At 41.6% G+C, this 288,358-nt stretch overlaps 1 protein-coding gene, 1 non-coding gene and 5 pseudogenes across 12 annotated transcripts; 3 read left to right on the top strand and 4 right to left on the bottom strand.

Moving 5' to 3' along the window:
- Positions 1-10,634: 10,634 nt before the first annotated feature.
- Positions 10,635-11,763, bottom strand: LOC104006867 (regulator of chromosome condensation-like; annotated as a pseudogene).
- Positions 11,764-11,919: 156 nt separating this feature from the next.
- On the bottom strand, positions 11,920-152,678 carry ELOVL5 (ELOVL fatty acid elongase 5). 11 transcript variants are annotated; one of them, XR_002944139.3, is made up of 11 exons: positions 152,327-152,678; positions 100,806-100,871; positions 96,934-97,121; positions 81,342-81,419; positions 80,253-80,424; positions 78,380-78,504; positions 75,730-75,864; positions 74,216-74,399; positions 66,833-67,002; positions 50,741-50,812; positions 49,344-49,628 (listed from the first exon to the last, which is right to left on the bottom strand). XR_002944139.3 is itself a non-coding variant. In XM_024356979.3 (9 exons), the coding sequence occupies exons 2-8, from the start codon at positions 100,861-100,863 to the stop codon at positions 74,256-74,258; spliced, it is 900 nt and encodes a 299-aa protein (XP_024212747.1). In that variant the 5' UTR covers positions 100,864-100,871; positions 152,327-152,678; the 3' UTR covers positions 11,920-12,312; positions 74,216-74,255.
- LOC112209709 (U1 spliceosomal RNA) lies at positions 22,477-22,640 on the top strand. The gene has a single exon (XR_002944521.1). It is a non-coding gene; the product is annotated as a U1 spliceosomal RNA (small nuclear RNA).
- Positions 40,531-41,153, bottom strand: LOC129144263 (high mobility group protein B1-like; annotated as a pseudogene).
- Positions 152,679-158,018: 5,340 nt separating the features above from the next.
- On the top strand, positions 158,019-158,571 carry LOC100612285 (large ribosomal subunit protein eL31-like; annotated as a pseudogene).
- Positions 158,572-183,858: 25,287 nt separating this feature from the next.
- LOC742687 (replication protein A 14 kDa subunit-like) lies at positions 183,859-184,264 on the top strand (annotated as a pseudogene).
- On the bottom strand, positions 223,678-223,960 carry NANOGP3 (Nanog homeobox pseudogene 3; annotated as a pseudogene).

Below are 288,358 nucleotides of genomic sequence, written 5' to 3' on the forward strand. Positions count from 1 at the left end.
GCTAATTTTTGTATTTTTAGTAGAGATGAGGTTTCACCATTTCGGCCGGGCTAGTCTTGAACTCCTGACCTCGTTATCTGCCCACCTTGGCCTCCCAAAGTGCTGGGATTACAGGCGTGAGCCACCGTGCCCAGCCTCACGTTACATTTTCATAGCTAGCAGGATAATGGTGGAGTTATTGGCACTCAGGTCACATTCTAGGGAAGGTTTATTGGGCAATCTCAATGACACCACAAGCTAAATGACTTCCAGTGTTTCTCGTCTTTGTGCTTTCTTTATTGCCACCTTTGCCCAAGGCATCTGTTTCTTCTGGATCACCCTTGTACAGCCAATGATGGAATGATCTTCTGAAATTGAATCTTCAGTAGACACATTGGCCACACCATCTTTGCCAGCCATCACATTGCCCAGGTCTCCGACATGCCTCTCTTGATCCTTTGGGCCACCGTGTTTTTTGGTTAGAGGATTAAAGTGTGGATCAGCCTTGTTTATTAGCTCCAAACTGATGGACATGGAATCTATGCTGAACTTTAGTCAATCCTATAATGCGTCCCAATACCACAGCTTGCCCATTTTCCTTCTGTTTAAAGTGGATGGTGCCAGCATGAGGCCTTAGGCCTCCAACATGCACACGGCCCTTGTTGTCATGGCTTTTGTGGGGTATGCTCTGGTCCAGGCTCTGAAGGCTGTGATGGAATTTTGGCTTAACTTAAAAAAAATACTTTATTTATTTATTTATTTAGAGATGGACTTTCACTCTGTTGCCCAGGCTGGAGTGCAGTGGTGTGATCTCAGCTCACTGCAACCTCTGCCTCCCGGGTTCAAGCCATTCTCCTGCCTCAGCTTCCCAAGTAGCTGGGATTACAGGCATCCACCCCCTCACCACGTCTGGCTAATTTTTTTGTATTTTTAGTAGAGACAATGTTTCACCGTGTTGGCCAGGCTGGTTTCAAACTCCTGACCTCAAGTGATTTGCCCACCTTGGCCTCCCAAAGTGCTAGGATTACAGGTGTGAGCCACCGTACCCGGCTAAAAATCAACTTTAAATTATAAAATAATGTAAGCAATTTACAGAAAGTTTGGGAAAGAGAGAAAGAGAAGGAAGGAAGGAAGGAAAAGAAGGGAAGGAGGGAAGGAATGACGGAGGGAGAGAGGGAGAGAGGGAAGGATGGAAGAAAGGAAGGAAGGAAGGTTTGTTACATGGGTATATCACGTGATGCTGAAGTCTGGGATACTAAAGGAAGGAAGGAGGGAGGGAAGGAAGGAAGGGAAGGAAGGAAGAAAGGAAGGAAGGAAAGAAAGAAGGAGGGAAAGAAGCAGAGATGGAGGGAAGGAAGAAAGGAGGGAGGGAAGGAAGGAAGGCAGGCAGGCAGGCAGGGAGGAAGGAAGCCATACACCTTCCATACATTCATATCATCTATGATCCTATTCGCATTTGAGGAGAGTTCACTGGGAAGGGTCTTTAAAAGTAAGGCCCCTGGGATATAAGAGGCATGGCAGGTATATCTTATAGGGTAAGAGGGGATAAAACTAGGAGAGAGACATCCTGGAACAGGTCTGCATGGGAAGACGGGAGGAGGAGAGAGAAGTGTAGGAAGGTTGTGATAAGAGGAAAAGAGAGACTGGGGAGGCAGATGAGAGATTGTTAAGGGCACCATTCCCTAAATTAGCCAAACACAGTCATGTCTGGGTGATCCTGGAAGGAATTATTTGAAGAAACATCTGTCATCTAAGTGCCTAATGGCCAGATATGATCTTTCATTTTCAAGGACCAGGGACACTTTCTGGGGAAGATGAGGACTAACCACAATTCATAAGTGGGCAACAGAAATGCTGATTTATGAACTTCCAGTGGAAAACGTGACTCTCAGGTTAAGGCATCATTAGATATCATGCTGCGATCAATGCCTTCGAAGTCACATCTTAAGCAGAATAATTATTTGTTGGCCTCCTGCAAGAATCCACCCTATACAGGGACCAAAAGTTTTCATAAGTTGCAAATCTCTCCCAATAGATGAAATTAAAATAGAGTTTGAAAGCTCCTCAGTAAATGTAGTATCAGAACACAGAGTTAGAATGTATTGAACATCTATGATGTGGCTAGGCATGGTGGCTCACGTCTGTAATCTCAGCACTTTGGGAGGCTGAGGTGGGTGGATCACCTGAGGTACGGAGTTCAAGACCAGCCTGGCCAACTTAGTGAAACCCCATCTTTACTAAAAATACAAAAATTAGCTGGGTGTGGTGGAGCACCCCTATAATCCTAGCTACTCGGGAGTCTGAGGCACGAGAATTGCTTGAACCAGGGAGGCAGAGGTTGCAGTGAGTGGAGATCACACCATTGCACTCCAGCCTGGGCGACAGAGTGAGACTCTGACTCAAAAAAATAAAATAAAATAAAATAAAAAATAATAAAATAATAATATATTGAGCATCTACAATGTGTCAGGCATTGTAGAAACTAATTATAATGTGGTAAAAGATGGACAAAGTCAAGTACTTGCAACCTAACCGAAGACAATAAAATAGATGAATAAATAAGACTATTTCAAATTTTCAAATAGACATGACTTCTATAAAAACAGAATGTTGAATAGGACGAGGAGAGAGTCAGAGAAAGTGTGTGTATGCTTGTGTGTGTTTTGCGCGCACCTGTGTTATTTCTTTCAGTTGGGTGATCAATGAAGGCTTCTTTAAGGAGGTGAAATTGGAGTTAAGACCTGAAGAATCAAAAAGATCCAGAAAAAGGTCTGATGGGTGTGGCAGGAAGCATTCAAAGTACTGGGCAGTGCGGAAGCAGAGGCAGATGGAAGTGAGAGTTTGAGAGGAACCGAGAGAAGGCCTGTGGGTTGGAGGGTAAGAATGCAGGGGAGAGGGAGACTACAGTTAAATGTTTAACGGAAGGCATTCAGCACGACATTAGACTCTTTCAGTTCAAATCCCCACCCAACCACAAACTAGTTGTGTGACCTTGGACAAGCTAGTTAACTTCTTTATGGGTTGATTTCTTCATCTGTAAAGGGGTGAAATCAGAGGTAACTACTTCATGGAGCTCCTCTGAAGATGACGTGAGATAGTCTAAGTTAAAGTGCGGAGCTTAGGCATATGGTTGGTCCTGAATAAGCATTAGATGTTGGCATTAATGTGTCCATCTCCACAACAGACTTTTGTCCACTGAGTAGGATTCCCTCCCCCAAGAAATGTACTTGGATGGGTGCTGCCAGTTTTGCGTCTTCGACTACTTAGTCAAACTTGAGACGTGTCAGAGGTCTGCAAACTATAGCTCCCTGGGCAATTCTGTAAACCTTCAAGTTAAGAAAAATGATTACATATGTAAAGGGTTGGAAAAAATCAAAATAAGAATACATGTATTTTCTGCTTTTATTTAAGGTGCAGGGGGTACATGTGCAGGTTTGTTACGTGGGTATATCACGTGATGCTGAAGTTTGGGATACAAATGGTCCCATCACCCAGGTAGTGAGCATAGCACCCAATAGGTAGTTATTCGCCCCATGCCCCCCTCCCTCCCCCTTTCTTCTAATAGTCCCCATTGTCTATTTTTCCCATCTTTGAATATGTGTACCTATAAGTGAGAACATGTGGTATTTGGTTTTCTGTTCCTGCATTAATTTGCTTAGGATAATGGTCTCCAGCTACATTCATGTTGCTGCAAAGGACACAGTTTCATTCTTTTTATGGCTGTGTAATATTCCGTGGTGTATATGTATCACACAAAATCAGAATATTTTGTGTGTGTGACACAAGAAAAATGTATGAAACTCAAACTTCAGTGTTTATAAAGTTTTATCAGAACACAGCCACAGCCTTCACTTATGTCTGTGTATGGCTTCTTTCTTGCTCCAACAGCAGAGGTGGGAAGTTTCAGCAAAGATCTCACGACCCACAAAACCTAACGTATTTACCATCCGACGCTTTACAGAGAAAGTTTGCCATCGTAGTTAGGAGGACAGGTTTTTGGAGACAACGTAGTTACCTGGAGCCTGAATTTTCTTCTAAGAAAATGGGTGTAATAACAACGCCCTCAACAGGTTGCTATGCGAATTAAGAACATTTGTCCCGGCCGGGCGCGGTGGCTCACGCCTGTAATCCTAGCACTTTGGAAGGCTGAGGCGGGCGGATCACGAGGTCAGGAGATTGAGACCATCCTGGCTAACACGATGAAACCCTGTCTCTACTGAAAATACAAAAAATTAGCTGGGTGTGGTGGCGGGCACCTGTAGTCCCAGCTACTTGGGAGGCTGAGGCAGGAGAATGGCGTGAACCTGGGAGGCGGAGCTTGCAGTGAGCAGAGATCGTACCACTGCACTCCAGCCTGGGTGACAGAGAGACTCCATCTCAACAAAACAAAACAAAAAAAAGAACATTTGTCCCATAATCTGAGTTCAACAAATAGTACCCATTGTTTTGTTGTTGTTGTTGTTGCTGTTTGTTTGTTTTTTGAGACAGTCTCTGTCTGTTGCCCAGGCTGGCCTGCAGTGCTGTGATCTCAGCTCACTGCAACCTCCACCTCCCCGGTTCAAGCTCAAGTGATTCTCCTGCCTCAGCCTCCTAAGTAGCTGGGATTACAAGCGTGTGCCACCATACCCAGCTAACTTTTGTATTTTTAGTAGAGACAGGGTTTTGCCACGTTGGCCAGGCTGGTCTCAAACTCTTGGCCTCAAGTGATTTGCCTGCCTTGGCCTCTCAATGTGCTTGGATTACAGGTGTGAGCCCTCGCACCTGGCGTAGTACCTGTTGTTTTGAAAATGAAGAAGAGAGTGATGATGATAATCCTATTTCCCTACCTGACAGTCCACTGTCTGGTTGATAGCTTTCATTTTTATGTAGATTTTTCCTATGGAAATGTTGAGGCTTAGAAAGTGATACCTCAAAATGAGACCTCAAAAGCAGCCTGAAGCAAAAGTTTCTCTCTGACCTTCTCCTGCCCCGCTGTCTCTGGCCCTTCATTCTCCCCTGAGGCCAGCCATAGAAACTAGAATCCCTCTTCCCCAAGGCCATAGAAACCAGAACTTCTTTTCCCCCAAACCAGCCACAAAACCTAAAAATACTACTCTAACTTTCCTCCTGCCCCTTCTGTATAAGAACTGGCTATAAAGAAATTATCTGACCCACCTTACATGATTGTAGGTCATAAGACCCCCATTCCAGAGAGGGTCCTGACCCACACCCAGAAGGAAGGAATGCTGCTCAGAGAGGCCAAGAGGAATCTAAACAGAAGGGCCTTGCTGGGTTTCCCCGCTCAGCCTTTTAGCTTTAGAGCACACCCTTTTTCTCCAGTTATATTTCTACAAGGCTGTTGATACTTTGTAGAACCTAACCATAAGAATGAACAGTTTCCCTTGTATCTTTGTGCCTTCATTCTGAAGGGTCTTGTGTCATATAAAAGTATGAAAAAGTAAATTTGTATGCCTTCTCGCCTATTAATCTGCCTTTAAAAAAACAGAGATGGGGGTCTCCCTATGTTGCCCCGGTTGGAGTGTGCTGGCTATTCACAGGCATGATCACAGTGCATTACAGCCTCATACTCCTGGCCCCAAGGGATCCTCCCTCCTCAATCTCCTGAGTAGTTGGGACTACAGGTGCATACCACTGTACCTGGCTGTAATCTGCCTTTTGCCAGTTGATTTTAAGTGAACCTTCAGAGGGTGAAGGGGGAGCTTTCCCTTGCCCTACGGGAACATAATCTTTCCAATCTGGAAGCCAGTCTTTTTTTTTCAGCTCACTTTGCATATATGTATGCATACTACTAGCTTAACTCCACAAGGGCAATATTTTCCCTTCACTTATAAGTTCCTTTTTTCATTGTATTCATTTTTCAAGAGTCACTGCCACCCAAGAAGAATCCTCCTGGTGCTAATAAACCTTTCCAGTTCCATTGTTCATTGTAAATTTCTACAAGGATGGACATATTCTATATTTGCATGTTCTATATATTTCATTTTTCTTTTCTTTTCTTTTTTTTTTTTGAGATGGAGTTTCACTCTTGTTGCCCAGGCTGGAGTGCAATGGCAAGATCTCGGCTCACCACAACCTCCACTTCCCGGGTTCAAGTGATTCTTCTGTCTCAGCCTCCTGAGTAGCTGGGATTACAGGTGCGTGCCACCACACCCAGCTAACTTTTGTATTTTTAGTAGAGATGGGGTTTCACCACATTGGCCAGTCTGGTCTTGAACTCCTTACTACAGGTGATCCACCTGTGTTGGCCTCCCAAAGTGTTGGGATTACAGGCATGAACCACCGTGCCCAGCCTTGTTTTTTATATATATATAATTTTTTTGAGTCAGAGTCTTGCTCTGTTGCCCAGGCTGGAGTGCAATGGCGCAATCTCAGCTCACTGCAACCTCTGCCTCTCGGGTTCAAGTGATTCTCCTGCCTCAGCCTCCTAAGTAGCTGGGATTACAGGCGCCTGCCACCATGCCTGGCTAATTTTTGTATTTTGAGTAGAGATGGGGTTTCACCATCTTGGCCAGGCTGGTCTTGAACTCCTGACCTTGTGATCAACCCACCTCGGCCTCCCAAACTGCTGGGATTACAGGTGTGAGCCACTGCGCCCGGCCTTGTTCTATATATTTCTATATTTGCACGGTCCAATACCATGGGCCCTGGTCATATGTGACCACTGAGTACTTGAAATGTGGCTCGTTCAACCAAGGAAGTTTAATTATTAAATAAGTTTAGTTAATTTAAATGTAAATAGCCATGTGCAGCTAGTGACCACTATATTGGACAGGTCAGTCCTATATGATTAGGTTACTTGAGTGCTTATGAAAATTAATATACATAATATACATTAATATACACTAATATACATAAGCTGTCTTCAGAGTTATTGTGCAATTAATCATGTTTATACAAGGATGACAGCTGTTGAAAAGGCAGCTCAGTAAGCCTTTCTAGAGATGTGCTACTTAAAAATCTTGTTTTGGGATTAAGATAGTAAAAGATCCATTTCATTTCTCTTCAATGATGCAACATCACTTTATTTTAAATCCAATGATTCCTGAAACATAAATACCCAAACATAACTCAATCAACTCTTCTCTCCTTCTTGGATTTGTACGGATTTGAAGAGCCCTTTGGACTAGCCACACCGGCACTTTGGGCCTTGACATCACTTACATCATCACCGGACTCCAGGTTCTCAGGCATGGCTTTACTCTGCCCTTCCCCACAGTGCCTGGCAGACAGCAGGTGTTCCCTTAAGAAAGCAGGAAGTGTGAAGAAAACAAACGGCTTGTTTTACAGAGCTCTGAATTTATTCAAAGTATTAAAAGATTTTGCTCTACCCTCCAAAATGTTTTACAATTAATAATAATCAAAACTAGGCCAGGCACGGTGGCTCACACCTGTAATCCCAGCACTTTTGGAGGCTGAGGCGGGTGGCTCACCTGAGGTCAGGAGTTGGAGACCAGCCTGACCAACATGGTGAAACCCTGTCTCTACTAAAAAATACAAAAATTAGCCAGGCATGGTGGCGGGTGCCTGTAATCCCAGCTACTTGGGAGGCTGAGACAGGAGAATCGCTGGAACCCAGGAGGCAGAGGTTGCAGTGAGCCGAGATCACGCCATTGCACTCCAGCCTGGGTGACAGAGCAAGACTTTGTCTCAAAATAAAATACAATAGTAAAATAAAATAATCAAAACTGTTGTGTATTTTGTCAGCCACTGTATGAGTTGCCACTTCCTTTTCTCACTCAGCACCAGCCCCTGCCTCTCCAACTCTTTCCCCCCTCTCTCTGCTCTCAGTATTGCTGTAAGACTGTTAATAAAACCCTCCTCTTCTCTCTCCGCAAGCCCTGCCCAGAGTGGCTTCTCCTCTAGTTCTAGGCCCAGGGCTGCAGGTGAGGCTGACTGGTGAGATGGATGCCTTAGGAGCAGAGAATGCTTTGACTTCTGGGGGATCGGCTCACTAGCTTTTTTATTGGTTGAGTGGAGAATTATTGTCCTTTTTGTCCTATGGACACCTGCCCAGAGTCAAATATTTGGTTTGGGGTTGTTGGTACTCAGAAAATGATACCCCAAAATATGGAACTAAAGAGGAAGCCTCAGGCTGGGCTTCGTGTCTCGTGCATGTAATCCCAGCACTTTGGGAGGCTGAAACAGGAGGATCACTTTAGGCCAGGAGTTAGAGACCAGCCTGGGCAACATAGTGAGACCCTATATCTACTATTAAAAGAATAAAAAGGCCGGGCGTGGTGGCTCCACGCCTGTAATCCCAGCACTTTGGGAGGCCGAGGCGGGTGGATCACGAGGTCAGGAGACCGAGACCATCCTGTCTAACACGGTGAAACCCCGTCTCTACTAAAAATACAAAAAATTAGCCGGGTGCGGTGGCGGGCGCCTGTAGTCCCAGCTACTCGGGAGGCTGAGGCAGAAGAATGGTGCGAACACAGGAGGCGGAGCTTGCGGTAAGCCGAGATCGCGCCACTGCAACCCGGCCTGGGCGAAAGAGCGAGACTCCGTCTCAAAAAAAAAAAAAAAAAAAAAAAAAAAGAGTAAAAAAAGAAGCAGCCTCAACGTCTCTCTGACCTGCCCCCTTCCTATCTCTCTGATCTTCTGTCTCTCCTCCTAAAGTGCAGGATGAGACCATTCTCTGAAGTTCCCTTATCGTAGAAATTGGGCCCCTGAAGAGGAACATAATTATCTTCAATCCCTTCCCTGAAATTTCTTTTTCTTTTGTTCTTTTTTTTTTTTTTTTTTTTGAGACAGGGTCTTGCTCTGACACCCAGGCTAGAGTGCAGTGCTGTGATCACTGCCCACTGCAGCCCCAGCCTCCCAGGCTCAAGTAATCCTCTCACCTTAGCCTCCTGAGTAGCTGGTACTATGGGCACATGCCACCACACCTGGCTAATTTTTAAATTTTTTGTAGAGGCAGGGTTTCACCATGTTCCCCAGGCTGGTCTCAAACTCCTGAGCTCAAGCGATCTGCCCACCTCAGCCTACCAAAGTGCTGGGATTTCAGGTGTGAGCCACCGCACCTGGTTTGAAATTTCATTAATCAAAGAAGATTAAAACTCATATCACAGAGGAAGAGACTGTGCCACACCTAGAGCCCAGAAAAATTGTCCTAAACTATTGTTTGTTCTCCAGTCCCATTCAATCCCCAAAGAAAACTATTTACTCACCATTCTCTGAGCACTGGGTCCATTCTTTTCCCCTGAAAATCATTTTCTCCTGCACCTCCCATCTCCCCTTCCCCTATGAAGAAGGGCCTATAAGCACCTGCACCCTGTTGGGTCATTGGGCAATCATTCTCTTGTGATTCCCCCATGCTATGCATGTTAAAATAAATTTTGTATGCATTTTTCTCTTATTAATCTGCCTATTGCCAGTTCATTTTCAGCAAACCTTCAGAGGATGAAGTAGGGGCTTTTTCTCTTTTTCACTACAGGGTTGCTCTTCCTCTTCTCTGGTTTCCCTAGGCATGGGTTCATGACAGCTGAGTCTGATGACTGTACCAAGTATCTGCTTGTGGATGTTAGGGACAGCACAAATGGCACACGACTAGAGTGCAGCTTGATCGAGCCCCAGCTCCTCAGAGCATGGACAACAAACCCCCAGGGGTGAAGTAAACTTTTTTTTTTGAGTTGGAGTTGACTCACTCTGCCGCCCAGGCTGGAGTGCAGTGGAGTTATCTTGGCTCTGGTCTCGAACTACTGACCTCAAGTGATCTGGTCGCCTCAGTCTCCCAATGTGCTGGGATTACAGGCGTGAGACACTGTGCCCAGCCATATTTTGATTTTTTGATAGGCAAAGCCAGAATCAGTCAGGGCCATGAAAGATAGGGACATGGGAGGAAAGGTCTAACCACTTAGCTCTGGGGTGAGCAATACTCCTTCTGACATCCCCTCTTTCATCCCCTACTTCATCCTACAGGTCCCAGGATGATTCCAGAAAGGAGGAAGACAAAGAAGAAAAGGATTCTGTCATGCTGCTGGGAAAAAGACAAATGGCAGAGTGCTCAGGGCTAGGAGAGGCCTGCTAGAATTTGTAGCTGTCACTGCTTCCCTGTTCTGTGTGGAAGGGTCCTGGGGCCGTGAACCGGTCGCTCAGAGGCTTCATCAGCTCCACTCCTTGCCCTTGACTAATAGAGGACCACATGGTTCTCCAGCTCTTTGCCTGTCATCTCCACCAAGCTCCAGGCATCCTCATCCCGCTCTGAGCCCGGCTGGTAGTTGCTGTCCATGTCCCAGGCAAAAACACGTCCATCACTGATCACAGTTTACCCTACAGAGGCCCAAAGCCACTGAGGAGACTGAGAAGATGGTACCAGCCTGGAGATGAGGGTGGGCATGTTCTTCTCCTTAGCACCCATGAAGGCCCACCGTCTATATTCAGCCTGGCCCAGGCTGCATGCTTTTCCTTCTGAATCCCCGAAGACTGTATGGTGCTGGCCACCAGAGAAGCCTACCTGGACTTGGTAGAGTTCTTTTTTTTTTTTCTTTCTTTTTTTTTTTTAGACGCAATCTTGCTCTGTCACCCAAGCTGGAGTGCAGTGGCATGGTCTCGGCTCACTGCAAGCTCCGTCTCCCTGGTTAACGCCATTCTCCTGCCTCAGCCTCCCGAGTAGCTGGGACTACAGGTGCCCACCACCACGCCCAGGTAATTTTTTTTGTGTTTTTAGTAGAGACGGGGTTTCACCTTGTTAGCCAGGATGGTCTCAATCTCCTGACCTTGTGATCCGCCCACCTCAGCCTCCCAAAGTGCTGAGATTACAGGCGTGAGCCACTGCGCCTGGCCTGGACTTGGTAGAGTTCTTGAAGGGTCCCAGGTTCTGGGGTATGAAGCAAGATTCTGTGCCTGGGGTTCCAAGCTGATGGTTGTTGAAGAGGCCAAAGTCATATTCTGTGTATGTGCCCTTTATAGGGGATGGAACGGTGAGGCAGGTGCTACAGAAGGGCATCAGGTCCCAGCTTCCCCTGAATTTCAGCATCATATCTGCGGGACCAGGAATCATGCCCTGTCGGCCATCACGGTTGGCACATAATTCAAGCACAAGGCCCAGATGGCCTTGTTCCCACAGCACAAGGTATCTAGGTCACTGTCAGCTGTCAGCATCACCAAGTGGCCATTTCCTGAGGCCACCTTCACCGTGGGCATGTCCAGCTGCACTTGCACAATCATCATGCTCTTCTTCATGGGATCTAACAGCCTGATCACACTGTAATTGTTTTGGAAGCAGCCTCAGAGGAAGACACGGCCATCTTCTGTGAGGACCACTATATGACTGTCTCCTGCTGACACCTGTATCAACTTCTCTTGCAGTTCCACTTTCCCGGGGACCATCTCTGAGACCTCCACTGATGCGTCCCTTCCCACGGCACCCTCCTCATTGCAGCCGAAGCACTAGACCTGGCCATTTTGCTTAGACATAATATGGTGTGCCTGTCCCCAGCCTCAGCCTACACAGCATCCTCTTGAACCAGCACCAGTGCTGGCTACTTTTTCTTTTGAATGTTTGTTATGCAAATTGGGTCATTCTTGTGATACCCAACTAAATCAAAGTAGAAAGGACAGGTTGGAAAAGCATCAGGGCACATAGCACTGATCCAATAACTGAATTCTCCACAAGCCCAGCTGCTGCAATGGCCTGCTATAGGTAAGATCAGTTTTACCCAGTAGCTGCTGAAATGCCCTGCTGTGACTCTACGACTAGCTTTACCGACTACTGTCACTCACCAATCGGAGCTTGCCAGCTCCCAAAATCTTCTCCAGTGCCAACGAGCTTTCTTTCAAAACCATATGTAATATTTCCCATTCTAATAAAACTCCTAACCTTCTCTTTGTCCTTCGGACACACTGAAGACCACCCCATCTGTGTGTGTGCACCAAATTGCAATTCTGTGATTCCTAAGGAGAAACATTACATTTAGAGATTTGTCTTTATATTTTTATTTTGACTTTGACGCTCCCTGTCACACTCTCACCCAGCTCCAGTGAGCCTACATTGCCCTGGCCCACTGTCAGCACCAAGCCTGGTTCAGTTTTATGGGACCTCTGTGAGACTGAGGGATGAAGAAGGTGGCCCCGTCAGGTTTTCTGGTCAGGAGGGCTCAGCTGTTGGGGGAGCTAAAAGCATGGCAGGAGGCAGTGGATCTCACTGTCTGGGTACAAGTGTCCTTCACCTTCTTGCTTTTGGGGATGAAATCTTCTGGGAGTGATCTTCTCTTAGTTGTGTACTTGGGTGAAATATTCCTGTCCTCAGCACAGGTTGACCTCAAGGAACACCAGTGCTCACCAGCAGGGCCACCAAATACCCAGAACACATCCTCTGCAGGCCTCGTCCCAACCCTGAATGAGATGAGAAAGGGCATTTATAAGTTCTTAAGTGTTTTCTTTTCTTTCTTTTTCTTTCTTTTTTTTTTTTTTTTTTTTGAGAGGGATTCTCATTCTATTGCCCAGGCTGGACTGAAGTGCCGCGATCTTGGCTCACTGCAACCTCTGCCTCCCGGGTTCAAGCAATTCTCCTGTCTCAGCCTCCCTAGTAGCTGGGACTACAGGTACCTGCCACCACACCTGGCTAATTTTTGTATTTTTAGTAGAGATGGGATTTCACCTTGCTGGTCAGGCTGGTCTCAAACTCCTGACCTCAGGTGATCCACCTCCCTCAGCCTCCCAAAGTGCTGGGATAACAGGCGTGAGCCACCGTGCCTGGCCTCTTTTCTTTTCTTTTTTTTTTTTTTTTTGAGACAGAGTCTCGCTCTGTCACCCAGGCTGGAGTGCTGTGGTGTGATCTTGGCTCACTGCAAGCTCTGCTTCCTGGGTTCACGCCATTCTCCTGCCACAGCCTCCCAAGTAGCTGGGACTACAGGTGCCTGCCCCCACTCCTGGCTAATTTTTTTTTGTATTTTTAGTAGGGTCAGGGTTTCACCATGTTAGCCAGGATGGTCTCAATCTCCTGACCTTGTGATCCACGCACCTCGGCCTCCCAAAGTGCTGGGATTACAGGCGTGAGCCACCACGCCCAGCCCTTTTCTTTCTTTTTTTTTTTAAATTGAGACAGGGTCTTGCTCTGTCACCCAGGAGAGAGTGCAGTGGCACGAACATGGCTCACTGCAGCCTCAATCTCCCTGGCTCAAGCAATCCTCCCACCTCAGCCTCCTGAGTAGCTGGAACTACAGACATGCACCACCACACTTGGCTAATTTTTGTATTTTTTGTAAAGATGGGGTTTTACTATGTTGCCCAGGCTGGTCTTGGACTCCTGGGCTCAAAGGATCCTCCTGCCTCAGCCTCCTAAAGTGCTGGGATCACAAGTGGGAGCCACTGTGCCCAGTTCTTAAAGGTTTTCCTACTTAAGCTTTCTAAGTCTTAAAAATGCCTGCGACTACTGAGTACTCTCCCTCTCCTATCCATGCCCAGCTTGGCAAAGGTTAGTTCTACTTAAATAAACACATTTACACTGTTACAGTTTCTTTTTATTTGCTTTTTGAATAAGTTTGGATTGTTGTATGCTATCTGGAGACAAGCTGGCAATATATATCATCAGGGGTCAAATGTTCTCCTAAATTCACTGACTTCTTTTTCCTTTTATTCTTTTCTTAAAGTTAAATTTCTTTTTATTTTTTAAAATTAATTTTTCTAGAGACAGGGTCTCACTGTGTTGCCCTCTTCCCTGACAAGAGGTATCAATAAACAAAGTAGATACAAATCCCTGTCCTCAAGGAGCTTACATTCTAATGCCTCTAAGGGTAACATATATAAGGTCAAGCCTCTCATATGACACCTCATGCTAGTAAGGTTTTGAATTTACAAACGTTTGACTGCAGAATGCACTGAAACGTAGGGAGAGCTTGAAAGCTTCTCAGGGGTGTTTAGTGCAACCTAGATACCAATGTGAACCACAAGAAACATTGAAGTGGAAGCTGTTACTTTGTGTATAACACGCTATTTTCACCATAAGTGTTTTCTAGAGGTTAAGTTTTTGTTTTTTTTTAAAGCATCTTTACGATGATATTATAGGAAGTATATGAGAACAATACGAATGGCCACCTCTACCCACTGCCCACACACCTCAATCCAATGTGGTTTTTTTGTTTTTGTTTTTGTTTTTTGAGACAGAGTCTCGCTCTGTGCCCAGGCTGCAGTGCAGTGGTGCAATCTCAGCTCGCTGCAACCTCTGCCTCCTGGGCTTAAGCTATTCTCCAGCCTTAGCCTCCTGAGTAGCTGTAACTACAGGTACACGCCACCATGCCTGGCTACTTTTTGTATTTTTAGTGGAGATGGGGTTTCACCATGTTGGCCAGGCTGGTCTTGAATTCCTGACCTCAGGTGATCTGCCTACCTCTGCCTCCCAAAGTGCTGGGATTATAAGCATGAGCCACGGCGCTCGGCCTCAATCCAATCTGGAATCAGGGAAATAGGACTTACTGCCCTGAAGAGTCAAACTCTGTACTGAATAAGGGAGATATGAAAAGTCAGTAGATGCTGCTAAGTAGGCTTTTTAATTGCATGGACACAACTAAAGAATGAATGTGTGAATCAGAAGGAAAGGGACTTTGATCAGCAATGGCAGTGAGGGAAAGAAAAGTGAAAGAAGTAAATGTTTGCTGTTTGGTGGAAGGAGAGGTGTCAGGCACAGTTTCAATCCTCAAGGCAGGTGTTGCCAAGGAAGTTTTAGAACATCCTTTGTGGATTGGCTTTTGGAAATGGTTCAGTACCGAAAAATATTTGCTGCTATTGAAAGATAAACTTAGGTACATTAAAATTTTAGAGAGTTTAGAGTATAAAGTTATAGTTAGTAGGAGGAAGAACAAGTTCTGGGTTCTATTGCACAGTAGGGTGACTACAGTCAATGACAATATACTTCAAAATAGTTGGAAGATGGTCAGGTGCAGTGGCTCACACTTGAAATCCCAGCACTTTGGGAGGCCGAGGTGAGCAGATCACTTGAGGTCAGGAGTTCGAGACCAGCCTGGCCAACATGGTGAAACCTGTCTCTACTAAAAATACAAAAATTAGCTGGGTGTGGTGGCACATGTCTGTAGTCCCAGCTACTCAGGAGGCTGAGACAGGAGAATCACTTGAGTAGCTGGGACTACAGACAGGGTTTCACCATGTTGGCCAGGCTGGTCTCAAACTCCTGGCCTCAAATGATCCACCCTCCTTGGCCTCCCAAAGTGCTGGGATTACAGGTGTGAGTTATAGTGCCTACCCAGCTATTTTAAAATATACAAAAAATTATTATTGACTGTAGTTACCCTGCTGTGCTATCAAATACTAGATCTTATTAATTCTATCTATTATTTTGTACCCGTTAATCATCCCCACTTTATCCACCCTTCTCCCCACTACCCTTCCCAGCCTCCAGTAACCATTATTCTACTCTCTCACTCAATGAGTTTGTTTTAATTTTTAACTCCCACATATGTAAAATTTGTCTTTGTGTGCCTGGTTTACTTCACTTAACATGTTGTTGCAAATTACAGGATCTCTTTTTTATGGCTGAATAATATTTCATTGTGTATATGTACCACATTTTTTTTATCTATTCATCCACTCATGGACACTGAGGCTGATTCATGGGAGTGCAGGTATCTCTTTGATATACTGGTTTTTTTTCTTTGGGATATATACCCAGCAGTGGGATTGCTGGGTCATATGGTAGCTCCATCTTCAGTTTTTTGAGGAAGCTTCATACTGTCCTCCACAGTGGCTGTCCTAATTTCCATTCCCACCAACAGTGTACAAGGGTTCCCTTTTCTCCACATCCTCACCAGCATTTATTATTGCCTGCCTTTTGGATAAAAGCTGTTTTAACTGAAGTGAGATGATACCTCATTGTAGTTTTGACTTGCATTTCTCTGATGATAAATGATGAGCATTTTTTATATACCCACTGACTATTTGTAATGCCTTTTGAGAAAGGTCTATTCAGATCTTTTGCTCATTTTAAAATAAGATTATTAGATTTTTTCTATTGAGTTGTCTGAGCTCCTTATATATTTTGGTTATTAATCCTTTGTCAGACGTGTAGTTTGCAAATATTTTCTCTCATTTGGTGGGTTGTTTAGAAGAGAAGGTTTTGAATATTCTCACCGCAAATGAATGACAAGTGTTTGAAGTAATGAATATGTTATTTATCTTGATTTGATCATTACACAATGTATATATGTATCAAAACATTGCACTGTATCCTATAAATATGTACAATAAAGTGCCAATTAAAAACAAAATAAAACTTCTTTTTTTTTTTTTTTTGAGACAGAGTTTCGCTCTTGTCGCCCAGGCTGGAGTGCAATGGTGCAATCTTGGCTCACTGCAGCCTCCGCCTCCTGGGTTCAAGCAATTCTCCTGCCTCAGCCTCCCGAATAGCTGGGATTATAGGCGCCCATCACCATGTCTAGCTAATTTTTGTATTTTTAGTGGAGATGGGTTTCACCATGTTGGCCAGGTTGGTCTTGAACTCCTGACCTCAAGTGATCTGCCCACCTTAGCCTCCCAAAATGCTGGGATTACAGGTGTGAGCCACTGTGCCCAGCCAAAATAAAACTTGTTAAAATTGTTTTTTTTTTATTTTTGAGACAGAATCTCGCTCTGTTGCCCAGGCTGGAGTGCAATGGCATGATCTTGGCTCACTGCAACCTCCACTCCCAGGTTCATGCCATTCTCCTGCCTCAGCCTCCCAAGTAGCTGGGACTACAGGCACCCGCTACCACGCCCGGCTAATTTTTATTGTATTTTTAGTAGAGACGGGGTTTCACTGTGTTAGCCAGGATGGTCTCAATCTCCTGACCTCGTGATCCACCCGCCTCAGCCTCCCAAAGTGCTGGGATTACAGGCGTGAGCCACCGTGCCCAGCCCTAAAATTGTTTGAAGATTTTATTTGAGCAGATAGCAATGCATGAATTGGGTAGCACCAGATTGCATGTGGTTCAAAGGTGCCACCAAAGTGGGATCAGGGAGGAAGACTTTTATGAGGTGAAGGCAGAAGCAAGGCAGATAAAACATTTCATTGGCTGAAGTGAACAAGCCTTATTTGGATCATTCTGATGGAAAGTTCCTAAGCTAAAGGCTAGTTGGTAGTTTCTGATTGGTTAAGCTTAAGTTTCATTTTACTATTTATACTGATCAGGATTTCAGTTTGTTTCTGTAGGAACCCAGGGTGCTGGAGCCACCTCAGCCTAATGGCCTCCAATTAATAGTTTTAACACCTCCTGTGTGAATATTCACCAAAATGTCCACCCACAGGGGAGGCTCTTAGTAATGAGGTTGAAAAGATGCCAGACACTGGATTCTAATCCAGATTCTACATTTACCAGCTGTGTGGTCTTCGGCAAATGGATTTAGTAACTCTGTGCTTATGCATCTAAAATGCAGATAATATTAATACCTTCTCATAAGGTTTTAGTGAGGATGATATGAGGAAATAAATATAAAGCCCTTAGAACAGCATCCAATACATGGTTAGTGCTATAAGTATTTGCTATTATTAATAGTAATGTATGTCAGGTACTGTTTAGTGGAGCTTACACTCTCACTGTGAGGGGATGTTGGGAGACAGCCAACAAACAATCATAGTGATTAAATTGTATAGTATGTAAGACTATACATACTTGCATATGTAAAGTATGTAAGGGGACTGGTAAAGGTAAAGGAGACTGGAGTGAGAACTGCTCACAGTTTCCCATCTACATTAACATTCTCTTATCACTGGGCTGTCTTCACTAACATAGCTTTTCTATTCTGTCTTCATCAATATAATTTTCCTACTCCAGGAAACTCTTGCCCAAGAGATACAATTGCATGTAACCTTATCATTTCTTCCAGGAACTTCCCAAAATACCCACTAAAATGAATGGTTTGATCAAAGACTGTTGACTCATCTCAAATGCTGGTTCATCTCAAACCTTCACCTTGCTCTGTCTACCAACTCTAAATTATATCATAATTTTATGCAACCCTAAGCAAGCCCCCACAATGAAAGATCTGCCTTAAACCTGACTCACATACCTCATAAACATCCCAACTTCACCGCCTGTGGGCTCCAAGACTGTCAAGGTAGTGCACACTCTTTCTGTCTTATTGTAGTATGAATGTAGTCAGCTTTGTCTTATCAATAGGTTGTTTCTGTGATAGTTTTTGAAAGCCAGCATTTGACAGGGATACTTTGCAGTTTTAAGTATAATCATCAAAGAAGGCCTTGACAGAGTTCAGGACATGCTACCCCAAAGTTTGACACTTTGGCATTTGAGAAAATAACAGAAGCAGAAAGGTCCCTCTGCCCTCCTCCCACTGTTCTCCCCTGAAACAGGCCATAGAAGAACTGTTTGATCTTCCTCTAAAGCAGGTCATAAGGCCCTCATTCTAGAAGGGTCCTCCCTATACCCAGAGGAAATGAATGAAGACACAGAGAAAAATCTGAACAAATAGGCCTTGCTAAGTTCCTCCCAGTTAATTACCATATCCCTTTGCTCTCCAATCATATTTCTGCATGACCCTCTACAAAAATACAGTTTTCCCTGTTTCCCTAAGTCTTTATTTCTGAAGTCTCCCATGCCATGTTAAACTTACATTAAGTATATTTGTATGCTTCCCCTGTTGGTCTGCTTTTGTTATAGGGGTCTTTGTGATGGGAGAACTTTGTGATGGGTGAGAAAATGTTACTTTTTCTCCCTTACAGCCTCCTTAAGAATGTGGTATTTGGACAAAGACTCAAAGATAGTGAATTCACCCTAGGTATTTGTAGGGGAGGGTGTTCCAGGAAGAGAGAATAGCCAGAGCAAAGGCTCAAATGGGGCCAAGGCCTGTCTTGATTGTAGCAGAGTGAACAACGCAAGAGTCCTGAGACATGAGGTCTGAGCTTCTGTGTGAGCCTGGATGTGTGTATATGTGGAGAAGCTATTCATGTAGGGTCTTGCAGCCAAGAATATGTTTATATATGTTTCCCTAAAATTATGCCTGATAACAATTTTCTCTTTCAGGAGATTACTTAGATCCAAACCATCCTAGTTTTCATTTCTCTTGGCATTTTGTCCAGCTTCCTGCAAGCTGCAGCTCCTCAGAATTTCCCCACCACTACTACCTTATTTTCTTCACACATTTAGCTCAGTCCTGTCTCCAAGAGCATCACAGCTCTGTCATTTGAAAACACTTAGTGAGTTTGGTAGAAAACTAGGAATTAATACTATCACAGAAGCTGAAAAGTAGTTTCAGTACAAAGAAAATGGTTACAGTCAAGTCCCTTGTAGGGCTGTGTCAGGCAAGCATAGTGTCCTTTGGTTACAGAAGAACTAACAAGTTACATTTCTATTTGACAGGGAGCATTTCATTAACTTTAAAGAAATGAGGGCCTGTGGAGCAAAAGATGGAAACCAGCAAGCCATATTGTCTAGAATTAAATGGTTAAAACAGAGAAAATAACCACGAAATGAAAGAAGACTGGGCATCAATTGAAAAGACAGAAAGTCTAAAGGTTTTTTTTAAATAGGTAACTTAAATGTAGTTAAATATGGTTAAATATTACATATTAAATATGGAACAGAACAACACTGATGACTGACAGTTTGGCTGGTTCTAATAAAAAGATCTTAGTCTAGTTTAATAATTAAAATCTTATTTTGACTGATATGTTCATTACCGGTTCAGTGAAATTTTAAAAGGGTCACTTTCATCTCCAAATACGCTGACCTGGAACATATCTGATCTGGGTAATATAAGACTCATCCCAGAAAGTTCAATGGTAAGAAGGTTAAAAAAACATTCTAGCAATTAACTGTCAGAAAGTTTCACAAAGGCCTCTGGGCAGAAAATCTAATTATATCAGATAAAAATGCAATGCTATCAAGAAGAAAAAAACAATGTTGATCATATAGACTGAATATTTGTGTCCCACCAACGTTCATATGTTGAATTCTAATCCTCAATGTGATGGTACTAGGAGGTGGGGTCTTTGGGAGGTTATGAGGTCATGAGCAGAGTCCTTATGAATGAGATCCTTGTTCTTATTAAAGATACCCAAGAGAGATCCCTGCCCCTTCTGCCATGTGAGGACACAGCAAGAAGATGTTTATATAGAAACCAGGAAGTGGGCCTCACCAGACACCGAATCTGCCAATGCCTTGATCTTAGACTTTCCAGACTCCAGAAATAAATTTCTGTTGTTTAGAAGTCACTCAATCTATGGCACCCTGTTACAGCAGTCCACGTGGACTAAGACACTTGATATATCATATATATCATATCATATGTATCATATAATCTTTGGAAATATAACTAAAGAAATTCCTCTTGTTTCAAAAGAACAGAAAGCAGACAGGTGGTTTATAAATACTCTATAAAACACAAGAACACCGTGAGGAAATGTGATACATCTTAGTAGAGGCCAAACATGGAGGTGGTCTCCTTGAGAAAATATCCCCTGCATGTTCCAGACAGACCGAATGGCCAACCCTGTGTCTCATGGGTGGCCCTCTGGAAGCACAGTCCACATTACACTGACATTACCTATTTATGTGCTTGTGTCCCTAGTCAGAGTGTAAAGTCAAGGTCAGAGCCTGTGTCTTACTCATTTCCCAGCATCTAGCCCAGTGCCTGACCCATGATAGGTATCCTGCAATGGGAGGGGAGCTGAAGTGAGTGATACTGACAGAGGTTAGTTAGGGGAGGTCTTGTACTTCTCTTGAATCTTTAACCTACCTTCTTATTGACCACAAATTAGAAGCATTTATGTAAAAAAGAAACTTCCAACCATTATATTCATGTTTTTCTTTCAGCTCACTTGTGGGCAAGTATTTCTAACGTAGAAACCTAAAAAACTTGAGGCATTCTAATACCTGTTAAACGTACAACTACAGACCAACTGATTTGCTATATATTTTTTTGCAGTCTACTTGAGGTGTCTACATAATGAGCAGAATGGGCTCCCAAACACTGGACAGTAAAATAATTAAGAGCTGGTCTATGGTATGTATATATGTATGTATGTATTTATTCTGAGACAGAGTCTCGCTCTGTCACCCAGGGTGGACAGCAGTGGTGTGGTCTTGGCTCACTGCAACCTCCAACTCCCAGGCTCAAGTGATTTTCACACCTCAGCCTCCCGAGTAGCTGGGCCTACAGGTGTGCACCACCACATCCGGTTATTTTTGTAATTTTTGGTAGAGATGGGAGTTTCGCTATGTTGGGCAGGCTGGTCCCGAACTCCTGGCTGCAAGTGATCTGCCCACCTCAGCCTCCCAAGTGCTGGGATTAAGGCATGAGCCACTGCACCCGGCCTATGAGTCTTTACTGAGGGCCTGCTCTGTGCGGTTTTCAGTACTAGGTATAATATGACAAGATAAAGTCCCTGACCTTCATGAACTCACACTCCAGAAAATAAATGAAGAAAATTTCAGATAATACGAGCTGTGAAGAGAAAAAGGAGTGACTTGAAGGAAGAGGTATGACAGGGAAAAACTCTTGAGGAGTTGATGTTTGGCTGTGACCCAAGTGAAGAGGAGGCAGCCACATGATGACTCGCAGGAAGACCATTCTAAGAAGAAGGCCCAATAATTTGAAAGCTCCTGGAGAATTTGACAGATAGAAGGAGGCCAGTGTTGCTGGAGACTGGTGGATGAGCAGAAGAGTGTGGGTGAGGACTGAGCAAAGAAGGCAGGGTCAAACCATAAATCATGCTAGGGGCTGGGTTATTACCTAACACATAATTGGAAGCTTTTGGAGGAATAGCAATGTGATTAAGTAAAATTTTTGTTTGTTTCTTTTGAGACAGGGTCTTGCTCTGTCACCCAGGCTGGAGTGCAGTGGCGCGATCATGGCTCACTGCAGTCTCAACCTCCTGGGCTCAAGCAATCCTCCCACCTTGCCCTCCCAAAGTGCTGGGATTATAGGTGTGAGCCACTGTGCCTGGCCTAGCAAATGTTTTTAAAATATCACTCAGACCGCCATCTGAAAAGGGGCTGCTGGGATGGCAAGAATGAATGCAGGAAGAGAGGACTCCAGGAGGGTGGGTTCCCTGAAGCCTAGAGAAGAAAGGACTTCCAGAAGGATGGAGTGGTCAACTTGCCAAATCCCACAGATAGGTAAGGTAAGGACAGAGAATGGACCATTGGCTTTGGCAAGATATAGGTAGGTCACTGATGACCTCAGTAGGAGCTGTTTAGTAGAGGGATGCCATGGAAAGTCTCGTAAGAGTGGACTGAGGATGTGAATAAATCAACTACAGTCAACTCTTTTGAGATAGAGTCCAGTTTCATGCCTAGACTGAAATTGAAGATTCATAATGAAGAATTCACTTTTATCAAGCATTGACAGGAGTTAGACACATCTCAAACCATATTTTAAAATACAGCCAGATTACAATGTTACCTGATTCTGAGACTGCCTGTAACTTGATTCATAATAGTGACAGACAGCACTTGGACTAGGACACTAGAGCTGCTGAGAAGGAAAATTGCACCCAGCTTCTTTGCTTCCTGCAAAGATGCACCAGGATCAGAGAAGAAAAGACCAAGTTCTATACTTACCTGGCAGGGGAGATACCATGAACACAAAGATGGTTTTCCCAGGGTGAGTCTCATCCATTGCCCTCCGGATGTGCTGACCCCTGCGATTTCCCCAAATGTGGGAAAGTCGACTGCATAATTCGTGTTAATGGGGGACTATGTTCACGCTTTCCGCCGGAAAAAAAAAAAAGAAGAAAAGAAAAAAAAAAAAGAAAAGACAAGACAAGACCAAGTTCTGAGAGTGCTTGAAGAAGCGGTACTAGGAGAAGACTGCACTGCCCTAAAACCTTTGACCAGAGATTCTGGGAAGGCTTGGACAGTGACAGGCATGCTGGACCCTGCAGCTGTTGACAAGGGAGAAATCTTAATTATATTGGGTGAAATTCTCCTATAGAGAAAAGAAGATAAAACTATATGTTTTTGACCAGAAATGCCCAAGAGAGCTCTGCTACCCTCAAGAATCTATTCTTCCTGAAAATGTGAAGATAATGGCTTAGATCTGGAAACCAAAGATAGTCTCAGATGTGGCTGTGAATTTTAGTGGGTGGGCAATGTGGGGTGGAGTGGGGATAGAGGGCTGTTGTGGAAAAGGCAGCCCAGCCTGCTCAGAGGTGTGTATATAGACCCACATTGCTGGCAAGCAACTCATCTCACTACCACACAATGTTTTTTTGTTTTTTGTTTTTGTTTTTTTTAAGACAGAGTCCACTCTGTTGCCCAGGTTGGAGTGCAGTGGCATGATCTCAGCTCAATGCAACCTCTGCCTGCCGGCTTCAAGCAGTTCTCATGCCTGAACCACCTGAGTAGCTGGGATTATAGGTGTGGAGCACCACACCTGGCTAATTTATTTCTTTTGTATTTTTAGTAGAGATGGGGTTTCACCATGTTGGCCAGGCTGGTCTTGAACTCCTGACCTCAAGTAATCCGCCCACCTCAGCCTCCCAAAGTGCTGGGATTACAGGCGTGAGCCACTGTGGCCAGCCACAAACAATGTGTTTTTGTTTTTGTTTTTGTTTTTCTTTGAAACAGGGTCTCACTGTTGCTCAGACTGGAGTACAGTGGTGCAAACATGGCTCCCTATAGCCTGAACCTCCTGCACTCAAGTGCTTCACCTGCCTCAGCCTCCTGTGTAGCTGGGACCACAGATATACGCCACCATGCCTGGCTAGCTTTTGATTTTTTTGTAGAGATGAGATTTCACTTCATTGCCCAGTCTAGTCTTGAACTTTTGGGCTCAAGCGATCCTCCCACTTTAGTCTCCCAAAGTGCTGAGATTACAGGTGGGAGCTATTGTGCCCAGCCTTTCTGAAGCTGGAAAAAGAAGACCAATGAGCTGTAGAGGGAGAAATTCCACAAGGCATAAAAATATACCAGGCTTATATCATCCAGGGCTGCAGATGAGCCACAGTTGAGGAACCAGGCCATGGAACACAGTGAGGGAATTCGTTCTGCTAAATTAAAGCATCCTTCCTCCAGGATTGTCACCATGAGGGCATGGCCTGGCCAGAGTTGAGACTGTCAAATGGCTCTCAAGATAGTTCTGAGGTCTAATATAGAAGAGGCTAATGAAAAGGGAAGTTGCTCATGAATGCTCACCCACTTACTTTAAAGAGGTAAGTCAACAAGAACACTAGGTGGGATGGAGTGGGGGATGGGATAATTGTTGCTGAATAAAAAAAATTTGCAAAATTGTTAAAATAAAGGCTGGAAAATAATCACCTACAATGGATGTATGACTGCTTATTTAGGTATTCCTCTATTGTCAGACACATAGAATGCTTCCAAACCTTGTTGATGCAGCCATTAGCATGGTTATCATGTTGCTACGGCACAGAGAAGCGGATGCCAGGCAGGACCACCTGGACATGCACTCCGATTGCAGAATGTGAAAATCTCACGCAGATCGAGAAAGATCAGAAAGGGACATTGAAAAATGAAACTATTTTCGTTAGGATTGTGGGCTTATGTGTATTTTGAAAAGTTTAAATTAAAGTTATTATCTATTTAAATGTTCAGTAAATTTTTTAGGCAACTGTTTTGTTTGTTTGTTTGAGACGAAATGTTGCCCTGTTGCCCAGGCTGGAGTGCAGTGGTGTGATCTCAGCTCACCGCAACCTCTGCCTCCAGGGTTCAAGTGATTCTCCTGCCTCTGCCTCCCTGGTAGCTGGGATTACAGGTACCCAACCCCATGTCCAGCTAATTTTTGTGTTTTTAGTAGAGACAGTATTTGGCCATGTTGACCAGGCTCGTCTTGAACTCCTGACCTCAGGTGATCCGCCTGCCTTGGCCTCCCAAAGTGCTGGGATTACAGGTGTGAGCCACGGCACCCGGCCCCAGGCAACTGTTTTAATAATAGTTTTGGTAATGGCAATAGATGAAGTTGTGAGCCGCTGGGCACATGGCAGTGTTAACTCATACTGGTTGCCTTTGTCCACATCTCCAATCCAAACACTGCGCTTTTCCTGAGCCCAGAGAATTGTGGGGCCTGGGACCCTCCTCCACAGGAGAAAGCAGGCACAGTTACCTTTCTTACTTGAGTCTGCTGAGGACTGAAGATCAGCCACGGAGAAGCCCTGGGGTGAGAATCAGACCAAACTCTAGATGCTTGAGGTGGGAAGGCCTGTTGATCCCTGGGGGAGGAGCTGTGCTTGTCCACTCAATAATTCCTTAGAGGTTGCTCTCCCATGCCAAGGAGTGAGGGAGCTAAGCTCTTTCTACCCGCAAGGCCTACAGCCAGTCAGCTGAGGAGACTGGGGAGAAAGAGGCTTCCTCCTTGTGCTCAGGTGGGCTCTGTCAGCTGGGCAGTGGTTGCACAGCTGAACCATGTGGGGAGATAGTAGTGTTCCTTCCACCACTCATGGTACTGCTGCCTGCTATGGTCTGAATGTTTGTATCCCTCCCTGACAAATTCATATGTTGAAACCTAATCCCCAATGCAATTGTTTTAAGAAGTGGGACCTTGGGAGGTGATGGAGCCCTCATGAATGGAATTAGTGCCCTTATAAAAGATGCCAAAGGGAGCTCATTCACCCCTTCTGCCATGTGAAGACACAGATAGAAAATGCCGTCTATTAAGCAGAGAGTGAGCCCTCACCAAACACTGAATCTGTTGACATCTTGATCTTGGAATTCCCAGCCTCTAGAACTGTAAGAAATAAACTGTTATAAGCCATCTAGTTTAGGAGATTTTTTTTTTTTTTTTTTTTTTTTTTTTTGAGACAGAGTCTTGCTCTGTCACCTAGGCTGGAGTGCAGTGGTACAATCGCTACAATCACCTCTCACTGCAGCCCCGACCTCCTAGGCTCAAGTGATCCTCCCACCTCAGCTTCCTGACTAGCTGGGTCTATAGGCATGCTTCACCATGTTTGGCTAATTTTTGTATTTTTTGTAGAGATGGAGTTTTTGCCATGTTGTCCAGGCTGGTCTCCAACTCCTGGGCTCAAGTCATCATCTCGCCTTGGCCTCCCAAAGTGCTGGGATTACAGGTGTGAGTCACCATGTCCTGCCAGGATTTTTGTTACAGTAGCCCAAATGGACTAAGATGCTACCACTGTAAGTTCTCCCCAGGCCTCAGTGAGCCACTGAGGGAAAATAGCAAAGAATACCTAAGGGACCCAATAGCCAGAGAAACGGCAAACAAGCAGAAAGTCGGCAGTCCCCACGAAAGTGGAACTGTTGGAGAAAATAAATGACAACCTGAACCAAAAAATGATAAGAGCATTTACAAGAACTCTAGCAGCCCCTATGTGGGGACAAGACTGACTTTATTTTAACTGCTAATCTGCCTGACTAAGCCTGAGTCCAGGAATGCCTCCAAAATATGTAGTTGATGTATTACTCCTTATGTAGGAACACCTATTCATGGTACATTTCTTCCAAAACAACCTTCATTGCAGAAATCATATGCTGTGACCCCCAAAGTCACCTACATATTCTTTCCAGGGTACTTATGCTTTTTTCCCATGATGTAAGCCCTGGGTCTGAGGCCCTGTGGGGCAGAGCTCTACCTGTTTCTTGGCTGCCCAAGACCACACTTCTCTCTGTAAGTTCCCTTCATAAATCACCCAATGCTGAGAAACTGAATTTGTCTGCCTCATCCTTTGGTTTCTTGGCTCCTTCAACATTGGGGTTCACTTCACATATATGGACCCTTTCATGGAATACCCCCGATCCCCACACAAAAATTTCTGGGAACAAAAATCTTGATTTGTGAGCTAGAAGCATTAGTAAATAATCTAAAAGGGAGGATGATCATTGTTGAGATCTGAAATGGTGGCCTGGAAGTCTAAAAGTGGTAGAAATATATCACAACCCAGAGCAAAAATATAAAAAAAAAAATCATGAAGAAAATGATAAAGGACTCAGATCTAAGAAACTTCCCATGCAAATAATAGGAGTTGCAGAAAAATCAAAAAGAAATATCAAGTAGGGGAAAGAAGACACAATGAGTTCCAGGCAGATTGATCAAAAATAATTTCTGAACTGGAAAAATAAAGGGGAAATCTTATATATTTCTAGGCAGAAAGAAAAAGAAGCAAATGGTTGGATGCGGTGGCTCATGCCTATAATCTTAGCACTTTGGGAGGTCAAGGCGAGTGGATTGCGCGAGCTCAGGAGTTCAAGACCAGCCTGGGCAACACAGTGAAACCCCGTCTCTACTAAAATACAAAAAATTAGTCCAGGCATGGTGGCTCACGCCTGTAATCCCAGCACTTTGGGAGGCTGAGGCGGGCGGATCACAAAGTCAGGAGATCAAGACCATCCTGGCAAACACAGTGAAACCCTGTCTCTACTAAAAATACAAAAACAAAATTAGCCAGTGTGATGGCAGGTGCCTGTAGTCCCAGCTACTCAGGAGACTGAGGCAGGAGAATGGCGTGAACCCGTGAGGCAGAGCTTGCAGTGAGCCAAGATCGCGCCACTGCACTCCAGCCTGGGCAACAGAGCAAGATTCTGTCTCAAAAAATAAAATAAAATAAAATTAGCCAGGTGTGGTGGTGTGCACCTGTAATCCCAGCTACTTGGGAGGCTGACACAGGAGAATCCCTTGAACCCAGGAGGCAGAGGTTGCAGTGAGCAGAGATTGCACCATTGCACTCCAGCCTGGGCAACAGAGCGAGACTCCATCTCAAACAAACAAACCAACAAAAAACAAAAGAAACAAACTAGTATGTGACTGCAATACTGGAAGGAAAAATAATACATTCATGTAACATCCTCAGACTACTGAGAGAAAGTGACTGCAACTCAAGGATTTAACATTCAACCAAAATATTATTCACCTGCCAGGGTAAAAGAAAGATATTTGCCGACAAACAAGAATGCATAGACTCTCTCACTTGCATATGCCACTAAGAGCTCTTGCCAAACAACAAGGTTATTGGAACAGAGATTTAATATGTGGCAGAAGACTTATTTCACATTGACATGTGGTTAAAAGGATAATGATAGAGTACCTAGGAAAGTATAATTTAAACATTAAATAAAATGTCTTGAAAAACAAAAGATGCAATTCATTAGAGGGAAAACCTGCTAATGGCCAGGAACACAAAGGACTAAACTATCTCTTCAAAACGTACGAGCTGGCCTGGCATGGTGGCACACTCCTGTAATCCCAGCACTTTGGGAGGCTGAGGCAGGCGGATCACCTGAGGTCAGGAGTTCAAGACCAGCCTGGCCAACATGGCAAAACTCCATCTCTACTAAAAGTACAAACATTAGCCAGGGGTGGTGGTGCATGCCTGTAATCCCAGCTACTCGGGAGGCTGAGATAGGAGAATCGCTTGAACCCAGGAGGTGGAAGTTGCAGTGAGCCAAGATTTCGCCACTGCACTCCAGCCTGGGCGACAGAGCAAGACTCTGTCACACACACACACACAAAACAACAACAACCTAGGAATTGAGGTATGTTGGATAGATGGGGGAAAGTAAAAGTGATCTAATATTTGCACTAAGTGGGGAACTAAGAGGATTCTGAGGGTCTTTAGGGGAAGAGAATAAACAGTGGGAGAATTAAGCATTTTCCATAAGAGAAAAAGGGTGCTCTCTTGTTTCCATATAACATTATACTAAAGAAATATATAACTATAGGGAAAATAAAAGGTAATCAATGGTGGAATAAAAAATTACAATAAAATCTTCAAGTTAGTGAAGGGAGAAAAGAGAATGAAGAGCAACTTGTCAAAACCATAAAAGCAAAGATAAAGAAAAGAGAAAAATTAAATAAATAGTAAATATGATGACAAAAAGAATAAAACTAAAAGGTCAATTTTACTAAAAATGAGGTAAATTAATTTTTCTATTAACAAATTCTAAAATATTATAACAGAAAACAACCCCCATCTCTATATTATTTATGAGAAAGACATTTAAAATGGGGTAAAAAAGTTTTAAAAACAAAGTGATACACTGAAGTAATACAAATAAAACAACAGAAAGATAGACATTATGTTAGTGTATGACTTACAACATATAAAGGTATTACTACATCATAAACCTGTATGTACCAAACAACATGGAGCTAAATTTAAGGAAAGGAAAGGTGATAAAACATAATGATTTTTAAAATTGTTATTGGGAGATTTTATTTTATGGAAGATTTTCATATACATCTTTCAGAATCAGAAAAACTTAATAGTCTAAAAGTAATTAAAGGCTGGGCATGGTGGCACATGCCTATAATCCCAACACTTTGGTACGCAAAGGCAGTTGAATCACTTGAGGTCAGGAGTTCCAGACCAGTCTGGTCAACATGGTAAAACCTTGTCTCTACTAAAAATACAAAAATTAGCGGGCATAGTGGCACAGGCCTGTAATCCCAGCTACTCGGGAGGTTGAGGCAGGAGAATCGATTGAACCCAGGAGACAGAGGTTGCACACAGCCGAGATCAAGCCACTGCACTCCAGCCTGGACTACAAAGCAAGACTCCATCTTAAAAGAAAAAAAAAGTAAGTAAAGACACTGGGAAATTGAATGATATAGTCAAAAATTTCAAGTTAGTAGATATGGTCTTTGTATCTTTTAAGTAAGGATATGTGTGTGTGTGTGTGTATTATATATATTTTATTTATATATTATATATCATATATATTATATATCATATATCATATATATTATATATATTATATATCATATATCATATATATTATATATATCATATATCTTATATCTTATATGTATTATATATTATATGTATTATATATTATATATTTTATATATATATTTCTTCCCATATGTCCATGGATTATTTATAAAAATTGTTTGGTAATTGGTCTTAAAGAAAAACTTCTAACAAAATTTTAAAATTTTCACAAAGTTTGCAGGACTTAAAGAAAATCTCACGCATGAGGAGCCCCTCTGCCCGGCCAGCCGCCCTGTCCGGGAGGGAGGTGGGGGGGTCAGCCCCCCGCCCGGCCAGCCGCCCCGTCCGGGAGGGAGGTGGGGGGATCAGCCCCCTGCCCGGCCAGCCGCCCCGTCCGGGAGGGAGGTGGGGGGATCAGCCCCCTGCCCGGCCAGCCGCCCTGTCCAGGAGGTGGGGGGGGGCGCCTCTGCCCGGCCGCCCCTACTGGGAAGTGAGGAGCCCCTCTGCCCGGCCAGTCGCTCTGTCTGGGAGGGAGGTGGGGGGGTCAGCCCCCGGCCCGGCCAGCCGCCCCGTCTGGGAGGGAGGTGGGGGGGTTAGCCCCCCGCCTGGCCAGCCGCCCCATCCGGGAGGTGAGGGGCGCCTCTGCCCGGCCGCCCCTTCTGGGAAGTGAGGAGCCCCTCTGCCCGGCCAGCCGCCCCGTCCGGGAGGGAGGTGGGGGGGTCAGCCCCCCGCCCGGCCAGCCGCCCCGTCCGGGAGGGAGGTGGGGGGGTCAGCCCCCCGCCCGGCCAGCCGCCCCGTCCGGGAGGGAGGTGGGGGGTCAGCCCCCCGCCCGGCCAGCCGCCCCGTCCGGGAGGGAGGTGGGGGGGTCAGCCCCCCGCCCGGCCAGCCGCCCCGTCCGGGAGGGAGGTGGGGGGGTCAGCCCCCCGCCCGGCCAGCCGCCCCGTCCGGGAGGGAGGTGGGGGGTCAGCCCCCCGCCCGGCCAGCCGCCCCGTCCGGGAGGGAGGTGGGGGGATCAGCCCCCCGCCCGGCCAGCCGCCCTGTCCGGGAGGTGAGGGGCGCCTCTGCCCGGCCGCCCCTACAGGGAAGTGAGGAGCCCCTCTGTCCGGCCAGCCGCCCCCTCCGGGAGGGAGGTGGGGGGGTCAGCCCCCCGCCGGGCCAGCCGCCCCGTCGGGGAAGTGAGGGGCGCCTCTGCCCGGCCGCCCCTACTGGGAAGTGAGGAGCCCCTCTGCCCGGCCAGCCGCCCTGTCCGGGAGGGAGGTGGGGGGTCAGCCCCCCGCCCGGCCAGCCGCCCCGTCCGGGAGGGAGGTGGGGGGGGTCAGCCCCCCGCCCGGCCAGCCGCCCCGTCCGGGAGGTGAGGGGCGCTTCTGCCCGGCCGCCCCTACTGGGAAATGAGGAGCTCCTCTGCCCGGCCACCACCCCATCTGGGAGGTGTACTCAACAGCTCATTGAGAATGGGCCATGAAGGCAATGGCGGTTTTGTGGAATAGAAAGGGGGGAAAGGTGGGGAAAAGATTGAGAAATCGGATGGTTGCTGTGTCTGTGTAGAAAGAGGTAGACATGGGAGACTTTTCATTTTGTTCTGTACTAAGAAAAATTCTTCTGCCTTGGGATCCTGTTGATCTGTGACCTTACCCCCAACCCTGTGCTCTCTGAAACATGTGCTGTATCCACTCAGGGTTGAATGGATTAAGGGCGGTGCAAGATGTGCTTTGTTAAACAGATGCTTCAAGGCAGCATGTTCGTTAAGAGTCATCACCACTCCTTAATCTCAAGTACCCAGGGACACAAACACTGCGGAAGGCCGCAGGGTCCTCTGCCTAGGAAAACCAGAGAACTTTGTTCACTTGTTTATCTGCTGACCTTCCCTCCACTATTGTCCTGTGACCCTGCCAAATCCCCCTCTGCGAGAAACACCCAAGAATGATCAATAAAAAAGAAAAAAAAAAAAAAAAAAAGAAAATCTCACGCCAAATGTTTAAAAAGCTTAGAGTATAACACAATAAAATTAGAAATAAGTGTAAAAAAGATACACACAAAGACTCAATTACCTATAAATTAACACATTTCTAGGCCAGATGTGATGGCTCATGCCTGTAATTCCAGCATTTTGCCAGGCTGTAGCAGGTGAATTGCTTGAGGCTGGGAGTTTTTAATCAGCCTGAGCAACATAGTGAGACCCTGTCTCTATAAAATTTTTTTTTTTTAAATTAGCCAGGCATGGTGGTGCCTCCCTGTAGTCCTAGCCACTTGGGAGGCTGAGATGGGAGGATCACTTGAGAATAGGAGTTCAAGGTTACAGTGAGCTATAATCATGCCAGCTTGGGTGACAGAGCAAGACTTTTTCTCAAAAAAAAATAAAATAAAATAAAACAAAGAAGAAAAGAAAAAAGGAAACATTTCTAAAAATCTTGGATTAGTGAGAAAATCAAAACAGATTAGACATATGGAATGCAATAAAAAGGAAAATATGCAAAATGGAGGGAATGGAATACAGTAAAAGCTGCATTCTGAAGGAATTCTATTAGTCTTTTTTTTTTTTTTGAGACGGAGTTTTGCTCTTATTGCCCAGGCTAGAGTGGAGTGGCGCAATCTTGGCTCACTGCAACCTCTGCCTTCCATTTCAAGTGATTCTCCCGCCTCAGCCTCCCAAGTCACTGGGGTTACAGGTGCCTGCCAACCACGCCCAGCTAATTGTTTTGTATTTTTAGTAGAGACGAGGTTTCACCACGTTGGTCAGGCTGGTCTCGAACTGCTGACCTCGTGATCCACCTACCTCAGCCTCCCAAAGTGCTGGGATTACAGGCATGAGCCACCGCGCCTGGCTGGAATTCTATTAATATTATTAATATTATTAATTCTCATTAATTTCCAAAGAAGAAAGACTATAATAAAAAACAAACCTGATAGTAATCTTAATAAATTAGAAAAATTCATAAGATATTCTTTTAAAAAGTATGAAGGGGGAATAATAAAAATAAAAGCTGAAAATAATGACATGTAAGTAGAAAAAAGAATAAAAAGAAAAATTTTAAAGTTGATTCTTTGAAAAAATAGTAAGAGAGATAAACTTTTCCCAAGCCAGATTAATTTTTTTAAAAAGGAGAGGAGGAAACAAAAATACAGAATTAAGATGAAAAAGGAGATAATCACAGACTCTTCACTGATGAATGAAATTATAAGCAACTGTAACATTTAATATCATAGAAACTAATGAGAAAACCTAAAGGAAATCACCAGTTAGAAAAATATGTTTCAAATTTGTCCCAAGGAAACATAAAATAACTCGAATAAACTATCAGAGAAGAGACTCAAAAGGTATTCAGAGATCTATCATGTAATAAACTTTTAGGCCAAGCACAGTGGCTCATACCTGTAATCCCAGCACTTTGGGAAGCTGAGGCCAGAAGACTGCGTGAGCCCAGGAATTTGAGACCAGCCTCGGCAACATAGCCAGACCCCATCTCTACCAAAAAATTAGCTGGTTGTGGTAATGTGCGCCTGTAGCCCCAGCTACTCAGGAGGCTGAGGTGGGAGGACTGCTTGAGCCCAGGAGGTCAAGGCTACAGTAAGCCATGGTCATGCCACTGCACTCCAACTTTGGGTGAGAGAGAGATACCCTGTCTCAAAAAATAAAAGGCACTTGGTAAATGCAGCTGGCAGATATAATAAAAAAAAAAATCAAAGTAAACCAGAACATGCTTGGGGAATTCTCCTTGGCACTCCTGGAGCTAGGGTACAGGTACCAACCCTGTGATATTCATCCCACTTGGGTAAGATATAATTCACAAAAGCAGGGGCCCAAGGGGGATTTCCTAATAGGACAATATAAGGGCACTACTTTGATAAATTTCAAGGATAGCAGTAGGAAAAAAAAAGTCAAGGTTTTAGACATAGGCAGAAATTTCAAGGCAGTATTTTTCTGGAGAAGCACTTTTAAGACAGGCAGTGCCAGCTTCTAAAACATACAATCTGTGCACTCACACAGGGACCTGCATTTTCATTTTGTACTCAGCTCTGCATGAGATTGATCCTGAGTATAGGTTAGCACTCATCTTCAAGGCGGGTGTTTTGCTGCCACATACAGGTCAATTTTGACACACTTTAAATGTCCTCAGGTGAATTAAAGAAGCTAATACAAATATGTTGGTGGTCATATTCAAGAATGAGGCTACCTAGTGTGGATGGGTAGACAGGTTTAATGTTTCTAGGCATTGTCATTCTTAGGTATCCTTAGAATAGATGCCCTTAATTTCACAATTAAAAATTTAAAAATAGTTTAAAAATATAGTTACTTCTGAATATTATTTAACCTTAAAAAGAAAGGAAATCTTGTGACATGCTATAACATGCATGAACCTTGAAGACATTATGCTAAGTCAAATAAGCCAGTCACACACAAAGTACTGTATTATTCCACTTATATGGCATATTGAAAGTGAGCAAATTTATAAACAGAAAATAGAATGGTGGTTGCCAGGTACTGGGGAGAGGGGATAATAGGAAGTTATTGTTCAATGTTACAGACCTTCAGTTTTGTGAGATGAAATATTTCTGAAGATTGGTTGCACGGCAATGTAAACATACTTAACACTACCGAACTGCACATTTAAAAACGGTTAAGAGGCCAGGTGTGGTGGCTTATGCCTGTAATCCCAACACCCTGGGAGGCTGAGGCGGGTGGATTGCTTGAGGCTAGGAGTTTGAGACCAGCTTGGGCAACATGGCAAAACGTCTCTACAAAAAACAAAAAAATTAGCTGGCTGTGGTGGTGCGTGCCTGTAGTTCCAGCTACTCAGGAGGGTGAGGTAGGAGGATCACTTGAGCCCAGGAGGCCAAGGTGGCAGTGAGCTGAGATGGTGCCACTGACTGCACTTCAGCCTGGGAGACAGAATGAGACACTGTCTCAAAAACAAACAAACAAACAAACAAACAAAACACACATCCACAAAATGGTTAAGATGGCAAATTCATGTTATGTGTATTATACCACAATTAAAAATAAAAAATGGACAGATAGAAACTTCTGAACAGTATAGTGGGGTGCTTAGGCAGAACATATGAGGTGCTTTCCTCCATAGTAGACGAAAGTATGAGATTTCCTGATGCTTAATGAGAGATTTGGTATCAAGAAAGATTATTTATTTATTTATTTTGAGACGAGTCTCACTCTGTGGCCCAGGCTGGAGTGCAGTAGCGCAATCTTGGCTCACTGCAACCTCTGCCTCCTGGGTTCAAGCAATTCTCCTGCCTTAGCCTCCCAAGTAGCTGGGATTACAGGCGCCTGCTACCATGCCCGGCTAATTTTTAAATTTTCAGTAGAGACAGGTTTCACCATGTTGGCCAGGCTGGTCTGGAACTCCTGACCTCAAGTCGTCTGTCCGCCTCAGCCTCCCAAAGTGCTGGGATTATAGGTGTGAGCCACCAGGCCTGGCCTCAAGAACGATTTCAAAGGTTTGGTTTACTATCCCATCTTTTCTCCTCCAAAGAACTATACGATGTGAACTATGTTATTCTGACTCCCCCTAAGTGAGAATGGGACTGGACTTCCCCCAGTCCTCTGATTATCCTAGTCCCAAACATTTTTTTCCAGAGCCTACAATGCCCGAGGCACTGGCCTAAGCACTGGGGACACAGTGTCAAATCTCAATAGATTCACCTCATTCCCTGACTTCATTGGAGATAAGGTTCTTGTGAGGAAGACAGCTTATCACACAACTAACTCGTGATAAATGTTGTGAAGCAGACATTAAAGAGACAACGAGAGAAGTGATCTTCAGCTGAAGTAGAGGTGATATTGAGCTTTAGTGATCTTCAGCTGAAGTGGAGGTGATATTGAGCTTTAGCATGTGAACAAGGTTCCCAACATTGCGTCATGGCAGTGGTTTTCAAGTTGTACTTTCTAGAAGCATTTTTGGGCCTCTAAGGAAGAGTGGGGAAAGGGGAAGAGGCCTGACAGCTCAAAGTAGGGTAGGGTTGAGAGGCAATAGATTTATTTACCCAAGCAATGGAGACTTACTTTCTCTGAGTATCATAGCTGCAGCAGGAGGTGGGATGAATTTGCAACATCCGAAAGCAAAAAGATTTGAGAGTTGCTCATAAGGGAATAAATAAATACAACCCGATATTCCCTGGTTTCGTGTCACCAGCTTATCTATAAACTTACAAACGTCTTATGATTCCTGGAACCTCTCCTGGTCTCTGGCACCCACAGCTTCAACTCCAATTTCCCGGGGTTGCTGGGTGCTTACCCCCAAAAGCCCAGCTGCGTCAGGACACTCTGTCGTATTGAAATGGAAGAATGTCCTGGTAGAGCTGAAGCTCTGCTTCTACTGTCTCATGCCGCAACAGCTGCAAGTCCTGCTCCCTCCAGAAAGCCATGCTTGCTAGTTAGGTCTTCTTTCTCCATCTCTCTCAGGAAGGGGGTTTAAAACAAGAGGAGATGCTAGACAGTCTCTTTGTTAATAACAACCACTGCTATTTATTGCATGCTTACTGTGTCCCAGTATTTTATTTTTAATATCACAACAATCCCATGAGGAAAGAAATATTAGCTCTGGGTCCTAGATGTGAAACCCGAGGTTCAGAAAAGTTATGAATCTTGCCCAAATTTATACTGCTCATAAGTGACAGTGCCAGGTGTGAGCCCTTTGTGTGTGCTCCAAACCATTCAGTGAAAAAAGCAAGAAGTCAGCTGGGCGTGGTGGCTTACACCTCTAATCCCAGCACTTTGAGAGGCTGTGGCGGGCAGATCATGAGGTCAGGAGTTTGAGACCAGCCTGGTCAACATAGCGAAACCCTGGCTCTATTAAAAATACAAAAATTAGCCAGGCATGGTGGCACACGCCTGTAGTCCCAGCTACTCAGGAGGCTGAGGCAGGAGAATCGCTTGAACCTGGGAGGCAGAGGTTGCAGTGAGCCGAGATCATGCCACTGCACTCCAGCCTGGGTGACAGAGTAAGACTCCATCAAAAAAAAAAAAAAAAAAAAAGGCAAGAAGTCTTAGACCACTTCTCTAGTGGTAGGCACAGAGTCATTCAGATAAGGCCATTAAAAAAGAAGGTGGAAGGGGAAGATGAGTTAGTACTTGAAATTCTGCTGTCTTGACACAAATAGCCTATCCCGAAATGATAAATGTATTTGTTAATGGAATTTACCCATTTTATACATCGCACATGTTTTGTATGTGGTGTTGAGCATAGAGGTCTTCATTATGAGTCAGGAAATGTAAGTTCCACTTCCAATATGAGCTGCGTCTCTGTCACAAATGGCTTTATTATTCAAAATTTTCAGACCACAGTTTCTGTCTTCACTTGACTGAGAATAATTCAACGACAGAGAATGTTCTAGTCTCCTGTGTGTCTCTAGTATCTAGTACAGGCCCCAAAATGTTTCAGGGTGGAATGACTAGGGAAGGAGGAGAATAAAGGAGGAAGAGATTTATCTTGTAACATCTGTCCTGGTGTTAGCAATATTAATTAAAACAGTTTGCAGGTTTTGTTGAAAAGGTCTGTTGTCCATCTTGGTGGCAAACTAGGAGGAAATGGCATCTAGCAAGGGCCTCTTTGGCATAAAGGGCACAGAATGTGAAACTGACATGTACACACAATGAAATGCCTTCCTTTGGCCACCTTTCGTTTCCCCTTGTTCTTTCCGAAGCAACTGACACCAAAAAATGAGAAGAGGTGGAACGGGAGAACGGCTTGCAACAATGACTTACCTGGCTGCTTCCTTTTCAGTTACCTTTGTGGACAGACACAAGAATGCAGAGGCCAGAGCTGCCCTAACACAATGTGGAATTGTGAGCTAGTTTTGTGCCAGTAAATATTCTTTGTGCCACTATATATTCTTCAGTGTCCTCAATTCTTTTTACCTTTGCAGAGCTAACTCTTATTTTAGGGTTGTGCCAGGATTTAAACTGGGAGCATCAGCTGCAGAGGGCAAAGGAGTCAAGCTAATAAGCTCTCCAATTCTGCTTCTTGCAGACTGCTTCAGTTTTGAAGGAGAAGTCGTCATTTTTAGAATTCTTACTTGCGTTCACCCTGTACCCTGAATGATTAACTCCTAGTGTGTCCCTCAAGTTTAACCCATATTCCCCCTCTGCTCCTAGGAATGTGAGCACGCTTTCCACTCAGTGACCAGGATTTTAAAAAACTATTTTCAATCTGCCTCCTCTTCCTCTACCCATTTCCCCAATTGCAGCCCTTACCCTCCACCCCTCTCCTATTAAACTCATGTCCATTCAATCTCCAGACTTGTTGGGGGAAGTGGCAGCATTGTAAGATAAACCTTAAGCAATTATTATTATTTATTTATTTATTTTGAGACGGAGTCTCTCTCTCTCGCCCAGGCTGGAGTGCAGTGGCGTGATCTTGGCTCACTGCAAGCTCCGCCTCCAGGGTTCAAACGATTTTTCTGCCTCGGCCTCCCAAGTAGCTAGGACTACAGGCGCACGCCACCATGCCTAGCTAATTTTTGTATTTTTAGTAGAGATGGGATTTCATCATATTGGCCAGGCTGGTATCGAACTCCTGACCTCGTGATCTGCCCACCTCGGCCTCCCAAGGTGCTGGGATTACAAGTGTGAGCCACTGCACCCGGCCTATTTTTTTCTTTATCTTAAGTTCCAGGGTACATGTGCAGGATGTGCAGGTTTGTTACATAGATACACATATGCTATGGTGGTTTGCTGCACCTATCAACCCATCGCCTAGGTATTAAGCCCCACATGCACTAGCTATTTTTCCTGGTGCTCTCCCACCTCCGGCATCCCAGCCTGAAGTTATTATTAAAGTTCAGTTTAACTCTTGTGGTGTCTACAAAGCGTGACTTTGTTGAGTCTTCAACAGATTGTAGCATTACTCACTTTATGTCATTAAACTGGAGAGGCTGGGGTGATAGGATAAGGGAAGCACACAGCTCAGCATGTGGGGAGTTTATTTAAAACTCTTGTGTCTTTCATTGACTAGGCAGATGAAGTCATTGCTGACATATAAATCAACAAAATACTTTTAAAATGTAACTTTCTTTTGTGGTTTGTTATAATAAATTACCCTTGACTACTCTTTAAAAAAATCACAAAGAGAAAATTATAATTTTCCTTCATCGAGTTCAATACTTGTGAGCGTCTTTCAGGTAAATTAAGAGGAAAAATACATACAAATAGTTACATTTTGGAAATATTTGCACCTAAAACAACAGAATATGTTCTATGGGAGTAATAAGTAGTTCCTAATGTTGATTTATCTAAATGTATTATTTCTTTTTTTTAATAATGTGACTATGATGACCAGGAAAGGAGCCAAAAAAAAAAAAAAGTTTGAAAATAAATGAAAATAAATGCAAAACCTTAAGTGGTGCACACCTGTAATCCCAGCAATTGTGGGCGGGGGAGGTGGGGCAGTGGCTGAGGCTGGAGAATGGCTTGAGCCCAGGAGTTTGAGACCAACCTGAGCAATATAGTAAGATCCTGTCTCTTTAAAAAAGAAATAAATCGGCCAGACATGGTGGTTCATACCTGTAATTCCAGCACTTTGGGAGGCCAAGGTGGGCAGACCACCTGAGGTCAGGAGTTTAAGACCAGCCTGGCCAACATGGTGAAACCCTGTGTCTACTAAAAATACCAAAATTAGCTGGGCGTGGTGGCGGGCGCCTGTAATCCCAGCTACTGGGGAGGCTGAGGCAGGAGAATCGCTTGAACCCAGGAGACAGAGGTTGCAGTGAGCTGAAATCACACCACTGCACTCCAGCCTGGGTGACAGAGCAAGACTCCATCTCAAACAAACAAAGAAAAATAAAAGAGAAATAACTAAATAAGGAAAAAAGGAAAAAGAAGAACTTGTGAACTTGCAAAGAAAAATGGGCTCATTTGGTAACACTGCCCAAATTGGGTGATTTTTTTTAAATTTTATTTTTTAACTTTTTACTGACGAGAGATTCTCTGGCACGAACTGAAGGTGCCCTCTCTTCTGGGTGATGTGTATTAACATTGTACTGAGTCTGGTTAGGGTGGCTCTTGACAGGATAATACTTTCTTTTTTATTAAAAATAATTGTATTTAGGCCGAGTGCGGTGGCTCACGCCTGTAATCCCAGCACTTTGGGAGGCTGAGACAGATGGATCACCTGAGTTCAGGAGTTCAAGACCAGCCTGACCAATATGGAGAAACCCCGTCTCTACTAAAAATACAAAATTAGCTGGGCGTGGTGGTGCATGCCTGTAATCCCAGCTACTGAGGAGACTGAGGCAGGAGAATCGCTTGAAACTGGGAGGCAGAGGTTGTGGTGAGCCGAGATCGCACCATTGCACTCCAGCCTGGGCAACAAGAGCAAACCTCAGTCTCAAAAAAAAAAAAAAAGGAAAAAAATTTGTATTTACTTAGAAGCATTCAGAATGTCAATAAAATGTCAACAAAACAGCTGCAACTTTTTTTTTTCAATTATAGAGTGGTATTCAGTTAATGGAACAACAATTATTTGGTACAAGCTGCATCAGAGACAACTGAAGATGAAAAAAACTACCATCACCATGTATAACTAATTTGCGCTATGCACCAAAAAGAACCTGTTTGAAATTTCCATGCCAATTTACAACCCCCATACTTTACCAGGCAAGGTTAGTGGTTATTGAAAATACTAGCAGGGCATGGTGGTGTGTGCCTGTAATCCCAGCTACTCAGGAGGCCGAAGCAGGGAAATCGCTTGAACCCAGGAGGCAGAGGATGGAGTGAGCCAAGATGGTGCCATTGCACTCCAGCCTGGGTGACAGAGGAGACTCAGTCTCAAAATATAAAAAGAAAAAAATACCACCAAGTCATCGCTATCTAAAGAAACATTTCGGTAATGTGTTAATTATACAAAAAAATACAATGTATGGTTTAAAAACAAATTTTACACAGCCTTACATTTCATTTTTTTTCTTTAAAAGGAGTGAGTTGTGTACAGGCGGGCTAAATGCTTTACAGACAAGAAAAAAAAACTAGAACCAACTTATTCATTATCATTGTCTTCTTCATCTTCATCTCTTCATCTTCCCCCTCCTCACCCTCTTCATTTTCCTCAGCTTCCTCCTCTTTTTCTTGCTTTTTTTCAGCCTTGACAACTCCCTTTTTTGCTGCATCAGGCTTTCCTTTAGCTCGATATGCAGCAAGACCCTTTTCGCATTTTTCCTTCAGCTTTGCAGCCTTCTTCTCCTAAGGCTGCTTGTCACCTGCAGCAGTGTCATTCCACATCTCTCCCAGTCTCTTCGCAGCATCACCAATGGACAGGCCAGGATGTTTTGGGCAATACTCAGAACAGAATAGAAAAAAAGGCTGAAGGAGGCCTCTTGGGTGCCTTGGGATCCTTGAACTTCTTTCTTGTCTCCCCTTTAGAAGGGATATAGGTTTTCATTTCTCTTTCATTATGGGCCTTGTCCGCCTTTGCCGTATCTTCAAATTTTCCTTTCTCTTTAGCAGACATGGTCTTCCACCTCTCTAAGCACTTCTTAGAAAACTCCGAGAAGTTGACCTAAGCATCTGGATGCTTCTTCTTATGCTCCTCCTGACAAGTTTGCACAAAAATGCGTACGATGACATTTCGCCTCTTGGCTTCTTAGGATCTCCTTTGCTCATGTTGAGTAATTTTTCCTCAGTGAGGCACAGAGTCGCCCAGTGCCTGTCTGGCTTTCACTTGCCCTGGTGCTGTCTCTATCGAGAGGATAATAATTTAAAAGTTTTAAATAAGCATGTCTTATCCTTCAGTTCTCTAAAGCAGGTTTTACATGAAATCTGAATCTGACTGAGAATGTTACTGTTCATTCTTTTCAAAGTTCCAAGTAGACAAGCCACAAAAGCAATTTCTCAGTTTCTTTGGTATGGCTCATGCAAATAAAAACTGGTGGCTAAGACCTAAAGAACAGTTTTAATCTCTGAAATACCGATGACTTCAGGCAGAAGCACAGATGGGTAGGAAGAGGGAGGCAAGGGGAGAGATTTCTCTCCCATGATCATGTTGTCCCAAAAAGGGTCCTTGTGTACAGTTTATAAGGTCACATATTGACACAATGGTTGTTAAGACCTTGATGAAAAGAGTCAGAGGAAGCCAGTGTGAAATACTCAATGACATATCAGTGGTGAGGCCTTGAGGCATATAAAGAAGGTCATCAAAGTTTGCCATCTCTTTTATCTGCTCTTGCCCACCTCTGCCTAGATGTTACAAATGAAGGAAATATTTGTTGAGAATATACTTATCTGAATGCACTACGTGAATAACGAGAATGTTGGAAGAATGTATGATGGTATATATTGGCTCTTTCAATATTAAGGACCTCGTATAGTCCTTTACTAATCTTAAGGCTTGTCCAAAAAAGATTAAACAAATACACAAAAACAGCCTCCTCCCTCCTACAGTAAACCCAAATAAATCTGATCAGCTTGAAATTATTTCTACAATAACTCTCACGGCTATCAGGATTTAGTCTGATCTCCTGGCAAAGCCAACCCAGCCCTGCATGAGCCCCCGACCCTCTGCCTCCATCCTTCTCATTCCCTAACTCCCCGCTGACCCCACCCCCGCCCCCCGCAATGTTAACTGTGAGGTCCTTGACATGCATGCTCCCTCCTCACACCTCCAAGCCTTTCTTTCTCCTGTTCCCTTTACCTCCATGTCTGTCTACTCTCACCTGTCCTTCCACATTTAGTTCCGACATCACCTCCTCCTGAAGGCTTTCCTGCACTGTCTCCTTGCTCACACCAAAACTGGTGCCTCGCCAGTGTGTGCCCATGCATGCTGTCCAGGACTCCAGCACAGGGTTCTACTGAATGGAAACCTTTTTTCTTTTCCTGTTTACTGTTTCTTGTTGTTGTTGTTGTTGAGAGAGTCTCGCTCTGTCACCCGGGCTGGAGTGCAGTGGTGCGATCTCAGCTCACTGCAGCCTCCATCTCCCTGGTTCAAGCGATTCTCCTGCCTCAGCCTCCCAAGTAGCTGGGATTACAGGCATGTGCCACCACACCCAGCTAATTTTTGTATTTTTAGTAGAGATAGGGTTTCACCATGTTGGTCAGGCTGGTCTCGAACTCCTGACCTCAGGTGATCCACCCACCTTGGCCTCCCAAAGTACTGGGATTAGAGGTGCGAGTGACTGCACCCAGCCTCCTGTTTACTGTTTCTTTTGTCATAATACAAAATCTGTCGGAGAGTAAGTGTTTAATGTACATTTGATGAATGAATGGTTTAATCAGAGTTTGTTTCTAATCTTGTTTCCAGCCCACATTAGCTTATTCACCTGTGTGCAAAAGTGGATGAGGACAAATAATTGTTAAATCGTTTGCTTGACTAAAAACGTTTTACTGATAGCAAGTTGGCAATCTGAAAATTAGTGGGAGAAGTAGTGATGGGTACTGAACAGACTGCCAAATTAGATTCTGATTATCTGCTGTGAATCATTTCTTTAAACTTTGAAAGCTTTTTAAATTATTTTTCTGGGTATAATAATAATGTGGCTAACTAAAAATAATGAAGATCATGTTTATTGTAGATGTGTGCTAAACATCCATGTTTTCATCCAAGTGCTACAATTGCAACCCCCACATTACCTCCTTTCCCCACTCTGCCTACTCCTAGCATACATGCGGGCATGCGTGCATGCACACACACACACACACACACACACCCCTAGACTAAACCTTACCAGATTTAGTCTTTAATAGAGTCCTGTAAGACACATTTCACCACATTTCCAAAGTTATAATGGATCTTGGAAGGCAAAGCTATGGAAAACAGTGATAGAAACATACTTATCACACAGCGATAGAGCTCCCTTTTGATCTCTTCAAACAAGACAAGAAACAAAGAGCGAAAATCATCTGAGAATTCAAAACTGCTGGACTATTCCCATTGCACCGAGTCATGTGGATCTGTGTCAAGTACACAATCAGTTGCAAGTCAGCTGATAGACAGAAAAGAGTTACTTCAGAAAGATAATCTCAGGGAGCTTATTATACTCCCTTTGAAGTAATGAGTCCAGTGAACTTGAACTGGAGACTTGAAGTCTCTGACTTCTGCTGTCACTGGAAAGGAATTACTTTTTTTTTTTTTTGAGACAGAGTCTCACTTTGTTGTGCAGGCTGGAGTGCAGTGGCGCAATCTTGGCTCACTGCAACCTCTGCCTCCTGGGTTCAAGTGATTCTCCTGCCTCAGCCTCCTGAGTAGCTGGGATTACAGGTGCACACCACCACGCCCGGCTAATTTTTTGTTTTTTTGTTTGTATTTTTAGTAGAGACGGGGTATCACCATGTTGGTCAGGCTGGTCCCAAACTCCTGACCTCGTGATCCGCCTGCCTAGGCCTCCCAAAGTGCTGAGATTACAGGTGTGAGCCACCATGACCGGCCAGGAATTACTCTTGACAATTTTCTATGTAATTTATTGGAGAATGACAAAAGTGGTTGAAAATATTATTAGCTGGAATCTTGGCCTGTGTTGGTAAACAACAGATAAAAAGTTTTAAGGGTGGAACTTGCAAGTCTAATTACACAACATTAAAAATAAGTCTCCATATCAAACATAATTAGTAGATTTCAGATGAACTTGAGGAACTATTAGAACAACTTACCTAAAGCAGTTTTGTTTCTCAGAAAAATGACGTTATAGATCTGGCCTAGAATTTGGCATAGAAACTTTTCCTACAAGGTATAATGAGAAACAGAATCAAAGCAAGAGTCTTAAGACTCAGTCTTAGTTCTAGTTTGGTCTTTGTGATCCTGGCCAAGTCACTTCAACATGAACTTGGTTTTCTATGTCTACAAAGTAAAAGGGATGGGCTACTATCGCTGCTGTACTACTACTACTGATCTATTTGTGCTGGATTATTCTATATCCAGATAAATGAGGCCAAGTGTTTCTGGCATCACCAACCACCATTTAAACAAATAGCATCCCCTCCATAGGGGAGGAGGCTGCACACATCTGCTGCTCTCCACCCTGAGAATGTGGATGAATTCCAATCAGCAGCCACCACCTGACTGATTTGCCCACAGCCTGCTCTGGGTCCATTGGCTGGGAGGCTTCTGGAGGCAGCTGGGTCATGTCATCCCAACCCAAACTGGTGATGTGAAAGAACAGTCACATGTGTGAGCAGGTGCATAACCCATTCTCAGGAGGGAGAATGGAGTGAAGGAACAGTGGTTTAGGTAATGACTCATTCAGGTTATTCATTCTGTGTGTAAAGCCCAAGGCCCTCCAACTGGCCCTGACCTACCTGCCCCGACTCTTCTGCTTTCCTGACACCTTCTCTAGGCCTCTATTGCCCTTCTCGCTAGTGCAGCTGGCCCCTTGATGGCTTATATAGAAGATAATGTACCTAAGTCATTCGTCACCCCAACCCTTGTACATAGGTTTTCCTTGTTGCCAGAACCTGGATTTTGTTCAAGGGTGTCCCCAGCCCTATGTGATCAAGTGAAGAACTCCTAAGCTTCATCCCCAAAGGAAAACTGATCACTATGCTCCCATTGGTTATTGGCCTAAGCCAATCACTGCACTCCCATTGATAATCGGTCTAAACCAATAACTGCGCTCCCATTGGTCTAAACCAATAACAGCGCTCAACTGCGCTGTCTGTATGAGATGCTTGCAATGCTGCTGCCATCTTTTGAAAAAGAGAATGATCAGCTGACAGGCTGAGTGAGCAGAGAAATGAAGAGAATCATCTGGGGCCTGAGTGAGATCACTGGGCTGCTTTGTTAATCTACCCTAGATGCTCTCTACATCTTGAATTCTTGTTATGTGAAATTACAATTTTTTTCTTACTGTTTGAGTCAGAAGCCCAAGGTATCTTGCTATTTTTCACACTGGCACACTGGAGAGGCAACAAGAAACCCCAAGTGGGGTTAGTGGAGGAATCAGTTCCTCCACTTAGAAGCTGTTACTGAGGAACAAATTACTTCAAAATTTAGTGGCTTGAAATAACAATAAGCATGTATTGTCTCTGTTTCTGTAGGTTGCAAATTTTGGATCTTTTTGAATGGGAAGTCTGGCTTAGATTCTCTCCTCTCATGAGACTGCAGATGGGTGTGGGCTGGGGCTGCCCTAATCTGAAGGTTCAACTGGGGCTGGTGGGTCTGCTTCCAAGGAGGCTCACTCACTTGGCTGGCCAATGGGGGCTGGCTGTGGTGGGAGGCCTCAGTTCCTCTCCATATGGGCTTCACCACATGGTACTTGAGTGTCCTCTGTTTTAAAATGTAGGTTTTATTAATATTTAGGGTTCTGCTTCCAAGGAGACCCACTCACTTGGCTGGCCAATGGGGGCTGGCTGTGGTGGGAGGCCTCAGTTCCTCTCCATATGGGCTTCACCACATGGTACTTGAGTGTTCTCTGTTTTAAAATATAGGTTTTATTAATATTTAGGGGTCTGCTTCCAAGGAGGCTCACTCACTTGGCTGGCCAATGGGGGCTGGCTGTGGTGGGAGGCCTCAGTTCCTCTCCATATGTGCTTCACCACATGGTACTTGAGTGTTCTGTTTTCAAATATAGGTTTTATTAATATTTAGGTATGGCAAAGCCATTGGATCAGGAATGACTGCTAATAAAAAGATAGTTTGTTATGCTCACAGATCTCAAGAGGAAGGGGTGTGTCACACCAGCCACATGGGGAAGTACCAAGATCAGTCAGGAGGCAGAGGGAGCAGAGTGAAAACAGGGGCACAAACTTTTTCTTTTTTTGAGATGGAGTCTCGCTCTATTGCCATGCTGGAGTGCAGTGGTGAGATCTTGGCTCACTGCAACCTCTGCCTCCCGAGTTCAAGCGATTCTCCTGCCTCAACTTCCCAAGTAGCTGGGACTACAGGTGTGTGCCACCATACCCAGCTAATTTTTTGTATTTTTAGTAGAAACGGGGTTTCACTGTGTTAGCCAGGATAGTCTCATTCTCCTGACCTTGTGATCTGCCCGCCCTGGCCTCCCAAAGTGCTGGGATTACAGGCGTGAGCCACTGCGCCTGGCCAGGGGCACAAACTTTTATTGTGGTTTCTGTGGGAAGGAATGAGTGAGGGAGGGTGATTGGGCTTTGGATTGAATAGTTTGAATCATTTCAGCAGGCTCTGGGCCATACGGGCTATCCCTAGTTGTCTAGTTCCTACTCCTGGGGTGATTAGGGCAGGTGGATAGTGGCCTGGAGGGTGAGAGCCCATAATGGAGGTGGCAGTGTGTGGGCTCTGGATTGATTGGTTTACATTTGTGACACACCCTCATGGTTGTTTGCTATTTCTAAAAACTGGCTAGTCCTGGGACAGGCATAAAAATACAAAAATAAAAGACATGGTAAATACATTCTCACAGCATGGTGCTGGCTTTGCCCAGAGTAAGCAATCCAAAAGAGCAAGACGGATGCTGCAAAGTCCTTTATGCTCTCAATTCAGAAGTCACATATTATCCCTGCTGAACTCTACACAGACCAGTCCTAATTCAACATGGGAGTAGACTATGCAAATAAATACCTAAGAGGTGAAGATCACTGGGGGCCATCTTGGAGGCTGGGTATTACACATCTGGTAAGTTCCTTGACCTCCAAATGTCAGTGTCTTCACTTAAAAAAGATGGCAATAATATTATGTTACTTTGACTTCTAAGTTGAAAGCGAACAGAAAGTGACTCTGGCTTGCTTAGGCAAAAGAGGAATTTATTGAATCAGTTTTGGACAATTCACACAATAGAAGGGAAGGCTATAGAACCAGGCTTAGCAGAACCTAAGGGAGCTCAGGGAACAGGGAAAGTCATGCAGGGCAAAGCCTCAGGGTTGGTCTGGTTGGGAAACTGATGTTGACATCAACTGCACTGGCCACCGGATATTGTGGCCAGAGCTAAACGCTCAGCACCACTGCTGCTGAGCAACTCTCAATCGCCTCTGTGCCCTGAAGCTTCCACAGTGTGGGGAGAGTGGAGAAAGGAGGACCAGGTCCCTTCTGCTTCTGGGATTACAGCACATGTCCGCTACAAATATGGGCTTCATGGGATTCACCAAAAATATATGAGCACCTTCCTTGGAAAATCGAGAATGCTCAGTAATGGTTGGTTGCTTAATAGAAAGGAGAAAGCAGATACCGTGGGATGGAATAGAGTGAGTTTGGAGATCTCAAGTTGAGAGTGAGAATAAAGCATGCTCATTACATTTCCAGCCACACTGAGCATTTCTAATCGCACTCTTACCTTGTCTTCACTCATATGCACATTTGCAAATTCTTAAATTGCTGAGATTTGTACAAATCTTATCTATATACTCTAATTATCCGGTGAACCAAGTTGGAGGCAAGGGAACAGTATGTTATTAAGAAAAGGTAAAGTGAAAGCCTCCTGTGAAAATTGCAATACTGGCTGGGAGCAGTGGCTCATGCTTGTAATCCCAGCACTTTGGGAGAACGAGGTGGGCAGATTAATTGAGGTCAGGAGTTCAAGACTCCTGCTTGGGCAACATAGTGAAACCATGTCTCTACTAAAAATACAAAAATTAGCCAGGTGTGGTGGCGCACGCCTGTAATCCCAGCTACTCGGAAGACTGAGGCAGGAGAATCACTTGAGTCCAGGTGGCAAAGGTTGCAGTGAGCTGAGATCACACCACCGCACTCCAGCCTGGGCAGCCGAGTGAGACTCCATCTCAAAGAAAAGCAAAGTGTAGAGAAAAGAAAATTGCAACACTAGCCTCTTGGTACCTTGACATGAACCACAATTAACCACACTCTTTAAGTGGTGGTAGCTTCCATTTCTGTCACTGTTACCTTCATAGTACTTTTTTTTTTTTTTTTTTTGAGACAGAGTTGCTCCTTCTGCTCACTGCAACCTCCACCTCCTGGGTTCAAGCGATTCTCCTGCCTCAGCCTCCCGAGTGCTGGGACTACAGGCACATGCCACCATGCCTGGCTAATTTTTTTGTATTTTTAGTAGAGACAGGGTTTCACCGTGTTAACTAGGATGGTCTCGATCTCCTGACCTCGTGATCCCCCCACCTCGGCCTCCCAAAGTGCTGGGATTACAGGCGTGAGCCACCACACCTGGCCCCTTTATAGTACTTCTATCTCAGTTTGAATTTCCAAGGCAAAGCCAGACACCTTTTCTCACAAAGCCTGTGCCCTGTTGTTAGGTGTGGGCATGAGTCTTGCTGTTCAAACTCAACTATTTCATTCAAAGTGACCTTTCTTGGGTTTACAAATTCATTGAGGTTGAATGTGTAACTAAATTCTAAAATGTTAGTTCTAAACTAAGTTCTAAAATGGTTCTAAAATGTTCGTATGTAAGGAGCACCAGGAGGGCTTGCTGAAACACCAGTTGCTGGGCCCCACCCCTGGAGTCTCAGGTTCAGCAGGTCTAGGGCGAGGTTGGAGGATGTGCACTTCTAATACGTTCCCAGGTGGTGCTGAGGCTGCTGGTCTGGGGCCACATTGAGAAACACTGACTTGAATGACTTGATGCTGTTGCTGGCCTGCTTTGTAAACTTCTTAGACCCTACCCAGTAATTGCCTTTCTTTTCTTTTCTTTTTTTTTTTTGAGACAGAGTTTCACTCTTGTTGCCCAGGCTGGAGTGCAATGGTGATATCTTGGCACAGTGCAACTTCCGCCTCCTGGGTTCAAGTGATTCTCCTACCTCAGCCTCCAAAGTAGCTGCCATTACAGGCATGTGGCACCACACCTGGCTAATTTTTTTGTATTTTTAGTAGAGACAGGGTTTCACCATGTTGGCCAGGCTGATCTCGAACTCCTGACCTCAAGTGATCCACCCATCTCAGCCACCGCACCCAGCCAGTAATTGCCATTCATAAAGAAAGCCAAGATGACACCTACAGAGCAAAATTATGTGATATTCAGGAATAAACATTGAAACATTATTTTGATTAGAATAATAGCTGCACGGAACAGAAACTTAGCTATAAGAGCTTAAGCAAATAACAGTTTGTTTTTCTTACATTCCCAAGAAGACTAGAAGCTGTGCTAGGCTGGTGAAATGACTTCACCTCATCAGGGGTCAAGGCTCTTTCTGACTTTCTCTTCTGTCATCCTTGGTAAATGACCTTTGTCCTCATGGTCACAAGATAGCTGCTGCATCTCCATGTATTGCCTCTGCACTCTAGGCAGGAAAATGAATGATGAAGAAAAACGCATGTATGAGCTTTTCTGAAAGTCCCTCTAGAGACTTCTGTTCCCATCTCATGGGTTAGAACTATGTCACATGGCCACACCAAGCTTCAAGGGAGCCTCAGCACTCATTGACCCACATAAAATGGGGTTCCCGTCGATGAGAAAGGAAGGAAGAATGGGTGGTAACCAGCAGGCTCTGGGATGCACTCACCTGCTTGACTCCCAAAGGGTCACATTGCGTACTCAGGCCAGAGCCATCTACAGTGCTAAACCAGCCACACAACAAGTGAAAGGGACAGAGAAAAGACATGAAGCCACTTCTGTACTAGCATTTCTTGCCTCCTGCTAATGGGTGTTATATGAAAAGGGAAAACTGAACTAGAACTTCTTTACTATAGACTTCTGAGAAGTTTTATTAAGCTTATGTATGTGATGACATTCCAAGGCAGGAAAAAACATACTGCATTTTCCAAGCTTATTTGACCACAGAGGCTTTTTAAAAATTTTTCTGGAGCATCTCCCTGAACTACATTCCATGGAAATTTTTGCCAGAAAACCTTGATATATACAGTGTCAACTATCAGTGTGTTTTTTAAGACTCCTTATGAGAAAAAAAGCCAAGTATGTTCTTCTTACATCAGTGAGATAGTTCTACTTTTTTTAAGGGGAAGGAAATGAAAATAGGAACAGTTTGTGAGTCAGGGCGGGGGGTGTGATGCCAGCCTGCCACCTGAGAACCATGCAACCTTGACAGGCCTGGTGGCCTCCCTAGAGTCTCCTGTGGTTTTTTTTTTTTTTTTTTTTTTTGTGAGACAGAGTCACCCAGGCTGGAGTGCAGTGGTGCGATCTCGGCTTACTGCAACCTCTGCCTCCCGGGTTCAAGTGATCCTCCTGTCTCAGCCTCCAGACTAGCTGGGATTACAGGTGCGTGCTACCACACCTGGCTGATTTTTGTATTTTTAGTAGAGATGGGGTTTCGCCATGTTGGCCAGGCTTGTCTTGAATTCCTGACCTCAGGTGATCCGCCCCCCCCTTGGCCTCCCAAAGTGCTGGGATTACAGACGTAATCTACCACGCCTGGCCAGAGTCTTCTGTTCTTACTTGCAAAACAAGATCTGTAGGCAAGCACCAGGATGCATCCCAATAAACCAAAATTCTGCAACTTCACAGCTCCTAGAAAGATCAAGAAGGGATGCCTGAATCAATCTTTGGTAATGGGAGATAGAGGATATATGCCCTCCTGTTGGGCGACAGAGTGAAACCCTGTCTCAAACACTGGAGATGGACTCTCGGGGTTTCGACGTGTTGGCCAGGCTGGTCTTGAACTCCTGACCTCAGGTGATCCGCCTGCCTTGGCCTCCCAAAGTGCTGGGAGCACAGGTGTGAGCCACCACACCAGGCCTGGTTCTCCCCTTTTAAGGGCTCATGCATTCTATTAAGCTCACCCAGATAATTTAGGATAATCCCCCCATCTCATCACATCTGCAAAGTCCCCTTTGCCATATAAGGTAACATATCTACAAGTTCTAGGAATTAGGACATGGACATCTTGGGGCTCATGGGCATTCTGTCTACCATGCAGATGAAATCTATTGTTTAAAGAAGTATAAACAGTGTTGGGAAACTAAAGACTATAACAAAAAATTCAAATTAGGCTTAATAGTATGTGAGACAAGCAGTACAAAAGGTAGAGAAGGTTTATGTGAGAAAAGAAAAGAAAAGAAAAAAAAACCCAAGAAAGGAGATCAATTACAATACAAGCAAAAGTAGGACAACACTAGTTACGAGCTGGAAGCACGTGAATCCTTTAAGAGCCCGAGCAAAGGGCAAAGGTTTAGTATGGGATTGTTGGAGTTTCTTTCTATTATATATTGTACCTTCACCAATAGAACTAAAAGTCTAAAATCACACTATTTAAAAACCGAGAATGTATCAGCATTAACCAGATTGATCCTACAGCGCTGCTTGACTTTCAGTTGTGGAGGTGGTAGGAAGAGCCACAGAATGGCCTGAAATAATTGCAGAGCTCCAGTGTTTGAAGAATGTATAGGAACCTGGTGAGGTGAAGGCACCCGTGCCTTTGCTTAGTGGCTTCAGGATGTGGAATAAAAAGGAACATGACATCTACATCCAGGTGAGAATTAGGCTTGGGACAAAGGGTGGTGAAGTATTAGTCCAAAGGTCAATAAAAGAGTAAGAATCACATGCAAGTAAAAGGATCCAGGCAGAGGGCGTGCAATAAGAATTTCTCAGTCCTGGTCCTATTGTCACTGTGAACCATATAATTATTTGTTGTGTGGGTGTCCCGTGCTTTGTAGGCAGGTTAGCAGCATCCCTGGACTCCACCCATCTGATGCAGTGGCACCCTTCCCCAGGATGTGACAACAAAAAATGTCTCCAGGCCTTGTCAAATGTCCCCAGGGGGAGGAGACAAAAATCACCCCAGTTGGGAACCACTGGTATACACTGAAAGAATAGGTAAGGGGACACAACACACCAAAAAGGGGGAGCCTGCAAGCCCGGAGAGAGTCTTTGAGGCTGCAAGGACACAAAAACCGAGGGAACCTTGTAAGGGGCCTGTTGCTGGAGCTGGTGGGCTGGCTGGGAGCCACCAAGAGCATCCAGCTGGTTTGCATACTGGCCTGTAACTTGGCCAGGGCAGGATCCAGGTCAGAAGAGCTCAAGTCTAATTCGTTCAGGGGTTGCACTCTGGTTGTTTTCCATTTGTTATGCAAGCACAGGTTTCAAAAGGCAATTCACCTGGGCAGGGGATATGCTTGCTTGCAATATAAACAGCTTGGAACCTATTATCTTACATGGTTGTTTCACTTCATCTAGGTTCACTGTCTGTCCTCCTGACCCCTGATTTGTACAGGAGGGAGGAAACGAGGATGGTGGAGAGACTTGGATGCAAGTAGTGCCACCTCCAGCCTTTACAAGTGCCCTTAGGAGAATTAGAAAAGGTGCATCTCTGGCTGGATGAATTAGGAAAGAATGTCCCCTCAGGGAGGATCAGGAGTGGGGCTAGGCTAGGAGAGTGGATGGCACCTTATCTCCAACCCTAGCTGGGAGCGCAGAGCTGCGTGTCAGCGCCCCCATAGTGAGTACCTGCAGAGTTCCTATGGGAGCAAGCCTCCACCATGCACACTACATCTTATATAGCCTGTGAGGCAGAGGCTTACTCATGTAAACCTTGAGGGGCAGACATGACATATGGGGCCTCCGAGCTCTGAGGGGTACTAAACTTTCTTACCAGCAGGATTAGAATTTTAGTATGACACATGGTGAGAAACAAAGGCAATTGATTCTGTAGGAATGAGTGTAAGGTGGCTTAAGAATATTCTAAAGGAGAAAAAAGCAAAATGGACAGCTAGGAGAGACTGTGCAAGGTCGCTTCTGTGCATCTGGCCTGATGAGCCTATTCATTGATAAATTTAGGACCTAGGTGATCAACAAGAGCACTGCACTTTTGCAAGTGAGGGCAGACCTCTAAAATTCCTTCTAAGGTTCAAACACTAATGGCCCAAGGCTATTAACTGCATCTAGTTCAGGGGATGTGTTCTATAAAGTAAATCATGATCTGCTGCATAAATTCCTATGCACTGGATGTTGTAGAAAAGTCTTCCTTTGATGACCTTGGAAGACTAGACATGTTAGCCCTCTTTCTACAAGGGCAAGGAAGGTATCATGCAGCCAAAGGACAGAGAAAGATTCTAAGTCAAGAAAATGCCCATTAAGTGCGGATGTGTCCACGTTATAGATGGAGACTTTGAACCATAGGGTCAGACTAACCCTAACATTGCAGAGTTGCAGAGGGTGAGAGTGTGAATGGAGACCTACACAACAACTGTCTAATTTTGTTTCTTTTGAGACAGGGTCTTGCTCTGTCACCCAGGCTGGAGTGCAGCGGCGCAATCACAGCTCACTGCAGCCTCAACCTCTTGGGTTCCAACAATCCTCTCATCTTGGCCTCCCAAAATGCTGGGATTACAAGGATTAGCCACCACGCCCAGCAAATGTCTAATATTTAAATAAACTTTCTTCCATCTTTGTACTTTGTCAAATATACTTTCATAGCAAGAAAATGGGGGAAAAGTGAAATTTACGGTTTTTATATGACTGAAAGTTGGCAAAAACAAGAAGAAATAACTGGACTTCATTATTACATGCCTGTAGGTGTTCTGTTAATGGGCTGACATGTGTGAATGCATACTAAAGACATATACAATTCATGCATTATATATTTATCCATAAAATTAATGTTTCTTGCTTTCATTTCAGGAAAATTACAATTATGTTGTTATAATCAATATTTTCACATAATTTGTGTTCTATTGACAGTAATACCTAATTAGATTACCTTTCTTGAATCTTAGTTTTTCTTTTCATTTTTTCAAGTTTCCATTTAGAGAAACTGCTCGGCAGAGGCAGTAGCAATTGCAATTGTCATTAAAATTCTTAAAGCAACCCTTCCATTTGGAAATGAATCATGAATTTTATGTCAGTCATTATAATTGGGTTGCATATGGCATATTGCCATTATCACAGGGACTATCACAAAATAGTTTAATTTCATCCCATAAATTACTATCACTTACATAATGATTTTCAAGATTTCTTATAATAATGTCTTAAAAATCTATACCTATATAGTTTTGTAAAGGGTTGCTATCACGTTTCATGCTTACATGTGCAGACCTGCATATACACACCTTTAAGACTAACATGAAGGCTGGGCACGGTGGCTCACGCCTGTAATCCCAGCACTTTGGGAGGCGGATCATGAGGTCAGGAGTTTGAGACCAGCCTGGCCAACGTAGTGAAACCCCGTCTCTACTAAAAATACAAAAATTAGCCAGGCATGGTGGCATGCACCTGTGGTCCCAGCTACTCAGGAGGCTGAGGCTGGAGAATCACTTGAACCCAAGAGGTGGAGGTTGCAGTGAGCCAAGATCGTGCCATTGTACTCCAGCCTGGGTGACAGAGTGAGACTCCGTCTCAAAAAAAAAAAAAAAAAAAAAAAGACTAAAGACTAACATGAACTGTTGTGAATATTGTGCTAATTGATGAGTAACTCCAGAATCTTAAATTGGAACATGAAGGGAAACAAGACTCTTGCATTCAGGCTGAGAGGAAGATTTTGGAGAGCTGTCTTTCCTCTTACCAAGGAGCTCCTGTTACCCCAGCTCTCCTCACTCCCCAAGGCAGTGTCTGTGTCTGATGCCAGCAGAAGTACAACCTACAAACCATCACAGCTCTGGATGTCATTACCTTTTGTTTGGAGAACACGGGGCAGAAGATTTAGAGGTCCCCTGGCACCTAAATGATGTTAGTCATGACTGGTGTTCAGGGTTACAAGTTGCACTGAGCCAATGGTGAATGTGAAGTGACCGAGGACCTTCTAAAGTGAGGGTCCAGGACCCCCTACCCTAGTCCTTGAAGGCCAATGCTGCACCCCTTGCTAAATAACCATACAAATATTACTGTAGTGGATTGAATGGTGTCTCCCATTAGAATGTCCACATTCGAATCCCTGGAACTTATAAATACCACCTTTTTTTGGAAAAAGAGTCTTTACAGATGTGTTAAATTAGGAATCTTGAGATAAGCTCATGTGGGATTATCTGTGTGGGCCCTAATTCAATGACAAGTGATTTTATAAGAGACAGAGGGGAGTCGGAGAAGAGGAGAAGGCCATATGATTACAGGGGCAGAGACTGGAGTGATGCAGCCACAGGCCGAGAATGAGAGTCAAGTTATAGCCTTCAGAGGGAATAGGCCCTGCCCATAGCTTGATATTGGATTTCTGGCCTCTGGGACTGTGAAATAATAGATATCTGTTGTTTTAAGCACCAAGTTTGTGGCAATTTGTTACTGCAGCCACAGGCAACTAGGGCTGATGATAACAGTGACTAATAACCATGAGCATTTACCATGTCATTTAACAGTGACTAATAACCATGTGCCAGGCCCTCTGTGAAGCCCCTTTTACAAGCATTATCTCATTTGAATCTCACAACAGCCTCATAAGATTGGCGTGATTATTTACCCCAATTTACAGATGAGGAAATTGAGGTTCAAACGGAGCAAGCAGCTTGCCTGAGGCCACATGGCTAGCAAGTGGCTGAGCTGGGATCTGAACCTAGATCTGTGTGACGGTAAGACCTACTTGAAGCACAGGCTGAAGCCTCGCTGCTTGGTCACATGTGGAGCTGTTATAGACAAGCCCTATTCTTGGTGGTTCCGGGTTGATAGTTCTGTGTTCTTTGGCCCCCTACTTAAACGGTGGTTCAAATATTTTAGCACTCGCCCCCTCAACCTTCAGCTCTGTACCACCCCTCAGAAGTGATACATAAATTATAATCAACCATTTATCTAACTCAGAAGACTAAGGGAAAACTTTCCTTGCTATAAAGAAACATTTTAGCCATGCTTAGTCACATACAGTTCTTTGCAGCTATTTCGCCTCTGGGTCATTTGGGTTTATTTGCAGATGTTGCCAAATGAATCAGAAATCTTGGGAAATGGTCTTTGGAGAAGGACAGCAATCAGAATGATTTTTTGTTAGTTTCTTCTCCCAGGAGAAACCTTTAGTCAGAAATAAGTTTGTTTTCTTAAGACTTAAAATATGTTCTCTGAGCTCATTAAACTATCAGAACATGAAGTCTAGACTCTGGTAATAGTATGACTTAGACAGGATTTCTTTCCTTGTCTATCTTTGTCCAGTCTATTGGGGACTAGAAGAGATTGTTCTCTATCTGCTGGCCAGCCCAAAGACTGTGTGTGTGTTTTTGTGTAAGTGTGTGTGTATGGGGGTTCTGGATGAGGTGGTTACTTTTATTTTGTTATCCTTTATTTCTTTTCTTTCAAACTAAATCTACACCCCATTTTACAGGTGGAAACATTGAGTGTTTTGGTGACTGTAAACAATTTTCTCCATGGCGACTCAACTATGCAGGCTTATTACAAATGCTGTGCTTGTCTTCTCAAGAAATCATTCCATTTAGTGAAAACGAGAGCTGTTATACAATGAGTTTTGAGGCTAATTTTAAAGCAAGTCATGTGTCCCTCCCATTGCTCTGACCCAAATATGAGACAGGGATTCAAAGTTGCACACAAAGAAAACCAAAATCAATCAGGAGGCTCTATATGAACAATTTAGTGGGTTACAGGAATGCAAGCTTCATTTTTCAGCCACTGCAATGCTTTATCACTTGACATTTATTTAGTGTTCTAGTTAGTGCCTGGGAGACTGTTGGGAAGGAACCTTGAGTCCCAAGCTGGAACCTGAGACTGACCTTGGGTCACTTGTTCTCTCTGCACCTGGGTTTCCAGAGCAGTAAAGAGATGCTATTCTAACCTCTCTTGCAAAGATGCCTCTGTAGTGTGCTAACCAACCACTGCAAATAGAGGTTTGAAGCCATGATCAGGAGCATTCTCTTGAAGGCCGACGGTGAAGGGAAAGGATAGAGACAGGGTTGCAGATAATCCTTAATGCGGCCAGGGCTGAAGAGAGTTGGTGCAGACTGAAAGTGCCAGCGTAGACAAAATGGAAGTTCACCTCTAATTTCATGTGTCTGAACCCTTTCTTTCTGTCCAAAGTTAACTTTATGCAATCACTGGGCCCTGGGGAGCTTTCCTCCTCTCTTATTTCTCCAAACCAAAACCTGCTCCCAGGAAATAATCTGATAAATTCAGTTGCATCATGGAGAATGGACAAACTGTTATCTTCTGCAAGCCCTCACATTGAAAGTCTTAAAGCAAAAGTAGTGTGTCAGTGTGCAATTCCAGGCAACAGAGAAGATGGGGAAGAGAGGTGAAACCTGTGGTAGGGCAGGGAGTGTTGAGGAAAGTGTCAGGAAAGTTAGGGTCCCAGCAGGACAGGCATTGCCAGAAAGGCAGGCAGAAGTCATTAGCAAGGTATCCAGCGCCTGATGAAGCAGACCATGAAGCTAAGGAGATGAAGAGCAGAAAACCTTGAACAAAAGCTCATATGGAAAGCTATTTGCTTTTTCCCTCAAGCAAAAGATTCAAGAAAAGCAAATGTGTGTATAAAACTCATTCACTCATTCATTCGTTCATTCATTCATTCATATAACATTGTATTTACTATGTTCCAGGTATCAAAGAGCCAGGAAAAAGATAAAATCTCTGTCTGCATGGACCTTTCTCTCAGGCTAGTAGGTGAGGCTAACAACAAACAAATAATTTCAGGAGGTTGTAAGTGTTTTGAAAAAAAGTAAAACAGGGAAAGGAGATGAGAGGGTAATGGAGCTGGATGAGGGGGTTAGGAAAGGTTCTTATGTATGGCTGCCTGAGTTAGCAAATAAAAATACAGGACACCAGGTAACTTTGAGTTTTAGATAGATGACAAATGCTTTTTCTTTCTTTTTCTTTTCTTTATTTCAATAGGTTTTGGGGAACAGGTGGTGGTTGGTTACATGGGTAAGTTCTTTAGTGGTGATTTCTGAGATTTTGGTGCACCCATCACCCAAGCAGTGTACACTGTACCCAATGTGTAGTCTTTTATCCCTCACCCCCTCCCACCCTTCCCCCAGGGTCCCCAAAGTCCATTGTATCATCCTTATGCCTTTACCTCCTCATAGATTAGTTCCCACTTATAAGTGAGAATGTACGATGTTTGGTTTTCCATTCCTGAGATACTTCACTTAGACTAATGGTGTCCAATTCCATCCAGGTTGCTGTGAATGACATTATTCCATTCCTTTTTATTGCTGAATAGTATTCCATGGTGTATGTGTATATAAAATATATATATATATATATATATATATATATATATATAATCTCAACGTTTTCTTTTTTTTCTTTTTTTTTTTGAGATGGAGTCTTGCTCTGTTGCCTAGGCTGGAGTAAGTACAGTGGCGCCATCTCGGCTCACTGCAACCTCTGCCTGCTGGGTTCAAGCCACTCTTCTGCCTCAGCCTCCTGAGTAGCTGGGACTATAGGCGCCTGCCACCAGGCCGGCTAATTTTTGTATTTTTAGTACAGATGGGGTTTCACCATGTTGGCCAGGCTGGTCTTGAACTCCTGACCTCAAGTGATCCACCTGCCTTGGCCTCCCAAAGTGCTGGGATTACAGGGTTGAGCCACTGCACCCGGCCCCCTATATACCACATTTTCTTTATCCACTCATTGATTGATGGGCATTTGGGCTGGTTCTATATTTTTGCAATTGCGAATTTTGCTACTATAAACATGCGTGCACAAGTGTCTTTTTTGTATAATGATTTCTTTTCCTCTGGGATACCTAGTAGTGGGACTGCTGGATCAAATGGTAGTTCTACTTTTGGTTCTTTAAGGAATCTTCACGCTGTTTTCCATAGTGGTTGTACTAGCTTACATTCTCACCAACAGTGTAAAAGTGTTCCCTTTATACCACATCCATGCCAATGTCTATTATTTTTTGATTTTTTGTTTATGGCCATTCTTGTAGGAGTAAGGTAGTAGTATTCCCTTGTGGTTTTGACTTGTATTTCCCTGATAATTAGTGATGTTGAGCATTTTTTCATGTTTGTTGGCCATGACAATTTTTTTTTTAGTATCAATATGTCCCATGCAATATTTGGGACATACATGTGCAAAAATATTACTCATTTATCTGAAATTCAAATTTAACTAGACGTCTTGAATTTTATCACATAACTCTCTCTACTCCCATGAGGCCCCCATGAATGAGGTGAGGTTGTATCCCAGGAGATAACAGTAAGTGCAAAGTTTTCCAGGCAGAAATGATCCTAGTTTGCTCAGGAAGAAACCCTGTGTGGCTGAAATAGAGGGAATGGGGATGGGGAAAGGTGGGGGTTTGGGGGTGGTAAAGATGACCCAGTGGAGGTGGGCAGGGGCCAGATCTTGTGGGGCTCCAGGCAAGTGTGAAGAGTTTGCATTTTATTCTGATCTTTGGAGTTTTAAAGAAAGCTCTCTCAGTACTACAAAGTGTTCATTTCCATGAATATTCCAATATAGTACTGTATTTCCCAAAGCAGTCTCCACTGACATTAAGAACAGACTTTATGATAGGAGAGAGTAGGTGCCCCTGCCCTGGGAGAAAAAGAGTGACATCCCCTCTAACTCCACCTGACCTCCCTTCTCTCCCTCCACCCCATTCACATTTTCTTCAGTTTTCCTAACACCATTTCACAAAACGTTAATAAATGAGCTTAAAATGTTACTGGGAGAAAAGACTTAGGTACTCAAATTCTTACTAGAAGGTAAGTGACTACTAGACTGCATATAGTATAGATTAGGTGAAGATGAGAAAATAATGAAAAAGGGAAATTTGACAGTGCTGGCCAAGTGCTGGCAGCTTGGCTAGTTTGCCTACCTGTGACCCTGAGAGTGAGAGTGTTTGCTGAGTAGAAATGAAATCCAATTCTCCCATTCTCTGTGGTGAGATGGCTAAGAAGCTCTCATGGAAGGGAATTCATTGGGAACCAGGCTGGCTGGGAACTGATACTGCCAGATGGCAGAGTAGTCAAAACAGTTAGCTATAAAGCCCACACTGTTTTGGAAAAGGCTGAACTTGCATCCCTGCTGCAGACCTCAGTGGGCTCCCATCTAATGTTTCCTGCCTCCTCTGCCTTTTGCCTCAGTTGATCATGGGTGACTCAGTGCTCATCTCTGGCAATTCACTCTTTGCAGGGATTTATCTTTCTGAACCAGCCTCCTCTCTGGCCTTCTATTAAAATATATTCTATGTCAACAGAAGAGTCTTGACTGTATTTCTATGGGAGAGTTTCTCTACCTTACTTTTCATGCAATGTGGGATTTTTCATACCTAATAAAAATCTTTTTTTTTTTTTTTTTGAGACAGGGTCTCACTCTGTAGTCCAGGCTGGAAGTGCAGTGGTGGATCTTGGCTCACTGCAACCTCCGCCTCTCAGGCTCAGGTGATCCTCCCACCTCAGCCTCCCAAGTACCTGGGACCACAGGCAAGTGCTATCACACCTGGCTAATTTTTGTGTTTTTTTTGTAGAGACAGGGTTTCGCCACGTTGCCCAGGCTGGTCTTAAATTCCTGACCTCAAGTAATCCACCTACTTCAGCCTCCCAAAGTGCTGGGATTACAGGCATGAGCCACTGTGCCCAGACCTAATAATAATCTTTTAGCTAAACAGAAGAGTGACCATGCTCTCCATCTTACAGATAGGGGAAGTGACTGAGAGAACTGACTTGCCTCAGGTTTCCAGAGTAGTAAGTGGCAGAGCATAAATTTGGACCTCTTATTTGTCTTTTCTAACACACTAGGGGTTGTTTATTTGTTTGAAAAATATTTAATGATTTGAGCAAGATTGCACGGCTTCATGCCTCCCTCTAAAATCAAAATGTTCTTTTTCTATAGAAACCAAGAGCAGTATCTACAGTAGAAAGAGCTTTGCTCTCATTTGTTTATTTAAAAAAGTGTTTATTTCAAATAGATTGAATCACTAGGTGATGGGCTGATTCTTTCAAAAAAATTTAATGACCTTCCCATTATACAAACAATAAATGTTTATTGCAGTAACTTTAAAAAAGTTAGAAAGCCACGAAGGGAAAAATAAAAATCACCTATAATTCACCCACCCAGATATAATTGCTGTTGACATTTTGATACGTATTCCTCCAATCTTTTTCATACACATGTAAATGTAGTTTAACAAATTGGAAGAAATGTGCTATAAAATGGTTGATAACTTACTTTTTTATTTAATGATATTTCCATGACCATTTTCTAACGTTGTTAAATTTTTTCCAAAATATGTTTGATCAGAGCATACTGTCTAACCTATGAATGATACATCCTACTGCACATAACGTATTGGTACTTTGAGATTATTACCCATTTTTTTATTATTATAAATAACACTACAGGCTGGGTACGGTGGCTCACACCTGTAATCCCAGCACTTTGGGAGGCTTGAGATGGGCAGATCACTTGAGGTTGGGAGCTTGAGATCGGCCTGGCCAACATGGTGAAACCCCATCTCTACTAAAAATACAAAAATTAGCCAGGCATGGTGGCACATGCCTGTAATTCCAGCTACTCGGGAGGCTGAGGCAGGAGAATCACTTGAACCTGGGAGACGGAGGTTGCAGTGAGCTGAGATTGTACTACTACACTCCAGCCTGGGCCACGGAGCAAGACTCCATCTCAAAACAAAAAACCAACAAACAAAACAAAGAAAAAAAAAAAAACCAAAGAACCACCCTGCAATGACCATCCTTGGTCTTATAAAAACTTAGTGTTGTTTCCACTCAGTGATTTGTCTAGATCTTGCTAGGAGAAAAATAAAAACTGGGTAAAAAACAGAGATAGTTAATAGACATTAGTTTGATTTTTGTCTGTTGGAGAAGGGAAAAGAACAAGGCCACTGATTTCAAATGTCTCTTCTGTAAAGGTCATTTGCTCCCCCGTACTCTTAGTTCTATTTCCGCTAACTTGGCTCTTGCACTATCATCCCTGTAGCCCCAGCTTTCCATCCTGCCACTGCCTTCAGCTGCAATTCTTTGTTTTTGCCCTACTCATCACCTTGGAACCTACCTCCCAGGTCTCACCAGCTGCTGATGGATGTTTTCTGTCTCTGCTCAGTGCCTGAAAACTTATTTCTCAGGGCAGTCGATGAGGGATCCTTATCACAGTATCTGGAGTCATGCCCATAAAGCTCTTTGGCAAATCATTGCACTGTGTTACCTGTGGGTACATCCCCACAACCCTGCTAGCGTTGACCTCGTGGGGAGGGTAATACGCTTAGGGATTATTCCCAGTATTGTGACTTATGGATTTCTTTCATTTCTTCACTGGACTGAGCTACTATCTCTCCATTCCCTTATTAGGAGCTTTTTGTTAGTTCTAATAACAACTAGAAAAACTGTGGTGATTATTAGTCCCAAGCTATAATCTGAGGAACAGTTAAGAGAGGTCATAAAATCAAATAAGGTTAGACTGAGTGCCTTTAAAAAAAATCTCAGTTGTTGCAGGGTTCTAAAAATAGTTTCCAACGCCATCCTTCACCTTCACAATTATTTTTGTCTTCAGTTCTACATGTGAAAGGTACAGAGCAGCAAATTTATACATTAACTTCATAGGAGAACAGAAAGCTCATTAATTCTTAACATTGGTGGGATTTGATGGTTCACCATGATATGCTCTGTTCCGAAATATGTCTGGGTCCACTTTTCTGAGATGATTAAGATGTCCTATTGACAACCTCAGGGCTATTAAAAACACAGTGCCCTTCACATGTGAGATAAGGTTACAGCTCCCACAAGGGAGGGTTTGGGCAACATCAACGTTAATCATCTCACGTTCATTCATTCACAAATTCATTTATTCTAATATTTGAGACTCTCCTATGTGGCAGGCAAAAGAAAAAGCCCTTGATTTCAAGGGAGACAAATAAATATAGATACAACACAATGGAAATACTACAGAGAAAAATAAAGCCAAGTCAAAGAGAGGTGTGTGTGGGGAGGGATGTGAGGAATGATATTTTAGATCTGGTAGTTGGGGAGGCCTCTCTGGGAAGGTGGCATTTAAGTGCAGGGACAAGCCATGCAAATAAACATCTGGAGGTGAGAACAAAGGCCTTGAGATGGAAGTGGCTCCTCTAGAGAACCAGGCAAGAGGTGAGGGCAGCTGAATGTGGTGAGCAAGGAAGAGGATGAGGACATGTGAGAGGGGTCAGGGCCAGCTCCAGGAGCCTGTAGGCCATGGAAAGGCATAGGATTTTATTCTCCGTGAAGCAACTGCCTAGAGGTGGCTCCCAGACACAGGCAAGCTAGTGACCTCAAGGGGGCCTTGGTCCTGCTCCATCCGAAGAGCTGATTCATTAGACTTTTGCAGTCCCTGATCCCAGCAGCTACAACCTTAGATTGCCAGGGAACTGGAAGCATTTAATTAGGGATTCTGGGGAGAAGCTGTGGGTCCTGTGATAAGGTCCCTGTGGCTGCAAGACCCACCCTCCTGGAGGCTTTATGATTCAGATGAGCTGTTCTGGCACTCTGGGTCCACTAGAAGCTGATGGGATTTTTAACAGAATGTTATTCCCACTGTGCCACCAGCAGGTTTTTATGGCCTCATGTGACCATTAACTGTTGCGTGGGGATCATAATTCTAAGAGACCCCCCTGGAGACCATATGGTCTGTATCTATTTTCTTGAATCCTAGAACCATGCTGAGGTTTAGGAGGTTAGGTAGCTTAACAAGGGCACATGGTTATTGAGTGATGGCAGGATTTCATCTCTGATCTAATTGGCTGGTGATATGGTTTGGCTCTGTGTTCCCACCAGAATCTCATCTTGAATTGTAATCCCCATAATCCCCCATGTGTTGAGGGTGGGACCTGGTGGGAGGCGATTGGATCATGGGGTTGGTTTCCTCCATGCTGTTCTCATGATAGTAACTTCTCACGAGATCTGATGGTTTCATAAGAGGCCCTTCCCCCTTCACTTCCTTCACACGCTCTCGTCTGCTGCCATGTAAGACATGCCTACTTCCCCTTCTGCCATGATTGTAAGCTTCCTGAGGCCTCCACAGCCATGCAGAACTGAGTCAATTAAACCTCTTTTGTTTATAAATTACCCAGTCTTGCGTAGTATCTTTACAGCAGTGTGCAAATGGACTGATACAGCTGGAAAGCTTGTTTTCCCCGTTATGCACCACACTAATATTTCCCAAATACTCCCATTCATTCATCAAAACATTTATTGAACATCTGCTATGTATTCAGTGCTGGGCACACTCCAGGGATGCAGAGACAAATGAGACAATTCCTGCCCTCAAGTGTCTTGGAATCAAGTGGGTTGTTTAGAATATACACTCTATCTTCCAGGATGAAGTGAGATTATAACACACAGCCCCACTTTTAGACTTTCTGAATGGAGATTTGTCTTATCCTTATAAAGGAACTTCGCCAGCTGCCAGGCAGGACATGAGGTACTTGTCCATACCTGTCATTGTGCATCTGCCATTGTCATACATGAAAATCATCCATTGATCCATCTGTCCTCAGTTACCGTTGGCATGTACTACCATTCTGTGCATTTCACTCACATTTGGATCCTTGTAACTTTCAAAGAGATCACACTGCGATTCAGGACTAAACTGAAAAGTCATCAGTTGCCCATCACACAGGGACAATGCAGCTGAAGACAGTGGGAATTGCTAAGTCTCTGAGTGCTCACAGAATTGTTAGGGCCAAGCGTAGGCCTGACTCATGAATGGCGGACTATCATTTAGGTGGAGAACAGAAGCTTCAGATAATCAGAAGCTTCCAGATAATTTTTTAGAGATGTGAAACTTCCAGGAATATCTTATTTGGTTGAGACAATAGGAACTACCCATTTAACCACATAGGTAAAACTCCAGTATCTTTTGACGTGCCTCCAAATTATCTTTACAAGTACCTAAGAGATTATTCTCACATCAGAATTCTGATTGTTGCCGTCAGCATACTTCCTATAATTTGTAATTGTCTTTGTCCTTCACCCAAAATGAGGTTATCTTTTCATTTGTTGTTTCCCCAGCACTGGCAAGATGCCTGGAGCTGCGTAGGCCCTCGGTGAATGCTGCAGGATTGCAAGCAGGGGTTGGGGAGAGCAGCATGCTTCTGAGATTCTGTAGACCTAACCATGGCGAAAATGATTTTGAACTGTCTTTAATGTCTGGCAGGAGCTTAATCTCAGAAGCTTCACTGTATTATTTAAAAAGTGCTACATAGTTGTATAAACATGATACTACTCAGTTTTTAAATACAGAATTACAAACATGTAATGTGTTATCTCAAAAAAGTTTATTAATTATTATTTTTTTTAGATGACGTCTCACTTTGTCACCCAGGCCGGAGGGCGGTGGCGCCATCTCGGCTCATTGCAACCTCTGCCTCCCAGGTTCAAGCAATTCTCTTGCATCAGCCTCCCAAGTAGCTGGGATTACAGGCTCCCGTCACCACGCCCAGCTAATTTTTGTATTTTTAGTAGAGGCGGGGTTTCACCACGTTGGTCAGGCTGGTCTTGAACTCCTGACCTCAGGTGATTCACCTGCCCTGGCCTCCGAAAGTGCTGGGATTACAGGTGTGAGCCACTGTGCCTGGCCAAGTTTATTAGATTTATAGGTATTACTTGGTAATTACTTTTATGACTTGGCAGTTTCTTTTGCTCAATGGCATCACAGAATGAATGAAATAGTATTTGAAGGATTTTCCCTATGTCTCTTCGCTAATCCGTGAGCGGAACATCCTCACTAGATAATGTGGACTTTATAAATAATTTACAATCACATTGATGTCACCATAGACAGACTATTGTCCTGGTTAGAAATGTCACATTGTCCTGGTTAACCAGGACAATGTGAGTCCCTGTAGCTGTAATTGTGTCTAGAGGGGCGGGTCTGAGGGACCGCTTTCTGTACTGTCTCCCTGCCTAGTGAGCTCCAATGCCTGGCATCAGCTTTGGACCAGGAAAGCCCATTTGAACTCTGGTGTCAAACTTACCTTGGGCAGGTCATTTATCCTCTCTGGATTTCAACTTTCTCATCTGCAAAACGGGGAAGAGAGCTGCCAATACCTAGACACTGGGAGGAAGGCACCTTGGCGTCTCACGCTTGAGAGGTGCTCTGCATCTGACTTCTTTCTAAAACACCTTCTGGAAACTGCTTTCTAGAACACCTTCTGAGCTAGCAGTGAATCCTGGTGAGCCTGCTAGTGAGTCTCAGTAATTTGGAAGGCCACTGAGAACACCATGCTATTTAATTCAGATCATGAGAAAAACTGCTATCTCTAGAAAAGTACTCCTTCTCTGGTACAGTTATTTCATCAACTTTTCATTTTTTCCCTTCTATCCAAATTTTATACTTTCATCTACTCTATTCCTACCTCAACTTCTTCAGAAACTTCAAGTCCCACCACAGGTCCTGGGACACAGTCTATTCTCACTTGGATCCTGGGCCAGTGTGGACACTTGGGAGGCTGTTTAATCCCTTGATCTCATTCCATAAAGAAACACATTTAAATCACCTCCCATCAATTTTTTCCCCAATTGAGGTAAATGTAAAATGAGTTGTAAAAAAATATGTAACATTCTTTCTCAAATGTATTCTCCAAACATTAGGAAATAATGCAAAAGAGGCCAAATGAAAGGGTGATATAGTGAATACGGTTGCAGAGATTCTCGCTTAATTTCACATTCACTTATTCACCTGCAGGCAGCTTTCCCGAGCAGTGCTGCGGTCCACACAGGAAGGTCTTACCGGCCGCAGTCCTAGACAGAAGTTCACTGTGTGCAGGCCTCCTTGCATTGACTGTACGCTGTGTGTAACATTTAACCTTTAAGACGTATTGGAAGCAAGTTCTACTTTATGTCAATGTCCTGAAAAGGAAAGGAACTAGAAGTAAATCACGGCTATGCTGGAGTGCTACTTTGGAATCACAGAATGTTCAAGATGGAAGGAACCAGGGCACTCCCACAACCCCCTCGTTTGTAGAGGAGACCCAGAGTCATGATGTGCCTCACCAGAATCACATGCCAGTTAGTGCCAGAACAGATAATTTTTGTTCTTGAGTGACAACTTATGACTAGACAATTCTCATATTAAAACCATTTTGTAAGTCAACTGAATTGAAGAAATCCAATTTGTCCAATTTTTTTGGAGAAATTTGAGTTATCTTATTAAATGCTAGTATTAACTGAGTTTTAACCAAGGATACTTTAGTGAAAATAATGTGTTGGGTAATAAAATTTTAAATCTCATGCCAAATTGATTAACACACATCTTCCTTGCTTAGTTACCTACCTGGTAATAAACCACTCTTAACAGTAAGTGCCTGTTAGGGTAAAGCCCTGTGCTAAAAGCTTTGTTTCATTTCTGCATTCAATTCCAGCAATATTAGCTAAGCATCCGTATCTCTTTTTTATAGTTGAGGAAACTGAGGTTCAGAAAAGAGATAACTTGCTTGTGGTCCCACAGTAGTAAATAGCAAAGCCTTTCTAACAGGTATGCTATGCCACCTCCAAACACACATAGAATTCTTCTAGCATGGACAGAGGTGTCCCATCTGTGCCCTAGGATATGTATCCTTCTATACTCAGTTCTAAAGTAAAAGTGTAATTTAGGTTCTAGCTTGGGGCCATCACAATTTCCCTCTCCCATTGCCCTTAAGAAAGTAGCTTTGTGCGCTTAGGATTTGGATTCTGACTGTTCCCTTGTAAGATCATGGGGTGACATTTGGCCTTGTTGTTGTTTTTTTGAGACAGAGTCTTGCTCTGTCGCTCAGGCAGGCTGGAGTGCAGTGGCGTGATTTCAGTTCACTGCAACCTCCTCTTCCTGGGTTCAAGTGATTCTCCTGCTTCAGCCTCCCGAGTAGCTGGGATTACAGGTGTGCACCACCATACCCAGCTAATTTTTGTATTTTTAGTAGAGACGGGGTTTCACCATGTTGGCCAGTCTGGTTTCGAACTTGTGACCTCAAGTGATCCACCTGCCTCGGCCTCCCAAACTGCTGGGATTACAGGCATGAGCCACCACACCCAGCCCTGGCCTTGGTTTTAAAATACACTTAACCCAGTACACCTAGAGGGCTGGAGCTCTGCAGGAATGGCACAGGCAGCAGGCAGGTGGGACTTGGTCAACCCCTAACCATGTAGCCTTCCTGGAGGACTGAGAGCCACAGCAATTAATAAGGGAGCAGGGTGTTGGGCGCAGTGGCTCACACCTGTAATCCCAGCACTTTGGGAGGCCGAGGCAGGCGGATCACGAGGTCAGGAGATTGAGACCATCCTGGCAAACATGGTGAAACCCTGTCTCTACTAAAAATACAAAAAAAAAAAAAAAAAAAAAAAATTAGCTGGGCGTGGTGGCAGGTGCCTGTAGTCCCAGCTACTCGGGAGGCTGAGGCAGGAGAACAGCGTGAACCCGGGAGGTGGAGCTTGCAGTGAGCCGAGATTGGGCCACTGCACTCCAACCTGGGTGACAGAGTGAGACTCCATCTTAAAAAAAAAAAAAGGGAGCAGGGAAGGGCACAAGGTTGTTGGAACCTGGTGCTGATGCTTTCCTACAAACAGGCACCTGTTTCACTGGGAACATTGTCAAGGGGAAAGCACACAATTTGCTTAAAAGTGGTAGCTTGGTTAAAACATTGTCAAATTCATCCAAGGGAAACCTGCATCTATGCCCATTATTTGAACAAAGAACACCAGTAGGAATGTGTGGACATAATCACTTAAGAAATATTTGTTTATGAGCCAATGTGGGATTTCAATCCCGACTCATCCCATCAGGGGTCCCGTTTTCAGATTTCAAATGCCATCTCTTTGGTGAGGAGCAATTTTCTGGCAAAGGTCTGAGGTACCCTTTGAACCTGCCCTATCTGACAGAAGACTCCATCAGCTTATAACTGAGACTAATGTGAGTCCTGGTTCTTGTTATCATCATGTTCTGGCTCCTCCCTGGCACTGCTGGTGATGGGAGCAGGAGGGCTAGGGCACAGGCCAGTGACAGGAGGCTCTGCTCAGAATGGTTCCTTTACACATAATCACTACTTCCTCTGGGAGCTCTGAACAACATTCTACACATTTCATCAAGGAGAACACACAGACAAATTCCACTCTCTTCCCACTTGACCTCATTTTTAAAACAAGCAGTTTCACCCACAGATCCACTCGAGTGCAATGTGTCATCTCCCTCTGGGCCTTCTATGCATTTGCTCATACTGGTTCCTGTATGTGGAATGCTGTCTTCCCAGCACCTTCAGGCTCCAACTACTGAAACCCAGATGGTCTTTGAATGCTCAGATTAAAAGCCAACTCCTTTACAGTGCTTTTCTTACCCACCCTTGCTAGAAGGGTTCTCCCTCCCTGGACTCTCATGGTAGCTGGTTTATACCAATTTACGGCAGTCACCACAACCATGTTACACAGAAGGCACACGTGTGTATGTTTGATCCCAATTCAGTAGAGGCTCCTGCGAGGGCCGGTTGTTTTCTCACAGATCCCTGTTTGCTCAATACACCTAGCTCAGTCCTCTGTACCAAGCACTCTCCCAGTGAACAAGGTCACATTCTGCAAAGGCCTGGCCAACAGAGTAACATAAATGGGGCAACAGACAGGGTGGTAGGTACTGTTCAGGAGAGTCCTGATTATGTGAGAAAGGGAAGCATTACAACTGGGTCTCTGTCACCACTACATTAGCCATTCACTGGATCCTGCACTGCTTGTTCCTACAATTTCCACCCCAGAAGTCTTCCTTGATCTGATCAAGAGTCGAATCCAGACATCCTCTGCAAACTATAGCAAAAACTGGCCCAGGAACTTTCTTTTCATGAGCCATAAACATACCGAAGAAAGAGAGAAGATAAGGACTACAAAAATGTCAAGGATAACAAAAGCAGGTTTTAAATCTATGCCTGGAGTAAGAACTAATGGCCAATGAAGCAATGCTGAAGAGCAGAGCAAAAAACTGACAGCAACCACTATTTGGCTCCATCTGCTCCACTGAGGACAATCATTTCCAAATTAAAGAGTGTAAAGAAAAACCTGGTTAGGATTTGAAGTCCAAGAGTGATAAGGGGATAGCAGGAGACATCTGTTTTAAACGAGTTCTCATGAAAGACATGTCAGTCGCTGAAACAACCTGTGGATATGACTACAGAATTGTTGTCAGAACTCCAGAGAAATAATGAACGAAGTCCAGATACTGATAATCACTGCCCTATTTTCCAAAGTAGATTCTAAAAACTCCAGAATGGTGAACTTAATGTAAAACTCTGGCAAAATCAGGAATAATATAGACGGTGAACATTTGACTCCTAAGAATTGCTGATTTCTTTTCAACACTGATTTAACAAAGAAAATGTCATACGAAATAACTTCCTTCCCTTTTTTTGGATAGGATTACTAGAGTAGCCAACCAGGGAAATAACAATGAAACAATAGCTTACAGCTGACAGAGACCAGTGGGGTGAGTTGAGATTACAATCCTGAAGGTAAGTTATCACTTATACTTTACTCTGAGCTAGATGGGGTTCCAAAGGCTTTATATATACAGTACCATTAGTCATTTATTTAATCCTTACAAAGACCCTGTAACATAGAAACTAACATTACTCCTATTTGGCAGAAGAGAAAACTAAGGCAAAGTTTTCTTGCCAAAAGTTCATACAGGTAGGATTTCAACCCAGCCAATGTGGTCTCCAAGTTGTACTTCTCATATTAGTCTACAATGCCCTTCACGTGATTAGCAAGGCTGCCAAAAATAGAGGGAGAAATGGGAATCCTCCCTTTTCCATACAAGAAAAAGGACAGCAGAACACATCTGCCCTCTCTCTTGCCTCTTATCCACTCACTTCTCTGACGGGAGGAGGGAAGACTTTGATTGCTGCTTGGGAGGTGCAGCTAAGCACACTTTCTTGGCATGGTAAGGTCATCAGTGTAGAATCTGCCACAAGGGGAGTTTACAATTTAAGGTAGGTAAATTCCAGTACTGATATTTAATATATTTTAATAACCACTTTATCACCAGACCAACCCTCAGAGCAACCACTGGTGTGCTACTGAGCCCTGGTAAGTTAGGTTAATAGAGTTATTAGCAAGGGTTAATTAGAGAGCCACACTGTGGTCTTAGTTTCACCAATCCAGCCTTCTTAGTAAGACACATGCTATTTTGATTCCTACTGGTCTAATTTCCAGTATTTTTTCAATTTGTTCTGAACTTAGAGGGGAAAGACAGGGATATAATTTATTCCCATCAACTCCCCAACAATCCTCTTACACGTTCTGGATAATATCCCAAGTACTAAATGCAGTTTTAGGTGACATTTCTCTGGAGTTCTGACAATCCGCAGGTAATTTCAGCAACTAACATGACTTTCATGAGCACTCATTTAAAACGGTATAGGCTCAGTCTTGGCTCTTAGGTGCTTTCTAGTTTAGTACCTAAGAGCCTATACTGGGGACCATATGGTATGAAGTAGATGGAAGGAAGATGGACCAGCCATGTCATCTCTCCTGTTGTAGACATGAATGTACCTGTAAATTCAAAATAAGTAGGGTACGCTGGGAAGGGCCACAATCTGGGACATAAAATGATCTTTGGCAAATAAAATGATTGAGCTTTAGGTCCAAGGGGAGGGGACCTCATTACTCTAGAGTAGAGGTCAGCGAACTATAGGCACAGGCCTTCTGTTTTGTAAATTTTTTTTTTTTAAAGAGATGGGGTCTCACTCTGTTGCCCAGGCTGGAGTGCAGTCACATGACCCTAGCTCACCGTAACCTCGAACTCATGGTTCAAGCGATCTTTGGCCTCATCCTCCTGAGTAGCTGGGACTGCTGGTATGTACCACCATGCCCAGTTAATTTTTAAAAATTTTTTGTAGAGATGAGGTCTTGCTATGTTTTCCAAGCTTGTAAATAAAGTTTTATTAGAACACAGCCATGCCCATTCATTTACATATTGTCTATGGCTGTTTTTGTGCTCCACGATGGCACAGTCAAGTGGCTGCAACAGGGACTGTATGTCCTGCAAAGCCTGAAATATTTTCCAACTGGTTCTTTCCAGAAAAAAATTTTGCAGAAGACCTATGGTCTAGACCTAGGAAAGTAATTCTAACATTCTCAGGGGAAGGGGAGAGATTGGGGCCAATGGGAGGAAGGACAAAGGAGCATATTTAGAGCTGGAATCTTTAGTGGGATTACCTGGAGGAGGCAGAGAGGACAGCATTAGGGTGGAACCACCACTATGCCTTATTATGCAGGGTCCTTCCTCATTGAGAACTAAGCAATAATATGGCCTTCCTAACTGAATTATTTACATCTATTTGTGTAAGTTCCTAGACAGTGAATTAAGTGGATTTTTCTCCAGTTCTTCGGAATTGCCAGCACAAAAAATGTAAAATGCAGGCACAGGTAATCAAAAATGTTTTAATGATTACTGTTTAGACATTTAACAATGTGGGTATATCCAGGTGAGCTAAGCACACTTTGACAGCACACTATTGAATGTTATAGTTTCTGTATTGAAATATGTAAAGACATCTGCAAATTAGTACCTAGCAATGAAGACATACATTTATAAATATACACATTCTAGGTTTGATAAGGTAAATGTAAACAGATGCCATGACTCCTTTTCAAACAGAAAACCCACAAGACTAATAGAGAACCAATAGGCTCCCTATAGTATGAATGTGCAAAATTAAAGCATGGTAAACTGATATTTACATAAATATCAAACCAACAATTAGTTTATACATTGTCAATGACCTTCTAAGATATGTCATGAGTGGTTCCAAGAATATCTTTCCCCCAATGGAGAAGGTATTCAGAGGCTAAATTCCAACACTTTAAAATGACACACATCATAGGCTTTACCTGTTTGACCACTGCCTCAAATGTGTGAGATGTGATTTTATGATAAGCAGTCTATTATTTTTAAACAAGAGGTTCTAAACACATCTTTAGATTCTAAGCAGAAAGAAATTACAAGTACTATTAGATTTACATTAAACAAGTTACCTCTATCAAATTTCTTGATTCTTTTATGCTGTAGCTATATTTGATTTTACCTTAAAAAGTTTTAAGGTCCTTTCCCCCCCTTTGTTAATTTTGGTAAACTAGGCACATTTTACAAGGAAATCTGTGTCAAAACAGATAACAGTGCATAAATCAATCCAAATTTAGACCCTGGCAACCAGTTCCCCATTGCTCATCTATGGGACTCTGTCAAATGGTAAATAGGCAATCATCTCTCTTGAAAAGTACACATCCTCTCTCGCACTGGTGGAAAGCAAAATTGACTTTTTGTTTGCTGTATAAAAACACTCAGCACTTCAGAAATTAAAAATGGCCTACTCACCCTATACCCTTCCTAAAATCTCAAGGACAAAGAATATATATTTAAGTTTCATCAAGACTGCTGTAGAGCCCCCCCCCCTTTTACATTAATAGTGGCACTCAAAATAAAAAAATAAGATCTGTTAAAAAGTTAAACTGACTGTTCCACTAGATTTGAGCCTGCTTGATTCAAAGCCAATAGTACAAAACTGAAGGTGCCGTGTCTGATTTCACATCAACAAGTCACTGGAAATTATGTCACATTAGTTTCATAAATCATGGTCTTTGATTTTTTCTAAACAGAGCTATTACAAATTAATACAAACTTGAAACATACCCTAATTTAAACTAATAAGCTTTGGGCCCTGCTTTTTAAATTTTAAGGCATGTGTGTTTCTCTACCATAACAACATTGTACAAATTTACATTTACAATCACATGCATGATCTACAGTTAAAAAAAAAGTTTGGATTACAGTGTTTTTAAATTGTGAATCACAATTCAGCACCTATCATGTTATAACTAATAAGGCAACAGCAGTGTTGTATACTACAATAATACTCCCTTTCCACAGTCTAGCGCAGGGGTCAGAGAGCCCAGAAATGTTAGAAATCTTATCCCTACTTATATAATCTGTATATGTTTTCTAGGGGTTTTGAATTGATGAAAGAAGTCCTACATGAATCACACTATTGTAGGCCAGACTAGTTACAGCAGCTGTTAACGAGCATCGGGGCACAACTCATATTGTGCTTACAATCAGATGACGTGGTTTGGAGGGTTTCAATTCTTTGACTTCAATCCTTCCGTAGCTTCCTTGGCTTCACATTGTTTTCCAGGGGTGAAAAGCTGTTGGTGTGTCCATTCACAGCAGCCATGGACCCATTCTGGTGGTCTTTCAGGTGGTCTTTCCTTCGGGAGGCCCCTTTCTTGTTGTAGGTCTAAAATGTGTAAGGGCAGATGAGAACCAAATGACCACAGACAGTTTTCTTTATAGGGAACTTTACTGAGAATTGCATCCCTAACACTAGGCCTAGTTTCCTTTTAAGATCAAATCTTATCAAGGAGAAACTCCTGAGGTCAAGTCCTCATGACTAAATCTTCTGTCACTGGTTTCAATCATTCTTCCTTTTTTTTTCTGAGGCTTAGCCTGAGGTAAGTTAACTGAATCACAGGCTGCAACAGAAATACTATTTAAAATGTCACACAGAAAATTCAATTTACACTTTGCTTTGCTTTTTAGTATCTGGATGGCAGATGACAGGGGTTATGTGGCCAAATTGGTCTTTCCCACCTGGCAGCAGCTCTCTTGACACCCACATCCCTTGTTCGTCTTCAAAAGTTCCTCACTGCCTCGGCGACTATCTCAGCCTTCATGAACAAAGTGCTATGCTGCTATAAGTAGTGAGAATAAATGTGATTTCAGCTTCATCAGGTCCTATCCTTTCACCTTCCTTGTACCCGGTGTATGTCCCACAGTGCAGCCATAAACTATGAAGCCCAGAAGTATATGACTTCCACTCAAACTCAACATGCCACACACAGGTGCCTGTGGGCACAGAAGAGGAAAGGACAAATGTCTGAGCCTCGGGACTTGCAGCCTCTGCCCTTGCTCCTGACCTCCGTGTTTTGCCCAGATCAGCAGGCCTTATGGCTACCAGGCACTGGCAACAAAGGCAGGACACATGTCATCTGGGGGGTGACGCATGGCAGGAGAATCAGCAGTGGCTGCAACGTGGTCAGGCTCCACTGGAAATTATCTGCCCTAAATGGACCTTTCTGTGAGCAAAGACCTACGTCACCACATCATATGCTTAGGAAGGAACCGAATCCTCACACCTGAGGACTGAATGTATAAGAAAGCTGGGACAAAAAAGCGGATCTCCATATCTGAGGACTGTGATAAAAATCTCTTCTGAAATTTCATTTGGCCATGACGTTCAGGGTAGTGAACTGAGAGATTTCTGATTGAAATCACCTCTCATGTCTCTGCTGCAGGTCAGAGGGAAGCAACATAGGGTCCTGCTGCAGTTTTCCATTTCCCAGGGGAATCCCAAGACTTCCTCACCCAGGCTCTAGAACAGGGTTCTAGAGTGTCTTCCAGTGAGCTGTGAGCCCCCCAGAGGCAGGGGCTGCTCTTGTCATAGTGACTCCATTAGAGGCCAGAGCCTGTCACCCAGCAAGGGCTCCACATGCCCATTAAGTAAACAGATGAGGGCCTTTGTTGGTAAAGGCCCCAGATTCCAAGTCCCAGAGAAGGGTGAGATTTACCTGAATGTAGAAGTTTGTGAAGAGAGCAATCAGGGAAATCATGTATCCAATCTGGAAATACAACCAACCAAGAGGGAATGTGCACGGCCAGATGACCCCGCAGCTGGTCTGGATGATTGTCAGCACAAACTGAAGCTAGGGGAACAGAGGGGATGCAGCTGAACAGGGACAGTGCATGGACGAGGCCCCACACCAGGCAGACTTTTTAACCAGCATCACCTAAATTTCTGAATTAACACTTACTACCTTGCTGCAGGTACAGCAGTCACTTCATGAACACAACACACACACTATACTTATCCTAAACTCTAGGTGTGTTTGTCTTATATATATTCTTCCTCTGCCCTCCAAGCTATTTAAACTACCTTCTCCAAATTTCAAGGATACACTATAGAGACATCCAAGACTTTTTGTTTTTATTTTTTGAGAAGGAAGAGCAAGCGTGTATGTTGAAAGGGCACTGATAACATCACTGCAGGATGTGCCACCTGGCTGGACATCCTTCCAACTCCTTATCCATGGACGCTTCTGGTTTGGTGAAGGCTGATGAGCAGATTTAAACCTTTACTGGCAAACAACACTAAGTGCATTGATTAATTTTGATGAATAAACCTTGAAACGCATGTGAACTGGTTAGAGAAATGGTGGAAAGATGTTTTAAAAAGGGCTAGGCTCAGGCCGGGCGCGGTGGCTCACGCCTGTAATTCCAGCACTTTGGGAGGCCGAGGCTGGCGGATCACAAGGTCAAGAGATCAACACCAACCTGGCCAAAATGGTGAAACCCTGTCTCTACTAAAAATACAAAAATTAGCCGGGTGTGGTGGCACATGCCGGTAGTCCCAGCTACTTGGGAGGCTGAGATAGGAGAATTGCTTGAACCCAGGAGGCAGAGGTTGCAGCGAACCGAGATCGCGCCACTGCACTCCAGCCTGGTGACAGAGCGAGACTCCAGCTCAACCCCTGCCCCTCCCCCCAAAAAAAGGGCTAGGCTCTGCACACTGTATTTCTAGCAGCTCCAATGTTTCTATGTAGAGTTTTTTGTTTTTAATTTTTGAGACAGGGTCTATGTTGCCCAGGGTGGCCTCAAACTCTCAGGTTCAAGAGATCCTTCTACCTCAGCCTCCCGAGTGACCAGGACTCCAAGCCATGACCCACTGTGCCTGGCTGTTTGCCTTCTCTTTTTTAAGGTTAGTACTGCAGACTGAGGAATAACTAGGAGTGGTGCTTAAAATAAATCCTGACAACCTGGGTAGGTTTAATCTTCCACCTCAAAGTACAGAGCCTAATGGGAGACCAACTTTGCCAGTCTGTTCTTTTAAATTCTGCTTCCGCCAGACCCAAAACTGTGGTATAAATCAATTTCTGCATCATTTCTCCTCAAGTATAACAAGGAGGTTAATCAACAATTTTCCTTTTTCACAGGTGGGTGAGAAAAAATTAACAAGGACCATATAGCAGCTGGCAGAGAGGTGAAAATGAAACATCAAACACTTCAGTCTCTAAGATTTTCTTAGACTTTTTTTTCAGATTGTTATTTTTAAATATTGAAAAATCATAATTGACTTGAAGGGATCTGAATCAGCTTGGTGTGTTTAGAAAAATGTGTTAATAATGCAAGGACAGGGCAAAGGGTTTAATGTCCACACCCCTCAGTCAGCTAGCTTTGGCCTATTGACTCAGTGTCATCTATAAAATAGGGACAATAATATGTGTTTTTCTTTTTGGTAGAGACAGGGCCTCACTATGTTCCCCAGGCTGGTCTTAAACTCCTGGCCTCAAGTGATCCTCTTGCCTCAACCTCCCAAAATGCTGTGATTACAGGCGTGAGCCACTGTGCCTGGCTTGGGGACAATAATATGAAATCAGGCTACTGGAACAATCTATGTAGAATCATGTACTTAGTATGAGTACCCAACATGTGCTAAACACTTAGGAAATGTCAGTGTTTAATATGAGCAGTAGTAGTATTAATTAGTTCATAGACGAATTCATGAGAGGAGAGAAAGAGGTTACCTATAATATACTGATGAATGCAGAAGGCTTAATCAAGGATGGTGAGAAGTATCAGGTGAAGTGGCCTGGCCCTGGCAGTAAACCAGGGGAGGAGCTGTTAACTGAAGCAAACAGCTGCCATCCTCACCAACAGGTGCTCCACTGCATGGGGGCTGAGGGGTCATCCATACCTGCCAGACAAATATCCTTGCTGCCTAGTAATGGGCTACACATACCCTGGACTCCATACTACTCTCCAGCTCCTTCTAAAACCCCTGGAAACATACAATTTTCATTTTGGATTTTGGACTATAATTAGAAAACACACATACATACACACACACACACACACACACACACACACACATACATGCATATGTGCTTATGTGCAAAAACTCAGAAGAGCTGAACTTGAAGTTGGCAAATTAGATTCTAGACCTCTTTCTACAATTCAACTAGCTGTATGCCCATGGTCACAGTTCACTATCAGTTCAAAACAAGAAAATTCCCTAATCTACCCACTTCAAGGAATTTAATTACATCAAATGAAAAAGGGTGGAGAAGGGGCATCTTAGATGCTATTACATAACACTAAAGCCAGGAAGAGGTCTGTATCCACCAGGAAGTAAGTCCTGGGGAAAGAGGCCAAGTCACTCACCAGCTGCCCCTGAGTGATGTACTTCTTCCACCAGAGGTATGGACGCATGGAAGGGACCGACGACAAACCATAGTAAGAGTACATGAGGACGTGGATGAAGCTATTAAGTGTGGCACCAAAATAAGCTGCAGGAACAGAGGGATTTGGGAAGGAGAATGTATTAGTGTTTTAAACAGAACAGGTGGTAAAAAAAAAATACAAGATTCTTTTTGAATCAGAAAGAGAGATGACTTCCAACAGGGCTGACAAACACTGCAACAGCAAGCAATGCATGGATGTGTAATGAGAATTCAATTGCCACTTGGGCAGGCAGCCACCAGGAGGCTCCGAGCCCAGGGGTCAGCTGTAGCTGCTAGAGGGGCATCTGACACTGAAGCCACAACGCCATCCCGGCACCTACAGGCTTTGCTGCAGATGCCCACCAACTCTCAGAGACAGCTGTTTTTCTACATGCACAACTGCCTCAAATATGCTCTCTGAAGGCTGTGGAAGACAGCTGATGGGCAATATGCTCAAAAATGGTTGTTTCTATACATTTGCTGGGGTGTGGAGAGGTCTCTGAAGCCACCTTCTAATTATTTCCCAGGACTGCAGTGCTGAGGTCATACATTTTTATTAATAATAGAGTCAAGAGTCTAGCTCCTTAGAGATAAAAGAGCCATCTTATCACATCATTTTCAGTGTTCAGTAGGACCACTAGTTCTTTTTCCAGACTCTGTCCTCCTCCCCAACAGTCAGCAACCAAACCAAGCCATCTGGCTTTTCCCTGTGCAGTTGCAGGTGCACAGCCTGGTGTTAGGGAAGTTTCTACTCCTGGCTATGATAGGAACTGGCTTTTGACTTTGGACACATCACATCCATTCCCTGGTTCAGTTTCTCATGGCCCAAGTGGAGCTGATTAAATCTGTCCTCCTGAAAGTTCTCTGAAAATTTAAAGCACTCTTCAAATGTAGGGAGGGGCTGTTTCTATTAGAAAGTTAGGTCAGTTAATCCACCATCATGAGCTCTGACAGTGGGAGGAAGAAGGAGCAGAAAGCCCCAACTCTACCCACCTTTCTGTGGTCTTAGTTTCCTCCCAAACCCAAAGGATCTGTATTTGGAAAGCTTTTTTTTTTTTTTTCCTAGCTCTGGAATTCCATGACACTGTGAATCTTAGCAGGCTCAGGTAATCAAGGGCAGTGCTATCCCAGAGAAAAAAATATCCATAAATAGACCCATAGGTTCTCAGTTAAATTCTTCAGTGTTTGGATGACGGGACTTTTGACTGAGACATTTGCTAAAACTCCCAGGCTGAATCTGAAGGTGGCAATCTCTGAAAATTATAAGAAACTTTGGACTACAAGCTTTCCAAAAACCAAGTACAACCTTAGAAAATTTATATCAAGTTTTGGTGCTTGTTATAGAAGACACCTTGATCACCATGCTTCAGGGAATATGAGGGTTGTTAGAACACGTGGAGACTTCCTAATGCATGACAGCTAAAGCTGTATTTCAAAATGAGCCTTGCTCCCTGGTACTCATGCAACAGTGTGATCCTATTTTCCTCACCTGCCCGTCTCAAACCTTCCACACCATACAGAAGGACCAGAAAGAACCTGGAAAGTTGCCCTCTAAGTCAGAGAATATTGTACCTATTCCTTAATATGTCCCCAGTGGTATCTCCCTCATCTCACCCAATCAGCACAGAAAGTTCACTTAACTAAAAAAAGGTTTTGTGTGCATAGGTACATAAACTATCATTAAAAGCAACTTGAACACAAAGCTGAAAGCCTGACCTAGACATTTACAGAAACAGCATCTTTTCTGAAAGCCTTAGTTTCAACTCTCCTCCCTGCTCACATCTGTTCCCCATGTCCCCGTCTCTAATACTTACAGTGGCCGCAGGGGACCCAGTTCATCACAAACCACCAGATGTTCAGCATCGAGGCATGGTGGTAGACGTGCAGGACCGTGATCTGGTGGTTGTTCTTGCGCAGGATGAAGAAGAAAGTGTCCATAAATTCTATGAGTTTGGAGAAGTAGTACCACCAGAGGACACGGATAATCTAAGAGGAAAGGGTCAAAGATTTAAGGCTTATCCTCACGGCTTCTCTGGAATATCACCTCTGACATGTTTCACTAATACCCAAAAATCTGATGTCAACTCGGAGAAGCCCGAGTGCCCCAAGAGCTCTTAATGTCCATCAGTGGCTGGGAGCTATGGTCACTCTCCAAGTACCTTTAACCAAAGAACATGATTGGGTTGGGACAGCTGGAGGGGCTTGAAATGACTACAGGGAATATTTTTGAAAGGGTCCCTGACACTCTTTGAGACTAACAAAAACATGAGGCTCAAGGTTCAAAACCTTGAAGTCTGCCTATTCCCTTTGGAAGCAGCCTGCACAGCCATTAGCAAAGGAAAACCATCTGAAAAACGCTATTGATTTCAGGGACTAGCATGGAGCAGCCGACCTGATAAGTGACACAGAAGAAAAGGAATCAGAACCTGCAGTGTCAGGTCTCTGCCCAATTAAACATGTCAAACAAGTGCTCTAAGGAGATGACTGCCCATGCTGAGCTGCGACTGTTGGCCTGTGATTTAAAAGAAACCTCATGAGTGGAAGTCAGATTTTATTTTTAACACCACTACTCGGAAAAAAGTACTTGGATGAATGATTTTAAAAATTTAAGACACTGCTCTTATGATCCTGATTGTGTAAATATAACATACTGACTGCATGTGATTTTTCCTGCCAATTGTTAACCGGAGTTATTTTTACAGAGGGGGATGCTTTAGGTTTTATTTTATACTTTTCACGTTCAAATTTTAATTCGATGTGTATATATTGCCTTTTTTATTCTTTTAAAAATATCAACAGGGATTGCCTGGGCAGTGAGGTTATGGGCCATTTTGTATTTTATACAATTTATTTAAAAAAACTCAACACTTATAATAATAAGGTTTCTGAAAAAGAGACAGTACCTTCATATCTGATTCTCCTGCGGTGCGTGTGCCCTGACAGAAGAAGTTGTATTTGCCTTCCCATACTCCTGTTACTAACTAGAAAAGAAGAAAGAACCAGTCACCAACAGCATCTGAGCCATGTAAAGTCCTCATTGAACTTTATTAGTTGCAGAATCTGTGATAATTTACCTTGGGCTGTGCTGAGCCAAGTTTGCTCTGAGAAAAAACAATTGTAGGGAAGTGTAAACAAAAGGAAAGCTTTAATGACTTGAGCCTCAATTTCCTAAGGGGTGGGCTTAAAAGTCACTCCCAGGCTGCTGCCCTCAGAGACCTTCCTTTACCACGCTGCTTCTCTGCAGAACGCTCAGCCCGTCACCCCCTTGGTCCTAGCACTAGTGCCCAGACCAAGCCAATCACAGGCTCCCTGCTCTGCCCCACAGAAGCCTCTGGCTGCTTTCCCTAAGCCAGTGCTCCTCAAACTTGAGTGTGCAGCACCAGAATTACCTGAGGGGTGAGTTAGTAAAACATGGGTCCCTGGGGGTGTTTCTGTTCCAGTAGGTCTGGGGGCCTAGAATTTGTATGTCTAACAAGGTCCAGGTGATACTGATGCTGCTGATGTGGAAACCATACTTTGAGAACCACTGCTGTAGGCTCAGGGATAATTTAGTCTAACTTTATCTTCATTATTTCCTGTTGTTGTATGTACAATCCTCTGGATCCATGAATTAGGCTTCACAAACTGAAGAAATTGTGCCCATGCCTCAGAATCACTTGCAGCACAGTAGGCACTATGCTGTCACAGAGAGGACCCCAGAACTGGGGTACAGGCTCTACATCACAGCCCAGCAGTTATCACGGGCCCCTCCCCTCAATGGGCCCGTGATAACTGCAGGGCTGTGATATAGAGTCTGCACCCCAATTCTTGTGTTCCCTGTCCCTGAACACAAGAGTTTAGCCTGGCGAGCAACACAGATTCCCCCCAGGGAACAAGAGGTGATTACAAGGATCTGAAGACACCTTGTGATATTTCCACCTGGTCTGACATCAGAAATAAATGGCAAAAATGGGTGCAGCCACTGCACTCACGCTGGGTATCCTGCCTTCTATCTGATTTTTCTTTGGCTATCTTTCTTCTTGCCATTTTCCTTCTGCTTTGTCACCTTCTACACATAAAAAAGCACTGAGAGTTAACAGGCTTTTCATGGCCAAAGAAGAGCACAAGGATTTAGCATGGGAGAAGCATCAGTTCATGATGAAGAGCCATGGAATTAGGAGGAAGGCTTGAGTGCCAGGCCCAGCACCTGGGGCAAGCCAGCTAATTCCTGTGGGCTTTTGTTGTTTTTACTGTAAAACGATGAGGTTGGACTAAATTATCTCTAAAGGGTCTGTTCCAAATTTCTGTAGCTTCATGTTAACAGACTTTAAAAACAGACCACACAACAAACTATTCTATACTATCTTTGAAAGACCAGTACCCACATGGTAATTCATTAGAAGGTGTATTAACTTTTCCGTCTTCTACTACTCTCTAAAGTCATGGCCAGTCAAGCAGGATCCATGCAGGCTGATCAGAAGTCCTAAGAAGCAAGACACAAAGTCTGAATCCAAAGTGCATTGGAGGTCGGGGGAGGAAGCTGGCATGCACTCTTGAGACCTGGGGTGGAGAGGGAAGGGCCAGCTTAGCACAGTGCTCTTTTTGCTGCCCTTCTTTCTACCCCAGGAGGGAACCAAGGAACTACCTCCTGTGGCTTGAGGGTACAGAAAGGAAACTGGTGCTTCTTGATGAAACGTTTGTGGGACAACCGCGAATAAGAAAAATAAGGACAACGCAGTAAGGTTTTCATGAAGATAAATTCGTGCAATGTAAAAGATCATCTTTTTTAAAACAGCAGCCTCTCTTGGCAAAATTAAAAACGTACTAACATATGACTGTCTTCATCAGAGATATTTTTGGAAACGTTACCATTTTATGAATCTTAAATCTGGAACCTACCATCACTGTTTTTTCCAGCGACTATTTTGGTTTATGGTGTCCTGAGACATCCTGGGTTGGTTTTGCTTTTGTCTGTTTTAAAATAGGATGGCTGGTGTGTGTGCACTTGTGGAGGTGTGGATGACTGCATTCATGAATGTCTACGTTGGCAGGGGTGGGGAAAATCAAGGTAGCTCTCTGGAGAAGAGGAGGACAAATCCTCTCTTGTAATTCTGCAGGCGCCTCAATCCCAAAGATGAGAACGGGTTGAAGGGGTCTTGTTAACTCAGCAGAAGGGACTCTTGGACACAGGCTTCCTTTTTAAGAAGGGATCCAGGTGGGATTGCCTTGACTCTTTAAACTAGTTAACCTAAAATTCCATTTGCCCTCTCCCCACCCATAAATGGGGCAGGGGAATCCATGTATAAAACACCTGTTGTCTTTGGAGTTTAGTTAAAGAACTCAAACCTTAGTATTGGGTGGTGAACTTTTTTCACTCCTGAAGCATAAACCAGGTATACACACAAGAAGCTGCTCACTCGGTGCCACTCCACTTGACCTAGGCCCACCATTCCTCTTCCACCTGTTGAGGTTCCCTGTAGGAGCTCTGTCATGCTTCAATGCAACACTCCCTCCACTGCTACTCACACCTACCACACTTCTACTGGGGCCGCTGTGCCCCTCAAACCACTGAATTCCATATTTCCATATTTAAAACCCTCCAGTGAGTCATCGTTGCCTTCAGAATGAAACCCTGAATCCTAGGTGCAGTGTCCAGGTATTTAGTCTTCCACAACGTGGTCCCAAGCTTATCTTTCACTTCTCCCCTACGTGCACACAAATTGGACCTCTTCCCATTCTCCAAACATGCCCTTCCTTAACCGCTACACAGTAGCCAAGGGGAAAGAGCATGGGTTTGGGCATTAGCCCATTAAACCCTAGCTTTTTCACGTTTTGCTAGGTGACCTTAGCTAAGGTATTCCAACATTTTAAACTTCAGTTTTCTCAGTCCTCAAATGGGATAAACATAAGGCTCCCACCATGAAGTACATAATGCCTGTCTCACCCAATGTGGTTCATAGGATTAAACATAAGTGTTGGCAGTGACCACTGTTTTATTCATTTCAACTAGAATGCCCTCTGCACCCATGTACCCCATCTCCAGCTCTCAAAATCCTATCTATCCTTCAAAGTTCAGTTAAAATTCTATTTTCTTCATGATTACTCCCTTGAGCACTAGAGCCTGAGGTCTATTCTCCTTCCTCTACCCTCACCTTGCAGTGACCTGTAGCTGTTTGCTCACATGCTCCCTTTGTTAATGGGCCTGTTGTGTGCTCTTCTGTAAGATTTCAAAGGGTGGTGACTGTGGCTCCTGCATCTGCATCAACATATTCCAGCACGGGGATTAGCGTACCAGAGATGTCAAACAAATATTTGCTAAACAAATGACAAAGAGTTCAAGACTGCCAATTCTTTCCCCTAAATCTAGGCCTAATGTTTCATGTGCAGCAATAAAGAGAGCTTCATAGTATTTTAAACGAGGCTTGACTTTGTGATCATATTCATCTGAACTCTGTTCACAAGATGAAAACTCTTCATCATCAATTTCATAATGGGGTCATGGAAATTCTCAAATCTCCCTGGCTTCAGAAAGGATAGAATAATTTAACAAACCAAGACCAAGGACCTGAGTTGAAGCTTATTCACCTAAGACCCTCATCAAACCTCCATAAAATGGGCTAGCAGTAGAGGGCTCTGCTCCCTCCATCCCCCTCAGAGGACAGCAATGTGTCCATGGGTAGTGGACTACAGAGGTGCTCAAAGCAAAGGACTGACCCCTGTAGCCCCACTAGGAGCACATCACAGGAGACAATCCTCAAGTCAAAGTCACATCAGCCACCTTTCCCTTTGGGACTGAGGCCTAGCTTCTTTCCAAAGAGCTGTTTTGGTCAATTTCCCAGAAATTCTTCAAGTTGCGTGTTAAGTAGACACCACAGGGTGAGAGGACCCAGTAGGCTGGAGAAGGTGAAGTACTGAAAATAAGGGCAGGTGTCTGTCTACCTTGGGCTTCTGAGAATCAGATCAAAAGAGGACAGGACTATACTATAATGAAAAGGCAGGCCATCACAAACAGCTAACCACTACCTAATGAAATTTTCCATACCACTGCCAACTCCAAGAACCACCCAGGGGCATTATTTGCAGGCTTTTTTCTGAGGAACTGAGATACAAACAGTACCACTGCAAAGCTTTATACACTTCCTCCTTCCTTGGAGTAAAGAAAACTTTAATTAGGCCAAGAGGATGTGCAGAGCTATAATTAAAACCTAGCTACAAGCTCTTTTCTCCATATGAGATAAAGTCAATAACCCTGATGGTTTCACGCATCTTTTCAATGAAAGAAAAAAATGTAGGTGAGTTTCACACCTGGTTCTGGATGACATAATTCATGGAGTGAATCTTTTTCCTTTGAGACAGGGCCTGGCTGTGTTGCTCAGGCTGGTGTGCAGTGGCACAATCTCAGCTCACTGCAACCTCCACTTCCTGGGCTCAAGCCATCCTCCTACCTCAGCCTCCCAAGTAGGTGAGACTATAGGTGCACGCTGTCATGCCCGGCTAATTTTTATATTTTTGTTGTAAAGATGGGGTTTCACCATGTTGCACAGGCTGGTCTTAAACTCCTGAGCTCCAGTGATCTGCTTGCCTTGGCCACCCAAAGTGCTGGGATTCCAGGTGTGAGCCCCCGCACCCAGCCAGGAGTGAATCATTTTTAACGGTGAGTTCTTTTCCCATCTAATAACACATTTAACCACAAACAACTTGTAACCTTTAGCATAATAACCATTTCCATGGCACTTTCTGGAATGCTACTGAAACATCTCAGGAAACAAGGTCACTGGAAACACTTAAAGAAAAAGTAGGAAAACATCATCTTGGGTGGCCCTTATCAGCCATTAACATCAGCATCCCAAGATGTCAGAGCAACAAGATAACCCCTTTCCAAAGAAGACTGGCTGCTTCTGGTGATAAGAGCTTGATGAAGCTGCATGTTTACTACCTCCTATGCAGAAATGGGGTAAAAAGTAATGAAAAATAAGACTATCCATACTCAAGTTCAACTACATCACAGGACCTAAGGTGCTTTTCTAAGCAAAATCTCCAAGAATACGTAGGGTTGACCATTTTCATAGCTTTGTTTCTGTGTGAGTCCTCAAGTGTGTATTTTTTAGATCTGGTATAAGCTCATATTTTTAATGAGAAAACAGGGAATGAGAAGTGATAAGGATAGCCCAGGTCTTGGTACCACTGGGATTAGCACAAAGGAATCCTGACTCTCAGTTCAAATGCACCTCAAACAGCAGTTCCAAGCATCTTTGCCCTTCTTCATCTGTTTTTGAATTCTTAGTAAGAACATGGTAGGGATACTCTGTCCATGAAGAATTCTGTGGAAAAGCAGATCTTTAGCTGCATCTTTTTCTTCTGCAGATGTTTGGTTTAAAATTAACCACGAACTACTCAAAACTGAAAGTACCTATTTCCTCTAGGGTTTAGCTGGCCAATTTTAGCAGTGCTATTAGGGAGTGCCAGGTCAAAGCATGTGGTTTTTAAATTTCACATCTTTCATGTCCAGAGCATAAGGATGCCCATTAAGATAATTTCACACCCATGACCTCCACAGGTGTTTTTTTTTTTTTTCCTTCTCCTTGTGAACAGGAACACCCTTGGGTTATAGCTGAATGTAACACTCTTGGCTAAGTTAAAAAAGACAGGTTCTGTACACTTGAGAAGTCTTTAAAACAAAGCACAAAGAAACAGCCTGTCCTCAATCCAAACTGAAACAGGTATGTCTGGCATTTTCCCTGAATCCTCAAGCCCTGCCCTCTTATGCTAGCAGTTCTCCCTGTTCAGGCCTCCCAGAACTTTCCCTCTGTAGAAAGCAGATGGTAAGAGTGCAATAAGCATTAGATTAGTTAGCCCAATACCTGACATAAGGTAGGCACTATCTGTCTTTGCTATGATCTTAGGCAAATGTTAAGTACTTTTCCTTCCAACTAGGGCTAAGGTGGTGCTGGATGTCCCAGCCAAAGTATAATTTGTGTCATTTAAAGGAAGGTCTCCAGCCTACCCACTGACGCCTGCTTTGCAGAGTTAAGTCCACTTTAGTTGAGGATCTGTAGAGTGATGTGCTCCTAGCTACACCAGCTGCAGAGCCAAGTTCTCCAGGTGTTGCAGGGGCAAGTTTAGAGGAGTGAGGCCTGGCTCTGGACAAGCCAGAAGGCTTCCTCTCTGTAGAAAGTATTCCCTTCCCCTCCCCTGGGTGTGGGTGAGGAATGAAGGATGTTTGAGCTGTATCCTTCTCTCCATTCTCCCTACCGTGAGGCATTCTCTCAGGGCAGTGTCAGATACACTAGGGACAACTAACTGTTTCCTTTCAGGCCCTGAGAGAAGTTTCTTTCTCAGCAAGGAATTTTAGTTCTAAGGAAACTAAGAGTGAAAAGTATTTTAGGCAATGATCAGGCATTTCTTGTAAGTACTAATTTCACCAGATGTTTCAACTGCTCTATACCTCTGCTAAATGGGAAAAAGAACAGCAAATAGCCTTTTCAAAATATTTTGGTACACAAAGTAATTTTTCAAATAAAATTCAATAATCAATTTCCAGGTTGCTTAAGTGTTTTTCCAAATCCTATTTTCCCACAATAACGTATCTATTTTAGGAAAGCCTGAAGGGAAAGAAAAACAACGAGACAGTTTAGAATATTATGTTTCCAAAGCAACTGCTCTGTGGTTCCATCAGATGGCCTTCAAACCCAGAGCCTGGGGAGATGCTTTCACAGCCCACAATTACAGAGGTTAGAAAGCACAAACAAAGCATTCAGTCACCAAATGCTCAACTTCTTTCATCTTTCCAATAAAAAAGCATCACAAATTTTCAAAAGAAATTCAAAGGAAAAAAAACTGACTTCTGGTTCTAGCAACGTGGCAAACTGAACAAAAGCAGAACCAACTCTCTCACTATAAACACAGGTAGAAATGTGGTATAAAACACAGCAAAAACTCCAACACAATCAATTCTTACCTATAATGTGAGGTCCCCACAATAAATTATTCTTTAGAAAAAGAGAAGTCAGCTTAAATTCAACTCCTTCCAAAATCTTTATGTGGAAAAGGCCTGTTTACCTGAGATGACCCCCAACAATACTAGTTTGGGATGCTTACACAGAACACTAGGCAAACCTTTATTTCTGTTTTAGGAGGTAAAGAAACTTAACACAGACAATAATTATCCCAGAGGCATTACCTCACAGATATATCTGTAAGCAAACTTTTAATAGAATACTTAAAAAGGCAACACAGCAAATGGTTAAATTTGGAGATCACTGTCATCTAATCTATATCACTGGGGGGGACAATACTTCCATGTTATGGAATAAAAAAAGAGCAAGCAGTGAACTTTCAGAAGTAAAAGATACATAGCCATTTAAACTAAAAACACAATAGATGGATGAAACAGATTAAAAACAAATGAAGGAAGTAGGAGTGAATGGAAGAATGCAAAATTTTCAAAGTGCCTAGAAAGAAAAAAGATTACCCTACAAATGAGCAAAAGTGGGACCACAGCAGACTTCTCTGGAATAAATCTTCAAAGTGCTGAGGAAAAATAACTGTTAATCTAGAATTCTATGCCTTGATAAAATATTATTCAAGTGTAAAGGCAAATAACATGACACTCAGACTAAGATATTGCCCTTCATAGAAAGAACTACTTAGGAAAAAAATTGAATCAAAAAGGAAAGAAGAAATTTCACAGAGCAAAGAAAATCAGTAAACACTGATGGCGATAATGGTGATTATTTAGGACCTTAAAAAAAAAAAAAGTGAGGCCAGATGTGGTGGCTCACGCCTATAATCCTAGTGCTTTGGGAGGCCAGGGTGGGAGGACTGCCAGAGCCCAGGAATTTGAGACCAGCTTGGGCAACAAAGTGAGACTCTATCTCTACAAAAAAATAAAAATATTAGCTGGGCACAGTGGCATGCTCCTGCAGTCCCAGCTGCCTGGGAGGCTGAGGCAGGAAGATCACTTGTGCCCAGGAGTTTGAGGTTACAATGAGCTATGACCATATCACTGCACTTCAGCCTGGGCAACAGAGCAAGACCATCTTTTTTTTTAAAAAAAAAAAAAGGAAGAAATAACTCCTGACAACAGTAACATGAAAGATGAGGGGTCAGAGCTAGAATCCTCTAAGGTCCCTGGTATTGTTTAGGAGAACAGAAATACTGACTCAACTGAAACTGTCGTAAGTTAAAAATGCATGGTAAACACCTATGGGTAATCACTCAACAGAATGAATAACTTTTGAATAAGTACAATAAAAAATAATGGTTACATAAATTCTACAAAGCAGTAAAGGAGAAAAGAATGCCAAAGAAAACATATATACACAAAAAAGGTGACAGAAAGTACAGGCATACCTCATCTTTGCTTTATTCCACTTTGTATATATTACAGGTTTTCTTAACTGAGGTCTGTGGCAACTCTGCATTAAGCAACTCTATTGGTACCATTTTTACAACAGCACATGTTCACTATGTGTTACTGTGTCACATTTTTGTAATTCTCACAATTATAAAATATTTCTCAAAATATTTCAAATTTTTTCACTATTATTATATCTGTTGTGGCGATCTGTGTGTGGTTACTGAACTTTGATGTTACCATTGTAATTATTTTGAGGTGCCATGAACCACACCTATATAAGACAGCAAACTCAACAAATATTGTCTGTATTTTAGCTGCTCCACAGACTTGCTGTTCCCCCTAACCATCTCTTTCTTCTCTGACCTCCTTATTTCCTGAGATACAACAATATTGAAATTGGGTTAATAATCCTACAATGGCCTCTAAGTGCTGAAGTGAAAGGAAGAGTAGCATGTCTCTCACTTTACATCAAAAGCTAGAAATGATTAAGCTTAGTGAGGAAGGCAGGTGGAAAGCTGAGACAGGACGAAAGCTGGGCCTCTCGTACCAGGTTAGCCACGTTGTGAATGCAAAGGAAAAGTTACTGAAGGAAATTAAAAGTGCTACTCGTATGAACATAAAAATGATGAGAAAGCATTAGTAGCCTTATTGCTGAAAGTTTGAGTGGTCTAGGTAGAAGATCAAACCAGCCATAACATTCCCTTAAGCCAAAATCTAATCCAGAGCAAGCCACTAACTCACTTCAATTCTGTGAAGCCTGGGAGAGGTGATGAAGCTGCAGAAGAAAAGCTTGAAAATAGCAGAGGATAGCTCATAAGGTTTAAGGGAAGAAGTCATCTCCATAACACAAAAGGGCAAGGTGTAGCAGCAAGTGCTGCTATAGAAGCTGCAGCTAGTTATCTGGAAGATTTAACTAAGATCACTGACGAACATGGCTACACTAAAGTGTAGCACATACCACTGCGCCTGGGAGCATTTTTATTTTTAATTTATCTTTTTTTTCTTATAAATAGGGTTTTACTCTGTCACCCAGGCTGGAGTGCAGTGGTGTGGTCATAGCTCACTGGAACCTTGAGCTCCTGGGCACAAGCCATCCTCCCAACTCGGCCTCCCAAGTAGCTAGGACAACAAGCTCGAGCCATGCCAGGCTAGTTATAAAGTTTTTTGTAGAGAGAGGATCTTGCTATGTTGCCCAGGCTGGTCTCAAACTCCTGGCCTCAAGCAATTCTCCCACCTCGGCCTCTCAAAGTGCTAGGATTACAGGTGTACACCACTGTGCCTGGCCAGCATTTTTAAATTTAGGTATGTCTACTGTTTTTTTTAAGATTTAATGTGATTGCACACTTTAAATAGACTATAATGTAAACATAACTTTTATATGCACTGGGAAACCAAAAACGGTATGACTTACTTTATTGCAATACTCATTTTATTGCAGTGATCTGCAACTAATGCTGCAATATCTGAGGTATAAAATAACTATTAACATGCTAAATGAAAATGAATTAAATTTCCCCATTAAAGACAAGAGACTGTCGGATTCAGTCATTAAACCCCTATGCATTTATCTGGCCAAAAAACTTACCATATTTGCATAAGGAGATATGTCTAAGAAGATTCTTGGCACACTGTTAATTGAACAACTTGCATAAACCCACATAGCTGGGCACAGTGGCTCACACCTGTAATCCTAGCACTTTGGGAGGCTGATGTGGGAGGATCACTTTGAGTCCAGGAGTTTGAGATCAGTCCAGGCAACACCGTGAGACAATGTTTCTACCAAAAATAAAAAAATTAGCCAGGCATGGTGGCACATGCCTGTAGTCCCAGCTACTCAGGAGGCTGAGGTGGGAGGATCGCTTAAGGCCAGGCGTTCTAGGCTGCAGTGGGTGAGGTATGATTGTGCCACTGAACTCCAGCCCAGGTAACAGAGCCGGACTCTGTCTCAAAAAACAACAACAAAAAACAATCTAACAACACACATATCCATCCAAAGAAACACTTATAAAATGGTGTAATAAATTCCAACACTGAAATAATACAAAGCAGCTAAAATGAATTTCTAATTAACTATAATTAACATAATTATAATTAATGAATTACATCTATACGTCTCAAGATGAATTGGTCAAAAATATACTGACTGAAAAAAATCTATTTGAAAAAGAGTTTAATTAGTATACCATTCACGTATGGTTTTTAAAAACTATCTTAGAACGTACTATGTATTGTCATGTATACATATATATGTAGTAAAAATACATCCAGAGAAAAACTGTACAAACTTCCGAAGAAGTCTGGAAAGGGACTGTACTTTAGATGCATTTTTGTAATGTTTTCTTATTTAAACAAAGAAAAATCAAGCATTTGTTAGGTACACAGATATCATCTATATAATTTTATTTTAAATATTTTCAAATAGTTCCAAAATTACAATTTAAAATAAAAATTGAAAAGGGGAAGAAAGATAAGTTTGGATTTATGCCAAGCCAGATGCATCCATCCAGCTTTTTCAAAATTACAAATTTTTTTTTTCAAAATTACATTTTAAATGTTCTGAATATTTTAAAGCGCATTCTCTCACACTATTCACAACATATAGTTCTAACTGCAAGGGAGGAACCATCACAGATACTCAAAAAATAATCTTGTCTGTAACCCATGATTTATCTTTGACTACTAAATAACTTGAAAATGTGGTTCCGACATTTGCTTATTTTTGTATTCTAATACTCAGGATCCATTTGGTGGAGTAATCAGGTATAGTAACAGTGGGATGAAGAAGGTGGGGAAAACATCGTTTCATTCTAGCCTAGGCCAGTGAGTGTCAGTGGGGCAAGGATGGGATGCTAAGGGGCACATCATAAGAGTACTTTGAAAGGAATGCATCATAGTCCGTGGGAACAATGGGATAGCCAAAGAGGCTGGGAGAAAAAAAAATTCACTCTCTAGAGTTGAGTCCTCTTCCTTAGTACGCTCATGGCTTCACAGAGGAATTGGATCCTTCCACACAGTCCTCAAAAGTGAGAGGGAGACTGCCAGGCAGAAGTGGGAGTTTTAAGGGGTAGAGCCCAGAAGAATGAAAGAGCCTGGTGTTGCTGGGGTTTGAGTAGAGCTGCGCATAACAGATCGGCTAAGAAAGGCCAGAGTGCCTGCCTCCTTCTGAGGAAAGGAGCCAGCCATCCTTTCAACACAGTGTTCCTGGGGAATTCAAAGCCATGTGCACTGCACAACACTGACCCTGTTTTCTGGCAGCTGCTGCTGAGTCGAAGGATCAGTTCGGGAGGCACAGGCAGATCGACGGGGTTGCTCCCTTTTGGACTGTAACAAACACAATTAGATCCTCTCTGCTTAGGGTCTAAGAGGTCAGAGGCACAGCAGGAGAAGAGTAGACACATTAAATGGCTTCACATGAGGACAGAGCAGCTGCCTAAGAGGGAAACCACCTGTAACACTCTAACAAAGGAGTTAAAAGTGGCTTTGATAGCTCACTGCGTGGGTCAGGGGAAACCTGATCCAACCAGGTAGATAAGGCAGAGTGAGGGAAAGCCACCGTTTGGCACCATGTATGTAGAGGTTCTCAATTTTGGGACTGGAGACAAGAGAAAAGACACATGGATAGTGCAAAAAATCAGGCTTCTCTTCAGAGGACAAATGCCCTGAATCTCGGGTGGCTAAAAGGCGCACAAGATTTTTAAGTTTGCTGTAAGGGCATCGTTTTACAAAGCTAAGTAACTAATGCAAACTAAGCTGTTTCTCTTCTATAACCTGGAATTTCATTTCCGAGCCTTCACCATGGACTGTGATATTAGACAACCCCTAATAAGCAAAAGCAAAAAGGATTGCTATAAAGTCCAATACTTTCAAATTAAAACATACCACTAATTCAAATATGCTCCAAATCAGGGATCTATGACCTTTTTCCTGGGAATAAACACTAAAGTTAATGAGATATAGAAGTAATACCTCTTCTCTCCTTTTAATTTTGTTTCTACCAAGTACACAAACTATGAGCAAGTCTATATTCCTTCTACATTTTAAACTCGGTTTCACAGTTTTAAAACTGGGATTTAGTTATTTTCCTTCTAGTAAATTTAAAGTTTCAGTGACTTCCTTTCATTTCCTTCTGATCGTCTCCCTTCTTTCAAGACTTCTTCCTATTGGCCAGATGTAGTGGCTCATGTCTGTAATCCCAGCACTTTGGGAGGCAGAGGTGGGTGGATTGCTTGAGCCTAAGAGTTCAAGACTAGCCTGGACAACATGATGAAACCTTGTCTTTATGAAAATACAAAAATTAGCTAGACGTGGTGGCATGCTCCTGTAGTCCCAGCCACTTGGGAGGTTGAGGCGGGAGATCACTTGAGCCCAGGAGGCGAGAAGCAGTGAGCACCACTGCACTCCAGCCTGGGCAACAGAGTGAGACTCTGTCTCAAACAAACAAAAAAACCCCGCTTCTTCCTGTCTCCTTTAAGTGACAGTTAATTTTATTTTTATTAATCTAGAACTTGCTAAAGCAGCTGTGAATTTATGCCAAAGAATTAAATAAACAAAAATACCAAAGACTACTTATTTAAAAAATTCTTTACAGCCCCAAATATGCAGATAAGCAGGAAGGTAAATAAAAACTAAAATAATGACCATTACAGGTGTGTGATCACAGAAGAATGGCTCTAACTCCTGGGACATTTCTCTAAAATGAGAGGCCCCATGGGGCTTCATGATCTCCTCAGTTCGTTCCATTGTAAAACTCCATGACTGCTCTTCTGTGTCTTAGCATTCAATGGAGTAGAAATGCTAAGTATAAAAAGAAAAATGGCCGGGTGCGGTGGCTCACGCCTGTAATCCCTGCACTTTGGGAGGCCGAGGCGGGTGGATCACCTGAGGTCAGGAGTTCAAGACCAGCCTGGCCAACATGGTGAAACCCTGTCTCTACTAAAAATACAAAAAATTAGACAGGAGTGGTGGCACATGCCTGTAGTTCCAGCTACTAGGGAGGCTGAGGCAAGAGAATCGCTTGAACCTGGGAAGCGGAGGTTGCAGTGAGCCGAGATGGCGCCAGTGCACTCCAGCCTGGGCGACAAGAGTGAAACTCTGTCTCAAAACAAACAAACAGAAAAACGTGTAGCTAAAATGATATTTGAAGTTTGAAAAAGGACACATGACAATGGAATTATTGATGGGTTTTACATATGTACAGGAGAAAACTCGGACAAAAACCAAATGTGAATACCATCAACTTGGAGCGCTAGGGCTTATTTTCAACTTGGGTATATCTGACCTGGATAGCTTTTTGTAAACTTGATTTAATTTAAGGAAACATTGCCTCTTTGTCTATTACCTCTCTATGTACTCTAAACTGTGAGTTAAAAATGTAGTTTCCCTATTCTGTATATTTCTTAAATTTCTGTATTCAGTGCTTAGTCACTGCTCAAAGTCTTCTCTTCTCACCAAGCTATCAGAGGAAAATCTGTACCTTCTATTACAATGTGTTCAGAACCCCCCACATCCACTCAGATGCACACAGCTGTACTTTATACAGTGTTTTTCTTCTCCTCTTTACCAGGCAATCATCTGTTTAAGAGAGGATAAATAATGAAATTATAGCTATATTTCTAGGGCTTAAGAAACATTTAAGGCAAATGCTTAAGTTCTCTAAAAATCACATGAAATATTTTTCTCTATTAATATTGCCATGTATAATAATAAACTCTGTAAGAGTTCTCTTAAAGACATGGCTGTATTATCTATCAATTATGGAAAAGTAAGCAGTTCACTCAGAAACCTGACAGCTTGCTGTGGTTTTGTCCCTTGAACACAGAAATGTGCATAGTGCTGGGGCCAGGAGTCACTCCTGTGCACTTCCCCTGGCTCCAGTCCTGAACTCTCCATCTTGGAGGCTAATTAAACTGACTTCATTCTAAAATAGGACAGAAAAAAAGGCAAAAAAAGGAGTTGTAAGCATTTCTTGGCATGTCAAGCATAAAAGTAATGCTAGGAGCATCTACCATTCTAGTCAGAATATCTGTACCTTGGCTTATGAACCATACATGGGAGAACAAGACACAGATATCCCACAGCTGCAACACCTCTGATAATCAAATATGCCTGCACACGCCCACACTCCTGCACACCACCACACGTGGACAGGGAGACACCATCATGGCCTGAGGCTGATGGAGAATTCATTTTGACCCCTGAACACTAATTTTAAGATCCATGTTTCTATCTCTCCTCTTCCTCCCACCTCTACCTTCTTCTTTACTACTCCTTGAAGAACTAAAACCAAAATGAAACACTGAAAACCTATACAGGAGTGCCTGAATGTTTGTTTTATCCAGGGCTTAATTCTCCAGGAGAGTTAGAAATAGGTTTGTGCTGTAAGAATGAAAAGTGGGTAGGCTTTCCTGGAAAAATGTACACAAACTGCTTACCACCAGAGGGAAGCTTTCCTCCCCCTTTTAGCTTTAAAGGCTATAGTGTTACCCCTTCAAAATAGGGAGAAGAGAAGGGTTGATTCTGATTTTTCTTTCATTTTTAAGCTATAACATTTGCCTTTGAGATCATCAAATGTGATTTTCAACATTGCAGTGATATAAAATAACTGGGCCTGAACTCAGACAGACAATTCAAAACCTAAATGCAGATCTCACCAGTCACACTCCTCTTAGCTTTTAAAAAACAACTGAGATTTGACAAGTTATCCAATCAGAGAGGGTGACGTGCCACAAAACATACCAAACACAAGTACCACCCACTTCCTTCCTCCCCTACCTTCAAACAAGAAGCAGGCACTTATTAGATGCTTAATAATAAAATGCTTTCACATGTGTTTTTCACATTTTGTTCATTTTCCACTCTGTATTTTGCTTGCATGAGTATTTCTGAAAATACTTTAATTTTGAATATCATACGAAACACAATAGAAGAATCAATAACAAAAGCTTCTATTTTAGATATTCTAGAAGGCATACTTGTACAAACAACTCTGACATTTTGAAAAATCGATTTTAAAACACACTCAAAACACATTAAGATACTTGCTTGCCCAGTTGTCTCTACACCCCAAGCGGCCACCTTTCCTCATTTAGGAATACAATTTAGGACAGCAATATGAGTGCATTTATGTGAAAGGAAGACTGTGTTAACCTTTGACTTACCTCACAGAACATATACAGAGACAGCAGTGTGAGTCCAAGGTTATACACCACTAAAATCCCCCGGCAAGAGAATGGCTGTTTATTCCTCATGTATTTTGGTCCCAGCCATACAATTAGTAAATATATGACAGAGCAGATAAATGTGGGTATATAATTGTCCAGAAGAAACCATCCTTTTACTCTAGTATCTGAAAAATTAAAAAAAATTAATGATATATAAAAACATTCACAACTTTTCAAACGTTGAAAAAATTTCTCTAACCATGATGATATAAAAGTCACCTGGTATTCATGTTCTTAATTCCAATAAAGCAATCAGGAGAGGAGGCATGGATTTTCAATACTTATCAAACAAGGTGAAGCTCCTTGTTACATGCTCTGAATAACAATGTATTATTCATGATTTTTGCTAAGTAAAATAATAATAAAAATATTCTTTCCAAAGAACTTAAGAAGAAAACAAGGAGACGGCTACATTTCCCATTAATTGGATTTATTAACCAGGTATACCAGATTACACATAGGGTGATAAAACCCAAGAAATGGCAGTCATTGAACTCTGAAGTCCTCCATCTCAGCTGTGTGTCAGTCGGCAAGTGTGGCCAGCACATGCAGACTCAGAAAACGTGCTGCTTAGCCAGGTTAGTGAAACTGGCACTAATTAGAAAGGCAGCCTTTGCTATGAGTGTAATGGTCAACAGCAGAGAGGACAATGATTTTAAAACAAAACAAGGGCTGGGTGTGGTGGCTCATGCCTGTAATCCTAGCACTTTGGGATGCCAAGGCGGGTGGATCACCTGAAGTCAGGAGTTCAAGACCAGCCTGGCCAACATGGCAAAACACTATCTCTACTAAAAATATAAAAATTGGCCAGGCATGGTGCTGCACACCTGTAATCCCAGCTACTTGGGAGGCTGAGGTGGGAGAATCGCTTGAAATTGGGAGGCAGAGGCTGCAGTGAGCTGAGATCGTACCACTGCACCCCAGCCTGGGCAACAGAGTGAGACTCCGTCTCAAAAATGAAAATAAAAACAAAACAAAACATGAAGGTGAAGCACCAATGATCAGATAAATGCCTATTTAAAGGGCAGTATTTAACAAACTGAGGAGTGGTAGCATGAGAGCGAAGACCTAGGCGGATCCAGAGGAGATACTGGTATAGGAAGGGCCTCTCCTGCCCCTATTCCTTTTCTTAGGCAGGGAGGAGGGAGAGGGAAACAGGTCAGCCGCCAGCAGCAAACTGACAACCTCTTCTTGGATGGCGGGAAACTCCTTGGCAGCCAGAGCCCCTAAGTGTTATGTGTCCCCTGAAAGATTCAGCTTCATACTCTGGCTGACCCCAGGAAGCTACCTCTGAAAAGCATGCTCCCCTTTGAACCCTGCTATTATGTTCCCCAAAACCTGTGGCTCCTCAATCTTAACTACCCGCTAAGGCTCACAACTCCAGAACTTGAGGCACATGCAGCATTCACCTGCTGCGTCTTCAGAGAAGCAGCAGTTGGGAGGACAGCCTCTGCCATTTCTTTAATTTTTTTATTATTCATTTATTTATTTATTCTGAGACGGAGTCTCACTCCGTCACCCAGGCTGAAGTGCAGTGGCATGATCTCAGCTCACTGCAACCTCTGCCTCTAGGGTCCAAGCGATTCTCCTGCCTTAGCCTCCAGAGTAGCTGGGACTATAGGCACACACCACCACACCCCACTAATTTTTGTAATTTTAGTAGAGACCGGGTTTCACCATATTGGTCAGGCTGGTCTCGAACTCCTGACCTCAGGGGACCCACCTGCCTTGGCCTCCCAAAGTACTGGGATTACAGGAATGAGCCACCACACCTGGCTCTGCCCTTTCTTTGACCCCTCCCAGACTGGACCATCTTGCTACTCTCTCCAGTCATTTTCACCTTGATTTCACAGAACAAGAACAGGCTCAATAAAGCATATGTCCACGTGGGGAACTGTCAGTCAGTCTTCCTTTCTTGCACTGTACACACTAAACTTTCCCAGCATTTCTCTCATGGCTGGCTTGCTTTGGCTTCAGAGGGACATGCCCTCCACACCATCCCCACTAGTTATGCTATGGTCACGGAGGGTGTTACTGTCAGTCCAGCAGAACTGGTTGTGCTTAGAAGTCATTCAGGGAAATGGCTGGCCCCAGGGACTTTAAGGGGATGCTCAACACCTTTTGTTCTCAGCTTTGGGCCTTGGCTGTCAATTTTAAGAAAACCAGTTCCCACTTAGCAACTAACATCAGACTGTTATTTTGTATGAACATATATATCACAAACAATAAGTACACACAAATCTCCCTCTTTTTTTTTAACTTAAACCTCTGATTTACACTTTGCTTTATTCATTTTCCCACAAATATTCATCTTTCCAAATTGGCACATATTCATCCTCCCACACCGCACAGTGCTTCCCAGGCACCTGACCCGAACTCCAGCCCCAGGTAGAGAATCCTTAGGATCTAGTCAATCTGTGGTGGTCCTAACCCCCTCTCTGGTGGCTGGTTCAGGCACGGGCATGTGAAGCAATTGTGGCCAGTGAGTTTTGAGGGATGACAGCTGGCAAAGAGCTCTGGGAAACAACTTCCTTATGCTTAAAACCACACAAATGAAACATTTTTTCTTCTTCCTCTGAATGTGCTGCTTGGAGCTGCTGTAGCCATCCTACAACTGTGTGAAGTAGGGGACCCATTCTGAGGACAGAGCTGCTGATACCTGGGAGTGGCAAAGTAGAAAATGACAAGAACAAGGATCCTTGGTTACATCATACAGTCCCTGAAATAACTATGGAATTGCTCCACCTGGTAATGCAAGCTAATAATAATTATTATTATTTTAGCCATTTAGAGTTGGATTTTTTGTCCCTTACAGCTAAAGTAAGGCACTATCCCAACCCAAGCACATACACATGGATCTAACTTATTCTTTTTTGTTCTTTTCAATGGGCCATACACTAATTTACAGAACCTCTCCCCTGCTGACAGGCACCCAGATGATTCCTTGAAAAACAATGCTGTAATGAGCATCCTGATATGTATCATTGCATAACTAATCAAGGTTAGCCACAGGATAAAGTATTAGGAGTAGAATGGCTAGGTAAAAGGGCATGTGCATTTTAATTCCAACAGAAGGCAAAACAGCCTTTCAGAGAGGTTGTACTCTTTCTCCACCCCTTCACTATTATCACTATTATCATAGGTGACATGAAACCTATTATTTCATCTCTGCCATGTTAATAGACTAAGTCCTTTTGTTATTTCTTTTGTGTTTTAAAAATCATGAGAAACTGAGATTCTTTTTGTCTGTTTAAAAGCCATTTCTAGTTTTTCTGTGAGCCTAAGAAGTTCTTTATAGAAAAGACTTTAAAAGACTTTTACAGATGACATCAAAAGAAGGCAATATGGAGCTGATTTACTTTCTAAAAGATACAGCAAGTAAGGTTCAGGTGCATATTTACCAGTGAGTTAACATGATACAAAATGAGAAGACCTTAAAAAGCCCTTAAAATTGTAAAAGGGGAAAGGTTTTAAACTCCTATTGCAACACTGCATTTTGGAAACTAGTTTTTCTTAAAGACTGCCAAGAATTGAGAAAAAAATGCCACTGATAATGGTGAAATCTATAGTATTCTCAGGCTACAAGCTTTACAGCGTATTTTTAAACTCCAGTTAAAGTCAACGGAGGACCACCCACAGCAGGTGTCTCTGTCAGAGACTTCTCCAAATTCCTTGTTATCCAGGATAAAGTTTTAGACTTATCATAGAAAATGCTAACATCTTCTACTATCTCCTCATGCAATATTTACAAGTGACTATAGGGAGGGAGTGATGCTGCAGAAGGTAAGCAAAACCAAAAACCACCTTACCTCGGGGGCCTAGCAATGCCTTGAAATAGGTACTAAGTGATGCATCAAAATGTTCCATTTGAAAACCTATTAAGAAAAAAAAAGATACTGATTAATCTCTACTCAAAATGTTTTTTATACAGTATTTTTTCATAAAAGAATAAATTCTTTTCAAAGAATATGCTACAGACAAGGTTAAGTTCAGTTCCTTAGGTTAAAATAATTTTTTTAATTCACAGAAGTGACTTCTGTGCTAGATCTAACTTGAAGATCAAAAGGAAAGACACAATTCTGTGAGTTCACTTTATAAATGAAGTGCCAGTTTTCTGAACTTCTTTTCTCAGTTCCATAAAAACTCTTTCCGTGAAGCTGAAATCTCAGTGGGGAAAAAAGTGGAACTAACTGGAATGAGAGGTGGCAGACAGGAAGAGATCCTGTCTGGGCAACAACTGAGGACTTGAGGTAAGACAAGGAAGAGCCATATCAGGGAACAGAATGCCACAGTGACAAGACAGTTTTTTCCGCTTGTTACTTTTATCAATTATTATTTTACAGTACTTCATATCTACAGTAAAAAAAATTCAAGTATTAAAAATTTAAAAAAGGGGCAAAAATCTCATTACTTCCCTCAACCGCAATCCCCAAGCCACGCATCACAAGGAACCTAATGGTAACATTTCTTCAATATACTTCCAGAGATTTCTCCTCTTTTGAGCACAAAGAGGTCATGCTAAATGGATGTTTTCACAATTGTGGGTGAAATCTACCATTAGTAGATGATCATATCAACTTAGCATTAAAAATAATAATTGATCATAATAGAGAATCAGAATGCTTTGCTCTCAGTGAGAATGAATATAGTTTTATAAAACTTTAGTTTTATTATATCATATTTATAAGTATAATGTACTTAGCTGTGATGTAAAATATATTCTTACTGTGGGGATCACAGTTAAAAAAACTAAAAAAACACTATTATATATAGAAGTGTGTATATATTACTTGCTTATTTTCACTTAATAAAACATCTTGAGATACCAGTTAAAGATTTACCTCCATCTTCTAAGATTCTATAGCTCCCTACCTTCCCCAATTTAAGATTTACATGTAGAGGGTAGCTAATCAACTTTTCATATGCATACTGACTAGATTTTCCAACTTTCCTGGCCATTCTTCTTACAGGAATAATCATCAATATTATAACATCCAAGGGCAAAGGCAGAACTGATTTTATTAACTAAGCTGTTAATCATTTAGCAATACTTCTCTTCCTTGGCTTGCCACACTGAAGCGTTATGTATTCTCTGGCTAATTTTAAGATAAACTACTTTATCCACGAAATCATCTAATGGTTGTAGTAGTTACAATTAAGTCAATCCAGATGAGATGGGACGTAGAGATAGGAGGAGCCATCAATGACACTTTCAAAGTAGTTAACAGGGTTCTGTCCTGACAGCTTTCCTGCCCAAGGGGGATTGGGGAGGCTGCTGACACCAATTCATGGCTGGAAACGAAGGCACCAGCTCCCCATACCCATCCGCCAATAACCAGGTCAGCCACCTTTGCCCCTCAATAGTTATACAACCTTAGCACAAGGTCACTTCTGCAATCCAACAATTAAGATTTTAACATACAGTAGTCCCCTCTTAATCCACAGTTTTGCTTTCTGAGATTTCAATTACCTGAAATCAACCACAGTCTGAAAATACGAGGTGGGAAATTCCAGAAATAAACAATTCATAAGTTGTAGATTGCACACGGTTCTGAGTAGCGTGATACGCAGTCCCACTCCATCCTGCCTGGGATGGGAATCATCTCTTTGTCCAGCGTATCCTCACCGTAGACACTTCTTCACCCTTGAGTCACTTTGTAACCTTCTGGGTTATCAGATCAACTGCCTCAGGATCGAAGTGCTCATGTTCAGATAACTTTTATTTTACTTAATTGTTCGATTTAATTATTAGTTATTGTTGTTAATCTTACTTTGCCTAATTTATAAAGTACACTTTATTATAGGTATGTATGCATAGGAAAAAAAACCACTATATATAATATAGTGTTTGGTACTATCTGCAGATTTAGGCTTCCATTCTAGGGGCCTTAGAATGTACTCCCTGACGATGAGGGGGTACGAATGTACTATATTCCTAAGAAAGGCCATTTTGGTCCTAAGCCACTTTCCTGCCCTAGATTGAACCACTTCAGGAGAGACAAGAAATTCTAGAAAATCCTGGTGCTGAAGAGAATAGGTTTAGCCTTATGTTTCGTAAAGAGAATTCCTCTTTAAAACACAGTTAAATAAGAAATGTTTTATCTATTAAAGGCTATTAAAAGTTCTGCCCAAGGTGGGTTCAGGAAGAGCACTGGCTAAAAGACAATTTGGCTGTGTCTATTTTTTCAACATCTACTGAAAGTCATCTAGAAAATCCAAGTTTTGAAAGACAACCATCATGATTTTGTGACACTGAAATCACACTAACACAATTTAATTTCATCTATGATGTATGGTGGGCCATGTATATGGAGGTCACAGGGTTCCCTGCTCCCCACTAGGCTGCATCCCAAACAGCCAAATGAAAGGAAATAAGGAGGAACAAGGTCATAAAGGCTATGACTAATGGACTGAATAACTGATGGACAAGCTGCTCACTGGGGACAGACACCTTCCTCCAAGGCATTTTAAAACCTAGATTCTATTACCTAATGGGTAATATTAACTTACTTACTTATGGGTCACATTAAATGTACAAATAATCAGGTATTAAGCATGAACGGACTTTTGCTAGATTATAAGAAACTAGGGTTTGAAACCCCCATTTTTTTTCACTTATTAGCAATGTGACCTTGGACAAGTTATTTAATCTTTCTGAAAAATGGGGAAAAGACCAAAGTAACTGCCTTTAAGAAGATTAAATAAGGTAATATAAATAAGGCCCTTAGAGCAGTGTCTGGCATGTAGGAAGCCCCCAATAGATGTTTCTGAATGTATGTCTGCCACAGGATTGGCTCCATGATGAATACTGTCAACCACCCACGGCTGTCTCTGCTTCTCAGCAGGGGCACTGCTGGCATTACAGTGGAAACAATCAATGTCCTGTGCATTGTGGATCATTAATTGTCCTTGGTCCCTGTCCACTAAATGCCATCAGTGAGCTCCAATCATTCTGACAACCCACAATGTCCACTTGTAAGCCCTAACACACCCCTAGAGAGACAGCAAGAGAAGGTGGGGGCAAGGCGGGGGGGGAGTTGATAATATATCAGGAGAGGAACTTGTCAGAAACAGATATTACCCAAACATGAAAGACAAAACTAAAAGGAATGTACTAATTAAATCCACAAATATCTAGCACCTACTGTATATTAATACAAAGGATTGCCAAAATAGGGATAAACATAAAGGAGCATACCTGGTGACCTAGAAAAAATGAGACATTCATAATGCGGAAAAGGATCCAGATATAGTAAAGCAAAAACAAAATCCAGTTTGCAAATGAACAGACAGTAGAATGATGATATGAATATAAGCTGAATATATGTTCAAAACCATGCTGTAACAAAATTCAAACAACAGTATTCTGAGATCAAACAGGAGGAATATGTCTAACAAAAATAAGAGAATCAATCATTTCACTTTTTAATTAGATCTTTCAGAGGGCTGTAGTCAGGGTCAGTTTCTATGTAAGGAGGAAATAAAGAAGCTGGAAACAAGAGTGAAGAAATGTTTCAAAGTGAAAGTACAGATTGGTGGGGCAGGAGTGGAGAGGGTAACAGTAGTGGCCCCGGAAAAATATGAAGCCCAGGAATTGCGATAAATGACCTATTACTATAAGAACAAATGCCTAGGACATAGTCCAATTTGAGAATCTAGGCTAACATCACGGCAACAGAAAAGCAGCTTGATTAAACATAAGGTAAAATTTCAGTCCAAGAGTACTGAACCAGCAGCAGGCTACCAAAAGAGACTGTGGAATTTAGTATTTGGAGATATTGAAGAATCCTGTTACAAGCCATCTGTCCCAAATAATCTGAGTCTAAACCATCTTGAAGAGGCCCTGTGGAAGCTGGCAGGCACAGGAGCACTCTTTCATCTTTATAAAATGAAATGTGTTCTCTACAAAAGCACACGCAAGAAACGATTTTTGTCAAAAACGGTACATCTGTTCTTAGACTGCATTTCTTCTCGGCTTGAGAATTTTTCTCCTAGGTTTGCAGAACTTTTCACAATCAAACTTAGGAATATATTGAAAGAGCCAGCAAAACATTCTCTAAAAGAACAGATACATGGGGGGAAATGATAATAATTTTCAAATTATTGTTCCTGCTTATTGTTTCTGAAATGACTACAGTGAAAAGGGAGAAGGGGCAGGTAGAGGTAGGCCCTGGACAACAGGCCCTAATCAGGAGAGTCCTGATCTGTGGATCCCAAGCTTGATTCTGGGCTGGACTCTGGCATGTTCAGTATTTCCCCCAAACTCTCCCCTACCACACCCACAATTGGATATATACTGTAATCTTCTCAGGCAAGGCTGTTTGTTTCTGCACAGGTTACTAAGAGACACCTTCACCAAAAGCTTCATCATTTACTCAATACAACCTCATGTTTGTCAAGGCAGCCCCATAACTAGTGTCCCTCAATACCATGTACTCATTTTTCATTCATACCACACACCGAGTGCCTACCACATGCTAGGCACGGAGACCTGAAGGCCCTGGGATTGCAGGCTGGTGAGAAAGACCATAAACATATATTAATTACAGACAGAAACACACGTACAATACGATATGCAAAATAACTGTTAGCAAAAAAAAAATAAAGCAGAATAAAGGGGCTGGAATCATGGAGTGGGAATTTATTTTGGAAAACATAGAGAAGGCAGCCTGAGAAGGTGGCAACAGAGCAGAGCCTGAATGGTGACAGCAAGCCACACATCTACCAAGGGAAAAGGTGTTCCATTTAGAGGCACAAATGAGCACAATGGCCCTGGGGTCAGGGCTAGGCTGGCATGCACAAGGACCAGAAGCCATGACAGGAGTGGGCAGCACAATGGGAGGCCTTCTGTCCTCCACTCCGTCTGGTGCCCAGGCCTTGCTCAGCAGTAGACAGAGGTCAGTTATGAGAGCTTTCATGAGACCTTTCAGAGAGCTTGTGGCCAACGGGCTAGGAACAGAAGAGGGTGCCAATCCTTATCTGCTCACACTGCTACCATCTCCTGACCCTCCTTCCTGCAGCCCTCCTGCCAGCAACGTGCCCTTTTCATTCCCATCTTCCTTGCTGAGCCTCATCTGCTATGCCACATGAACAGTACAAAGGTCTCAGCAAATGAATTCTTCATCACCAGGCTAGGCTGGCCTGCCCTGTTAAGTAAATTGGGCACTTGCTGAGTGGTCTGTGGGCTGAGCTATACTCTTTTGTACTAAAGGAATGGGAGGCACAGGGCTATGCAAAAGTCTTGACACTTTGCCTAGTAATCTGGATTTATGGGAACGGCATGACCTACTTTGCACAAGATGCCCAATCACACTGCCAGGTCTGTGGTTGGCCTCACTGGTGCGGTTTCCTATCTTCTGAGCTACGGTGGGCCAATGACATAACTTCTCAATAACCCGAATCACACTACAGGCAGCCTGGGTGAGCTGGGTCAAGTGGGAACACAGCTGCTCTGTACAATTGTACTAGCAGGGACCAAGCCCAGGCACTAGGCTCCATGGAAAAGGAGCTTTAGTCCTACATGCAGCAAAAGAATAAGCTATTCTTTGATCTGGCTGGTTCCCCACACACTGACAGGAAAATGGACAGGGCTGGGAGTGGCCAGCACTTCCCAGGAAAAAGACCACACTGACACCAAGCCAAAGCATCGATTCCCATCCTCTTTAACCAGGAGTCTCTGACCTGCACTCAACCTAGGGGGCTTCCCAGAATTACAGGTTACAACAGGGAGTAGTAACAGGGCCCAGTGAAAAAAAGTCCCAATGAAAACAGTCTCCCAAAGCTATTCACTAGTTCAAGAGCCACACACAGAAAATAATGACAGTAAAAATGGATTACGGGCAGGTAAATTAGAACCAATTTTAAAGAATTCCTTTTTAACGCACATTTTCCAAAAGACACTCCTAATTTAAAAAGCCGCTTCCCATTATAAAATTCTGGAGTGTTTTTGGTAACCATGCAACTATATTATAATTGTGTCTCATTTTAAGTATCTCACTACAAAAAACTGACTGGAGCTGATCATTCTCTTTATAAACTACCCTATATTTAAAGATACAGCTGAAAGGAGCAAGAGAGTGTGAGGGAGTTCAGCACACCTTCGTCTGACTCACCCCCACCACCATGGATCAGTTCTGCGCTCCTGGCTAGTTCCCTCCCCATGTACTATACTAAGTGTTGTAGAATTTTAGGATCCTTGGGCCTGAATTCGAGAGAAAGACTGGAACTACCACAGCCTGGAATACAAAAACCTGGAAATACTAACACGAGCAGAACAAAGAACAAAACCCAAATCCCTAAAGAGAGTCCTGCTCATGTGGAAAATCCATCTGTCCACTGTTCAACTCCCTCCAGGGGCAAGTATATGCCCAGGTGAATCATGTGTGGGAGGTTAAGTCAACATCAGTGCTCACTTTGAACTAATAATCAAACTAGTTGCTAGAAGCATGTTTGAAAAAAGACACTACAAAAAGCTTTACAGCAAATCAGTCCCCCTCCTCCTCCTTTCCACTTGGCTCCCAAGGACAACAGAACATGAGGGGATGGGGGTAGGTGGCAACAACGGAAGGAGGTGGTTGGGGTTAATGAGGAGAAGGCACAGTCACGATTCTCAAGATGAAGTACATCTCAAGGAGAGTGCAAATATTAAGCATCTTGGCCATTTCTACCTGGAGTAGGAGAGAGTGACAAAGCTGCCCAGCAAAGGAAAAGTACTGGGATCTTAAGGCAAATCTGTTTTAAAAGGTATCAAGATTTTTAAAAATATACATTATAGTAAAGAGTTGGTATAAGAATTATATTAAAGAAAAGTTTATTTCCTAAACCCACAACCAGGCTGTTTGCTGACTCTAAAACAGTAAAGATATTTTTAGGGCCAAGTCTTGGTTTGTCTGGCTTCTAAGGCAGCAGTCAGCTTGCTTTGAAAGCTCCCTTTCCTGTGGTATCAGTCAAGTCACATTCCTTTTGATTTAAAAACGTTTAGCTATTGTCTAGCTTAACTTCATCATATCCTGCTTTACTTTTTTTTTAACGGTTATTGTTCACCTAAAAATGAGTCAGCTGAGTTTACAAACCCATGTGCTGCAAGGGATCAGACTGAGATTTCCTTGCATTTTCTCTTCTCTCATTCCCATCCATCACTTTTATCAGTCAACTCGTGTTAGGCAGGCATGGGAACATTCTTCAAGTTGGCTGCCAGTTACACAGAATGAAAAATTAAATGGTGTTTTAATTTGGTAGTCACAACCCTGATTCTAGAATTTAAAAAGATTTTTCTAGGTTGGGAAAATCAGTTCCCAAATAAAACCACACCTTACTGAGGAATGTTAAAATTCAAAATGTCGTGAAGACCATAAAGGAAAGAAGATCCAAGTACTAACAAGCTTTAGAAATGAAAGTAACTTGACGACAGAATTCATGTTAAAGTGTTGGCATTTAAATAAATGATAACTCTGGATTAAATCTTGGCTCAAAAATATCTACCGCACCAACAGTGGTACATCTGATTGTGTACTGTCATCCTAACACTCTGAATCTATGCTTATTCTCTTTCTTCCCCCTGCAGAATTCCTATACTCTCTAACCTCCATTCTAAGGAAGTAACAAACTCTTGTAATTCTCTGATAAAGTCATTTTTCCTGCCATATATCATACATGAAGGCAAAAAACACAGCTCTATTTGGGGTTTTAGATGAGTAACTGCAAAACTGGGGCACTGATAGGTTCTACAAAGCACTGCCACAGGTTAGCTCCACGGCTGAAGAAGGCAGAACAACCTCATTCTGGTATAATGGATAATTGGAGAGGAAATTTTTAAATGTTGCGACAATCAAACTGTTGTACAAAAATACGTTTAGGGTCAACACAGAAGCCTCCACTTCCTGCTCCTTGGCTGCTACTAGTTAATTAAAAAGCACTTTTTAACCATCGCTGGAGAAGGACATCCTTCTAACACCTTCTAACATCCTTCTAACAAGTGGAGAGTCACACCAGTGGCTGTTATCTGTGGTCCTTCCTCCCTGTCCTCTTGCCTTCATTTCCAACCCTTTCTCCAAGGCCCAGATTAGGTGTTACAAAGCCTACTTCCACTCCACGGCCCCTCTTGTTGCTGTCTAGACAACTCATTTAGTATACAGCAACTTCAACTTTTACATGAGCTAGATACTTCTGTGTTCAGGTATTATGGGAACAAACCCTGCAACTCCTTAGAGTCCAAACTCTTTAACGGCAAGTACTCCAATCTGTCCTATGAGTATAATAATTATCTATTGGTGATACTATAAATGAGAAGATACACCTGTTATTACAAAATAAAAAGAAAAGAAAATGGCACACCTGACTCCACAATGGCAGCATCCTAAAACACGGACTAAATCCTAGTTACAGATGGCATTTCCTCGGGGAAAACTTTCTCAGTGCTAGTTATCTGGAACTCTAACAGAGATGCTCTCTTCTCTTCTACTACATGATCAGTAAAGACACTTTGTAAAGTGTGAGCCCATAAAAAACAAAAACAAAAACAAAAAATGCATGTACACACACAAACACACACACCTCTTAAACATTCAAGGGAATTTCTTCCCCACTTGGAGACAAAGATGTATTCTAGTCTTGAAAGGCAATACACAAATACACTTGATCTTAAAAAACTCAGATATAGAACATTTTTTCAGCAGCTGGTGGCGGGAGGGTAACATGATTTTAGAACTTTATTCTAGGGGAATTCTTATTCACAGCTAAAGACGGAATGTACAGTCAAGTTCAAAGTTCTTCCCCCAGTTCTCAGCAGAGTCAAGACAAGGACCATTTACAACAATCCACACAACAAATGAGCATTCAGAAAAGGGTTCACCACTGTAGAAAATTACTCTTGTAGAGTTTTATCATCTTAAAGCTGCCAACTTAATTTTCTTTTGAAACTAGAAGAAGAAGTGGTGATAACTTTTAATTGAGTGAAGCACACTGTTATTTGGAAAAAGACAACGATAATTCACACACAGAATGCTCCTTGCTGGTGGGTGAAGGCCAGATTGCTGCAGTTGGACTTAGAACTCCACTTTCACATAGAACTTCGCTGACAGTAACTAATTAATGCCCACAAGGCTGCAGTGAAGCAAGGTAAAAAATCCATCAGGTGCAGGAGTTAGTCATCCTCCTGACTGGTTTTATTTCTGTGTGTCCAATGATTCTCAGAATGACTGCTTTTCAGGCTACCAGCCATTTGAAAGGCAGTTGACTCACTGAGTTAAAAACTATTTAGTGAGTGTCTACTTTGTGTCAAGCAGTATTGCTTGTGAGGAACAGGAAAGTGACAGAGACAGACATGACCTCTGCCACAGTACAAATTAGTAAGCAGTGTGCAAAGACATCTGTGGCTCAACCACTTTTGGGTGGTAGTGGTTAGGAACACACACTTTGGAGCCAGAGAGCCTGGGTTCAAATTCCTGCTTCACCACTTACTAGCTGTGTAACCTTGGGCAAGTTACTTAACATTCTGTGCCTTAGTTTATTAGACTGTAAAATGAGGGTAATTACATTAACTTCCTCATGTGATTAAATGAGTTAAGATATGTGAAATGCTTAGAATAGTGTGTGGCACAGCAAGTACCGTAAAAATGTTTCTATTATCATCATCGTTACAGAGACCTTTGACAATGATCAATTTCATATTCAATGTTTATGGAAAAGTTTTGCTAAGGCATAAACTGGAGTTCCCTGCAAGGTCCATGGCAGTGAAACGTGCTCACATCCATACCTCACAGCTCTGTTATTTTCTATTTGGCATGGACTCACAAATGATACTTGTGAATCTGGGGATTTATAAAAGACTCTAGATAAATTCCTCTGAAATGTCAAGGAGATGCTGGTCACTGACTTCTCTGTGAGTAGAAGAGCAGGCCAGTGTCTATCCCAACCTTAGTACAGAGCAGAAATAAATCTGCATCTGATAAGCCTTTTTTTTTGTACTCCTGGCAACTAGCATATAATAGATGGCCAATAAACTTATTCATTTACCATAACTGAACAGGGGGCTGAGTTGCCAAAGTCACAGAGGTTGGGTGGAGCCAGAATTTGAACCACGTCTCCAACTCTATTGCCTATCATTCTTAAAATACCCCATGCAGTCTCTCAAGAGGACATCTTCATGTATTTACATAAAAGATGGTGACAACATGTGTTAGTATTGCCTGAATTCATATAGTTTTATGAGAAAAAGATACAGAACTATGTAGTTTTAAAATAACATTATCAAGTTAAAAAAAAAAGTTGTCTGGAAGAAGATGTTTGGTAACAGAGTTCTTTAAGATCTCTGTAATTAAGACCTAGATGGGAAGTAAAGGGGCAGCAATCCTCCCTGACCTCATTTTCATACTCTTCATCATCACTTCTACTGTATCTCAATCAGTGATAAAATTACAGGCTTATTTTTTAAGTGCTGTGATTATCAGTTATACTGTAATTACCTGTTTATCTGTCCACATCCTATTAGGCTCTAAGCTCTTCAACGGCAGAACCTCTGGTGTTCCCATTTTATCGCTAGAGTGTCTGGATCTGTGCCTGACCAATTATTGATGCTCATTGAAACTAAGAGTGAATGAATGAATAATGAGTGGAACAATGAATGAATGACTTTCTAGAGTTTCATATCAATGGGCTCTCAAATCTGGCTGCATCTTAAAATCGCCTAACAGCTTTAAAATCAGGTTTTTGGGATCCACTCCTAGAAATTCTAATTCAATAGATGCTAGGAAATATCTTTTTGAAAAGATCCTTAGGTAATTCTGGGAAACAGCCTGCTTTGGGAACCACTGCTATATATATAAATTAAGCTTTTGGACTCTTACTAAAATCCCCTGCCACCCTTTAATTTTTATCACCCAGACGGTATCCATACACTGTATTACAGAGACAGGGCCTAGACTAGGATGATGGTCTCAAGGACAAGTTATTTTTTATTCCAACAAATTCTGTAGCAATTCCCTGTTTCCTCTAATTTCACCAGCTGGGGGGAGGGGATGCGCAGGTGGGGCCGGGGGGGAGGTAATCATATTTTTTCAAACCATCTCTCAAGCTGAAATAAAACCTCGTATCAAGATAGAGATCAGTTCTCATATTTTTCAAACACTGTGTGACATGGTACACATCACACATAACAAGCATGCATTAATCCATCCTGCACCTGATGGATTTTTTAGCGGTAAGCTCCTTTTTGGGGGATGCTGTTGCAGAAATATTACTATCAGTAGAGGAGATCCATAACACCATTACTACCAGGAGTCAACAGTGGCCAAGTCTATAAAGCTCTGTGAGAACAAGGAACATATCTGTCTTGCTCCTTGTAATCCCTAGTAGCTGTTCTTGGGACACAGAAAGGAATTTAGTAACTCCCTGTTTCATCATATTGAACTGGGGCAGTATGGAACACTGCTGACAGGCTGCTGCTGCTGCTGCCAAATCAAATGTTTGGCCAAGGACAATTCCATACATTCCTTGGAAGGACGCAAGATGGGTGATAGGAAGAACCTGAACACTGGTTGAGAAATGTGGGCTCTGGCTCTATTATCATCAATCCTAAACTGAGCTGCTTCCTATTATATTCGTTTCATTACCTAGACTACAGGACCTCAAGTTTTCTTCAAGTAAATACGGTATCTATGGGAGGCAGAGTCTAAGATGCCCCCAAAGATCCTGGTACACCTGATACTCACACCCTTATGTAGTGCCCTTCCCCGATGAACCAGGGTTGTGTGTGTGACCAACAGAATAAAGCAAAAGGGATGGTATGTCGCTTCTGGGATTAGGTGATAACAGATGTTGTGGCTTCTATCTTGGTCAGCTGGCATGTTTCTGTCTGTGTTTCTAGGACCACTAGCTCTGGGGGAAGCCAGCTGCTATGCTGCGAACAGTCCTAGGAAGAGGATAATGTGGCAGGAAATAGGCCGCCTGCCAACAGCCACCTGAATGAGCTCAGAAGCAGATCTTCTGGCCTGGTCAGCTTCAGATGAATACAGTCTCATGAAAGACCCTGAGACAAAACCACCCAGCTAGGCCTTGCTGGGACTTCTGACCCTCAGAAAACGTGTGTGACAGTAAATGTTTCTGCATTTTAAGGTGGCAAATTTGGGGGTAATTTGTTAACAATAGATAAAAGCCTTAGAAATTAACAAGGTCAGTGGGGCTGAAGAAGAGGTTCTTACAAGACGACTCTACTTCCCCTTGCTAGCCTTCCTTTTGGTTACCACACATAATTAAGGCACCAATTACAAGCACGGCCTAATAAAATATAAACCCTCCCCCTTGATTTAACTGGAACTGGGAAGAGAAGTGAAAAGGCTTATTATCTAAAGTATAGAATTTGGTTAGGAAAACAATACAACACTTTTGTTACTAGCCTGAGACAAGGGATCTAACATTTACTAAGAGCCTACTACGTAGCCGGCTTTTCAAAGACTCACTAAGGAAATATCCCTATTTTCTAGATGAGGAAACTAAAGTTCAGAGATCTTAAGTAGTTAACTCTAGGTTTATATGGCTTAGGGTAGGCAACTGTCCTGTTTTTCTTGGGGGATTTCCCGGGATGTAAGGCTTTCAGTGCTAAAATCAAAAAATTTTCGGGCACACCGAGAAGACTTAATCACATTACTTACTGTTACGTAGCTCACAAAGTTAAGTTACTTAAATTTGTAGTTGGTCCAAAACTTGTGCTCTTTACAATTATCACAAGTTGATTTTTTTGTTGATGTTGTTAATTTGGAGACAGGGTCTCGCTCTGTTCCCAGGCTGGTCTGGTTTTCAACTCCAGGGCTCAAGCAATCTGCCTGCCTTGGCCTCCCAAAGTGCTAGGATTACGGGAGTGAGCCACTGCACCCAGCCAATCACACAGTTGATTTTTAAAAGTACATCTTAAAGCTATTATTTGGAAGCTTATGATCTGCAACAAATTTCGAACTGTTATCTACTAAAAAGAAAACCACAAACCCCTCCAGACTTTATCTCACAATACACACAGAAAAGACTGTTGGGTTTTTTCTGTGAAAGGGTAAATAATTGCTATTCATATGATACATACTAGCATGGAAATTTTTCAGCTTAAAGGATTCTGCAAATTTCTGTTCCAAAATAGCAACTGAGTCCACAAATGACACTGGTAACTGTCCTCTATACCTCAACAGACTCTCCAGTGTGGCTAAATGAGCTGACAGGTGACTGGGTGGGCTCTTCACAGAACTTCACATCAAGTCTGGTGCTCTGGCAGGAGAGGTAGGCAGTTACACAATTTTCTCTTCCACAAAAGCCTAGAGACAGCCAACTGACACCACTGGAAACTTCAACATAAACAGCGCTCCTGTGGCTGTCCTACCTGGTAGGTAAGCAAGGCAGTGTTGCCAAAACAGCTCTTTTTAAAAAAAGACCCATGTAATAACCACTGGGGTGGCTATAATCATAAAAACAGAAAATAACAAATACTGGCAAGTAGATGGAGAAAGTGAAATACTCAGGCGCTTGCTGTTGGCGGGACTGTCAAATGGTACATCTGCTGTGGAAAACAGTTTGGCAAGTCTTCAAAAAGTGAAACACAGAATTACCATATGACCCAGCAATTCCACTCCTAGGTATATACCCAAAGAAATGAAAACATACATTCACTCTAAAACCTGTACACAAATATTCATAGTAACATTATTTATAATAGTCAAAAAGTAAAAACAACCCAAAAGTCGATCAACTGATTAATTAATAAACAAAATGTGGTACATTCATACAATGGAATGTTATTTGGCCATTAAAAGGAAGACAGTACTGACATTTGCTATATCATGAATGAATCTGGAAAACATTATGCAAAGTGGAAGATGCTAGACACAAAAGGCCACAGATGATTCAATTTATATGAAATGTCCAGAATAGGCAGATCCATCAGTGGTTGCCAGGGGCTGGAGAAACGAAGGAATGGGAAGTGACCGATACTGTTTATGATGTTTCTTTCTAAGGTAATGACATTGCTCTGCAATTAGATATACTTAAAAATTAAAAATAACTTTAAGAAAAGGAGAGGTACTTTAAAAAAAGGTTTAATATTTTATACACCCAAGCCCACTTCTAGCAATCTACACTAAGGAAATAAAAGCAGATGTGCACTAAGATTGACTTATGATTGTCATCAGTGATATTTGTAACAAAAACTGAAAGGTGGTTAGCCTTCAAGTATCCATCTAGAAGAAACCTTCTAGATGAAACCTTCCGTAACCTAGAAGTAACCTTCTGCTACAGAAATTATAGTATAGGAATATAATTAAATATCATGCCATAATTCAAATGAAGCTATTGGGCATTTATTTTAGAGAAATGAAAACTTTATGTTCACATAAAAACCTGTACACGAATGTTCACAGCAGCTTTATTCTAGCTAAAAACTAGAAACAAACAAGATATTCTCCAACAGGTGAACTGTTAAAACAAACCATGGTATATCCACACCACGGAACGTTACTCAGCAATAAAGAACAAACCTGATACATTCAACAACCTGAATGAATCTCTAAAGAATTAAGCTAAGTGAAAAGGGCCATCCATTTATAAAACACTTTTGAAATGATAGAACTATAAAGATAGAAAAGAGATTAACAAATTGCCTGGGGTTACAAAGGGTGTGAAGGCAGGATGGAAGAGGATGTGGTTATGAAGGCCACATGTGCTGATAGCAATGTTGTGTATCTGGACCGTACTAATGTCAGTATGCTGGTTGTGATATTGTGCTGCAGTCCTGTACAATGTTACCACTGGGGAAAACAGGGTAGAGAGTACTTGGGATCTCTGTATTATTTCTTACAACTGCGTATGAATCTACAATTCTCTCAAAAAGTTCAATTTTTTAAAAAAATCTACGACCATGAGAAAAACAAACAAGGCTGAGCATTTGATTTTTTAAAAATTCAATCAACTTCCCCAACCCAATCACATGTGGTGGTGACTTTTTTGGCACCTGTAACTGTAAAGGAAGGTTTTTGTTGGAAAGGAATAGTCTGAACTATGACTCCATTCACAAAAGTTTAAGACTTTACCTAAATGCAGGCGTTTCAAATACTCATTTTCACAGTGGTCTGATGAAGCTTCCCAGTAAACATTTTCTTATTCAGACTACTCAGGTGATGGGGATACTGTTTTGATCAACCCAATGATCTAATTGACTTCGAGGAATCATACATCTCACAAAGAGGCCCGCTGTCAAACAGTAAGAAAATCATGAAAGATACCAAATAAAATCCTCCTGATTAAAATGTAATCTTTGATGATTCAGAGGCATTTTGTGATCCTGAGGTATCTCAGAGTCAGAATTATAAATGCCAAATCTCACTTTACAGTACTGTAGATGAGCAGGCACAGATAATTGGGATAAAAGTTTATAAATTTATTATGACTGTACTGCTTTATATAAGTTCCTGCAATTAGTTTGCTTGCCATTTTCCTTTTAATACATGGTACATAGAAAACTTAGTTTTATTTCATTTCTAAGATATGACATCACTCTGTCTCCCAGGCTAGAGTGCAGTGGCACAATGATGGCTCACTGCAGCCTCGACCTCCCAGGCTCTTGCAATCCTCCCACCTCAGCCTCCTGAGTAGCTTGGGACTACAGGCATGTGCCACCACTCCCAGCTAATTAAAAAAAAAATGTAGAGAAGGAGTCTCGGTGTGTTGCCCAGGCTGGTCTTGAACTCCTGGGCTCAAGCAATCCTCTCGCCTCAGCCTCCCAAAGTGCTGGGATTACAGGCATGAGCCACCATGCCTGGCTAAAAACTTAGTTTTAGACTGTCAGATTCCAGATGTTTTTGAAAATGAAAAATAATAAAAGTTTACCATATTATAAAAACAAAAAAACTGTGCTTGCTTCCATCTTTTGGATCATTTTCTTATCAATGCACTGAGAAGCAAAAAAGGGTTAAGCAGCACTTTTACAATGTGCAGTCACTATGTGACTATAGTTTACTGAAGAGTGATGCCACCATGCTTGTGCTCTGCTCTGGGCTTTTTGCTGCCTGCCATCAGCAAAGAGCTGTTCAACCCCCACAGCTCTTCAGAGCACAGTGGATGTTTCCCAGAAAAGGCTGAAGTGACGTCTTCTGTAACCCTCCTTGGAAATCATCCAGCAAGATTAGATCTCTTCTTGGCAATGCTTTTCTTCTTTTCACCAAGTGCTACATTCAACAAATGAGCCACTGTGTTTAAAACCTCCTTGATAATCACTAAAGATGAAATACTGAGAATTGGGTCCTAAGGTGATTACATTTTAGTGGAACTGCAAGGATTTTAGCAAGTCATGTTAATGTAACTGAATATTCCGAGTGGCTAATATGATTTTTCCTTCATTTCAATTCTCTGCAAGTACCAAAATTCAACTCTAGGCTGTCATAGAGCCATTTAGCTGTAACAAAATGAAGGAAAGCCAGTGATCAAATTAACATGAAGTCAGTTAGGTGCCCACCTACAGCCAGAACACCAAGGGAGAGACACCACCAGGTTCCAAAATGAAAATTAAGGACAGAGTGAAGGAGAAACAAATACCTATTCCTGTACAGAAATTATAGAAATGCATTCCTGGAGAAGTCAATCATGTGAAAATTTTAGGAAAAGAACTGAGATTGTAAAATGGCATATATAATCGTTTAACAATATGCCTTTACTGAGCACCCAATGTGTAAGGCACTATGGCAAGTGGTAGGGACAGAGAACCTGGTCCTTTCCCTTCAGCTCAGAAATCTAGCTATTCCTCCAGTCATGACCCATATTTTCAGTTCACTTCAAAACACAGAAATTGATGTCTTATGTCATAATTTGAGTGAAAAAAACAAAATTAAAAAGAAAAAAAAATCAGCACAAACTGACAACAGCTTAACACACACCCACCCTTGAAAGGCAAGAACATTTTACTGGTCAGGAGCTAGGGCATGGATATAAAATAGTACATAATATCCTACTTTGATTTGGAAAAGCTATCACATATTTCCTATGCAAAATCCAATGAAAACAATTATTTGAAGAAAATTAATGTAACTACAGAAGCAGTGACATGTTTAAAATGTATTATGTTTTTCTCCAATGATTTTTTTCACATACATGAACAATTTAATAAATTGCAACTGGGTTGGAGAAGAAGAGGAGAGGGTCTTGGCCAGCTTGTGCTGCTATAAAGAAAATAGCACATGCTGCTAGATTAAACAACATTTACTTCTCAGGGTTCTGGAGGCTAGGAAGTCCATGATCAAGGTGCCAGCAAATTAGGCTCCTGGTAAGGGTCCTCTTCCTGGCTTCAGATGGCTGTATCCTCCTGGGGACTTGGGGACATGGGGATGGGTAGAGAGAGTACTGGTCCCTCTTCCTCCTATAAAAATACTGATCCCATCATAGGGACTCCACCCTCATGACCTCATCTAAACTTAATTACCTCCCAAAGGCCCCACCCTTCTAATAGCATCACTTTGGGGGTTAGGGTTTCAAAATATGAATTGAGAGTGGGGGGACACAAACCTTCGGTCCATAACAGAGAAGCAGTTTTCCATTTAAGAGATAAACGAATGACTGTTTACAGAGTCTAAAGAAAACTGACACTTTTAAAAAACCTAGTCTCTAAGATGAATCATTTTCATTCATACAGTCAAGTTATCAAAACACATAATCTCCACTTTATGAAAGGGTTGTACTATTGTAAATTAGTCATCTGGCCTTTGGAAAATAATTTTTTGGAGAAATGTTATATTAGTTGTTCTTAAATTTCCGGGGGTTCCATATCAATTGTGAAAATCTGATTAAAGCAAAAGGGAAATTCTCTCCATCTCAAAATGACAGAGAGTTTGGATTAAACTGACTGACATTTACAGGGTCGCCCAAATCCCAGTAGTCCCCAAGTTAAAAACCCTAGCTGTCAGTGGTGGACAGATCTCCAGACCAGCCCTAAAATACTTTACTTAACTCATAATGAAGTGGCAGCAATAGGACTAGATTCTCACCATTTCTATGAGAAAGATGTAATCTGTAATATGCATAATTTCAGTTAGAGTTCTCTAGGCTCTGAAACTATACTGTAATAGCATACACTGTAATATTACCTTGGGCAAGCTGCTAAAACTATATAGACCTCAGTTTCCCAACTCATAAACATGGGGACAATAATGCTTATACCTCATGGACTTGCTGTGAGGATTAAATGAGATAATAAAATTGTATGAAGTACTTGGCATAATGCACAAACACCTCAATTCGTGGCAGCTATTTTTATCATCATCAGAAGCACACATTCATCAAACATACATTTAACACACTGTCACAGGCACTGGAGACACAGAAATCCACAAGACCACAAATCTGCCTTCAGAGAGGTCAAAAGTCTCTAGCAAGGGAAGGAGAAACAGTAAATAACTGTAATAAAGTGATCTATGTGCCATGACAAGGTATGTACAGGAGAAAAGGATGGGTAGGGGTGGGGGGATTAATATAGAGCAGTCAATTCTGTATGGGGACCAGTGGGTCAGGTGAAGCTCTGCAAAGAGAGTAATATTTAAGGCTTGCTAGTGGGGATCAGACAGAAGGCAGAGACGAAAAAGTGAAAAACGATGTTGGAGAAGGAGGTAAGAGCTCCAGAGTTTGTTTTTAAACTGGGGGGTTGGTAAAGAAGGGGTGACAGTTGGGGCGAGAGGCTGAAAAGAGGGTGAGATCAGCATCAAGTTGGTTAAAAAAACGACTGCAAGAGTCCAGATGAGAGATGGGGGCCCTCCAAAGGCACAGCAGGAGAGGGAATGCAGGAGTCACATGGGAGAGATGTCCAGGGTGGGCAAGGTGAGGGAGAGGGGGGAGTCCAAGCTCTTGGCTTCTCACACTGGAGGGGGGTGCCATGTAGTGAGTGAGGAAGCATGGGGGCTGCGGGTGTGTGGAGGGGTGGCAAGCAGACTGCAAGAAGAGAATATGGAAAGTTCTGTTCACCTAGAACTTCACTTTACTAATTTTATTAATAAATTGATTATAGTCTCATGTGTATGTTTCATAACCTGTTCGATTAGGAGGCATGTCATATAGTTTGAATTAGTGGAGTGCAAGTTAGTGGAAATTCACTGTACTGACATGTTCTCTTACAGGGAAAAATAAGAAAGATAAATTGTACATTAAGTTCATAGTATTAAATGTAAGAAGTTCATCCTTAAGCTAGGACCTAACCCACACATTTGTTTAGGGACTCATGTATTCCTGCTGTCCTAAAAAAACATTAAGCCAGCTATGCTCAAACATGAATTACACACTTCAGCAGGTTGAATTATTTAGCAAATTGCTATTTCCTTCACTAAATGGTCTGCTAATGACTGAATGCTTATAAGGAAGCTTTCCAAAGTGATTTCTCTCATCCCATTAACGTCTCTCCAAGAGAACCAGATAACCATTTAAAAACCTAATCCAGTTATAAATCATGCTGCTGTAAAGACACATGCACATGTATGTTTATTGTGGCACTATTCACGATAGCAAAGACTTGGAACCAACCCAAATGTCCAACAACGATAGACTGGATTAAGAAAATGTGGCACATATACACCATGGAATACTATGCAGCCATAAAAATGATGAGTTCATGTTCTTTGTAGGGACATAGATGAAACTGGAAACCATCATTCTCAGCAAACTATCACAAGGACAAAAAACCAAACACTGCATGTTCTCACTCATGGGTGGGAATTGAACAATGAGAACACATGGACATAGGAAGGGGAGCGTCACACCACGGGGACTGTTGTGGGGTCGGGGGAGGGGGGAGGGATAGCATTAGGAGATATGCCTGATGCTAGATGATGGGTTAATGGGTGCAGCATACCAGCATGGCACGTGTATACACATGTAACAAGCCTGCACATTGTGCACATGTACCCTAAAACTTAAAGTATAATAATAATAAAATTTTAAAAAAAAGGATGAGAACAACAACAAAAAAAAATTAAAAAAAAAATAAATAAAATAAAAACCTAATCCCGCCCACTATTTCAAATGATGGAATTTTTCCCCCTTATTTTCAAGTCCTTTTCTTTGCAGAACATAATAATGATAATAGCAACTAATACTCACTCCATCCTTACTATGTGCCAGTCTTTCTGCTGTATATTTACAAGGATAATCTCAGTCCTCATGCTAGCCCTCTCACAGATGAGTACACCCAGGCAGACAGCCACTGTCACTTGTCCAAGGTTACACTGAGAGGAGGCCAACTGACTCCAGAGCCTACTCTTTGAACCACTACATTCTACTGCCTCCCCAAGTTACAATAAATTTTTTTCTATAGTAAAATGATGTTTACTATAGAAAATATGGAAAGTAGAGAAAAAATATTTGTTTCATTTTGAAGTAAAAACAAAAAGCTACCAAGAGTATAGCTGAATCCACGTTAACCTTTCTACCATATATGATTAAGTGGAGTGATCTTGGGCGAGTACAAGTCTGAAAACCTCAATCTCCTCACCTGGAATATTCTCTTCAAATGGGAATAACATGAATACCTAATCAGATGAGATGGTTCATGTACAGCATTTAGCATGGAGCTTTGCTATTAGCATATATAAATTTACATAAATATATTTACATAAGTAAACATAATTTTATTTCTTCTACCTTTTTCTATGCTTTAAAAAAGCACATACTTCCAGCCTGGGCAAAACGGTGAGACCCCGCCCCATCTCTAAAAAAACTACAAAAAATTAGCTGGGAGTGGTGGTGCACACCTGTGGCTGCAGCTACTCAGGAGGCTGAGGTGAGAGGATGGCTTGAGCCCAGGCGGTGTTGGCTGCAGTGAGCTGTGACTGCGCTACTGCACTCCAGCCTGGGCAAAAAATTGAGACCCTGTCTCAAAAAGATAAAAATAAAATAAAACAAAAAAGCACATACTCGTAAGCTTAAATTTCAACACTAAAGCAGTCATTTTCCTTTTTTTCAACTTTAATAGTATATTTGATTTAACCCAATATATCTAAAATATTATCATTTCAACATGTAGGCAACATAAAAATAACTTTATATTCCTTTTGTACTATGTATTTAAAATCTAATATTTTACATTTATAGTCCACTCATGTGGACACTCAATTTTCATTGGAAATATCTGATCTGCAGGCCGGGCGCAGTGGCTCACGCCTGTAATCCCAGCACTTTGGGAGGCCGAGGCGGGCGGATCACAAGGTCAGGAGATCGAGACCACAGTGAAACCCCGTCTCTACTAAAAATACAAAAAATTAGCTGGGCGCAGTGGCGGGTGCCTGTAGTCCCAGCTACTCGGTAGGCTGAGGCAGGAGAATGGCGTGAACCCGGAAGGCGGAGCTTGCAGTGAGCCGAGATCCCACCACTGCACTCCAGCCTGGGCGACAGAGCGAGACTCCGTCTCAAAAAACAAAAAAAAAAAAAGAAAGAAAGAAAAAGGAAATATCCGATCCGCATTTAGAGCTCATAAGATCTGCAACTGTGAAAGTGGATTCACATACTCAAGTTGTTTCAAACACTTAAAAGTTTTCTAATAGTTGAAAATCAATAAAAAATTAGAAACTTTCTCAGTCATTCTAGCCACATTTCAAGTGCTCAGGAGCAACATGTGGCTACTAGGTACCATAACTGAGAGTGCAGCTCTAAAATGCTCTCCTCCCTAGGGTTACTTTAGACATTCAGTTTTAAAAAATGTATATGGATGTTGGCTTTATTTCTCATTTAGAATATAATTAATATTCCCTATTTCCTTCTTGATTGGTCCCAAATTCCTTTCTTCCATCCAACTTCCTTTTCTTTCCACAACATGCCTGTTCATTTGGTTCATCTGGAGTTCTCATTTAGTTCACTGCACTGTGCTGGTTCGGTATAATGAGATCAGTTCAGGGCTAGGGCCCTCTCTTGAACTTATATTTCAATATATTACTCAAACCCTGCTCTCCTCTATTTTAATTGTGTGCAGCCCTTTGTCATCTTTGTAAACACTTTATGTTTTCAGAGTACTCTCATATTATCTGGTTTGATCCTTGGAAATGTGTAAGTAAGACGAAGGTTTGGTTTTAATCCTATGTATCTACCAGGTTTATATATTTGCCCAAGTCACATAGAGATGAAGCTGGATTGATTATAACTCATATTTCTGGCCAGGTGCAGTGGCTCATGCCTGTAATCCCACCACTTTGGGAGGCTGAGGCAGTCTGAATCCCTTGAGCCCAGAAGTTTGAGACCAGCCTGGCCAACGTGGCAAAACCCTGTCTCTACTAAAAATAAAAAAACATTAGCTGGGTGTGGTGGTGCACACCTGTAATTCCTGCTACTCGGAAGCCTGAGGCACAAGAATCACCTGAACCCAGGAGGCAGAGGTTGCAGTGAGCCAAGATCGCACCACTGCACTCCAGCCTGGGTGACAGAATGAGTCTCTGTCTCAAAAACAAAACAAAACAACCCCACATTTCTTTTTTTTCTTTTTTTGAGACATTCTCTGTTGCGGTCTGTCGCCCAGGCTGGAGTGCAGTGGCGCGATCTCGGCTCACTGCAAGCTCCTCCCCCTGGGTTCACGCCATTCTCCTGCCTCAGCCTCCAAGTAGCTGGGACTACAAGCTACTCGGCTTGGCTAATTTTTTGTATTTTTAGTAGAGATGGGGTTTCACCATGGTCTCGATCTCCTGACCTCGTGATCCACCCACCTCGGCCTCCCAAAGTGCTGGGATTACAGGCGTGAGCCACCACACCCGGCCAAAACCCCACATTTCTTAACTTTTGTTCTAGTGTCTTTTCTACTATGCTAGGACATAGCATAGTAGAAAAGGCTTCCTTCCACAGAATATCAGGCCCCACCTCTTACTAGTCCCACCCAATCATATATTGAATTGCAGGCAGCCTTAAAAAGTTCTTAGGACTGAAAAAACAAACCATCTCTAGTATTCGCTGTAATTACCAGAAATTAACTCCTTAGAAACTGGCTTATTATCCCAATGTTTATTTTTTTTAAATGACTGAAAATATTCACTTTAAAAACAGGATTCTTGAATTCATTTAAACTACTGTCTTGCAGTAAGGTGGCCAGAAGGATCACCTCTCCTTATTTATGTATATGGAGACCCATGAGAAAAATAGGGAAAGAGCAATTACAATGGCAACAGCCAACTGAATCCTTTCACCAACTGGATTCTTTGATGAACTGCTGCAGAAGCTCATCCATGCTTGTGATAATCACCAGACAAGAGATCCCTGCCTTCTTCCTTACGTAAGATGTTCTGTTGGGTATGAAGCAAGAGGTCATATTCGGAATTGACAGTCCATGCCATACCAAAGAGTATGTGTACTGCAGAGACATTTCCAAATAACGTTACCTGTGACAAGAGGGTTAAATCCCACAAGCAGGGTCAGTCCCGCAGACATCATGCGCATCACCATCCACGGTTCTGCATTTAGATCATTTACCTGCATGAAGGCTGCCAGCAATCATTTTCATGAACCTAATTTGACTTCTGAAGCAACATTTATATAAACACTTTTATTTATTCCTCCAATATTAGACATTTAATGTTTCCAAGTTTTCACTATTTTCAAATAATATTGCAAAAAACATCTTTACACATACAACTTTAGCTGTATATTAAAGTATTTCCATGGGTGAGACTCCCAGAAATTGGCCAATTAGGTCGAAGAGTCTTAGAATGCATTGCAAAATTCCTTTTCAAAACATTTTTATGTATTAATGTTCCCACTTGCAAGGTCTATGTAAACAGCCTTTATAACTGCAACCATTGCCATAACTGGACAATCTCATGAAGAAAAAAATTCTTCATTAATTTAGTCTAATGTAAAACACTCTATTAGTATGTCAGAAATATAAATCATACAGAAATTCCAACAGCTGAATAAACAAACACTAAATATATACACTGAAAATTTGTGTAAAGAGCCATTTCGGCTAACACTGGTAAGAGAAAAGTGAAATGGCAAATGCTGTGTGTGCTCTGCTTGCCTAAGGATTAATTTGTGAACATAAGCTGGTATTTGTTAACAGGTCACCTATGTTAGGAGCCTTTCTTTCTCTCAGGTTATTAGTACACAGTAAATAGAACTGTCTGCATTCCACAAAAACTCCCCCTCAAACCAAGGAGCTAAGTCTAGTTACCAATTTTTAAAACCTCTAAGAAGTATTATGCTTCACATAAACAACAGCAATCCTTGAGAACAAGTATGGATTTTAAAAAGCACAGTTCAAGCATTTGTTAAATATCTATTCTGTCTGGGGACATGGACTGTCATTTAAAAAACTGAATCTACAAACCCATCCACAGCTTTACAGGAACCCCGTAAACAAGGGAAAATTCACTTCTGGTGAGAGAGGCACAAAACTACCTTTAAAAAAGCCAAATTTTTAAAGTATTTAAGAACTTGAAGTAAGAAGACTCTTCCAGTTGTTTTTTAAATTATTTATACAACGTTTCGCAGAAGACAGGCTATTTTTGCTAATCAGTAGCTGAGTCAGCCAAATTTGGTTTATGTTATTAGTATTACTGTCAATAAAGCAGTATAAAACAGCTTGATTTTTCCAATCCCATGTGGAGGCACTAAGTGAGCAGTTGGAAAAATATTTTTACTTGCTCACAGAGAGATTTCATACTCATGTCACAGGACACAAATGAGAAACCCCAAAGACTCCTCTTGCCTGCACTTTTCGGCTCAATCACCACACCTAGAATAAACAAACAGCATAAAACACAACAGCTTCCATTTAGAATCAACCAACTCCTACCTGGGCATTAAAATCCTCACGAGGACAACCAGCCCACTATCTGGGAATTATGTCACACTGAAAAAGAAGACTCCACCAGCAAAACATTGGTCAAGTACTAAGATAAGCTATCCAAGGTTTAACAGGAAATGGCATTAACTCTGGCCTAATTTGTTACAGCATCAAACAAAGCTTGCATCATTACAGATTGCAATGCTTCACTAATGAGTTAAGAGGATTTCATTATGAAACCATAATATTCTTCCTTTATTGAGTCCCTTGCTTCAGGATCATAACACCATTAAACAGAAAACACACCAAGGATAATAATCATAGTAGCTAACATTGAACACTTAATGTGTGCTAAGCATCGTACCACGCACGTCACATGCACTATTTAATTTAATCTTCTCAGTAAGCTCAGTTACCGAGCCTGCACTTGTTGGAAAACGGGATTCAAACCCTGGATGTTGGCTCCACAACCTGCACTTTTAACTGTCAATCATATTGAGATTAAATTTAACTGTTAGGAAAATAGAAAAATGCATCAAACTAGCAACTACAGATACCTGTAACACACTACTGGGTCCCAAGTAGTAGTCTAAGATTTAGGTGAGGAACAGTTTATGTCCAAGACAATCTAACACCAAGACAATGGTGTAAAATATAGAATGTCAGTGAGTCAATGGTTACATTAATTACAATGTTTATGTGACACTTAATTTGGTTTTTCTTCCCCATTCAAATGAATCATCAGATTTTGGCATCCTAGAAACAGGATAAACGAGGTCATGTTAATTCTCAGGTAAGTAGGCCTGCCTAGACATGACATAAAAGCAAATACAGTGATAACATGATCTCAGTGAAGCTATGACTAAAAAAAGTCTCAAATAGAAACTTCATGGAATGAGAAATGGCTCTACCATGTCCAATACTAGCCAGCTTTTTTTTTTTTTTTTTGAGACGGAGTTTTGCTCTTGTTGCCCAGGCTGAAATGTAGTGGCGTGATCTCGGCTCACCGCAACCTCCGCCTCCCGAGTTCAAGCGATTCTCCTGCCTCAGCCTCCCGAGTAGCTGGGATTACAGGTGTCCATCAACACACCTGGTTAATTTTTGTATTTTTAGTAGAGACAGGGTTTCTCCATGTTGGTCAGGCTGGTCTCGAACTCCCGACCTCAGGCGATCCACCCGCCTCAGCCTCCCAAAGTACTGGGATTATAGGCATGGGCCACCGCACCCGGCCCAATATTAGTCAGTTTCTAAAGCCAGGATAAGTAACAAGCTTTTCCCATATCCCTTTTAAAATATGGATATGCAGAATTTAAGAAAATCAGTTACGGGTCGGGTGCAGTGGCTCATGCCTGTTGATCCTAGCACTTTGGGAGACTGAGGCAGGCTGATCAATTGAGGTCAGGAGTTCAAGACCAGCCTGGTCAACATAGTGAAACCATGTCTCTATTAAAGATACAAAAACTAGCCCAGCATGGTGGCACACGCTTGTAATCCCAGCTACTCAGGAGGCTGAAGCAGGAGAAGTGCTTTAACTTGGAAGGCGGAGGTTGCAGTGAGCTGAGATTGTGCTACTGCACTCCAGCCTGGGAGACAGAACGAGACTCTACCTCAAAAAAAAAAAAAAAAAAGAAAAGAAAAACAGTTACAGATCTCTATCTATGGATATTGATTACGTAAGTTTATATAACTAAAAGTAACATTTAAAAACATGGATTAAGTAGAGTTAAACGAATTGGGGACCAGGCACAGTGGCTCACAGCTGTAATCCCAACACTTTGGGAGGCCAAGACAGGCAGATCGTTTGAGCCCAGGAGTTTGAGACCAGCCTGGGCAACATGGAGAAACCCCACCTCTACAAAAAATAGGAAAATTAGCTGGGTGTGGTGGTGTGTGCCTGTGGTCCCAGCTACTCTGGAGGCTGAGGCAGGAGGATGGCTTGAGCCCATGAGGTGAGGTTGCAGTGAGCCAAGATGGCACCACTGCATTCCAGCCTGGTGACAAGAGGGAGATCCTGTCTCAAAAAAAAAAAAAAAAAAAAGGAAAAGAAATAGAATCAGGAAGGAGGGCAGAATACTGGTCTATAGCAACGACTCTGGGATAACTACTTAGTCTTAGTTTGGAGAGAAAGCAGAGGAATGGGCTATCATACCAAAAAAAAAATCAGAATTTCTTCATCTCCGAAGTGTATCAAAAAGGAAAAGAATTAGCTTGAGGTTTGACAGAAGAAACTTGTAGAGAGATGATATGCAAACACTAGAAAAGGCCTAGGGTGATATTGCATAAATAAGTACCCCACTCTCTTCAATGGCTGGGGAGGACAGATTAACCCGAAGCCAAAGACTTTTTTTCTGGACACTGATAACCCTGTTCCATCTAGACCGAAACAAGGTAGAAAAGCACTGTGCTAAAAGTTACCTGGTCTCCCTGACTCTGCCCAACACCCTAGGTCCACTCGCTAACATGAATGTCCTATCCTACTGGTAAGTTTTCAGGGAGGTTGCTTCACAATTTATTCTCCAAAATGCCATGTTTCACACTCAATTTACTAATGACCACTTCACAAGTGTCTAGATGTCCTATCCAAGGACATGGATAAATACAGCCAAAGAGAATCATGTATGATTCTTCAATCTAAAACACAACTTCTAGGCTTAAGATACCCATTACTGTGTCGTAAGCCAAATATCTGATACTTATGTCCAAATGTCGTTTTTTTAAAAAGTGCCCGTATCTTCCCTATCATTTATGGAACACCATGAAGGTGATGTGATACCGCACCCTGCAGATATTTATGCCTGTCAAGTATTCATAAGCACTCTTCCGGATAGAGTGAGCCTGAGAGAGTTTCTGAACGACCGAAGCAACTAGACTCACATGAAAAGTTAATTTCCCACTAGCACCCAGTCAGAGACAGAGAGTCACAGGGCTGAGGGCTTTGCTCAGGAGGAAGATCCAGGCTTGGGACAAAGGGAGAGGCTTCACCAGAGGAAGGGGACTTCCACTGTCACTTAAAAGACTGGTAGGTTTGGGCAGGCCAAGGAGCAGGGGAAAGAAATAAGGAAATTGCTACTCAAGAAGTGGAGGCAGGAGTGGGCTGCCACAATCTGGGAAGAATTGTGACACTTGGTAGGCCGGAAAAGTGTCTCAAATTTTACCTCGACTTTATTAAGCAGCCATGTTAATTGGCTGGCATGTGTTAAACATTCCACTCGACCAGAAAACCAAGTCAGCAATGATTTAAGGCACATTAAAACGTGAATGCTCCATAAATATTTGTTAAATGAATTAACTCTGGACAGAGCATCAGGGCAGACTTCATGCAAGTGGCATTTGGCCAGGTTATTAAGGACTTTGCAGGGTGGAAGGCCTAGGAGGCAGAATGGTTGGTGGATAATTCAAGCGAAGGCACAGCATGAAGGGATACAGAGGTGTGAAAGGACACAGTAGACAGAAAGGGTAGGGTATCAGAATAACTCAGTCATCTCTTAGCCTGTTGAAGCCATCGTCTTGAGCATCTTATAAATATCCACGTCTTCCTAGCTGCACCACCAAGGCCCATTTTCTTTCCTGTGGACTCCCAGCTGGCTTTCAGACACTCATTCTTGCCTCCTTCTATCCACCTCCACGTTGCACCTGAGTTCTTTTTAACCATCAAAATCAGTGGGGCCACTCTTGCCTGAAGCTTTTTGTCACCTTGCTCTCTGGATACAGCCTACAATCCCTCACTTGGCTTAGAGGCCCTTTCACACCCAGGCCCACACCTGCTTTCCCTAGCCCAACTTCTGCCGTCCCCTCTTGCTCACTGCCCCCAACCCCACCCGTTTCCTTTTCACGTTCTGCAGTGTGTCCTTGACTCCGGCAGCTCCCAAGCAGGGAAAGCTCCCTTACCCGCCTGTCCCACTTCCCCTCTATCTGTGCACACCAGAGAAATCTTCCCTGATTCCTCCCGCAGAGCCCCAGACTAGGTTAGGTCCCTCTCTGTACATTCTAATCATACCCCAAATACAAATTATTTAACCTGTGGTTAACATCTAAGTCCTTGAGGCGTTATGTATCTGTGGGATGACTGTGAGGCTGGAAAGCAGCCTGGAAAGCAGTTTTGCCCTAGGCACCAGCAAGTACGGTGACTCAGCCATACTGGCCTTCACGAGAAAGCAGAAAAAACCCAAGGTCTGCTTTCCCTCACCTTGCTTCCAGCAGAGCAGGAGGCACTCACAACAGGCGCTCGGCACCATTACCCAGCAGGGCAAGATTACAGAACTTTTCACCTTGCTTGCAACTTTAGAAACTGTGTGTCCACCACTAGTGCAGCAGACAGTTATGGGTGATGCTGACCTACAAACAGATGAGATGACCCTACTTTAGATGAGCTCATGTTTCCACATGCATTCTCTAACTTAGGACCCCAAATGGACCCAAATCCTTTGAAACAGGATATTCTGCTCCCTCTTCTGACAAGTTTCTATCCACTCACTCCTCCTGTCTGCCTTCCCTAGCAGGCAATCTGCCATCACCAAAGCAGATATTTGTCCCCACCCTCCTTACTCAGGCTGGAAGCTACAGTCACAAATACTCCTGAAGCCCAACCTACCCCTGTGGTGCCTCACTGCTAGGTAAATCCAACAAGCAGAATTGATGGTTTTGCTGAGATCTGGACAGTCCCTATGAATCCCTTAAAAGTCCTCCTCCTTCAATGGTCACTCTTCACACGCTACAGCAGGGGTGGATGAAACTTGAAAACATTATGCTAAGTGAGAGAAGCCAGATACAAGAGGTCACATATTGTATGATTCCATTTATAGGAAATATTCAGAATAGGCAAATCTACAGAGACAGAAAGCAGATGGGTGGTTGTCAGGGGCTCAGGAGAGGGGAGAATGGCAAGTGGCTGCTAACTGGCAGTGGTCTCCTTTGGGGATGTGAAAATGTTTTGGAATTAGAGGTGACTGTGGCAAACAACACTGTGGATGTACTAAATGCCACTGAGTTGAACATTTAAAAATGGCTTATATAATGTAAATTACACTTCAGTTGAAAAATTTCAAATAACTTTTTTAAAAGTCCCTCTTCACCCTTCCAATTCATACAGTATCTTTCCATCATTCTGCTTATACTCTGGATCTTTTCCCGTTTCTTTCAAGAATTTATTCATCTCCCATCTGCCTTTTACCTTCCATTTCCTCTCTTGACTGGATGCTTTTTTTCTGCTGACAAATCAGCTCCAGTGTTCAACCTAAAAGTCCTTCCCTGAACTTTATTTTCCCCTCAAATCTCATCTACAATGATCCCAAGACCCCATAAAAGTCAGCCAATTATCAACAGCCTCCACTTTTCCACGTCCTGTATCCCTCTAGTTCCGTTTCCAGCAATAAGACAACCACAGATAGTACAAAACCTACCGGCTACCACACATATAAAAAAACACTCTTGTTAAAATGAATGAATGAACCTACAAATTTAAAAAGAAACTGCCAGATACCTTTGGCATTGCACTGCCCAATGAGACAGACAAGGGCACAAATAGCTATTTAAGTAAACTGAAATGAAAAACTAAAAATTCTGTTTCTTAGTTGTATTAACCACATTTCAAATGCTCAAAAACTAGTAGTAGTTAGTGACTACTATATTAGATAGTGCAAAATATATCCCATTAAAAAAAATCTGAGCATCTGGAAATACAGTAGCTCAAGTGTACTGGTACCTGATTCAGGTATCAAAGAATCTGAGGTTATAAAAATCTTAAAAGAATTCCTTAGAGTAAAATCAAGAGGAGGCTAATGCTCTATTTACAGTCCCCAAAGTACAGCTCTAGTTGATCTGACATTATACAAAAAAGGCCAGAGGAAATCTTTTTGTAACACATAGACTTAAAGGTTAAATGGTTACATAAAACAAGATGGAGATGTGGGACATGATGCAGCAATTTTTTATTAAAACAAAGGCATTATCCAAAATCAACAGTTAAAAAAAGGTCAAGCAATATCTATCCAAGAGACAGGAACAAAAAAGAAATCAGCTATTTTAAAACTATTCCAAAAGGTTGCTAGTCTGGAAGCCTAAATACTGTAATGTATAGATAGCAAAGAGAAAGGGATGAATTAAAAAAATAGAATGAACATCTAAAAAGCTATTAACGCTACACTGAGACCTTAATCTCTTCGTTTACTCCTTGTTGTTTTGGGTTTTTATTTTAAAAACTGACCACTACAGCCTTACCACAGAGCACTAAAGCAAGCAACCAGTGTTAAGTGGACATAAGCTTGCTTTTAAATACTCCTGTCTACAAAAAGTACCTTACAGATATGTTCATTTGATAAAAAGACCAAAACCAGCCCACCTGGTGAAGTTCACATGTGAAGGTGACACACATAGAGCCTGTGGCATAAAACACAGAATTTATTTAGGCAGAAGGAAACAGGAGGCAATGGCTGCTGAAGCAAGAAGGAAAAATGTTTTTATAACTAAGTAGAAGGGTGGTCCTTTAAAAATGCAATAAATGGCCAGGCGCAGTGGCTCATGCCTGTAATCCCAGCACTTTGGGAGGCCAAGGCAGGCAGATCATGAGGTCAGGAGATCAAGACCATCCTGGTTAACATGGTGAAACCCCATCTCTACTAAAAAAATACAAAAAAATTAGCTGGGCATGGTGGCGGGCACCTGTAGTCCCAGCTACTCTGGAGGCTGAGGCCAGAGAATGGCGTGAACCTGGGAGACAGAGCTTGCAGGGAGCCAAGATCACGCCACTGCACACCAGCCTGGGTGACAGAGTGAGACTCTATCTCAGAAAAAAAAAAAAAGCAATAAACAGGACCTATTACATGGATTCCCAAAGAGTAGTCCAAACATCCCTGAAAGTCCCCAGGCCCTTTTCAGGAGTTCTGTAAGATGGAAACTATTTTCATACTACTACTGCTACTGCTACTGCTACTGCTACCACTACTAAGAGATTACTTTTTCACTGTCACCAAAAGTTTTGAAAAATACGTTTTTATATTTTGAAATATATTTTGAAAAATATATACTTTATTATCATACAGGTTAGTTACTTTTAAATGTTTTCATAATTGTTTTAAACCTATATTTTAAAACAATTTAAAATTGATTTCTAATAAGATAAATACTAATAGATATAATCCACATAAACAAAAGCTCTTTGAGCTTCTCAGTAACATTTAATAGCGCAAATCTTATCTTTTTTTTCCTTTTGCTTTTTTAAATGTTTTTCTCTCAAGCCACTTTGTCTAAGAATACTATGTTGGTCAGGTGCAGTGGCTCATGCCTGTAATCCCAGGACTTTGGGAGGCTGAGGCGGGTGGATCACCTGAGGTCAGGAGTTCGAGACCAGCCTGGCCAACATGGTGAAACCCCGTCTCTACTAAAAATAGAAAAATTAGCCGGGCGTGGTAGTAGGCACCTGTAATCCCAGCTACTCAGGAGGTTGAGGCAGGAGAATTGCTGGAACCCAGAAGGCAGAGGTTGCAGTGAGTCGAAATCATGCCATCGCACTCAGCCTGGGGGACAAGAGCAAGACTTCGTCTCAGAAAAAAATAAGAAATAAAAAAGAGAGAATAGTGTGTCTTCAGACCAAAAAGTTTGAGAGCTGTTGTATTAAAAACTGCACGTAGAATTTTCCTCTTCTGTAAGATTTTATTTCTAAAAAGACATTATATATTTAGCTTCTTATCTTAATGGCAAATAACCCAAATACACTTTAAAAATAAAGAGCTTCTACAGACGCATCACTTAACAATGGCAATACATTCTTAGAAATATGTCACTGGGCGATTTCATCATGAGAACATCAAAGAGTGTATTTACACAAACCTAGATGTACGGCCTACTACACATGCAGGCTATATGGTACAACCTATTGCTCCTAGGCTACAATTAACCTGTTTGGCATGTTACTATACTGAATAATGTAGGCAACCATAACACAGTGGCAAGTATTTCTATAGCTCAACAAAGAAAAGGTATAATAAAAATAGAATATAAAAAATAAAAACCGATACACCTGTACAGGGCACTTACCATGAATAGACGTTGCTCTGGATGAGTCAATGAGTGGTGAATGACTGTGAAGGCCTAGGACATTACTGCACACTGTAGACATTATAAATACTACACTGAGGCTAAACACTATGCTGAGGCTACACTAAATTTATTTTAAAATTTTTTCTTCCTCAATAATAAATTAACCTTAGTTTATGGTAACATTTTTTTCTTTATAAACTTTTTTTTTTTTTTTTTTTTAGGGACAGAGTCTATGTTGCCCAGTGGGGCTATCCACAGGTGTAATCATAGCTCACTGCAGCCTCGAACTCCTGACCTCAAGTGATCCTGCCTCTTCAGCCTCCCGAGTAGCTGGGACTACAGGTGCATGCCACTGTTCATAAGTTTTACAGACTTTTACATTTTAACTTTTGACTCTTTTGTAATAATACAACACAAATACATTGTACAGCTGCACAAAAATTATTTTCTTTATACTCATTCTGTAAGCTTTTTTCTATTAATTTTTCTTTTAAAACTTTTTTTTTCCTTAAACACTAAGACAGAAACACACACATTAGCCTAGTCCTACTCAGGATCTTCAATATCACTGTCTTCCCTTCTATATCTTGTCCCACTGGAAGGCCTTCAGGGGCAATAACATGTGATAACAATGTTTTCTTCAGGAATACCTCCTGAAAGACCTGCTGGAAGCTGTTTCACAATTAACTTTATTTTTTGGTAAGTAGGAGTACTCTTTAAAATAATGACAGGCAGTGGCTCATGCCTGTAATACCAACATTTTGGGAGACCGAGGTGGAAGGACTGCTGGAGCCCAGGAGTTGAAGATCTGCCTGGGCAACACAGTGGGACCCCATCTCAACAAAAAATTTAAAAAGTCAGGCACAGTGGTACATACCTGTGGTCCCAGCTACTTGGAAGCTGAGGTGGGAGGACTGCATGAGCCCAGGAAATCAAGCCTGCAGTGAGCTGTGATTACACCACTGCACTCCAGCATGAATGACAGAGCAAGACCCCATTTCCAAAATAAATAAATAAAAATTTTTTAAATGATAAAAAGTACAGTAAATACATAAACCAGTAACATAGTTGTTTATTATCCCTATCAAGCACTGTATATGGTACGCAATTGTATGTGTGATACTTTTATAGAATTAGCAGTGCAGTAGGTTTACACCAACATCTCCACAAACACATGAGTAATACACTGCCCTAGGACATTAAGATGACCCCTACTTCACCAGGCAAGAGGAATTTTTCAGTTCCATTATAATCTTATGGGACCACCATTATATAGGCAGTTCATCACTGACCAAAATATGGTTATGCAGCGTATGACTAAACTTGTCCTTTAGCAGTTAGATGAAACTTGGAGTACACCGAGTTTAAAAATCTAATACTCAAATGTTTGAAGTTTGTTAAAATGGTCATTTTGGAAATAAGCTAATTATAATGAATAAATCTTACACTAAATATATTGTAACTGTATTAGTCCGTTTGGTGTTGCTATAAAGGAATATCTGAGACAGGGTAATTTATAAAGAGGTTTATTTTAGCTCACAGTTCTGCAGACTGCACAAGCAGCACAGTGCCAGCATCTGCTTCTGGTGGGGCCTCAGGAAGCTTTTACTCACTGTGAAAGTTGAAGGGGGACCAAGAGTGTCACATGGTGAGAGGGGAAGCAAGACAAAGAAGAGCAAGAGAGAGATGCCAGGCTCTTTTACACAACCAGATCTCACATGAACTCTTTACCATGAGATGGCACCAAGTCACTCATGAGGGATTCGTCTCCATGACCCAAACACCTCCGAGTAGGCCCCACCTCAAACACTGGGGATGAAATTTTCACATGAGATTTGGAGGGGACAAACACCCAAACTACATCAATAACTAGAAATACTCTGTGAAATAAGTTGTTACCAGTTCCCTACTAACTCGTCAAGTTACATTCAGTATGGTATTAAGAGAAATTCAACCCAATCAGCCAAACAGGAGTGAGGTGATTTTCACATTATTGGTAGGCATAAAAACTGAGTTTCTTTAGCCACAGCATGATGCTAACTCTCCTTCCAAATGATGACGCTCCTCATGGGGACTTAATTACCAAAAACTAAAATTTAAAATCATAAATAATGAGAGAAGCAAGTTTCCTGTGGTTAAATCACATTAGGTAGTACTGCAAATAGAATGTATTCAATTATCAACCACTACATAAATGCTGAAGTGTTGTTATACATACAAACATATACACAAAACGGAGCAGGAGGAGGGAAAAGAGGCGGAGAGAGAATGGAGAGGGAGTGAAATGGAGAGGACAAGGAGAGAAAGAGAAAGGGGAGTGCGTAGAGGAGTGATCACTCAGAATCAAAGTCAAAAATTCATTTTTCTGACTTCAACTTGCCACAACACACACTTTTTGGAAACCAAACTTTCCATTTGCCTACCATGTCCATCAGTTTTCATCAGGTACTAGTTTCCTTGGCTCTGTCTGCTAATCAGTTCAAACTGTATCATGTAAGAGGTTCTTCAAAACTTTGCAAAAACACGAAAGCCACCCTCCCCAAAAGGGTACAGCTACAGGGTGGCTTGGGCCACTATGTGCCCCCAGCATCAGTGGCTGAAGCTCAGCTGACTCCTTAAAGTGAAGACCTGGCTGAAGGAAGAAAAGCAGGTCAGCAAGGGGGAGAGGGGAGAGAATGAATAAATAAGGTAGGGAGAAAATTACATGACACTCCCTTCTTTAAAATAAGAATCTGGGAGTGACATTCCACCTCTCCAAGCATGCCTTTCAGGGTTGGGAAGAGTATCCCTTTGCAAGAGAACGGTGTTAAAGAGAGTGTTAATCCTGTGTGAACCTCAACACTTACCTGCTATAAAGGTGGATTACATATCCTCATGGGTCATGAAGAAACTCAGTGCTTTTAAACTAGACCTCTGAAAGATCATTAGTTCACAGCCACAGGATCATTAGTTCACAGCCACAGAACAGACACTTGCAGATTTCTCCCAACAAAATGCTTGCTGTTTGCTTTCTTCGCTTGGAAAACATTACAGAGAAATGCCTATAAAACCAGGTAGACTGTCTCATTAGAGGAAACTGACTTGATCTGAAGAATGGGGAAAAAAATCATGACTGTTTATAGTGGACAGTACAACTGAGACGTTAGTAATGAGCGGGGCACCAAGAACAGGACCAAGACTGTCTCCTCCCTGTTTTAAATCGTGCTACACTCAGTTTATGTTTTCAGGGGCTTTGTCTTATAGGGATACTGATTAATGTAAATGAATACTCACAATTTAGCACACAAAAATCTTATTTTTATCAAATCAAAGGACAAAGAGAAGGGAGAACAAGAAATTTAACTGGTCAACTTAGAATGAATGGGCTCTGTTGTTTTAACCTTATTTCCCTTTCTGGAGAATAAAAGTAATGATAATTATAATTAAAGCAGTTTTCATGTGTGGTTTATGGAAGTCACTACTCTATTAGTCATGCCCCATATCTATATAGGATTTAAAATTTTAAAATTATACTTGGTGCAGTATTCATTGAAAGTCTTTTTCACCTGTAAGCTCAAATTCCACGGTGAAACAACATTAGGTAGAAGGACAGTGACCAGGGAGAGATAAAACAACTATGATACCACGTTGCCTGTCTATCGACCTCCCTGTCTATGGTATCCTAGAAAACAATCTCTAATGTCAATATGGTCTATAGTGGCTCTGAAATTGTTTCTCTCCCATTTCCCAGGAAATAGGCTATACTTTAATCACTGCAACCAAGTTAATTGTGAAGGACAAAAAACTTCTGAAACCAAAAACTTTTAGGATGTAAACATGTCTAAAACAGTGTTTGATGCCAAATTGACATTTTAAAAACAGAATTTAACACGTTGTAGCAAGTAGAACCCATTTCCCCTTTTCCAGCACAAGCCATCAAGTTCTGCTTGGGGCTTCAGCCTCCCAAACTCAGTTGGAGAAATCTTACAGTATGAAAACCCAGGAGACAGAGGCCACAGCCTGGACCAAGAGACCAACCAGAGCCAGAGAGGCTCCTGAGAAGACCTGCAGCACAGGGTAAAATATGCAAGGGAGGGCCATATAACTTTTAACTTTACTTAATTTATTTTAATTTACTAATTTTTAAGTATTAACCTATTTTATTTTTATTAAATCTCTGTGGTTGCACAGAATTCAAATTGCAGCAAAAATCATTCAGGGCTAAACACTGGAAAAATCTCTTAATTCTAAGGTACATGACACAATGGACTCAAAAACAGTTGCTGAGTCCCTTTCACTGGAGAAATTTAAAGAAAGGGTATAGAAAAGTTTTGACCAATTCCACCCAATCCTGCATCCCCAATTCCAATCTCAAGGACCAGTTTCCATCTGATCTCTCTCCACCTATAGATGGTGGTCCTGAATCTCAAAATCAACAAACCAAAAACTGAATCCATCATCTTCTCACACCTGGTTTTTCCTTCCAACTCCCTCATTTCTGTGACCTGCCCCATAACCTTACCAGGAATCCAGCCACCAAAGCAGGGTGGACTCCTCTCTCTGCAATGGACACCAGAATTCAGGTCCTGTTGCTGGCTCCAAAATGCCCACAATGCCCTGTTCTCCCAAATCAGCACATTCAACAGTGACATAAAGGAAAGAGTTAGATAGAGAAATGATATCTGGTGCTGCTCCACAGCTATCTGTGTGATTCTGGGCAAGCCATTTAAATTCTCATTCTTGGTTTCATCATCTATTATGTGAAAAGGCCAAATTATTTCTAAATTCCAAGCTCTATGGGATTTACAGGATTTGCATCCACTTCTCTTGATCCCCAAAGCCACTATGTAGCTGAAGCCACCATCATTTCCCAACCAGATTAGTACACTCTCTCCCAGTGGATATTTCCTGCCTCTAGTCTTGTGCTGCTCCTCACCCCCTGAAAGCACCTGTCTAGGTTACTCACCTCCAGAAACCAGTTAAAGGCTCCGGGGAAAATGACCAAACCCGTCCCTGTGGTCCCAGGGCCCATGTGATCAGAACCCTGTCTCCCTCTGGCTTCCCTGGTCTACTTTCTGTTCCTCATATGCTCCTCCATCACCCAACTACCTGCCCCCTTTGCCTCTGAGTCTTTGCTTCAATACTCTGCCCATTTCCTCAGTCCAGAGAGATTCTTGCTTAGTCTCCAGGCAACGTTTCCTCATCCCCTCCCCCACCCCACCAGTCTGATTTAGGTGTCCTTCCTGTTTACTCGCAGGGCACACCTTCGCAGACCTCTCAGAGGCCTTGTCACTGTAAGTATCTGTTTATTTCGTCACTATCCCTCCCCCAGACTCTCAGTTCCAAGTGAATGGGGACTGCTGGTCTCGTCTACCACCCATGGCACAGACAGCCGGTTCTTGCCCAAACTCTATAAACAGTAGCAGTACTTTTAGCTGCACATGGCCACCCAGAATAAAGAAGAGATTTTCCAGCCACCTGCAGCCACGGGGTGATGTTCTAGCCAATGAGATGTAAGCAAAGTTATCTGGAGGCTGTTTCTGGGAACTTCCCGTAAAAGAAAGCACCATCTGCGCTTCTACTTTCTGTTTCTTCTTCCATCCTGCTGCTCGGAAGACTGAGGCCACACTAAGCCTGACAGACGTATGATGAGCAAGGAATTTACGCAGGGTCATACTAGCCCTGAACCATCCACCCTGCCTTTCATAAGAGATACACAGTTCTACTTTGTTTTGGGATACCATTATTCAAACCACTATTATTTTGGCATGTCCATCACTGCAGCTGAACCTAACTGCAACATACACAGCCATACCCGTAGCATAATAATAAACTACCTGTTGATTCGAGTATATACCTCATAATTCCTACTGAGTCTTTTTACTGGTAACTGTATTATCACGTGTAGGGTCCACATTCCTTAGCAGAGGCTAACACAGACAAATGACCAACACTGAGTGGGTTTAAGTGATCAACAAATACTGACCAAGTGGCTACTGAGGCAGATAAGCTCTGTCCGACATGTATGGTGTACTTTAGCCTGGGCTCAATGTTGCTGCCAACCAAAACAAGGTTAAATAAGAGGGCCAGGCCAGGCACAATGGCTCACACCTGTAATCTCAGGATTTTGGGAGGCTGAAGCAGGCAGACTGCTTGAGCCTAGGAATTCAAGACCAGCCTGGGCAACATGGTGAAACCTTGTCTCTACCAAAAATATAAAAAATTAGCTGGGCATGGTGGTGCTTGCCTGTAGTCCCAGCTATTCAGGAGGCTGAGGTAGGAGGGACACCTGGGCCTGGGAAATGTGAGGCTGCAATGAGCTGAGATGGTGCCACTGCACTCCATCCTGGGCAATGGGAGTAAGACTGCCAGTTTCCACGATCATTTTATTATGGAGTATTTGAGTGCCTAGACATCAAAGTTCAGCCTATTCCGTCCTTGGGAACAGTGCCACCAGACTGGTCTATCATTGGTATATTCTACCTGAAAGCCCTAACAGGTAATATGCAGGTAAGCAAGGCCCTTTAAAATAACAGCACATGTCATCTCTGCTTCTAGGGCAGCTGGGATGTCTAGCAATTTTTTTTAACCTTAAAGACCTTCAACCATTGTTTACTATAAAGGTAAACCTTGATCTTTGTGATGGGCTTACTGCTATGATTTCTGGTAGTGAGCACAGGCACCAGGGCCTGCAAATTTCTTGGATTCATAGCAACAGGGGTGAACCACCAGCAAGGTCTGGTGAGGGTGTCTTTGATCTCCTTGGAAGCCTCATCTACATATTTTGGGTAACAGGGCAGCAGGGCTTTGGAGATGTACTGAAGGACAGCATAAATCTGAACCACATGACCGCTACCCTTCGCACGAACATGGATGTCCATTCCAGCAAGCTGTTCCTTGTCCAGAAGCAGACCTAATTCCAGTAGCTTGTATTGCAGTGTGAGCAGCTTGATCATCTCCAGGGGCCCCTTGTTCATCCTGATGAAGCCACTGCCACATCTGCAGAGCACCACAGCTATGGCCATCTCCTTGTATCTGAACATCTGCACAGACTGCAGCCAACAAGTCCTTAGATGGCATGTCTCCAGGCATAGGTAAGAGCTCCTCATTGCACCATGCCACAACAGGAAAAGATGTCTAGCAATTTGTATGGTCTGAGAGCTGTTGGTGTTCTACTCCTTCAGCTGGAAGCAAGGCAACTGGCCTTCTAAAGTCTCCTGCCCGGGTAAGCTCTTCATTTGTGAAACATTATGTATTCTCAGGCTATCAAGGCATACTCAGCTTCACACAGCCATTAACACATATTATAGGACTGGTTATATTTGAAAGGTACATATGTATTTACAGAAACATTCAGGCACGTAATTGCTAGATACCTACACTATGTGCCAGATAAACATGGCAGACACTATGCAAAGCACTATACAGGTACAACCTCATCTAATTTTTAGGAATCAAGAAAACAGAGGCAAGGAGCCAAGGAGAAATTGTAGTTGTCCAGGAAGGATCTGACATGCTATGGAAGGCTGGGGCAATGTGGGGAAGGGGAATAAGCTTAGAAGGACAGAGAGTATGAATGAGTAATACTTGGTGACCGACAGTTGAGCAAAGTTTAGTAAGAGCATGGTTGATGAGAGAGGAGAACACAAGCATTGCTTCCAGCTTAATGGCTTGGGCAAATTGGCAGAGGATGGTGCTCCTGACTACGTTGGCCAACAGGGGAGGTATGTAGGGCACCCAACGATGAAAAGTTATGAGTCTGGAGCTCAAAAGAAATAGACGGGCTACAAATAAATATCTAAGGGTGGATGGCGGGTGGGTGGATGGATATTTGAATCCATGGGGCAAGCAGATCATGCAATGAGATTTGGTCTTCTGACAGTACTTTGCAACTGTTTGCCTACATTTTAAATTTAATACGCCAGTCCCATTTCTTAAAAAGATGGTAAGTTCAAGCCTGAACTCTGTACCAGGGGGTCAATGAAAAGTACTTAACTTACTGTCACTAGTCACATCCAACTTCCCTTGGGTCACACTGAGCCTATTCTAAGCCCTTGCAAAGGGAACAAAGGAAACAAAAAGAAGCTGCTTTTGTTCCTACTCCTTGCAAAAGGAAGAAAAGGCAGCTGCTCTGAAAATGAAACCATCACAATATTTATCACATTCTCCTAGAAACATGAGGTCCCGGGATAATGTCTTTATGGGTCTCTCTGGAGAAGCTCAAAGGGCACCTGTTTCAAAGGGCAACTTCCTTCTTGGATGAAGCATCTTGTAGAGAAGACAATCAATGGCCAAGGTAGGTAACAGACACCAAGATACTACACACGCCTCTAATGGTTCCCTTAAAGCCTGAGCTTAAGCAGTCTGGGCTCTACTTCAATCATATTCTAAACATCTAAACCAAAAGACTGCAATTGCCAATAACAGGGAGACAAATATTCAAAAGGCTTTTAAGCAACATTTTCTGCTACGGGCAACTGCTGATGATTCTTATCTGAGTGCAGTCTCTTAACTGATGTGATTACTTGAATATTCAAAATAAATTATCATTTGAGGAAATTATCAATTGAGTTCTCCAACCTAATTTGTGCGAAGTATACAAAGGCAGTGATACCTTAAGCTGAAATTAAAAGACGGTAGAGAAACATAATAAAGATTAGTTATGCAACCCCCCAAACGAAAATGTCTTAAAAGATTTTAATTCAAGCCTGTGTAACATAAATAAGGCATATAACACAAAAACACATTTCTTTTTTAAAACTCAATCTACACGCCCACATTTTATAACTGTTGTTTGGGTGTGAGGGTGAGTGAGGAGAGGGAGAAGCAAAGTTAAATGTGTAAAAAATGGGGGAAAATCCTGCTACAATACAGCATTTTTCAAAGGGACACACAGTCTAGCAATTGTGTATTCATCTCCTCTATAGCATGTCTCTGAAACCAACAGTTGTTTTATCACCTGTTCAGATTCCATGTGAATATATAAGCCACCCCATGAATTTTGTGATTCTCTTATTTTAGGAATGCTGATACTTATAGCCATTACAATGTTGCCAAACCTAGTGTCCCACACCCAGAAAGAAAACTCAGTTCTGAAAGAGTCTAAGGATCCTAAGAGAACTGAAGGTGGTGGCAGACTTGTCTATAGCCTGAACACCATGGCCCAGCACAGTGGCCCTTAATGGGGCCTTGTATCAAAATGACTTAATGTCATTCTCTATCAGAATGTTTTCAAAATATAGTCACGCATCGCATAATGACCTTTAAATCAACAATGGACCACATATACAATGATACTCCTGTAAGATTATAATGGAGCTGAAAAATTCCTATTCCCTAGTGACATCATAGCACAATAAAACATTTGTGGTGATGCTGGTATAAATAAACCTACTGCATAGCTAGACCTGTAAGAGTATCACACATAAAATTATGGACAGTACATAATGCTTGATGCTGATGATAAACAACTATGTCATTGGTTTATGTATTTGGTATACTATACTTTTTTATCATTAATTTAGAGTGTACACCTTCTAATTACATATTTTAAAAAGTTAACTACGAAACAGCTTCAGATAGGTCCTTCAGGAGGTATTCCAGAAGAAGGCATTGTTGTCATAGGAAATGACAGCTCCATGTGTGTTACTGCCCCTACAGACCTTTCAGTGGGACAAGATGTGGAGATGGAAGACGGTGACATTGATGATCCTGCCCCTGTACAGGCCTAGGCTAATGTGTATGTTTGTTTTAGTTTTTAACAAAAAAGTTTAAGAAACTTTAAAAGGAGAAAAAAAGCTTGAAGAATAAGGATACGAAGAAAGAAAATATTTTTTGTGCAGCCATACAGCCTGTGTTTTAAGCTAAGTATTATTACAAAAGAGTCAAAAAGTTTAAAAAATTTATAAAATAGAAACGTTACAATAAGCTACAGTTTATGTATTAAGGAAGAAAAATATATATTAAAATAATACATATTTTTTAAAAAACTTTTATTATAAATAAGTAGAGATGGGGTCTTGTGATATTGCCCAGGCTGGTCTTAAATGCCTGGTCCCACCTCAACCTCACAAAGTGCTGAGATTACAGACATGAGCCACCACACCTAATCAAAAAATATTTTTTATAAACCTAATGTAGCCTAAGTATACAGTGTTTATAAAGTCTGGAGTGTACAGTAAAGTCCTAGGCCTTCACATTCACTCCCCACTCACTGACTTACCCAGAGCAACTTCCAGTCCTGCAAGCTCCATTCATGGCAAGTGCCCTACATAGTTGTATCATTTTTTATCTTTTATATTTTTACTATATCTTTTCTTCATTTAGATATACAGATACTTGCCATTGTGTTACAGCTAGCTACAGTATTCAGTACAGTAACTTGCTGTACAGGTTTGTAGCCTAGGAGCAATGTGGTATATCATATGCCCTATGTATGTGGTAACCATCTAGGTTTGTCTAAGTACACTCTATGATGACCACACAACAACAAAATTGCCTAAGAGTACATTTCTCAAAAAGTATTCCCATTGTCAAGCTATACGTGACTTGTAGGACTTGTACACCTGACTTACATTTTCACCCAAGGAAGATCAGGCAATCTGGAGATAGAGGCTCCCTAAAGAATTTGAGTGTCTTTCCCTCCCGTCTGCATTTCTCTGAGTGTATATACCTTGTAAATCAAACCAGATGGGGCTAGGACCGGGTAAGGAAACCAATGCTGGATGCCCTTGACCAGTCATACTAATCCAGCCACACTAGACCAGTCAGGCTAGTGAACACTGATTCAGCTGGGCTTTTGAACACTGATTTCTTACACTAACAATTGTAAGCTATTCAGTGTGTACGCTTCTGATTTTCTCCAAAAAAGAGGTTTAAGTTCAAAATATCTAAAATAAGGAGTAATGGAAGAAACAAATGGTCACCCTTTCAAGTATTGATCATAAATGTTATTCCCTATTAGCTTTCTTTATCTAAACCTTTATTTAGTTACTGTCAACAGAAGCTATATGTTGATTATACTGTCAGCCTCCCAGAATGTAACGATGAATAAGAAACTCAACCTTGTTTCCTCTCATGTATCTAAAGCTGCACATACAAAGATCACTACTTAGGTCTGACAGGTGTACAGCATAGCAGGGTGGCCAAGATTAGAGTCTTTAAGCCAATCTGCCTGGGTTTGAATCCTGCCTCTGCCACCTACTAGCTGTGGATATTTGGACAAGTGACTTAACCTTTATCTTAGTTTCCTCATCTGTAAAATTGGGGTCCCTACCTCGTGGGCTTTTGTGAAGCCACAATGAATTAATATATGTTGAACACTTCAGAAAAGTGCCTATTATGTGGTACCAAGCAGCTATATTCAGTAACCATAGAACAGCTTTGTTCTCTTTAAAATTTGCAGAATATTCCGTTGCCCAGCTGTAGCATGATTTATTCTTTTCAAGGACATTTAGTCTACTAACTCTTCCAATCTTTTGCTATTAGAAACAATGCTTCAATAAACATCCTATATAACAGAGAGATGTTTTTACTATGCTAATTAAATTAAGTCAGTGCCCCACCTAACTTTCATGTACAATACTGATAGTTTTAATACCCTCCAAAGTAGGCACAGGATTATCACCTTCCAAGTTCTACATAGATTCTAGGGTCTCAAGGAGGCAGAGTGACTTACCTGCTGAAGCCCACACAGCTGTTAAGTGGCAGAGGTGGAACCCCGCATAGGTGCATGGCTGCCAACCCAATCTGCTTCCCACAGCTGTCCTTACTTAAAAGAAGTACAGGAGGTATTCTTTTAAATGCACCTCAGATCCATCACAGAGATTAATATGCAGAAGTTCGGACAGAAGCAAACTCAAATTTTCACACAGATGCTTCTAACAAATATAGCCGATGGAGGCGTCAACAACTTCTGTAAATATTGAAGTATTATTTCTTCTGCCAAAGACTGAAGCAGAAGTACCCTGAATACTACCCCTAGGGAGATACACCACATTTTCAAACTCCCCTGGAAGCAAACGAATAATTACTGAATTTGGTATCATGAGAACTATTCTTCAGGGAAGGAGAAATTCATAACACTCACTTTGTTGTAGCATTTGCTGTGCCAAGACCAAAGAGGAACAAGCACTACTCTGGGGTTCAGAAACTCATAAAACACAGACCTGAGTGGCCAATTCGCCAGCATGGCTTCAATTAGGTCTGTTCAGCATGAGCTTATAAGAGATTAATTCTGACAGGATGAAATTGTTGACATGAGGAAAAGGATGGGGTAAATGTGGAACTTAACAAGAGATGGAACCTGTGCTCGCAAGAGGGTGCCTACCTAATATAACCATAAAGATTACAGTTTAAAATCACAGGTATATTTCAATAAAATTGTTATTCTCCCAATTAGAGAAAGCATGCCAGTATCAGCACTAAAAATCTTAAAATAAATCAGAAATTTTTCCCTAAATCCCAGTCAGCCAGCAGACATCAAATAAAAGGTAAAAAAGTCCAATCTAATAATAAGGAATACTAAGACATACTCATGCCTGAATGCAATTACAACTGTACTTCACACAGAACTGGCAGAAGAGGATGGAGGAGCAAGAGTGGGAATTTAGTCTTTCTAAAAGGTCACCAAGTATGAATATTTTAAATCCAGAGACTACACAATTCTAAAAGTGAATGCCTACAAGTCCACTAAAAATGTTACCATGGAGCAAACATGCCAGTGGGAACCAAAAAGGCTGGTAATAACATTTACGGGTTGAAATTGGGGTTGGCGGTGAGGGTTCCTATTGCAGAAACTGAAAATCAGGTCAGGATAGGCCAGAACATCTCCAGCAGTGATGTTTTAATCTCATAAAGAGAAAGCCACCAGCTTGCTGCTGCTGCTGCAATCTCCATCACCTGTTCTGACATTTTCCCTCCCTCCCTCCCTCCTTTCCTTCTTTCTTTCTTTATTTTGGGACAGAGTCTGGCTCTGTCACCCAGGCTGCAGTGCAGTGGTGTAATCACGGCTCACTGTAACCTCCGCCTCCTGGACTGAAGTCATCCTCCCACCTCAGCCTCCCAAGGAGCTGGGACTACAGGCATGTACCACCACATCCAGCTAATTTTTGTATTTTTTGTACAGATGGGGTCTTGCCATATTGCCCAGGCTGGTTGCAAACTCCTGAGCTCAAATGATCTGCCCACCATGGCTTCCCAAAGTGCTGGGATTACAGGTGTGAGCCACCATGCCCAGCCAACATCTACCTTTCTAAGATCTAAATGATCTCACTTTCATTCTCTATCCCTGGCCAAACAGAAACAAAACAAAAATAAAAAATAAAATTTGCTCTAGGCAAAAATGAAAATAAAATTTAATCTTTCATTTTAAAGGAAAAGAGACCAATGCTCAGAGTTGATTTTCTTCAAGTTAGGACAAGAAACCAAGGCAGCCAGATTCTATACAAGAATGAGGCACCCTACTTAAACAATCATGCCTTCCAATCTTCTCAAATTACTTCAGTTTTAATAAACACACAAACATGTATGTACTTTACTATAAACCTGTAACGTGAAGCTACATGTGTTTTAATAACTGTCATGGGAGCAGAGGTAACCCAGCTGGTGGAAGAAGCCCAGAAGCCTGGCTCTGCCAGCATCTGGCTGCACCACCTTTGGTAACATTGGGGCTTTCCTTTTCTCACCAGGGAAAAGTGTAGGAGGCATCCCAATTCTGTAATATTAAAATGTGGAAAGTTACCTGCAGTGATTTTAAGATGCCACTGATTATAAGCTCCATCTCTACCCAGATGTGAAATGTGAAAAGCTGACAATAGATGAAATGTGGTAGAAACATGTTCTTGCAGAAAGGCAACCAAAAAAATAGCTAAGACAAAGGTTGGCCGTGAAGAGGAGGAATTGGAAGAAACAGCTAGTCTGGATATGTATCTAGGCTGTGGGGCTATTTCCATCTGATCACAAAGCTCCCTCTTCTCTTTGGAAGAGTATCCCTCCTCTTGCTGGCCCTCAAATCCAACTGGTCTTCAAATCTTATCCTGGACACAGTCTCTCACAATTACCTCTCTCAAGTCTGTGCTCATGGCTGTGGCTTCAGGTCAGGCCTTTTCACTGCCCTGGCCATCTCTAACAAACCCACAACAATCCACCCTACACTCTAACAAGACTGTCTTTCTGGAGCACAGCACTCATAATGTCCTCATTCTTATTCAAAAGCTTACTGGTGGTATTCTACCAAACACCTTAGGAGACGGAGCAGGCCAGGGTGTCAAGGTGATCTGAGCTGGAATGCTTTGTGACCTCAAATCAAGTGTCTAAACTCTGGGCCTTTTTCCACCTGTAAAATGGGAATGCTGTAGCATCCATTAATAATAGAAATAAGTCCTTGTGAGGGGCTCAGTGCAAGGTCTGACATACAATAGCTCAGTAAAAGTTAGCCATTATTATTACATCAATAACTTGCCTTTCTCATCTTTTCTTCCACTCCTGCCTTCTAAACCAGCTTCTGCCAATTGTGCTATTTGCTTTTTGCCCAATGATTCCACACTCGCTTACTCTCCAAACTCCCTCTTGCCTAGAACGCATGTCCTCCTATTCCTGCCTATCAACTAAGAGTCCTTTACGAAATGTAAGGCTAAATTCTAATTTTAATTCAAGTCAATTTAGTTTAATCCAATCATCCATTCGGTCCTTAAAACAGACACTGTAGCTGACTTCCTGTGTTCTGCAAGCCCTTCTTAAAGGTGAAGAAGCTAGCTGAGGAGATTTAACTCCACTTCCCTGGTTCTGGGATGGGCCCCCAGCTTATCAAATGTCCACTATTCCAGTTATTGCTTCAAGTAACCAAGGCCTAAGTCAATCACTTTAAGGTAAAGGACTCTTTGGAGGGTGGCAGAAGTCAGGGAATCCCCATGTGAGATTATGGTGGCAGCTGCTGTCAGTCATCTTGGAAAATTAGCCTAGGACATAACAGACATCTGAGGGGACTTCAGAGAAATGGAGCAAAAGTCCTGCCCTCAGGACTTTTCAGGTCAGATGCACAGGTAGGTCTCAGTTGGGTTTTCTGTTTCTTGCACCAAAAGCATCCTGACCAATTCAGGAGTGCTAGGCCCTGATACTTAGGTCTAACATGGATAGCTCTGCCATAAAGCTTTCTCAGATATAAAGATACAAGTGTCCCAGAAATCTGCTTCTGACTCTCTTTTGGTCCAAGGTGTAGATTAAGTATGTGTATACAGGCTTAAAGTATATACTAAATCAGGAAACCCTCTGGAATCAGGAACTGTTGTAATTCATCTTTGTATCCAGCCCCTCACACCCAAAATCAGTAACTGAGAAGTCAATGAATTAATTTAAAAAATGAATCAAGTGTGGGCTACAAGGAAGGGAACAGATTTTAGACAGATTTAAGAGACAATAAATTGTTAGTCTTGGATGGATTAACAAGAACCTTTAAACACAAGGTTAGATTTTTAAGTTACGGAGTAACAGTGTTATATAATGGCACAGAGCCCACTGGGCAAATAATCCTGGCAGCACAGGGATATATGAAGGAGCAGAGATGTTGCAGGAGACAGAGCTATAGGAATTTGGACAAGTCACTTGTCATCTCTAGGCCTTAATCCTAGAGATTCTTTTTTATTTTTCTTCCACTTTAAGTTATGCGATACATGTGCTGAACGTGCATGTTTGTTACATAGGTATACATGTGCCATGGTGGTTTCCTGCACCTATCAACCCATCATCTAGGTTTTAAGCCCTGCGTGCATTAGGTATTTGTCCTAATGCTCTCCCTCCCCTTGCCCCCCACCACCCGATAGGCCCGGGTGTGTGATGTTTCCCTCCCTGTGTCCATGTGTTCTCACTGTTCGACTCCCACTTATGAGTGAGAACATGCAGTGTTTGTTTTTCTGTTCCTGTGTTAGTCTGCTGAGGATGATGGTTTCCAGCTTCATCCATGTTCCTGCAAAAGACACGAACTCATCTTTTTTATGGCTGCATAGTATTCCATGGTGTATATGTGCCACATTTTCTTTATCCAGTCTATCATTGATGGGCATTTGAGTTGGTTCCAAGTCTTTGCTATTGTAAATGGTGCTGCAATAAATATACGTGTGCATGTGTCTTCATAGTGCTCCTCAATTCTTAAAAAACAACTGGGGGATAAAACCTCACAGAGGTGTTATAAGAATTACGTGTGGAAAGCAACCGTTTATGTACATGTGCGTATTAATAAGTACCTTACACAGAAAGCATTCAAGGAAAGACTTATTTACAGGTAACTAATGAGAGGATTATCCTTTTGATAACAGAAGAGCTGGTAGGCAAAGAGGAGGAATTAAAAAAAAAAATTACAAAATGTTTTAGGAGAGAAGAATGTAGCCAGGAAAGCAAGAAGTAAAACTCTCTCTTCACACTAACTACCCACCTAGGCACCAAAGTTACCCTCAAGAAAAGTAAACAGTTTTGCTTTGATTTGTGTAATTGAAGCTGGAAATAAGACACCCAAGGATGGATGCTCACCTGTAGAAGCAGGAAGACAAGCAACAATTATGCAGGGAGCAAAAGAAGAGGTAGTGGAAAAAAAGATTCTTGCAAACAGAACATCCAAAAATTAAGGTCTGTAACCAAGAAGAAGCTGTTGATTTCAGGGAATGAGAAGGAAACATTTTCAAACCACCATTTGGCAGACTCAATGCTGGGCTCTCATTTGCATTATCTCTTGAAATCCACAATGATCCTGCCACATAAAATCCCCATTTATAGACAAGGAAATTGAGTCAAGGAGGTGAGGTCAATATCTGAAGTTACAAGATATTTTTCTTGAAAAACATCAAATTTTAGTAAACCTTCTACTGTCGCTTTTCAGCAAAGTTCTGTACTACATTCTGTAACATTACCTATCTGTAACTATCAATAAAAATTTCCCCTTTGTCTTCAATTAGAAATAGAAACGAAAATGCAAAAAGAGAAACAGTACAGAAAAAGTTCCTGGCAATAAGAAGTTAGAATCTAGGGTAAAAATCTAAAAGGAAAATGAGTAACATTTCCCTTTCAAGTGCAGAGCTTTCCTGGAGAATCCCAGGCAGTGTCTGAGCTACCAGAAAAGTAACCCACTTGTCCCCAATCACAGATGGAAGGCTAAAATGTTTGTCCACGGCCATCTAATGCAAAACCGCCTGTTTCTATCTGTAGATTCTGCACGAAATGCTTTTGGCTGAGACGTGCAAGCAAAACAAGTGCAGACCAACAGGTTATCTGCCAAGCGGTTAGGAGAATGAGTTACAAAACCTGACAAGCAACATCAGCTCTTCCGTACAATTCTATGAAGCACTTCCTGCCACGGGTCCCGCTATTTAAAACAAATTAGGCTGCTCGCTCCCCACAAATCCCGTCTAGCACCTCTCGGTTCCTCAGTCTAGCTAATAAACCATGCACTGGATTCTTCCGAAAGAGACCCCCCGCCCCTGACCCCGCCACCTCCGCCACTTTGCATAACTGGCCAAATGCATTCTCCAAATTTGCAATCAAGGAGCTTAATTCACAATTGTGGATGGGGCGGGGGGGAACCGCCAAGTGCAAGAACACGGAACGGTTGCAAGACGCAGTTCAGCAAGAACAACTCTTGCTCTAGGCATTGCTCCGTCGACCCGAGGTGGTGGGGTGGGAGAGTCTTACCGGCGTGGAAACAGTAAAAAGGCACTTTTCCTTACAACTCGCAAGACAACACACACTCTAGCTCCCCCGGCGCAGAGCACAACCGCCCCCGCGCCGCGCGCCTCCCTCGCAGCCAACCGCTCCCGCCTCTCCAGGGATCAGGCTCCCAGAAAGGGCCGCCCCGGTCGCCCCCGAGTCCCCGCCCTCTCGCTTTCCCACCAGCCTCATCCCTCCCTGAGTACCGAGGGCTGCCGTTGTCTGGTTTCAATAAAAACTGAAGTGGTCCCGAGCTAGCAGGCTTCCCTCCGAGGGGCGGACGGAAGGTCCGCAGGGTTAACGGAGGCGGAGAGAACAGGAGAAAAAGAAAAGGCCGGAGGGTCCCCACAGCGGCGCCCGGTGCCCGCAGACCCTCGCACAGGCTCTTCGAACTCACCCGGGTTTCGCCGACTCCAAAGAAAGCGCGCTCCCTCCGAGAGCGCTCCCCCGGCTCTCCCGCCGCGCGCTCCGGCCCGCAGGGCGGGAGGACCCAGGCGGACAGATCCATCCCTCCGCGTCTGGCCTGGGCACGGTGTCGTGCCCCGCGGCGCCTGTCAGCGCGCACAGGTGGGACCGCAGCACAGAGAACGCTCCCGAGCGCCCTGCCTCAGCCTCGGCGTGGGGCAAGCCGCCCGCGCCCGCACCCGCACCCCTTTCCCCGCGCCCGAGGAGCCGGGCTGTACCCCGGAGCCGGCGGAACTGGAGGCCGTGGGCGGAGCGCGGGTTGCCCCGGCAGCTCTTTCTCGGCACCAGGTCCGAGACCTAACGGCAGTTCTCTCTGACCGCTTCCCGGCCGCGCGCTCGCGCGGGTGTCATGGCCGAGCGGCGGCCCCCGGCGAAGTTTCCCGGAGCTGATGGCTTTACCTTTTAGCCCAAGGGGCGGCAGCAGCTTTGAGCAGCAGCAAGGCGGCGGCGGCGGAGGGAGCGCGGGTGGCAGCCGGCGCAGAGGAGGATGTAGAAGGAGACACCGGTGGCTAGGACCCGCCGCGATGGGAAGAGGAAGGCGCCGGCTGTCTACAATCAGAACGTGGGCTGACCGTGACGTCACAATGGCGCGGCCAGCCAATCGGGACCCGAAGGATGAATCAAGCGCTATGATGTCATGCGGCCCGGGAGCCAATCGCGGGACAATAGAACTTTCGTGATTGTAAATTCCAGAATCCGATGCGGTGGAGAGCCTAGGCCGGGGTTGGCCCCCTCGGTTTCACGTGTCTCTGGGAAATTTTTTTCCCCTTTCTTCCTAATAAGCCTGCGTGGAACGCAGAGCCTGCGCAATAGCCCCGGTGAAGTTGTCGATGCCCTGAACTCTGGTTTTTTTACTGCCAGGCGTGGCAGGAGTCTGTGGCCGCATTTGGGTGGCAGAAGCCCATGCTCGTTACGGTCTCCTCTATGAGTTATGTCATGCTGAAGGGGATCCACTTCATCGTTAAAGCTGAAAGGGTTAAATGCCCACGGAGACCGCCAGAGTGAAGGTCTGCAGTTGAACAAGATAAAGCAACAAGAACAAAACGACTCAAAACTGTTGTAACCATAACTCCCTTGCAAAGGATTTACCGTGTATTTTTCTTAGGGATTCTGATTTTTCTTTGGAAGCCACTATCAACTCCATTTCTACTCTAGAAATTATTCTAAAGGATTGTTAAATGAGGAAAGATGGAATCAGTGTCTTTTCAGCTAAGCATATTTAAGCACTTAAGACAAAGGGGGTTCAGGGCATAAACGGAAGATCCTTGCTGTTTTTCACTGATATTTGGATAATTAAAGACCTTCATTAGCTTTGTATCCTACTGTTTCCCCATTCAAACCCCAGAGATTTAGGCTTTCTTCGTGTGCCCCTCTTGCTGTATTCTTACTCCTCTATGTCCATCCACCTAACAGTCGGCTATTTAATGTAGGCAAATTTATTCTTTTTTTTCTTTTTTTTTTCTTTTTTGAGACAGAGTCTCTCTCTGTTGCCCAGGCTGGAGTGCAGTGGCGCGATCTCAGCTCACTGCAACCTCCACCTTCCGGGTTCAAGCGATTCTCCTGCCTCAGCCTCCCAAGTAGCTGGAATTACAGGCACGCGCCACCACACCCGACTAATTTTTGTATTTTTAGTAGAGATGAGGTTTCGCCATGTTGGCCAGGCTGGTCTCGAACTCCTGACCTCAGGTAATCCGCTTGCCTCAGCTTGCCAAAGTGCTGGGATTACAGACGTGAGCCACCGAGCCTGGCCGGCAAATTTATTCTTTTACATATTTACAATGTAATGTTTATCACGTGCCAGCTGTGTTCCAGGCAGTGGGCCATTGCAATAGGAATGCAAGTATACAAACCATGTACAAATTAAGTAAATTAAACATATACAAATAATCGAGATTGTCAGTTGCCATTGAGCTCCACAAACACTGAATGACTTCAATTTGCTAGATACTATGTTAGGTATTCAAAATTTAAAACCTTCAAGGACTTCTTGGGCCTGGAAAATGATACAGTAAGGAAGCAACTGCAATGCAGAGTGGTAAATGCTGCTATGGACATCAAGGGACATGCGAAAAGCATATGCTGGTGGCATAGACTATTTTTTTGAGATATCTCCTTCATTCTTCACGCTTCTGCCAGTAGTCCAAGGCCAGGGTTCATCTCTGTCATCCCATCTAAGTTTTGCCTTTCCAGGTTTTAAAAGTTTCTAATTTAACTTGAGATTCCAAAAATCTTAAGTTTTACGCCGCACTTGTTTGAATTGTGCTTACCTATCAATAAAATGTTTTAAGCCCATTTGACCAAAATATCTTTAAGTTCAGGCTTATATAACTGTCAAGCTATGCATTAAATATCAAGTGATTTTTCTTATTGTATGATTAAGTATGACGTTTTGCTGTTTTTTCCCATCCCCCAAAGGCTGCGTTTTTACATAGTTCTTTGTTGATGTGTGTATTTTGGTTTCCATTATAGCATCACCACCCTGTATTGTAGTTGCTTTCTGATGGCATCATCTCACTCAATCCTTGGGGTATATGTACCCCACTTTAAAGACCACCGCTTTAGGTAGTAAACTCCGTTGAAGGGGAAAACATGTTGAATTTTGCTCCTTATTGATCTGTAGATCTTAGTACAATCCCTGGCATATAAGGGCTCAATAAATACGTGTTAGATGAGTGAATCTGTGAACCGTTACTCCCCCTCACCATCACCATCACTTTTCAGCTCCAGAGTTCCAATCCTCTGTCAGATAGTCACATCCCAGGATTATTAGATTATTAACTCCTCTCAAACATGTTGGTAAGGTCATGTTCTCATTAGTTCTCCAGCCAGAGACTTAGAGTTCTCAGAACATATATATATGCAAATGTATTATTTTACATATTACAATGTAATATTTATCATGTGTCATATATCTCTGGGGGAAACTTCCTCCCACCCTAACAATTACTTCGTATTTCTGCATCATTGCACTCATGAGTAAAGCTGTAAGAAAAACAGTGGAGCCGAAACGACTCCCCAACTTAACTGTGGGATTTTTTCCAAATAAATCAAAAGAATACCTAGGATCCAATGCCAGGCTTACTAAATAACAGGGCTCAAGGAACCTGTTTTAGGTAGCATCAGAATCAGATTCCTGGCCAGCTGGGTTCTGGAAACTGTGCTGAAGCCATCCTTGCCCTTCTAACCCACCTATCCAACAATGTGAGCCCAGATAAGGTACAGTTAACAAAACCTTGTAACTATTACCTGTTTGTTCATAGCATCCACATGGTAGTCCCCCAAGAAATGATTGTTGAATTATCTTCATTCAATAGCTAACTATTAATATTTTCTTCTTTCTCCTTCATTTATTTATTTATTTATTTATTTATTTTTGAGATGGAGTTTCGCTCTTGTTGCTCAGGCTGGGGTGCAATGGCGCGATCTTGGCTCATTGCAACCTCCACCTCCCAGGTTCAAGCAATTCTCCTGCCTCAGCCTCCCAAGTAGCTGGGAGCGCCCGCCACCACACCTGGCTAATTTTTTTGTATTTTTAGTAGAGATGGAGTTTCGCCATGTTGGCCAGGCTGGTCTTGAACTCCCGACCTCAGGTGATCCACCCACCTCGGCCTCCCAAAGTGCTGGGATTACAGGCGTGAGCCACTGTGCCTGGCCTTCTATTTGTTTTTAAATTCTGGTAATATTTTTCCTTTTGCTCTTAGTTTTCATCATTGAGCTCAAATCTCCTCAAACCACACACTTCTAAGTGTATTAGAAGGTTGCTTCAGTATTGCTTTTGAAAAAGAAAGTACTTAACATCCTAGGCAATTTGTTTTATTGTTATAGCAGCTGCAGTTGAATTAAAAAATACAATTGGAACTTTCATTAGAATACAATTCTGATTAGTGAAACTTGTTTCATTAGGAAGTATTTGCATGACATAATGAAACACATCCTTCCAGAAAAGATATAAGCCAATGTTTGCCTCTGGACATATCAAAGTTGACTAAAATATAGGTCAAGTAGCAGCTATTTTATGCTAAAGATGACACTGCAGTCTCTGTTGGTTCCTACGTTCTCCGCCTCCCCCCACAATCCTTTTTTCTTCTGTTCTAATTTGTGTTTTCTATTATCTTGCTGCCCAGAATTCCCACAGGCCTGGCTTGTCTTTGTCGGAGGCAGAGGTAGATTAAAGGCAGTTTCTTGTCCTCCTCAGACCTTGGAGTCAGTTCCATACTTCAATTGTTACTTCGCTATTCCTTTTCTTCATTGCTGTTCAACAATATGTACTGCAGTTTATCTCTGTCCTTGTCCTTGAGTGTTCACCTTGATGAACATGAACTACTTGAAGACACTGCCCATGCCTGGTCTGCTATATTGTTTTCTTAATGACTAGCAGAATTTCTGGCAAATCACAAATGTTCATAAATATTCGATTAATGAATGAACAATTTGTACAATTTCTGGATTCTCTAGATTTTCTTCTCCACTTCCTTTTACACTCTTTAGTACTCTCTCCAGAAGTGACTGGGCAATGAAAGAGATCTGCATCCCAGTCTTCTGTATCCACATTTGCTTTGCAGGTGATATCATCCCCTTTCATGTGTTTGGATTTCATCTATGGTCTGCTGACTTCCAAGTGTATTTCTCCAGCCCACACATTTTCCCTGATTTCCAGACTTACGTACTTAACTACTTATTAATGACTTCTCTAAATGAGATATATTCATAAATAAGATATCCAAAAGACATCTCAAATTAAGCATAACAAAAAATGCACTCTTAACTGGCCTTCAAACCTGATCTTCCACAATAGTCCCCAGATTTGTAAATGACAATTCTATGGACCCCGTTTCTCAGATCAGACACCTTGGAGTTACCTTTAGCTCCTCTTTTTTTCTCACCTACTACATCCACTGCATCAGCAACACTCTACTACTTGACCTTTGAAACATATCCAGAATGTGTTTGCTTTTTACCATCTCCAACATGACCACCTGGTTTAAGTCACTATCAACCATTGCCTAGAATGTTGTAATGGTCTTCTAACCAGACCTCTACTTCTGTCTTTGCTGCCTACAGTCTATTCCCAAACCAGGTGCCAGAGTGATCCTTTTAAAACCAAAGCCAAATCACGTCACATGTCTGCTCAATGTCATCTAGCAACTTCTCATCTCCCTGAGAGTAAAAGTCAAAATCTTTACAATGGCCTATAAGATCCTTCATGATTTTGCAACTTGCCATTTCTCTGACTTTAAACAGCTACTCTGTCTTCCACCCACAATGGCCTCAAGAAATATCTTGAGCACACCAAGTACTAGACTGCATCAGGGCCTTTGCATTTACTCTTTACCTCATGCCTAGAATAATCTAACCCAGAAATCTCCAAGACTTACATCCTTGCTTCATGCTGGTTGCTACATCACTGTCATTTCCTTAGGGAGTTCCCCTGGATCACTCCCTTTAAATTTGCAACACCTCCCTCCCTGCCTTTCACACTCTGGAACACTTTATGTTTCTCCTTAGCACTTAACATTCTGGCATAGTATAGATTTACTTTTTAATATTTGTGTATTATCCGCACAGCCCCATAAGCTCATTGAGGACACAGACTTTGTTCTCTTCACCACTGTTTCCCCAGCACTTCGAACACTACCTGGCACTTGGTAGGGGCTCAACAAATATTTATTGAATTGGTAAAGGAACAAATGAATTAATGTAAAATTGAAATTCAAGTCAATAATATATGTTTTTACTAGGTATCATTTGACTAAAAATTAAGTCAAAGAGAAAGAAAACACTAACTACAATAGTTTTAAAAATATTATCTGAGTATAATTTTTCTGTTCCCTGTTACAGTAGATACAACAAATTTCTCCTTTTGCCTTTCTGAAATTTTAAAATCTGAAAAATTAACATGCTCCAAAGGAATATTTAACATTTTTAAAGTGCTATTAAAAAGACTGTAACTATACTTTTAATGAAAACAAAACATTATTTAGTCTGAAATTGCTATGAATTTGGGATATCTTACCCTTTCTATGCATGCATCAGTTATCTTGAATATCAAGCACTTTCTCTTGACATAAAAACTGTTATATTTATTTCAGTGATGAATCCAGGTTCGTAACAATTCTTTCCCTTATGCTTTCAACGTTATAATGAGACAAACAAATTGAGCCACAGAAGAGTTAAGTGACATGACCAAGGCTGCACAGCCAGTTAGTGCAGAATTAGAATTTAAATTCAAGTATCAGTTCTCCCTTTCCAACTTGGACGCGGCAGAACGGCTCCTGCAAAGAAGGGTGGCGAGAAGCAAAGGGTCATTCTGCCATCAATGAGGTGGTGATCCAAGAATACACCATCAACATTCACAAACGCATCCATGGAGTGCGCTTCAAGAAGCGTGCCCCTCGGGCACTCAAAGAGATTCCGAAATTTGCCATGAAAGAGGTGGAAACTCTAAGTGTGTGCATTGATAGCAGGTTCAACAAAGCTCTCTGCGCCAAAGGAATAAGGAATGTCCCGTACCGAATCCGTGTGCGGTTGTCCAGAAAACGTAATGAGGATGAAGATTCACCAAATAAGCGCTATACTTTGGTTACCTATGTACCTGTTAGCACTTTCAAAAATGTACAGACAGTCCATGTGGATGAGAACTAATTGCTGATCCTCAAATACATCAAATAAAGGTATAAAACTGCAAAAAAAAAAAAAGTCTCGGTTCTCAACTTCTTCATATGCTAAGATATGCTGAAGATAAGATTTTAATTTAAGATAGATGGTCAATGTGTCTTTACTTTGCTGGTTATTAAAAGATACATTTCATAATTGATTTATTTTATTCTGTAACATATTAAATAGCTAAAGATTTCCAGGATGTAAACAAAAGCATAAGATAAATAAACTTTTAGCCAAAAAACTACCTGTGAACAAGTGACCAAGAACAGCGATGTGGTTTCTATTGTTAAGGAGTATGTTCTTGTTAAGTAGTATGTTCTGAAAGTGCTCTATGAGATTTTTTGGAGCCGGTGATACAGTACGGAATATGCTTTGTGCTAATTCTATCTTTTGTAAAACAAAAGTTTTTTAAAACTTAGCCATAAGTGAATTAGTCATTCCAAGTTGTGCGATGTTTTAGTTCTCAGTATAATGTGTCATAAAAGGCCATGCTTTTGTCCGCCTGCAATATTAGACATGATTTTGCATGTCAAAAACTGGTAGTATAATTTATTTTCACAGTCTCAAATTCACTTTTTGCCAAGAGTGAATGTGGGATGTTAAGACTCAAGTGAAATTCTACCAGTTTGTGTTGCAGTTTAATTATTTTTGAAAACTATTTCTTGGCCTTTGATTGTAAAGCACATTTTTCTTCCCAAATTCATATACCCCTTTGTGTCAAGTTCACTCAGTCAATTCTCTTTTGAGTTAAATAGCATTGCAGTGTTGCCTTCTAATCTGAATGGTTAAATGACATGCTTTGACTGTTACAGTCTTCTCTATAAGATGTATTTCAATAGAATGAATTAGGGTATAAAATGTAAAAGTTTTCAAATACCCTATGAGCATAAAATTGGGACAATTTTAGATGGTTTAAAGTCTAGAAAATACAGAATACAATATGTTAATACTTTTGCATCTTATTGATGCATAAGATTAACTACCTTATTATTTTTTTTTTTTTTCTGAGATAGGTTGTCATTCTGTCATCCAGACTGTGGTGCAGTGGCACCATTTTGGCTCACTATAGCCTCCACCCTCCAGGCTCAAGTGATTCTCCCACCTCAGCCTCTTGTAGAGCTGGCGCCACAGGTGTATTCCACTGTGCCCAACTTTATTTTTTTTTTGTATTTTTAGTAGAAAACGTTGGCAAGGCTGGTCTCAAACTCCTGAGGTCAAGGGATCCACCTGCCTTATCCTCCCAAAGTGCTGGGATTACAGGCCTAGCTATGACGCCTGGCCAACTTCTACTGAATTTTGTTGTTGTTGTTGTTTGTTTGTTTGTTTGGAGACCGAGTCTCACTCTGTTGCCCAGGCTGGAGTGCAATGGTGTGATCTCAGCTCACTGCAACCCACACCTGCCGGGTTCAAGTGGTTCCTGTGCCTCAGCCTCCCGAGTAGCTGGGACTACAGGTGTGAGCTGCCACGCCTGGCTAATTTTTGTATTTCTGGTAGAGATGGGGTTTCACCACGTTGGCCAGGCTGGTCTTGAACTCCTGACCTCAGGTAATCTGCCCGCCTCGGCCTCCAAAAGTGCTGGGATTACAGACATAAGCCACCATACCTGGCCTTTACTGAGTCTTAATCTAAACATAATCTTTTTATTTTTCTCTTCACCTCCCCTGACCTCTTTTACTTCCTTGAATGTGACTTAGAACATGTTCCTTCCTTCTTTCCCCATGACCAAAGCATTCTGTGCAGGCTTTTTATCATTTATAATATTAATATTGTAATTGTTTGCTTATTACCTCTCCTCCCCAAGTCAAGTGAAGAATATGTGTCATTCATCTTTGCACCTCAAGCATGCTGTGACAGGTACATAGTAGGCATTCAATAAATGTTTATTGAGCTAGACTCTCAGAAAACTATTTACTTTCCTCATGATAAAGATAGCAAATAAGACACAGGCTGTTTCAGGATGTGCAAGAAAAAAATGTTGGAGCCCCCAATTCATATCACAGTTTATTGTACTTTAATGACAAGATAGGCAGATTCTGACGTGGCTCCAATAATCTTTGCCGCCTGATATTCATGCTGGTGGGTTGGACCTAGTAACTTGTTCCTAACAGAACATGGCAAAAATGATGGAATGTCGTCTCCTAGATTGTTAGAAAAGAAGGTGTGACCTCTATCTTATTGGCACTCCCTCTGTAACTTCTTGGCTTTGTGTACTTTGATGAAGGAAGGTGCTATGGAACTGTCTACATGTCAAGGAACTAAGGTTGGTCTCCTGTCCACAGGGAGCTGGGAACTGAGGTTCTGAATCTAACAGCCCTTGAGGAACTAATCCTGCCAATCACCACATGAGTGAACTTGGAAGTGGACCCTTCCCCAGAAAAGTCTTGCGATTACTCCGGGCCCAGTGGATATCTTGACTGCAGTCTGTGAGAAACCCTGAGGTAGAGAACCCTGCTAAGGCAAACAATGCCCCAATTCCTCATCTGCAGAAACTTTGAGGCAAAAAATGTTGTTCCAAACCACTAGATTTTGGAAAAATCTGTAATGTAGGAATAGTTAATACTTTTTAAAACAGAATCAGACACAGACTAATTGAAATAAAGTTTATTTACTTTGCTTATCAAAACAATCAAGGTATGCCTAGTGTTTGATAACTATGTCAATATACCGGTCACAAGAATTTACCTTTCCCAAAATGGTTTTCTCATATCATGAAAAACATATACACATATGGGTATAGATTGTCCAATTTCAAAAAGAAGAGGTCAAGGCAAGCGACTTTGAAAACAAATTAAGCTGCTGCTTCATTGATTAGGGAACTTACTGGTAAGGAACCCTCATTCCTCAACCCATGTCCCCCAAATATCAGTAAACATTTTCTCAACTCGGGGGTAGTCAAGTGCCTCAATTTCTCACTTCATTTATTATTTTGAATTAAGGTATTGCAGCTTACTATAACACAAACCAAAACACAGACATTATATGGGGAGGATAACGCATTGAACTTTCGTTCACTAATGAGTAGACCCAATTAGTTTATTAGATCAGCCAAGCAAGGAGTAACTAGACTGTGAAAGTCTGAAAGCCCGGAAAATTGTGTTGTGGTTAAGAAAAATTCACACGGAGTAGGGATAAAGGGGGGCACAGTGGATGCATAGAACAGGCATAAAAAGACAGAATTACTTTTCAGAAAACATTCATTCATGAATGAATTCACTTGTTAAATTATCCTCCGCACATAGCAAGAAATCTGGAAGTCAGTGGATGCTGAGTACATATTTACTGACTATTCTTTGGGAACTTGGTATGTGCTAGGAATTGGGGTGATAAAATTTTTTACCAATATATGGCACAAAGCGATGTGCCTTAGGAAGTGCAAAAAAAGTGCTATGGGAATCCACATGTCAAAGAGGATGAGGAAAGGGCATTGTAGCAGTAGGGCCTTTGCAAAGGCTGTATACCCTCTCCTTAAAACTGCTCACCTCTCCTCTTCCCAGGTCTCAATTGGGAAGTCATCGTTTTAAAACGACAGGGCTTTCCCATACCTGGCTAAAATCAGTTTCTCCTCTACTTCCTCTTCCTCAGCCACTACTTTACTTTGTCCACAGCACTTAGCACAATCTGTAGTTGTTTTGTTTACTCATTTTTACCTCCTACCTTCCCTATTACACTTCAGGATGGCAGAAACAAGTCTACGTTGTTACTGGGGTGTGCCGGGCATAAAGTGTGCGCACACTTTTTTTTCTTCCTGTTTTTCGAGATAGGGTCTCGCTCTGTCGCCCAGGCTGGAGCGCAGTGGCGCGATCGCCGCTCACCGTAGCCTCGAAGTCCTAGGCTCAAGCGATTCTCCTCCTTGGCCTCCCAAAGCGCTGGAATCAGGGGTGTGAGCCACCTGGCCTGAGTGACTGAATCTAAAATATGGAGTCAAAAAGGGGTATTGGTGTAGGGACAGAAAAAAACTGGGTGTCCAGACATGAATTCCAATCAAAGGAGCCGGGCCTTCTTGGCACATCGCGCTCCGAGAACCCGGGAGGGATCCAGAGAGGCGGGGACGCCCTTTGTCGCCGGCCTGAGGGGCGGGCGTGGCTTCCCTTTGCAACCCCTTCCCCCAGTCTTGACCGCAGGCCCTTGAGGGCCACCATCACTTCTGGGTTCTCGGAACGCGGTGGGCACACTCGCGCCAGGCGCGGGTACCAGGGCCTGCCTGGGGCCCCCTCCTCCACTCGCGCGGCGTGGACACCGTTAACTGCCTGTGGCTCAGGGCGGTGCCGCCGCCACCCCCGCGGCACTCGGCTCCTCTCGCCAGCCTGCGCCACTCGGCTCCTTTCGCCCGCCCCGCGCCCTCGGCGGCCCCGCCCCGCTCCCCCGCGGCGGTCACCCCATTCATCCCGCGGCTGCACCCACCAATCACCGCTCACCAACAGCGCCGCATCTGGCGATGGGGCGGGGCCTCGCGAGGAGCACGCTCGCGCCCTCCCCGCCTTGAGCTCGCTCCCGGGCCGGGTAATTCCCGGGCAATGACCAGACCTCGTCCCCGCGCTGACCCTTCCTGGGGACATCGGGTGGGGGCGGAGGAGGCGCTGAGCTAGGGAGAGGAGGGTTGTGCGGCCCGGACCACGCAACCTTGGGATCGGAGGGTGGTTGAGGCCTTGAAGGAAGAATGGAAGGCGGCCTTGACTTCTGGTGCTTCCACGCCCTTCAGATCCAGAGCCCAGAGCGTCCAGGCTGGAGTTTAGGACGTTCATCAGAGTCCCGAAACGCGCGAGTGGGTGGAACCGCGTGGGGCGGGAGAAGAGGGGGAGATTAGGCAGCAAGAAAATGGTCCCCGTGGGCAGTTCAGCCTAAACCTGCAGCTGGGGAAGGGCCTCTGGAGAGAAGCCTTAAATCGTTACTCATCTTTCACAGTCTTTTATAATCGTGAATGAGCCCTCCGTTGTAGACTGTTAATGCGTGTCCGGGATGCCCGAGAGTGGGGGTAAAACAATAAAAGACTCCTCCTGTTGTGATTAAAATTATATTTGCTTTTTGTATCCTCCTAAGTTCCATGATATTGAAAATGTGTCTTGTTATATTTCATAAATGAGCTTTTAAAAAACTTCTGAGATATCTTCCAAAAAGTATCACTCACCAGGGAAGAAAAGAAGAGGAAACCTAGTGGCTTTTCTGTTGACGCCAAAGGTTACTCCCTCTGCCTCACCATAAAAAAAAAAAAAAAAAAAAAAAAAACCCAAAAAAACCCATAAAAAACCAGAAAAACCCTTGAAGGCACAGAAAGCAGTTTGGCTTGCTTGTAAAGTCTTGGTAGATATTTCTGCTTATCATTTAATCCTTTTAACAAGTCTGTAGGAATAGATGGGTATTACCACCAGTTGTAGATGTTGAAACAGGCTGAGATTCATCTGGCCAAGGTCATACATAGTTTGTAAGTGACAAAGTGTGGGCCTCTCACCGGTAGAAGGTCGTGACTGCAATTGTCCAGGTTCTTGACATTTTGAACAAAGAATTGAACAAAACGCCCAGCAAAGCAAAGAAAGAATGAAGCAACGAAAGAACGAAAGCAGGGATTTATTGAAAACGAAAGTACACTCCACAGTGTAGGAGCTACCAGGGCAGCGGCTCAAGGACCTGGATACAGAATCTGCCTGGGTTCAAATACCCTCTAGAGGTTTGATTCCCTTTGGCCACTTCATGCTCACCTCATGTAAATGAAGTGGTAGCCCGCAATCAGTCTGATTGGTTGTAGACAACCATTCAGAGGCTGGAGTGAAATTACAAAGTTGCAAAGGAAGACTGGACCCGCAATCGGTCTGATTTGTTGCTAACTCCCAATTTTCCAACTGCCTGGCAGAAAATGTCAAGGGGAGTAGCCTCTGATCCTTTTGTTACTTCGGGGTGGAAAGTTAAGGTTTTCTTTTCTTTTCTTTTCTTTTTTCTTTTTTTTTTTGACGAAAGTCTTGGTCTGTCACCCAAGCTGGAGTGCAGTGGTACAATCCCGGCTCACTGCAACCTCCGCCTCCCAGGTTCCAGTGATTCTCCTGCCTCAGCCTCCTGAGCAGCTGGGACTACAGGCGCGTGCCACCACGCCATGCTAATTTTTGTATTTTCAGTAGAGACGGGGTTTCACTATGTTGGCCAGGATGGTCTCGAACTCCTGCCCTTGTGATGCACCCGCCTTGGCCTCCCAAAGTGCTGGGATTACAGGCGTGATCCACTGCGCCCCGCCTCCTAATTTAGTTCTAGGAAGTTGGTGTGAAACATCTTTAGGTTCCCTGCCTCCAGATCCTATTCTCCTGCCTCAGGCCCTTTCCATACTTCTCTCCCTTACATCATGAAATTTCAATCCACAATAAATGGAAGGTGAAAAGGAATCTGATGATTTTGGAGTCCTTAGCTAAAAACTGCATCTAGCCAAGTACTAGCACCTCTTGCAGATGGGTTGTGTTTTTTGAGAACTCTGTTAAGTACATAGTTTTCATGCCAGTATTATGAAAGGTAGAAGGAGAGTTCCCTGAGATTCTGAAGTGCCAGGTCACGTGAGTTGATGACTTTTGTAACCCTGGGCTGACCTGAAACAAAACAAGACCTCTTTCGGTTGCTAGGTATTGCCTGCAAGGATGCTGGAGGGCTGCCCAGGTCTTGTTCAGGGACTTCAGTCTTTGTGGCAAGCAGAGTACAGAGCCGTTGGATTGAAGACCGAGTTAATTAGGTCACAGGATGCTCTTTGATGGGGGGAAAGCAGCAAACTATAATGGGACTTTTAGCTCAATCTGGTTTAACAGATTAGCCAAGTGTATCTGCTCCATGCTGTAGGCACACAACAATGACTGAGAAATCTTTTCTGCCCACAGGAAAAGGTTACAGTTGGGGTAGGGTGCATCAGTGAGTCAAGTCTATGAATAACTAGTAAAGGAAGGCAGCACATAAAGTAACAATGCAAGTAAATACAAAGCAAGAATTATGGTGTATGCAATAAGTTTTGACAGAGCAATTGAGGTCAAAATTAAAAGCAAAGAAAGGAGATTCCTTTAGGCTGCAAGTTGAGAATTTAGAACTTTTCTGCATCAAGCTGCCAGAGTGGCCTTTAAAAAGAAATGCCAATCCCAAATCCTTAAACAACCTTTAATAGCTTTCCCATTGCACTTGGTACAAAATCCCAAATCATCGCTATGGCCTAAAGACCTGCCTGAGGTGGGTCCTTGCTTACCTGCCCAGCCTCACTGGCACCACTCTCTACACTTGCACCATACTGTTCCTCTCTGTGAGTTTCTCTCATCTAGGCCTTTTACGCGTGCTGTTCCCTCTGCCCACTTTACCACCCTGCCCCACTTTTGTACCCCTTTATCCAGTTCATCTGTCCCTCCCATCTTGCCTTCAAATTACTTCCTCTTGTGTCCGCAATTGGTGGGTTCTTGGTCTCCCTGACTTCAAGAATGAAGTCGCGGACCCTCAAGTTGAGTGTTAGAGTTCTTAAAGATGCCGTGTCTGGAGTTTGTGCCTTCAGATGTTCAGATGCATCTGGAGTTTCTTCCTTCTGGTGGGTTCGTGGTCTCGCTGACTTCAGGAGTGAAGCTGCAGATCTTCCCAGTGAGTGTTACAGCTCTTAAAGGCCGCACGTCCGGGGTTGTTCGTCCCATCTGGTGGGTTCGTGTTCTCGCTGGCTTCAGGAGTGAAGCTGCAGACCTTCGCGGTGAGTGTTACCGCTCATAAAGGCTGCTCAGACCCAAAGACTGAGCAGCTCCAAGATGTATCCCGAAGAGCGAAAGAACAAAGCTTCCACAGCCTGGAAGGGGACCTATCTGACCCCACACACATCTTGCTGATTGGTCCATTTTACAGAGAGCTGATTGGCCCATTTTGACAGGGTGCTGATTGGTGCATTTAGGAACCTTGAGCTAGACACAGAAGTTCTCCAAGTCCCCATTAGATTAGCTAGACACAGAGCACTGATTAGTGCATTTACAAACCTAATTTAGCAAGACATAGAGTGCTGATTGGTGCGTTTACAATCCCTGAGCTAGACACAGAGTGCTGATTGGTGCATTTGCAATTCTCTAGCTAGACATAAAAGTTCTCCAAGTCCCCACCAGATTAGCTAGATACAGAGTGCTGATTGGTGCATTTACAATCCTCTAGCTAGACATAAAAGTTCTCCAAGTCCCCACCAGATTAGCTAGACACAGAGTGCTGATTGGTGCATCCACAAACCCCGGAGCTAGACACAGAGTGCTGATTGGCACATACAGAATCCTCCAGCTAGACATGAAAGTTCTCCAAGTCTCTACCCGACTCAGGAACCCGGCTGGCTTCCCCAGTGGATCCTGTGCCAGGGCCACGGGCAGAGCTGCCTGCCGGTCCTTTGCAGGGCGCCTGCACTCCTCAGCCCTTGGGCAGTCGATGGGACCGGGCACCACGGAGCAGGGGGCAGCGCTCATCAGGGAGGCTCAGGCCCAGCAGGAGCCCACCAGGCGGGCGGGGGGGCGTGACTCCGCCATGGCAGGCTGCAGGTCCCCAACCCTGCCCCATGGGGAGGTGGCTGAGGCCTGGTGAGAATTCGAGCGTGGTGCCGGCGGGCCGGCAGTGCTGGGGGACCTGGTGCCCCCGCCACAGCTGCTGGCCCGGGTGCTAAGCCCCTCACTGCCGGGACCGGCCGTGGCCGGCCGCTCCCAGTGTGGGGCGCACCCAGCCCATGCCCACCGGGAACTCGCACTGGCCTGTGAGCGCTGTGCGCAGCCCTGGTTCCCGCCTGTGCCTCTCCCTCCACACCTCCCAGCAAGCAGAGGGAGTCGGCTCCAGCTTTGGCCGGCCTAGAGAGGGGCTCCCACAGTGCAGTGGCAGGCTGAAGGGCTCCTCAAGCATGGCCAGCGCTGACGCCAAGGCCGAGGAGGTGCTGAGAGCAAGCAAGGGCTGCTAGCACGTTGTCACCTCTCACTCTGAGAAGCTTCCCTTGGAAATAAGGTCCACTATCATCAGATCCTTTATTTTTTTTATTTTTTTATTTTTTTAATTATACTTTAAGTTTTAGGGTACATGTGCACATTGTGCAGGTTAGTTACATATGTATACATGTGCCATGCTGGTGCGCTGCACCCACTAACTCGTCATCTAGCATTAGGTATATCTCCCAATGCTATCCCTCCCCCCTCCCCCCTCCCCACCACAGTCCCCAGAGTATGATATTCCCCTTCCTGTGTCCATGTGATCTCATTGTTCAATTCCCACCTATGAGTGAGAATATGCGGTGTTTGGTTTTTTGTTCTTGCGATAGTTTACTGAGAATGATGGTTTCCAATTTCATCCATGTCCCTACAAAGGATATGAACTCATCATTTTTTATGGCTGCATAGTATTCCATGGTGTATATGTGCCACATTTTCTTAATCCAGTCTATCATTGTTGGACATTTGGGTTGGTTCCAAGTCTTTGCTATTGTGAATAATGCCGCAATAAACATACGTGTGCATGTGTCTTTATAGCAGCATGATTTATAGTCATTTGGGTATATACCCAGTAATGGGATGGCTGGGTCAAATGGTATTTCTAGTTCTAGATCCCTGAGGAATCGCCACACTGACTTCCACAATGGTTGAACTAGTTTACAGTCCCACCAACAGTGTAAAAGTGTTCCTATTTCTCCACATCCTCTCCAGCACCTGTTGTTTCCTGACTTTTGAATGATTGCCATTCTAACTGGTGTGAGATGATATCTCATAGTGGTTTTGATTTGCATTTCTCTGATGGCCAGTGATGAACAAGCATTCTTATACACCAACAACAGACAAACAGAGAGCCAAATCATGAGTGAACTCCCATTCACAATTGCTTCAAAGAGAATAAAATACCTAGGAATCCAACTTACAAGGGATGTGAAGCACCTCTTCAAGGAGAACTACAAACCACTGCTCAAGGAAATAAAAGAGGATACAAACAAATGGAAGAACATTCCTTGCTCATGGGTAGGAAGAATCAATATCGTGAAAATGGCCATACTGCCCAAGGTAATTTACAGATTCAATGCCATCCCCATCAAGCTACCAATGACTTTCTTCACAGAATTGGAAAAAACTACTTTAAAGTTCATATGGAACCAAAAGAGAGCCCGCATCGCCAAGTCAATCCTAAGCCAAAAGAACAAAGCTGGAGGCATCACACTACCTGACTTCAAACTATACTACAAGGCTACAGTAACCAAAACAGCATGGTACTGGTACCAAAACAGAAATATAGATCAATGGAACAGAACAGAGCCCTCAGAAATAACGCCGCTTACCTACAACTATCTGATCTTTGACAAACCTGAGAAAAACAAGCAATGGGGAAAGGATTCCCTATTTAATAAATGGTGCTGGGAAAACTGGCTAGCCATATGTAGAAAGCTGAAACTGGATCCCTTCCTTACACCTTATACAAAAATCAATTCAAGATGGATTAAAGATTTAAACGTTAGACCTAAAAGCATAAAAACCCTAGAAGAAAACCTAGGCATTACCATTCAGGACATAGGCGTGGGCAAGGACTTCATGTCCAAAACACCAAAAGCAATGGCAACAAAAGCCAAAATTGACAAATGGGATCTAATTAAACTAAAGAGCTTCTGCACAGCAAAAGAAACTACCATCAGAGTGAATAGGCAACCTACAACATGGGAGAAAATTTTCACAACCTACTCATCTGACAAAGGGCTAATATCCAGAATCTACAGTGAACTCAAACAAATTTACAAGAAAAAAACAAACAACCCCATCAAAAAGTGGGCGAAGGACATGAACAGGCACTTCTCAAAAGAAGACATTTATGCAGCCAAAAAACACATCAGATCCTTTATTTTGTTCCCCATGTACTTATCGAAATTTTTAAGATACTGTTATTTGCGTGATTGTTGATTACCTCTTTAAATCCACCTGTTCCATAATGACACTCTTTCCCCATAAGGCATATAACAATTTGTAATGTATATTTATTTATACAGTTATCTGTGTTTATGTCTGCTGGCCCCACCTGTTTTTAGCCTTTATGCAGACATCATTTCATTTCCCATTATATCCAATGTTCAGCACAATGCTTGGCATATGGTCAATGCTTGATAAATACTTGTCAAATTAATGTTCCAGATCAGTCGGTCTAAGACACATGCTGAGGAATAGTGGGAAACAGGCTGGGTAAAGTAGGATGGAGTCAGATTGTGAGGGGCCAGAGGCTTTTCTCTTTTTCATTCTTTTGGGTTTTTTTTGTTTTTTTTGTTTGTTTGTTTGTTTTTGTAGGTATGGGGTCTCACCATGTTGCGTAGGCTAATCTCAAACTTCTTTCGGGCTCAAAATGTCCTCCTGCCTCAGCCTCTCAAAGGGCTGGGATTACAGGCGTAAGCCACTGCACCTGGCTCAGAGGATTTTCTACCCAATTGGTTAGACCTGTGCTGTTCATACGGAAGCCACTGGCCCCACATGCAGCTATTGAGCACTTGAAATGTAGCTAAGGACTGAGGAATGGAATTTTACATTTTATTTAATTTTAATTAATTTACATGTTCTAACTTGGGTATGTGAATCTACTTTTTCAGCTATAATTTTATGAAATCTAACTACAGATCCAGTGTTTCTGGTGAAAATTTAGTGTCTGAATTGAGAAGTACTACAAATACACTGGAATTTGAGACCTTAGAAAAAAATGTAAAACATCTTGTAATTGTTTCCTTTAATTATATGTTGACATGGAAATAGTTTTGATATATTTGGTTAAGTACAATATATTTTTAGATTAATTTTACTTATTCTAGGTGTATACCCAAAAGAATAGAAAGCAGGGACTCAAACAAATACTGGTACAGTAATGTTCATAGTAGCATTTTTCATAATAACCCAAAGGTGGTAATACTCAAATGTCCATTAATAGCTGAACAGATGTATTAGTCCATTTTCACACTGCTATAAAGAACTGCCTGAGACAGGGTAATCTGTAAAGGAAACAGGTTTAATTAACTCACAGTTCTGCATGGCTGGGGAGGCCTCGGGATACTTACAATCATGGCAGAAGGCAAAGAAGAAGCAAGGCAAGTCTCACATGGCAGCAAGAGAGAGAGAGAGAGCAAAGGAGGGGAAGTGCCACACTTTAAAATCATCATATCTCATGAGAACTCACTACTGTGAGAACAGCATGGGAGAAACTGCCCCCATGGTACAATCACCTTCCATCAGGTCCCTCCCTTGACATATGGGGACTACAATTTGAGATGAGATTTGAGTGGAGACACAGAGCCAAACCATGTTATTCCATCCCTGGAATAACATCCCCTCCCAAATGTTATGTACTTTTCACATTTCAAAACCAATTATACCTTCCCAACAGCCCCTCAAAGTCTTAACCCAATCCAGTATTAACTCAAAAGTCCAAGTCCAAAGTCTCATCTGAGACAAGACAAGTGCCTTCTGCTTATGAGCCTGTGAAATTAAAAGCAAGTTAGTTACTTCCAAGATACAATAGGGGGTACAGGCATTGGGTAAATGTTCCCATTCCAAATGGGAAAAAATTGGCAAAAACGAAGGGGCCACAGGCCCCATACAAGTCTGAAACCCAGCAGGACATTCATTAAATCTTAAAGTTCCAAAATAATCTCTTTTGACTCCATGACTTAGATCCAGGGCATGCTGCTGCAAGGGGTGGGCACCCAAGGCCTTGGGCAACTCCACTTCTGTGGCTCTGCAGGGTACAGCCCTCCTTCTGACTGCTCTTACAGGCTGGCATTGAGTGCCTGTGGCTTTTCCAAGCACATGGTGCAGGCTACTGGTGGATCTACCATTCTGGGTTCTGGAAGGTGGTGGCCCTTTTCTTACAGCTCCACTAGGCAGTGCCCCAGTGGAAACTGTGTGTGAGGTCTCCAACCCCACATTTCCTTTCTGCATTACCCTAGTAGAGGTTCTTCATAAGGGCTCTGCCCCTGCAACAGACTTCCACCTAGGCATCCAGGCATTTCCATACATCCCCTGAAATCTAGGCGGAGGCCTCTAAAGCTCAATTCTTATCTTCTGCATGCCAGCAGGCCCACCCAACTTCATGTGGAAGCTGCCAAGTCTTCGGACTTGCACCCTCTGAAGCAATGGCCCAAGCTGTACCTTGGCCCCTTGTAGCGATGGCTAGAGCTGGAGTAGCTGGGATGCAGAGCACCAAGTCCTGAGGCTGTACAGAGCGCGGAGTCCTGGGCTTGGCCCATGAAACCATTTTTCGTCCTAGGCCTCTGGGCCTGTGATGGGAGGGGCTGCTGCAAAGATCTCTGACATGCCCTGGACACATTTTCCACATTGTCTTAGCTATTCACATTCAGCTCCTTGTTACTTATGCAAATTCTGCAGCTTGTTTGAATTTCTCCCCAGAAAATGGGTTTTTGTTTTCTACTGCATGGTAAGGCTGCAAATTTCCAAACTTTTATGCTCTGCTTCCCTCTTTTTTTTTTTTGAGATGGAGTTTCGCTCTTGTTGCCCAAGCTGGAGTGCAGTGGCGCAATCTCGGCTCACTGCAACCTCCACCTACCAGGTTCAAGCGATTTTCCTGCCTCAGCCTCCCAAGTAGGTGGGATTACAGGTGTGCACCACCACGTCTCGCTAATTTTTTGTATTTTTAGTAGAAACGGGGTTTCACCATGTTAGCCAGGCAGGTCTCAGACTCCTGACCTCAGGTGATCTGCCTACCTCAGCCTCCCAAAGTGCTGGGATTACAGGCGTGAGCCACTGTGCCTGGCCCCTGCTTCCCTTTTAAACAGAAGTTTCAGTTTCAGACAATCTCTTTGTGAATGTGTATGACTGAATGCTTTCAGAATCAGCCAGGTCACCTCTTGAATGCTTTGCTTAAAAATTTCTCCTGCCAGATACCCTAAATCATCTCTCTCAAGTTTAAAGTTCCACAGATCTCTAGGGCAGGAACAAAATGCTACCAGTCTCTTTACTAAAGCATAGCAAGAGTGATCTTTACTCTAATTCCCAATCAGTTCCTAATCTCTATCTGAGACCACCTCAGCCTGGACTTCATTGTCCATATCAGTATCAGCATTTTGGTCAAAACCATTCAAAAAGTCTCCAAAAAGTTTCAAGCTTTTTTTCATATTCCTGTCTTCTTTTGAGCCCTCCAAACTGTCCCAACCTCTGACCATTACCCAGTTCCAAAGTCACTTCCACATTTTGAGATATCTTTATAGCAGTACTCCACTCCTGATACAAATTTTCTGTATTAGTCTATTTTCTTTTCTTTTTTTTCTTTTTTCTTTCTTTTTGAGACAGAGTCTTGCTTTGTCACCCAGGCTGGAGTGCAGTGGTGTGATCTTGGCTCACTGCAAGCTCCACCTCCCAGGTTCACGCCATTCTCCTGCCTCAGCCTCCCGAGTAGCTGGGACTACAGGCACCTGCCACCACACCTGACTAATTTTTTGTATTTTTGGTAGAGGCAGGGTTTCACCACGTTAGTCAGGATGGTCTTGATCTCCTGACCTCATGATCTGCCCACCTTGACCTCCCAAAGTGCTGGGATTACAGACGTGAGCCACTGCGCTTGGCCTGTATTTTCATACTGCTATAAAGAACTGCCTGAGACTGGGTAATTTATAAAGGAAAGAGGCTTAATTGACTCATAGTTCTGCATGGCTGGGGAGCCCTCAGGAAACTTAAAATCATGGCAAAAGGTGAATAGGAAGCAAGGCACATCTTACATGGCAGCAGGAGTGAGAGAGAGAGAGAGAGAGAGTAAAGGGGGGACGTGCCACACTTTTAAACCATCAGATCTCATGAGAACTTACTCACTATCACAAGAAAGGCATGGGGGGAACCACCCCCATGATCCAATCACCTCCTACTAGGTCCCTCCCTTGACACGTGGGGATTCGAGATGAGATTTGGGTAGCGACACAGAGCCAAACCATATCAGTGGATAAACAAAATGGGTAAATATACAATGGAATATTATTCAGCCTTAAAAAGGAATGCAATTCTGACACATGCTGCAACATGATGAACCTTGAAAACATTGTTAAGTGAAATAAGCCAGATGCTAAAGATCACATATTGTGATTCCACTTACATGAAGAACCTAGATAAGCAAATTTATAGAACCAGAAACTATAGTGGTTACCAGGGGCTGGAGGGAGGAGGCAATGGGTAGTTATTGTTTAATGAGTATAGAATTTCTGTTAGGATGATGATAAAGTTCTGGAAATGAATAGTGGTGACAGTTGCATAACATTGTGAATGTAGTTAGTCCACTGAATTATACATTTTAAAATGGTTAAAATGGTAAATTTTATGTTATATACATTTTACCACAATGAACAAATTTTTTAATTAGTTTATTTCTTTTTATTTTTAGAAACTATAGCCACTGCCAAGGTACAGCTTGGGCCATTGCTTCAGAGGGTGCAAAATTTAAATTACATATGTGGCTTTCTACCTTGGGCCTGACAGGTAGCAAGAAGAAGAAGGTCCATTCTACCATCAATGAGGTGGTGACCCAAGAACACATCATCAACATTCACAAAGGCGCCTGTGGAGTGAACTTCAAAAAGCATGTGCCTCTAGAACTCAGAGAAATCTGGAAATTTGCCATGAAGCAGGTGAGAACTCCAGATGTGCATATTAGTATCAGGCTCCACAAAGCTGTCTGGCCCAAAAGATTAAGGAATGTCCCATACCATATCCATGTGCAGTTGTCCACAAAAAAGTAATGAGGATGAAGAATCACCAAATAAGCTCTGTATTTTGGTAGCTATGTACCTGTCACAACCTTTAAAAAATCTGCAGTCAATATGGATGAGAACTAACTGCTGATTGTCAAATAAAGTAGCACTGCAAAAATGAATAAATGAGTAATATGGCTCTTGCATTGTATTCTTTCTCTCTCTTTCTTTCTCTTTCTTCTTTTCTCTTTCTTTCCTTCTTTCTTTTCCTTCTTTCCTTCCTCTCTCTTTTCTTTCTTCTTTCTTTCCTTCCTTTCTTTCTTTCTTTCCTTCTTTCTTTCTTTCTTTTCTTTCTTTCCTTCTTTTTTTCTCTCTCTCTCCCTCCTTCCCTCTCTCCTTCTCTCTCTTTCTCTCTTTCTTTCTTTTTTTCTTTCTTTCTTGACAGAGTCTCGCTGTGTCACCCAGGCTGGAGTGCAATGGCACCATCTCAGCTCACTGCAACCTCTGCCTCCCATGTTCAAGGGATTTTCCTGTCTCAGCCTCCCAAGTAGTTGGGACTATGTGGGTGTGCCACCACGCTCCGCTAATTTTTGTATTTTTTTGTAGAGATGGGATTTTGCCATGTTGTCCAGGCTGGTCTTGAACTCCTGAGCTTAAGTGATTGGCCTGCCTCAGCCTCCCAAAATGCTGGGATTATAGGTGTGAGCCACTGCGCCTTCTCATTGTATTTCTACTGGCAGCACTGGGTTAGACAATGGGGAACTCTGGGAGAGGATGAGTAAATTTCTCTGATGAAGTTTTTCACTAATGTCTGTGGCACCAGGAGGGCAAGAAGGCAGAAGATAATTCTTGTAAGGAGGGCAAGAAGACAGAAGATAATTCTTGTAAGGAGGGCAAGAAGGCAGAAGATAATGATAAACCCAAGAATTTAGGATTTGATAAAATATGTCACGTATAAAAACGAACATGTGGAAAAACCTGGTGGGAAGGGGAAACACAGTAGGATTTCATCTGGGAAGGACTTTCCTTGTAGCTGTAATTAAAACCTTCTAGAGATAATGTTTTCTCTGCTGTAATGGGGTAACTTGGCAATAAGCCCAGTGCGATGTCCCTTATTTGTTGTGGGATCAAATGTGTTAATATGTGTGAAAGGGCTCTTTAATCTGAGCTGAGATGTAGAGATAAGGTGTCAGGTAAGGTTAATCACAAGTACGAGATTTCTTCAGTTGTTTTCACAGTGATTCGTCCTGTCTGCTCCGGATTTTGCAGAGAAACCTTAGCTTCTGGGGGATTTTCTGCCAGTGACATATTTTCTATTTTATATAAAACTGTTTGAAGGATTATCCATTATGACTGCATGTTACCTCAACTCCTCCAAAACTGCACCATCAACTATGTTAAGAATGTTGCCCTTGGAGAATGATTATCTTTGCATGTTCAACATTGTCCTGCTATTTGTGAGATTTTCAACCACCCAGAAGCCAGGTAAGTACTGACCCAAACTCACAAATGTGCTCTGGGTCCAGGGACCGGCTGTGGGAGAAGGTGGATGGACAATGATTGGACACAAATTTGATTGTTTAACTTAGTCTGATGCTCAGGGAAGCCAGTGTGATACATGACCCAGGACTGTTACAGGGCTGATCTTGTGGGTTCTCAGAGGTTTGAACCACATTGGACCCTTGGCCCTGGCCCCTAAACATCCTTACAATCCTCCACACAGTTGAGGAAACAGTCCAGCTCTTCAGGCCTTAATCTGATTAAGAGCTCTTCAGGCTCTTAATCTTCAGGCCAGATTAAGGATGGCTTATGGTCAGAATGACTTATGCCTCTTCAGAATTAAAATTTCACTTGAGTGGGCTGAAACTGGCTCTTACTCTGGGAGTATCAGGGAAAAAAGTTTGCTGGAGAAAAATGATAATATAAGTTTAATACTGTACAAAATAATGCTGGGGTGTTCTCTGCCTAAATGAAATTGGGAGCATAGGAAGTGCTGAAAAGTTTGCACCAAATAAGTTTTTATTTATCTTGATTGATCTATCATTTATCTATTTAGATATTTACACTTATTACTGGTTTTGATTAATTTAGTGTAGCTTAGTTCTTTTTAAAGATCCCAGGCCAGGCGCAGTGGCTCACGCCTGTAATTCCAGCACTTTGGGAGGCCAAGGTGGGTGGATCACTTGATGTCAGGAGTTCAAGACCAGCCTGACCAACATGGTGAAACCCCATCTCTACTAAAAATACAAAATTAGCTGAATGTGGTGGTGCACACCTGCAATCCCAGCTACTCCGGAGGCTGAGGCAGGAGAATAGCTTGAACCCAGGAGGCAGAGGTTGCAGTGAGCCAAGATCATGCCATTGTACTCCAGCCTGGGGGACAAGAGCAAAACTCCATCTCAAAAAAAAAAAAAAAATCCTTGTAAGGCCCAAGATTGTGTCCTGGCCTTAGCACTCTAGTAATTATCAAAAGTTTGTTCCTGCACTCACGTCTTTATAGCATTGCTGCTGGTCTGGGATGGGGGATGTATATTTTTAAAACCATCTAAATTCCTACATCCTATCCCTGGATAGTTCAGTAGTGTCTCTGATGAGACTTTCTCTGTAGCTTCCACTGTGATGGCCTGATCATGGCGAGGACTTTGCATTATGTTCCTAGATATCACAGGTAATGGAGTTACTAGAGTAAATTATTCCTTTTTATTAGACTGAGAAGAAAGCGATTTCTGTGCTCCACTATATCTAAGGCATTCTGTGGCTATGTTTTTTCTTGACAAAGTAGGAATTAGAGATGGTTATCTACAAAAAAGGAGAAGGTCCATTTTGGCCTGAGTCTCTTAAGTAACCATTGGTTTAACTTAACCTGGTAATGATTCTAGCATCTGCCATCCTCTTCAATGAGAAATATGAGCATTACACAGTTTCCCAGGGAAAGGAATGAGGCGTGGGGAAGAGGTGCTCACCCCTTAAACACTTTAATTGTCTGAAAATAACTATTACAATTTGGCTTCTGCCAGCCACAGTGGCATTCACCTGTAATCCCAGCTACTTGAGAGGCTGAGGCTGGAGGATCCCTTGAACCCAGGAGTTTGAGGCCAGCCTGGGCAATGTAGTGAGGTCCTGTCTCAAAAAAAAAAAAAAAAAAAAAAAAAAGATTTGTCTGGGCACAGTGGCTCACACCTGTAATCCCAGCACTTTGGGAGGCCGAGGCGGGCGGATCACGAGGTCAGCAGTTCGAGACCAGCCTGGCCAACATGGTGAAACCCAGTCTCTACTGAAAATACAAAAATTAGCCTGGTGTGGTGGCAGGCACCTGTAAACCCAGCTACTCGGGAGGCTGAGGCAGGAGAATCGCTTGAACCCAGGAGGTGGAGGTTGTGGTGAGCTGAGACTGCGCCATTGCACTCCAGCCTGGGTGACAGAGCAAGACTCTGTCTCAAAAAAAAAAAAAAAAAAAAAAAAAATTGCCTGCCAGCAGACTATTACTAGTCACTATTTTATAGGTTAGCAAGCTTGTTGATTCATTTTTTTCCTATGTGATGCCAGAGAATACATTTCAGCTAAAGGTGTTAAGGGATTAAAAGGTACCTAAATCTTTAATCTAGGAATATCTGTTTTTCAATAGGTGTCAAAGCTCTTTATTCTTTTGGATTGTTCTAGGGGAGCCACAGCGGTATTTTATGTATGTGGCTGTAATGTCTGCACCCTAAATTGTCATGGTGTAAACATTTCTGGGTTCTAAATTTGTGGTAGCAGTTGCTATAGTTGTTGGTTTGTTTTTTTCTGACAGAGTTAAATTATGATTGTGAATTGTGTCCCACCTCCTTGTCTATTGGACAATATAAGGTATTTTCGTAAAGCCAAGTATTAATATTTACTCACTAACATTAAATGAATTATAGGAGGGGCAGAAACCACACTATTGTCTGTTTCTTTTTTCTAAAGTGTGCATAAAATCCCAAATCCACCTATTGCTTGGTCTGAATGAATGCAGATTTCAAAATCATCTAAGCAACGTTATAGCATTTAGCTCTCAAAATGAAAGGAAGGCAATTGACTCTAAGTATTCTAGATTAATAATTCAAACTGTTTTTAAAAATATATCCTGTACATTTCTTGCCTACTTGAATATACATCTTTTCTGTGGTTGTGTAATTTTGTTTCTGCTTTTTTAACTTAATAGTTAATTATAATATTTTTCCATGTTGCTATATTATCTTTTAAAAATGTCCATTAAATAGTTATACTACAGCCATTGCTTTAACCATTGGTGTTCAATTCAAATTTCTAGGCCTTGAATCAAACCTATTGAATCAAAAATACTGAGAGTAGACTCAAGAACCTCCATTAAATAAATTCTTCTGTTTTATCAGAGGTAAAGCCTGAGATTCAGGGATAGGAGTGGCCTTAGGAGTGTCTGTACTGCTGAATAGGAAAGTCATCATTTCCACCATTGTAAATAATATTGCAATGAATATTGTTGTGAACATATCTTCTTCCTTCTTTGAATAATGTCCTTTTTTGGGCTATGCTATATTTCTTCCTAAATAGGAAGAACCATAAGTATGCAGAATTTTAATCTACTTTTCCTGACTTTCTTATATTCTTTTCCCTGATTAATTTATCAACAAATATCTCCAACAATGGTAAATCTGATTTTAGCTACATTTTAAACTGTAAATATGAGACAGTCAATAGTTTAAATTTGACAAAGTTAACAGAAAAGATCAAATTCTTCCATACTTTACCTAGCAGACTAACCAGAACAGGAAAGAAGGCAGCGAAGGTGCAGTGGATCTGCAGCCACTGGTGAGGAACTGATAAGTGGTTGTACTGTAGCATTAACTAATGTTCGTGAATGTTCTTTATACTTAGAGAGCCATTTTCACATTCATTACCTGATAAGGTTCTCCCCACTCTGTGAGTAGGTATGATTATTCCCTTTGTGTTTATGAGGAAACCAAGGCTCAAGATTGCTCAACAATTTGCCCTGAACAACTAGTAACTGTTTGAATGTGGAAGATTTTCTGCCTCACATCATACTCAAGTAGCTGTTTATTGGGGATGCCCTTTTCTTAATATAATATCCAGAGAGCTTTTCTTCTTTATATCTAATTTTACTGTTGTTTTAAAAATTAGGCAATTACAGTTCCATCAGCTCAATTCAAAACCTAGATAATAAGCAACACTTAGTTGCAAGGTACTCTAGGGAATACAAAAATGAGAGGGCACAGCCCTGGGCTTTTGGGAACTTTGATCTGGGAATTGTAAACAGCATGTTTAAAACAAGACAGAACCAAGGACTGTAGAGGATTTTCTAATTTCTTCCTCTACAGTTGAGGAAACAGGTCTGGCATCAAGGATTCCCCACTTGAGTTACTGCAAATAATCCTTCGGTGCTGGTCTCCTGCTCCGGGCTGCAAGTTCCTCTAGGACAGGGCATGGCTTCCTTACGCCCATTGCTACACCCCGGTGTTTGTGCATGGGCAGGTACAGAGTGGGCACACATTTGATGCATCTTCACCTCAATTTCTTCCAAATGGAATATGCCTCCTGATATTTTTCTTTATGCAACAGGTATTTTCTTAGTTTCCATTATGTGGCATGCACTTTTTAGGCACTTGGGAGACCAGGGAACAAAACAGAAAATACTCCCTGCTCTTCTGGAGTCAAAAGGTATAATCAAACTTTTGCCTTGCAGGAGTTTGCTACTTATGGGATATACTATATCATAGGAGTAATGGTCAGAGTGTCTCTGCTTCTAGCTTTAGTTCTATACACTTAGTCCTAAAGAGGCACATGACTTCTAACAGCTGAAGAAGTTTCAGGAATATATCCTTTACCTCCTTCTCTTAATCTCAACTCTACATAAATCTGAGCTTCATGTAAAATTTTTGAAATTTTAGGGAGCTATCAAGGCAAAGACATAGAGTGGTGAAAGTGTGTAAAATGTTCGGAGCTGGTAAATGAACCATGTGGCCAGAGTGTAGGGCTCATAGAGCCTTTAGTTGGAGATGAGGTTGGAGAGTTAGCTTGACACCACAGTAGAAGGTCTTGGAAGAAGCCATTTAGATTTTGGGTAACTGAGAGTGTTTTGAGGTTTGTGATAAAGAAAACAAATACGAACTTACCCGTGTTTAGGAAGGTTACTGTGGCAGGGGTGAGAAGGATGCACCAGGTAGGGCAAGACAAATTAGGAGGGTTTTACACAAGCGTGTTATGAGATAATGGAGTTATAGCAAGACAATAGGAAGGACAGGAGAGATGAGAGACTGCAGAAGTAGAAACGACATGAGTTCATGATGGCTGATGGGCTAGAGGAGAAAATTCTTGAAGGTGATAGAGAAGTTGTTGTTGATAGAGAGGTTGTCGGTGACATCAACCATTAAAAATGTAAGGCAATGAGGAGGTTTTTGATTGATGGATGTGAGTGATACTATAAATGCAATTTGGATATCTTGTACCAACTATCCAGGACAACATAATTTATATCATTTATATCAAGTAATTCAATTCAACTCAACACATATTTCTGGTGTCCTTACCACCTGCTAAGTGGTAGAAATGATTTAAGTATGAGAAGACAAATCCTGCTGTAAATGGCCTTCGGTATAATGAAGGAAGTAAATATAAGCATGATCAATAACAAAAGGTGAAATACCGTATGATAGGTTATGAGAGGTATAAGAGCCATTGAGACCTGAAGAAGGAAAAGAATATAGTTATTTAGGGGCAAGCTGTAATGTTTAGAACAGGATAGGATAGAAAATACATTTTTTAAAATTGAAAAGCAATATTTTCAATAAACATATAATAAATATTTTTTTAAAAATTTATTAAAATATCAAATTCAGAGAAATCAAATAAAAGTGGACTCAGTGTGCAACCAAATGTAATGGATATACTGTGATAATCTTAGTGAATTCCTTCTAAGGGGCTGGTACAAGATGTGCAAGTGAAAATCTATGCCTATAAACAGCTAAGAAAAAGAGATAAGCAAAGATGATTTGGGATATTTTAACTTACTGTAGATTATCATTATAGACTTGAGCTCTATACACTTTGACAATCTGTTGATTCTATGCCTGAACACTTTGAAATACCACAGCCTAGGATTTTGATGGGCTGGTCAGTTCCCAGGTAACTTGGCTAATGAGAGCAACTTCTGTGGCACTGCAGTAGACCTTGTAAGCATAAGCAGCTGGACAAATCTCTTTGTGAGATTGTGAAACTCGTGATTTTTTCAGCACTACTTTCCTGAGTTGATTTGATAATAACTGTTCTTCCAAACCATCAGTAGTAAGTTCTTTTAGTTAAGTGATAAATCATAGCCAGATTGTACTGCAAACTGGTTGATGTCTAACTTCTTCAGCATTCATAGATGTCTCTGAAAATTCATGTTTGGTTAGGTCCAGTATAACATAATTTATTTTTCCTTAAAATTTCCAACCATTGCCTCAAAAGAGACAAACACTTTGGCCTGAGCATCAAGTATCATATTCGCCCCTGTTTTTTCTGACCAGGAAAATGTTTCAATCTATGTGTCTTCACTTCTCATTCATTTTTGTAAGTTTCCCCTTTTCGTTGCATAAGTAGTTGCTTCCTGTCTTCCAGCTGGGCAAAAATTTCTAGTATCAGAAGTTAGGAATATTGTGCATGATTATATTGGCTCTTTTGCTTTGTTGTAAACAATACACTTAGTTTTATCATACTATTTGTGAGGTTTTATTGAATAATTGTGAGGCTGGTTTCCAAAGGCACATTGATTATTGACTGCAGATTGAGACAGATCAGGAGGTTCAGTTCTGTGTCCTCTTAACAGAGTTGACAAATCATCATTTTCAATTTGAATGACATCTGACCACCAAACAGGAACACCTTGTACTCTCTTGCCTTTTGTCTCAGGATTAGGAGGGCAATTGGAACCACCAGCCAAAGCAGACGTCTCAGCATCTCTTAGCCTTTGCCCCATTCCAGACAGGATGCTAGAGGTAGACTCAGCTAAGAATTATTATCTGGTCTCCTTAGCAGAGGGTGTTGATTTTAAGTATCTTGGTTTTTTTTTGGAAACAGAGTTTTGCTCTGACGCCCAGGCAGGAGTGAAGTGGCGTGATCTTGGCTCACTGTAACCTCTGCCTCCTGAGTTCAAGAGGTTCTTATTCCACAGCCTCCTGAGTAGCTGGGACTACAGGCACGGGTCACCACACCTAGCAATTTTAAGTATACCTTAAAGTATGCTCTGATTCCAGATGTTTGCACTGAGAGTCTGTTAGTTTTTTTAGAAACCTATTTTTTTGTGTTTCTGTTTCATGAAAGTAATACGGTTTGTAGAAAATTTGAAAATACCAAAGTTTGAAGAAAATAGCCCATCATATCACAACTCACTCACTGTTAATGTCTTATTGCCATCTTGTCTTTGTAAAACACAATTTATAGATATATCTTAGTTATTATACATATATAAACATTATATATGTATATTCCTAGTTTTTTACTTTAATTTTGCTAGCAAATTTTGTGTGTTTTATGTTTGAACAACAAATCACTTTGCACTCTAGTAACCTCTGGACTTGTCTTGTTTCTCTCTGTTACACATTTACTTGACAAAAAGTACCTTTGTGTCAGGTCAGCATGGGACCTTTGGTTATATTTCATTTATACTGCAGATGTCCAGGAAGGGGGATTATACCACGTTTCCAGTATGCACTAGGTTAGAATATCCTAGGGGATATGTTTTCATTTTAAGGGCCTAATGTATAATCTGATTACTGTTATTCAAGATAGGATAGAAAGTAGCAATTCTAGTTTGTGCCAGAGGCTGTGAGTTTCTTAAAAGACCTGAACCTGATCTGGGGTCATTCCATTAAAGATACTCATAGAATGGTCTATATGCAGTCCTTAAACATGATTTTCAGAGAATTTATGATCATTTGGTCAAATGCTCAGAATCCCCCATTGATGTGGCCATATTTATATAAATCGATGGCCTGGTGGTCTTTAGGGCTTTAGGGTTGGCTGCAGTTATGGGTGGAGACTAGTTCATTCAGGGAGCTGGCAGTTAGGAGAATCAGCCACCATCTCCTCCACATTCTTTCCTTTTTTGGAACTTTGCTCATGTCTGCGTCAGTGGAGCCTAGACCTGGAATCTCAATTGTGTGATTTTGTTTCCAGAAATAAGTAAGTGGGCACTAGAGTAAGTTGTTATCAGGCTAAGCTGGAAAGAAATAAATAACATTTCTGAGCCTCACTGATTTAAATGGAATTCACTAGAATTCCAAGGTCTGTCAGTAATTAAAGACAACTCTGAAAATTCAGAGAAGATTCTATTTTTGTCTCAATCACTTAAAGAACAGTCAGGTTAGCAGAAACTGACTGTGATGTCAGCTACCACTATTGCCACATTCATACCTCATGTCAATTAAATTGCCAGTTACAGGCATTATGTACTTTCACAGTTTGTAAGACATTTCATGTTTCAATGATTTTTGTCTGACTGTATAGTCTTGGATTAAAGACTTGTGACAGAGGAAGACACTGTAATAGAGCACAGCAGATACAGACACCCACGTGATGCATGCTTTCACTCATCAAGTCAGTTTCTCCAGAGCAGCAGTCTTGGACTGTAGTCATGGTAGACGTAATGGAGTTGCCCAGGTCGTGCATCAACGCCAGCATGCTACTTGGTTCATCGACCAGCCCATCTGCTTCATAGGGAGGCTGGAAAAGACTCATCCCACTGGAAAAATGTTTATTCTTTCAGATGAAGAAGGAAAAAATGGAATCATTGAATTAATGGAGCCCCTTCATGAAGAAATCTCTGGAATCTTGGAAGTGTTGGAAGAGTAAGCACCAAGGCAACCATCATGTGTGCATCTTATGTCCAGTTTAAAGAAGATAACCATCCTTTTGATCTTGGACTTTACAATGAAGCTGTGAAAATTATCCATGAGTTCCCTCAGTTTTATCCTTTAGGGATTGTGCAACATGATTTGATCTTGATGAATTTTCATATGATTGCAAATGAGCTACATTAAATACTATTAGAGGAGACTCTTCTTGTTTGAGGGAGATATTTCTGTGCTTTCTCATATTTAATTTTTTTGGTTTTTTTTTTGAGACAGTGTCTCACTGTATTGCCCAGGCTGGAGTGCAGTGGCTCAGTCTTGGCTCACTGCAACATCCATCTCCTGGGTTCAAGCGATTCTCATGCCTCAGCCTCCCAAGTAGCTGGAATTACAGGCACCTGCCCGCATGTCTGGCTAATTTTTGTATTTTCAGTAGAGACAGGGTTTTGCCATGTTGGCCAGGCTGGTTTCAAACTCCTGGCCTCAAGCGATCCACCCACCTTGGCCTCCCAAAGGGCTGGGATTACAGGCGTGAGCCACTGCACCTGATCAATTTGCTCTTTTAAAAATTTTATTTGTCTGGCTTTAGATATTCCAATCTAGAGTTTTTGGCCAAACTGATGTATTGACAGCTCTCACTTAAGTCCCGTTATAAAGAATTGCTTCTACAATATATGGTCAGATTAGATGCAAGAATAAAGCAGTTGTCTGAGTTTAGGTTTCTATTTTATTAGTAAAAACTAAAATAGTACACACTAAAAAATACAGCATAGTAAATATCAACATTCTCTAAATTTATAAACTTTAAAATCAGAACCTTTTACCGAAGTTGTGATGCACTGCTCAAGATATTGTTAACCAAGGTGGGTCAGAGGATGAGGGCATTTTCAGTTTAGGAGCAGCTACAGCATAGGGACTTCAGAGCCCTTTACCTTAACTTTAGAAGGTCTAAGAGAAGAGTGGCAATAATAAACAGTAATCATAGCTAAATTGATTAAACATGGCCAACATACTGGGTACTGTGTTGACCACTTTAACGTGTTGTCGTCTTTCATCTTCATCACAACCTTACAAGGTAGTTAGAGTGATAATTCTCATTTTGTAGAACACAGAGAGGTTAGAGGCTTTTCCGAGGTTATGGAACTACTAATGCCAGAGCCAAAACTTGAACTCAGGTCCGCTCAAATACAAACACATGCTCTTCAAACACATGCTCTTAAACTGTAAGCTTTGTGCATTTCTTGTTGGTGATTAGCCCTTACATCTTGGCAAATCAAAGGCAAGGCCATTTTACCATGCTCAGATTCATTGACGTTCTCATAAAGCAACAGAAGTCAAAATTTAAAGTAGAGGGTGTGAGCCTTCTCCTGCTATTATTCTTGTTTTCTTTTCAATTCAGGATTCTGTAGGCACAAAAACACAAAATGATATATGTTTTAGTCACAGGGTGTGCATGTTTTTCTGATCATTTAAATAATTTTAAAACACTACAGACAAGTCTCACTTATCCTTAAATCCTGAATAAAATATTAGCAAATAAAATAAAGGAATACTTGGGATTTGAAATATTGGTAAATGGAATCCAGCAGCACATTTCAACAAAACAAGTTTTTTTTTTTGTAGAAAAGCAAAAATATCTTTAAAATGGGATTAGTAATATGTAGTCAGCCAAACAAATAGATTTAAAAACCCATTTTCATCCTAATAAATGGTAAAAAGGTATTTGACAAAATTCAACATCAATTTTTAAAAAAGTTCTCATAGTAAAAGAGGCCTAGATTAATATTCTTCACTTGATAAAAAATATGTATGTTTCAAAGCAAATACTAGTATCCCTTTTTTTAAAATTTATTTTTATTTTTTGAGACAGAGTCTCACTCTTTTGCCCAGGCTGGAGTGCAGTGCTGCAATCTTAGCTAAACATAACCTCTGCCTCTCGGGTTTGAGCAATTCTCTTGCTTCAGCCCCTTGAGTAGCTGGGATTACAGGCGTGCACCACCAGGCTTTCCTAATTTTTGTATTTTTAGTAGAGACAGAGTTTCACCATGTTGGCCAGGCTGGTCTCAAACTCCTGACCTCAAGTGATCCTCCGGCCTCGGCCTCCTAAAGTGTTGGGATTACAGGTATGAGCCATTGTGCCAGGCCTTAGTATTGCATTTAATAATGAAACACTACCGGGTGAACGCCTGTAATCCCATCACTTTGGAAGGCCACGGTGGGCAGATCACCTGAGGGTGGGAGTTTGAGACCAGCCTGACCAACATGGAGAAACCCTGTCTCTACTAAAAATACAAAATTAGCCGGGCATGGTGGTGCATGCCTGTAATCCCAGCTCCTCAGGAGGCTGAGGCAGGAGAATTGCTTGAACCTGGGAAGTGGAGTTTGCAGTGAGCTGAGATCGAATCATTGCACTCCAGCATGGGCAACAAGAGCAAAACTCCATCTCAAAAAAAAAAAAATAATGAAACACAATAACACTAGTTTTCCTATAAAAATTAAGCAAGAAAGACAAAGATGTGTATTATTGCACTGTACAGAGAACACAGTTCTCAATATAGTATTCAAATTTCTTAGATTTAGGGCTTAGCAAAGTGCCTGGCACACAATAGAAACTCAATTATTTGTTAAATGAATTAGTGACATTGAAACAAGAGGAATAAATTCTGGAATAGTGGAGGCATAATTATTATTTGCAGATAATATAGTTTTGTTTCAATAGAATTAACTAAAAAATGACTAGAAATAATACGAACATTCAGAATAGTGGCTAGGTTCAAAATTAATATACCACCACCTGCTCCACCTCTGTGGCCTCCTGGACCACCTATGGGTCTTCCTCCTGGACCACCCCCAGGAGTTCCTCCAGGCATTCCTGAGACCACCTGGAATGCCAGGCCTCTGAGGGCTTTTACCCCAACATTTACCTCCAGGACCACCAGTAGGCTGACTCCCGGGCCCTCTCCCAGGCCCTCTCCCACCTCCAGGTCTTTCTCCTGGGAACAACCACCAAAGCGACCTCCCCCTGCACCTTCAGGTATCCCTCTTTCTCATCCTGGCATGATGATCCACCTTTGGTGCCTCCACATAGACTTGCCGCTATCCACCCTTGGTTTTTTCCACCAGCTCCCTTGCTAAACCCTGCGATTTTCAGTGCACCACCCAACTTGATTTGGCAACCCAAGGTGGATGATATGAGTGCAGCCACCATTGAGAAGAAAGCCACAACAACCACCAGTGCCAAGCCACAGATCACTGCTAATTCCAAGGCAGAGCTTACTTGATTTGTGCCCACGGCATTGAGAGTAGATCGGGAAAATGAAAGGGCTACTGCCACTCCTCCAAGAAAAGTCTGTGGATGATTCTGCTGTGCCTCTTGCCAAAGCAGCTCCCAAATCTGGTTCTTCCATTCCTGTCTCAGTACAGACCAAGGATGATGTTTTGGGACTTTCATGAAAGCTGGAAGGGTTACTGTGACACCTTATTTCAGTTCAAGGGCTATCCTAAAGTTTAGCCTTGTTCAGAATTTACTACATATAAGAGAGGGTATCTCATTCAGAATCGACTGGCTATTGAAACAGTGCTGCCACATCCATTCCTTTTCATACCACCATTTTCATCTTGTTTCTTCCCCTTTTCCAGTTCTTTGGAGATTTGTGATCGAGGATCTCAGTTACTTATTTGTTTTGACTCTCTTCTTGTGTGCTGTGGGCACTGGAGCAGAGATTTCTGAAAAACCAGTTTATTTTACCTTGCCTTTTGTTTTTGAGTTATTTTTTGATATTTTCCTATAAATATTTTGTAATATTCTACTTGTAGTGAAATGAATCACAATGTCATTTCCTGATACAAAGCAGGATCTGTGGGAAGAAAACATACAGTTCTATGATTAAAATTATTTCCCAAGCAGAGCCTGAGGCAAGAACAAAGTGCTGATACTATCTTTGGGCTAAACTTTGAGTGTTTTATGGGAAAAATAAGTAAATGTTCTAAATCAAGACAAAAAAGAAGATGGCCAAATAGGAGCAGCTCCAGTCTGCAGCTCCCAGTGTGACTGACGCAGAAGACAGGTGATTTCTGCATTTCCAACTGAGGTACCTGGTTCATCTCACTGGGACTGGTTGGACAGTGGGTGCAGCCCATGGAAGGCGAGCCAAAGCAGGGTTGGGCATTGCCTCACCTGAGAAGCACAAGGTGTCAGGGGATTTCCCTTTCCTAGCCAAGGGAAGCCGTGACAGACTGTACCAGGAAAATTGGGACACTGCCACCTACATACTGGGCTTTTCCAATGGTATTAGCAAACGGCACACCAGGAGATTATATCCTATGCATGGCTCAGCAGTTCCCACACCCATGGGGCCTTGCTCACTGCTAGTGCAGCAGTCCGAGATTGAACTGCAAGGGGGCAAGCCTGGCTGGGGGAGGGGCATCTGCCATTGCTGAGGGTTGAGTAGGTAAACAAAGTGGCCAGGGAAGCTCGAAACGGGTGGAGCCCACCATAGCTCAACAAGGCCTGCCTGCCTCTGTAGACTCCACCTCTGGGGGCAGGGCATAGCTGAACAAAAGGCAGCACAAATTTCTTCAGACTTAAACGTCCCTGTCTGACAGCTCTGAAGAGAGCAGTGGTTCTCCCAGCACAGTGTTTGGGCTCTGAGAACAGACAGACTGCCTCCTCAAGTGGGTCCCTGACCCCCATGTAGCCTAACTTGGAGACATCTCCCAGTAGGGGCCGACTGACACTTCACACAGCTGGGTGCCCCTCTGAGATGAAGCTTCCAGAGGAAGGATAAGGCAGCAATATTTGCTGTTCTGCAACATTTGGTGTTCTGCAGCCTCTGCTGGTGATACCCAGGCAAACAGGGTCTGTAGTGGATCTCCAGCAAACTCCAACAGACCTGCAGCTGAGGGATCTGATTGTTAGAAGGAAAACTAACAAACAGAAAGGAATAGCATCAACATCAACAAAAAGGACATTCACACCAAAACCCCATCTGTAGGTCACCATCATCAAAGACCGAAGGTAGATAAAACCACAAAGACGGGGAGAAACAAGAGCAGAAAAGCTGAAAATTCTAAAAACCAGAGTGCCCCTTCTCCTCCAAAGGATCACAGCTCCTCTCCAGCAATGGAACAAAGCTGGACAGAGAATGACTTTGATGAGTTCACAGAAGTAGGCTTCAGAACATCAGTAATAAACTTCTCCATGCTAAAGGAGCATGTTCGAACCCATTGCAAGGAAGCGAAAAACCTTGAAAAGAGATTAGACAAATGGCTAACTAGAATAAACAGTGTAGAGAAGACCTTAAATGACCTGATGGAGCCGAAAATCATGGTGAGAACTACGTGACACATGCACAAGCTTCAGTAGCCGATTCGATCAAGTGGAAGAATGAGTATCAGTGATTGAAGATCAAATGAATGAAATGAAGTGAGAAGAGAAGTTTAGAGAAAAAAGAGTGAAAAGAAATGAACAAAGCATCCAAGAAATATGGGAGTATGTGAAAAGACCAAATCTACGTTTGATTGGTGTACCTGAAAGTGACGGGGAGAATGGAACCAAGTCGGAAAACACTTCAGGATATCATCCAGGAGAACTTCCCCAGTCTAGCAAGGCAGGCCAACATTCAGATTCAGGAAATACAGAGAACGCCACAAAGATACTCCTTGAGAAGAGCAACCCCAAGACATATAATTGTCAGATTCACCAAGATTGAAATGAAGGAAAGAATGTCAAGGGCAGCCAGAGAGAAAGGTCAGGTTACCCACAAAGGGAAGCCCATCAGACTAACAGTGGATCTCTTGGCAGAAACTCTACAAGCCAGAGAGAGTGGGGGCCAATATTCAACATTGTTAAAGAAAAGAATTTTCAACCCAGAATTTCTATCCAGCCAAACTAAGCTTCATAAGTCAAGGGAAATAAAATCCTTTATAGACAAGCAAATGCTGAGAGATTTTGTCACCACCAGGCCTACCTTACAAGAGCTCCTGAAGGAAGTACGAAACATGGAAAGGAATAACTGGCACCAGCCACTGCAAAAACATGCCAAATTGTAAAGACCATCGATGCTAGGAAAAAACTGCCTCAACTAACGGGCAAAATAACCAGCTAACATCATAATGACAGGATCAAATTCACACATAACAATATTAACCTTAAATGTAAATGGACTAAATGCCCCCAATTAAAAGACACAGACTGGCAAATTGGATAGAGTCAAGACCTATCAGTGTGCTGTGTTTAGGAGACCCATCTCACCTGCAGAGACACATATAGGCTCAAAATAAAGGGATGGAGGAAGATCTACCAAGCAAATGGAAATAAAAAAAAAGCAAAGGTTGCAATCCTAGTCTCTGATAAAACAGACTTTAAACCAACAAAGATCAAAAGAGACAAAGAAGGCCATTACATAATGGTAAAGGGATCAATTCAACAAGAAGAGCTAACTATTCTAAATACATATGCACCCAATACAGGAGCACCCAGATTCATAAGGCAAGTCCTTAGAGACCTACAAAGAGACTTAGACACCCACACAATAATAATGGGAGACTTTAACACCCCACTATCAACATTAGACAGATCGACGAGACAGAAGGTTAACAAAGATATCCAGGACTTGAACTCAGCTCTGCACCAAGCAGACCTAATAGACATCTACAGAACTCTCCACCTCAAATTAACAGAATATACATTCTTCTCAGCAGCATATCCCACTTATTCCAAAATTGACCACATAGTTGGAAGTAAAGCACCCCTCAGCAAATGTAAAAGAACAGAAATCACAACAAACTATGTCTCAGACCACAGTGCAATCAAATTAGAACTCAGGATTAAGAAACTCACTCAAAACCGCTCAACTACATGGAAACTGAACAACCTGCTCCTGAATGACTACTGGGTAAATAACGAAATAAAGGCAGAAATAAAGATGTTCTTTGAAACCAATGAAAACAAAGACACAATGTACCGGGATCTCTGGGACACAATTTTTTTTTTTTTTTTTGAGACGGAGTCTCGCTCTGTCGCCCAGGCTGGAGTGCAGTGGCACGATCTTGGCTCACTGCAACTTCTGCCTCCCAGGTTCACACCATTCCCCTGCCTCAGCCTCCGAAGTAGCTGGGACTACAGGCACCTGCCACCACGCCCGGCTAATTGCTTGTATTTTTGGTACACCAGGATGGTCTCGATCTCCTGACCTCGTGATCCACCCGCCTCGACCACCCAAAGTGCTGGGATTACAGACATGAGCCACTGTGCCCGGCCATCTCTGGGACACATTTAAAGCAGTGTGTAGAGGGAAATTTATAGCACTAAATGCCCACAAGAGAAAGCAGGAAAGATCTAAAATTGACACCCTAACATCACAATTAAAAGTACTAGAGAAGCAAGAGCAAACAAATTCAAAAGCTAGCAGAAGGCAAGAAATAACTAAGAGCAGAACTGAAGGAGATAGAAACATAAAAAACCCTTCAAAAAATCAATGAATCCAGGGGCTGGTTTTTTGAAAAGATCAACAAAATTGATAGACCGCTAGCAAGACTAATAAAGAAGAAAAGAGAGAAGAATCAAATAGACTCAATAAAAAATGATAAAGGGGATATCACCACTGATCCCATAGAAATACAAACTACCATCACAGAATACTACAAACACCTCTATGCAAATAAACTAGAAAATCTAGAAGAAATGGATAAATTCCTCGACACATACACCCTCCCAAGACTAAACCAGGAAGAAGTTTAATCGATGAACAGAACAATAACAGGCTCTGAGATTGAGGCAATAATTAATAGCCTACCAACCAAAAAAAGTCCAGGACCAGATGGATTCACAGCTGAATTCCACCAGAGGTACAAGGAGGAGCTGGTAACATTCCTTCTGAAACTATTCCAATCAATAGAAAAAGAGGGAATCCTCCCTAACTCATTTTATGAGACCAGGATCATCCTGATACCAAAGCCTGGCAGAGACACAATGACCAATATCCCTGATGAACATCGAAGAGAAAATCCTCAGTAAAATACTGGAAAACCGAATCCAGCAGCACATCAAAAAGCTTATCCACCACGATCAAGTTGGCTTCATCCCTGGGATGCAAGGCTGGTTCAACATATGCAAATCAATAAACGTAATCCCTCACATAAACAGAACCAAAGACAAAAACCACATGATTATCTCAATAGATGCAGAAATGGCCTTTGACAAAATTCAACAGCACTTCATGCTAAAAACTCTCAATAAACTAGGTATTGATGGAACGTATTTCAAAATAATAAGAACCATTTATGACAAGCCCACAGCCAGTATCATACTGAATGCGCAAAAACTGGAAACATTCCCTTAGAAAACTGGCACAAGACAGGGATGCCCTCTCTCACCACTCCTATTCAACTAGTGTTGGAAGTTCTGGCCAGGGCAATCAGGCAGGAGAAAGAAATAAAGGGTATTCAATTAGGAAAAGAGGAAGTCAAATTGCCCCTGTTTGCAGATGACATGATTGTATATTTAGAAAACCCCATCATCGCAGCCCAAAATCTCCTTAAGTGATAAGCAACTTCAGCAAAGTCTCAGGACATAAAATCAATGTGCAAAAATCACAAGCATTCTTATACACCAATAACAGACAGAGAGCCAAATCATGAGTGAATTCCCATTCACAATTGCTACAAAGAGAATAAAATACCTAGGAATCCAACTTACAAGGGAGGTGAAGGACCTCTTCAAGGAGAATTACAAACCATTTCTGCTCAATGAAATAAAAGAGGACACAAACAAATGGAAGAACATTCCACGCTTATGGATAGGAAGAATCAATATTGTGAAAATCGCCATACTGCCCAAGGTAATTTATCGATTCAATGCCATCCCCATCAAGCTGCCAATGACTTTCTTCACAGAACTGGAAAAAACTACTTTAAAGTTCATATGGAACCAAAAAAGAGCCTGCATTGCCAAGACAATCCTAAGCAAAAAGAACAAAGCTGGAGGCATCACACTACCTGATTTCAAACTATACTACAAGGCTACAGTAACCAAAACAGCATGGTACTGGTACCAAAACAGAGATATAGACCAATGGAATAGAGGCTCAGAAATAACACCACACATCTACAACCATCTGATCTTTGACAAATCTGACAAAAACAAGAAATGGGGAAAGGATTGCCTATTTAATAAATGGTGCTGGGAAAACTGGCTAGCCATATGTAGAAAGCTGAAACTGAATCCCCTTCTTACACCTTATACAAAAATTAATTCAAGATGGATTAAAGACTTAAATGTTAGACCTAAAACCATAAAAACTCTAGAAGAAAACCTAGGCAATACCATTCAGGACATAGGCATGGGCAAGGACTTCATGACTAAAACACCAAAAGCAATGGCAACAAAAGCCAAAATCGACAAATGGGATCTAATTAAACTAAAGAGCTTCTGCACAGCAAAAGAAACTACCATCAGAGTGAACAGGCAACCTACAGAATGGGAGAAAATTTTTGCAATCTACCCATCTGACAAAGGGCTAATATCCAGAATCCACAAAGAGCTTAAACAAATGTACAAGAAAAAAATCAAACAGCCCCATTAAAAAGTGGGCAAAGGATATGAACAGACACTATTCAAAAGAAGACATTTATGCAGCCAACAGACACATGAAAAAATGCTCATCGTCACTGGTCATCAGAGAAATGCAAATCAAAACCACAATGAGATACCATCTCATGCCGGTTAGAATGGCGATCATTAAAAATTCATGAAACAACAGATGCTGGAGAGGATGTGGAGAAATAGGAACACTTTTACACTGTTGGTGGGACTGTAAACTAGTTCAACCATTGTGGAAGACAACGTGGTGATTCCTCAAGGATCTAGAACTAGAAATACCATTTCACCCAGCCATCCCATTACTGGGTATATACCTAAAAGATTATAAATCATGCTACTGTAAAGACACAAGCACATGTATGTTTATTGTGGCACTATTCACAATAGCAAAGACTTGGAACCAAGCCAAATGTCCAACAATGATAGATTGGATTAAGAAAATGTGGCACATATACACCATGGAATACTATGCAACCATAAAAAAGGATGAGTTCATATCCTTTGTAGGGACATGGATGAAGCTAGAAACCATCATTCTGAGCAAACTATCGCAAGGACAGAAAAACAAACACCACCTGTTCTCACTCATATGTGGGAATTGAACAATGAGAACACTTGGACACAGGATGGGGAACATCAAACACGAGGGCCTGTTGTGGGGTGGGGGGATGGGGGAGGGATAGCATTAGGAGAAATACCTAATGTAAATGACGAGTTAATGGGTGCAGCAAACCAATACGGTACATGTATACATATGTAACAAACCTGCACGTTGTGCACATGTACCCTAGAACTTAAAGTATAATTAAAAAAATAGAAAAAAAAACCTAGACAGTGTAATGGAAGAAATGATCCCTTTTTTCTAACCACAGAACTAACTGCAATAGTAAGAAGTACACCTGCCTTATATGAAGAAAACCTGAAAATTCTGCCGAAGATATCCAAACACGCACCCTCTGTCCTTTGCAATTGTTACAACGTCAGTTCTAAACCTACACATTAATAGATGCTAATAGAAATGCCAATAGGAAATTTCAAAACCACCCAACTGATTAAAAAGTTTAATAAGGGATTCGGGAACCATGCCCTCTGTGGCAAAAGGTTAATTATGTGAAAAATTTAAAGGCCAATTTGGCAATACCTATCAAAATAAAATTGACCTCATATTTTCACTTTTAGAAATTCATCTTCCAGATAATTCTCTAAGTGTGCAAAGTTAAATAGGTATATAACTACACATATACATTCATAAGATAACGTATATATGTATGTACAAGGGGTTATTTTTGTAGCATTGATTTTTTTATTGCTTGAACGATCATGAATGGCATTTATTAGGGTTTTTGTTTATTTGTTTGTTCGTTTGTTTTTAGACAGGGTTTTATTCCCATCACCCAGGCTGCAATGGTGTGATCTCGGCTCACTGCAACCTCTGCCTCCTGGGCTCAATGACTCTCCTGCCTCAGCCTTCGGAGTAGCTGGGACCACAGGAGTGCACTACTACACCTGGCTGATTTTTGTATTTTTAGTAGAGACAGGGTTTCACCATGTTGCACAGGCTGGTGATCTGCCTGCCTCAGGCTTCAAAAGTGCTGGGATTACAGGCATGAGCCACCGCACCCAGCCTCATTTATTACATTTTAATGAAAAAAAGGCATAAAAATCTGTCACAAACACACACACATACGCATACACATACATAAGACTTTCTCTATTTCTGAGCATTCTTCCTAAGAAACAACTTACAGGGCAGTTTTTTGTTTTTAAAGACAGGCTGGAGTGCACTGGCTATTCACAGGCTCAAGTGGTCCTCCTTCCTTAGCCCCCCAAGTAGTTGGGACTGCAGGTGCACATCATCGCACCTGGTATTTTTCCTGTTAAAGTATGTCTGAACCCAGGTTTTCTAGAAGGCAGAGCCTGAGGCAAGAACCAAGTGCTAATACTTTCTTTGGAATGTCCAAGTCTAAGGATTTGAGGGTGAGCAATGAAAAGAAATAAGGCAAAAATATTGTGACGCAATGCAGTGTTTCCTCACTGGCTACTGCTTTACAACAAAATGCAGAGACTCAGCAGGTGCCTGGGCAAGCACTTTCACCCAGCATGCAAGATTTCTCTGAAGGAGTTAGAAGGAAGAATTGCATCTCCAAGTAGTCCACAAAAGAGAGAAAATCAGGAATTTTCTCCCAAATTTTCAAGAATTTTCAAAATCCAAGAGAATTTCCTTCCCAGCTGTCCTTTGTCTCTCATTTCTCATTTCTCATCGGTGAAGGTTTACTCTGCCAGGACTCCCCCACACTTCTGGTTTGTGTCATCTGGCTCTTCAGTGGCTCCTCAAGAAGCCAAATCCCATGCCCCAGGGTGTGACTTTTCAAGTCTGAAAGTGGAGGCCAACCTGGTGGTTGGTTTCAACCTAGAGAAAGAAGGAGGCTATTAAGAGGCTCCAAGAAGGCAAACGAGGTCTGTTTCCAATGCAGGCTAGAATACACCTGTCTTGGGCATGCACGTGTTGCTCCTGAAAATAGCGAACCCTCTGGCCTATCTCAGAAATGGCTCTGTAGCTGAAGGGCTCTGAGAAATAATCTGTCTCTCTCTTTTTATTTTTTTTGAGACGGAGTCTCACTCTGTCACCCAGACTGGAGTGCAAAGGCGTGATCTCAGCTCACTGCAACCTCTGCCTTCCAGGTTCAAGTGATTCTCCTTCTCAGCCTCCTGAGTAGCTGGGGTTACAGGCATGCACCACCAGGCCCGGCTAATTTTTAAATTTTTAGTAGAGATGGAGTTTCACCATGTTGCTCAGGCTGGTCTAGAACTCCTGACCTCAGGTGATTCACCCGCCTCACCCTCCTAAAGTGCTGGGATTAAAGGCATGAACCACCGTGCCTGGCCTGAGAAATAATCTCTTAACCTAGAAATCAGTGGAGAAGCCAAGCTATAAAGACACTTTCAGTTAGGAGTATTTGGCCTCAGTGAATGTAGGTCAACATGCAGCTAATGAACTGGTTTCCTTTCTGATGTCCAGCACATCCGCCAACTCTGCTGGCTGTAGAGAGGCTTGTAGAGCTGCTGTTTGCAGCCCTGTTTGCAATAGCAAAAAGTTGGAAACAATCTTTTTAAATCAATTACAGAATATCCAAACAAGAACATTCTACCTAGTGGTTGAAAAAGAATGAGGTATTTATGTTCTGACACAGGAATATAGTTGTCTTTTTAAAATACATTAAAAAAAATCAGATTATGTAATGATTCTAATTGTGGAGGGAAAAGATAATATTATATATGCTTGTACATGCATTAAAAAAATTATCTAAGGGTACAGAAAAACATGTTGGAAAATATCATTAGCATGAAAGGTCTGAGGAAACCAGGGGACAAGGGTAGAGGAGATCTTTTTACCTTATGGACATCTATACAATTTGAGTTATTTTTAATGCACACATATTATTTTAAAAATGAAAATAAGAAGCAAAATGAAAAAGTATAACAGAAACATACTTAAAATAGAAACTCTTAAAATATTTTTAAAAGTCTAAGGCGGAGAATAAAATCCACCTGAGATTCTACTAACTAGAGACGACTATTAATATTTTGTGATGTTCTCCATTGAAGATACACAAATGGATAACAGGTATATGAAAAGATGTTCAGCATCAACAATCATTAGGAAAATGCAAATCAAAACCACAATGAGATATCACCTCACACTTGTTAGGGTGGCTACAGTAAAAAAAAAGACACAAAAGGTAGCAAGTGTTGGTGAGGCTATGGAGAAATTGAAACCCTATGCATTATTGGTGGGGGTGTAAAATGGTGCAGCTAATGCGGAAAACAGTATGGAAGTTTATTTGTGGAAAAACCAACTCAAACTGTGTATTTTTCTGTTCTTATACCACTACAATCAACACAGAAGACTTCTGTGACCAAATACATGGGGGTTTATTCCCAGACACCAAGAAAGCAATCAATTCTGCAGCAGACACCAGCTGGGTGTCCTCCAATTCAATCCTGACACCACCTACCTGGAGATAACATCAGATCCTGCAGGTGGATGGCTCCATCCCCAAGGTTCCCTCCCCTTCAGACACCAGTCGCAAGTCTGTGCCTCCAGAACTTCTGACTGACTGGCTTCAAGTTGGGGCTCCCAGGACTTCCTCTCTGGGTTTTATTAATTTGCTAGAGTGGCTTACAGAATTCAGGGAAACACGTAGATTTGCTGGCTTATTATAAAGGATATTACAAAGGATACAGATAAAGAGATGTGTAGGGCGAAGTATGAGGAAAGGGTGTGGAGCTTCCATGCCCTCCCTGGGTGCACCACTCTCCACAAACCTCCACGTGTTCAGCTATCCAGAATTTCTCCAAACCCTATCCTCTTGAGCCTTTAATGGAGTCTTAATTGGATACGCATAATTGAAGCATGGACAATGGTGCCAAAATGTGACTGGAAAAAAGGATGTGATCTGGTGTTAGTTTGAGTGAGAAAACCCAGCAAGGCCTGTCTGTTTAGATTCTTCTTGGCTTCTTTGCAGCATTTTCCCACCAGGGTAGGGGGCAGGATCCCTTCTGGAATGAGGTTATTATGATTCACGATCAGAAAGGCAGTGAAGATTAGAGTCCTGCTTTGGGCAGGTAAAGAAGGTTCTGGAGAAATTCAGAGACAGAGAGAGAGAGAGAGAGAGAGAGATTCTGTTTTCTGAGGCCTAAAGCACTCTGATATTATAATAAGGGCTGTGAAAATTATGAGCTGGGAACTATGGATGAAAACCTCTCTCTCTCTCTCTCTCTCTCTCTCTCTCATAAAATCACAGTGTTTCTCAAAAATTAAAAATTGAATTTCCTTTTGGTCCAGCAATCCCACTTCTGGATATATATCCAAAAGAAATGAAATCAGGATTTCAAAGCAACATTTGCATTCCCATAGTCATTGCAGCGTTACTCACAATAGTCAAAATATGGAAACACACAAATGTCCATCAATGGATGGATAAAGAAAATATGGCACATACATACAATGGAATATTGTTCAGCATTTAAAAAGAAGAAATCTTACTATTTGTGACAACATGAATGGAACTGGAAGACATTACGGTAAGTGAAGTAAACCAGGCACAGGAGGACAAATACTGCATGAGTCCTCTTATTAAAGCATCTGAAACAGTCAAATCTAAAGAAACAGACAATAGAATAGTGATTACCAGGGGATGTGAAGAGGGGGATATGTGGAGTTGTTGTTCATTGTGTATAAAGTTACAGATATACAAGATGAGTCAGTTCCAGGGATCTACTGTGTAACTTAGTGCCTACTGTTAACAACACAATATTGTGCAAATTTGTTAAGAGGGTAGATCTCATGTTAAATCTTAACACACACACCCCAAACAAACAAATAAAAGCCAAAAACTATATATATATAAAAAGGAAACTTTTGGAGGTGATGGGTATATTTATCACCTTGATTTTGGTAATGGTAACTTAAGTGTATACATATGTCCAAACATGAAGACTTTAATTATGTTCCTTGTTTTTTGTATGCCAATTATACCTCAGTAAAACTGGGAAAAATAAGAAAGCCTGGCCGGGTGCGGTGGCTCATGCCTGTAATCCTAGTACTTTGGGAGGCCGAGGTGGGCGGATCACTTGAGGTCAGGAGTTTGAGACCAGCCTGACCAGCATGGTGAAACCCCGTCTCTACTAAAAATATTAAAAAATTAGCCAGGCATGGTGGCACGTGCCTGTAATCCCAGCTACTGGGGAGGCTGAGGCAGAAGAATTGCTTGAAGCCAGGAGGTGGACGCTGCAGTGAGAAGAGATCATGGCATTGCACTCCAGCCTGTGTGAAGGAGTGAGACTCCATCTCAAAAAAAAAAAAAAAAAAAAAAAAAAAAAAGCTTAAAAATGTTTCATGATGTTCCCTCTAGTGTACTTTTTGTACACATAAAGATATACTTTAAATTTAGATGAGATCATATATATGTATAGTTTGTCACTCAATATTTTATTGAGTCAGCATTTTCCCATTTTGGTGGGGGCAGCAGCTAACTCTTATAATCCCAGCACTTTGGGAGGCTGAGGTGGGACAATTGCTTGAGGCCAGGAGTTGGAGACCAGCCTAGGCAACACAGTGAGACCCCATCTCTACAAAAAGTTTTAAAAACTAGCTGGACATGGTGGGTAGTCCTAGCTAATTGGGAGGCTGAAGTGGCAGAATCCCTGCAGACCCAGGACTTTGGAGTTACAGTGAGCTATGATCACACCACTGCATTCCAGTCTGGGTGACAGAGCAGGACCTTGTCTCTAGATAAAAACAAGAGCAAAATAAAATATCATTTTTGGTGACTACATAACATTCTGTTCTGTAGCTATATCATAATTTGTTTGCACATTTATCTATTTCTTTTGCTTATCTTCTGAAGCTCTTATCCTTCATTGGTTAATCAAGCATACTGTCCTTGGCAAAACACTGGGCTCTGATGTCTTCCTAAGATCATGATGAGGATGACCTTGGAGACTGCCTGGCAGGCAGCTGTACCTGCCATGGTAGTATCCCTTTAGTGTGACCTCCCCTGATGGCTATTTCTAAAATAGCATTGCCCTTCATTACTCTAGCTCTTTACTCAGCTTTGTATTATCCTTGCTACTGTTGTTAATAGTAGCAGTGGCAATGTAGTCATTGTCTTCTACACTGGTTTACCTGATCATGCCATCTACGTCTTCATTTATCATCTGTCTTCCCACCTGGATTGTAAGCTCCATGACAGCAGGGCCGTGGTGTGATTTTGTTCTCTACTGTATACCCTGTGCCTAGATCAGTGTCAAGTTCACAGTAGATTGTCAATAAATATGAGCATAAAGGATGGAGGATCTTCATTGCTTCTATTCCACTTTTGTATTAAAAAAGGGAATTGCTACTCAATTCCTAAGTCTAAATACTGTTTAAGCAGCCCTTGTGAAATCTGTATGAAGTATTTCTTGGGTCCCAGCTGTTTGCTGTTAGAATTACCAAATGGTAGGCCTAGATATGGGACCCAGTAGGTGATCTAATCCATCCTTTTACAGATGCTATGACAATTTAGGCTCAGCACAATAGTGATGGTTGCAGAAACAAGGGTAGGGAAGAATAAAAGTATTTAACTCCTCAATAAATTGACAACCTAGATGGAAAGAGAAGATTAAGACACTTGAGAAAATGATAATTTGAGGCCACATATCTCTGCGTCAAATTGTGTGTGTGACTCTATTTCTACCTTCAAAAATTTTATAATCTTGTAAAATACTATTTAAACAAAGGACATATTTACAATGTTAAATAAAGACAGAAGCAATAAAAATTACTATAAAGGGAGAATTGCAAAGCCAAGGGATTTGGGAACAGACCAGAGGAATCTCATTTTGTCTGGAGGATTTGAGATGGTTTCATGGAGGAAGGGACATTTAAGCTGGTGTCAAGGAGTCTGTAAATAGTGCTGGTTAGAGGTAGGGGTATGAGGATGAAGGCATTAAAGGCACAGGGAACTATGAAAGTAAAGGCATGGCCAATGAAAATATTTGGCATTTTTGAAAAATGGCAACTGTCCTGCACCTAGAAGACAGGGGGTGAGGGATGTAGGGGATGTGAAAGGATGAGGAGGGCTGGCCAGAGAGGGAAGGAGGTGTTGGGCCAGATTATAACTGTGCTGATGGTTTGGACTGTATCAGCTGAGTAACAGGGAGACACTGAAGGTGTTTTATTAGGGATGTGACAAGATCAGATCTGTGTCTTAGATGATTCTGACAGCAAGGTGAATGACATATTGGGATGGAGTGGGAGGACAGCTAGAAAGAGTGAAATGCTTAGGAAACCTCTGCAATTGATGGTTACAGAGTGAGCTAGTGAAGATCTAAATTAGAGAGCTCCCTGAAAATGAAGAGATGGTTGTAGAGATAATTCAGAAGTAAACTGATTGGAAGAACTTGGGGACTAGTGAAAGTGCTAGAAATGTTTACAAGTAAGATGAGTACTAACTATGCCATCAGGTCACAAGAATCCCTAACACATTTCTAGGACCCCAAAACGAAAGCTGCACTTTGAAATGCCCAGATCTGCTAATTCATTTTTTCTGAACTCCCTTGTCCTCATCCCCTGGCTCCCTTCTCAGAAGTTACTCTGAAAAGTCTCTGCCTGAATCCGAAAGGCCTTTCCCAGTTTGCACATAATCTTCCAGTGGACTGGGCAAAGACTTTTCATGGCCATGTTGGGAAAGAGGCCGTTGCAGTTCAGGGTGGCAATCCTTAAGGGATGTTCTGGCATTCCCTGGGTTACAGACTTTCTCACAGCCTTGGGTGTGCTCCCACTATTCCCTCTTTTCTTTATAGCTGTCACCCTGTCACTCTCACTAAATTTGTCTGCTGCTCAAACCATACCTATGCACACCATTGGTTTCCATTGCTGATAAGGCTGAGACTAGTTGGATGTGACCTTTTGCTCTTTTCTAAACTGTATGTGCCCTCTTGTTGTTTTCTCAAAATTTCTCCTTTCCAAAAGACTTTCAAAATCTCTTGCCTACCTCTTGTTTGTATGCTGTAGTAGGTGTTTATATTTATTGTATGTGTGCCCTGTGATTTGATTGTAAGCCTCTTGCAGGCTCCGCTCTGCTCAATTCCTTTTTGGTGGCTACTAAATGTGTCAAAGATAAACAAAGCTAAACACTAGTTAAAGTGGTAAAGACAGATTTTAATCAGTAATATACTATTGCAATAGGAATAACAGTACAGTGTGAATTGAACTCAACTTTGATTTGTCCAGAGGTGACTGGGTAATTTAAATGGAGAATAAGGAAATAGGGAGTGAGTGAGCAGGGGGTCAGTAGAATGTGGGAAGTGGAGAAACTTACAAAAAGCAGGAAAGGGAGGTTGTCCATGTGAAATTCATCTGGGTTTTCTAACTGGTGCTTACTGAAGTTAGGTTCCTACCCTCCCACAATGACTGGTGGACAGAGGCCCTATCTTCAGGTGTTCACTGGAACAAACAGTAGATTTTTCGCAAATCTTGAGTTTTCTCAGCAGGCACTTTAAGGAAAGCTGGAGCTGTTAGAAGCTATGCTAGTGTTTGTTCAAGTCTTTATAGGTCAAAGTTGGGCCTTAGTCAAGAGGAAGGCTCAAAGGATCCTGGCTCAAGTTTGAGCAAGAAGAGAATCCATGCCACAGTGGGTTATGAAAATCAAGAACAACTGGGAAAATATCCACTGTGGTCTCAATAGAAGATCCTGATAAAAGGAAAGGAACATTACAAGGAAACGAGTTAAGGAATACTTTTAAATACTCTGCCCACTGACAAGGCTGCTAAATTCCATCCACCAAAAACTAGGTGCATCTTCCATACTATATGCTGCTAAAATCTAAACAAAAAACTATGTACCTTATACATATGTGGTCTCTCAGGATAAACAAAAATTGATGTTGTACATTGAATTTTTGTTTAAATATCTTGTACATTATTAACTGGCTCCTAATGAAGCATAGAAGTAGTGATTCAGATTGACTTGTCATTTAATACATTGTTTCCTTAGAATGAAAAAAAGATACTGTTTCTTCCAAATATTTAGCTTTATCATTTAAAAATAGTTAAATAATAGTCCATTAGCCTTTATTATTTGCACTTTGTAAATGTAGTAGGTTCCCTTTTGATTTTCTGCCTCTTTCTATTTGAAATTGGTCATTTGACTTATTTACTTGGTATTCTGGTTGGCTGTTATTTATGACTAGTGACATAGTGACCCTCTTTTCTCATACGATGTTCATCGTTAACTCTTTCCATGGTCCAAAAGGCCAAAAGAGGAGATAGATAAGTATGGCATAAACTTCAAGGCTTAATGTACTTTTTAATGAAAACGTAAGGATAAAAGAAGTAGATAATGTGTGATATTGTGGTTTGTAGGAAATGAGTTTTTTTAAAAAAATTAAGATATAATTTAAAGACAGTGAAATAAAGAGATCTTAGGTGTGTAGTTAAACCAGTGTTAACAAATGCACATGTTCATACAGCTCACACCCCTATCAAGATACGGATGTATTTCATCAACAAAGAAGTTCTCTCACGCCCTTCCCAGTCAATTCCTGTCACTTCTGGAAGCCACCACTGTTCTGATTTCATCATGAAGTTTTTTTTCTGCTATAGAACTTCATATATCTGAAATCACACAGTATTACTGTTTTGTATCTGACTTTTTTCACTCAGTATAAAATTTCTGAGATTCATTCAGATTTTTACATGTATCAGTAGTTTGTCTCTTTTCATTATTGAATAGTATTGCATTATATGAAAATACCACAGTTTATTCTATTCATGGACACCTGGGCTGTTTCCAGTCTTTGGCTCTGATGAATAAGACTGCTATGAGCATTCTCATGCAGACCTTATTTGGACAAATGTTTTCATGTCTTTTGAAATGAATGAATGTTTTCATTTCTTTGGAAACTAGGATTAGAATTGTTGGGTCATAGGACAGATATACCTTTAACTCTTTAAGAATGTGCCAAACAGTTTACATTTCCACCAGTAATAACAAAACTTCTGTTTGCTCCACATCCTCCTTAACATTGGTGTTTTTAATCTTTTATGTTTTAACCGTTCTAGTGAGTTTGCAATGACATCTTACTGCAGTTTTAATTTACCTTTCCCCAGTGACTAATACTCTTAAGCACTTTTCCATGTGCTCATTGGTTTTCATGTATCTTCTTTTGTGAAGTGCCCTTTCAAATATTTGCTCATTTAAAAGCTGAGCTGTCTTTTTATTGTTGCATTATAGGGGTTCTTTATATATTCCAGTCAAAAGTCCTTTGTCAGATTTATATGTTGTAAATACTTTCTCCTGAACTTTGACTTGTCTATTAATCTTAATAGTGTCTTTTGATGAATAAAAGTTTTAAATTTTGATGAAGTCACAATTTATTATTTCCCTGTATGGTTAATACTTGCATCCTCTCTAAAGAAACCATTGCCTACACAAGGTTGTGAAGATTTTTAAAATATTATCTTCTAGAAGCTTTATAGTTTTAGCTCTTATATTTATGTTTATGATACATCCAGAATTAATTTTTGCATGTGGCTTAATATAGAGGTAAAGTTCTCCCCCCAACCGCCACCAGGGCCCTAATTTTGATACTTATTTCAGTACCATATATTGAAAAGATTTTCCTTTCTCCATTGAGTGGCTTAATATCTTTTTAAAAATCATTCGACTCTGGCATATGTGTAGCTCTACATCTAGGCTCTATTCTGTCCTATTGGATGTACTGTTTATCCCTTTGCCAATAATATACTAACTGTAGCTTTGTGGTAAGTCTTAAAGTCAGGTAGTGCAATTCCTTTAACTTGATTTTGTTTTGGCTATTCTAGGTCCTTTGCATTTCTATATAACTTTTAGACTCAGTTTATCAAAATCTACAAAAAAGCATGAAGTCTTGATAGACTTCAAAGCAACAATTCACCCTCCTTGGAAATATTTAAAGACTTCTATATTAAGCTGTTCGAAAAACAGATGGGGAAAAGATTGTGGAAGTACAGAATGAAGCAGCTGATGAGCACTGAACTTCTTTTAGGGGACGAGAGTGTTTTGTGGGCTTAATCTCCCAGTTCCTGCTTTTTCTTTTCATTTTTTTTTAAATTATACTTTAAGTTTTAGGGTACATGTGCATAACGTGCAGGTTTGTTACATATGTATACATGTGCCATGTTGGTGTGCTGCACCCATTAACTCGTCATTTAGCATTAGGTATATCTCCTAATGCTATCCCTCCCCGTTCCCCTCACCCCACAACAGTCCCCGGTGTGTGATGTTCCCCTTCCTGTGTCCATGTGTTCTCATTGTTCAATTCCCACCTACGACTGAGAACATGTGGTGTTTGGTTTTTTGTCCTTGCGATAGTTTGCTGAGAATGATGGTTTCCAGCTTCATCCATGTCCCTACAAAGGACATGAACTCATCATTTTTTATGGCTGCATAGTATTCCATGGTGTATATGTGCCACATTTTCTGAATCCAGTCTATCATTGTTGGACATTTGGGTTGGTTCCAAGTCTTTGCTATTGTGAATAGTGCTGCAATAAACATATGTGTGCATGTGTCTTTACAGCACCATGATTTATAATCCTTTGGGTATATACCCAGTAATGGGATGGCTGGGTGAAATGGTATTTCTAGTTCTAGATCCTTGAGGAATTGCCATACTGACATCCACAATGGTTGAACTAGTTTACAGTCCCACCAACAGTGTAAAAGTGTTCCTATTTCTCCACATCCTCTCCAGCACCTGTTGTTTCCTGACTTTTTAATGATCACCATTCTAACTGGTGTGAGATGGTATCTCATTGTGGTTTTGATTTGCATTTCTCTGATGGCCAGTGATGATGAGCTTTTTTTCATGTGTTTTTTGGCTGCATGAATGTCTTCTTTTGAGAGTGTCTGTTCATATCCTTTGCCCACTTTTTGATGGGGTTGTTTGTTTTTTTCTTGTAAATTTGTTTGAGTTCATTGTAGATTCTGGGTATTAGCCCTTTGTCAGATGAGTAGGTTGCAAAAATTTTCTCCCATTTTGTAGGCTGCCTGTTCACTCTGATGGTAGTTTCCTTTGCTGTGCAGAAGCTCTTTAGTTTAATTAGATCCCATTTGTCAATTTTGACTTTTGTTGCCATTGCTTTTGGTGTTTTAGACATGAAGTCCTTGCCCATGCCTATGTCCTGAATGGTATTGCCTAGGTTTTCTTCTAGGGTTTTTATGGTTTTAGGTCTAACATTTAAGTCTTTAATCCATCTTGAATTAATTTTTGTATAAGGTGTAAGGAAGGGATCCAGTTTCAGCTTTCTACATATGGCTAGCCAGCTTTCCCAGCACCATTTATTAAATAGGGAATCCTTTCCCCATTTCTTGTTTTTCTCAGGTTTGTCAAAGATCAGATAGTTGTAGATATGTGGCATTATTTCTGAGGGCTCTGTTCTGTTCCATTGGTCTATATCTCTGTTTTGGTAACAGTACCATGCTGTTTTGGTTACTGTAGCCTTGTAGTATAGTTTGAAGTCAGGTAGCATGATGCCTCCAGCTTTGTTCTTTTGGCTTAGGATTGACTTGGCGATGCGGGCTCTTTTTTGGTTCCATATGAACTTTAAAGTAGTTTTTTCCAATTCTGTGAAGAAAGTCATTCGTAGCTTGATGGGGATGGCATTGAATCGATAAATTACTTTGGGCAGCATGGCCGTTTTCATGATATTGATTCTTCCTACCCATGAGCATGGAATGTTCTTCCATTTGTTTGTATCCTCTTTTATTTCATTGAGCAGTGGTTTGTAGTTCTCCTTGAAGAGGTCCTTCACATCCCTTGTAAGTTGGATTCCTAGGTATTTTATTCTCTTTGAAGCAATTGTGAATGGGAGTTCACTCATGATTTGGCTCTCTGTTTGTCTGTTATTGGTGTATAAGAATGCTTGTGATTTTTGTACATTGATTTTGTGTCCTGAGACTTTGCTGAAGCTGCTTATCAGCTTAAGGAGATTTTGGGCTGAGACAATGGGGTTTTCTAAATATACAATCATGTCATCTGCAAACAGGGACAATTTGACTTCCTCTTTTCCTAATTGAATACCCTTTATTTCCTTCTCTTGCCTAATTGCCCTGGCCAGAATTTCCAACACTCTGTTGAATAGGAGTGGTGAGAGAGGGCATCCCTGTCTTGTGCCAGTTTTCAAAGGGAATGCTTCCAGTTTTTGGGCATTCAGTATGATGTTGGCTGTGGGTTTGTCATAGATAGCTCTTATTATTTTGAGATACGTCCCATCAATACCTAATTTATGGAGAGTTTTTAGCATGAAGGGCTGTTGAATTTTGTCAAAGGCCTTTTTCTGGAACTATTGAGATAATCATGTGGTTTTTGTCTTTGGTTCTGTTTATATGCTGGATTACGTTTTTTGATTTGTGTATGTTGAACCAGCCTTGCATCCCAGGGATGAAGCCCACTTGATCATGGTGGATAAGCTTTTTGATGTGCTGCTGGATTCGGTTTCCCAGTATTTTATAGAGGATTTTTGCATCAATGTTCACCAGGGATATTGGTCTATTGGTCTAAAATTCTCTTTTTTTGTTGTGTCTCTGCCAGGCTTTGGTGTAAAGACGATGCTGGCCTCATGAAATGAGTTTGGGAGCATTCTCTCTTTTTCTGCTGATTGGAATAGTTACAGAAGGAATGGTACGAGCCCGTCCTTCTACCTTTGGTAGAATTCAGCTGGAATCCATCTGGTCCTGGACTTTTTTTGGTTGGTAGGATATTAATTATTGCCTCAATTTCCGAGCCTGTAATTGGTCTATTCAGGGTTTCAACTTCTTCCTGGTTTAGTCTTGGGAGGGTGTATGTGTTCAGGAATTTATCCATTTCGTCTAGATTTTCTAGTTTATTTGCATAGAGGTGTTTATACTATTCTCTGATGGTAGTTTCTGTTTTTGTGGGATCGGTGGTGATATCCCCTTTATCATTTTTTATTGCATCTATTTGATTCTTCCCTCTTTTCTTCTTTATTAGTCTTGCTAGTGGTCTATCTATTTTGTTGATCTTCTCAAACAACCAGCTGCTGGATTCATTGATTTTTTGAAGGGGTTTTTGTGCCTCTATCTCCTTCAGTTCTGCTCTGCTCTTAGTTATTTCTTGCCTTCTGCTAGCTTTTGAATGTGTTTGCTCTTCCTTCTCTAGATCTTTTAATTGTGATGTTAGGGTGCCAATTTTAGATGTTTCCTGCTTTCTCTTGTGGGCATTTAGTGCTATAAATTTCCCTCTACACACTGCTTTAAGTGTGTCTCAGAGATTCTGGTATGATGTGTCTTTGTTCTCATTGGTTTCAAAGAACATCTTTATTTCTGCCTTCATTTCGTTATGTACCCAGTAGTCATTCAGGAGCAGGTTGTTCAGTTTCCATGTAGTTGAGCGGTTTTGAGTGAGTTTCTTAATCCTGAGTTCTAGTTTGATTGCACTGTGGTGTGAGAGACAGTTTGTTATAATTTCTGATCTTTTACATTTGCTGAGGAGAGCTTTACTTCCAACTATGTGGTCAATTTTGGAATAGGTGTGGTGTGGTGCGGTGCTGAAAAAAATGTATATTCTGTGGACTTGGGCTGGAGAGTTCTGTAGATTTCTATTAGGTCTGCTTGGTGCAGAGCTGAGTTCAATTCCTGGGTATCCTTGTTAACTTTCTGTCTCATTGATCTGTCTAATGTTGACAGTGGGGTGTTAAAGTCTCCCATTATTATTGTGTGGGAGTCTAAGTCTCTTTGTAGGTCACTCAGGACTTGCTTTATTAATCTGGGTGCTCCTGTATTGGGTGCATATATATTTAGGATAGTTAGCTGTTCTTGTTGAATGGATCCCTTTACCATTATGTAATGGCTTTCTTTGTCTCTTTTGATCTTTGTTGGTTTAAAGTCTGTTTTATCAGAGACTAGGATTGCAACCCCTACCTTTTTTTGTTTTCCATTTGCTTTGTAGATCTTCCTCCATCCTTTTATTTTGAGCCTATGTGTGTCTCTGCACTTGAGATGGGTTTCCTGAATACAGCACACTGATGGGTCTTGACTCTTTATCCAGTTTTCCAGTCTGTGTCTTTTAATTGGAGCATTTAGTCCATTTACATTTAAAGTTAATATTGTTATGTGTGAATTTGATCCTGTCATTATGATGTTAACTGGTTATTTTGCTCGTTAGTTGATGCAGTTTCTTCCTAGTCTCGATGGTCTTTACAATTTGGCATGATTTTGCAGTGGCTGGTACCGGTTGTTCCTTTCCATGTTTAGTGCTTCCTTCAGGAGCTCTTGTAGGGCAGGCCTGGTGGTGACAAAATCTCTCAGCATTTGCTTGTCTGTAAAGTATTTTATTTCTCCTTCACTTATGAAGCTTAGTTTGACTGGATAGGAAATTCTGGGTTGAAAATTCTTTTCTTTAAGAATGTTGAATATTGGCCCCCACTCTCTTCTGGCTTGTAGAGTTTCTGCCGAGAGATCCACTGTTAGTCTGATGGGCTTCTCTTTGTGGGTAACCCGACCTTTCTCTCTGCCTGCCCTTAACATTTTTTCCTTCATTTCAACTTTGGTGAATCTGACAATTATGTGTCTTGGAGTTGCTCTTCTCGAGGAGTATCTTTGTGGCATTCTCTGTATTTCCTGAATCTGAATGTTGGCCTGCCTTGCTAGATTGGGGAAGTTCTCTTGGATAGTATCCTGCAGAGTGTTTTCCAACTTGGTTCCATTCTCCCCGTCACTTTCAGGTACACCAGTCAGACGTAGATTTGGTCTTTTCACATAGTCCCATATTTCTTGGAGGCTTTGTTCATTTCTTTTTATTCTTTTTTCTCTAAACTTCCCTTCTCGCTTCATTTCATTCATTTCATCTTCCATCACTGATACCCTTTCTTCCAGTTGATCGCATCGGCTCCTGAGGCTTCTGCATTCTTCACGTAGTTCTCGAGCCTTGGCTTTCAGCTCCATCAGCTCCTTTAAGCACTGCTCTGTATTGGTTATTCTAGTTATACATTCGTCTAAATTTTTTTCAAAGTTTTCAACTTCTTTGCCTTTGGTTTGACTTTCCTCCTGTAGCTCAGAGTAGTTTGATCATCTGAAACCTTCTTCTCTCAACTCGTCAAAGTCATTCTCCGTCCAGCTTTGTTCTGTTGCTGGTGAGGAGCTGCGTTCCTTTGGATGAGGAGAGGCACTCTGCTTTTTAGAGCTTCCAGTTTTTCTGCTCTGTTTTTTCCCCATCTTTGTGGTTTTATCTACTTTTGGTCTTCGATGATGGTGATGTACAGATGGGTTTTTGGTGTGGATGTCCTTTCTGTTTGTTAGTTTTCCTTCTAACAGACAGGACCCTCAGCTGCAGGTCTGTTGAAGTTTACTAGAGGTCCATCCCAGACCCTGTTTGCCTGGGTACCAGTAGCGGTGGCTGCAGAACAGCGGATTTTCGTGAACCGCGAATGCTGCTGTCTGATCGTTCCTCTGGAAGTTTTGTTTCAGAGGAGTACCCGGCCGTGTGAGGTGTCAGTCTGCCCCTACTGGGGGGTGCCTCCTAGTTAGGCTGCTCAGGGGTCAGGCGTCAGGGACCCACTAGAGGAGGCAGTCTGCCCATTCTCAGATCTCCAGCTGCGTGCTGGGAGAACCACTGCTCTCTTCAAAGCTGTCAGACAGGGACATTTAAGTCTGCGGAGGTTACTGCTGTCTTTTTGTTTGTCTGTGCCCTGCCCCTAGAGGTGGAGCCTATAGAGGCAGGCAGGCCTCCTTGAGCTGTGGTGGGCTCCACCCAGTTGGAGCTTCTGGGCTGCTTTGTTTACCTAAGCAAGCCTGGGCAATGGTGGGCTCCCCTCCCCCAGCCTCGCTGCTGCCTTGCAGTTTGATCTCAGACTGCTGTGCTAGCAATCAGGGAGACTCCGTGGGCGTAGGACCCTCCGAGCCATGTGTGGGATATAATCTCCTAGTGTGCCGTTTTTTAAGCCAGTCGGAAAAGCACAGTATTGGGGTGGGAGTGACCCGATTTTCCAGGTGCCATCTGTCACCCCTTTCTTTGACTAGGAAAGGGAACTCCCTGACCCCTTGCGCTTCCCGAGTGAGGAAATGCCTTGCCCTGCTTCGGCTCATGCACAGTGTGCTGCACCCACTGGCCTGCACCCACTGTCTGGCACTTCCTAGTGAGATGAACCCGGTATCTCAGATGGAAATGCAGAAATCACCCATCTTCTGCGTCGCTCACACTGGGAGCTGTAGACTGGAGCTGTTCCTATTCGGCCTTCTTGGCTCCTGTCCCCGAATAATTATTTTTTTAATTTCAGGACTCTTAATATCAGCCATCCAAGATAATGTCTGTAAAGGACTACCTGTCTTCCTTTGCAAACACAAAGTTCTGCTGTCTGATCTCATTCTTGAAACATTTGTCTCAGGAGATGTCCCTTTGTTAAACTATCCCTGGTGAATACAGATAGGCAAATCACACTGAATTCTTCTTCCTTCTAGTACACATCAGTTTTGGTACAAATGAAATCAGATTAAAATGAATATCAAGGAGAACATTAAAAGTGGGGAGAACAGAAGATTTAAAATGAAGATCAAAAACAACTGATGGTCTTTTATCCTCAGTCTTTATACTTTTTCTGGGCAAACTAATTCATGTTCATGGCTTCAATACCTTTCAATATTGACAACTCCCATCTCTCAGACTAGCTGTTTCTCAGATATCTCAGATTAAACATGTTCAAAACAGAGCTCACGGTTTTGTCCCCACTCCCCCAAAATCCATCTCTTTCCGTATTTCCATCTCCCCAGCCACCAATGAAAGACACCATTTGATCTCTTCCTCTGCTACAGAGTCTATTGAGTTGATTCCTAAATTCACCTAGTCTTTTCTCTTTGTCTCCTTTCCTGTTTCTCCTGCATTAATCCAGGGTTTCATCATTCAGTTGCAATACTTTCCTCACTGGCATGCATACTTTGCCCTAATCCTACCCACCTTCATTCATTCCGAACAAAAATATGTGGTGCTTGTTGGATGCCAAGAAGTGGGGCAGGCCCTGGAGATATCAGGAGCACTAAGACACAGCCCTGGCCCTCAAAGGGCTCCTCATCTAATGCAAAGGGTAGATGTACAAACAAATGACTGGAGAATCAATTGAATTATCATAATTGCAGTGAGAGAAATATGCCCAGCGTATTATGGAAACATCTGGAAGGACACAGGACCCAGCTTGGGTGATATATATGTATATCTATGTGTGTGTGTTCTGATGAGCAAAGACTTTCTATAAGGTGGCGGGGCTGGGATTTACGGGAGGAGGAAGGTGTGGGTGAGGTCGTGAAGATTGAGGAGAGGAAGAGAGATCAGAGGGGAAGGACATTATGGGCTGAGGAACCATTCTATCAAAACCACAAGAGCAAGGAACAACATGATGTGTATGAGGATCTGCAAATATTTTTATATTCTGGCATGTAAAGTGCCTAGTAGAAGTGGTGAGAGATGAGACTGTATAAGTAGGCAAAGACCAGATCACAGAGGGCCTTGCGTTAAGAAGTTTATACTTAATCTGGAGAATACAGGAGTTCCACTGAAGGAGCTATGCAAGGAAGTAACACGGACACGTTATCATTTTAGGTAGACTATTCTGGTAACAATGTGGAGGACAGATTTGCAGAAACATCTGCAAATAGATGTAGAATAAAACCTGAACTAAAATAGAAGTGGGCATGGAGTTGGGAAATATACAGGCAATAAAACCAGCAGGACCTGACAATTGATTCAATGTCTTGTTTTGAGGAAGGGAGAGGAGTGAGGGTAACATGGTTTTCTGGGTTGGGTGTGTGGAGGTGCCATCTTAGAGCTAGATAATGTGAGAAGATGTGCAGATTTGGTGGAAAAAATGATGAAGTCACTTTTGGATGAGTCTGAAATGGTTGTGGGATGTCCAGCAGGCAGCTGGAAAAAAAAACTATCTGAAAAAGAAGGGACCTGGCTTCAGATGTCCCTGCCAGCAGTCATTAGTCGCCTGCATCTGGCTGTCCCCCTAAGGTGCCAAGTGGTGGCAGATGCAGCCCTGGATGGACAGGTGCAAAGTGAAAGAAATGCCAGTTCTCTGGAAAGGCTTCTGTGGGTTTAAAGCCTAGCTCCATAATTCTTGCTCTTCAGTCTACTCCTGCAAAAATGACAGATCTGTTGGCTAGTTAACAGTGAATTTCGTTGATGATTCTGGTACCTTGGACTCTAGGAAGACAGTAAGTTAAAAATAGAAAAGATGTCTTAAGACCTCTTTTCATATAACAGACTTATTTCTGATGCTTTTTGCCCCTGAAGCTTGTTTATTATAATTTATCCAGCCTGTCTGGAGGGTGAATAAAGTGGACCTAAAATAAAGACAATTTCTCCCTTGATTGAAGGAGGAGATTGGGCAGCACATAGAGGGGAGAGAAGCTGGTGCAGAGGGCCTTCAGGCAGGCCACAGATTCTCAATTTGTTTAACTTGGTCTTCATTTGAGGCCATAATTTTTCTTCAGTCTTTTTCTCATTGTCCTGGAGTTCTGTCCTTACAATTTCATTAAACATTCAACTTTACTGGGACCTTACTATGTGCCTAGTACTGCTGAATGTGCTTGAGATGTAAAAATGACCAAGATACAGCTCTTGTTCTTAAGAAATTCAGCTTGGAATAGCAGTTCTCAATGCCAGCTGCACTCTAGAATCACCTGGAACTTTAAAAACATCCTAGTGCCTGGGCCCCACGCTAGACCTATTAAATCCAAATCCCTGGAGTAGAGTTTCAACGCTAGAAGTTTTTTAAAACCTTTTTACTAAAATTCAAGTGTATATAAAGATAAAACAGTATTATGATGGCCTCTCCCCCATGTACATGTCACCCAGATTAAACAATGATCAAATCATGACCAATCTTATTTCTTTTATAACTTCCCTCCCTCACTCCAACTATTAAATTATTTTATGGAATAAAATAATTTAAAAAGTATATAATCTCATTTTTTATTACTTTGATATGTAGCTTTAGAAATTGTTTTCAAAACACAGTATCTTGATCATACCTAAAACAATAAATAAAATTGCTTATGTCATCAATAACCTGCCAGTTATCAAATTTCCTCAATTGTCTTTTTTTCTTTTTTTTTTTTTTGAGACCAAGTCTTGCTCTGTGGCCCAGCTGGAGTGCAGTGGTGTGATCTCAGCTCATTGCAACCTCTGCCTCCTGGGTTCAAGTGATTTTCCTGCCTCAGCCTCCTGAGTAGCTGGGATTACAGGGGTGTGCCATCACACCCAGCTAATTTTTGTATTTTTAGTAGAGATGGAGTTTCACCATGTTGGCCAGGCTGGTCTCCAACTCCTGATCTCAAATGATCCGCCTGCCTCAGCCTCCCAAAGTGTTGGGATTACAGGTGTGAGCCACCGCACCCAGACTTCAATTATCTTATAAAAAGTTTTTGCTGTTGTTTTATTTGAATTAGGTCTAAGTAGTATCCATACACTGCATTTCGTTAACATGCCTCTTACATTTCTTTTAATCTATAGATTCCTCCTTACTCATTTTTCTCTTCTTCACAAGTTTTTTTTTTTTTTTTAAAGAAAACCTGGTCATCCAGGCTTTCTTTAATGATGAGTAGAAATGGAAGTATTCGCCTGTTCACATTCTTGAATGCTATAGGGTTCTCCAAGTTGTAGATTAGAAAATGCTTTAATTTGAACTCTGAAACATTTCCAGGCAAAAGCAGCATTACATGGTCTTTGCATGCCTTGAATCTTGGCATTGTCTTGGATGTGCGATGAATGTATGTATGCTCCAGCATACAAAAACATTCTGTTTCTGAAACAAACTTCAGAAAAAGTTTGTTTCATTGGCATTAAACATTTGTTCTGGTAAATATTTCTCATCCACAATTATGCCATGCAGCTCTTTTTTTCTTTTCTTTTCTTTTCTTTTTTTTTTTTAAAGCTTTAAGACATTCAATATGGCATTTGCTGCCTCACTGCTGATCTTCACATTATGAAAATTATGAGCCATTTGAAGCACTGGAACAGCCCATGACTTGCTATAAATATTTGCATATAGGTGGGATCATCAGAATGTTTTTTAGTGTATAAAAAAGAGTAGAGGCCAGGTGTGGTGGCTCACACCTGTAATCCCAGCACTTTGGGAGGCTGAGGCGGGTGGATCACGAGGTCAGGAGATCGAGACCATCCTGGCTGAAATGGTGAAACCCCGTCTCTGCTAAAAATACAAAAATTAGCTGGGCATGGTAGTGGGCACCTGTAATCCTAGCTACTCGGGAGGCTGAGGCAGGAGAATGGCTTGAACCTGGGAGGCAGAGGTTGCAGTGAGCTGAGATCGCGCCACTTCACTCCAGCCTGGTGACAGAGCAAGACTCTGTCTCAAAAAAAAAAAAAAAAGAAAAAAAAGAATTCTTGCCTTAGCCTGGATTGTCTGCGGTTTAAGTGGTACTTAAACTATATCTGGTATTTCTGTATCTGGTCTTCCATCCATGTGACAAGTATTTTTTCATATCATCAGTGGGCCCAGCTCTTTTCTTCCTAACAACAGTGAATTTAACCAATATGGACGATTTCATTGCATCACTGATTCACTTCTTATCCTTTGAGATGGTTGAGATTGTGGATGTGAAAGTCCTAATTCAAATGCAGTGGCTATTACTGGCTTGTCACGTTCATGCTGGGCAATTACTCTTGAGTTTTATCTTGAGAAACTCAGAAGTAATTTGCCTTCCTCTTCTTATCAGAAGCAGGAGAACACGGATGGGCATTTTGTAGACATGGTAAGATGTGGAAACACAAGACTCAATATTCAAAAAATGCTGGCAACACAGTAGTACACTGTAGAGTATCGGCTGTTTACCCCTGTGACCATGTGGTTGGCTGGGAGCTGTGGCTCACTGCCGCCACCCAGCATTGTGAGTGAGAATTGTACTACATATCGCTCGCAGGAAAAAGATCAAAATTCAAAATTCAAAGACAGTTCCTACTGAATGCATTTGCACCATTGTAAAGTTGAGAACCAAGTCGGGGACTGTCTGCATTTTCTCCTCTAAAAAAATTCATATTTCTTAACTGTTCACAGAAAAGGCTTATACAAAATAATCAATTTGGGAGCAATGGCACCTTTAAGCCCAGACTGTAGTCTCTAAACATTGCTTCTCACCAAAAAAATCCCCAAGCTCCTTGGAGAAATGAACAGTCCAAGTCTGGAGCAGGAAAGGAGATAAGCCTAGAATTTCTCTGTCTTTCTCGTATGAACTGTACCTCAAGATATACAAGGAGTGGATGAAGAAAAGTTCTTTATAGAAAAATTCCAACTAATAAATGAAAAAGGAATAAAATAATTCGATTATAGCCATTTTGTAACTTTTAATGAGATAATGGATCTACGTAAAATATGTTTAGCTTCATTTGTTTCATCTTACCTATTTTACAATTTTATTCTAAAAGTAGTAAAAATTTTGGGATCTGCCTTATCTCAGTCTTTAGGATGTTCTTTGCCTGCCCCTAACATTCCTGTATCTTGAGTAGTAAGTGGTCAGGCTGAAGTGAAAATTCTTTAGTCATCAGAAGGAGGTTGTACTGTTATCATGGGTGCTGGTTCAGCCTTCTCGTCAATGAAGCTACCCCTTCCTGGGAAACTCCTGCCAGGTCATTAATAACAACAAAGGAATTCTATTCCAGGAGGCTTTACTCCCTGGGTCTCTTGCTGCTGAAGACTTTATGGGATTTCCATGAGCAATTAGTGATTAACTATCCCAACAGCTGGCCATCTTGCTCCAAGAGGATTTGTCCTACTACCTAGTTGGACTTTGATCCCTGATCTGTTGATTACTACTTTAATCCATTTTGTGCTGCTCTATTAGGATACTGAGACTGGATAACTTATAAAGAACAGAGGTTTATTTCTTTCTTATAGTTGTGGAGGCTGGAATGTCCAAGATAGAGAAGACTGCAATTGGCCAGGGCCTTCTTGTTGTGTCATCCTATGGTGGAAGGCAGAAAGTTGAGAGGGAGAGAAGGAAGAGGGGAAGGGGAGCTGAATTTATTCTTTTATTAGGAACCCTCTCCCACAATAACAATAGTCCGTTCATGAGGGTAGAGCCCTCATGACCCTAATAACCTCTTAAAGCTCCCACCTCTCAACACTGTTGCATTGGGGATTAAGTTTCCAAAACACAAACTTTGCAGGGGACACATTCAAATTGTAGCGATTTCCTTCCAGAAACGTATGGTGGCTGCTTGGCCAGATGCCCAGCTCACTGCACTAGTTGAGTGCAAAAATGGATAAATTGGCTACGTAGAGTTATGTCAGGCTTATTAGCACAAGATCCATGAGAAAACATTCATGGACACAGAGCTGGTGTCCCATTGTCCATCCTAGACAGAACTAAACACAAGACACCCTCATCCTTGTGTTGTGAGGCATTTAAGATTAAGTATTGGTCCATCCCCCATGATCACACCTGGGTGCCACAGCAATGTGGGGTGGTATCACCTGGTCTCTGGTCCTATCCTGTCAGATCAGTTTCCAGGTTGGGAGAATCACCACCCCCTCTCATAGTGCATTCAGAGGGCTGGCGTCCAAGCCTAACAATTTCAGCTCTTTTATTAGGTAGCATATGAGTGGCAAGATTTTCCATGTGCATTTTCAGGACTGAAGGACTTCCAGCCCCAGCACTAGCATCATGGGGGTGAGGGAGATTCTGGAATCTAAGTCAACCAGAATTGATTGTCTTAAGCACAGGGTCACAGTGGTTTCCAGGGAGCTTCACAGGAGGCCCTTTCCTTTTCTGGGAGACTAGCCTGCAGAGGGTTTGTCTTGGGCAAATTAATTCTTTCCTCTCTGGATACTTGGGTTGTTTCTGGGCATTTACTGTTGGAAATAGCACAGCAATAAATAGCCTTGTGCTCACTTCCCTTGGGAAATGTACCATCGTATCTCTGATATTGAGTTCTGGAAGTGGGATTGCTAGGTCAAAAGTCTTGTGCAAATTTTCTAGATATTGCCCAATCCCCTGTGTTGGGGTTGTGCTATTTCATCTGAATTTTAAAAAGTTCTCTATGTAAATCCAACATGCAGCCAATATTGAGAAACGCTTTTCTAGAATAGATTTTCAAACATTTCTTATATCACTTGAAAACTACTTGGGCTGTTTGGTTTCTTGGTAAATCTCTGATTAGGTCTTCAGTTAAAACAATTCCCTCTAAGGCATGAGCACTGACATTATAGGCCCTTAAACCCTGTCTGAATTTAACAGTAATGCCCTCCATTCATATAGCAGTTTCACCAATGCCATCTCCTTTCATCTTCACAGAATTTCAATGACATAAAGAAAACTGATCTTATTTTCTCCGTGTTATGGTTTTGGTGCATAGAGGGGAGCCAATGAACTATACTGCAGAGCTTATTATTCTGGGATGCTTGGACAGGGTTTGGACAGGGACCTCTGAGCCCCGTGGAATTATGTGCAGTATGCTTGTGAGTATATTGTGGTGGTAGTGGTAACGGGTGGAGGATTTATTCATAGTTTTCATCAGGTTCTCACAGGGGGCTATTGTTCAAAACAGGATAAGTGGAAAGAACAAGTGATTTGGAATCAGAACAAAAATTATCCACATATTTTCTGGCTATGTGATTTGTTGTGAGGGCGACTTGGCAGGGACACATGTTGCCTGGGCTGCTCAGCCAAGTTGATGAAGCTGACTTGGCTTTCACTGGTCTAGGACTTCGACTCCTTGCAAGGGTTGGGGACAGGTAACCTAAGACCAGGCTGACAAACTCCTGCTCAAGGTCAAAAACAACACAGGCCCTCACTTTGTTGTCTTTTGTAATGTTGACACATTTCGAATTTAAATAATTTTAGTGGGATGCACTCTGTAGTTCTCTGGAGGCTCCACTACTCCCTATTGTCTCATGAACCATCATTCACAATTATTATTAGGCCAATTTCCCCTGTGATTCCTTCTTCCTGGAGAACTCTTCTCTCAGATCTTCTTATGGTTAACATCCATCTCATCATTCAGGTCTCAACTCAAATGTCACCTCTTCTGAGAAGCTCTCCTTGCTCACCCTAGATAAGTGCCACCCAAAAACCATATCATATGAATCACAAATGTGAGACGCTATGAAGGTTTAAATTTTCTGGTAGCCACATTAAGAAAAGGCAAAAGGAAACATGAAAAATTGATTTTATTTATCCATTTTATTTAATCCATTATGTCTAAAATGTTATTTCAACACGTAATCAATAAAAAAGTTATAATTGGGATATCTCACATTCTTGTTTTTGTATACTAAATCTTGAAAAATCTTCAAAATCCAACATGGTTTTTTTTGTTTGTTTGTTTTGTTTTGTTTTTTTGAGATGGAGTTTCACTGTATCACTCAGGCTTGGGTGCAGTGGTGCAATCTCCACCTCCTGAGTTCAAGTAATTCTCCTGTCTCAGCCTCCTGAGTAGCTGGGAATACAGGTGCATGCCAACACACCTGGATAATTTTTGTATTTTTAGTAGAGACAGGGTTTCACCATATTTGTCGGGCTGGTCTTGAACTCCTGACCTTAGGTGATCCACCCGCCTTGACCTCCCAAAGTGCTGGGATTACAGGCCACCACGCCTGGCCTCCAACGTGTATTTTATGCTTAACAACACATCTTCTCTTGGACCGGCCACATTTCAAATGCTCCATAGACAGATGTAGGTGAATGGCTACCATGCTGGACAACCCTCAAGCAAGGCAGCCCCCTTCTCTACTCAGAAGGCCTGTTTGATTGCTTTCAGAGCACTTATCACAATCTAAAGTTATCTTATCTATTTCTTCCTTATGCACTTACTATTTGTCTTCCTTTCTGGAATGTAAACTCCATGAGTGCAAAGAGATTTTATTCCATTCACTGTTGTGTCCCTAGCCATCAATAAATACCTTTTAGATGGATGAATGAATGAATGCTTAATTGTTGAATAGATAAATGAGTGAATCAATGATTGAAAATGGATGAAATGGACTGATCTCTATAGGTATTTGAGCATGTGACCCCTGCCTTAAGCAAACCACTGGACTTTTTGGAGCCTTTACAAAATGGGAGCAATTCCATCAACTTCATAGGGTCACAAGATTTAAACAGTGATGTGTATACAATTGTTTCATAAACTGTAAAGTCCTCTGTAAATGACAGTTATTATTACTAAATTACTTGCCCAAAATATGTAGTTTGTAAGTAGTGTAAGAGAGGGATTTTGGAATCACATGGGCCTGGCTCTGCCATTAGCCAGTTGCATGACTTGAACACATTGTTTACCCTCTGTGACCGACTAATGCAGAATCTCCTGGAAAGTGGCCTGGCAAGCTGGATTTTTAACAAACATCCCAAGTAATTCTTATTATCAAGAAAGTTTTGGAAACATGGGATATGAAATTACTGCTCTACCAGGGCTGTCTGTGATCGCAGTTAAGATGTGGTTATCCTGTCAAGGTTAACTCCTCTTCAACTGAATGCCCAGCTTCAGAAAGATAATGAGCGGTGATGAGAAAGATGATAGCACCTCATCAGTCAGATGGGCAGTATCAATTCTGGTGATCAATGGAATGACAGATGCTGCTGTCAAATCACACTCCTTCCCTCACCTGAAGGCTGATGTCAGCTTTAGCATCAATAAACTGGGTTGCCATGTGTTTTTCAGGTCAGAAATGAAAATTAAGACAAAGGACCTTAGGAAGAGAGGAACAGAATATCTCGGTCATCTAAAAGAGGGATCCTACCCCAGCGGCTACTGAGAAGGCACTGACTGGCTACCTATTGACAGGCCCCCAGGCAGAAAGTCGGGGACCCCAGTGAGGGTCAAGCACATTGTACCAGCCCTTTTGAACTCCTGGCCTCAAGCAATCCTCCCACCTCAGCCTCCCAAGTAGTTGGGATTACAGGTATGAGCCACCATGTCCGGTGGAATTAGATACTCTTACGCTTTGCTAATATGAGTGTAAACTAGTCCTTATCCTTCAATGGGATGGGAAGGTATGCAATATGGTGGTAGACATAGAAATTACAGATATATGTGTCCTTGAATCTAATTCCATTTCTATTATACAGTATGTTAACATATAGGAAAATACCCTGAATGCATACATACACAGGAATATTACTCAACTTTAAAAAGGAATGAAATTTTGATACATAGTACAACACGGATAAATTTTGACTGAGTGAAATAAGCTATAAATGGTTTATAAATAAGTGACTAAGTGTAATAAGCCAACACAAACAAAAATATTGTATTCTCTCACTTATATGAAGTATCTAGAGTAGTTAAATTCATAGAGGCAGAAAGTAGGATTCTCACTGCTAGGAGCTGTAGGGAGGAAAAATGGGGAGGTATTGTATAATTGGCATACACTTTCATCTTGGGGTGAAAAAGAGTCTGAAGATGGATGGGGTGGTGGTTGCATGACAATGTGAATGTACTTAACCACTGAATGCACACTTAAACATGATTAAAATGCACATTTTATTATATATATATTTTACCACGATAAAAGCAATCATATGTGCAAGTTTATTCATTACAGTGCTATTCATAATGACGAGATTGGAAACAACCTCAATATCCATCAGCAGAGGACTGGTTACATGTCAATCATAGTATGTCCATACAATACAATTCTATGCAGCTGGGAGAAAAGGGAAATTTTTTATACATTGACATGTATGTTGGATATTGTTGTTTTCCCCTCCAAATTCACTGTTTACCATCTCTGCCTTATTTTGTTTGCTAGAAGGCTACCCACTAAGGAATGAATCAACTGGGCTCCATTTTCCTCTGCCTTCCATTGGTAAGGCAGGGAGTTCCCTGGCTCTTTCTCGCCTAAGCCTCAGACTGGTGCTGGCTTTGTTTCTTTCCCAAAGGCCACAGCTTCTATTGGGCAGGGTTCTGGCAATATCTGCAACCCTACCTCACCTCTTCAAGTCTGGGCTCAATGGTGACATGCAATCACTGAGGTTGATATACTGGAATGTCCTTGGAATACTGTATAGGTAGCAGACCAAAGCCTTAGGAAGAGAGAAATGCTGAGATAGACTGCATGCAAGCTGCTAAGCCACCTGATACCAGTACATCAGGGAGGTCTGGAGGTCTTTCATCCTAAGACATTAGGAAATACATTAGTGAAAGGAAAAGAGCACCAGCATCCTTGAAAAGTTCTGTGACTGTTTTCTCTGGGCTGGAATGAGGGTAGGAGACTCTGCAGTGGAGTTAGTTTCCTGATTTGATTTCAGTGGCAATAATAGAATCCTGGAGTGGTGGAAGCCAGGTGGCAGCAAGACAAGGAGAGTGCATTTCTCTAATAAGCCACAAGGACTCCTGAGTAGAAATAAGAGGTTTTGACCTGCAGGAATCTGTGAAGGTGGCTTATTGATCATGGGGTCCTTAGAAATAAGAAATAGGCAGATTTTTAAGGTACTGCTTGATCTGATAAGTAGGAAAAACTCTAGGAAAGGTAGGCAAAAATCTGACCTGGTCTCTTGTGCATTTCCCAGATCTAAGACAGTACATTGGCTTGGGAGCCCCTTGATTGAGGAGGAGGAAGGGCCTATTGAGGAAGGACTCTGCAATGGGACAACAAACCTTCCTTAGAGGGACTTAAAATCCTTTACCAGGGTGACTATACAATGGAAAAAGTTTATACCCATACTCTCCTGGAATTACTAGATATTGGCTCTAAAGTTACGTTAGCTGTGTGCAGTACCTCATGCATGTAATCCCAGGACTTTGGTAGGCCGAGGCTAGAGGACTACCTGAGCACAGGAGTTTGAGGTTACAGTGAGCTATGCTCATGCCACTGCACTCCAGCTGGGACAACAGAGTGAAATCGTCTCACAAATAAATAAAAAATTTTAAAAAAATGATGTTAAGGTCTAGAGACCCAAATACTGCTATTGTCCACCTGCGAATAAAGGATGTATGGAAGTTGGGTGATAGATGAAGTCTTGTTTTAAGTCCATCATAGAGTGGGTCTAGTAAGATCTCTGTGCTAGTTTCTCTTGTCTCAGATTGTAGAGCGGTAACAGGTATACTCAGTAAATCAATGAACCCCTATAATGGCTCCCTGACCCGTGGAGGGATGCTATTATGTTGGATGGGTTAAATACAAGCTCCTGAAACTGCCCCCATCCTGACCTCCAAGCCAAGATAGGAAACCAAAATCAATACCATACTCCTGGGGGAATTACAAAGATCAATGACTCAATCAAAGACAAAAAAATATGTAATGGGTGATTTCTATCATGTCCTCCTTTAACTCATCTGTTTGGATAACGTGACAGCCACAAGACTTGGAGAATGACTGTAGATTATTTCAAATCTATTCAGGAGGTAATGCCATCTCAGCTGACAGTCTGGATGTAGCAAATTTACTGGCTCCAGTTAGCATTGCCTCTCCTCACCCATGACCAGTATTCTGTTATTTATTTATGACTGGATTCCAGGTCTGGTTGCTACATGTTGGATTGCTCCAGATCTTGTTGCTCCACATTGGAAGGTTCTCAGTCGTGTTCACCAAGCATCAGTAGGAAGAGTAGCAGTAAGTAGGTGCTGAGGCCTTCTGAGTCACACCATTGCTACCCTTTGGCTGGTTGTTTTCCTGACACCTCTCAGATTTCATTCTCTGGTTCTGGAACCAGGTCTTGACCTGTTTGTAGCTAAGGCTCAGGATATTGGAAAGTTCTTGCATCGGCTGGAGGCTGAGATATTTCTGTTATTATTGGGAAAGAGGAGGAAAACGTTTAAGAGCTGGACTATTAAAAAAAAGTCTAAGGCTTTAGGACTTTTTGTCTGGAAGATCTGAGAGAAATATGACCTCCTGAAGTAAAAGTATCAAGAAGTTGGGATGAAGTGAGTTGCCTCTGTAATGGGAGGCAATCAGCTCAGTCCAGCTGGTATTCCTTATGAACAGTTAACAGAGGAAAAAAAGCTGCATGCCTGGTTATATATGGGCCTTTTTGGTGTGCAGGCACCAGCAGATGCAGACGGCTGTTGCATTTCAGCCTCACTTACAGATGGCCAAGAAAGTGTAGTGAAGGGAAATTTTCCCAAAGGACAAAACTTTAGGTGGCACATTTAGTTGTCCACTTTGCATGGAAAAAGAAATGGCCTGATGTATGGATCAGTGCTAATTTTTGGGTAATGGCTAATGTACTGGCCCACTTTTCAGAGAAAGAATGAGACTGGAAGACTAGGAGCAAAGAAACCTGGGGGAGAGGTATGTAGATTGAATGGGCACAGAGTGTGTTTTTTGATCCCTGTGAGTGCTCACCAAAGGTCAAGCACTGCAGAGGAGTTTCCCAGTAATCAGATGGACAAGACAATCCCCATCATGCATGTCAGTTAGCTTCTCTTTCCAGTTATTCTGGTGCTTGCCCAGTGGGAAAGGGTGCCATGCGACCATGGCAACGGGGATGGAGGCCGTGGACTTCCCCTCACTCAGGTGATCTGGCCACCACAGCTTGAGTGCTTAACCTACCAATAGCAGAGGCCAAAGGTGATCTTGTAATGTTGCATTATTCCCTGGAGGGATCACCCAGGCACCTACGTCAGGTTGATTACATCAGAATCCTCTTATCATGGAGGTGGCATCAACTGGTTCTTAATGAATACACACATATTCAGATTATGGATTTACTTTCTGTTCTTATGATGCTTCTTCCAGCATTTGTTGACTTAAAGGTTTATCTTTTATTGTGGTGTCCCACTCAGCATTTGCCTTGACCAGAGGCACCTTTCGTGGCCAAGATGTGCAACAATGGGCTTACGCTCTCAGAACATGTTGGTCTAACTGCATGTCTCATCCCTCAGAAGTAGCTAGCTTGAAAGAATGATGGAAAGACCTACTAAAATTTGAGGTGCTGTTCTAGAGGATGCAGTACATACATGCCTTAATTCTACAGTGGTGACTGCCTTATAGTCAGGATCCAAGGGTTCGAGAACCAAAAGGTAAGGTAGGAAGGGCCCCTTTCATTATTATTCCTTTCAATACACTTCTAGAACTTCTCCCTTTAATCTTCATAACCATGGATTTGGTGGGTTTGGGGGTCCAAGTGCCCAAGGAAGGAATGCTTTTCCATGCTTAACAGTCAGGCAGTCCTGTTAAATGGAAAATTGAGCCCCGCTGTTTGGCCGTTTTTGGCTCTTGTGCTACTTAACCTAGAGGGAGCTAAAGGGGTGACTCTTACGGACGCATGATAGAAACCAATTAATAATGAGAAAATGAGTTGTTACCTTACCAGGTAAGGTGTTTGAAACCCAGGGGATTCACTATAGCAATCAGTAAATGCCCCAAAGACTGAGGTATGACAGGAAGGGGGTTTGGGTCACCCTATCAGGTAAAGAACCCCATCCAGCTAAGGTTTTAGCAGAGGATAAGGGGAACGTGGAATGGGTAGTGGAAGAAAAAAGTCATGATTCTCAAATTAGAATTTGTAACTGGTTAGAGAATTAAGGAATGTAGCAGCTGTTTTGTGTTAATTGTCTCCCCTATCCCCTTCTCTGTTAATTTTTTTTGCAATGTTTTAATAAAATATAATTTATATAACATACAGTTCACCATTTGAAAGTACATAATTTAATGTTTTTTTCTATATTCATAGCACCACCATCTAATTCCTGCACATTTCCATCATCTCAAGAAGAAACCTCTGTCAGCAGTTATTCTCTATCACCTCTTCCCCCATCTATTGGCTAATGGATTAATCACTAATCTACTTTTTGTCTGTATGGATTTGCCTATTCTGGACATTTCATATAAATGGAATCATACAATATGTGGCCTTTGTGTCTGCTGTACTTTAGAACAATGTTTTCAAGGTTTATCCATATTGTAGCAAGTATTAGTACTTCATGCCTTCTTATGGCTAATATTCCCTTGTATGAATATACCATATCTCGTTTATCAATTTACCAACTGATAAACATTAGGGTTGCTTCTACTTTTTCCTATTATAAATAATGCTGCTATAAACATTCATGTACAAGTTAGACTTGTCCTACAAAAACTTGTACAAAACTTTGTACAAAAACCTGTACAAAACCATGTACAAAAACTTGTAGAAAAACTTCTTGTACATGTACAAGTTTCTGTTGACATATGTTTTCTTTCCTTTTGATTATATACCTAGAAGTAAAATTTCTGGGTCATGTATTAAGTAGTAATATGTTTAGCGTTTTGAGGAACTCCCAAACAGTTTTCCACAGTTCTACACCACTTTACATTCCCACCAACAATATATGAGGGTTCCATTTTCTCCACATACTTGTCATCAAAAATTATTATTATTTTTATTATAGCCATCCCAGTGGGTATGAAGTGACTTCTCATTGTGGTTTTGATTTGCATTTTCCTAACGACTAATGATGTGGAACATCTTTTCATGAGTCTTTTGGCCATTTGCATGTCTTCTTTGAAGAATTCCTGTCAAATCCTTTGCCCACTTTTTAATTGGGTTGTCTTTTTTTTTTTTTTTTTGAGACAGAGTCTCGCTCTGTTACCCAGGCTGGAGTGCAATGGCATGATCTCGGCTCACTGCAACCTCTGCCTCTTGAGTTCAAGTGATTCTCCTGTCTCAGATTCTTGAATAGCTGGGATTACAGGCACCCACCACCACATCCTACTATTTTTAGTAGAGATGGGGTTTCACCATGTTGGCCAGGCTGGTCTCAAACTCCTGACCTCAGGTGATCTGCGTGCCTTAGCCTCCCAAAGTGCTAGGATTACAGGCGTAAGCCACCACGCCTGGTGGGTTGTCTTTTAAATATTGCATTGTAAGAGGTTTTTTTGTCATGAATTTTGGATACACTAGACCCTTAGCAGAGACATGATTTGCAAATATTTGTCTTCTATTCTGTTGGTTGTTTTTTCACTTTCTTGATGGTGTCCTTTGATACTCAGAAGTTTTAAATTTTGATAAATTCCAGCCAATTTGTCTATTTCTTCTTTGGTTGCTTGTACTTTTAGTATCATATCTGAGAAACCATTGCTTAATCCAAAGTCATAAAGATTTACACTTAAGTTTTTTTTAAGAGTTTTATAGTTTTTGCTTTTGATTTAGGTCTTTGATCTATTTTGAGTTAATTCTTGCATATGCTGTGAGATAGGGGTACAAATTCATTCTTTTAATGTGGATATCCAGTAGTCCCAGCACTATATGTTGAAAAGATAATTCTTCTTTCCCTATTCAATGGTCTTGGGACCCTTGCTGAGAGTCACTTAAATATAAATGTATGAGTTTATTTCTGGACTCTCAATTCAATTCCATTGATATCTATCCTTATGCCAGTACCACAATGTCTTGATTACTGTTGCTTTGCAGTAAGTTTTAAATTTGGGAAACGTGAGTTCTCCAACTTTGTTTTACTTTCTAAGAATTACCATTACTATTTGGCTACTTCTGTTTTTTTTTATTTCTACATGAATTTTAGGATCAGCTTGTACAGTTTTGCAAAAAAGGCAGTTGGAATTTTGATAGAAATTGCATTGAATTTGTAGATGTTCCTGCTCTTTTAAACAAAAAGCAATGTAGTGGCTAAAGTTTAATGGTTTTGGAATATGACTGAATGACATTACCCTACAGTGATATGTAGCTGATGGGATTTTGTATGTTCCCTGTGTTGGGGATACAAATTTCTCATCTAAATAAAGGATAAAAGCAGATGCTAAGAAGTAACCAGGTGGACAGTCCTGGGTATTTTCTACTTTTCACTCTATATGCATGCTGCACCTTTCTCCATCCTGCTCTGGACCCCAGGAGGCTGACCTTTGTGGACTGCATCAACCAAGCCCCCTTGCTCTCCAGCTTTTGGTTGGATTCAGCCAATAGGAGGCACCAGGAAGAGACTGGAAAGTAGGAAGAAAGAGAGGTTAAGACATTGCACAAGCTCCCTCTCTGCTGAGGTGAAGTTTGGCAGTGGCTGTGTTTTTCTCTCAGTAGCACCATTCCTATTGGATCACCCTGTCCTGCAGCAAAAGATCTCTCTGGGTTCTGGTAAACAGTCCATCGACTTAAAATTTCAGGTGTAAGGGTGCTGGTGGCTTCCTATGGCTAGCCCTGGGGTGCATCATCATCCTTTATCGGTTTCTCCTAACCTTGCCAAAATCTTCATAAATAGTCTGTTATTAAACTCCCTTTAATCAGCTGTTTCTAGTGTGCCATCTGCTTCCTATCATCCCTGATAGTCAAAATGGAAAGATCTGTAAGATATATTAAGTCAAAGAGGCAATATGCAGAGCAGTGTAATATGAAATCTGTAATACTCTATTATTTGTAAGAGAAGGAGTAAGGAGAATATATCTTATTTTCTTAAATATTGTGTTAGGTAGGAATTAGGTTTAGCATTAAATGATAATATCCAAAAAGAACAGTGGCTTTTAAATGATCTTTCTTTCTCTTTCTTTCTTTCTTTCTTTCTTTCTCTCTTTCTTTCTTTCTCTCTTTCTTTCTTTCTTTTCTCCCTTCTTTCCTTCCTCTCTTTCTCTTTCTTTCTTTCTTTTCTCCCTTCCTTCCTTCCTCTCTTTCTCTCTCTTTCTTTCTTTCTTTTCTCCCTTCCTTCCTTCCTCTCTTTCTCTCTCTCTCTCTCTCTTTCTTTCTTTCTTTCTTTCTTCTCCTTCCTTCCTTCCTTCATTTCTTTCTTTTTTTTTTTTCAGGATCTTGCTCTGTTGCCCAGGCTGGAGTACAGTGGTGTGATCTTGGCTCACTGCAACTTCTGCCTCCTGGGCTCAAGTGATCCTCTCACCTCATCTTTCTGAGTAGCTGGGACTACAGGCAAGTGCCACCATACATGGCTAATTTTTGTATTTTTTTTGTAGAGACGGGGTCTCGCCATATTGCCCAGGCTGGTCTTGAACTCCTGAGCTCAAGTGATCTGCCCACTTTGGCCTCCTAAAGTGCTGCGATTACAGGCTATTTCTCTCTGTAAATGTCTGGGGCTGGCAGTCCAAGGCTGAGGGCAAGTGCTGTGCTCCATAACACACTCAGGGAGTCAGTTTCTTTCTAGTTCACCAGCCCTCCTTCCTTAGGGCAGGTTCTTGTCCTCCAATCTAATGTTACATCCACTCTTCAGGCAGCAGGATGGAATGGAGAAGAAGGGGCAAAGGGCATGTCCCAAGGAAGGTTCCTGGAAGTTGCCTCATAGCCTGTTTGTCTGTATCCCATCTGGTCACATCTAACTATAAGGGAGCCTGGGGAACATATTTTTAATTCCTGGCAGCCAGGTGTCCAGCTAAAAATTCTAACACTATTTAAGAAGAGAAGAATGAAAATTGGAAGTAATTAACAGTCTTTGTCACATATGTGCATTTAAAAGTAACTTGAGAAGAATATCAGGAAACTGTTCTCAGTGGTTATCTGGTGAGTGGGGGAGGAGGTGGCAGGTGAGAACAAGACAGATGAGGAAGAATAGTTGCAGAGAGAGTCTTCACTATATCTCTTGCAACATATTTTGACTATGAACCATGGATAGGTATTACCTATTTCTAAACTTAGATTAATTTAAAATTCTTTCCTAAAGATGAGTAAATAAGATAAGAGAAAATAAAGAAAAAAATATTCCAGCCAGTCTAAACTTTGGTGAGAATAAAAGAGCCATGGAGTTCAGTGAGCTAATGGCCCCCAACTATAGGGCCATTAATGACCTAATCAGAGGAAGAAGGTATAACCAGGGTATATTAGTTTTCTATTGCTGTGTAACAAATACCACAAACTTAGCAGCTCAAAATAACACAAATTTATTATCTCACAGTTTTTGTGTTGGGAGTCTGGTTTTAACTGGGTCCTCTACTCAAGGTCTCATAAGGCTTAAATTAAGATGTTGTATAGCTGTGCCATCATCAGGAGGTTCAACTAGGGAAAGAGCCACTTCCAAACTCACTTAAATTGTTGGCAGAATACATTTCCTTGTTGTTGTCAGCTGTAGTCTGGGGACACTCCCAACTGCTAGAGGCTGCTCTCAGGTCCTAGCCACACGGTCCCTCCATTTCAGCAACACGCCTTTGTCAAATTTTGCTCATACTTTAAATCTCTGTTTTTCCTTCTGTGACCAGCCAAAGAAAACTCACTGCTCTTAAGTGGCTAATATGATTAAGATAGGTACACATACATAGTCTTCCTTTCTTAAAGTTAACTGCGCCCATAAAGATCAATGGAATAGAATAGATAGCTCAGAAACAAACCCTCACATATGCAGCCAAATGATCTTCAACAGGGGTGCCAAGATCACTCAGTGGGAGAAAGGACAATCTCTTCAACAAATGGTTCAAAGAAGTTGAACTCCTGACCTCAGGTGATCCGCCCGCCTCATCCTCTCAAAGAGCTGGGATGAGAGGTGTGAGCCGCCGTGCCAGGCCCAGCCCCACATTATTTACATTCAAATTTCCCACGGACATTGTTTAATCATTAAGATCTGGGACAAAGTTAAAAATGCTAGCAACAGCGATTTCAAGTCCTTACCTCTCCCAATTTCCTATGTGTGTTCAAATGATTAACTCTTTAAGATATATTTTGGCCTGGCGCAGTGGCTCATGCCTGTAATTCCAGCACTTTGGAAGGCCAAGGAGGGTAGATCATGAGGTCAAGAGATAGAGACCATCCTGGCCAACAGAGTGAAACTCCGTCTCTACTAAAAATACAAAAAATTAGCCGGCGTGGTGGTGGGCGCCTGTAGTCCCAGCTACTCGGGAGGCTGAGGCAGGAGAATCACTTGAACCCAGGAGGCGAAGGTTGCAGTGAGCCAAGATTGCGCCACTGCACTCCAGCCTGGTGACAGAAACCCACATAAAAGGAAGGAGGCTGGAATTAAATTTTAAATTAAATTAAATTTTCTTTTACTATAAAAATGTTAATGTGCAGAAAAGTAGAGAAAGTCATGTACTGAACCACCAAGTATACATTACCCAGTAGTTCCAGCATTTATTGAGTGCCTGTGCAAATCATTGTACAAAATATTTCTGAAACACTGTTTTCACTTTATTCTCTCAACAACCTTTTAAAATAAATGTCATCTTACTTAACGATAAGATAAATATTATACCTTATGTATGCAGAACATTGAGACTCAAGTTGGGTAAAAAATTGCTCGAGGTTACGCAACTCATAATTTGTAGAGCTAGAATTTAATTTTATTTATTTGTTTTCTCTCTTTTTTTCTATCCCATTATTACTCATTTTCCTCCCTAGTCCATTATGCTATTATTGCCCAATTACATCTTTATATGTTATAAACCCATCAATAGTTTTATAAGTATTACTTTATGCAGTTGTCTTAAATCAGAAAAATTACAAGCAAACACACATTTATGCTTTTATAAGTCACCTGTGTAGTTACCCTTATTGCTGCTTTTTATTTCTTTGTGAGGATTCGAGTTACTGTTTAGCATCCTTTCATCTCACTTGTAGGGCAGTTCTGCCAGCACAGAGCTAGGATTAGAACCAAGGTCTTCTAACTCCAAGTTAAAGACTATTTCTACCACATCTCAGGGGCAGTGAGAGCCTGTGAGTTCCAGGACTATCTTTCCATGAGGAGCTCAATTTCATCATTCTGGATATTGGTCCCGCCAGAATTTCTCAACACTCTTATGCATCCTTTTCACCCTTCATTGCCACAGAAGTTTTAATGAGCAAGCGAGTCGTACTGTTTTCTTGGTTTCTTTTCCAGTAACATATGACTACAGGTGAATGAGATATGGTTAGCAGCAAGCCAGATGTTAAGAAGCGGTGATCTCATTGTTCAATTCCCACCTATAACTAACCTGCACATTGTGCACATGTACCCTAAAACTTAAAGTACAATTAAAAAAAAAAAAAGAAGCAGTGAGGCAGGGGAGAGGTGGGAATTGAAACCCACAGTTATGATGTGAGTTCAGGTAGCCAAAGACAAATGGATAATCTAATTATGAATCTAGTTGTGAGAAAAGCAGTATTTGCTAAACTCAGTAGTGAGATTAGGAACTGAGTCATCAGATCAGAGAGAAGGCAGACCAGAGTGAGCCAAATATAAGCAAGTAATAATCTCTGAGCATTATAATTCAAAGAGATCTGTGTGTTGGATGATTAGGGCTAGTTCCAGAAATGGCGCATAAAAATTAGTTGCCTTTTGTTCAATGCTTGCAGCTGTAGGTGGAAGTGTCAGGGCTGCGTGTTCACCTGGTAGAAAGTTCTAAACTGGGCATGATCTAGGAAGGGGAAGGAAGCCTCTAGGATCCCTCCTCTGAGCCATATCCTTCCCAATGTATTAAATCATTATTTCTTAATTTTGAATAATATATGCAGGGCTTCTCAAGAAGAATGGACATCTTGAAGTTCCAGCTATAATTTTAAAAAGAAGAAAACTCCCTATAATTTAAGTGTTTAATCCTATTAGTATATTTCAATTACAGCATGTATGAACTCATTTGGAGAGGACATAAAAAATCTAAGCTTATAGTCTTTATGAGTATGAGACCCATGGTTAATGGGCCTTCTGGTAAAATTCCCTCTCCTCAGCCATACCCTGCAATAGCTCAGATGTCAGGGACCTATTCAAAACGTATTGGTTTTATAAAACTGATACATGCTTATCACAAAAAGGGCTACGGAAGAGTATATAGAAGAAAGTTAAAAAACAAAACCAACAAGCAAAACCCCCACTATCAACGACCCAGAAATAATTGTCATAACATTTGGCAACATCACCCTAGTTCCTAGTGATCTCTCTATGTATGTACCCATATTCACACATAGACATAATTCTACAAAAATGGGACCTACTGTAAATGCTTTTTTTAAAAAACAAAAAGCATTAAATTTGTCTTTACTTGAACTAAACTGGAGAAAAGCTAATGAAATTGGTAGAATTGCTCAATCTCAGATTAATAAGTTTCTTCACATCAAGCAATTTTATTTTCCTAGAAGATAACTCTAAAATTTCAAAAGATTTTTTTACTTTAAAAAAAAAAACCCAATCACCAAAATGCTTCAATTCAAGTAGTATCTATGGATCTGCCTGCACTGAAGGTAAGCAACATGGCACCATCTTTCTAACCTACCCCTACAACACCATATTTCTGTTAAGTGTATTATTATTTTTTCATTATCAAGATTCATAAATTTGCTCTGTCCTGTAGCCATAATTCTCAGCTTTGCTTTTTCTTTAAGCCATTGAATGTGTTTAATGACCAACCTTCCACTTCCGGGTTTTTAATTTTTCACTTAACAATTGGCTTGCTGGGTTTTGTTGTTGGATGGCTTTTTCAAAAATAATTCATGAGCACTAAATTTCATGAATTGCTGCTTATTTTAAAGTCTGTTTCCTGCCTTTATGTTTCAAGCACAATTAGATGGACACAAAGTTACCCTTTCCTTTCCTCAGAACTTTGTAAGCAGAGCTCCATTGTCTTCTGGCATTGAATGCTGCTGCTGAGGTGTTGGAGGTCAGGCTCATCTGCACCTCCCTCCCAGCCCTTACACTTAGAGGAGCTTTTCTTTTTCTACATGGATGTCCTTAAAGCTTTTAGTTTATTTCAAGATATGTGTAAGCATTAAATATTCTTTATCAGATTTTCCTGGGAAATTTTTTCTAGTGCTTTGTGTTCTCTTTTTGTTATTAAATCTTTAAGTACATTTTCTTTTACTATTTGCTTTTTAAAATTTAAGAATACCCATTATTTTTATATTAGATTGCCTTTGTCTAGATTCTATATTAGTAGTCATCTGTCTCGTAATTTTCATCTTTTTTCCATTTCATATTTTAATGTTTGCTCAAGGCTGTCTTTTATCAACTCAATGGTTTTGTGTCATACATATTTTACTTTTGATTACTTCTGTGGTCTTTAGCTATGAAAAGACTGATGAGCCTCCTGGACTGGCCTCTCAATACGTTGGATATTATCACCATGGGTTCATAGTTTTTGGCTTTGCTCATTTTTTTTCTTCCTTAGATCAGCCTCCTTGCTCCATTTCTTGAATGAGTCAACTCATCTCTTACCTCTTCGACAGTGGCAGAAAATTTGGATAGATGTTTGTAATCCATTACTGATTTCTTGGAAACTTAAAGAATGGGAGAAGTTGCAAGATAGTAGATGAATTGGGGAAGAGAATTCCAAGAAGGAACAGCATGTGACGGAGTAGAACAGCATTTTTTTTCTACCTGGAGTAGAAAAAAAAAAAGTGGAGCTTTTGAGGCAATGAGAAAAGGATTATGTGGGTCAGGAAGCACAAGCTTGAAAGACAGCAGTGCTAGGTAAAGTGAGGGAGGCCAGATAATATAAAAGGCATTTTAGACTATGAAGTTTGGATTACATCCTTAGAGTACTGGGCTGGGGCAAGGTAGAGGAAGTGGTGGTTACTAAAGAACTTTAAACAAAAAAGGACAAACATTAATGTTTTTAAAAAAAATGATAGCTATGGTTGTAGGGTAGAATGAAGAATAGAAAGTAGAAGATCAGTCAAGAAACCCTTAACACCTACTCACAGATGGTGGTTGGTTAGCAAAGGTGTTAAAAACAGGAGGAAGAAACATAGAACTTTTTTAAATGTAGGAAACTGGATGTATTAAATATATGTTTGCATCCATACCAGTTTGACTTATAATAGAGAAAACATGAAAGGAATTCAAATGTTTATCAATAGGTGAATTTAAACAAATTATGATATTTCCATGCAATGGAATACTACTCAGTCACAAAAGGAATGAACTAATAATATACAAAACATAGATGAATCTGAAAATAATTATGGTAAGTGAAAGAAGAATGAAAAGAAGAGTTTATACTGTAAGATTCTATTTATATAAAATTCTAGAAAATACACACTAAGCTGTCATGATGGAAAGCATATCAGTGGCTAGTTTGGGGAGTAGGGAGAGGTGGGCCAGAGGGATTACAAAGGAGCATTAAGAAACTTTCGGGGATGATGGAGATGTTTATTATCTTGATTATGGTGGTAGTTTTGAATGTATACTTGTGTCAAAGCTTATCAAATAATGTACTACAATTATGTACAGTTTATTTCAGTTATACATGAATAAAGCTGTTTTACTATTAAAATGTAATTTTGAGGTAGTTTAATAGCATTTAGTGAAGAGAACGAGGGATAGGAAGACAAAAAAGATTATTATAAGGTTTCTGGAATGAGATAATTTCTGTGAAGATATTTAAAGCCCTGGCAATGGATGAGACCACCAAGAGTAGGAATGGAAGAAGGTCTAGGACTGAGTGTGGAGGACAGCTGATATTTACAGGCTGTGTGGAGAAGGAGCAGAGGTCTTACTTCTTTGTGGGGTGTGCCATTGTTGATTTATCTCTTATTGAGAGAGATCATGTTTATTTCTAATATTTTTCATTTCTGAGCTGCAACGAATAACCTTATACATTTTGGAAGTGTGTGTACATGTAATCTGTAAGATAAATTTTTAGATGTAGAATTTTCTGGATCAGAAGGTATGAGTAGTTGTGATTTTGGTAAATAATGCTAAATTCCTCTTCATAGAAGTTGTACCAATTACATTCCCATCAGCAATATGAAAATGCCTCTTTCCCCACAACCTCATCAGCACAGAAGATTATCAAATTTTTGACCTTTCCTAATTTCACAAGTGAAAATTGGTAGCTCAGTATTATTTTAATTTGCATTCTTTAGCTATGAGTGAGATTAAACATGTTTTATTGGTTAAGAGTCATGGGGAGGATTGTTTTACATTTAAAAAAATTGAGTTATTGATTTTTTTAAACATGTTATACATGCTTTCTTTATATAAGGAAAAGTAGCCCTTTGCTTCCAATATATCTTGCATATATATTTTCCCAGTTTGCTGTTTGTCTTTGAAATTTGTTTATGGTAGCTTCGGCCTTGTAGAAATGGTTGATTTTCGTATTGTCAAATTTATAAATCTTTTTGTTTATGGTTCTTGAGTTTTGTGTCATAGAGAGGTTTTTCCAACTCTAAAAGAATTCTCTCGAGATTTCTTAGAACTGATTTATAATTTCATTATTTACTCTGAAATCTTTGATTCAATTGTATATTTTCCTGGTGCAAGTGGGAGGGGTTAAGACAATTTTAGTTTTATTTTTAGATGGCTACCTGGTTTCCCAAAACCATTTATAAAATAACTGTCTTCTCACCATTGACTGGAAGATTTCACCTTTATCTTTGGTAAGGAAAAGAGAAGGCTTTATAAATGAGGGTTTTAGAATATATTTGAATGCTGACACTTAATCCCAGTGCAACACTGTTGGGAGTTGCGGCCTTTGGGGTATTTAGGTCATAAGGGCTCCACCTTCATGAATGGATTAATGTTGTTATAAAAGCCCTTTATGAAGGAGTTTGGTCCTCTGTCCCTTCTGTCTTCTGCCATGTGAGGACACAGTGTTTCTCTTCTTTGGATGACACAGTGTTCAAAATGCCATTGTGGAAGCCAAGAGCAGCCCTCACCAGATGCTGGTGCCTTGATCTTGGACTTCTCAGCCTTCAGAATGGTAAGAAATAGATTTCTGTTCTTTATAAGTTCTGTTCTTTATAGGTCTGTGCTATTATACTAGCACAAAATGGATTAAGACAATGAACATGTATGCAGATATGTTTAAATTTCATGGTGGAAAGAAAGATGACTTCTATTTTCCTATTGTAGTAGAGGGTGTTGATGGATACAAGGCAGCTAAGTCCATTTCTGCTATAACAAAACACCGTAGACTGATGGCGTAAACAACCAATATTTGTTGCTCACAGTTCAGAAGGCTGGAAGTGCAAGATCAAGCTGTCAGCAGATTTGGTGTCTGGTGAGAACCTGCTTCCTTGTTCATAGACAGCTGTGTGCTTCCTGTGTCTTCACCTGGCAGGAGGGGTAAGGGAACTCGCGGGGGCCTCTTTCATAAGGGCATGAATCTCATTCTTGAGGGCTCCACACTTACGACCTAATTACCCCCTAAAGACCCCATCTCTTAATTCTATCACCTGGGGGGTCAGGATCTCAGCATTCAAATTTAAGTTGGGGGACACGAACATTCAGATCATGGCATAAACCAACCGTTCTAATTGCATTATTTTCTCTAGAAATGATCAGCTGCCTCTGTGTGGGCAAAGAAAAGGCCTATCTACCTTGGAAACAAAGCTTTGGGAAACTCATTGCTGGTCTAAAGAAACAGACAATTGAGGCCAGGCGCTGTGGCTCATGCCTATGCTCCCAGCACTTTGGGGAGCCGAGGTGAGAGGATCTCTTGAGCCCAGGAGTTCAAGACCAGCTTGGGTAACATAGTGAGACCCCATGTCTACCAAAAAAAAATTAATAAATTAGCCAGGCATGGTGGCTTGTGTCTGTGGTCACAGCTACTCAGGAGGCTGAGGTGGGAGGACTGCTTGAGCCTGGGAGGTCGAGGATACTGTGAACCATGATTGCACCACTGTGCTCCACCCTAGTCAACAGAGCAAAGCCCCATTTAAAAAAAAAAAAAAGGAAAAAGAAAAGAAAAGAAAAAATGAAATACAGAATTGGACAGTAAAAGAGCCTCTAAAGGGGAAGCAAACAAGAGGTTAATAGGGCATTGATGACTAAGAACCCATTTTGCAATATTCTCTGGAGCTGGCCTTGCATTTAGAATGAATGTGAACCTGAAACTCTTCAGGATTCAGGGCAGGGGATGGCATATGATCTATTTGCCTACACTTTGCTTCAGCTGACAGCAGCCGGCAGGTCATGATCCCTGTTTTCTCCCATGATTTGTTGTCTCAGCTGCCAGATGACAGTGCTATTGGGCTGCTCCTAACTATGATCACTCCTTAGCCTGTCCTCGGGTAGCTCTTGCTTCCAGATTTTATTAACCCACACATCCCAGCTGGGTTTCTGGAAACCCCCACCCACCCACCCTGTGAACTGCTGACGTTGCTGATGACTGTGGGCAGTGAGAGCAGCAAGTGGGAAACAATCTTATGAAAGAGAGAAGAATGTGAGTCAGCTGGATAGATGGTATTATATGAAAGAAAGAAGATGCATTGGGAAAGTAGGATAAGCCTCATTCTTTTAATAAATACTCATCAAAAGCTGATTACAGAATAGTACTGGATTATAAGATTGAAGTTCCTCCTAAGCCTTTCCCATAAAGATAGGAAGCATGATTTCATCTTTCATTTCATCTTTGAAGATATTGGTTACTGGTCTTCATATGAGCTAAGTGCTCATTAAATGGTTGCTGAATGGATTAATAAAGGAGGGACTATTTTAGTGTCTTTGCTTGTGCCATTCTCTCCCTGGAACCCTTTCCCTTTTCTAATATAACTCCAGAAATTCCGCTTTTGTCTGAAGGCTCCCCCCTCCTCCATGAAGCCTTATGTGACTAACTTCTGCCTAAAGTTAGCTTCCCCTTTCTAATGTCTATGGTACAGATAGTTGAATCTATGTCAATAACACATTCTGTCCAATATTTTGCTTCCATATTCCTCTCTCCCACTGTGGATCTTTTTAATGCTGTGTAGATACAGAAATATACATTCTTACTCTCCAACAAGTGTGTGCATTTCCTAAATGCAGGGACGACATCTTTGACTTCTTTCCGAATGTCCATGGTTCCTGATAGCGTACTGGGCACAAAGTACTGCCCTCGAAGTACTTATTTATTTGACTACCTATTATCTCTATCTAAAGCAAATATTGTTAGAAAAAAGCTGAGGCTTATTGTTAACCCATACAGGACAGAGAATTGTAACGATCTTTCTTCCTAATCCTTAGCTTAATCCTCCTAATCCTGTAGCTTAAACCCTGAAAATGTTTGCATCCTTGATCTATAAGGAATGTTATAGCATGTGACTCTATTAAGTGTGGAAAATTGAAAGGCAAATTAAAATATTTTTATTTGGCAGCATCATGAAACTGTTGAGGTCTATAGACGTAATCTTCATATGAATGCTAAACGTAATACTTACTGTCAATAGATGTTCAAGTCCAATGTTACTGAGCTGTGACTGTAGCAATTCGCTAATCTTCCTTTGAACATACACTATTTACTTTTTAAAGTCTAAGTTAAAAAATCAATTTTTTTCTCTCTAGTGAATTTTATGATGCTTTTGTTTTATATTATTCAACCTAAAACTTCTGAGATTTTTAAAAGGCTAACAGCAGGTTGTGAATGTTCAAATAGACAAAATTACAAAGTACACATTCATTACTGACTTAGCTCAGCTTCCTGAGATAATCCGAAGTTAAATTTCATCAGCTCTCTCTACCCGAAGACTATGGCACTACCACAAAGATAAATTCTTTTTTTTTGAGATGGAGTCTCGCTCTGTCTCCCAGGCTGGAGTGCAGTGGCGTGATCTCAGCTCACTGCAAGCTCCGCCTCCTGGGTTCACGCCATTCTCTTGCCTCAGCCTCCCCAGTAGCTGGGACTATTAGGTGTCTGCCACCACTCCCAGTTAATTTTTTGTATTTTTAGTAGAGATGGTGTTTCACCTTGTTAGCCAGGATGGTCTCGATCTCCTGACCTTGTGATCCGCCCGCCTCGGCCTCCCAAAGTGCTGGGATTATAGGCGTGAGCCACCGCGCCTGGCCCCACAAAGATAAATTCTTTGAATCAGAGAGAATGAATACTAATATTAGAGTTGAGACGGGTAAAAGGGCAACAGAAGGATTATGGGGTGCATAGAAGAGGAGGCTTTGACAATCTAGATACTTTCTCTCCCAAGCCCAAGTATGTATTATTTTGTATTGTTATTACCCCTTAGTCATAGACTGGAGACTTATGCAAGGATTTATTGACTCTTCAAGTCTCATTATCAATCTGCATTTAAGATTTAACAGCAAAGTTTGAGATTGAAAGATTACTTGTTCAGACACAAAATAACTTGATCTTCTTGTGGAAACTCAGCTTTAAATAAATAAATAAATAAAATAACAATAGATTTCAACAGTAAAGTCTTTGTTTGGCTGGGCGCAGTGGCTCACACCTGTAATGCCAGCAGTTTGGGAGGCTGAGGTGGGCAGATAACCTGAGGTCAGGAGTTCGAGACCAGCCTGGCCAAGATAGTGAAACCCTTTCTCTACTAAAAATACAAAAATTAGCCAGATGTGGTGGTGTGCACCTGTAATCCCAGCTACTCAGGAGGCTGGGGCAGGAGAATCGCTTGAGCCCAGGAGGCGGAGGTTGCAGTGAGCCGAGATTACACCACTGCAGTCCAGCCTGGGCCACAGAGTGAGACTCCATCTAAAAAAAAAAAAAAAAAAAAAAAAGGCTGAGAAAATGGTAAACATGTAAGTCTTAATACATTGTTTTTATATAATGATTACAACAATAAATCTATTCTGTACAGTTAGATATAAGGATATAACTAGACTTTTTCTTACAGTAGCATGTACGTCATGAGGGAGGATGTGATAGGAGTCAAAGTGCTCTAAGATTGGGATGATTATATATCCCAATTTGCCCAGGAGAGTTCATGCTTATGCCTGTTTTCCCAGTGTAATAGTTAATACTACCCCCTTATCTCAACAGCATCCTAACTTAGATGATAAATTACTTGGCTACTTTACACATATAGGACTTAGTGACCTGGTGAACTTGGGGAACAAGCAACAGAGCAGAGGCAAAGATAAAGTTAAGATCTCATTCCTGGTTGTCTCATCGTGTGGTAGGGCCACTGACATAAACACTGGGTGAGCTTGTGAATACTTGTCTCAGATCTGGAACTTCTAGTAGGATGTTTCCTAAGACCGAGAAGATGGTTGGTTCCACTTATTCCAATTATTTGGGTTATTAATTGTTCTGAGGCATTTCAGTTAGTTAAATCTAACCTGTCATCCCTCAGTTCTTCTTTGAGTATATGAGAAAACCTAAGAGGCTCCCAAGTTGACTGTACAGCTGAGAGTTTTCCACTGAGAAGTCCAAAAAGGCCCCGTTGTCATCAACCTCACATTTACCATGATAGGGTCTATAATTCCAAGTTAACTGGGTGAGGAAGGGGCTCAGGTTTCTATTTGCATTAAGCTATAGAGAATAGGAGGAATAGTTTCCTATTTAAAAAATAAATTTTTTAAAGTGTGAATATTCCATAAACCAACAAACAGAAAGAAATTTAGAATGTGCTCACTGAATTAGTCAGTTCAGTAATAATTATGGTGGTGATTCTGGAGAATGGCGTGGAAGAGACAGCTTGGGGAAGAGAACGGTGCTAGGACAAGAACCAGAAGGCCTGGATTCTGGGTTTGATTATGCCCCTTCTGGCAATGGGATCTTGAATAAGTCATTTATCTTCTTTAAATTGCAGTTTCTTCTGTAAAATGAATTAAGAGAAAAATTAAGAATATTTGTAAGCACTAGCCATGTGCCAGGCACTACTCTAAGCACTTTATGAATCTCTAAAACAAACCAATGTATTATTGGCATTATTTCCATTCTAAAGATGAGGAAATTGAAGCATGGAGAGATGAGTTAACCTTCCTAAGACCACGCCCCTTCTCAGTGGCACCTCTAAGATTTGAAACTGGGCACTATGCTTTAACTCTCCTGACTACCATCGGGTATGCCCGTTCACCATTTTACATTCTGCTATATGTCTTGGGAAAATGACCCATGTGGGTGTCCTTGCTCTCTGGCTTCCAGTTGGGTTCCAACAGTGACAAGAGATTGGAGAGTGGGAGGAGAGATTGGTTTCTTTCTCTTCCCAGTTGCCTCCCTAAGAGGCCATCACAGATTGGCTGATTCTTTTATCAAACGTGGTGTCTCTTGTCGAGTGCTCTCTCCATACAGTTAACCTATACCAGTTCTAAAAACTGCTTTTTTTCCCCCCTCCATTCTCTTTTAGGCTAGGAATAGTAACAGCTCTTTGATCTTGCCAGTCTGGGATACTGCACCACCCTTTGCTGTCAGAATCCTTTCTGATTACACATTGCAACTTTAAAGTTGCACATGATGTACTCTACCAGAAGGAAGCTGATTTCGTGGTCACAATACTATCTGTCTGGAGTAGTGGGGGTTCTGCTTAGCAAGGATTCCCCTAGTTGGGCCTCTTAGAATGGAGAAAGTTGACCGTTTCAGGACTGAGATATTTGAGAAAATCAGGAGGGTGCTGAACAGCTTTGTTTCTTAACTTCCTGGCCAGAATGTGTAGATTTTCAGTACCTCCCAACGTTTCCAGATGTATTTAGCTCCTACACACTAACCTTCTTTCATTACTGAATGTGTCATGGAGTTAACACATATTCTTGCTTCTGCCTGAAACCTTCTTTCTTCTTTTTGCATAGAAAACTCAGATATCAGCATGAATGTTACTTGCTTAGGGAAGCCTTCCCGGGAACAAACCCCTCATTTCTGCCAGGATGGATGAGTATCCTCATATATGCTCTAACAGCTTTCTGAGCCTTTCCTTCACAACACTTAACATAGTTTATAATTATGCATTTGGTGGTTATTGGATCCATATCTCCCCTCTCCCTAGAAAGGAAGTTCCAAAAGGTCTGAGGTTGGTTTTGACTTTGCTCGACATTAAATTTCCAGGACTGAGCACACTTACTGACTCTGGTGGTCACTGAAAAATGCTATTCATGTATCCATGGACAGATGTATGACTAAGCATCATGTAAACTGGTGACGATGGTAGACTGGGAAGAATAAAAGGAGAGCGCTCTCTAGTGGCACCAGGTGCAACAAGCAAAATGGGGCCAAGTTTTTGCCTGAGGCCTTACAAAAGTGTTGAAATCTTTGTGGAGAAAATTTTCTTTTTCTCAGGAGGGCAGTAGAATATCCTTAGAAGTGACTAGACTTATGTCAATAATGACATGAGGAAGAATATATCACAAAGTTAACAGGAAGATTGACTCCAATCACAAGAAGTGAGGGCTGCAGAGGCCATGAAGGGATGGAAAACTTTTTCTTAGTATTATCACTACTGGGCAATGGGCAGAGCCTGGGAGACAGAGAAGAGAACAGGCCGTATGGAGCACGCATCAACAACCCTGAGCTTCAGAGCACTCAGTACTGCAAGAAGAATGTGTAAGAAACTCTGGAACCCAGTTCCCGGGAGAGTGAGGGAACACCAGTGATTTCATTGGTATTAGGCTTGAAATATTGATTATTTTCTTTATTCCATATTTCACATTGTTATCCACATACCCCTTCTGACTACATACCGCACCAGGTGTAGGAAATGTGTGTTAGAAGATGATGTTTTTTGCCTTAACCATTGATTTTAATGATCATTTCATCCTCTCTGCTCTACCCTAAGTGGCCTTTCAGAGTCAGTTGTGGCTTATTCCATAATTATCTTTTTCAGACTACTTCTGTACATTGGTACCACATCTGTAATGAACCATCGACTCATCTATTTCCCAATTCATTTGAATCTAGAATTTGGCAAGCCTTTCTTTTTTAGTGTGTTTTTTAATTTGACTCCGCATTTTTCTATTTAGGTTGCACACTTGAAAAAAAGCTTTACCCCTTTTTTGAAAAGTTGGCAGACGTCTTTTTTTTTTGAGACAGGGTCTCACTCTGTTGCTCAGGCTGGAGTGCAGTGGCGCGACCTTGGCTCACTGCAACCTCCACCTCCCGGGCTCAAGTGATCTTCCCACTTAGCCTTCTGGGTAGCTGGGACTACAGGCACGTGCCACCAGGCCCGGATAATTTTTTGTATTTTCTAGAGACAGGATTTCGCCATATTGTCCAGGCTGGTCTTAAACTCCTGAGCTCAAGCGATCCATCCGCCTCAGCCTCTTGAAGTACTGGGATTGCAGGTATGTGCCACCGTGCCCAGCCACAGACGTCTTAATGAAAATGAACGATTATAGTAATATACTAGGGCAAGGGCAATTTTTTCATTATCGACAAGCAAATCACTAAATTATGTAAATTACTGGATTAGACAGGCAGAATTACTTTTCTTTCAGAGAATAATCAAATATTACTTTAAAATGTTCATTTGTTTAAGTTTTTGGCTTTAGATCCAGAAAATCCAAATATTTGAATTTACATCTATTAAAAACCAAATTCAACCTCGAGACCGAAGTCCATCATTCATAGTCCACAGTAGAATATATGGAACCACGAAGATTTTTAATTTCCCTTAATAAACCTGTTTATTGAGCACTTCTATTTCCCCTCCTTCCCCCTATTTTTGTTTTAAAACATCCTTTCATGAAAGGACAATATTTAAATAAACCTTTGAGGAACAGATTGAGCTATTTAACAAGTGAGGTAATTATATATTATCATTCCCACATGATGGGGGTTTATAAAGGATTTAAAAGTTTGTTTCTGCATTTGTTTTCAAGGACTTGCCCAAGCACGGAAACTCCATATATATCAGCGACTAGGGAAAATTGATTCTAATAGATTTTTCTTCCAAGAACAGGAATCTTTCTATTTCATATTGCACATGAATATTAAGTAAACTACCTGCTGGAAACAGAAAAAAAAGCTTTACTCAAATATAAGTTGCTGATTTAAATAAACTGTTGTACTTTAAATAGAAAAAAACTCTAAATATAAATAATAAAGTAGCATTTCTAAGTGTAGCTACTAGGTTTATTACTGAATTCTGCAGGGAACTGAATGACCTAACCCCAAATACCATCCTTTTATGACCAATTTGTGTGGACAGTTATAAATAGTGCAGTGAACTCTGCCTACAAGGCTGTAAGCCAAAAATTTTTGAGTGAATAAAGGGACTGCTGTTCTTTGTGAATAAGCAATTATTAAATGTTGTTTCTGAAACTGGAAGCTGAGTAAAGCAGTTTGTCAGTAGACAGTCTAATATAAAAGAAATTAATTTGATAAAAGTTCCCTCAAAAATGGCTTATGTACTTTGTACACTATGTATGGATCTATTTACACATGTAAAAATTACTTCCATGTAGACATAGCATTGATATATTTATTTATTAAAATTTCTTCATTAGAATAAATTATATAGTGTCAAAACTTTGGCAACATTTTAGTGTAAGAACTGTTTGTGCTCTTAAAAAACTATTCTGTTTATAACTATAATACATATTCACTGGAGAACGTGCAACAATAAATGCATACTGACTAAAAGAAGAATGAAAACTATTCAAACTCTTACCTTCTAGAAGCAATCAAGTGTACCTTACCTCCAAAATTATGACTCGCAGCTCTTTGCTAGTTAGTGAATATAGGCGTACATCACCATTTTAAATTGCTGCTGTTGGCATAATTGATTTTTAAAACCAACTTTCAAAACCAACTTGTATAAGCCCAGATTTTAACTGGGACATGCAATTCTAGGGCAGCAAGAGTGGAGGAAAAGATACAGGGAATAGTGGCAGAGAAGGAGCAACACCATGCAATGTGTTTTGCTTCCTGATGACACTCTCAGAGGCAAAGTCTGTTCCTTAGCGGGGGCACTTCCTGGATCAGGCACTATGTGCTCAGAAAGGCCGTATGGAGAAATCCTATCTTGGAACAGTCTTTTAAAGGAAAGAAGGGGAAGGTATTTATCTGCTGCCTCCTTTTGACTTCTTTCTTCCACTGGTCAAATTTTGTCTCATGAGGAAGTTTACTCCCTCACATCACTCAGCATCTTTGGGAGTCACTTGCCAAACCACATCCCATGTCCTGAAATGAGATCCTCTATCTAAATTTGGAAGTGACAGGAAGGACCAGAGACTGTAAATGTGTAGCTGACGGCCCCAGGAGGTAGATTTTTATAGGTCTACACCTAGCAGGTCAGTCATAGCAAGTGCTTAGGTAAAACAAAGCGAACCAGGGTCAATGAGACAGCTAAGAAAACCTGTGGAGGCAAATAAGATATGTACTGAAGAAATAATTTAGGTTATTTTCCACAATAACTAAGGCTGCAGTGAGAATCTTTTTGCATATATCTTGTGTACTTCTATGTGTATGGTCTTAGAATAAATTTCCAGGAGATATATTACTGAGTCAAAAGTTACATTTACTGTAACTGTGATACACTTGAAAAATTGCCCTCTAGAAAGGTTAGACCTATTTTATTCCATCCAACAGTCACAAGAATACTCATTTCCGCATGAACTTGCCAATGCTGTAATTTGTGTCAGTCAGTGTTTGTGAGATTATGCTGCAGTAACTAATGACCTGGCAAATGGCAGTGGCTTACAACCAACATTTTTTTCCTTTTCACATATGTTAGCTGCAGATTGACTTAAGCTCTTTTCCATGTGCCATTGATCTCAGGGCTCAGACTAAAGGAGCAGCCCCATCTCAGTCTGATGCCAAAGGAAGCAGAGGGATAATGAAACTCCAGAATGACTCTTAAAAATTCTCTGCTCAGAAATGACACATATCACACTTGCTTACATTTCGCTGGTCAGAGCGAGTCATACTGCAAAGGCTGATTTCAGTGAAGCAGAGAGTTATAATCCTTGAAAAGGAAGGGGCAGTGAATAACTGGTAAAAAATAAAATCTACCACATTATCTTTGCCAATGAAATGTGGGAATGGAATAATATAATTATTTTAAATGTACACTTCTTTGATTACTAGTTAGGTTGAAACATTTTTGTATGCTTATTGGCAATTCATTTTTCTTCTTTTGGAAATTGTTCTTGCCTTTTGCCCATTTTCTGACTGAATGCTTTCTTATTAATTTGTAAGACTTTTTGCATATGAAAGATGTATATATTTCCTTCATTCAATTTAAATAATGATGTTTTTCCAAAGACAAATTTTTAAATGCATGTGGTCAAATACATGTTTTTTTTTTTAAATGGTTTTCTATTTCATTTCTTGCCTTAGTGTAGAAGAATGTTACATTAATGTTTCCCAATGAATCATGCCTCCAAGCATCCATGCCCTTTTGTGGTCCCCTCCCACTGCAACTTGGCCATGAAGCTTTCTTTGGCCAAAGAGAAATTAGCAAAGCATGATGCAAGGAAAAAGCTTGATAAGCACTTACACGTTGAAACTTACACACTGAAACTTACACCTTGAAACGTCTCCTCTTGGAATGCTCTATCACCGAGACTTGAGCCAACATCTAAAGAGGTCCAGACATGTTGAGACTCCATGCTATGAGAGAAAGAGGGGCATATCTGACTAGGTTGAAGCTTTTCCAGCCCTCCTCGTGGAGGCACCAGACATATGAATGAAACCATTGAGATTTCCACACCTGAGTTGAGTGACCACTGGCAACACCAGCAAAGTGCTTCCCACTAGAGGCCAGTCCAGTTGCAGAATCGTGGTTACAAACATGGTGGTTGTTTTGAGCCATGAAGTTTTTGCTTAATCAATAACTGAAATGCTTAGTGTCCTCCTTTTCTCAAGAATTTAAAATGTTCACCTATAGTTACTTTGCTGGTTTTATAGTTGTTTTGGGTAAACATTCAGCTTTGTCCATTTGAAATAAATTCTTGGGTAAGGAGTGGAGTGAGAATTTAATGACAGTTACTGTTATTACTTCCATTTCGCAAATGAAGAAACTAAGGCTTAGGCTTAGTGAAGTTAAGTGACTTGTCTAAAACCAGACAATAAGAAGCAGATCAAGATTCTTACAGTCTGACCCCAGAGCTCGAGCTCTTACCCCTATACTGTGGACCTGGAGCCCAGGCAACGGCAAGGGATCTGCCCTGCCCCTCATCAATAGCTGCACATCACTTCACAAACAAGCATCTTCACACTTGCTCTGTGTCTTTTATAAAATATGGTAATTAGAAAGATTGCTTTTAAATATTTTTACCCTGATTTATTTTTATCCTAAAAATAGGATCTATTTTTACCCTACTTTCAAAAACAGGCTATACTTCTATTGGAATTTAGTGTATGTGGTAGAGACACTGCCAGATTAGAAGGAACCTGATTTAGCATTTGGGTTCAAGGTGAAGACTTGGTTTGGGATGAGTGAGTGTTTGAACAAGAGGAAAGAAGGAACTACTCCCAGTGATTTCTCCAGGTTTTTGTGTCAAAGGAGCATCTAGGATATGGGATTCTGTCCTTTCAGTGATGTTGTTGGTGGAGGAGGAAAGTTTGATGGGGAAAGTTAGCTTTAAGCATATGTGCCATCTCCAGCAGGTGTTGGTATTCATACCATACACTCCTGACTCCCACCAGGAGGCTTGTGGTGACAGGCTGCAAGCTACATGATTCCCGGGGTGGTCAGAGGTGTCAGGGAGTCTCCTTCCAATAGTCAGTTCTTGAGATCATTGGTATTGAAATCCAGCTTGAGGTCAAGAAAGAAGGTGTGTCGCAGGCTCAATTAGTCCCTAAAACATAATCACGGAAATACAGATCCTGAGGGGGTTGCTTCTTAATGAAAGATAGCTAGAGAGGCTGGATTAAGACACAGATTGAGGCTGGGCATGGTGGCTCACACCTGTAATCCCAGCACTTTGGGAGGCTGAGCAGGCGGATCACCTGAGGTTGGGAGTTCGAGACCAGCCTGACCAATATGGAGAAACCCCGTCTCTACTAAAAACACAGAATTAGCCAGGCGTGGTGGCGCATGCCTATAATCCCAGATATTTGGGAGTCTGAGCAGGAGAATCACTTGAAGCTGGGAGGCGGAGGTTGCGGTGAGCCGAGATTGCACCATTGCACTCCAGCCTGGGCAAAAAGAGTGAAACTCCATCTAAAAAAAAAAAAAAAAAAAAAGACACAGATTGAACGTACATGAGTTTCCCCTTGGGTTCATTCTATGAAGTCACAGGGGAAAGTGTATCTATATCTACACCTACAATGTCTATAGATATCTCCATCAAATGCCAGAAACCAAAAGAACACCGTGAACAGACCCACAGTTCTGAAGAATTATCAAATGTGTAAACCAGAGGGAAATGCTTTCAATTCAGGTGGTTAATTAAGCACAAACATTTATCTACTCTTCCTACTGAGACTCCCATTAAAATGATGATAAACAAAATTTTTTTAAAAAGTATAAGCCCACAACAAGGTAGGGCACACCCAGAAAGCAAATATTTAATAATAAAGATGAGTCAAGGAAATTAACACTAACATAAATACAAGAGGCAGTTGATCTACCCAGCAGACTACATAGAACTTCCAGATTCAAAAGTCTGAGTTGACAGGTGGGGTGGAAATCAATGGGACTGATTGAAGATTCAGATACAGATTATGTGGCTCCACATACCTACCCTTTCTCCTTCATCAACCTCAACAGCAACTGGGTATTCATTCCTTGGTCAAAAGTGGACTGGAAGGATTTTTCCTTAAGTAATAGAACAAATCAACGGGGATAAACTGGGGCAGCTAGTGTGGACTTGATATTCCCGATAAAGTCCTTCTCATTCTGGCATTCAGGGTACCCCAGGCTCTCATCCACTCACTTTAAAGTGAAGCCAATGGGAATAGGCTGTTTCACTCCTTCCCACTCTGCAGGTGAAAGAGTCTTGTAATAGGACAGTCACCTACATCCCAGAAGAGGAGGTGGAACCCAGATACTATAACAACTGTAAAAAAATCTCAGGTGAGAACAATTGTCCTTCACTACCCCAAATATCATTCTTTAGATGATAGAAAATGAGAGTGGGCTATCAATATGTAGATTCAGGGAAGCAAAATACTGTTAAATATAGTGAAAAGAACATAAATAAATCACATATATTATGTAAGAACAAATGGAATTATCTAGCAGAGCTTCCAAGCATTAGCAAAATGAAAGAAAATACATGGAAATTTTGCAAGACATATAGACACACACACTTACATCTATATGTGTATACATTACTATAGTTTGGATGTTTTTCCCCTCCAGATCTCATGTTGAAATTAGATCCCCAGTGTTGGAGGTGGGACCTAATGGTAGGTGTTTTGGTCATGGGGGTGGACCCCTCATGAACAGGTTAATGCTTTCTCTGGCAGCAGGGGAATGATTGAGTGAGTTCTTACAATATTGGTTCCCACAAGAGATGGTTGTTAAAGAGAGCATGGCACCTCTCCCCATCTCTCTTTGCTTCTTCTCTTGCCATGTGATCTCTGCAAACATTGGCTGCCCTTTGCTTTCCACCACGAATGGACGCAGCCTGAGGTCCTCACCAGATGCAGATGCCAGAGCCATGCTTCTTGTATAGCCTACAGAACTATGAGTCAAATAAACCTCTTTTCTTTATAAATTACCCAGCCTCAAGTATTCCTTTATAGCAACACAAAACAGACATACATATACATACATACATATATACACACACATATGTATACAAATATAGGAATACATCCATACAAATATATATGGTGAAAAGGAATATAGCAGGCAAAGGACAAAACCCAACTTAGGAAAAATGACTCAGAACATTCCCTACAATTACTTACCATGATATTGCAGGGCTAGAGGAACAAATCTAGAAACAGATCAATGTATTAATGGAAAATTCATCTGTGATAAAAATCAGTGGGGTTTGGATTCAGTAAACGGTACAGTGGCAAGTAGCTATCCATGGAGAAAAATAGAAAGTTATATCCTTGATTCATACAATATACAAAAGTTCATATGGCTTAAAGAGCTAAACATAAAAAATGGTAAGAACTCAAAGAAAACAGTAGAAGCATATTGTTTCTGCCAAGACAGCATTAATAATCAGCAACTGACATTCAGGATAGGATTTTGCCACAAGGAACAAGGATACCAAGGGACAGGAATCAGAGACAGATGATAGCATTTTAACTTAGAGAACTCCCAGCCAGACAGAAGGAGAACCAGGGTAAATTCACTCTTTCCAGTCCTGGGAGACTGTGGGAAGAAGAACTGGGCAACATAGTAGGAGAGTAAATCATTGGACACATGTCCTAAGAGAGGAAGTCATGTCAGATCAATTGAGGAGAATAAGGGCAGAAGAGCTCTTGCTTTACTTCCTACATGGGTTGTGGAGGACATGGCTGTGCCCAGGTTGTGTGCCTGGGTTGTGTGCCCGGGCTGCACACCTAACATGGTGGTGTGCAGCAACGTTAGGAGAGGGACAGATTGGGTAGAGGTCATTGTATTTCTGAATTCCTGTGCTTCTCCAAGTGGATACACCAAGTTAAGAGCCATCGGAGCCTGTTATAAAGTGGGTGGGTTGGCCCTGCACCAAACACTTAAGTGTTGGTCACCTAGGCCAGAGGGCCATATATATTTGTATGGATGTATTCCTATATTTGTATATATATGTGTTTATGTGTATATAAATATATATGTATGTGTTTGTGTTGCAATAAGGAAATACTTGAGGTTGGGTAATTTATAAAGAAAATTTATAAAGAGGAAATATGTGGCAGATGCTCAGGGGAGTCTGCAATCCAGCAAAGACCAGAGGAAGCCAAGGGAGTGGGGAGGCTGCTATGGTTCTTACCAGGCTGAGAAGAGATAGACTTTGGTGTCACCAGCTGCAGAATGCCAGTGGTAGATGCTTACTGAATACATGTGGCTTGGATGGAGCCAACGGTCACCCAATGAGCACCAGGACAGCTGTTTTACAGATGGTGCTAGTGAGGACCTGGAGCACTGTGCACATTCCTGAGCACTCCTTCACTCTGTCTCCTGAGCTCACATTAGCCCACCTCTTTCATCTACCAAATCTGATCTTGGGAGAAGTAGTGGTGAAAGTGGAGATAGTGGTGGTGGGGTGCATACAAGATTGACTAAACAATTATCCCCTAAAAATGAGCATTACCTAAAGGGCCTGTTTAAATTGTTAAATCAGGCTAAGGGGTAAATTGGCTTGACATTTAGTTAGTTTTCTCTTCAGCAGGTAGGCCTCATGAAGATGATGGACAAGGGACAAAATGAAGAAACTACATTCTCTCTGGACATTAAAGTGTACAACACATTTATATCAGCAACAGGCTATGGGAAAAACTTTCCAAAAATATATAACACAGAACTAATGTCCTTAATAAGAAGACAGAAGTGTAGAAAAACAGACAAAGGATTCAAATAGGCAATTCAAATGAGATAATTAAAATGGCCCATAACTATATGAAAAAATACTCAATGTCTTTTAAGGAACTGTAAAGTAAAACAAAAATAAGATTCTTTTTTTCTCGGTATATTGGCAAACAAGAAAAAAGCTGATTATCCCCTAGCTTGTTTTTTAATATAAACATTTGCCGAGTCTTGTGATACTCTGGTTGACCAGATTCCTCCTGATTGAAACTCCACATGAATTCTCTTATTTAAGGGTATCAGCACAATCTAACAGGAAGTCCTTTGGAAGAGATCTCCAGAGGCACAGAATCTAGTGGCAGCTCTGAAACAGATTTCTTCAGCGACCTTGGGTGTAGACTTTCAGTGCCTTATTCATCTAAAACTTAAGGCGGACGAGACCTACTTTTTCCATGTCTCATTGAAATGTGATCAAGATTAATGGCCTAACATAGAAAACGTTTCCAGCACCTTGAAAGACCAGGCACATTATTCAATGCCTGCCTCTATAAATCTGGCAAAAATCAGTCTAATTCACTTGTCAGGAAAAATGTTCACTTAAAACCATATAATTTTAGAACTTGATGTTTAGAAAATGATCGAATCCAGTGTTTTTCAAAATGTCCTTCAGACTGATAGTGTTATCTGAGACTTAGGGAATAGTTGACTCTTAAGAGAGTATAGATTTAGAAGCTATATACCACATGAACTCGATGTACACAGCTACTGCACTTGTCTCACAGGTGTACATACCCTCCTCCACTTCCTAAGGCTACACTATAATTATTAGATTTGTGTAATCTGGCATTAAAATATGACAAAGATGCTTTCTTGCTCCAATTTTTAGCCTTTTACAGCGCATCACATGTTATTTTTCTAAAGTAAACTAAATGCAAATTTCTCCATGTTTTTGCTGCCTGCCTTACAGCATTTGAGGGAGGATCCTTCATACATTTGTAATAGACAAAAAGAAAAAAAAATCCAGATTGTGAGTCTTGTGGTTTTTTTCTTTTTAAAATTTAAACCATGTACAATTTTTTTTTCCTGAGACAGGGTCTTGCTCTGTCACCCAGCCGGAGTATAGTGATGTAATCACAGCTCACTGCAGCCTTAAACTCTGAGCTCAGGCAATCCTCAGCCCAGCCTTCTGAGCTGCTGGGACTACAGGTGCACACCACCATGCCCAGATGATTTTTAAAATTTTTTTAACTTTTTGTAGAGACGGGGTCTTATGATGTTGCCCAGTCTGGCATCAAACCCCTGAGCTCAAGCAATCCTCCCACCTCAGCCTCCCAAAATGCATGTACAACTTTTTGGTCCAAATTGCTTTGGATAAGTCAAATTAATATACACTTTGCTAACCAATATGAGTACATTCCTGTAAGCATAGTTATGTTGAAATACATGTGTTAAGATGAAAAAAAAAAAAGCCTCAGAGATCAAGTATTCCATCCTGGAGGGCGGAGCTTCTGCCCTGCCCCTCCTAATAATATAATAATAAACATAAAAACATCTTCTATATAATGGGTGCTTACTATATGGCAAGTGTTATACTTTCTTTAGCTTATTTCACCCTCATGATTCGAATTCCACTTTACAGATGAGACAGCTGAGGCTTGGAGAAGTTTAGTAATTTACCTAAGGTCTCACAGATGCTAGAGTCTACAAGCTGAATTACCATATAATAGTAATTCCTTGTTACTTCCTTCTGGAAACAGAACGGCTATACTTTTTTCCTATTTTAAATATTGAGCTTTTGATTCTGACACCTTTGCATGTTTCCCACATAGCCTTTAGGTAATTTATTAAAGTGCAGTTCCAACAGTGTTAATTCTCAGCTTGAAACTCTTGAATAGCTTTTCATCACCTAGAACAACAATAAGAATGGTGGTTCTCAAAGTGTGGTCCCTGGACCAGCAGTAGCAGCATCACCTGGCAATTGATAGAAATGCAAATTCTCAGGCCACACCTCAGCCTCACTGAATCTGAAACAGGGTGGGGCTCAGCAGTCTAGGTGTGTATAATTTCTTGGGGGTGATTCTGATGCAGCACACTCAAGCTGGATCTTTAGATGACAGTGAGATCCCATGGTCTGCTCCTGCTGACCCTTGTAGCCTGTTCTTGCTGCTCACTGCTTCACTCCCAAACCTCATGTGTATCCCCTACACATACTACAGCTGCTTCCTGTCCAAAGCAAGTGTTACCTGGTGGTTAAGCACAAGGATTCTGCAGCTGGTCTGCCTGGCCTTGAATGCCACCTATAGCATTTACTAGCAGTGGTGACCTGAGTCAAGTTACCTAACTTCTCTGAGCCTTGGTTTTTCCATATACAGAATGAGGATGAGGATAATAACAGTATCTACTTCATTTGTTGTTATAATAATTAAATGAATCACTATACGTGGAGCACTTAGAATAGCATCTGGCAGGCTGGGTGCAGTGGCTAACACCTGTAATCCCAGCACTTTGGGAAGCCAAGGCGGGTGGATCACTTGAGGTCAGGAGTTCGAGACTAGCCTGGCCAACATGGCGAAACCCCATCTCTACTAAAAATACAAAAATTAGCTGGGTGTGGTGGTGGGCGCTTGTAATCCCAGCTACTCAGGAGGCTGAGACAGGAGAATTGCTTGAACCTGGGAGGCGGAAGTTGCAGTGAGCCGAGGTCATGCCACTGCACCCCAGCCTGGGTGACAGAGTGAGACTCTGTCTCAAAAAAAGAAAAAAAAAGCATCTGACGTGCAGTACGCGCTCTAGAAATATATTATTGCATTTGCTTGTTATATTAGTTTCCTGTGACTGCCATAAATTATCACAAACTTGGTGGCTTATAAACAGAAGATATTTACCTTTCACAGTTCTGGAAGCCCGAAGTTCAATGTCATTTTCACTTGGCTGAAATCAAGGTATCAGCAGAGCTACCCTCCCTCCAGAGGCTTCTGGTGGCAGCCAGCATTCCTTGGCTTGTGGTTGCATCATGCCAATCTCTGCCTCCATTTCCACATCACCTTCTCTTCCACGTGTCTAATTTCCCTCTGCTTCTCTCTTTAAGGACACTTGTGATTAGATTTAAAGCTCACCTGGATAGACCAAAATAATCTCATCTCAAGATCCTTAACTTAATCGTGCCTCTTATACAAAGATGTTTTTCCTTATATTACAACATTTGCAGGTTCCATGGATTAAGACTTGGTATCTCTGGGGTGTGGGTGTGGTGGCTCATGCCTATAATCACAGCACTTTGGGAAGCCAAGGCAGGAGGATCACTTGAGCCCAGGAGTTCAAGACCAGCCTGGGTAACATAGTGAGACCCTGTCTCTAAAAAAAAAAAAATAATTTTTTAAAGACTTGATATCTTTGGGAAGCCATTTTTCAGCCTTCTACACTTGTAATAACCTGTATTCCCATAGTCCCCTTTTCTCTATGTTTCCTCCTCTTCCTCCTCTTTAGAACTCACTGCAGGGTTTGCCTCCTCCAGGAAGCCTTCCCGACTTCCCCAGAGACAGATTTAGTCTAGCTCCTCTGTGGAGCCACATACACACACACACACACGTATATATATATACACACACAAACACACACACATATATTTTTAAGAGCACATTTAGGTTTACAGAAAAACTGCATAGAAAGTACCGAGAGTTCCATATACTTCCTCTCCTCACCACCTCCCTCTGCTTAATTTCTCCTATTAACATCTTGCAGTAGTGTGGTGTATTAATTACAACTAGTTTATCGAAGAATTACAACCAGTTAACCACTATTGGTTCATACTATTAGCCGAAAGCCCATGGTTTACATTAGGGTTCATTCTTTCTATTGTATCGTTCTATGGGTTTTGACAAATTCACGATGTCCTATATCCACCATTATCATACAGTTTCACTGTCCTAAAAATGTCCTGCATTCTGCATATTCATCCATCTCCCCACCCCCCTGAACTCTTGGCAGGCACTGATGTTGTTATTGTCTCCACAGTTTTATCTTTTCCAGAAAGTTATATAGTTCAAATTATACAGTATGGAGCCTTTCAGATTGGCTTCTTTCACTTAGCAATATGCATTTAACTTTCCTTCTTGTCTTTTCATGGCTTGATAGCTTGTTTCTTTTTAGGGCTGAATAATATTCTATTGTCTGGATGTACCACAGTTTATCCATTCACTGAAGAATATCTTGGTTGCCTTCAAGTTTTATAAATGAAGCCGCTATAAACATCCATGTGCAAATTTTTGTGTGGACATAGTTTTAAAATCCTTTAGGTAAATACCAAAGAGTGAGATTGCTGAATCATAAGGTCAGATGATGTTTAGCTTTGTAAGAAACTGCAAAAATACCTTCCAAAGTGCATGTATCATTTTGCATTCCACCAGCAATGAATGAAAGTACCTGTTTCTCCACATCCTTGCCAGCATTTGGTGTTGTCAGCCTTTTGGACTTTAGCCATTCTAATAGGCATGCTGTGGTATCTCATTTTATTCTAATTTGCAATTCCCTAATGACATATGATGTGGAGCAATTTTCGTGTGCTTATTTGCCATCTGTATATCTTTTTCGGTGGTATCTGTTCAGATCTTTGGCCCACTTTTTAATTGGGTTGTTTTCTTATTGTTGAGTTTTAATTGTTCTTTGTATATTTTGAAAACAAGTCCTTCATCAGAGATATGTTTTTGCAAATATTTTCTCCCAGTCTGTGGCTTGTCTTTTCGTTCTCTTAACAGTGACTTCTGCAGAGCAGTTTTTAATTTTAATGAAGTCTAGCTTATCATTTTTTTCTTCTATAGATCATGCTTTTAGTGCTATATCTAAAAAGTCATTGCTAAACCAAAGGTCTCCTAGATTTATTTAGGTAAATATGTAAATATTTATTTAGTTAAGAATAAATTTATCTAGATTTATTGCCTATGTGATCTTTAAGAAGTTTTATAGTTTTATGTTTTACATTTAAGTTTATGGTCCATTTTGAATTGTCGCACTATCTTTTTATTATATTTATCATATCTTACTTGTACTAGTAATTGTGGCACTATCTTTTTATTATATTTATTATATCTTACTTGTACTAGTAATCTCATTACTAAGTAGGCCTCAAAAAATTAGTGAGTAATATCATCCCACTCTGCAACTCAACCATTCATGAAAGCATCACGGAGGCTGGAGGCTTACCAGCCTAAAGAAAAGATGCAGAACTTTTTGGTTTAAACCTTTGCTTGCATGCTTTCATAAACATGGAACAGCTATTTCCTCTAAGGACTTGCGCAGTGCTGCATGAAGGTCTCTGAGTGTCAACAATGCTGTCCCCTTAAAAGACTAAGAATAGATGAGGCTTTTATTTTCATTGGAACTGGATTTACTTCCAGTGGCATCCTGGCAAGGGGTCAGGGTGGTGGGGAGAGTCAAAAGTTTGAGGATTATATGGCCACTCTCCCATCAATTCAATTCAATATGACTCACAGTTTCCTGGGTAAAATATTCTTTTTTTCTATTTATATGCTTATTGATTTAGAAATAAAAGCAAGCTCTGTAAGGAAAGAATATAGAATACTTTTTCTATTTCCAAAGCAAAGAAATATGTCTTAACTCTTCTTTTTCCGTGGAGAGATACACACAAAAATAAAATGTTCAGATCTATTTTTTGTACAGTGATCCAATGGTATAGTTTTTCTGTGATCATCGCAATTTCACATAAATGTAATTTAACTTACATCTTTCAAAATTTTGTTTATATAAATAAATTCACAAATTAGGAAAATTCTTTGTTGGTCTGTATTGGAAGGTGTCCCTGGGACATTCTCCTTTTGGGGCCGAAGGCCACTAAGCAAATGTCAGTTTGGTTACAGACTCTTCTCTAAAGTGGTAGTGCCTAGGCCTTCAATGTAAGTTGGACACTACAACTTAATTGTAACAGCAGGTTTTGTTTAACACCAATGTGATCTTTGCAATGAAAGCATGTGGTTGTTGATTGGGTACATATTTTTAAAGGATTGGTGGGATGTTTGTCGTTGGTGGACAATTTAACCATGTAGTAAAAGTTGAAACTACTCCAGCAGGCCCTAAATAGGGAAGGCCTAATGGCCAGCATTTCATGGGCAGTGTCTTGAGACTACAGGCATTTGAAGCAGGTTAGCTCTGCCCTCAACTTTCTAATATAGCTAAGGATGAAAACCCTGAGGACCTCGGGTTGCTCAGAACTCAGATACCAGTTCTCTCCTTGATTACTACTAAGACTCACAGTTTCTTAATCTACCATCTGTCTTAATAGTATTGAAACTTCAAGCCTTTTTCAGCTTCCTTGGTGGAGTGATGAATTCCAGCTCTAGTAGTAATGGCCATTAAAAGGGTTTGCAGGAGGGGTGGCTCACGCCTGTAATCCCATCACTTTGGGAGGCTGAGGCAAGTGGATTACCTGAGGCTGTGAGTTCAAGATCAGCCTGGGCAACACAGCTAAACCTCATCTCTACTAAAAAAATACAAAAATTAGCTGGGTGTGGTGGTGTATGCTTGTAATCCGAGCTACTTGGGGGGCTGAGGCAGGAGAATCACTTGAGCCCGGGAGGCGGAGGTTGCAGTGAGCCAAGATCACGCCACCACACTCCAGCCTGGGCAACAGAGTGAGACTGTGTCTCAAAAAAAAAAAAAAAAAAAAAAACCAGTGCTTACAAGAGGAAAATACATTCAGAAAATTTGCCCCCTCCCACTGCTTCTTTTTTTTTTTTTTTTTTTTTTCCTGAGACAGAGTCTCGCTCTGTTACCCAGGCTGGAGTGCAATGGCGCAGTCTCGGCTCACTGCAACCTCCGCCTCTCGGGTTCAAGCAATTTTCCTGCCTCAGCCTCCTGAGCAGCTGTGATTACAAGTGTGTGCCATCACTCCCAGCTTATTTATGTATTTTTAGTAGAGACAGGGTTTCACCATGTTGGCCAGGCTGGTCTCGAACTCCTGACCTCAGGTGATCTGCCCACCTCGGGCTCCCACAGTGTTGGGATTACAGGTGTGAGCCACCATGCCCGGCCACTCCCACTGTTTTTTGAAGCACATAAAGAAGCTAAGCAAAAATTGTGAATTGTGAATTAGCTTTCCTATAACTCCTAATAAGTCTTTATAGATCAAGCCAAGAGAGCTTGGTAGATAAGTCAGGCAGCGGCATCCATTTCTCGATTGACTTACATAACCCTTTAGGTGGGTTCTTCTTCAACAGAAGGGCAGTTAGAAGGGTGAGACTCCAAGCACACACTAATGATTTCTAGCTGCTGAGATTGGCATGGAATCTTATTACTCTTTGGACAAAGGAATAAGGGGAATTATGAGCACAGAAGTCAACAGATACTCAAGGAAACAGTTTAAAATTTATCTGTTGTGTGCCACAGAAAAACATAAGTATTATTTCTAGTAATTGAAAATCTTAGGTTGAAGGATATAAGACAAAATATCAGTAGATATAGAGTTATCCCTATATAGTAGATATTGAATTCTCATTTTTATAGATTTTTTCATTTATAAAGTTTCACACACACACACACACACACACACACACACACATACACCTTCCTTTGCAGAGTTAAAGGTTCATGCAGGAAAACCACTTCTGGCCTGAAGTGAGGGGCAGCTTCAGATCTTTAAGGTGACATAGGTAGGATGTTCCCATGAACTTTCCATTCTCCAGGCTTTTTTTGTAAAAGTTTGGGTACCTTGATTTGACCTCTCTGCTTACCACATATCTTTCTAGCCAGTCAGTGTTCAGTAACTTTGGGACATATTTGATGTCGGGTCTTGAGATCCCTTGAAGTCTAACCCTGCAGTCCAGGTTATTGTACATGAAATTACACAGTCAATCATTAAACATTGAGAGTATAGGGTTAACACTTCCGTTATGGCCCTCCCCAGACCACTGGACCAAACCCAGAATGCTTAGATGCCAAGCTCAACCCTGGACTTATTGAAGAATGACTTACTGAAGGAGGAGCAGAGTCTGAGGTGAGGCGGAGTGAACATAAATGGTGTTCCCAATTGTCTGGCCTTTTTGGGTTTCACAGATGCATATTGGTGCAAATTGTATGTATTTCTCTTCTTCTGTGGGTGGACCCTGTGAAAAAGAGTGGGCGGTACAAAGGGAAGTGAATATGGAGAATATAACCATTTTATGTTTCTGTTTAATCGCAGTTTTGAGAAGGATGCAGAAAGTCACCTGAAAGGGAGTTTTAGGTTAATTATGGATTTCAGTTTTTTATGTCTAGTCATGTTCCCTGTTACCAGGAATGATCAAGAATCAGCTTGCCTCCAGGGGAATAGGCCTTGTGTCTTGGCGTCTGCTTCTGAGTGAGTGGTCACTCTGTCTATGTGGCCAAGTGGATGCCATTTAAAGGGGTACTGGCCTCACCATAATGAGTTCAGAAGTAAATAAATGTGGGATTGTAGAGTTACTTAACATATACTGCAATTTTCATTGCAAATAACTTTTTTATTATTGAGGTGAAATTTATAAAACAAAATGAGCCATTTTAAGGTGAACAATTCACTGGCATTAGTGCATTCACAATGTTGTGCAACCACTGCCTTTATCTAGTTCCAAAACATTTTTTTACTCCAAAATAAGATTTTGTACCTGTTAATGCTATTGTTTTACTCCCTATTCCCTCCTTCCTCCAGCCCCTGGAAACCATTAATCTGCTTTCTGCTCACCTATTTTGGATATTTCTTATAAATGGAATCATAAACATGTGGCATTAGGTTTTTAAGGTTCACTCATGCTGCAGTATGTATCAGTATTTCACTCCTTTTTATGGCTGAATAATATTCCATTATATGGATATACCACATTTTCTTTGTTCATTCATCCATCAGTGGTCATTTGGGTTGTTTCAACTTTTAGCCATTGTGAATAATGCTGCCACGAGCATTCATGTTGGATAGCAAATAACTGTTGCTCTTCTCTTTTTTGAGCCCCTTCAAAAGATGGGGGTTGGAGGAGTTTTATCTGACTTCATTTTCAGTTCTTCTGGTGAACCTCTTCAATTTTATTCTTATCCCAGATTCCAGCTTGGTTCCTCACTGAGTGATAACTAAGTACCTGGTTACATGACCTGTTTTGTATGTCATAGTATGTTGTATGTATGTATATAATAGTATGTCCTGACCAATAAGTTTGGTATTGACCCTGGACATAGCCAAGAAGTGTTGGAAAGATGATTCCTGCACTGTGGCCAGTTATATGAATCCTAACTCAGGGAATTTCCATGATCATAAATGATTTGTTCAAAGCCTGGAAGATGTCAGCTCTCTGTGGTGGTATGCCAGATTCCCTGGCCTTCAATCCTCCTCTTCCCTTCAGCCTACCATGGATCTCTGCCTCATGTCCCACTTTATGTAAAGCTATTAGGTTGGTGCAAAAGTAATTGCAGTTTTTGCCTTTAAAAGCAAGGGCAAAAACCACAATTACTTTTGCACCACCTTAATAAAAGTTCATCTGTCTCTACTTCAGCCCTACAGTGCACTAAGTTCTGCTCCCCAGCATGAGTTCATCAGGTGTGTCCTGTCCTTGAGACCTAATGACATCATAACCTAAGACTCTCCATCATCACACTTCTTCTTGGCACAATACTAACTTCTCTGATCTATACTAATCTTCCACTATTTCCATAAACATTACCCCCATTTGTGCAAAATGGGGATCTCAAATCTTACTATTTAGTGTTGTTATTGAATAAAATAAGACACGCAAAATAGCTAGCACAGTTTGTGGCACATGAAAGGTCCACACTAAATGTAATCTCTCTGCCTCTTACCTCTCACTGAAGCTCTCTGAATTCAGCCCTGTGTCTGGTCCTTTCTGACCAATTATTCTCTGCCTGTGTTCTTGATTTCAGCCCCATTCCTTTGCCCACAACTGGGATGACTCCAAGAATGCATTCTGACCTCTCCAGTTAGGGTGAGGTGCTCAGTGAGTACAACTGTGGAAGGAACAAAGGGCTTCTCAGGTATAACCAGCTTACTTGAGAGGTTAAAAGTATAATAAAGTAAGCCAACTCTCGTGTTGAATGCCTTCTCATGATCATTTAGAAGTGAATTGATCTCCTGTGGGGACAGATTCACACACCATGCTAAATGAGCAAATGCTCCATAATATCTGGGACAAATCTGCCTTCCACAAAGGCAATCTGAGGAGAGCTCAGAAGAGATGATATTTCACTTAGCATCGTTTATCAAGTGTAGAAAATGATTTCAATAGTTGTGTTAAGGGTGGAAATGGGCCTTATAATCAATATAAGATGAGCTACTTTCTGCCACTCTTTTGAATAACTGTAATCAAAACTGACAAAAAACAGGTTAGGCTTTTAATATCTCTCAATTATATGAGGAGGAACTGGGATGACTTGAACACTGCAATTAAGTCTCTGAGGCCAAAGGTCTGTGGTGAAAACAGGCATAATTTTACAGTCCTTTCTATTTGACAATGAACTCAGCATTTCATCCTCACAGTACCTAAGAGTGTCATAGCCTACATTTGCACCTGAACTAGTAATGGAATATGTGAAAATGTGCCTGGCACATAGCTATTGCTTAATCAACAGTAGCGAGCAGTATGTGTGTGTGTGTGTTTGGTGGGAGGAGTGAAGATTTCTCTCTCAAACATATGAGCAGAAACTCAATAAAGAATTAATTTTCATGGGAAATAGAAAAGGTTCCACCCAGCATACTTTGAAGAGCTATTATTATTCATTCATCTTTAGTGCACAAGAGAAAAAGAGCAAAGTGGGGCAGGTAAGGGGAGATAAGAGATCTGTTTAGGTTTACTGCCTTAAGTAAAACGTAAGTCTATTGCACAGTATTTCTATCAGGTTAGCCTTAACAGGCCTTTCATACATTGCCTTCACATAGCACTAAAGCTGGTTAGGAACAAAACTGTTCTCCAGGATTTCATGCACCTGAATCATTGCCTTTCCTACCACCCTCATACTTAGTCTCTTTCAGAAATCTTACTCTTTGTCTCATCATTTCTCCCCACTTTAAGTTAGATGTGGATTCACATCCTGACTCTACCTATCCATGTGACCTGAGTGAACCCCAGTGTCATCAGCTGGAACATGGGAACAATACAATACCTACCTTCTAAAGTTAATGTGAGGATGAAATGAGATAATGCATGAACAAGAAGTGCATTATGAGGGGCTCCTTAAATGGTTCTTTCATTTCCTCTCTGGCTCTACCTACTTCTCTTCCTTTCTGGCATCGGTTAGGTCATCCTTCTGTAGAGACCGTGGGCAAAGAGACAAAGGCATCGGGCCTCCTGGATGCCTCCTCCATCCCAGCCTGGCTCCCTATTTGTCTAAGAGAAGGAAACCAAGCCAAGGCACAAAGGCACAGAAGCAAGCATTGGCTGGGTACCTGAAGTTGCTCATATAGAGGAGAAAAGATTTTCAGCTTCCCCTTAAGGCCTACCCTAATGTAGCGTTAACCTAAGCCTTTAAATGTACCTCCCATCATCCCCACCATGTACCTTGACAATTTTCTGACCCAGGAACAGATATCTACCCCATTCCACTCTACCTCTCTCTCTGGCCCCACACCGTGCTTTTGCTATTGTGATTTCCTCTGCATAGAGCTCTGTTTACTCACTTCTCCTTTGAAAGTGCACAACTTGGTGAAACACACCTTTCCTGAGAAGCCTGTCTGCCCATTTATCAACCCTTCTTACACTGCCACAAGTCAAGGAATGCCAAGGATTGCCAGCAACCACCAGAAACTAGAAGGAGCAAGGAAGAAGTTTTCCATAGAGCATTCAGCAGGAGCATGGCCCTGCTAACACCTTGATTTTGGACTTCTAACTGCTGGAACTGTGAGAGAATAAATTTCTGTTGCTTTAGGCTACCTAGCTTATTATATTATATTTCATTACAGCAGATCCAGGAAACTAACACAACCAGGAAAAGCTGAAACTTATTGATTACTGGCTTAAACAGTCCTCTTCCTATTTCAAAGTCTATTCACCTTTTGGGATACCAGTTACAATTTCTCTTACTCTGAGCCCCCAGTGGATTGGCAAGTCAGAAGTTATTGAAGGAAAGTAGAGCAAGATGGTTGGATAAGAGCTGCCACCAATTGTCCTCCCCACAGGAATACCAAATTGAACACATATCCACATAAAAAGCACCTTCATAAGAACCAAAATTCAGATGAGAGATTGCAGTACTTTCAAATTCATTTTACAATGTTAATATTTCCCTGATACCAAAACCAGACAAACACACTGAAAAAAAAAAGCAACCTATAGGTCAATATCCCTAATGAACATTAATGCAAAAACCCTCAACCAAATACTAGCAAACCAAATTCAAATATACATTAAAAAGATAATTCATCGCGACCAAGTGGGATTTATTCCAGAAATACAAGGATGGTTCAACATATGCAAATTAATCAATGTGATATATATCCTATCATTAGAATGAAGGACAAAAATGATCATTTCAATTGATGCTGAAAAAGCATTTGATAAAATTCAACATCCTTTCATAATAAAAACCCTCAGAAATCTAGGTATTCAAGGAACATACTACAACACAGTAAGAGCCATATATGACAGACCCACAGCTAATATCATGCTGAACGGGGAAAAACTTACAGCCTTTCCTTTAAGACCTAAAATATGACAAGGATGCTCATTTTCACCACTGTTATTCAACATAGTACTGGAAGTCCTAGCTGGAGTAATCAGACTAGAGAAAGAAATAAAGGTATCCAAATTGGAAAGGAAGAAGGCAAATTATCCTTCTTTGCAGGTGATAGGATCTTATATTTGGGAAAACCTAAAAACTCCACGCAAAAACTGTTAGAACTGATAAACAAATTCAGTAAGGTTGGAGGATACAAAATCAACATACATAAATCAGTAGCATGTCTATATGCCAACAGCAAACAATCTGAAAAAGAAATCAAGAAAGTAATCTTATTTATAGTAGCTACAAATACCTAGGGATAAATTTAACAAAAGAAGTCAAAGATCTCTGCAATGAAAACTATAAAACACTGATGCAAGAAACTCAAGAGGACACAAAAAATGAAAAGATATTTGGTGTTCATGGCTTGGAAGAATCAGTATTGTTAAAATGTCCATGCAAGGGCTGGGCATGGTGGCTCATGCCTGTAATACCAGCATTTTGGGAGGCCTAGGTAGGAGGATCGCTTGAGGCCAAGAGTTTGAGGCCAGCCTGGCCAACATGCGAAAACTCTGTCTCTACTATAAAAAAGTACAAAATTAGCCAGGCATGGTGGCACATGCCTATAGTCTCCAGCTACTCAGGAGACTAAGCCATGAGAATTTCTTGAATCCCGAAGGCGGGGGTTGCAGTGAGCTGAGATTGCTGCTCCACTGCACTCCAGCCTGAGTGACAGAGCAAGACTCTGTTTAAATAAAATAAAAATAAAAATAAAATGTCCATACTACCCAAAGCAACCTACACATTCAGTGTAACCCCTATCAAAATACTAATGACATTCTTCACAGGAATAGAAAAAAAAATCCTAAAATTGATATAGAACCACAAAAGACCCCAAATAGCCAAAGCTATCCTGAGCAAAAAGAATGAAACTGGAGGAATCACATTACCTGACTTCAAATTACACTACAGAGATATAGTAACCAAAGCAGCATGGTACAGGCATATAAACAGACATATAGGATGACTACAGTCAACAATAATTTATTGCACATTTAAAAATCACTAAAAGAATATTATTAGATTGTTTGTAACACAAAGAAAGGATAAATGCATAGGGTGATGGGTACTCTACTTGACCTGATATGATTATTATGCATTGTATGCCTATATCAAAATATCTTATATATTCCATAAATATATACACCTACTATGAACCCACAAAAATTAAAAGTTGAAAAATTAAAAAAAAACTTTCTCTTGTTTTTCTAAAACTCTAACTGGATACCCTGCATTTTTCTTTGCTAAATTTGGTAACCCTAATTGGGAAATATGTTGCAAAAGGCAAAGATGGGGAAATACACTATATTCATTTGAAGTATGCTGGGGGGGTAGACTATGAAAGTGAATGCAATTTTTTGACACTCTCCTGAGAGAACTGCCACAACTTTCATTACTAGTATTCACTTCTTCCACCATGGGATTGTCACTCATTAGAGACATGTAGTTGCTGTGCCCCTTAAGGAAGCCCCCTATGGCTGAAAGCAGGTGGTTCCAAAGCCTGTCCTACACTTGCTTCTCCCTCACATCTTATGAGCCAGACCACTAGATCCCACAGAAGAAAAGGATCAGGGAGGTAATTTTTCTACAGAAAAGCACTGGATTCGCATAAGTGATATATCAAGCTTCTAATGTCCTTTTTATCTTTTATTTGAATAATCATTTGTATAACTTTCCCATCTGTGTGTACATTTTAAACAAATGAAGCAGCTTCCTCTCACTAACATGTTTTCTCTTCCTTAAAATGACATCCTCTTCTAATTTACTCAACCCTAAAAACCCCCTCTTCAAATACATTTTCTCTGTTGGTTTCATGCATCTCAGAGAAAGGAAAAAAGGGTTCATTTTAGTAAATAAGCCCTGGCTTTAAAAATGCTCTTACCATTTCACACTCCAGAAAATAAGGAGATGAACACACACACACACACACACACACACACAAATTAGAATTAACTAAATTTTATAATATATTAAGTAATAAAATTACAATGCAAAACCATTGCAGCGTCCTTTTGATTGCTCTGAACTCCACCCCTCCCTGTCAAACAATAGAAAGGGGAAAGTACTTTAAACTCTCGCTAGGGTGGGGCTGCTGCCTGCCGCCTGCTCTCCGAACTGTCTTGCAGCTGGAGAAGAGCAGCCAAAGCTCCTGCAGACTTCATGTTGGAACTTCACACAAACATTCATTCCAACAAAGAACACAGCACATAGCAGGAGAACATACTGCACTTATTCTTTTTAGCATAAGGGCAGATAGCTTCTCTATTTTTATCTTTACCTTCATTGAAACAAAAACAAGTAAATGGAAGAGCAGACGCCTCTTCATAAAGCTAGTCATTGTCCTATTCCTCTGTTCTATTCACTCTCAAACGATTCCATTGGGGACCCCTGAGCTGTGAAGAATGACAGGGCCCTGCCTCCACTTTTTCATCTTTCTCCTTAACTCGGGGAAGTCTGGCTTTTACTTCCAACCGCTCAACTGACGCTATGTCTTTCAAAGTTTACCAATAGCTAGGGTGGCCAAACGGGGATGCTTCTGAGGGTGAAAAAAAGATGCTACTAATAATTATCCTGGGACAACAGGCATAAATACAAACAGTCTCATCAAGAATCTCCCATCTGTATCCAAACCTCTCTTCCCAGCATCTTTCTGGAGCTTCCACAGCATTTAACACGGTCCCCATCCCTTCTTTTTAGAATCTTTGTTTCCACTAATCTTTAACACTACAACTGTCCTTCTTTACTCAAAGGCCAGCTCAGAGCTTCTTTGCTGGTTCCTATCTCTTCCATTGATTGAAAAAGTTTCCAGATTGATTGCTTGGTTCTCCTGTTTGTCTCCAGATTTCTCCTCACAGACCTGCATTCTCATGACTTCAGCTCTCCCTGCATCATGACTCCCAAGTCATTTCAAAGTGAAATTATTGTCCAGATCGGTGGCTCATGCCTGTAATCCCAGAACTTTGGGAGGCTGAGGCCAGCAGATCACTTGAGCTCAGGAGTTTGAGACCAGCCTGGGCAGCATAGCCAGACCTTGTCTCTGGTAAAACAAACAAACAAAGAAATAAACAAAAACGAAATTATTAAGAACTCTGAGACAGCAACAGCAGATTATTAAATCCCAAGCCTGGGCCTCCTTCTGATCACAGAGCCCTGCACCTGGCCACATGCCCGTGTAACCGACTCTGCCATTAGTTAAATGACTAAATAAGTATATAGTACATTCTTTCAAAAAGCAGTAAAAGGAAATAAGAAAATGGCATAAAGGAGAGAGAAAGTAGGCCAGACGTAGTGGCTCATGCCTGTAATCCCAGCACCTTGGGAGGCCAAGGCAGGCAGATCACGAGGTCAGGAGTTCGAGACCAGCCTGGCCAACATAGTGAAACCCCATCTCTACTAAAAATACACACAAAAAAATTAGCCAAGTGTGGTGGCAAACGCCTATAGTCCCAGCTATTCTGGAGGCTGAGGTGGGAGGATCGCTTGAACCCAGGAGGCAAAGGTTGCAGTGAGCCGAGATCGCGCCATTGCACTCCAGCCTGGGTGACAGAGTGAGACTCTGTCTCAAAAACAATAAAAATAAAAATAAAAAAATAAAAAGGGAGAAAGAGAAAGGAGTAGGGTGAAGCAAAGAGGTTTCAGGGTCTGGGATTACAGAGGGGAGGGGTCTTGAAAGGAAGAGTCCTTGAAAAGACTGGTTGGTGGGAAAAGGCCTAAGGCAGGCGCTCAGGTAAAGGGTCTAATCTCAGAGAAGAGCCACACTTCTTCATGAAGGCTAGAGAATGGAGACAATGAGCATAGAAGCAGCATGGTGAGAGCTACGAGACTTCATCATGGATAGCAGAGGGATATCAGCAGAAGTATTTGTTGTTGTTTTTTTTTTTGTTTTGTTTTCGTTTTCATTTTTTGAGACCAACTCTCACTCTGTTGCCCAGGCTGGAGTGCAGTGGTGTGATCTCAGCTCACTGCATCCTCTGCCTCCTGGGTTCAAGCGATTCTCCTGCCTCAGTCTCCTGAGTAGCTGGAACTACAGGCACGCACCACCACGCCCAGCTAATTTTTGTATTTTTAGTAGAGATGGGGTTTCACCATGTTGGAAGGCTGTTATTGAACTCCCAACCTCAAATGGTCCTCCCACTTTGGCCTCCCAAAGTGCTAGAATTATAGGCGCGAGCCACCACGCCAGGCCTGAAGTATTTAAGACACAATGAGATGTTGCTTCGTCTCTTTATCTAATTACTGTGGTGCACAATAAAGTGAATCAGACCTGTCAGTGTCTCCAGAAAGCTTACAGTTCCAGAAGAGACAAAACACCAATATGAAATTTAGGACAAAATATGATGAGTGAGTTGGAAAACCTCATTTAGTTTAACTAAGCTTCCTAGAAATATCTTCCTGCTAAATATTTGTTAACTTGGCTTAATACAGAAGGAAAACACAAAATAATATAAATAGCATGGTAGAAATGACATGGTACATTGCATTAGGCATTATAAGTAATCTAGAGATGAATTAAAGTATATAGGAGGATGTGCATAGCTTATATGCAAATACTATACCATTTTATACCAGGGACTTGAACATCTGTGGATTTTGGTATCTGCAGATGATCCTGGAGCCAATCCCCAATGAATACTGAGGGACAACTCTATATACACACATACAAATACATGCACATGTGCATATATACACATTTATACATACACACACATGCATGCACACTCACACATATAGACATGCACATATCATTTGAGTCAAATCTACGTGAACCTTGCCTAGAGTTTTCTGTTTATTCACAGAACTGCCTAGAGGCAATAGAATACCAAGTTAGAAATCAAGTTGAAGCAACATTTACTCAGCTACTATTTACTAGGGAGTGCTGCCTGCCAGGAATTGTTCCAGGGGCTTACGATGTTGTGATGAACACAAAAGCTCCTGCAGCCACAGGACTTACATCCCACTGGGGAGGCAGAGAGTGAACATAACATATAAATATCTAACATAAAATCAGATCATGGTGTGCGCAATGAAAGAAGATAGAGGAGGTGGGGCTGTAGAGAGACAGTGCGTGTGTAGGAGTGGGCTCACACTATTTTAATCAGGGATCAGTGAAGGCTTCCTGAGATGGTGGCATTTATGTAGGAAAAGGAATGAAAAGAGGGGTGAGTCATGTGAAGAGTGGGGAGAAGAGCACTCCAGGATGAGGAAATCACAAGGGGAAAGGCCATGGGCAGGGTGTGCTTGGAAGCTCGAGGGACGGCAAGGATCCCAGTGTGACCTGAGCAGTGAGATGAGAGGGTATTGGGAAATTAGGTCAGAGGGGTAGCTCTGGCCAGGACACTGTGACATTTGCAAGTGAAAGCAAAGATTCTGGACTTTAAGAGATACTTATCTCAGTTTTGAAAAATGAGAAGAGTCATCCAGCAGATAAGGAGGAAGAAAAATTCTAGGCCGAGGAAACAGCATGTGCTATGGTACGAAGGAGTGGCTGGCTTTGCGTCTTCGGTTGAGTTTCTGAGAGTTGATATCAGTGGAATCAAGGCTAAGAGGTGGTGAGCCTGTGCGTAGTTCGAGGCCAGGCTAAAATGTGCCCAATGCACAACTCACCATCAGACGAGCCCCGCTGGGTTCTCCTGGGTGGGAGGTGAGCCCAGTGTGCCAGCAGGTTGTGGGAGGAGAGGTCAGTTCAGAGACACGCTATCATTGACAGAGAGAAGAGTTAGTCCAGACCCATGCTTTCTTCTGCAGCCATTATGTTCTCTTTCCTGGGCTCAGAAGCAGAAGGCTCAGGAAGCTACTGCTCCTGAAGATGGGATCAATTACACGCAAAGGTGGAGGCCTGTGCTCCTGGAGTGGGAAGGTTGAAGGAAGAGAAGAAGGCTCATGAACAAATGGGCAGTTTGCACAAGGAAGTATGGACAAAAGAGTGAAATTGCCACAAAGCGTGAAGCTCCTTGCCGTGAGCAAGGCTGGGACTCATGGGACAGAGTCTCTGACAAATGCTCCCTTCTCTCTGAGAAGGGCCTGTTCCTGCAGGCCCAATTCAATCTTATCTCTGTTAAGTATCTGATCACTGCTTACCCATCAGCACACCGTGAAACAAAACAGGCCAGGCATCTCAGAGTGACCTCCTAAGCATGGAACAGGGAATTCTATGTTCTGAACTAATATGGCCCTTGGCAAAATTGTGCAACAGTTGAGGCTGCTGTTTACTAACTCCCACATCCACTTGCAGCCCAGGACTTTGCTTTGGTCCCAGCAAGGATGTTAGCTGATGAGGCTGGATGTGTTACGCCATAACACAGCATGTTGGAAGGGGCCTTCATATAGAACGTTTGAAGGTTTCTGCTTCAGGGACCTTGTTTCTAAAGGGCTGAGGTGTGGCATGAGACAGGAAGAGATCTGCCTTACTCCTGAGAGAGGCGACTGGAACACTGCCTCAGTTCTCTTTATCTGCAGAGAAAGAAAGTGATTTTGGAAGATTGGTCTGACTGAAAGAAGTTTCTGGAGTGATGGGAAAGAGGTGTGATTGGATAGTGCTTGCCTTACACTGTGAGAATTATGTGTTCCTTCATTCTTTGACCAAAATTTATTGAGTGCCTCCTATAGGCTGGGCGTTGTTCAAGGTGCCATGGTTATAGCAGTAAACATATTTCTGTTGTTTCATATTTCAAATATTTTAAAGAGTAAGAACAGAATCAAAAGACGTTGGGAAAAATCCTTCCCCTCCCTTGGTGTACCTTAATAATGAGTCACCACAGAACATTCTACAGCAAGCTTGTCCAACCCCCAGCCTGCAGGCTGCATGCAGCCCAGGACAGCTTTGAATGTGGCCCAACAAATTCGTAAACTTTCTTAAAACATTATGAAATTTTTTTTGCAAAATATTTTTTTTTAGCTCATCAGCTATCATTAGTGTTATATTTTATGTATGGCCTAAGACAATGCTTCCAATGTGGCCCAGGGAAGCCAAAAGATTGGACACCCCTGATCTAGAGCAATAGAAGGGTCTGGTAGCTGGCTAGATTATCTGGGGAATTCAGGAGATGTCAATCATTTCTTTTTTAAAAAACTTATGTTTAATATTTTAAAAACTTATTTTTAGTTTTTAATTTTTGTGGGTACATAGTAGGTGTATATATTTATGTGGTACACAGAATATTTTGATACAGGTATATAATGTGTAATGACCACATCAGGGTGTATGAGGTATCCATTACCCCACGCATTTATCCTTTCTTTGCATTATAAACAATCCAATTATACTCTTTTAGTTATTTTTAAATGTGCAATAAATTACTGTTGACTGTAGTCATCCTGTTGTGCTATCACATACTAGATCTTACTCATTCGATCTAACTATATTTTTGTACCCATTAACCATCCCCATTGCCACCACTGCCCCTCCATTCCCAGCCTCTGGTAACCAGCCTTCTACTCTATCTCTGTGAGTTCAATTGTTTTAATTTTTAGTTCCCACAAATAAGCAAGAACATGTGAAGTTTGTCTTTCTGTGCTTGGTTTATTCTTAACATAATGTCTTCCAGTTCCATCCGTGTTGTTGCAAATGACTGGATCTCATTCTTTTTTATGGCTGATAAGTACTCCATTGTGTACAAGTACCACATTTTCTTTATCCATTCATCTGTTGATGGACACTTAGGTTGTTTCAAGTCTTAGCTATTGTGAATAGTGCTGCAACAAACATGGGAGTGCAGATATCTCTTGGACATAGTGATTTTCTTTCTTTTGAGTATATATCTAGCCATGGAGTTACTGGATTATCTGGTAGCTCTATTTTTAGATTTTTTTTTGAGGAACCTCCAAACTCTTCTCCATAGTGGTTGTACTAACTTACATTTCCACCAACAGTGCATGAAGGTGGCCTTTTTTCCACGTGTTACCCAGCATTCATTATTGTCTGTCTTTTGAATAAAAGTCATTCTTACTGGGGTGAGCTAATATCTCGTTGTAGTTTTCATTTGCATTGCTCTGATGACCAATGATGTTGAGCACCGTTTCATATGTCTGTTTGCCATTTGTATGTCTTCTTTTGAAAAATGTCTATTCAGATCTTTTTCCCATTCTTAAATTGGATTATTAGATTTTTTTTTCCCTATTGAGTTGTTTGAGTTCCTTATAAGTCTGGTTATTAATCCCTGGTCAGATGGATAGTTTGCAAATATTTTTGCCCATTCTGTGGGTTGTCTCTTCACTTTGTTGATTGTTTCCTTTGCTGTGCAGAAGGTTTTAAACTTGATGTGATCCCATTGGTCCATTTTTGCTTTGATTGCCTGTGCTTGTGGGGTATTACTCAAGAAATCTTTGCCCAGATTAATGTCCTGGAGAGTTTCCCCAATGTTTTCTTGTAGTAGTTTCATAGTTTGAGGTCTTAGGTTTAAGTCATTAATTCATTTTGATTTGATTTTTGTATGTAGTAAGAGATAGGGATCTAGTTTCATTCTTCTGCGTATGGATATCCAGTTTTCCCAGCAGCATTTATTGAAGAGACTGTCCTTTGAGCAAAGTGTGTTCCTGCGACTTTTGTCAAAAATGAGTTTACTCTAGGTGTATGGATTTGTTTCTGGGTTCTCCACTCTGTTTCATTGGTCTGTTGGTCTGTTTTTATGCCAGTACCATGCGTTTTGGTTACTATATCTCTGTAGTATAATTTGAAGTCAGGTAATGTGAGTCCTCTAGCTTTGTTCTTTTTGCTCAGGATAGCTTTGGCTATTCTGGGTCTTTTGGGGTTCCATGTCAATTTTAGAATTTTTTTTTCTATTTCTGTGAAGAATATCATTGGTATTTTGATAGGGATTGCATTGAATCTGTAGATTGCATTGGCTAGGATGGACATTTTAACATTGATTTTTCCAGTTTTTTATGTCCTCTTCAATTTCTTGAATCAATGTTTTATAGTTTCTATTGTAGAGATCTTTTAGTTCTTTGGTTAAGTTTTTATTCCTACCTATTTTATATTATTTGTAGCTACTGTAAATAAGATTATTTTCATGATTTCCCTTTCAGAATGTTTGCTGTTGACATGTAGAAATACTACTGATTGGCCAGGCGCAGTGGCTCACACCTGTAATCCCAGAACTTTGGGAGGCCAAGGTGGGAGGGTCACTTGAGACCAAGCGTTCGAGATCAGCCTGGCTAACATGGCGAAACCCTGTCTCTACTAAAAATACAAAAATTAGCCAGGTGTGGTTGTGCACGCCTGTAATCCTAACTACTCAGGAGGCTGGCACATGAGAATAGCTTGAACCCATGAGGTGGAGGTTGCCTGGGTGACAGAGTGAGACTCCTTTTCAAAAAAAAAATCTACTGATTTATGCATGTTGATTTTGTATTCTGCAACTTCACTGAATTTGTTTACCAATTCTAATATACTTTTTATGGAATCTTTAGTTTTTTTCAAATATAAGATCATATCGTCTGCAAACAAGGATAATTTGACTTCTTCCTTTCCAATTTGGATGACCTTTTATTTCATTCTTTTGTTTGATTGCTTTAGCTAGGACTTCCAGTACTATGTTGAATAACAGTGGTGAAAGTAAGCATCCTTATCTTGTTCCAGATCTCCGAGGAAAGGCATTCAGTTTTTTTGTGTTTAGTATGATAATAGTTGTGGGTCTGTCATGTATAGCTTTTACTGTGTTGTGGTATGTTCCGTGAATACCCAGTTTTTTAGTGATTTTTTTTAATCATGAAGGAATGTTGAATTTTATCAAATGCTTTTTTATTATCAGTTGAAATGATCATGTGGTTTTTGTCCTTCATTCTATTGGTATGATGTATCACATTGATTGATTTGTGCATGTTGAGCCATCCTTGCATCTCTGGGATAAATCGCACTTGGCCATGATAAATGATGTTTTCAATCTGTTGTTGAATTTGGTTTGCTAGTATTTGGTTGAGGATTTTTGCATTAATGTTCATCAGGGAAATTGGACTTTAGTTTGATTTTTTGTGTGTCTTTGGTTTTAGTATCAGGGTAATACTGGCCTCATAGAATGAGTTAGGAAGTTTTCCCTTCTCTCCTATTTTTTGGAGTAGTTTCAGTAGGATTGATATTAGTTGTTCTTTAAATATTTGGTACAACTCAGCAGTGAAGCCATCAGGTCCTGGGCTTTTCTTTACTGGAGATTTTTCTTGTTTCAGCTTTGATCTCGTTACTTTTTATTGGTCTGTGCAGGTTTTGGATTTCTTCATTGTTCAATCTTGGTAGGTTTTATATGTCTAGGAATTTATCCATTTCTTCTAGATTTTCCAATGTACTGGCTTATAGTTGTTCCTAATAGCCTCTGATAATCTTTTGAAGTTCTACAGTATCAGTTATAATGTATCCTTTTTCATCTTCAGTATTATTTATTTGGGTATTCTCTCATTCTTTCTTAGTATGGCTAAAGCTTTGTCTATTTTGTTTATCTTTTCAGAAACCCAACTTTTCATTTCATTGATTTTTGTATTGTTTTCTTTGTTTAAATTTCATTTATTTCTGCTCTGATCTTTATTATTTCTTTTCTTCTACTGATTTTGGGTTTGGTTTACTCTGGCTTTCATAGTTCTTTAAGATGCATTGTTAGTTTGTTTATGTGAAGTTCTTCTACTTTTTTTGATATAGATGCTTATAGCTGTACACTTTCCTCTTAGTACTGCTTTCACTGTATCCCATAGGTTCTGGTAGGTTGTGTTTCCATGTTCATTTGTTTCAAGAAATTTTTAAATTTCCTTCTTCATTTCTTTATTGACTCACTGATCATTCGGGAGCACATTGTTTAATTTTCATGGGTTTTTTTTTGTAGTTTCCAAATTTCTCTTGTTATTGATTTCTAGTTTTACTTCACTGTGGTCAGAGATGATATCTGATATAATTTCATTTTTTTGAATCTTTAAAGACTTCTTTTGTGGCCTATCATAAGGTCTATTCTTGAGAATGATCCATGGGCTGAAGAGAAGAATGCATATTCTGCAGCTATTGCATAAAATGTTTTGTAAATATCTATTAGGTTCATTTGGTCTGTAGCGCAGGTTAAGTCCAATGTTTCTTTGTCAATTTTCTGTCTGGATGACGTGTCCAATGCTGAAAGTGGGGTGTTGAAGTGTCCTGGTATCATTGTATTGGGGTCTATGTCTCTCTTTAGCTTTAATATTTGCTTTATATATCTGGGTGCTCCAGTGTGGGTGCACACATATTTACAACATATATTTGCAGCTCATTATATAACGTTAAAAGGTTCAAGTCAGCAAGAGGATATAAACATAGACCCCAATACAATGATAAGAGGACATTTCATATTTATAAGTGTATATCATATTCTTCATATTTATAATATAGATACACTTATATATTTATATTATATTTACATATAAATATATCCTGTTTATATGTTTATATCCTCTTGCTGACTTGAGCCCTTTATCATTATATAATGACATTCTTTGCCTCTTTTTATAGTTTTGTCTTGAATTCTATTTTGTCTGATACAGGTATAGCTATTTCTGCTCTTTTGTTGGTTTCCATCTGAATGAAACATCTTTTTCCATTCCTCAATTTTTAGTTTCTGTGTGTCTTTATAGGTAAAGTGTGTTTCTTGTAGGCCACAGATCATTGGCTCTTGTTTTTGTTGTTGTTGTTTGTTTGTTTTAAATCTACTCAGCCACTCTGTGATTGGAGAGTTTAGTCCATTTACATTAAATGGTATTATTGATCAGTAAGGACTTGCTCTTGCCATTTTGCTATTTGTTTTCTGGTTGTTTTGTGGTCTTCTCTTCCTTCTTTCCTTCCTTCCTGTCTTCCTTTCCAGTCAAGGCGACCTTCTCTGTTGGTATGTTTTAATTTCTTGCTATTTATTTTTTGTGTATCTGTTGTATGATTTTTGATTTGAGGTCACCGTGAGACTTGCAAATAATATCTTATAATCCATTATTTTAAACCGGTAACAACTTAGCACTGATTGTGTAAACAAAATAACAAGCAAGCAAAGAAAACTAATACACAAGCAAAGAGAAACAAGCAGAGAAACAAACGAGCAAAGAGAAAACTAATGAAAGCTCTACATTTTAACTGCATCCCCCCGCTTTTTAACTTTCTGTTGATTTATGTCTTATTATACTCTCTGTGTCTCAAATAGTTGTTGTAGTCACTATTTTTTATTGGTTCATCTTTTAGTCTTTCTACTCAAGATCTGAGGAGTTTACACACCACAGCTACAGTGTTACAATATTCTGTGTTTTTCTGTGTGCTTACTATTACCAGTGAGTTTTGTACCTTCAAATGATATCTTGTTGCTCATTAATTTTATATTCTTTCAAATTGAATAACTCTCTTTAGCATTTTTTGTAGGACAGCTCTGGAGTTGATGAAATCCCTCAGCTTTTGTTTGTCTAAGAAAGTCTTTCTTTCTCCTTCATGTTTGAAGGATACTGTCACTGGATATACTAGTCCAGGATAAAATTTCTTTTTCTTCAGCACTTGAAATACATCACGCTACTCTCTCCTGGCCTGTAAGGTTTCTGCTGAGAAGTCTGCTGTCAGATGTATTAGAGCTTTATTGTAGGTTATTTGTTTCTTTTCTCTTGTTGCTTGCAGATCCTTTCTTTATCCTCGACCTTTGGGATATTGACTATTAAATGTCTTGAGGCAGTCTAATTTGTTTTAATTCTGCTTGCTATTCGATAACATTCTTGTACCTGAATAGGGATATCTTTCTCTAGGTTTGGGAAGTTCTCTGTTATTATTCCCTTTGAATAAACTTTCTACCCCTATCTCTCTCTCTACTTCTTCTTTAAGGCCAATCACGGTTAGATTTGCCCTTTTCAGATTATTTTCTAGATCATGTAGGTATACTTCATTCTTTTTTATTCATTTTCTTTTGTCTCCTCTGACTGTGTATTTTCAAATAGCCTATCTTCAAGCTCACTAATTCTTTCTTCTGCTTGATCAATTCTGCTGTTGTCACCCTGATTCATTCTTTAGTATGTCAATCGCACTTTTCAACTCTAGAATTTTTGCTTGTTTATTTTTTAAATATTTCACTCCTTTTGTTACATTTACCTGATAGGATTCTAAATCCCTTCTCTGTGTTATCTTGAGTTTCAGTGAGTTTCTTCAAAACAGCTATTTTGAGTTCTCTATCTGAAAGGTCACATATCCCTATCTCTCTATGATTGGTCCCTGGTGCCTTATTTTGTTTGTTTGGTGAAATTATGTTTTGCTGGATGGTCTTGATGCTTGTTGATATTCATCGGTGTCTGGTCATTGAAGAGTTAGGTATTTACCATAGTCTTCACAGTCTGGGCTTGTTTGTACTTGTCCTTTTTAGGAAAGAGTTTCAGGTATTTGAAGGGACTTGGTGTTGTTATCTAAGTTTTTGATCATTGCACCAGTATCTGCATTTGTAGGCCCCCCAAGCTCAGCAATGGTGTGTCTCTTGTAGACTCACAGAGGCACCACCTAGGTGGTCTTGGATAAGATCCATAAGAATCCCCTGGATTATGAGGCAGATAAATTTTTGTTCTCTTCCTTTACTTTCTCCCCAACAAACAGCATCTCTCTCTCTCTCATTCTCTGCAAAGCTGCCTGTTCTAGGGGAGGCCTAACACAAACACCCCTGAGGCCACCACCACTGGCACTGCTCTGTGTTAGACTTAGAACTAGCACAGCAATGGGTCTTGCGGAAGGCCCGCAGTAACCACTGTCTGGCTACCGCCTATGTTTGCTCAAAGGCCCAAGGGCTGTACAATCAGCCGATGATTAAGCCAGTCAGGCTTGTGTCTTTCTGTTCAGGGTTGTGAGTTCCCCAGTCCTGGGTGGGTCCATAGATGCTGTTTGGGAGCCAGGACCTGGAGTTAGAAGCCATAGAAATCTAACTGGTACTCTCTTCCACTGCAGCTGAGCTGGCACCCAAGCAGGAAAACAAAGTTCTTCTCACTCTTCTCTCCCTTTTCCACAACCAGAGCAGTCTCTCTCCATGGCCACTACCACCCCAGGCTTGTGGCGAGTACTGCCTGGCTACCACCGATGTTCACTCAAGGCCCAAGGAGTCCTCAGTCAGTTTGTCGTGAATGCTTCCAGGCCTGGGACTCTCTCTTCAGGGAAGTGGGCTTTCCTCTGCCCCAGGGCAGGTCTAGAAATGTCATCCAAGAGCCAAGGCCTGGAATCAGGGACACCAAAAGTCCACTTGATCCTCTACCCCACTGTAGCTGATGTGGTACCTAGGCTGCAAGACAAAATCCCCTTTACTCTTATCTCTCCTTTTCTCAAGCAGAAGCAGTCCCTCATAATCACCACACCTGGGAATGTGCCAAGTCTCATCTGAAGTAAGCGCAGCTCTGAGTCTCACCCAACGCTCATGGTGAGTACTGCCTGGGTACTGCTGCTGACTATTCAGCACCCAAGGGCTATTTGTTCAGCAGGTGATAAATCTTGCCAGGACTAGCTGCTTCCCTTCAAGGCAATAGGATCCCTTCTTGCCCAAGCTGTATCTAGAAATGTCTGGGTACTAGGGCCTGGAATGGGAGCCTCAGGACTCTGCCTAGTACTCTATACTGCTGTGGTTGAGTTGGTATGCAAGTTGCAAGACAAAGTCCTATTTAGTCTTCCTTCTCTCCTTAAGCAGAAGGAAGGAGTCTCTTCTGAAGCTGTGAGCTGCTCTGCCTGGGGTTCAGAGAGGGGCAGCTCAAGCACTCCCTTGGATTCCCTGGCTGGTGTCTCACTATGTTACATGCTCCACAAATCCACTGGCTCTGAGCCTATCATAGCACCTTGACTTGCCCAGGAATTGCAGTTCTTGTGGCCTAGGCAGTTTTTCAGGTTTATTTAGAACCCCAGAGCATTTTTAACTCACAGCGTCAAGGCTTGCTGGAACTCAGGTTTCGACTGCTAGGATGGCTGATTCTCCTCTGGCTAAGGCTAGTCTAGATGCTCCCTCCATGGGCACTGGCTGAGTTCTGCCTGGTGTTGCTTTCTGCTGTGACAGGGCAGCACTGGGTGCCTCTTTCAGTTATGCCAAGTTCAAACTAGGTACTGTAATCTCTCACCTAAATTTTGGTTCTTATGAAGGTGTTTTTATGTGGATATGTGTTCAATTTGCTGTCCCTGTGGAGAGGACAATTGGTGGCAGCTTCTATCCAGCCATCTTGCTCTACCTCCCTTCAATCATTTCTGAGTAACCAATCAACTGGGGGCTCAGAGTAGGAGAAATAGGTAAGTCTATAATTAGTATCCCAAACGGTGAATAGACTTTAAATAGGAAGAGGACTGTTTAAGTCAGTAATCAATAAGTTTCAGCTTTTCCTGATTGTGTTAGTTTCCTGGATCGGCTGTAATGAAGTATAATATAATAAGCTGGGCAATTTAAAACAACAGAAATTTATTCTCTCACAGTGCCAGCAGCTAGAAGTCCAAAATCAAGGTGTCAGCAGGGCCATGCTCCCTCTGAAGGCTCTATGGAAAAATTATTTCTTGCTTCTTCTAGTTTCTGGTGGTTGCTGGCAATCCTTGGCGTTCCTGGATTTGCAGCAGTGTAACTCCAATCTCTGCCTCCATCTTCACACGGCCTTTGTCCCTGTGTGTCTGTGTGTCTCCAAATATCTCTTTTTATAAGGACATTGATCAGTGGATTTAGGGCCCACCATGATCCAATAAGACCTCATCTTGACTTGATTACATCTGCAAAAGCCTTTTTCCAAATAAGGTCAAGTTCACAGGTACTAGGGGTTAGGACTTCAACATGTCTTTTGTGGGGATACAATTCAACCAACAACACTGATGGACATTAATGGTGTGCCAAGAGGATTGGTGAAGGTGGCAGCAAGGAGACACACTGTCTGTAGAAAATTTAAAAGCAATAATAAAACCAACTGAAAAATCAGTCTTTGTTATTATCACCATGCTCCCAGAATTCTAAACAATATCAATGTCAAATACTCCTATCAGGGCCCTCCCGCCTGGCCTGTACAGGGATGTTTGTGTTTGTACACCACTTACATGAGTTTTCTAGAGCTGCCATAACAAAGCACCACAGATTGGGTGGCTTAAACAATAGACATTTATTTGCTCACAATTCTGGAGAAAAGGAACCCTAGATCAAAGTGTCAGCTGGATTGGTTTTTCCTAAGGCCTCTCTCTTTGGCTTGTAGATGGCCAGCTTCTCCCTGTGGTTTCACATAATCTTTCTTCTCTGTGAGTCTGTGTTCAAATTTCTTATTCTTATAAAGACACCAATCATGTTGTATTAGGGCCCACTCTGATGGCCTCATTTTTAATTTAGTTACCACTTACTTTATTCCTTATCTCCAAAGAAAGTCACATTCTGAGATACTGGGAGTTAAGAGAGTTCAAAAATGAATTTTGGGGGGACACTATTCAGTCCATAACATTCTTGAACCCATCTATAAAGTATTTTAGGTATGATTACAGTAGAAACAAAAATCCTACATTTTCCAGAAAATACATTCTCCTATTCACTAGCATTCTGTTACCATACATATTACTGCAGCATTTCACAAATGGGTTCCTAGGAAACACAGTTTCATGGGATGTTTTTAAAAGACACTGCTTGATAAAAGTGGTCCATGGTCAAATAAGTTTGGGAAACAAACAAACAAAAAAGAGCAGGTTTTCTCAAACTTGGCTTACCTGGTAACACCTTTTAGAAAGGTGCTCTGTAGAAATGCAAATCAAAACCACTATGAGATATCATCTCACACCAGTTAGAATGGCAATCATTCAAAAGTCAGGAAACAACAGGTGCTGGAGAGGATGTGGAGAAATAGGAACACTTTTACACTGTTGGTGGGACTGTAAACTAGTTCAACCATTGTGGAAGTCAGTGTGGCGATTCCTCAGGGATCTAGAACTAGAAATACCATTTGACCCAGCCATCCCATTACTGGGTATATACCCAAATGACTATAAATCATGCTGCTATAAAGACACATGCACACGTATGTTTATTGCGGCATTATTCACAATAGCAAAGACTTGGAACCAACCCAAATGTCCAACAATGATAGACTGGATTAAGAAAATGTGGCACATATACACCATGGAATACTATGCAGCCATAAAAAATGATGAGTTCATATCCTTTGTAGGGACATGGATGAAATTGGAAACCATCATTCTCAGTAAACTATCGCAAGAACAAAAAACCAAACACCGCATATTCTCACTCATAGGTGGGAATTGAACAATGAGATCACATGGACACAGGAAGGGGAATATCATACTCTGGGGACTGTGGTGGGGGGGGAGGGGGGAGGGATAGCATTGGGAGATATACATAATGCTAGATGACGAGTTAGTGGGTGCAGCGCACCAACATGGCACATGTATACATATGTAACTAACCTGCACATTGTGCACATGGACCCTAAAACTTAAAGTATAATAAAAAAAAAAAAAAAAAAAAAAAAAAAGAAAGGTGCTCTGTAGAACAAAGTTGAAAGAAGCTGGCTTATGGCAAATTTTAAGACTATAAAAATTGTAGTGGTATTGTTAGGAGCACATATATATATAATTGCCCTTAATGGCGTGAACCCGGGAGGTGGAGCTTGCAGTGAGCCGAGATCGCGCCACTGCACTTCAGCCTGGGCAACAGAGCGAGACTCCATCTCAAACAAACAAACAAACAAAAAATAATGCCATTAGTCACCAAAAAGTTATAATAATACTCTTGTGTATGTATTTTACTACCACAGAGCAACAAAAAGATAGTAACTAAAAACTTGGTAATGTTATTATTTTTTATTTTTAATTTATTTTTATATATTTTTTCCTCAATCTCACATCATTGACATGTAGTAATATTTTAAGACTATCTTTTATGACTGGAGTCTAGAACACAAACAAACATAAATTTGAGAATTGAAGAAGAGTTAATTGATGTTAACCCTAATGTCCATTAGTTGAGAGCCGTTGGCTAACAGATCTGGCATGAGATTGAAAGTAAAGACAGCATCTTCCATGGAGGCCTTGCAGTGTTCCTAGATCCACTTTACGTAAAAGAATGAAAATGACAGAAAAGTATAAAGAAACAATTAAAACCATCCAAAATCTGACCAGCTAAAGGAAATCACTGTGCATATTTCAAATTGCTTCCATTCTTTTTAGTATGCTTACTTATATTTGTTGCATAGTTGTTATTTTATTGCATATTAGGCTCCATGATCTGTGTCATGTACTAAAACCACATGATGATTATTTTATCATGTCATTAAAAATTATTCATAAATACCTTTTCTAGCAGTTGCAAATGCTACATACCATTCATTCCAAAACATAACATTTATAACTGTTTCTGTATCAGTAGACTTACTTTGGGTTGTCTAATTTTTTAAAATTATAAGTAGCACTATGAAGAGATATTGTTATACTGATATACATGTATATATATATATATAATATGCACTTTGCATTTCTGATCATCTTCTTATGATAGATTCCTAGAAATAGACTATCTCAGTAAAAATATGAATATTTTAAAGCTCTTAGGTTAGTGTTATCGAAGTGTGGGAAAGTGCCCATTTTGCTTTATCTCTGCCAGTATTGTGTATTATACTCTTAAAAAAACCCGACTCTACCAATTTTGTTAGCAAAAATTAATTCCATTTTCAGTTTCATTTCCTTGATTACAAGTAGGTTTGTTTATTTTTCTATTCATTCATTAGCTTTCCCTTTTTCTTTTCTTTTCTTTTTTTTTTTCAGATGAATTCTTTCTCTGTCGCCCAGGCTGGAGTGCAGTGGTGCAATCTCAGCTCGCTGCAACCTCCGCTTCCCAAGTTCAAGCAATTCTCCTGCCTCAGCCTCCCAAGTAGCTGGGATTACAGGCACGTGCCACCACATCCAGCTGATTTTTGTATTTTTAGTAGAGGCGGGGTTTCACTATGTTGGCCAGGATGCTCTCAATCTCATGACCTCAGGTGATCCACCCGCCTTGGCCTCCCAAAGTGCTGGGATTACAGGCGTGAGCCACCATGCCCAGCCTAGCCTTCCCTTTTTTCTTAATTTTTATTTTTAAAATTTTAATTGTGGTTAAAATACATACAGCATAAAATTTACCAGTTAACCATTTTTTAAGTGTACAGTTCTGTAGTTAAGTAAATCCATGTTCAACCAATCTCCAGAACCCATTTCATCTTGCAAATTGAAACTATACATTCATTAAACAACAATATCCCATTCCCTCTCCTTATAGTTCCCAGCAATCATGATTTATCTTCTGTCTCTGAATTTGACTACTCTAAACACCCCATATGATTAGAAAAATACAATACTTGTCCTTTTGTGACTGGTTTATTGAACTTAGCGTGTCCTCAAGATCCATTTATGTTGTAGCATGTGTCAGAATTTCCTTTTTTTAAAGGCTAAATATTTTATTGCATGTATATACCAACCACATTTTCCCACCTTTGGTTTTGTTAAATCTTTATTTGTTTTTATTTTGTTAACCTTTATTTTCAGTCCAGGGGTACACGTGCAGGTTTGTTACTTAGGTAAATTGTGTGTCACAGGGGTTTGGTGTACAGAGTATTTTGCCACCTAGGTAATAAGCATAGTACCTGATAGGCAGGTAGCTTCTCAATCCTCACCCTCCTCCCACCCTTCACCCTCAAGTAGGTGCTGGTGTCTGTTGTTTACTTCTTTATGTCCTTGTGTACTCAATGCTTAGCTTCCACTTATAAGTGAGAAGATGTGGTGTTTGGTTTTCTGTTTCTGCACTAGTTTGCTCAGGATAATGGCCCCCAACTCCATCCCTGTTGCTGCAGAGGACATGATCTTGTTCTTTTCCATGGCTGTGTGGTATTCCATAATGTATATGTACCATACTTTCTTCATCCAACCTACCATTGATGGGCATTTAGGTTGGTTCCATGTCTTTGCTATTGTAAATAGTGCTGCAATGAACATACACACGCACGTGTCTTTATCCTGGAATGATTTTTATTCCTTTGTGTATATACCCAATAATGGGATTGCTGGGTTGAATGGTAGTTCTAAATTCTTTGAGAATCACCAAGCTGCCTTCCACAAGGCTGAACTAATTTACTTTCCCATCAGCAGTGTGTAAGCATTCCCTTTTCTCCATAACCTTGGCAGCATCTGTTGTTTTTTGACTTTTTAATGACAGCCATTCTGACTGGTGTGAAATGTATATGCCACATTTCGTTTAAGTCTGCATTAAATCTGTAGATCACTTTCAGTAGTACTCAATCATAACGGTATTAAGTTTTCCAATCCATTAACACAAGATGGCTTTTCAAGCTTTCCCTCTTTTGTGAATTTTTTTTCATATCCTTTGCCTTTTCTAGGCAGTCTTAATATCTTTAATTGTCAATGTTTATCAACTCTTTATATATTAAGGACATTCACCTTTTGTTATATTGTGTCACATATTTGCCCCAGCTAGCTATTCAGCTTTCCATTTTAATTTTTTTGGGGGGGGGGGCGGTGGGGGCGGGTGGAATCTCACTCTGTGGCCTGGGCTGGAGTGCAGTGGCATGATCTCGGCTCACTGCGACCTCCACCTCCTGGGTTCAAGTGATTCTCTGCCTCCGCCTCCTGAGTAGCTGGGATTACAGGCACTCGCCACCACATCCAGCTAATTTTTGTATTTTTAGTAGAGACGGGGTTTCACCATGTTGGCCAGACTGGTCTTGAACTCCTGACCTCAAGTGATCCTCCTGCTTCGACCTCTCAAAGTGCTGGGATTACAGGCGTGAGCCATCGTGCCCGGCTTAGCTTTCCATTTTCTTGATGATGTTTTGCTATGAGTTTTATATCAACTTAAAGTTTACAGTAGTCTTTTGAATTTTTTTTAAGGATAATTTTTAAAAACTGCACTCAGCTAGAAAAATAGCTAGCATTTATTGAGTGCTTACTATTCTATAAGCACTATCTTAAATGCTTGACTTGTACTAGTTCTTTTATCCTCACAACTCTGTAAGTGCTATTATTACCATCCCTACTTTGCATACGAAGAAACTAAGGCATAAGCAGGTTAGGTAACTTCCCCAAGGTCATATAGTTAAAGTCAAGCAGTCAGATGCCAGAGACCTTGTTCCTTGAGCTCTATGTTCTACTGCCTCCTGTCCTTATTTGTGCCTTTTCCTCTCTATTCATGATCAATCATTTTATATGTTTATCAGGGAAAATGACTAAGAAGCAGGGAGTCTTTTTTTTACTATACTTTAAGTTCTGGGGTACATGTGCAGAACATGCAGGTTTGTTACATATGTATACACGTGCCATGGTAGTTTGCTGCACCCATCAACCCATCACCTACCTAAGGTATTTCTCCTAATACTATCCCTCCCCTGGTCCGCCCAACCCCTGACAGGCCCCAGTGTATGATGTTCCCCTCCCTGTGTCCATGTATTCTCATTGTTCAGCTCCCACTTATGAATGAGAACATGTGGTGTTTGGTTTTCTGTTCTTGTGTTAGTTTGCTGAGAATGATGGTTTCCAGTTTTATCCATGTCCCTGCAAAGGACATGAACTCATCCTTTTTATGGTTGCATAGTATTCCATGGTGTATATGTGCCACATTTTCTTTATCCAGTCTATCGTTGATGGGCATTTGGGTTTGTTCCATGTCTTTGCTATTGTGAATAGTGCCGCAATAAACATGTGTGCATGTGTCTTTATAGTAGAATGATTTATAATCCTTGGGGTATATACTCAGTAATGGGATCGCTGGGTCAAATGGTATTTCTCGTTCTAGATCCTTGAGGAATCACCACACTGTCTTCCACATGGTTGAACTAATTTACACCCCCACCAACAGTGTAAAAGCAGTCCTATTTCTCCATATCCTCTCCAGCATCTGTGGTGTCCTGACTTTAATGATCACCATTCTAACTGGCGTGAGATGGTATCTCATTGTGGTTTTGATTTGCATTTCTCTAATGACCAGTGATGATGAGCTTTTTTTCATATGTTCGTTGGCTGCATAAATGTCTTCTTTTGAGAAGTGTCTGTTCATATCCTTTGCACACTTTTTGATGGGGTTTTTTTCTTGTAAATTTGTTTCAGTTCTTTGTAGATTCTAGATACTAGCCCTTTGTCAGCTGGATAGATTGCAAAAATTTTCTCCCATTCTGTAGGTTGCCTGTTCACTCTCATGATAGTTTCTTTTGCTGTGCAGAAGCTCTTTAGTTTAATTAGATCCCATTTGTCAATTTTGGCTTTTGTTGCCATTGCTTTTGGTGTTTTAGTCATGAAGTCTTTGCCCATGCTTATGTCCTGAATGGTATTGCCTAGGTTTTCTTCCAGGGTTTTTATGGTTTTAGGTCTTACGTTTAAGTCTTTAATCTATCTTGAATTAATTTTTGTATAAAGTGTAAGGAAGGGGTCCAGTTTCAGTTTTAAGAAGCAGGAAGTCTTTGCAAGCTCAAGGTAGGATCTTTGTCAAACAGGAAATATGGTATTATGCAGCAGTGAAACGAGGTCAGTTCTGAGTCCTCAGTCTAGGTTACAGGAGCAAAGTTAAGAGTTTGTTCTTATGAGGAATAGAACTGAGTATGTCTCTAGGTCAAGAAAAACACTGTGGCAAAAATGAGAACATTGAGCAACTAATTCAAAATTTCATATGGAACAGTTTCAATAACCATCGGGTAAATGACTTCTTATGCTGTGTGTGCTCAGAAGTGCTCACTAATACTGGTTGATTGAGAGTGATATTTACAATACCAAACAGTCATGTCATTAATAGTATAACAACTTTTTCTTACCAGGGGCTTTTTTGAGCCAGTAAAGGAGAGGATCTTCCCCAGGATTTTTGTTTGTTTTTAAGCTTAGCAATGTGCTAACCGCATCCCTTCTACATCCATGAAAGAGAATGCACCCTAGGCTCTCTAGACCAAACTCAGGCATGCTTTACTTGTGGCATGCATTCAAAAGGAGGAGAACATGGTGAAAATGTCTTGAATATCATTCTAGTAACCATAGTGATACCAAAGCAAACCTGGATCCTTATCTCATATCTTGTTTATTTTTCAGAAAGAATTTATTTACACATAGACCTTTAATTTTGAAAAAGATGCCCCTCTTTGTTATTTGATTGTGTAAGTGATGTTTTGTTGGCCTTGCTTCACAGCAAGTCTCTGTAATACCTCGGTATGTTGCCAGTGGCTGTCTCTGTCCTCACAAACAAATCTTCCATACTTGTCTGACCTGGGCAGCCAGGCTATGGGGTCCAAGGAAGGATAGAACACCTGGAAAGTGACAGCAATGTTTTTGGGGTCAGAACTCTCAGAGTGGAAAAGTTATTCAAGATCCAGCTGCAGAATGAATGAGCACGTTCTCTGCTTTTAAAAAAAGTTTTATTTTTAAAAAAGAAGTAATAAAGCTGGGCATGGTGGTGCTCTCCTGTAGTCCCAGTTGCTCAGGAGGCTGAGATGGGAGGATTGCTTAAGCCCAGGAGTTTGAGACTAGCCTAAGCAATACAGTGAGACTCCATCTCTAAAAAAACAAAACAAAACAAAAAACAAAAACAAAAAAAGAAAGAAAGAAAAGAAAAAGGAGTAATAAAGAGAGATATTGGTGCCTCACTGCTCTAAAGGGCTTTGAGGAAACAGTTCTAGGCTCTCCACAGAATTTGGAAA

Source organism: Pan troglodytes, chromosome 5 (assembly GCF_028858775.2).
Source record: "Pan troglodytes isolate AG18354 chromosome 5, NHGRI_mPanTro3-v2.0_pri, whole genome shotgun sequence".
Classification (NCBI taxonomy): Eukaryota; Metazoa; Chordata; class Mammalia; order Primates; family Hominidae; genus Pan; species Pan troglodytes.

What these genes read in the sequence shown, in the direction of transcription:
- ELOVL5 (XM_063812007.1), bottom strand. Translation starts at nt 100,863, where the DNA reads ATGGAACATTTTGATGCATCACTTAGTACCTATTTCAAGGCATTGCTA. An exon ending in AGCAGCTGCCAGAAAACAGG is followed by an intron (nt 81,420 to 93,016) that starts GTCAGTGTTGTG and finishes CTTCTTTTCTAG; the next exon opens with TTAGTAACAGGAGTATGGGA. An exon ending in CTGGGTCCCCTGCGGCCACT is followed by an intron (nt 78,505 to 80,252) that starts GTAAGTATTAGA and finishes CTGTTCCTGCAG; the next exon opens with CTTATTTTGGTGCCACACTT.